Source organism: Calliphora vicina, chromosome 1, assembly GCF_958450345.1.
Source record: "Calliphora vicina chromosome 1, idCalVici1.1, whole genome shotgun sequence".
NCBI classification, from domain to species: Eukaryota; Metazoa; Arthropoda; class Insecta; order Diptera; family Calliphoridae; genus Calliphora; species Calliphora vicina.
The window spans coordinates 103,026,943-103,315,300 of NC_088780.1; the positions used below are offsets into that span (position 1 = coordinate 103,026,943).

The window sequence follows — 288,358 nt, forward strand, 5'->3', positions numbered from 1 at the left end:
AGAACTTCGGCCTGTGTATTGGGCTCTTGTAAAAAAAATTAAAGAACACAGGAAAGTTATCCCAGTCTATGTCCGATCGGTCAATGTATTCCCTTTTATTACAAACATCATAAAAACTAAGCTGTATTTTAAAACCTTTAAGGAAGTATTATTAATTCATTATTAATTCCATTGTTTGTGTTTTTTTTTATAATTTTGTTTGTATTTATTTAAAGATTTCTTTTCATTTCATTTTTATTTGTTATTTTAAAAACTACAATACATTTACAGCGGAGGGCGAAAAGAACAAAAAATTTTTCAAAATTTTTAAATTTTTTGTTTACCATATCTCATTTCATTTTATCTTTGCTTTTCTTGTTTAATTATAAGATAGATGTATAATTTTTTGTTTGTTTTTTTATATTATTTAAATTATTTTTTATTTTGTTAACAAACAGAAATGCTTTTTTAAGATTTCCTTAAGTTTTATTTAAATTCAAAACCATATAAGCGGAACATGATTGAAGGGAGAGTAAGAGAAATGAATGGATGGCAAGGTCAAAAAAGTTTGAAACAATTTTTTAATGAAAACTCAAAATATTCTTATTTTATTTATTTATTATTTTGTTTTAGTATGTATCTTTAAATATTTCTTTTATTTCATATTTAGGCTTTAACAAAAAACACAGAGTGTAGACAACAATAGTTTTAATTTTTTATGTTTGTTATTTTTTTTTTAATTTTTATAGTTTTAGCTATAAAATTATGAAGTTTTGTTTTAGCATTTAAGGGTAGTGAGTGTTTTTCAGTGTTAGTATGTGAGTTTTTGTGTTTGTTTAATTTTAATGGTTTTTATTTTGTTTAATTATTAAATTATTAAATTATGTAGTATTGTTTGTTGGATTCTAAATACTTTATTTTTTATATATATATATAATAATTAATCTTAAATTATATTTAAATAGTGCTTTTTATGGTGATTTTTTTTCTGGGTTTTTGGGATTTTAATTTACATTTATAGAATTTGTTTTACTTTGAAAAATTTGTGTAATTATTTGGGTTTAGTTTAAATTATAGAAAATATATAGTTGGCGGCAGTGTTGAAATTTTGTGTTTTGTATCGAGTTGTTTGTTAAGTTTTGAAATTGTAAGTGGAAAGAATTAATTGCAAAAGGAACTGAAAATCAATATTCTTGGATTTATTGTTTCTGATTTCAATTAAATTTACCAATGCTTTGTGTACAAAAAACCATTGGCATTCGCTTTGCTTGGAGAATCTATATGCTCCAGAAATATGGCATCTTGAATATTGAACTTTCATTTTGATTGCATTTTATAAATAACGTTATGCCTTTGAAATGGTGTACATAAGATTTTTCCTTTCGGTAGCTCATATATCAATATTTGTGGTACAAAGCTCAGAGCCATATATGTATCTCGAATTCCTTAACAAATTTCTTAGTATGTATAACTAAATTCAATTCTATGTTCGTTTAAAATTTTAATGTGAACACTCATTTAATTAAGGAGTTATAAGCTAAAATGAGGAGCCGCATAACAAAAGTACCTTTTGTTCTGCGGCTCCTTAAATATGGCCCTCAGAACAAATATAATTGTACATGTTTACCATAACGATTTCAAAATTTTTACAAGTTTTTGAACAATATTATTGTCACTGTAATTATGTATATGATTGCGATAACCATATGTTTAATTTAATATTCCCATGATTGTAGCAATCTTATATATGATAGTAATAAATAAATATATGTTTGTGGCAACCATTTTTATGATGTAATACTTCACCTTATTGTGTTGTACACGGATTATGGTTATAATATTCTGAGAGCAACATATTATGATATTATGACTGTTGCAGCCATATATTAAATTACTACAATCATGTATATGGTTGCTACAATGATGTGAATTGTTACCGCAATCATATACATAATAACAGTGACCATAATATTGTTAAACAAAACTTGTAAACATTTTGAAATTCTTATGGTAAAACATGTTCAACTATATTTTTTCTCTGGATGAGTGGTTCCGAAAATACCATGTTACTCCTAAACCACAAGTCCGATTGAAATGAAGTATGCATGAAAATTATAGACAGTATTCTTCAAAGCTTTCAGAAAATAAACTTTGTATCCAAACTGTTTAAATAATAAACCAGCTACAGTAACACAAAATAGACCTCATTAAAATACTAAATTGGTTTTAAAGCCTCTATCATATACAAATTAAATTCGATTTGGCTACATTTGAACTTTTTCTATACAACTAGACAATAAAGTAAATGGTAATCCCTTTCACAGTCCCAATTTAGCTGTTATAGTTTAAAAGATAATAATGACAATGTAAGATAATGAGTAAAACTAAAAATTTAAACTTAAACATCTTTTAAACAATGACAGATATCTAAGTACTGTAAGCAGGAAAATTGTTGCCTTATTAACAAGTCCAGGCAAATTGCTTTTTATTTGCGGATGTTAGAAGCTTTTAAATCAAGTCAAGGTATTAAGCTGTAACCTCTTCTAACTCATCTTGTATTTAACTGGGGTGGTTACAAAATTAATTGAACCAATAGTTTGGAACATAAATATTTTTTTCTGTTTACTTTAACATTTTGTAGAACAATCTTGCCTCATACTACATACAATTTTTGTTCATAACTTGGAAATTAAACGAGTGTCCAACTGGGCAACTGTTGAAATATAGATGACAGTTTGTTTAATATTATCTATTTTTATAAGAATTTTAAAAACTTCTGTTGCTCAGATATAAACCTTTGATAATTTGTTCGTATGCTATGACCTTTGACCTATTGAATGAAATAATGTATATTTATACCATATTTAAACAAAATAGTAATCAAAATTGTATATTGTGAAATTTAAAAGTTAATTACTCATAATTTTGTGAAATTTTTACCATTTTTTTTTTAATTTTTCAAGACCTCATATTTTTGGACCTCTATGGGGGCTGGAGGCAACTGGATTCAAAGAAATGAAATTACACTTATTTACCTCGTTAATGTCAGCAAAAATGATGAAATTGTTTTAAACGCAATAGTCCTGTGACATGCTATTAGAGGACATATTTGTTTACAAATGATCATTGATTTTTAAACAAATAGTAAAAAATAGCAATTAATTTCAATTAAGTTATGCTTTGAACAGACTAGTCCCTTGACCTGTCACCGAGCACCTAAAAGTAGTAAATTTCACCCTTCCTTGGAACTTCTACCTAGGTATGTTTTTATAAACTTTTAAGTTCTACATTTTTATGTTTTTAGCATAGAAATTTATTCTAATCGTGTTACTGAGTAAGCTACCAGTAAAGAGAAAATTGTAGTAATAAAATGTTTGTATAAATTTCTCATTAATTTGCTATTCGATTTGTTAATTAGCTCTCTAGACGAGAGAGATGTTGAATTATTTTTAATTCAAACATTTTTGATTTAAATTCAATTAGAATTGGTATTACAATATTTGTAACCCCCAAGGGGATTCAAAGCAATTAGATTCCATTTAGAATATTCTAATTTCTATCTATAACTTAAAAATTCAAACATTTACAATTTCCAATCGAATTGTAAAAGCTGTCGTGGGAAGATGTTGAATTCTTTTAAAATCAAACATTTTTGATTCGAATTTAATTAGAAGATAAGATTAGTTCTATATTTTTCAATTTATTTATAATGCTTACAAATACGAATATTTTAATTTCAAAATAAATTTGAAAATTTCGGATTCGAAATAAATTATCATAAAATTTTAATGGCAGAGCATATTATTCAAGTTGCAATTTCTTCATAGAATTGCATAGTAACCCCTGGGGGTTACTAGTATTTTCGAGTTAATGTACTACAAGGTTATTTGAATTGTAAGACAAAATTATTCGAATTATTTTTATAAATTACAAAATCGAATATTTTAATTTCGAAACAAATTTGAATATTTATAAAATTTTAATGCCAGAGCATATTATTCAAGCTGCAATTTCTTCATAGAATCGCACAGTATCCCCCGGGGGTTGCTAGTATTTTCGAGTTAATGTACTATAATGAAATTTGATTTGTAAGTCAAAATTATTCGAATTATTTTTATAAATTCAAAGATTTTCTTTAAAGAATTGCGTTGCATTCCCCTGGGGTTTAGTCTAACTCAAACATGTTTTGCATTTTGGGTAAAGTTTTGTTAAGTATTTATGTTATTTTCCTTCGAATAAAAATTTGTTGTACTTTTTCAGTACATTTGAGTCCAAAGAAGTTTTAGGTGCTACTTTTAGTGCTAGTGGCCCCCCAGGATACACAAATACTTTGCAATTATGTATTATGCATATAAATTCACAAAAGTGCGACTTGAATTAGACATTGGCCCTCGGGATACTTAAATATTTTGCTATTTTGGTGAAGTTTTGGTAAGTATTTACGTTATTTACCACTTTAAATCGCTGTCATTGACCCGAGGGGATATTGTTGATATTTTTTCAATACATTTAAGTCCAAAGAAGTTATTTATTATACATATAAATTCATATAAGTGAGACTTGAATTAGACATTGGCCACCGGGATTTACCACTTTAAATTGTGTATTTTTCACTAGAGGAAAAATTACTGGTACATTGGCCCCCGGGATACCTAAATATTTTGCAATTTAGTTGAAGTTTTGGTAAGTATTTATGTAATTTTCCACTTTAAATCGCTGTTATTGACCTGAGGGGAAATGTTTGATATTTTTTCAATACATTTAAGTCCAAAGAATATTGTAGATGCCAGTGGTCCCCCGGGATACATAATTAGTTTGCAGGTATGTATTTATGTATGTGTTTTCCTCCAACAGGAACTGTTTGGTACTTATTCTATATAATTTAGTGCATAGACGTTTTAGGTGATACTTTTAGTACCAGTGGACCCCCGGATACATAAATATTTTGCAACTATGGTGAAGTGTAGTATGTATTTTTATAATTGTTCAATTGAAATTGTAGTTTTTTCCCGCAATGATTACTTTTTTGTACTTTTTCAATACAATTTTAGTCCATGGACGTTTAGGTACCAGTGGACCCCCGGGATTCCTAACTATTTTAAAATTATGGTTTTCATTTTAACTTGTAGTTTTATCCTCTAACAGGAACTGTTTGGTATTTTTCTATACAATTTAGTCCATAGAATATTTAGTTGCTAGTATTAGTACCAGTGGACCCCCGGGATACATAAATATTTTGTAATTATGAAATTTCATTTTAAATTGCAGTTTTTTTCCCCAAGACATTGTACTTTTTTATATATTTTCAATACATTTTAGACAATATTATTAAGAAAATCTATCATTTTGTGGTAATATTTCTTAGTACTATAAAAATGTCTATATGTGTACTTAAAATAATGTATTGGTTATTGGTACTATTTAACCCTATTTAGTACTTTAACATTTAACATTTGCTTAATAAAATGTTGTGATGTTTTCAATGAAATCAACTTATTCCTTAATTTCCAATTCAATTTAAAATCTTCATTTAATGTTACTTAACAAAACAACTACTAACTATAACTTATTACATGATGGAAATTTTGTTTGGTTTTATTCATTATTTCAATAGATATTCCCAAAATGCCAACTATATATTTTATTTTGTTTCTTTTTTCACAAAAAAATACTCAACAAAAGCAATTTGAATTAAACACAATTTATAGTTTTTTTTTAGTTTTTTTCAATTTTTTTTTATTATTATTTCAACTTTAACTTCCCTTTTTTAGGTTTAAACTTAGTTTTTAGTTTTTTTTGTTTTGTTTTGTTTATAAAGACAATTAGTTTAATAAAATGAATTTGTTTTGGGTTTGGTTGGTTTAAAACAAAAACACAAGAAATGACGGCTCTTGAGAGGAGTGTAGTTTAAGGTGGCGGCTTGTCATTATAATGAGAGTTTGGGATAATAAATGTAAAATGCAATCCAAAGCACTATTATTTTTAGTTGTTGGTTTTTTTGTTAATGATTTTTATATATAATTTTTTTTGTTTATTTTTTGTTTTTGTTCATGATACTATTAAAAAAATTCTTTTGTTTTTTTTTTCATTTTTATATATATTTTTTTTGTTTCTTAGCGTTCGGTATCATTTTTTTTGTTTTTATTGAAATCAAAAGAAAAAAATGTTTATACTAGACCTAAGTTTGTTTTTAGAACTAAAAAACTTGTATGTTATTTATATATATTTTTGTTTTTTGTTTTAATAAAATCTATTAAAGGGTTTGTTTTAAAAAACCAAAACAGATTTTGTTATTAAAGATGCTGCTGTTGTTGCGGTTTTTATATATATATTTTTTTATAGGTTTTACAAGAGTTTGAAAGCTCTTGTTTTATTTTCTTTTACTATTGTTTTTTTTAGGTTATTTGTTTTTATTTAACTACTCTATAAATTATTATTTTTTTGTTTTTTTTAATAAATTTTCTAAATTTTTATATTCTTACTTAAATCAACATGCGTTGTTTTTTTTTAAATATATTTTTTTTTGTTCATTTCTTTTTTACTTATTTTTTGTGTAGAGTGAAAACGTTTAACGCTATACTGCTAAATTTGTTTGTTTTTTCAAAAATTTGTTGTATTACAATATTTATTTAAATGTTGCTGTTGTTGTTGTTATTAATATTTAAATTAATAAATCTAAATCATTTGTTTATATAGATTTAGCAAGTAGAGCCTTAGTTTAAAATAAGGTTTATATAAAGGTTTGTGATTGGTTGCAAAATCAATTTAAAACAAATACTTTATAACTAACCATTGCTTTGTCCTGTGTTGACTGGTGAGGCAGAGTTTTAGTTAAGTTAGGTTTTGAGTTCCTAGCAGAGGAGGCCTATAATTATATTGCTATTTTTGCTGTATGTATTAAACAATTATCCTCTTGCTACCACCTGTTGCAAATTGCTTCATTTTACCACTATTCCAATAATAATAAAAAATCCAGAAATAAGTAAGAAATAAACCTGAGGCTAACGCATAAGTTTTCAATCCAAAAATGATGAAGTTAAGGGTTTTTGTTTTGTTTTTTTTTTTGTTTTTGTTTTATTTAATTTAAATCTTATTTATTTTATAATTTAAATTTACTTAATCGTTTAAATAATTATCTTTCTCTTTATTAAATAATAATTAAAATTAAAAAATAATAATTGTTGTTGTTGTATTTTGTTGTTGCTTCTCTGTTGCTGTTGTTGTTGTTGTTGCCATTATTTTGTATGAAAGTTTTAAAAAAAGAAACTAACTTTTTTTTATATTTAAACTAAATTTGTTTTTCTCTCATTTAATTAATAATGTATTTAAATAACAAAAGGCGGCATAAAAGAATAATGCGCTCCTCTTCATTCGTTAATTGTTAATAATAATAATAATAAATTTAATAATTTGTAGTTGTTGTATATTCTTTACTGCTTATTATGGTTGCTTTACTTCTTATGATTTGTTGTTCGTTTTTTTGCAATTTTTTTTTAATCCTTTAAATTATTTTCTCAGTTTTTGTTTTATTTTTTCTTTATAATTAATTATTTAAAAAAGAAACATCTGTTGGTTTTGTTTTGTTTGTAGATGTTCTTTTAGAAGCTTGGTGAGAAGATAAATTGGTAGTGGTAGTAGTTGTTGTTGTTGGTGATAGAGGTTGAGGTGATTTATAATTGTGTGTGTGTGTGTTGTTGTTGATTTTGATGGTGATTGTTGATATCGGTTGATTTGATTTTGAGGGAGTGGCGCGTTAGGGGGCGGCAGAGGGTAAGAGAAATGGATGAAGCAGCCATATAACAAAAATAATGTTGTTGTTGTTGTTGATTTGTTTGTTTAATAGTAGGTTTCTTGTTCCAACCAGCCTCCGGGATTGCGACGCAAGTAGAAACGTCTGGTTTCATCATAAGTGAAGATGGCCAACGCAAATGGAATGGCTGGGAACCACCAAACAAGTCTGTGTAAGTAAAAGTAAATAAAATATATTAATATTTTAAATTCATATGTAAAATTTTACGAAAAGAAAAAATTAATTCAAACAAAGTTCGAATTTTGTTATAAAATTTAGAGAATTTCAAAAAGATTTTAAAATCAATAAAATTTTCAGCTAAAATTAAAATAATTCTTTATTTTGAATTAAATGTTTTCCAACTTTAAAATTTGTAGAGCTCAAATTTTAAATTTAAAGTTCTAAAATTGTCCATCTAGAAGTTTGAATAGATTCTTATTACTGTTCTAGTTCGGATCTAGAGTTCTAGTTCAATTCTAGTTCAGTTCTATTTCAGTTCTAGTTCAGTTCTAGTTCAGTTCTAGTTCAGTTCTAGTTCAGTTCTAGTTCAGTTCTAGTTCTAGTTCAGTTCTAGTTCAGTTCTAGTTCAGTTCTAGTTCAGTTCTAGTTCAGTTCTAGTTCAGTTCTAGTTCAGTTCTAGTTCAGTTCTAGTTCAGTTCTAGTTCAGTTCTAGTTCAGTTCTAGTTCAGTTCTAGTTCAGTTCTAGTTCAGTTCTAGTTCAGTTCTAGTTCAGTTCTAGTTCAGTTCTAGTTCAGTTCTAGTTCAGTTCTAGTTCAGTTCTAGTTCAGTTCTAGTTCAGTTCTAGTTCAGTTCTAGTTCAGTTCTAGTTCAGTTCTAGTTCAGTTCTAGTTCAGTTCTAGTTCAGTTCTAGTTCAGTTCTAGTTCAGTTCTAGTTCAGTTCTAGTTCAGTTCTAGTTCAGTTCTAGTTCAGTTCTAGTTCAGTTCTACTTCAGTTCTAGTTCAGTTCTAGTTCAGTTCTAGTTCAGTTCTAGTTCAGTTCTAGTTCAGTTCTAGTTCAGTTCTAGTTCAGTTCTAGTTCAGTTCTAGTTCAGTTCTAGTTCAGTTCTAGTTCAGTTCTAGTTCAGTTCTAGTTCAGTTCTAGTTCAGTTCTAGTTCAGTTCTAGTTCAGTTCTAGTTCAGTTCTAGTTCAGTTCTAGTTCAGTTCTAGTTCAGTTCTAGTTCAGTTCTAGTTCAGTTCTAGTTCAGTTCTAGTTCAGTTCTAGTTCAGTTCTAGTTCAGTTCTAGTTCAGTTCTAGTTCAGTTCTACTTCAGTTCTAGTTCAGTTCTAGTTCAGTTCTAGTTCAGTTCTAGTTCAGTTCTAGTTCAGTTCTAGTTCAGTTCTAGTTCAGTTCTAGTTCAGTTCTAGTTCAGTTCTAGTTCAGTTCTAGTTCAGTTCTAGTTCAGTTCTAGTTCAGTTCTAGTTCAGTTCTAGTTCAGTTCTAGTTCAGTTCTAGTTCAGTTCTAGTTCAGTTCTAGTTCAGTTCTAGTTCAGTTCTAGTTCAGTTCTAGTTCAGTTCTAGTTCAGTTCTAGTTCAGTTCTAGTTCAGTTCTAGTTCAGTTCTAGTTCAGTTCTAGTTCAGTTCTAGTTCAGTTCTAGTTCAGTTCTAGTTCAGTTCTAGTTCAGTTCTAGTTCAGTTCTAGTTCAGTTCTAGTTCAGTTCTAGTTCAGTTCTAGTTAAGTTTAAAAGTAAGGAATACAAATTTTCAATCAAAATAATGTCCCTTTTTCTAAAGAACTCAAAAATTAACGTTTTAAAATCTTTTTTGCCAAAATCCTCATTCATTTGCAAACGTTTACTTACTTGAGTGGGTACATGCGAAGACCCTTGTCCATACCGGGACAGTATGACAAGAATGCAGCCAAAATGGTTTCAAATACTAAACCAAAGTTCAAGGCCCAATTTCTCATGCCCTGATGGAAAATGGAGTTTCGTCGTGTCTTACAGATGATTAAATCAGCCCACTGTACAACAACAATAGAGATGAAGAAAGCAGTATGGCAGGTATATTCCAAAGTTTTACGATCGCGATAAGTCTAGATTTAAAAAATACAAATTTGAAACAAATGAAAAAGATCATTTAATATAAATTTAAGTAGCATTTCACTTACCCATTCTTGACCATAGGAATCGGTTAAATCATTGACAGCCTTGGAATCCCACATTTTACGGATACCGAACAATTTCAAGGGTAAGAAACCATTTTCAGCCATAATAACGAAGTAGACAAAGAAACCGGCAGCAGCTTGGATCATACCAATTTGTCCATAAGCCATGGAAATCAATCTGTTTTTTATTTATTTGATGGTGCGCAAAGAAGGATTGATTGAGGAAAATTAAAGTTGTGGTATTGATTAATTTTTTTTGTTGAGAGATTTATAGAATTTTTTGATAATTTATATATTTTTTTTAATAAAAAGTGTTAGTGTTGATAATTTTTTATTTTTTTTTTTTTGGGAGAGCAAAAAAGTGATGATGGTTTGAATTTGTTTTTAAGAATTTTGTCAAGAACATTTAGCATTTTGTTTAAATTAATTAGATAATAATGAGGGAAAAGCAAGTTTTTAAGTTATTTTCGTTAATATTTGTATTGAGTTCTTTTCCATCTTTATTTGAAATTTAAAATGCTAAATGTCTGTTTTATGTTTCGAGAAAGTAACAAATGGTGGATTTTTTTCTTTTTGGATGCCGATTTAAAATTTTTTTAAAATATTTTTATGTGATTAGAATGGTGAGTTGTTATTTTTATTTTCACTATGCCTAAATTTTACTGTTAATTACACTTTGTTACAAAAAAAAGAGGTGAAAAAGCAGCATTTTTTTAATGTTACATTTTGAAATTTTTTTAAAGTTTTTTTTTTATTTTCAAAATTTACAACTTTAAAAGCACTTTAATGGTGGGTGGTTAAGTGAAAAAATTTACTAAAATAATGAAAATTTTAGTAAATTTTTTAAAAACAAGGGCAAATTATGCACAAAATATTAGTAATTTTTTTAGTTTTAAAATTTAGCTGAGTTTGTTACAAATGCGTGGTGGAGTTGCAGCAAAATAGAGAGACAGAGTTTAAGATAGAGTAGAGTAAAGTGGTGTGGTGGTATATTACAAACACGTTTTTTTTTTTTTTGTTTTTTGGTAACAAATAAAATAATTTTTTTTTATAAAAAAAAGCAAAGCACTGTTCGGTGATGGTTGTAATTAAAAGGGACAAAACACAAGTGATGTAGTGATAGTAAACAAAATTATAAAATTTTTTTAATAAAATTTATGTTAGATGATAATTATATACAAGAGAGAGAGGCGAGAGATAGAAAAAGCGTGATTGAGAGTTAAAGCTTTTTTATATTAAAAAAAAGACATGCTTAATCATGCTGTAATAACTTAAATTTATAAATAAAAACGTGCTTTAAGAGTTTTAAAGATTTTAAATAAAGACTTGTTTGTTTTCACACAAAATAATGCACAAAAATTTACTTACGCTTAAACAACAATTTTTTTGTTTTATTTTTTTTTTTTTGTTTCTTAAATTAAAAATAAATTCTAAATAAAATAAAAATAATATTTCGTAAATTTCTTTTTTGAGGGAAATTTGTATTTAAACTTAAAACTTAATTTTTTGTTGTAGGTGAGTTCCTAAATAAAAAAAACCTGTAGACAAATTGTTTAGTTTTTATTTTTGGAAATTAAAAAGTTTGTTAAGAATTTTCTTTAAGGGTTTAAAAAGAGGTAGAAGGAATTTGTTTTGAGGGTAGAAGATTTAGAAGTTTACTTTAATAACTTATTTACACAGATTAGGGGAAAATGTATAAATTTTAAAAGGATTTTTAAAGTAAGGTTTTAGTGAAAGGAGTTATAAGTGAACTTTAAGAGTATTTTTATCATAAATTTGTTTGAGTGAATTGAGTAATTGTCGGATTTTTTATATTTAAATTCGAAATATTTATTGAATTAATTATCAATGGACTTCTCAAGAGCCCTTTGTTTACTATTTTGAAGAAAAATCCTAAAAAATATTGATATAAAGGCGAAGTTTTTGTATAAATTTAAATTATTTTAAAACGAAAAGTTCTGCTTCATTTCTGAATTTCAAAGCATTTAAGTACCTCTTCAAGGTACTTTTTTGTACATTTAAAGTTAACTTTTTTGAACATTTCCATCCTAGATTTTAATATACTGTTTTTAGTTCCATTTTAGGTACTTTTATTAGTTATTTTTTAGTTCTTTTTAAAAATACAATTATTAGTGATTTTTAGAAACATTTAAAAGTACTGTTATTTGTATCATTCAAAAGTACCAATATTTTTAAATTACTATTATTAGTATCAATTTTAATACCTTTTAAAAGTACCAATTTCAGTACCTTTTAAAAGTACCAATTTTAGTATTTTTTAAAAGTAACAATTCTAATATCTTTTAAAAGTACTATTATTTGTATCATTAAAAAGTACCAATTTTATTACCTTTTGAATATTATATTATTAGTATTATTAAAAGTTCCAATTTTAACTTTTGAATATACTATTTTTAATTTCATTCAAAAGTACCAATTTAAGTGCCTTTTAAAAGTACTATTATTAAGTTTCAATAGTACACATTTTAGTACCTTTTAAAAGTATTAAGAAGTTTCAAAAACACCAATTTTTTGTATCTTTCTAAAGTAATTTGAGGTACTTTAAGAACTGTTATTAGTACCTTTTCAAAGTCCTATTATTGGAACATTTTCAAAGTACTATTATTACTAACTTCTTAAGGTATTATTCGTTTTGTCATGACAAAGGGATTCTGGGAATCAGGAAAGAACTATTTCATTTCACAAACGCTTAAAATGTTTTCAAAACGTTCTAATTGGAGAAAAGTGTCCGATAATAAAGAACATGTATTGGAAATTTAACTCAAGATACTGTCATCGGCGTATCTCTTCTCTTAATTTTACAATTTAGGATAAGATATGTACTTAAGAAACCAACGTTTTAAATTGAAAACTATTAATTTATTTAAAATCATTTGAAAAGAATTGAGAAATTTCCTTTTTTCTAAGACTGATTAATGAAATATCTTTTGAAAATCCTCTTTAAATTTTTTCTAGATTTCTTAAGAAAATTTTGTTGACAATTTAATCAATTCACTTAAAAACATTTAAGGAAATTAATATTAAAGGATTTATTGGGAGGTTTAAAACATATACAAAAAGCAACTTTAATTATTGCTAAGACTTTACACTTTATTTAACTTATTAACTAGAGATAGTGTGTACTAACTCTATATTTAGCAGGGACTGCACTAAATACTAAAAATTTGTTACTCTACCACTAGGTGAACAAAAAGAAAAAACGCTAAAATTATAAATAATTAACTAAGAGGGTTAATATTTTAATTGTTTTAAAATTTAAACATAAAACATTGAGAAAGAAAGTTAAACAAAAAAAAAAACATCAATTAAAAAGTAGGTGGACAAATCGTTTAGATAGATATATTTTATATATGAATTTCAAGAAACTGATTATAAATAGTTATTCAAATAAACTCAAGTCCAATTTATTGTAATTTTGAGAAATACATCAACAAATAATTGTTCGACTGAAATCAGAATGTGGTGTGATTTATTGGCATCATTATTTAACTCACACCACATCAATATGCATTCCATTCGTCAAAATTACTTGTATAATATAATAAATATTGTTGAAACTTGAGCTAAACGATTTGACTGTTCAAAATTCAAAAACTTAATTTTGTAAAAATCCAATGAATAAAGAAAAATTTAATAAAATTTTAATTTATAGAAAATATATCAAACATTTAATTTAAAAAGTTGAGTGCCGGTATTTGAAAGAAATGTTAAATGGTAGAAGATACAAATAAATGAGTAATGTATTGGCCAATCGGTTGGAGGATGAGATATGGCAGACGAAAAAGAAATTGTAATTGTTTATTTCCTTTACTTAAGATTTGAATTAAAAATAAAATCAAAGAAACCTTTCTGCATACAATTTTTAGGAGGTGAGATTAAAGATCAGAAACTAATATGGAAAATATTATTGAAACTATTTGGCGTTGGACTTATGAAGATTGATGGTCGAAGGACCATTTTTCAAATGAAACTAAAAACTAATTTAAGATTTTGAAAATTGAAACGTAGAACTCAATTTGGGTATAAAAACTTCTCTTCTAGAAAGGTTGTCGTCCGATTGAAGTTCGAAGGACCAAATTGGAAATTAGGTTGAAATTTTAACTGTCTAAAGGACTGCCGAAGGACCATTTTTCAAATGAAACTAAAAACTGCTTAAAGATTGTAAAAATTGAAAGGTAGAACCCAATTTGGGTTTAAAAATGTCTTTTCTATTGGTTGGCTGTCGTCCGATTGAAGTTCGAAGGACCAAATTGGAAAGATGGTTGAAATTTTAACAGTCTAAAGGACTGCCGAAGGACCATTTTTCAAATGAAACTAAAAACCACTTTAAGGTTGTGAAAATTAATATAAAAAAGAACTGCCGAAGGACCATTTTTCAAATGAAACTAAAAACTGCTTAAAGATTGTAAAAATTGAAAGGTAGAACCCAATTTGGGTATAAAAATGTCTTACCTATTGGTTGGTTGTCATCCGATTGAAGTTCGAAGGACCAAATTGGAAATTAGGTTGAAATTTTAAGTCTAAAGGACTGCCGAAGGACCATTTTTCAAATGAAACTAAAAACCACTTTAAGGTTGTGAAAATTAATATAAAAATGTCTCTTCTATTGGTTGGTTGTCGTGCGATTGAAGTTCGAAGGACCAAATTGGAAATTATGTTGAAATTTTAACTGTCTAAATCGAAATTTATTTTAACTTTTTTTTTAATATTAAAATATAACTAAAAATGTATTTCAACAGATTGTATAAACAAGATTTTGAAAGCATTTTTGACTGGGGGAAATTAACAGAGTTTAAATTATTTTATAGGAAAATACAATTGCAATTTTTCTTTCTCTTACCGAATAAGAAATGTGTCTTTCTTTTCAAATTTTAAAGTTGAATGATGTCTTAAAAGGATTGAAAACAATTGGGAAAAACACAAATAAACTGGAAATTTGGGGAACAAATTTGATTATTTTTATTCAAAAACGTTAAAATGTTTTTTGGTGTTAAACAAAACTGAACAAAAACGAACAAACCATATATGTATGAATTTCTAAATCTTAAAATTTTAAACATTTTTTTTGCATTTTTTAAAATAAAAACACACTATTTAAACTACAACTAGGAAGATGTCTGCTTGAATGGATTTCTTGAACGACCAAAAACACAAATTAAAAAACTGTAAACTGTGTAAAAGTTATGTTTGGTAACAAAACAAACCAATTTTAGAGAAAAGGAAATTTTGCATGTAAAAGTTTTCAGTTGTAAAGATGAAAAAATTAAGTAATAATGATAAAATTTGAAACAAAACTGAACAATGTCTATAAAAATGCACTAAAGAAACACACTAAAAGGCTTTTTTTAAATATATTTTTTTTTTTTGGTTTAAACAACTAAAATAGTTTGTGTGTGTTTTTTTTAGGGTAATAATTCTTTGTTAACTAAGTTCTATATAAATGTAAGTGTTTAAGTGTAAGAGATGTTTTGTTTTTTTGTTTTAATTCTGACCTGCGATTGACCAAGTTATCACGGTAGGGATTACGGGGTTGACGTTTCATAATATCACTTTCTGGTTTCTCATAAGCCAGAGAAATAGCTGGTACCTTTTTTGTTTAACAAATTTAAACCAGATTTTTGTATTTTTTTGTATTTTGGGGATTTTTTTTTGTCAAATTTTAGGTTTTTTTTTGTTTAAGTTATGTTGATTTTTTAAAATTGTTTATTAATTTAAAAGACAAGTAGTGGAGTGCACAAGAGTTTGGTTAGAGGTTTGAGACAAAAAAAGGAGTTTATAAAAAAAGTTTTTGGTTTAAAAAATATAATAGGAAAAAAATTTATAAAAAAAAAGAAAGTATGATTAGATTTGTTAAAGTTTTTTCAATACATTTTTTTTTGTTAGAAACAAAATGCCAAAAAGAGTTTGTTTTTTGGTTAAAGTAAAACAAATTATAATTTAAATCACAAAATGTAAAAGGTTTTTTTTTTGGTTATAAATTACTTATGGAGAAACTAATTTGTTAAGAGATAATTTTGGCAAATTTATTAACTAATTGTCTTAAATAATGATAAGGTTTAAGTTGTTTCTTTTTTTTTTTTGTTAATCATATATAATGAGTATTAGAAAAGAGTTTAACTAAATGTTTAGTTTTTCATAGTTACTACTCTAGTTTAAGAAAAAAAATTACAAATAAATAAATATGTTTAGAGTTTATTATATATGTAAAAAATATAGTGTTAATCTTAGAAGAAAACGTATATAAGTTTAAGAAAATTATTTTAAGTTTTAAATGTTTCATTATTAAATCTAAAATTATTATATAAAGTAATAGTAATAATAGTAATAAAAATGTTGCTACCAAATCATAAAAATAGTTGTAATAATAGTATCATAATGTTTGGTTTTAAGGTGTTTTTCTTTTCTGCTATTTTTTGTTTATAAAAAAAGTTTAGTTTAGTTTGTATTTAACATTCACTATTTATTAAAAAAAACCTACAAATTGTAAGGATACAAGAAATTACTACAAAAGGTTGGTTTTCAGTTATATACAGTTGGTTTTTTCTAAATTTAAAGAAAAATGTTTTAATTGAGTTGAGTTTGTTGGAGTTTTCATTTAGAGGTTTTTGGGATTTTATTTAAAGGATTTTAAGTACAAAAAAATCATAAGCTCCTGCATAATTTTTAAATAAAACTTACCTTAAACGTGGTTTATGGTTTAACTAAGTATTTGCTGAAGTGTATTTATGGACGGAAATCAAAAATAATAAAAATAAATCCTGAAAGTATAATAAATTCAAAGCTAACATCTTTGATTTCTACGATTTGTAAAATATATAAATATGAGAATTTTATACAAGTTTAAATCTCAATTACGTCTTAATTTCCAATAGCTTATTATTCGAAAAATATTGTTTAGATTAAGGAGAATATGAATCCATAAACAACTATTGAATTTTCTTAAGCTTTCAGTTATATTCGAATTTCAAACTTAAAAATTTATGAACATTTTTTATTCACGAATTCAAAATTAGAAAATTTGAACATTAGTTCGAAAATTTTAAATTTACTGATTACGAATATTCCAAGATTTTCTTGATTTCTTTGTGTTTTAAGTTATTTTCGAATTTCGAACTTGAACAATTTTACAGAAATTTAAAATTTTCTTAGATTTTCTATAAAACATTGAAAAAAGATTAAAAATATGAAATTTTTTTATGTTCGAAAATTCGAAATTAAGTTCGAAAATTTTTGAATTAAGAAAAATATTGTTTAAATTCAGGAGATTATGAATCCACAAGCATTTTCTGGATTTTCTTATATATTAAGTTGTATTCCAATTTCGAACTTAACAATTTTTAAAGAAATTTAAAATTTGTCTAGTTTTTTTATAAAACATTGAAAGTATGTAGATCAAAAATCTGAAATTTTTTCAAGTTCGAAAATTTAAGATTTTATGGATATTTAAAATTAGTTTAGATTTCGTATAAAACATTAAAAAATGATTATAAATATGAAGTTTTTTATGTTCGAAAATTCGAATTTATATTCGAAAATTCGAATTTATGTTCGAAAATTCGAATTTATATTCAAAAATTCGAATTTATGTTCGAAAATATTTGGAAACCGCAGAAATATGGTTTAAAATGTAAAGAATACAAATATATAAACATAAGTTGTATGTTTTCAGGCAAAATTGGATTTTGTTTAAAAAATGTATCAGAATTTGAAAAAAAAGAAAATTCTAAAAAATACACTCCAGCAAAAACGAAATCTTAAAATTTGTTTCAATAAAAGAAAAGGAAATGTCCTATAAAATGGTTTCATAATAAATATTTGGTAAAAAAGCCAAAGAGAATTGTATTGATTTTTTTTTTTTGGTTTGTTTTATATATGTAAAAAAAGTAAGTTAAAATTGAGTATAATATATAAAAATATGTTATATATATTTTGTTGATATATAAGTTATATATTTAGAAAGAGAGAGAGAAAGAGAAAAAACTGTAACGAGCAATATTATGGTGATAATGGTGGGTCAGTGATATAGAGGGCAATAATCAAAAAAAGAGGCATATATAAAAAAATATCCTTTTAAGATATTTTCTTTTAAAAAGTATATTTTTTTTTTTGTGAAAAATATATATAGAGATTTTCTAGCAAATGAGACTATATAAGATAAATATATATATTGATATAATATAGTTTTTCTTTGTGTTTGTTTTCTTTTTTTTTTAAATAGCAATTAGAATTGTTAAGAAGGAGGTTGAGTTTAAAGAGTTACAAAAGAAAATAATTAAGAAGAGAAAAGAGTTTTACAGTTTCTTTAAAAAGTTAAAGAAATATAATTGAAACAAGCTATAATTGAAGCAGAAATGTTGAAATTTTAATAAATTTTAAAGAAACTGTAAGAAAAATTAAGCAAATTCTAAAAATATAACAAAACTAAAATAAAGCTAACAAAATGTTTTAAACAACTTAAGAGAATTTAAAAATTGTTTATAAAACTAAAGACAAAATTCAACATAATTGAAATAAAACCTATACTAAAACAAATTTCTATTGAATAGTCAACAAAATCTTTAGCATATCATAAGTAAAGTTTAACAACCTAAAGCCTTAAGATATGCTTTAGATATAGAGTTAAACTATTAATGGCAGTTAACTAAACTTTAGTTTAAACAAGTTTAGGGTTTAAACCATATTTTTATATGGTAAAAAACCTTATAAAACTTGATTAAAAGTAAGTTTAATTAACAAATCTAATAATCTAATAAATTTTAAAAACAAAATTACAAATTTAATAAAATATGAACTAAAATGAATAATAAATAACAAGCTAAAGTAGTTTAAAATATATTTAAAAATTGATAGAACTAAGTAAAAAAAATGTACTTTGCTTTTAAAACGGAATACAAAATCAAGGTATTGGAAATTGTAAGTTTGAATTAAATATTAAGAAAAGTTTTATATACGCATTTGTTTCAGTTCAAGTTAGTAAAAGGCTTTAAAAAAATTTAAGATTGTTTTAATCTGTTTTAGCTATTATATAGAGATTGATTGACAAAGTGTTGATAAAAAAAAATTCTTCTTTACTTTTAAGTGAAAAAATTGGGGTGTTTTGTTTTAAAATACTTCTTTTTTTTAAAGAAAAAGTCTTGTTATCTTTTCCTATATTGCTGATACTTTTTCATTAACAAAACGCAAAAAAACGAAAAAAAGGAACTGAATAATTTGTTAATTGATGATGACACAAAGAAAAACTTTACCTTTCGTTGACTAGTTTATCGCAAAATGGATTCCTGGGCTGACGTTTCATAATATCTGATTCTGCTTCTTCATAGGCAAGGGAAATGGCAGGTACCTAGTAGTTTTACATTTTACGCATTACATTACAAACAACACAACAAGTAACAAGTATACGCAAACGTAAACGCAATTTGTTTGTTTAAGGACGGGCGAACGCACAGGGATTTAGATTATTTTTTTTGTTAAGGATTGATTGAGTTTTCAAAATCAAGTGTTTCAGTTTAAGTGTGTTCAAAATTGTGTTGGAGAGGCCGCAAAAATAATTAATTTATTTTACAAAATCAAATTTGTAAAAAGAACACAAAAAACAACAGAAATTTGTTTCCAAAAAAAAAACGGGGAAAATAAAAGAAAATGTTGTAAATGATTAAAAGCTCTTTTACAAAAATCAAAGAAAAAACTTACAAGTTTTTTTTTTTAAATATAAACAAAATGTACAAAATATTACAACAATAGTAGCAGTAGTTTTTAATAATAATAACAATACTTAATATACATAATTAGTTAGATACTTCAGTTTTAAATAAAATACCTCAATTTGAATATGTATAATACTTAACATGACTTAAATTTAAAATACTTAATGAATTTGGTGAATTTTTATCATTTTTTGTTTGGGTTTTAAATAAAAAACTTTTAAAAAAAAACTTAAATTTGTGCATAAATTTTGTTTAAATTTTATATACAATAAACTGTTTAAAGAAAGTTTACTTTGTGTGTATTTGTTTACTCAATAATGTAATAAATTTTGCATTTAAATTAAGAAAAAAAAACATTAGGTGATTTGGAGGCTAATTTACACTTACTAATACATACAAATTTACATTTGTAAACAAAAATTTGTTTCAATGTCTTAATTAGAAATTGATAAATAAAGAAGCAAATAGTAAACTTTTCAATTAAAAAAAAAACTAAAAAAAATAATTAAGTCAAGTAAATTTTTAATAAATTTCTGCATTGAGAAAAGGTAAATTGTCCTATTTAATTCAAATATATAAATTCAATAAAGAAATTTGTGAGAAAAAATATTAAAAATCAAAAAACCACAAATTTGTTCTAAGAAAAATTTTTAATTTAATAAATATTAAAATGTTTGTACTTTTCCTTTAAATTTACTAGGCAACATTAGGCTGTAGAGAAGCTACACAAAAGTATAAATAATTTGTAGACTCCTCAGGCTAATAATTTTTATTATTCAAATGTAAATATCAAATCAAACTCACTCAAAATTTTTTCAAAAATAAACATTATTTTCCAAATCAAAAATTTAATTTTTGAAAAAATGGTGTTCTTTAAAAAAAATTTTTGTATTGTATATAAATTCAATACTTACATTCTAAATATTATGAATTTACTTTTTCAATTATTTGAATGCCAGCAATTATGGGTATTTTGTACTAGAATATCCAAAATATTGATTTAGAAATTGTGCTAATTTCTTTTTTGTAACTATGGGCACTCTAATTAAGTTATTTTTCGAATTTACTTTCTCAATTACTCAAATCTCTAATATTGAGGTTAAATTTGACTAACCTAAAAAATAAAAATTTCCATATATTTTTTTTTTATTTTTTGGCTAATATGGCCACTCTAATTCCAATATTAAGTTTGAAAGTAGCTTTATAAATTAATAAGGCCTCTATTGAACTAAAGTTATGTTATCGTTGTTGTATTTGGCAAAAATATTAAAGGGAAATGAGGTTAAACAATTTTGAAATTTAACTATTTGATATTTGGCTAATATGGCCACCTTAAAGCAGTTATTGAAATTTAAATATTATATACTAATAATGTTGACATCAAATAAACATATTTATTTTAAAAAAATATGTTATCGCTATTACTTTTAATAAAAATAACAAAAAAACCTTTTTCGTTTTAAAAAATAAAATTTTAGTTAATTTTCTTTTTTTATAATATGGCCAACCAAGACCTATTATTAAATTTTAAACTGTGTGCTTAGTTTATAGAAAAGTCGCATTAACTTTTTGTCTTAGTCAAAATCCAATACCGAAGTAAAATGAAATATTTTCTAAATTTTTTCATTTTAAAAAAAATTAATTTAGAAGAATTCTCTTTTTTGCTAAAATAGTCATTCTAGGCCTATTATTAAACTTTAACTAGCATATTCGATTTATATACAATTCGTATTAACTTTTTGTCTTAGACAATATTCAATATCACAGTTATATTGGACAAAAATTTCCGAAAAAATTAACCTCAAAAATTTTAAATTTTTTACAATTTCCTTTTTTGGCTATTCTAATTTAAATATTGAGATTTAAAATAAACATTTAAATTATTAAGACCTGTAATGAACTTATCTGTTCCCTTTAGTTATATTATCGTTGTTGTATTTTTCAAAAAAATAAAAGCAATATGTAGTTAACAAATTATCAAATTTTAAAATTACTTTATTTGAGGCTTGACTTATATGACCATTTTAGAGAAGTTATTGGGTATTAAACTGCATATATGAATTAAGTAACCATCAATTAAATATCTCCTAATAGTGAAACTAGGTTATCGCTGTTACTTTATATAAAAATGTTGATATATATTTTTGATTTAAAAAGAAAAATTTTAACTAATTTTCTTTTTTGATAAAAATGGCTGTAACTAAACCTATTATTGTAATTTAAACTAGAAGCTTTACTTAAATACAGCTCATTTTAACTTTATAACTCCACTAAATTTCAATATCAAAGTAATAAATCAGAAAATTTTCGAGAAAAAAATGTAACCTCAAAAATAAAAATATTTTCCTCAATTTCGATATGGCCACTTTAGGATTGAAAAATCTCAAACTATTTAAAACTTAAACAAACTAAAACCTTTAATATTTATAAAAAACAAACAAAAATTTTCAAAATTCTTAACAGAACATGACAAAATCGTTTAAAAAAAATTAAATTTTTTTGCTTAATATCACTAAATACTTTTTTTTAAATACACACAAAATCTTAGATATTTAGACGATTTCAAACCAATTTATAATAAATTTCAAAAAGGTGCAACACTTTAACTCAGTTTAATAAAAGAAAACAAGTAAAAATTAATTTTGGTGAAAAACTTATAAAATAATGTTATTAATAATTTTAAAATAAATAATAATGTTTTAGGTTTATTACGTAGTATTAAGAGTGCAATGTTTAGTAAATGTTTAAAATGATTTATTTATATTTATAAATAAATAGAAAAAACATTATGATGATGAACTTGATAATGACGAAAATCCACAACAACGACAGTTATTAAAAAAAATTTAATAAAATAATATATGTATTTATATTTTAGTTATAACGATGATGGAAAAGATATTTGTTACAAGATGAACAATGAATTAAAAAAAAAAACCAATGATGTTAATACGAAAAGGGGGTTAATGTAATATTTATAAATTGATGTTTGAGTTAGAAAAACGTGTTTAATTTTTCTTTGTTTAGTAGAAAGATGGTTACACAGTAAATATTTATATTAAAAAAAGGCATTTGAAAGAGGAACGTACGAGTTTGAAAACGAGTAAACAACACATATGTATTATATATATATGTATAGTATATGTAGATGTATGTAAAGGGTAAAAGTATTATAATCCAGCCATTTTGTTAGGAATTATCTCAAAAGATAATTCAGCGTAAAGGGGGCAGTAGTAGTATTCTCTTTTGTTTTTATTTTAGTAAAAAAGTGTTAATAAGTTTTTATGGGTGGTTAGGTAAGTTGAGTCGACAACATTTAGTTTTATAATCAACAAAAAAAACGAAAATGAAAATGTAACAGAAAAAAAAATCAAAAAGTATAGGCACCTTGAATTGACCAATTTATCGTTGAATGGATCACGGGGAGGACGCTTCATGATATCGGCTTCAGCAGCTTCGTAAGCCAAAGAGATAGCAGGAACCTAGATTTTATGTTTGTATTTATATACAACACAATAGCGCAGTTTATACAACACAGTATTTTTGTTTGTTTTTTTAAGTGTAATTTTTTACATATTTTGAATGTGTTGGTGTGTAAAAGTGATTGAGTATTTGTGGTTATAAAGGGTTGGTTTTTTTATAAATGACAAACAAGAACGCAAGTTTTTGTTTAGTTTTTTTTTTTTTTGTAGTAAAACACAACCACAAATATTTAGAGGGAGTAACACACATGTAGGTAGTTGTTGTAGTAGAGTAGAAGTATAGTAGAATAAAAGATACAATAATAATGAGTAAATATGTATGTTTCAAAAAAAAAATTGTTTTATAAATAATAAATTTAAAATTAAAATTTAATTGTTTATCAAATTGAGTTTTACAAAATTAATAAAACAAAAAAACTAAGAAATTGTTAATGTCATAATGATTACAGAGACCTACAACTAGCTTATAAATTACAGAGATTCTAGCCACTCTAGCTTATTTACTTAATGACTTAAAAATTTCTACATGCCATGTATTTTTTAGCCTTTATCCTTTTTATGTTTAGCCTTTGTACTTGGCACATTTCTGTGTAGTTGAACAAGCTTAAAATTGCTTTACCTTTCATTGACCAAATTATCTACATTGGGATTACGTGGTCTTCTCTTCATAATATCGGCTTCAGGTCCTTCATAGGCCAATGAAATAGCTGGTATCTTGTAGGCATTTGATTATTTAGTTTGCAATTTTTTTAATAAACATAATTAAGTATATTAACTTAAAACTAACTATTTAAATTATACCTAAATACATAATATCTGTTTAAAATCATACTTAGAAACAATATTGGAATAATCAAGGATAAATGAAATAATAGTAATAAAAACCAAAGTATTGAACTTACCATGTCAGTACCCAAATCAATGCAAAGAATGGTAACGGTACCCAAGGGCAATGGAATATCACACAAGATGAAAGCCAAGAAGGGTGAGATTTCAGGAATGTTAGAGGTCAAAGTGTAAGCAATAGATTTTTTCAAATTGTCGAAAATCAAACGACCCTCTTCAACACCAGTTACAATGGAAGCAAAGTTGTCATCCAACAAGATCATGTCAGCAGCCTATAACAAAAAAATCTATTCATTAATATCATGTACAAAGTAAATTAATACAAAGTAATAGTGAATCCTAATTTTTTTATATGCGAATTTCAAACTTAAACAAATTTAAGAAAATTTAAATTTTTTCGAACATATCAAATTTTTTATAAAATATTGAAAGAAGATAAATAATATGAAGTTTTATCCATGTTCAAAAATTCGAATTTACGTTCGAACATTATTTGAAACCAAAAAAAAGATTACAAATATACCAAAATCTTCTTGAATTTCTTATGTTTTCCAATGTATAAGAATTTCGAACTTGAAAATTTCAACAATATTTGAAATTTTTCTAAATTTTGTAAAAAACTTTGAAAGTAAATGGAAAATTCGAACTTTTTAAAAACTCGAAAAATATTGTTTGAAACTTGAATATTAAAGATACACAATTTTTTTAATTTCTCATGTTTTCAAGAATATTCGAATTTCCAACATAAACAATTTCAAAAATATTTCTAAAGTTTGTATAAAATATTGAAAAAAGATTAATAATATAATGTTTTTTCCATGTTCGAAAATTCGAACTTGAGTTCGAAAATTATTTGAAGTCAGAAAAATATAGTTTGAAACTTGCAGATTACAAATATAATAAAATCTTTTTGAATTTCTTATGTTTTCAACATTATTCGAATTTTGAACATAACATTTTTAAGAATATTTAAAAATTTTTCAAATTTTTGTATAAAAGTCCGAAACAGATTAACAAAATTAAGTTTTTGAATGTTAAAAAATTCGAACTTTTGTTCGAAAATTTGTTGAAGTCATTTTTAAGAATATTGAAAAATTGTTCTTATTTTTATATACATATAACAATCACTGGAGATAAACATTTTCAGATTTCATATTAGAATTTCAAACATACAACTATTTTCACATATTTCTTACCTGTTTGGAGACATCGGAACCAGCAATACCCATAGCAACACCAATATCAGCCTTCTTTAAAGCAGGCGAATCGTTGACACCATCACCGGTTACAGCCACAATAGCACCCATACGTTGGCAGCCTTCAACAATGATCAACTTCTGTTGGGGCGAGGTACGAGCGAATACAATTTCAGTGTGGTAACGCAAGATTTCATCCAATTGATCGGAGGATACGTCACGCAATTCAGCACCATGTACAACGGCAGCCTTGGCTTCGCGGGGATTGACTTCAGAGACGGGAATATTCAAACGTTGGGCGATATCTTCGACGGTTTCGTTGCCTTCGGAAATGATACCGACAGATTTGGCAATAGCCTTGGCAGTGATGGGATGATCACCAGTGACCATGATGACTTTGATACCAGCAGAACGGCACTTGGCGACGGCATCGGGTACAGCGGCACGAGGAGGATCAATCATGGACATGAGGCCAACGAAACGTAAGTTATCAATGGGGAAGTTGACGTCGTCAGTGTTGAATTTGAAGCCAGTGGGGTATTTGTCGGAGGGCAACATAAAGTCACAGAAACCCAACACACGTTCACCCAAACCTCCCAATTCCATGTAGGCGTTATTGAAAGCTTCCTTCATCTCTTCGTCCAAGACCTTTTCTTTGCCGTTGATGAAAATGGTGGCGCAACGTTCCAAGATACGCTCGGGGGCACCCTTCATGACGAGCAAGTAACGTGGATCGGAGGGATCTTCAGTTTCGTGAATTGAGACCTGATACTTATTGGTGGAGTTGAATGGAATTTCGGCAGCCTTCTTGTTGCGTTTACGAATGTTCATAACATCACCGAGAGCCAATTCCATACACTTCAACAAAGCAGCTTCTGAAGCGTCACCGCTGACTTCTTTCTTCAAAATTGGAACACCTTCTTGGCCGCCTTTGAATTCAGCACGGTTGCAGAGAGTGGCAATGCGAGAGAGCGCCTTGAATCCAGGGCTAGTTCTATCGTATTGGACACCCGACTGATCTTCTGTTGTATCGGCCTCAATGATTTGATTATCGAACCACATGTGAGCGACAGTCATACGATTCTGGGTCAGGGTACCGGTCTTATCCGAGCAAATGGTGGAGGTGGAGCCCAAAGTTTCCACAGCTTCCAAATTCTTTACCAAACAATTCTTCGAAGCCATACGCTTGGCAGTCAAAGTCAAGCACACAGTTACGGTAGCCAATAGACCTTCAGGTACGTTAGCGACAATAATACCAATCAAGAAAATAACAGCATCCAACCAATGGTAACCCAAAATGAAGGCAATAACGAAGAAGGTCACACCCAAGAATACGGCCACACCGGTAATCAAATGAATGAAATGGTGAATTTCCTTAGCGATGGGAGTTTCACCAGTATCCAAACCGGAAGCCAAACCAGCAATACGACCCATGACTGTGTGATCACCACAACTGATGACAACACCCTTGGCAGTGCCCTCGACAGCGTTGGTGGAGAAGAAAGCCAAATTCTTTGTTTCCAAGGGATTTTCATGAGTGAATTCGGCACCACGAGACTGGGGCTCAGATTCACCAGTCAACGATGAATTATCGACCTTAAAGTTACGAGCCTCTATGATGCGTATATCAGCTGGGATACGATCACCGAATTTCACTTCGACCACATCACCCAAGACCAAATCTTCGGCGCGCAGAGTGAGTTTCTCACCCTCACGAATGACAGTGGCGAATTGAGGAACCATGTTTTTGAAAGATTCCATAATTTTTGAACTTTTTGATTCCTGGAAAATTAAAACATGATTAACAATATATAAATTGGGGATTTTTGTTATGTTATACCAACCTGATAGTAAGAGAATATACCAGTCACTATAACTACAGCAGAAAGTACGATACCCAAATATAAATTATCATCTGATGGCTCTTCGCTGGTACTAGCCTGAATGGAGTAGGCAACAAAACATAAAATAGCACCAATCCACAATAACATGGCGAAACCACCAAACAAATTTTTACAGAACTTTACCCATTCGGGTGTTTGTTTGGGTGGTGTAAGAGCATTAGGACCATCACGTTCTAAATTCTCTTTAGCCTTGGCATGACTTAGACCCTGAAATTTATAAAGAAAATTATTAGAATATAGAAAGAATAAGTAGAAAGGAAACTTACATTTTCAGGATGTGTCTGAAAGCGCTGATACAGCTCTTCAGGAGTGATTTTATGATAATCGATATCTAACTCCTGTTTGAGATCATCTAAATTTTCTTTTTTTGCTGCTTTAGAAGGCATTTTGCGTTTTGACTATATAATGTGGAAATTAAAAATAGAGAAAAAGTTGGGTATAAGTAAAATTGTTAAATTATTTTGTGGTAATACAGTAGAAGAGATAGAAAGATTTTATTGATATTTTTTTTTAAAGATGTCCGTATACCGTTTTTTATTTATTTATATGTTTAAACCCAGCTACTATTTTCATGCCATTTTTAATAAACAAGTGTGATTTTTTTATTTCAATATTTGTTGTTTTAATTAAACGTGTCAATTGATAATAATTACGCGTGTTTATATAGACAGAGTTTTGGCCGAAATAAAGGTGTTAGATTTGATTTGTTATCAGTTTCAGAAAAGATCAAAGCATTAGATATTTTTTTTAAAAAAAATAGTTTTTATACCATTTCACCATAACCATTTATTTATACCATTTTTATGTTTAATAATATAATTTGTTTTTAATTACATTTTACCAAATGTATACAGCTAAATAAATCTATAATTATATAAATTTAATAACAAGTTAGTAGTTTAGTTTTTTGTGGGGAGGGGGAACTTACCCTTAATTTGATTAAGTTTTTTATAGAAAATAAAAATAATAAAAATAACAAAATGAAATGAATAAAATGAATAAAAGCAAAAATGTTTGAGTCGTGAGAAAATTCAAGTTTTTTTGTGTTGTGTTATTTCAAAATTGCAACTATTTAATTTAAATTGAAATGTGTTTTGTTTAACAGTAAACAAAAGCATACAAAAAATTGTCACGTTTGGTTTCAAATCAATCATTAGAATTGAAAATAAAAAAAACAAGTATTTTTTGTGTTATTGTTAAATTGAACACAATTTTCGTTGTGGGTTTTTTTTTAGAATTTAGGTGAATAATTCAAAAGATCAAATTGTTTATTTTTAAATACAAGTATTGTACGTCATTGATTAAAAATAAAACTCAATATTTTATCAACGAAAATGAATTTGTAGTTTTTTTTTCTCGTCTACATTTTGCAAAGATGTTGAAATTGCTTGTTTGCTTGCTTATTCGTTGTTTTATTGACAAAATTTTATGCTTAAAAGAAAATCTTGAACTATTGACGTCATACAAAAACGTACATAAATTGCTTTCGTCAATTTTTCCTTAAATAGTACAACATTTACAAAATTTATTTTAATTGCTACAAAATTGAAGATTTTAAATAATTATTTAAGGCTGGAACTAATATTTATATAGCTATTTATAGCCCACTACTAATTTGAAAACTAGAAATTTTAGAAAAAAAAATAAAATATTTTGGTTGGGAAAAATTAATGAACGATGAATTTGAAGAACTGTACTGTTAGCGTTAATGTTAAAAATTTAAATTTGTTAAAAGTTTCTCATATTTTTAGAAATTTTAGGTTTTCAAAATTCCACATTTTGAAAATTTAAGATTTTTATTGGTTTTAAAATGCATTTCAAACTGGAAAATTTTAAGTATAAATTTGAAAAACCAGTATTTTTTTAAAACTCAAATATTTTTACTAAAAACAATATAAAATATCTAAAAAATTCATTAAGAAGTTTACATTTGTATTGAATTCTAATTTTTTGTGCAAATTTAAATCAGTATTTTTATAAAATCTCAGACTTTGACCAAAAAATTTTATTTTAATATAGAAAATACAGAAGAGGTGTAAGAAGTTACAATTTTATTAAATTAACAATATTAAAATTTTTCAAAATTGCATTTAAAACATCAATGATTTATAAATTTGTACTGAAATTTGAAAAATCATTATTTTTTTTGAAAATCAGATACATATTTCCACTATAAAATAATATTTTCACAACAACAAAACTATTTGAATAATAAAAAGTTTTAAATTGTAGTGATTTCTCATTTTTTTACAAATCTTGAAAAACCAGTATTTTTTGAGAAGCTCGGGTGTTTCACAAAAACTAATGATTTAATGTAGAAACAACAGCAAATTATTAAAAACATTTCAAATTCTGTAAATTTCTTATGAATTCTGGTTTTTATTGTAAATTTTAAAAACCAGTATTTTTCGAAAATCTGAAATTTTTACCATAAAATATTATTTTAGTGCAGAAGCAACATCAATTGGCTTAAAAATACATTAAAAAGTTGAAAATTGTAATATTGATACAGAATGATGATTTTTATTAAACATTTCAAAAACCAGTATTTTTATAAATTTAAGATTTTAAATTAAAAATTTAATTTTTTATAGAATATATAGAAATATTTTATAAAATGTGAAAATTCTGTAATTTGTTGACGTGTTATGAATTTCAAAAACCAGTATTTTTGGAAGAGTTCAAAAGTTTAAAAATGTTGGGTCTTTTTAAGTAAAAAGATAATAAAACAATGTAAATAATTGTCCTAAAAATTAATTTAAAAATAGAAAATGGTAATATTTATTCTAAATTCTGATTTTTATCCAAAATTTTAAAAACCAGTATTTTGCGAAAAAAAAAGATTTTAATGGAAAAAAATTATCGATAATATAGAATATATAGAAAATGTTGAGAAAAAGTTAAAATTCTGTAAATTTTTCTAGTTTTAATGAATTTTAAAAACCAGTATTTTTTTAAAAGTTCAAAAGTTTAAAATGTTTGGGTAAAAATAATAAAACAATGTAAATTGCTTAAAAAAAATAATTTAAAAGTTGAAAATCATAACAATTGACTTTTATTGAAGATTTCAAAAACCAGTATTTTGCGAAAATCTAAGATTTTAACTTAAAAATTTTCAACTTTTTAGAAAAAGTTAAAATTCTCTAAATTTTGTTTTCAAAATTTAAAGAAAATCTTAATATTTGTACAGAATTCTGACATTTATAGAAAATTTTAAAAACCAGTATTTTTAAAAATTTGGAATTTTTACAAAAAAAAATGGAAATGTAATGTAAAATGTTGAAATTCTGTAAACTTTGTGTAGTTTTAAAGAATTTGAAAAACCAGTATTTTTTAAAATGTTTGGTAATTTAAATTAGAAAATAAAGAAAATTGTAGCAAACGTTTTTATGAAACGATTTCTGTTACAAAATCGAAATAATTGAAACCTGTATTCAAATAAAAATTTTATCTTTTCTAAATAAATTTTTCGAGTTTGAAATTTGAAAAAGTATTACAAACATTTTTGCTTTATAATGCCTGAACTTAAATATAATTTAATGAACATAACATATACATATTATTAAAAGTTTAAATTAAATCCAAAACCACAAAAGTTTATATTAAATTTAAAAATAATAAGAAACCAAAACCACATGCAAAAAAAAACCAAATCAATGTATTAAATAAAAATCAAGTGCATTACACAAAACCAAATAAAAATTTGTAGATTGCTGACATCTTAGAAAATAATAAAAAAATATATACAAATGAAAAAGAGATATAAATAAATTATAAGTATTACAATGTAAGGATGACAAAAACCCAACATAAATTTAAATGTTAAAGAGATATTGAATATTAATAATAAAAAAAAATAAATGAAATAAAAACATAAAATTTTAAATGAAAATATTTACCTTGTAATGGCCATCGGCTGTAAGATTGTCGTCATCGGTTGGTACAACCGTGGCGACACGATAAGAGTCTGCTCTCCCATGCTATTATGGTTTATGTTTTATTTTTTTTTATAAATTTTGTTATTTTTTTCAAATTTATAAATATATAGATTATAGTTTTAGATATATTTCATTTATATATATAAAATTATAGTTTATATAAACAAAAATTAAAAAAAAAAATCAAAAAATTTTAAAATAACACCATAAAGAAGATGACAAAAACGGCACAAGAACAAATACAAAATAATATTGAAGGTATTTAACAAAAAAAAAAAACATAAAGCAGCAGACAACAAGCAGCAGGCATCAATGAGACAGGCGATCAAATGTGAACCATTATTATAACAAGTCCGTAGGAACAAAAATTAAATAATAATTTCAAACAACAAAAAATATAAATGTTCAAATTGATCACATAACATAACGAGCACAACGAACGAATCAACCAATTGGCGCACAAATTGTAGGCAATTTGTTTAGTTTAGTTTTTTTTTAGGCAGTTTTTAGATTATTTTTGATTTAATGTTTTTGAAACAAATGAAAAGAAACAAAGAAAAAAAGATAAAAACAAAATGAATGTTTGCTCAAATTGAAATGCATTAAAAGTATTAATAAAATAATAAATAAATACATATTAAATGAAAAAGAAAGTAGGTAATAAAATAAATGAGAAAAATAAATAAAACTTAAAACGATCGAAATAATATTGACTATACTATAAAATTAAATAAATGTATTAGTCATACACACACCCCTAGTTAAACAGTAAACATTAACCCTTAGCAAACGCAAATAGGGGGACAAAAATCTACCCCTTGTTTCAAATATTTATTATCCTATTTTTATTCTTACAAATGTTTTTAGCTATGAATCATTCATTATATCATAAGCTATTGTAATAAATTAGTATTTTTGACCTCAAATATAAAGTTTTTTATTAAAATATTGCTTGCGTGTTCTTTATTTTTTTCTATTAAAAGGTTTTGGAAACCTTAAGGGAGTTTTTAGTAACTTGAAAATATATGTATGTATTAAGATTGTTTGTGGTAAAACCAAAAGGAGGTCAAATGGTAGCTCATGGTTACAGTAAAAAACAAATTATGAAATCAGCTTTAAAGACTGGGGGTGGTGGTAGGTGGGGTCTTTTATGACGCATGCTCAGTTTAGGTTTAAATGAAAAAGTTTAAGATTTGTATCAAAGTTTAACAAATAATGAAAATGTATAAATTCTTATGTAAGTTGTGTCTTTCCAGAGCTTTCTAAAACTCCTCCAAAACCTAGAGAGAGATGAAATTTAAATCTCAGTTCAAATCCTAACGGAGAGAAATTTTTTTTATTCTCTTTGCAATGAATAGATTTTTTCTCTCAAATGCAACTTTTAAAAACCAATATTTTAAAAATGTTGTTAAATTGAATATAAAATTTAAAAATACATTTAAAAAATGTATTACTAAACATAAAGTATATTTGGACATTTTAAAAACCAGTATTTTTTGAAAATCACAAATTTTTAGCAAAAATTATCTTACAAATAACCAGTATAAGTTAGAAATTATTATTTGTATATGAAAAATAAGGTACACAAATCATAACAAGTTAAAATTCTTATATTTTTAAACATTTTAAAAACCAGTATTTTTAACAGTTCACAAATTTATAGACAGAAATAATATATAAAAAACCTATAATTTCTTAAAAGGTGCTAAATATCCTTACAAATGTTTAAAATTATAGAAATTTTAAAAAAATTCATTCAATTTATTGAAAATTTTAAAAACCAGTATTTTTTTAAAATTGCCCGTCTTACCTTGAAATTGATATTTTATATAACAAAACAAGAAACTAGGCGATAAAATGTTATAATTCTATAAATTTTCTATATTTTTTTAGAAATTTTAAAAACCAGTATTTTTGCAAAGCAACCCCTTTTGAAGAATTTGAACCGGAAAATGTTAAAAAACTCATTTAAAAATCATGAGTAGTGAAATTCTAAAATTTTAAGAAAAATAACGGTTTTTTGAAAAACCTGTATTTTTTGAAATTTTTTCAGAAATTTCAAAAACCAGTATTTTTCAAATTTGATAAATTTTTAGGAAACTTTTTAAAATTAATATTTTTGTGCTAAAAAAATCCTCTCTGCTCTGGTTTAATACAATATCTCCCATTATAATATTATTTAAAAAAGCATTAATTTTCAAATCATGATTTCAAAACCATAATTTTTGAACTTCTATAATTGCAACATTATGAACTCATGTTTCGCACCATTTTTGTAATTTCAATTACGTGTTTGAAATTTCTAATAGAAATTTCAATAAAAAAGTATACAACTGCTTAAAATTATGGAGAGGCGTTTTAAAATTTTGTATACATATATCGCTACTAAAATAGACAAAAACACAAGATATTTGTTGAACATTGAAACCCCACAGACAGAACCAAAAAAAGAAATGATTTCAATAGATATTTTCGTTATTTTTCAATGTCATTTGTCTCCACGCTCTCATATAATTAGTACATTTGCCCCGGTTTGACTGCAATTAAATTATTTTTTTTATTTATTTTTCTATTTTATGTCAGCCAAATAAATAGAAAGTAAATACATACTTGAGACAAATAATGTCTTAAGAATTTTGAAAGATATACGACATAAAATTTGAGTGGTAAATATTTAGTATTTATTTTCATTTTGTTGGCATCTTTGTTATGGAAACTTTTTTATTGTTAAGATTTTAATTAAATTTAGAATGTTGTGGAAGTTTTAGGAAAAAAAAAGCTATTAAATTGAAATTCTATAGTTTTGAAATACATAGTTTTTTGAAAAACCCAGTATTTTCCCATAATAATTATTTTAACATTCATTAATAATTTCAAAATGAAAATGTTGAAAAAACATGTTCAGAAGAAATTTTTAGTAAAATTTCAAAATTTCACTGGTATTTTCAAAAGCCAGTATTTTTCTGAAACTCATAATTTTAACGATTTCAACTACATTTTAAGTAATTAGAAATATTGAAGATTTTACTAAAAAGTTTTTTAGAAAAATGTGTTTTTGAAAAACCGGTATTTTTCAAAATGTACTTATTTAAGAATTTGAAACAATTTTAAGCTGAAAATGTTTAAACAAAACATGTTATAAACATATTTCAAGTTAAATTAAACAATTTTAGAAATAATAATGGGTTTTGAAAAACCGGTATTTTTTTAAAATGTACTTAATATAAGGATTTTATAAGATTTGATCGAGAAATTATTGAAAAAAGCTTGTTCAAAATACATTTCTAAAGAAATTAAGTAATTTTGAAAAAAACCGGTTTTTTTTTGAAAAAACAGTATTTTCCAAAAACTATAAATTCAAAGACTTCAACACATTTCAAACAGATAATAAATCAATAAACAAGATTTTCATAAATTATTAAACGAATTAAAGTTATAAAACCAGTATTTTTTTAAGTAGCTTATTTTAAAGGTTTTAAATGATTTTGAAAAGCTTAAGTTTTCAGTTTCTTTAATTTAATTCTGTTAAAACCTTTTTATTATACGCCTTAAAACAGCTGTTACCAAGTACTTTAGGTTGCTACAAAAAACTTTAATTAAGGCTATTTTTAAATAACCTTTTCATTTCAATTTAATCTTATGTATCATTCAAATTTCCGGGAATTTATTAATTTTAAATACAATTACTTTTTCTTTTTTTTAAAAAAACAATCTCTGCCTCAATGAGGAGTATTACTCATAGAACATTGAAAAAAAGAAACAAATGTAAACAAAATTTTTATACACATTTTCAGTTAAACATTTAGAATCAAAAAAAAAATGTTATACACAAATATTTTTATTTGATTTGTTATCTAAAGCCATTCAAGGCAAACAAAAAAAAACTGTTATAGAAACATTAGAAACTAATTATAGAATGAAAGCATAAGCAAAAATATAAAATTGATTTTCTTGATTTTATTTAGCAATCAGAATAGTATAGGTAAATACATTTAAATTGAATTAAACAAATTATAATTAATAATAATATACTAAGTGATTAGCTATTTAAGCTAAAATCCCCTCAAGCTTAAAATCAATTTAAAGGCAAACAAAAAATATTATAACAAGTCATTAGAATGAACAAACAAAATAGAAATCAAAAAACTAAATAAATAATTAATTAAAGACAATTTTTTATGAATAAATTGAAGTTTAAAATCAATAATAATTAAAAAAGTAAAAAAAACAGCTTAAATATCTACACAAAAATTTAAATATGCCAGACGACAACAAACAGAAAATAAATAAAATAAATTCTAAGAAATTTATCAAATTTAAAAAAAAATCGAAATGAATAACAAAAACAAAACAAACTCTTGTACGTAATATTAAAAAAAAGCATGGGGTTGATATCTTTTTTTATATATAAAAAAAAACAAAACAAACTAAACTAAATACGTCAAAACTCAGACGACAACAAATAAAAAAAAATTAAAAAAAAAATACTGAAATGCTAATGAAAATAATCAAGTTATACAACAACAAACTCAAGAGAAAAAACAAATTGTTTTTAAACAAAATACCGATCTATACCTGAGATCGGCATTAAGAGTTTCATGTTCTCTGGATTTATATAAATTTAATGCTATTATTCTCCCTGTTCCTCTATGATCCGCTATTGATTGTAATTTTTAAATACAATGATATTCGTGTTGTTATATGATGGATTATATTGAGACCCTGGTGTCTAAAAGTGCCGACCACTGCTGTATATAAATGTGTTACAAAAATAATCTTGAAAATGCGAAACACATTTAACACATTTTGTTATTTATAATTTCTACAAAATATGGATCATTATTTGCAGATACATATGTGAAATTTTAGGGGGGGGGGGGCTGTTGTAAAAGCTGAGTAAATAAAGGGTGTTCCAAAAATTCAAGAAAATTTCATGAAATACTTATGAAAATAATCAAGTTATACAACAAACTCAAGAAAAAAATACAAATTTTTATAAAAACAAAAAAAAAATTGAAAAAAGCCTCTATCAACTGCTTTATATTACTGTTCGCCATAAAGAGAACATGGTTCCTCTATACTACAGCTCTGTATTATTGGTCGGCATAAAGAGAACATGGTTATTCGACTTTATATAAAATGTTATGCACTTGTTCTATCTGTTGTAAGCCGATTTTGATAGTGATTTTTAACTCGATTCGATAAGGTTCGGCCCCAGGTGGCTATGAGTGCCGACCACTGATCTGTATTAATGCATTATAAAAATGTTCTTGAAGATTGAAACATTTAAAAATTTATTTCTGCAAAATATAGCTGATCATCATTGCGTAGGGACTGTTTAACAAACATTAAATGAAAAACGGGTGTTCCAAGGTTCATGAAAGATTTGAATTTGGCGCCAGATGTGCAGCAAAATGTTGTCAACCAAAAATAGTTTCACAGCTGACAGTAAAAATGAAGCTTTACACAGAGAAGAAAAATAATATTAAAAAACCAATACTGAATATTTGGCGGACACTAAGCCATAAAGCTCAATTTCAAATTGATGGGGATTGATAATCGTCAAAATTATCGCATTTGAGGTTAAGAGAACTCATACATTTTGAACTGGAACCATAATTAGAGCATACTTCTTCGAAAACAAGGCTGGTCATGCAGTGAAAGTTAATAAAAAAATAAACTGCCCTATTCTGCAAGTGACAGCAATTTTGTGTAAATTTCACATACTTCTTCGAAAACAAGGCTGGTTAAGCAGTAGCTGTTATTAGTGCTCTATATCGCGACATGTTAATTAGAGTCATTTAATAAACTGCCCTATTCTGAAAGTGACAGCAAAATAACATAAACCATTGCCTGTAAGCCTATTGACCTTAAACTTTAGAATTATAAAATAAGCATAGCTTTAGTTTTTTCTATATCCCCTAAGGGGTCTCTCTTAGTGCCCCTTTAAACAATTTTCGCTTCTTTTTGCCCACTTCTATACAAAGTTTTCAAATACAAATACTAGCAATATTTGGCGCAAAACTTGTTTATTTTTTTTGAGAACTTTTTAGCTGAAATTTTGTGTTAATTTCACAAAAAAAACAACACAACACAGCTCATTTGTTTTTGTGTTGTGCTACAAAACAAATATTGAAAAATTCGTTTAAATAAAAAAAAATATAAATTTAAAAGCAAGCATATTTAAAGTCACTTACAAAGACTGTGTGCTGTTTTTTTTTAAATATTTTCATTAACCTCAAGTTTCGCCAAAAAAAAATAAAAAATTACTTAATCAGCAAAAATAATTTTTTCTTTTAATAATTTGGCTGCCAAAGTACATTTGTTTGTTTAAAACATTGAAGTTGTATCAAGTTCAAAAACCTAATAACAGACAATTATTAATAAACCTTAACAGGTTATCTTCATTGTTTAAATTTCATTTGTTTTTATTAAATACCAGTTAGAATTAATTGTTAATAAATTCAATAAAGGAAATAATTAATTAATTGTGGGGTATTTTTATTTGGCAAGTCTGGAGTATTTTGTTTTGGGAATCATTGTTAAAAAATAACAACTACGTTAATTCTTTTATATAAAAACAAATTTTAAAATTTTGGCTGAAATAATTTAGTTAATCATACATATGTGAATTGGACAGGTGATGATCGGTTCATGGATTTTATGTTTAAATATTTTTGACACGTGAAATTGTTTATAGTCTGTTGGGAGTTTCTGTGTTATTTGTTTTAATAAACAAATAGCAAAATTTTTAAATTACAGCTGACAGTTCAGGGCAGATGTAGGCACTCCTTCCGATCAGGGGCCGAACACAATTTACTATACAGATTTACTTAACACGAATTTCAGCGATTCTCGTAAAAGTTGATAGAAAAATTTTGATTCCTCCCAATATAAAACTTGTTTAGGTCCAATTTTATCACACAAGTAATTTTCTGAGAGGGACCTAGGAATAGGAATTTTGATGGCTGCATCATTGGTTCACACTTCTTTGAAATTGAGGCTGGTCAAGCAGTGAGTGTTACTGGTGCTCGATATCGCACCATAATAACATACATGAAACAATTAATTTACTGCACGCGACATTTACTGATCGTTTCGGTGATCAGATCGTGAGATTTAATTTGAATTTATTTTAATGGGGTTATTTTGAAGACAAAGGTCTTTGTCAACAAGCCCACAATAATCCATTAAAGAGAGGAAATTCAACAGGCAGCTAATATAGAATTTTGTTTAGGAAATTGGTATTTCAAATAAATTTTTCGCCTAGATCTGTGTATCGAGTGATATCAAAAACGAAAACGCTTCTCGGATTGGGGGGATTTAAATCATTAAAATTGTTTTTAATAGAAAATACTCCTGTTATTCTTTACCTTTAAAAGTTGCTAAAAATTTTATTATTATTAATTAACCTTTATTTTTTGTAAACAAATATTTTCAACAGTTTTCTATTATTTGTTTTGATGTGATATTTTCGCTTTATTTTATCTATTTTCATGAGTTCATAGACTAGACTAGTTAAAGACTATGTAAACATATAGTTAGTAAGTAGACTTTGTGTTAGCGCGTTTTCTATTTCATTAGACAAGCTATAAATAGAATAGAATATATAGAAGTGTATGTATGACAATAAACAAATTTAAATTTGTTTTCAAATCAATTGATAAGAGCGGTTATAGAAAGAAACAAATACAAATAAAAATAAAATAAATGTAAGTAAAAAAAAAATCAAATAACAATAATAATAATAGTAAAAATATAGTAGCAACAAATAGCATCACAACAAATAATTGTTGTTGATAAAACAAAATGATAATTGTTGTTGTTTTTGTTGTTGTCATTTTACACACATTTGAATATTTTCCCAAAGTGTGTAGAGAAGCAGCATCAAAAAAAAAAAATCGAAATTGAAAAGAGAAATAGAAATACATAGAAAATGGAATAGTATATAAATAAAATTTCAATTTAAATTGAAAATAAAGAAATCTACGTACATTATTATTATTATTTGTTTATACTATACTAATTATTTAACAATTTATTTGTTTAATAAAACAATCGTAGCAACAACCACAAAATCAATGTATTTATTTGAAAACTTTTAAAGCGTTCTATACAAATTGATTTGTAACGTTTTGAAAGTATTGTAGAATGATGCGTTTGGATGAAAAATAGTTTTGCAATGAAATCACATTTATAACATAATGGGGGAGAGAGAGAAAATTTAATTAATTAAGGCATAATATTTGTTACAGTTAAAAATTCGAAAACACTGTTTTCATAAAAACCGATATTTTTATTTCAATTTATTTTAATGGAATTTTTATTAAGGTTTTTTGAAAGTTTAAACGAAAAATACTGGTTTTATAAAAACGCAGTATTCTTTAGATTCGAATTCGCCGCCATTTATGCAAGAAAGTGTTGCCAACAAAAAAAAAAACAGTTTGACAGTTTAAGAGGTTTAGGAGGATCCAAAAAAAGGAAAGTTTGTTCAAGCAAAATAAAGTCCCACACAAAAAAGCCTTGTTTAAGCTTGATGGCTTTGGTAATCTTCAAAATTGTAGCATTTGGAGTTGAGAGAACCCTCAATTAATGTCAATGTTTTTATGCGGATTCATGACAGGAGGAATCACGAGACCCCACTTCCTCGAAAATGAGGCTAGTCAAGCAGTGAGTGTTCGATATTGCTACCAGATAATAGAGATCTTTCTGCCTAAATTTGATGATATTGTTGAGACGCTGACACAGTCTGTTTCAATTGCCGAACATTTCTGGTCATTTAAGCTCACATTTCGGAGATCAGAATTTGCTTAGATTGAGTGATTTAATACCTTTGAATTTCTTTGCATGGGATTATTTGAAATTAGAGGTATTTAACAACAAACAAGCTCAGAACTCTTCAAGCTTTGAGATAATTCAAGGCTGCCCCAATGAAATTAAGCTAGATTTATGGAAGAGTGCGTATGTAACAGCAAACAGCCGTGGAGTAATTTTTAAAAGATATCTATCACCCAGAGAAAAAATACAGTTTTACATGTTTACTGTAACCATTTCAAAAATTGTACATGTTTTTGTTAACAATTATATGGTCACTGTAATTATTTATATGATTGCGATAACCATAATATGATAAAATTTCGATTCACATGATTGTAACAATAATATATGTATATGATTGCAGCAAATACGTATATGTTCGTGACAACCATTTATATAATGAAGAATTTACCATATTATGTTGTTCTCGGCTCATAATCTAAGAATAACTTATGATATAATGATTCATCATGAACATGATTGCCATAAACATATATTTATTTACTACAATCACATATATGATGGCGACAATCATGTGAATCTTAACTTTATCATATTATTGTTACAACAATCATATAAATAATATTGTTAAACAACTTGTAAAAATTTTGAAATGATTACTGTAAACATGTACAACTATATTTTTTTTCTGGTTGATCACAGATCTATTTATAGTCCCAGTATTGTTTCAGCCATAGGACACAGGTCATAGTTTAGCTTCAATTAAAGATCGTTTTATAGCTTCAATCAAAGGTCCTAATCGTTTTATATAGTCATAAAAAACTTCAATCGTAGGTCCTTATATATAGTCTTGATATAGTCATAGTATAGCTTAAATCGTAGGTCCTTTTATAGCTGCACTTAAGGTGTTCATTTGGTCATAGTATAGATTCAATTGTTGGTCTTTGTATAGATTAAAGGTGTTTAAAATAGTCAAAGTAGGGCATCAACCATAGGTCTTTTGATAGTCCTAGTTAGTTTCAATCATAGGCCTTAATATATTCATAGTGTAGCTTTGGTCGTTGGTGTTTATATAGTAAAATTATAGTTTTAATTGCAGGTCTTTGTGTAGTCATACTATAGATTTAGTAGTAGTTTTTTATAGCTGGAATTTTAGGGATTTATATTGTAAAATTGCAGTTTTAATAGTAGGCCTTTATATAGTCATAATATAGCTTAAAGCGTAGCTCTTTTTATAGTCCCAGTATAACATCAATCATAGGTATTTATATAGACATAATATATCATCAATTAAATATATTTGTATAGTGATAGAATTGCTTTAGTAAAAGGTCTTTATATTATCATAGGATAGCTGCAATCGTAAGTCTTTATATTGTCAAAGCATGCCTTCAATTACAGATGTTTTCATAGTCCCAGTGTAGATTCAGTCATAGGTCTTTACATAGTCATAGTTTTGCTTCAATCGCATAGTTTCAATCTAAGGTCTTCATATAGCTCCATTGGAGGATTTAGTATAGTATCAATCGTAGGTCTTTATATAGTCCCAGTATATAGTCCAAGTATAGCTACAGCCGCAGGCTATTAAATAACTTCAATAGCAGTTATTCATACGAATAGATTTAATCCTAGTCCTTTATATAGTAGCTGTATAGCTACATTCAAATGCCACTAAATATTCAGATTGTAGTATAGCATCAGTTGTTGGTCCCAGTATAGCTACGGTCGGAGCATAGTTTCAATCGTAATACCAGTATAACTATAGTTGTTGGCCGAAAAGCTTTAATTTTCAAACAAATACATTGATTTTGCTAAGAATAAAATATAAACTTAATATTAACTTATTTAAAAAAAACGTATACATTGCTTAAACGTCTAAACAAAACAACAATTACATTATTAACATGTGCTGCAAATATTATTGAGGTTATATAGAAAATTTGTGAGTACTTGAGTTAGTTTTTTTTATAATAATAAAATAAGTCATTTCAATTTTTCAGCTAAAGCTGGCCATTTAATCAGGCATGACAAAAATATGTAGTTTTATTTTAACACAGAGAAACTTTGTTTTTTTTTTATTTTGTGAGACCTTAAACATTTGTAGAATATTTAACAAAACGCTAAAAAAAAAATCATATAAAAAAATTAACAGTTAAATGTTTAAATTAAAGCTGGGACATACACGATGTCGGTTGATTATTGAAATAATGGTTGAACTTGAAAATCAATTTACAAAGTCAGTCAGTTAGTCAGTCAGTCAGTTGTTGTATGATGTTTAAATTATTTTGTGTTACAAAAACAACTAAATAAATAAATTAATTTTTAAGCAAATGGGAGGGGAACATAAAACATTGAGAAAAATTAACATATTTGTAAATTGTTGCTTGTATATATATGATTTTTTTGTATGAACATGACAGCCGAAACTGTAGAAAGTCAACATATGTACATAATAAATTTGCTGAAAAAAAAACGAAAAAAAAAACTTAGAATTTTATGGCAAAATTTGGTAGATTTTGAAACTAAACAAATTTCATAATAAATTTCTGAGGAGAAGCAAATTGTAGCATTGAAAAGTATTTTTAACAAAATCTAAGAAAAAATTAAATTTATTAAATCTAACCTGTTTTTTTTATTAATTTATTAATTGTTAAGCTGAAACCAGTAAATATTTCTTAAGGCTTTTAAGTAAATAATTGGATCGTAGCAAATCAATCACATAATACTAAACAAATCTTATTAAATTGAAAACAAAAACACAAATTGTCAATTTCATGTGAATTTTAATATAGGTTTTTTTTTTAATAAAAACTTGGCATATCAGTTATAATTAATAATGCAAACAAAACCGGCTTGTTTAAGAAATATTACCTTAAGTTTTCTATCATGTGTTTAAAGTGTTGCCCAAAGGGGTTCCCCTTGCAACGTTATTTGTCAGACACTTTAAGTTGTTTAAAGTTGAAATGCATAATTTGTAAATGAATGTTAATTGCTGCTAATTTGTCATCAAATAGGAATGAAATACAAAAAAACAGGTTTTTATAAAAATATTACACAAAGCTTGAAAATGTTTTGAAAAAAATTTAAACTTTTGTAGGAAAACTTTTATTGTTTATAAAATATTTAAATTTTCTTATGAAGAAAAAGTTTTATTTTGATAAATTAAAGTAAACGAAACTTTTTATAAACAAAATCTTAATATAAATCATGTTCATACTTGTAAATTACATTTAAACCAGCGATTGACACTCATAGCCACCAGGGGCCGAACATAATCCTTTATTTAAAAATAAACCACACGAATGTCAACGAAGTTCATAAAATTCATTAAATAGGAAACAAAAATTTTAAGCAAAAGCTGTTCAAAGTACAACAGATCCATGTTCTCTTTATGTCGATCATTTACATATTTAATCTTTCCTAAAGCTAGTATAATTCCCGAATACTAATTTGCTTAACAGTATTTATAGAAAATCATCCAATCTAAAGTTCACTTAAAATGTCTATATAATTCCCAAATACTAATTTGCTTTAATTCGTTTAATATTCGCTAGAAAAATGTTTCGTTTGATTTTTTTTAAATCAATCTAGAGAATTAACACAAATTTCTAACAATTTCCATTAGCAGAGATGTTTGAGATAATAACGATTTGTTTATTATAAATTATTTCAAAACTACAACAAGTCTATAAATTGCTGTCTCAGGTTAGTGATTAATTTTTTATAATTATCAAGATTAATATTGTATGTATTTGTTTTTAATAGCAACAAATCGTGAATAAATCGTGTTTGACCGCTTAGGAAAAAAACCCATTTTAAGAAATAGAAAAACCAAACTAATGGCATCACGTGTTAAAAATAATTGCGATTACAATTAAAAGTAACCGCAAAATGAAATAGAATTTAAGAATTGTAAAATAGAATGTAAATGAATTTAACACGAAAACAAAATACCGGGAATCTCAAAGAGAGCTTTATTAAATTTGTTAAGAAGAACTGAAGGACCATCTAAACAGGGAGAATCACTGCTGATTTCAAAAAATACCTTGTAACACAAAATTTCAAACAAATAATGATTGAATTTCATTTCATTTTAAAATAGGTTTGCATTGAAATGTTTTTTCAATTCTTAATAAAAAATCGAATATCCAGAATCTTGATTTTTTAAAAAAAAATCCCCATTTAGAAAAAAAATCAATAATAACTAAACAAACCTGACCATCAAAACTCAATATTATTTCGATCGTAAAGTTTTAATGGAATTAAAAAAAAAAATATAAAAAAAATCTACACTTGTCTTTTTAAAACACACACGTTTATGGTTTAAAACAAAAATAAAAAATAAAATAAAAACTGAAATAAAAATGTTATAAAAATTAACAAACAAACAAACAAAAAAAGATTATAAATTAGCAAATAAAATGTAAATATTTACATTTCATTTTTCAAAGATTTACTGAACTTTTTCTTCAAAACGTGTGTGTTTTTAAAAGATAATGTTATAAGTATATGAGTTTAATTTAAAATAATTTAAAAAGATTATAAGCAAAATATATAAACTTAAGTAACTAAATGAGAAAATTGTAAAATACATAAAATAATAAGAAAAATACTAACCTGTATACTCATTTCTTGAATTTTTGGTTTCGTTAAACAATTTTCAATTTACAAAATATAATAATAATAATACTATACAAAACAAAATAGATATAAGAAAAACAAACAGATGAAAAAAAAATTATATATGAATACAAGAAAATGTTATATTATGCAATCATTGCTTTAGAAAATTATTCTTGAAAAAATTGTTTAAAAAAAAAATCCATACAATGGGTCACACATTTTTACTCTTTTGGTAGTTGAAAAGTATGTAAATGGAATTTTGATGATAAAAACTCTCTTTATGTTTCGGCTCTCTTTTTGCTTGCTCTCTAAGTTTTCTAACAATTGGTCCTTCCAACCAACCATATTCCATAACTTTTTCAAGTTTTCTTTCTAGAAAGGAATTTTTTAGTTCTTTCTATCTTTGAAAAAAAAATAAAAACAATTAAATGAAAATTACAGAAATCTCTCTGTAAGGAATGCTTAGGAATTTCTCTTTAGCTAAGTGTAATTGAATGGCAAGGGTGTAGTAAAAGGAGGAGTTTTAAAGTAGACATAAAATGTGTTAAATAGTACTACACTTTTACTCCTTATTCTCAAGAGAAGCTCTAAATAATCTGAATTTGTTAAATTTTATAATTTAAATTGCAGACTTTTTACATAATAAGTTCTATAATAAAATAACAAGGGTGTAAAACTTCTTTCTTAATCATTTCAATTGCCTTAAAAGAGTTATGAAAAATATAACAATTTAAGAGCGTTTAAGTATTCTCAAGAGAATATTTAAAAGCTCTTAAATTATGTAACTCTAACTTTTAAGCACTTTTCACAAATAATAATGTCTTTTAAAAACTTTGAAACGGTTATTTGAAGACCAATTTGAAACAGTTTTCATAAAATTTTGAAATTTAAAAATTCTTTGACAATTAATATAAAATTTTTAAAAATGAGTAATAATTTGTAAATTTGTTTATAATTCTTATACACATTTTATGATATTTTTATAAAATTTTGAAATTTTTTAATAAAATTTTGAAATAATTGTTTGTTTTAAAGAATATGTAAATTTTTTTACAATTTTCAAAATTTTATACACATTTTTTGCAATTTATAAGTAAATTTAAAACATTTTGTGATATTTTTATAAAATTTTGAAAATTTTTTAAAACAATTTTGAAAATTTTTATAAAACTTTTTTAAAATTTTGATGTTTTAAAACAAAATTTGGATTTTTTTTTTAAATTTTACAAAAACCAATATACAAAAATTTTGTAGCAAAATCTCAATTTTTTTTTATAATTCTCTCTTAAAACATGACATTTTTCTCTTCCAAAAAATCCTTATTAATTAATGTAGAAAAATTGTTCAATATTTACTTTATTAAAAAGCAATTGAAAATGTTCTTCAAACTGAAGAATAATATTGATAAAGCAGCTATGAAATTATAATAAAAATTGGTCCTTCGAACAATATTTCAAATCTCAGTTTGAAAAAAATCACATGAAAACAGATTTTTCTTGTTTATTTTTATAAATATTTTTTTGATAGTTTTAAAATAAATTACTGAGCCATTTTGGGATTTTGAAAAATTATTTCAGAATTATTTGAAAATTATTTCATAAAATAGTTAAATGACTTTTTTCTCTGTAAAAGTAATCATTATTGAAATCGGCTTTTAATATAAAATGGCAATATTTCATAATATTTATTAAGTGTTGCTTTCAGAAATTATAGCTTTTCTTATAAATAAGTTATAAATTAACTTTTCTTAGTCCAGATGGAAAGACATTTAGCATTAACTTTCCTAAAAATAGTTTGAAATTATTCCAAAAGAAAATTAAATGAAATCTAGCTTAAAATTGCACTTTCGAACTTTTTTCTTAAGCTTAATATTTAAGAATATAGAATATTTGTTTGCTTCATTAGATATAGTTAGTAAATGTAACTGAAAATAGGTCCTTCGAACTAGAATTTAAAACTTGTTTTAAGCCAGCTTTATGGTGAAAATAGGTCCTTTGAGCTAGGGTTTAAAACATTTCCGAAGCCTGTTTGATTGAATGCATTTAAATGAAACAAAACAAGTATTTTGTATCTTAAAACTACAATAAAAAATGACTTCCAAAGAAGCAAAAAAGAAGTATCATTTTTTATAATGATGAAGTGAAAAGTAGCATCATTACCAGTGAACACTGAATTGTATTAGAATTATTTTTTATTTATAGACGATTTGTAATCTCAATGTAATGAAAGTATCACTTCCTCAGTGTTGTTTTGTAAGTAATGCAAAAGCAAATATGTTTTTTAAATAAATATAACGACTATTTAATAATTATTTTTGATTATATCATTAGATATTATACATGTTTATTATATGCTTTTAGTTTTGAACTGAGAAATATGTGATTATTTCATATTAAAAATATTGAATAAGTAGATAGATTTTAAAGAATTGTATTAATCGAAATCTTTATTTGAAAATATGTTGCTTTAACTTTAGCTAAAGCTAGCTGGCCTATTCCTAATCTACTTCCAACATATTCTTATATTTTGGGAATCAGATATTACATCAAAATTCTGTTAAATTAAGTTTGAATTGGTATTTTTTCAATACCTTTTTTCTATTCTATCATATCGAAAAAGACTTACGCCTTTTCTGGAATAGAGATGAATATTTTCAGTGGGAAATATTGTGAAAAAGCTGGTGTACAAGAAAAATCAATGACTCAAATAAATAATTCTACTGATTTTATAAAAATTTTGTTAGACAAACGTTTTATATAAGAGTTGCTTCATCATTTCTCTTTATATATCAATAAAATTGTTATATAAAATCAGGGTTTGTTTGAAATGTACTGGGAAAATGATTTTTCTTTAATTAGGTTAGAGTTTTGTTAAGGAGTATATTTAGCAGCTGTTATGAAAGAGAGCGGAAATTATGTAACAATTTCAAAGACCAACCTAAAATATGAAAAATTTCATAAGACAAACTTTCGTAATGGAATTTTGTCGGTTTTTGACTACAAAATTTGTAAATATTAATTTTTCAAACAGGAATTGTTTATTAATGTTTAAAAAATTCTATAAATATTTTCTTAATTTTAAAAATTTTTTAAAAATTGTATATTAAAAGAAAGCTTTTTTGGAAGATTCCTTATGTTTTTTTTAAAAAGGAAAGAGAACTTTTTCAAAAATAATGTTTAAGGAGTTTTCTATATTAAATGTGATGTAACTGGAAAAAATTCCTTTATTTTCAAAGCAGACAGATGTTCTATTACTGTTTTTCTCTTTAGAGCTTGAAGCTCTCTTTTGTATGAAATATTTAAGAGAGTTTTAATGACAATAAGGAAAGCATTAATAATAATTTCTCTTTTTTAAGCATTTTTCTTTATTATTAAGCCATTTCCAGTGTTTTAAACTTAAAAAAAACATTAGATTTTTAATAATGTTTTTATGATAAAAAGGGGAAAAGCAACTCTCAAAATTCGTTTGATTTAAAGAAAAGCTTTTCTTAAGGTTTTTTTTGTTTAACCAACACAATTTTAATGCTTAAATCTAAAATAATGAGTTTATTCAGATTTTTTTTTTAAAAAGATTTCCAGTTTTTACTATAAATTTCATGTTTTTATGAAGAGAAAAAGACATTAAGGAAGTGATTTTTTTGCTATATTTAATATGAAAAGAAGCTCATAATTAAATAGGAAACATTAATAAAAGCTTAGTTTTAAATTGAATCTATAATTAAACATTTTATATATGTATAATACAATAATTAAGAAGATTTTGGATTTAGCCTTTATAATCCATTACTTAGGAAAAGCTTTTTGGAAAATTTCAAAAGAGCTTTACATACAAATCTCTTTAAGGAGTTTTCATTCTAAAAACAAGAGAAATGACTTGCAAAAAAGCTTTTTTAAAGGTTAGAGTATGTAAAGGAGCATTTTTCCAATCTTTTCAAAATTGAGAGTAAATTGTGGTTAAATAAAAAGAGCATCAGAGAGCGCCACAAATTGGAACACACAAAAAAAAACTATATGAAATATATGTGTATTGACCAAAAAACACAAAATTTTCTTTAGTTTTCAAAAATCAATGATTTATTAGGAAAATTTTAAAACAGAACACCGTATGAATAGAAAAAAAAAAACTTAAAGAAAAATCTCTTGTAGTCAATAGAAACAGAAACACATATACAAATTATTATTATTATATATTTTTTTTCGAATTCAGGGCCAACAAAAATACGTTAGACGTCAGTAAAAATGTATGGCATATGTATGGTTTTTTTTTATTTTTTCGTTTAAATTTTAGATGGTAAAATTTAGATTTAGCACGACAAGAAGAAAATTTGAAATTTTTGTATTAAAAACAGAAAGAAAATGTGTGTATTTTTAATTATAAACGAGACTAAATGTCAGACAATTAAATTAGACTGAAGAACAATAACAAGAACAATAATAACAATAAAAAAACATAGATCTTTTCAAAAAAACAAATTTAAAACAAATTATATTATTTTGGTTTGGTTTGGACGATGGTATTTGTTTAAAATAAATGGCGCACAAATTGTACAAAATGTCAAATGTATTTTAATAAGAAATAATTAAATATTCCATAAAATTGTTTATTTTTTTTTTAAATATATAAAAAATTTACACAGTTTAATCAATTTGGATGCAGATTTTTGTTTTTTTAAATCACACTTTTGAAAATGTTTTAAAATCGTTTTAAAATAGTTTTTAGTTTTCGTTACGAGTTTTGAATTTTTATGGTGAAAAATCGATTTTGAACAAGGACATGTTTGGCGTTGAATATCTCTATCTTTCTATCTGTATCTCTGTATGTACACACACACACAAATACACACACACACACGACTCAGTCGTACAAGTTTAATAAGAAACGACGACGAGTTACAACAACTACAACTACAACAACAGCACCAAATACAACACAACGTTTTTCATTATCTCTTGTTAAATTTCTGCTTTTTTTATACATATTTTTTCATATTCAAAATTTATTTTAAATTTTTTATTTGTAGGTTCTTTTAATTTGTTATATATATTTTTTTGTGTTTTTTTTTTTTTTTTGATGTGAAATTTCAATTGAGGTTGTCGTTTCCTTCGGTTTGTTGGTTTAATTTGGTTGTTGGGTTGTTTGTTGGGTTGGTTTGGTTTGGTTGGTTGTTTGATTACCTTTCTGTAGCACTGGTGTTACACAATTTCTCGGTTTTTTCGTTAGGGGTTAAAACTACCCCCTTTTTGACTTTTTCAAGCAAAAAATCAACGTTTCTTTTTTTTCAAACTTTACACTTTTTTTTTGTAATTTATATAATTATTTAATTTTATTTCAAAAAAAAATGTCTATTAGTTGTATCCTGTAGATACTAAATTTCTTTTTTTCACAAATTTCTATTTGGAAAATATTTTTTTTTCTTTTTTCTTCTTGTTTCAATAGATATATATACTAGATGATGATGAAAATATATATATACTATATAGAAAATATATTGTAAGTATATATAATAACTATTTGAATTGTGTAAGCAACCCGAGACGAGAAAATTATTTCTAAGACCGACCTCTTCAGTACGGTATCAGCGCTCGACTGATATTTTTCAACGAGTTGCGAGTGCTTAAGCTTTCACACACAGCAGAAAAAACTTGAAAAATTATGAAAACACACACAATCGCACACTAGGGCAAACTTATAAAAGTAAGTAAAAAGCAACAACAAATTATTCAGTACAAATTCAAATTGAGATACACACAGATACTCATTCTCATACACAAATGTGCACACAAACACACTCACACAGCTATTCTCCTCGGTTTGGAGACAAAGTAAAAGGAAACAAACAACATACACACTCTCACAGCAACTAAGTACAATAGTAAAATAGAACAACAACAGCAACAACACTCGGAATAAAAACTCATATGCTCGTTTTTCGCTTACAAGCTCAGTGCTGCCAACACACTCAATTTGTATGTTTTAGTCGTTGTGCTTAAAAGCACCAACAATGTTTTCGTTTAGCTTAAGGGTTGCAAAATTGAGTAGGTTTTTGTTTTTGTTACAAAATTGTTGTTTTATTATTTTTGCAACTCTGCCAACTTCCTTATTTATGGAGATGCTGTGAAATTTTTCAAGTTTTTTCCCAAAATCTATTACGTAATAAACCGGAAAAATAACACTAGGCTACACCAAAAATATAGCAATTGTGTTTTATTGGAGTCCTAAAATACTTATAGTTTATCTCGACCACTTCACTTAATACTTTTTTTGTAAGCAAATTTCGTTAACGATAGCTTCGAGGTAACGGTAACCAACCTTGTTAAAAACCATAATAAACTCTGTTATGTCAAAATCATCTGTCACTTTTAGAATGTTCTATAAACGCACTTAAATCTTAGGTTCAGTAAACGGTTCTGTTACATTACATCAACGTCTGACTAACCCAGCTTTTAGTCTAGCAACACATTGATATAAAAAAAACAATTAAGAGAGCTATATTCGGCTCTGCCGAATCTTATATACCCTTCACTTAAAAATATATTTAAAATAATTAAAATTTTTTTCCGGATTTTGTCCCATTGTAGGTTTACATACTTTGGCCTTATATACGCCATTGAAAAGGTCTTTGAAATATCTATTATTGGATATCCAGGTTGTCTATATTAATGTCTTAGTAATCCAGATATAAATAAACAAGTAAGAGAGCTATGTATATTCGGCTGTGCCGAATTATACTTTAAAATAAATTTGTTTAAAAAAATATAAAATTTAGGTAAACAAAATTATTTTTTTTTCAAAATTTGGGTTTTCCAAATTGTTTTTTAATTTTTTTAAAAAAAAGTTTTTTCCAATTTTTTTTTTTTTTTGAAAAAGAATTTATGACAAATTTTTTGATGTAAAAGAAAATTCGGGTTAAAAAATATTTTTCCCGTTTTTGACCCATTGTAGGTCCAACTTACTATAGCCTTATACACATCGTTGCAATGGATTTAATATCTATCATTAGATATCCATATTGTCTATATTCATGACTTAGTAATCCAGATATAGATAAAAAATAGGCCAAAAATCGAGGTTTTCCCTGTTTTTTAATTATATCTTAGCCATTTGTGGGCCGATTTTGAAGAATTCCCGATATATTGATGTATGAATCATGTATGTAAGTTATTTAGGGACTACGGAAAGTTGATTTCAACATACAGACGGACGGATATGGCTATATCGACTTCTCTAAATGTAGGAATTACAAACGGAATGACAAACTTATATATTATTCTTGCCACTCATGAAGGGTATACAAATAGATCATAAATTGAGGTGTCCTAGTTTTATCCATATATCTCAGCCATTTGTGAGCCGATTGTCTAGATTTTAAATAGCAACCGAGCCGACGGATGTGACTATATCGACTTCGCTATCTATAACGATTCAGAATATTTGTGGGGTCGCAAATGAAAAATGTAGAAATCACAAATGGAATAACAAACTTATATATACCATTGCCACTCATGGTGAAGGGTATAATAATGAAATAAAAATACCAGGTTTTATCGAGTACAACAAGAATATTTTTTTGGAAAAACACCCCTATTTTGGAGGTTTTTGTCAAATTTAAAAAAAATGTTCTTGTTGTACTCGACATATCCTAGCCATGTGTTTTTTATCGCACAGTGTTATCCTTTAGTCCATGAACCAAGAGGATAATGTGTTCCAATTTTCATCAATACATTTCCAGAGTCCCACCGAAACTGGTTATTTTAATTCGGAAAATGTATGGCTCTATTATGGATGGAACCGAACTAACGCTGACAACGCAGCTTCCAAAATGGTATTACAGGTGGCAACTGGCAACAAATTGACAACCAGAAATTTGTGGTTGCCCTCTGGCAACGCGACGGAAGTTCGGTTGTCATCCATAATCGACCCAACACTATACTAGCAATTGCGAAGATAATTCATGGATCTAAATTTTAGATCATACTTTAACTCATTGTTAAAGTAAACTTTTTTCAATACCCAATAATTTCAACTGATTACATGTTAATTCATAAACATATAACATGATAAATTCCGAGTTTCCCGAATGGGAACAGTAGGTAAAGTTTTTCGTGATTTCTTGGACCAACCGGCATAGTACTTAGAAACATTTCTTAAAGTATCCTTTATGTTTTTAAAAATTTATTGAAGTTTTTGGACTTGAATTCTAAAACTACTACAAGTGATTCGAAAGTAATGAAGAATGGACAAATGCAACATTTCGATACCATGAAAAGGGTACGATTTGCAAATCTCTTTAAAATAGCACACTGTTTCTGATATAACATCCACATTAGTAGAAAATCTCTTTCCCAGCAGTTTTCAAGTTTGAAAAAAAGACATTGTTGCTGGAAGCCAACGGTAGCACACAAAATTTAGGAGTAATTCGCAGTGAAGTTTTTTGCAGCAAAAATAGGTTGTAGAGACAGTCCTCTGTTATACCATAGTTTGTACACTATAGTTTAATAAAATCATGGAAAAACCTATCTACCAATATGAACCCCGATGAACCCCGCTTTTACGTTTGTCCCCCACTCCTTGTTGATAATCTCATTATAAGACGTTATAGGAATGATTGGGTCGTGTGAACTCAAGTAGCCTAGTTGGTTACACAGTTTCCGTCATGTGATCATAAAGGTCATATCTGTTCCATAAAATTATTGGCGTAGATCTTGTATTCTCTATCGATCAGCTGTTCTGTTCATCACTGCAAAAGTTCCGTATTCCAATCAGTTTACTGGATTTCAACGAATGGGTCTAACTCAGTTGTATGTTACAAAAATCGTTTGGGTTTGGATCCAAAACCAGATTTTAAATATTTCCATTAGGACTTTCATTTGTTTCTACATGGATGTTAAGCAAAATTTTATCTAAAACGGCTACGTTTATAATATCAAGGTTTTATGGTTGATTAGGTTGAAATAGAAATGAGTTGTTTAGCTTATATCAACTTCCTAAAAACCTCAAAATAAGCCCTTAGTGTTGCTTTTATGCTAATGAAGAAGAGATTCTTCATTTCCCTTTTGATAATTTTTACTAGTTTCGCTCATACTCGTTTTGTTACATCTATCTAGCCATGGGCGTGGCACTTCCCATACAAAGGAAATAGTTATTATAGAATATCTGCAGACCTATAATTGTGACAGTCTTTAAACCTTATACGAATCAATTTCATATCAATGCATGAAGTCTACCCAAAACTAGAACGGATCCGAACAGGGGTCGTGGCCCCTCCCATACAAAGTAAATAGTTATTTTCGAATATCTGGAGAACTATAATCGTAAAAGTGGCTAAACTTTGTAGGAATCTATTTCTTATCACTGTACGGAGTTTGGTTTAAAATGGGCTGGATTGGAATAGTGGGCGTGGCACCTATCATACAAAGTAAATTGTTAATTTTTCGAATATCTGGAGTACTATAATTGTGAATGTCTTCAAACTAAACTTCAGTCGTGATATCAAATTATCACGACATGAAGTTTAAGCAAAAATGGGAAGGATCGGAACAGGGGGTGAGTCCTATACAAAGTAAATACTTAGGCATTTCTAATGAGAACTATAATTGCGAGATTCATCAAACTTTGTCTTATCATTTTACATAGTTTGCTTGAAAATGGTCTGGATTGGATTAGTGGGAGGGATTAGGTTGAATATCTGGAGAACTATAATTGTGAAAGTCTTCAAATTTTACACGATTCAATTTCTTATCACTGCATGAGGTTTAACCAAAAATTGTAGGGGTCGGAAAAGGGCATGAGTCACCTACCATACAAAGAAAATAGTTGTTTCTAAATATCTTGAGAACTATAATTGCAAGATCCTTCAAACTTTGCCCGAATAGCTCTCTTATCATTGTAGAAAGTAAGAGGTGGTACATTTTTATGGAACAACGTGGGTTTTTTAAACTAAGATAGTTACTCCTATGAAATTTGTTGTGGGTGCCTTGTAATTTGAAAATTGTTTTCAGTGCTTTTTAAAACTAATTTTTACAACTAAACGCTTTTTCATTTCCGCAACTATAGACCACCCTGCTCACAAATTGCTTGACACAGGGAAAAAAGCTAAATGAGCATGGAAAGTTTTGTTGTTTTCCTTGCGTTTCTTTTATTGTAGAAAATCGCATTGTAACTACAATATATAGAGCCTTTTCAAAACCATAAAATGAGCACTAACAAAAACCGAATGAGAGCAAAAAAAAAAATCAAAAAATAATACTCATTTTGCTGTTTTTAATGTATTTTACAAATTATATTGCAAACGAAAGAAAAAAGAACAAATAATCTCAAATTATTGTAAAATAGCAGAAAAAACACAGCTGTGTTGTTGTCGTCATCACTGAAATTGGTGTGAGAAGGAGAGAGAGAGAGAGCGCGCGCGAGGAGATAGAGATAATGAAATGATAGGAGAATTTAAGAATTGCGATAAAGAGCAGGGAAAACAAGTACACACATGTAAGTTTTGCAGTGAGTCCAAATAACTATAGCCGGAATTGTCGATAATTTTTAATACGTGTAATAAAAAAAAAATATATAGAAATGAATAGAAAAAAAGTTTTAGATTAAAATACAAAAAGCATATATGTAGATAGGTAGGTAGATATCTATATATGATGTGTATTTGTAGCCGTATGAATTGAGCGCTCATATCACCCCCATAAAATCATAAGATTTTTATACTAAACAAATAGTAATTTACTAAAAAAAATAAATATACATATATGAAAAATAACAAATAAAACAACAATAAAACTAGCAAACCTCTACTAAAACTACAACTACTACTTCCACTTCTGCTGCTTCTGCTCATCGCTGACTATGCCACAGAGCACGAGGAGCTCGTTGGTGAGCACAAATTTGTTTGTTTCCAACGAAACATTCGAGTGAGCGAACCAGCTTAACAGGGGGTGGTTTTCACACCAAACGAATGACTATTGAATAAAATATAAACCGAAAAAAAGTTAAGGCAACTCATGCCATTTATTAAGGAAAAAGTGTATATTTATTGAATAATGTTGTTTTGCTTAAGACAAATTTCTATGAATTATTAAGATTTTATTAATATTTCAATGCAGCTTTAAAGGATTTATAAACAAGATAGTTCTTGGAATGTAATTTAAAATACAGACTTATTTATAGTAATTCTGTACTCTATAAATAAGTTTTATGGTTTTTTTTATTGAAAATTAGGAATTTAATGTTATGTTTCTATTATCTTAAAAATAATGACCAATAAATTATTGCATATTGGACCACGCCCTCTAACTAATGTCAGTATGGGCTTTAGCGTGTATTATTTAAGGGTTTCCAAAATATTGTGATTTGTGTATAAAAGGTAATGTAAAGTAATGCTTGTATTTTTATGACAAAACATATATTTTATGCCTAAATATGCCTTTATGTCATAATATGCATTTTTGTATTAAAACATACATTTTTGGTTTTAGTTTTTTTAATTTCCCAAGCTCGGGTACCCAAGCAGGGTACCCGGGTATTCCCGATATATATAATTATAATATAAATTCGAAATTTATTTTTTTTTTAAAATTGTGAATTTTTTTAGATGTTTCTCCACATAATTTATGATAACTCAAAAAGGGTTAGAGTCCGATATTATTAAAATAAACTTAGAAAAGTTTAGAATTACTCAACCTTTAATCCGTTTATATATTGCGTTTTAATCGTCTCAGTAGTTTCGGAGTTATAATAACAAATTGAAGCAAACATTTATTTTTTACGTGAAATTACAAATTTTTTTGTTTTAAAAAAATCATGAAAAATAGAAAACTGCAGAAATTGTTCAGATTTATTGCTTTATCACAAACCCACATATAATAGCAACATAATGAGATGTCGAACATAAAAATCGTTTGATTCTTTTCGAATTTATTCACAATTAAGTGAATTCGTTCATTTTCACAAAATTAAAATTTTTTGCTTCATATACATAAAATAGAGTAGTTAATGTTCTTATTTCGATTGACTGAATTTTTAAAACATTTTCCCCATGCTATGTACAAATTTTCACATATATATTGCGTTTCAATCGGCTCAGTAGTTTCAGAGTTATAATAACAAATTGAAGCAAAATAAATATATTTTTTACGTGAAAATAGCAATTTTTTTGTTTTAAAAAATTCATGAAAAATCGAAAACTGAAGAAATTGTTCAGATTTATTGCTTTATCGCAAAGCCACATGTAATAGAAACAAACTGAGATATCAATCACAAAAATCGATGGATTATTTTTGAATTTATTCACAATTAAGTGAATTCGCTCATTTTCACAAAATTTTACTTTTTTGCTTGATATACATAAAATTGAGTTGTTAATGTTCTTATTTCGATTGATTGAATTTTGAAAACATTTTTCCCAGTAGTTTCAGAGTTATAATAACAAATTGATGCAAAAAATATATTTTTTACGTGAAAATAGCAATTTTTTGTTTTAAAAAAAATCATGAAAAATCGAAAACTGCAGAAATTGTTCAGATTTATTACTTTATCGCAAAGCCACATGTAATAGGAACAAAATGAGATATCAATCACAAAAATCGATGGATTCTTTTCGAATTTATTCACATTTAAGCGAATTTGCTCATTTTCACAAAATTTTATGCGCTTACAAGCGTGTACTTTGAGTGTAAATTTTACATGTGTTTTGTTTTTGTTACAATTTTCGTTACAACAACAAAACATATGAATTTTTTAAAACAAATAAAATTGCTATTTTCACGCTTCACTTTGAAAAAGAGTATCCGATATTGGCTTGATTCGTTCTTGGCCTCAAAAGATGAACAGTTCATTTGGCTCGCAATCCATATGTTTCCAGAAAGATCGGAAAAGATCATAACTAACAATGGCCAATACTTTGAATAAATTTATATTTTACAAATGTTACAAAATAAAAGCTAACAAATTTCAAATATTCCGCATTTTTAAGTCATTTACCCAATAATAAAGCGACATTATAAAACATTTGAAAATCATGCTAGGGGTGGAATTTTGATGGTCCTAAAAATTGAGCATACAACAAGGTATTTGGAGAAACTTTATTTAACATTAAAGTTAGGTTTATTGATCTCATAATTCCCAAAAAATAATGAAATAAAAAATGGAAATTATATTATTTTTGGCCATTGGTTTAATGGGTATATAAAAATGCATAGACTAAATCCGAAATTTTAACATAAATGTGTTATATATGGACGGATCTATGAAGGACTTCCATTAAAAATTGGACACATTGTTTATGTTAAAATAATCTCTGTAAATTGAAATATTGTAAATATTTTACTTGTGATAGAAAAGAGCATTTTCAAAACCAAGTATTTGATTTTAGGGGAAGTCAGGACCACAAGACCCTAACAAACACTAAACCAAAAATTAAAATTTTCGAATTAGATTTTTTAAATTGTGTACAATATTTGGAAAGAATCAAACTAAGCTATGGCGACTTTTAAAATGAATATAACTTGCTAACAATAAGAGATGCATAGCATAAGCAAATCAGTTTTTATAAACCTTATCGAGTGTTTTAAGAATTTAGTAAAATCTTTGATTTAGGATCTCAAATTAATCTGAAGTGAGACCTCACAGTGCCGCTAAAGAGGATCTTTGAGTTGCTCTGCCATACCTATGTGAACTTTAATGTCAATCGGCCAGTCAGAAATGGCAGATTTATATCCAACATATTTTAATTTTGCCCCACTGAGCGATGGAGTATGGATCAAATACTTTTCGATTGTGAATGCTATATTTAAGTGGACTAAATGAAACCATTATCAGGCAATTAGTCCAGTAGCTTAAAGAATTATCATCAAATTTTAAGCATTATAAACTTTACTGTTTAAATTAACAAAAATTCTTATATTTTAAACAAACATTTATCAAATTCAAATAAAATGTATAGAATTAAAAGTTCTTAAATAGCTTATAGTTAAAAGTTTAATGACATTTTGTATAAATTTTAATTACAAACTAAATACATATACACAAAGATATGTATGTACATATACATAAATATTTGAGAAATTAAATAAGAAAACAAACAATTCTAAACATGTGAGATAAAATTCTTTAAAAACATGTGTTTGAAATTCTACCTAAAATATACAATATTAACAGAATTTTATACAAAATTACAAGAAAGCAAAATTTATATAAAAAATAATTAAATTGTAAAAACAAATTACAAAAACTGTCAAAAATATTCCTATTACATACGAATTAGCAGGAAGGAAGTATTACAAAGTATTGAAATTTTACTTAAATTGTAATGAATTTAAAATAAAGTTATAAAAAATATTTTAAATTTTGTACACAAACTTTTAAAAACAAAATTTGTAAAAAAATTTATTACAAATCGTGACAATTAAAACAAAAGTTGGTCAATTATTAAAACAATTTGTTTAAAAAACAATGACAATATAAATACATTTTGTTAAAATTATATGATTTTTATACAAAATGTTTAAAACTAAAGCTATAAGCTATCAAAATTCTATCTTCCATTACATTAATTGCAATATTTTAATCAAAAAGTATACAAAATGTGTTAAAATTTAATAATTCTTTTACAAAGTTGTTCTTTTTTTCGTTTTACATTGAGAAAAAGAGCTTAATGATGGAAAACATATATTTCTTTTATTTGAATTTTGCTGTTGTTTTTGCTCTAAAACAACAACAAATAACCAAGAACCCACGGCAACGAAAACCTCACTATTCGTATTTCTCTTTAAATAACGAGGGAAAAATAATAGCAAGAACAACAACAATAAGAAAATGTAATCGTATTTCTATATGTTGTTTTTGTTGAAAATTATAGATTTTTTATTAAATGTGAGTAAATAATGCAAAGCAGAAAACCAATAACAAAATTTACATTTACATGGCAAAGTAGAGTAGAGACAGTAGTGAAAAGAATAGAGTATGCGAGTACAAGCTGATATCTTGGAGAGTTGAAAGAAATATACAAAAGAGTCAAAAGTGGAATCTCGTAAAAATACATACGAAAACAACAAACACATGAAAAGTACAATTCTATTGAAAATGTAAGGCACTGTGACAAGTGCTTTAAGCGAGAAAATCTGGCGCGCGCAAATAAATTTGTTTGTTTTGTTGTTGTCATTGAGTTTACAGTGGGCTTCAGAAAATGAATCAAGTAGACTATAAATAAGGTAAGTGAATAATGAATGCACATAATTTCAAGTTATTTTTAAAAATTATATTTAAAAAAACAGTAAATAGAATAGGGTTGAGTTTTTTAAACTCGATAGAACTTGAAAGTATAAAAAAATAACATAAAAAAAGTAAATTTTAATCAAGTAATACATGACATTAACGTTTGAGAATGATTTCGGGCATTACTGACCTTATGTCAGGAATAACACGAATGTTAGATGCCAACAATTGTTGCTGGTTTATCAGCATAAACCAGTGACTTCACCTGACCCCACAGTTAATCATCGAAAGGTGTCAAATCGTACTACCTTGGAGGTCAATGGACATGGGTCCATTTGTCGAAATAAAGTTATTGCAAAACTTTCATTTCAATAAATCGATGGTTGCGGTGTTGAAACGACAAATCGTTGGGAACATTTTCAAACAAAAAATCATTGATCGTGGTGCGGTAACGATCACCATTGACCATTTTTGAAGAAATAAGGTCCGATGATGCCACCAGCGTGTAAACCGCACCAAACGGCGCATTCGGGGTGTAATGGAGTTGGTAGGGTGTGTTGTAGTTTGGTCTCACCCCCTAATCCGGCAATTTTGTTTATTAACAAACCCGTTAAGCCAAAAATTAGCCTCATCCCTAAAAACAATTATTAGGAAAAACAGTCTTCTATAATTTGCGTGAATGTAGAGTCAATCTATTCATGATGATTTGCCAGAGTGACAGTTCGTTTGACAGTTTTATCGGGTTTAAAAAAAAACCTTTTTCTCCGCCATATAAAAACTAAATGCTGAAAATTTTAGCGCAAATCGTATAACGTTTAGAGGCAGACTAACTTACTTGAATTTTCGAATATTGTTTTCAAAAAAAATTTTATGTTGAATAAATTTATTCGGGGTTGTCATAGAATCCAATCGTTGTCGGAATCGGTTTTGAAAAAGACAGAAAAAGTACATTGGTCTCGTGAAATCGAAAGTTATCGGTTTTATATTCGATCTAGAATTAAATTCTTTATTGATTAAACAAAAAATTAGGTTGTATTTCATAAGTCAAATGTATCTTTTTTGTCGTTTTTCAAACCGATTCCGACAATGATTGGATTCTATGACAACCCCGAATGTCAGTTTTGTACCACGGGGAGCAAATCCACCCAACTGTCCAGAACTTCGGCCTGTGGAAAAGTATTGGGTTCTTTAAAAAAAAAATAATTAAAGAACACAGGAAAGGTAACCCAGAACATGTCCGATTTTAAGCGTAAGCGGATCACCTCGTTCAAAAAGGTAACGGAAGCAACTATAAAATCTTTAATGGGAGGATTTCCGGAAAGATACCGAGTAATATGCCAATATTGTAATGCTTTTGTATTTTAATCGGGGTTGTCATAGAACCCCAGATGGGTTATGGGTTACCTAGTGTGGCGGCATGGTGTAGTGGTTAAAGTGCTTGCCTACAAAGCCAAGCACCCCAGGTTCGATACCTGGCAGAGGACGAACAATTTAAATCATGGTTTTCTAGTTTTTAAAATTACCCTCCCTCTAAACAATCCATCCAAGAAGCCTCCTGACCACTCTTCCACCTGGAAATGAGGATAACATCATGGAAAAGGTCAGGCAGCCCGCCACCCCCTGGGAGAAAAAGGTAGGAATCAAAGATCAGCAAGGTTCCCCACCACTACACCAAATACACAGAGGGCGTTGTTTTTAGGCAACGACAGATGGCAGCACCATTATCCTAGACCAGCTACAGCAGACCCATCATCTACTTAGCTGGAAAACAACCGATTAACGAAACTGACACAAAGCAAAAATAACAATCGATTGAATCCGTATGGCAACATCATACATGTATCCGAGGACCCGCTACAGCAGACCAATCATCTACTTAGCTGGAACAACAGTTTAAACTGATACAAACAATAACAATGGCTCTAATGGCAACATCGTACATGGAGACGCATGATACTCCAATAATTACATGGGAAATGCGCAACAATTCGTATAAGATGGAGATGCTTTTTGGAAGCCAAATGCCCCCAAGTGGGGTAATGGAGAAAAAATGGGTTACCTACGTACGTGACAACTATTGCAAACGTGACAACTATTGCACAACAGAGGCTATGTGAAGCGCCTCCAAGTGTGCTGACAATTATGATCTGGGCTGTCTCAATGATATGTCAAGGATTAATCTAATCAAATTTGAAAAAATTACCGGGTGATTCCCAGTTAGAAGAATTACAAAGTCGTCAGGATTAGGGAGCACGATTTCTAGAATGTATTTATGTATGATGGGCTGAGTTATATGTACATTATCCCTAATGTATACGGAAACAAAAATTCTACTACGTCAATTTTTCTAATTTGGAAACTTTTCCGTCTTCAAAACATCATATTCAAATCAATAAAATCAATATTTCAAACTGATAAATTTGGAGGAGTGCTTTTGTTGACGCCACTTATTAAGTAATACGGCGAATAACAATCGTTTTCACAGATATTAGTTAAAGATAACAAACAAAATTGTTTATATTTATTTCTTTAACAACCATTAAAGTATTTAAATGTTAAACAAAGCTAAAAAACGTGTATAAAACTCATTTCGTTTATCACACACCGTCTCAACCGTCAATCAAAAAATGGGCTGTGAAAATATTAAAAGGAAATCACTTGGCCCGGGGCAAGTATTAACTTAATATGGAAATCCAAAACCACAGAAGAGTTTGAGTAAGATGGAAAAAACAAACTCTTTGACCTTGACAAATATGAGGGATGAATATGCCTGCATTTAATGATTAACCATAAAAAAGGGCAAAGATTAAAATGAAACGGTAAAGGAAATCCCCCACAAGAAAAGTCATTTCAGGTGAAAATCATATTCAAATTATAGAGGAAAAATATAAAACGAACAGTGAAAATTTACTGATTAGATAACAGACAACATGGGGCGCATGAAGAAAAAAAATAATGGAAAAAAAGTATAGCAGTGGTACATACAAAGTAATAGAAGACTTTAGTAAGCCAAAAAAAGGTTAGAAATCTAACGCAGGCGCCAGAGTAAGAGAGCACTTAATTTCCCTTTAGAACTAAGGGATGTTGCTGGTGCTCGGTTGAAATGCCAGCTATAGAAGAAAAAATAAATGAATAAGAACAAAGTACTTTGGAAAAAAGAAATACCAAATATTACTTATGTAAAGGAATTCCAAATGTATGTCAAACTACATGAAATGCATACATTTTAAAATGAACAAAACATGTGTTGTAACATGCATGAAAAAAACACTGTAAAATGCTTAAGTTTATTGTACAACACATATAAATCTAATTAATTCCATTTATTTTTAGTTTAGCATGAAAGACAAAACAATGTTTTCTAATTCTAGTTTAAATTAGAATGTGTCTGTCTAAAAGCGATTTGCTACTCTTGCTCAAACGAAAGAAATAAAGCATACAGAATAGAAAATCGATTACATACTGAATATGACGTCACACTGCGTCAATAATGATGTCAATCATTGTAAAAAATAATAAATAAATAAAATAAAAATCACAATCTTACTAAAACACATACGAAATGTGTGAAGTGTATTCTAAAACAAATCAATTTAAATCATATCTAAAGTATTTATTTTTATTATATTTCAATTCATATAAATTAAATTGATAAATATTTAAGGCCACACACTTGCATATGCCGTTATTCACACGATTTAACGCTTTTACATTTGTAAGTAGTACGTAAAAGTACTTTTTACCTAAATGCCGTAACAAAACCAAAAGCGTTAAATACAGCGAACGTACACAACAAACAAAACATTTACGTTAAATAATTTAATAAAGATAAAAGAAATGAAAGACAGCAAGGAAAAAATGGAAGCGATCATAAGTTTTCAGAGGGAATGCAGTTAGTTCCTTACTAAGTACCAAAAAAAAAGTTACCCTTCACTTATGAAATTACTTTTCTAAAGGACATCCCAAACATGTATATCTTCCAGTTCAGGATATGTATCTTATCACATCAAGTGCTGAGTATACACCCTGACCTCAAATCGAACTAAGAGTTTTAAAATTACAGACATATTTCCCTTTATTTTTGTTCCGATACCACTGTGCGGTTGTCTTCTAAACTGCTCAAATTCCAACAATGCAATATCACCCATTTTTGTGGCCAAAACTATAAAGAATCACAACGATTAAAATCGGTATACGGGGGTTTTCAATTTCAGGTTGCTGATTTCGAATCTGATGTAAAATTTTTGAAATTCAAAATGGCGGATCCAATATGGCGGCGTAAATTTTAAAAAGTTTTCTGATTTGCATGGAAATCGGTATATGGGGGTTTTCAAGATTGTTGATTTCGAATCTGATGTAAAATTTTTCGGATTCAAAATGGCGGATCCAATATGGCGGCGTAAATTTTAAAATGTCTTCTGATTTGCATGAAAATCGGTATATGGGGGTATTCAAGATTGCTGATTTCGAATCTGAAGTAAAATTTTTCATATTCAAAATGGCGGATAAAATATGGCGGCGTAAATTTTAAAATGTGTTCTGATTGCTGATTTCGAATCTGATGTAAAATTTTTCAGATTCAAAATGGCGGATCCAATATTGCGGCGTAAATTTTAAAATGTCTTCTGATTTGCATGGAAATCGGTATATGGGGGTATTCAAGATTGTTGATTTCGAATCTGAGGTAAAATATTTCATATTCAAAATGGCGGATCCAATATGGCGGCGTAAATTTTAAAATGTGTTCAGATTTACATGAAAATCGGTATATGGGGGTATTCAAGATTGCTGATTTCGAATCTGATGTATAATTTTTCAGATTCAAAATGGCGGATCCAATATGGCGGCGTAAATTTTAAAATGTGTTCTAATTTACATGAAAATCGGTATACAGGGGTATTCAATATTGCTGATTTCAAATCTGAGGTAAAATTTTTCAGATTCAAAATGTCGGAGACAATAGGGCGGGAACTCTCCCATCTAACTGAGATATTCTTACAAGAAATTCGCACTTTTTCCTTCACATAATCCGATTCCTCATTCAAAACACTGCCGCATTCAACATTACCAACAATAAAATTGTAAACAGCAGCATTCTTCCCCTCTTTTTTTGCTCATCCAACCAAACTTAGCTATTTTGCAAGCGGAGGCGCCACGAAAAATTATATTTCTCAAAAAGCCGAAAAAATCGCAACATGAAATTGACAAATTAAACTCAAAATTCTTCATGATTCTTTCCGATTGTTTTCTTTATCAAATACCGACAACAAAGAGGACATTCTTGAAAGTACAAAACATGACTTTTTGCCTCAAAAATGGGTGAAATTACCTATAGTGCAATCTTGTGAAATTCATTGTCAAGATGCATTCCGTTATGTTTTCATTCACATATTATAATGGACTCTTGGATTAGGGGTTATTGCATTGAAAATAATGAAAATTCGAAAGTTTGAAAATTGCTGGGACGTATTATCCCAGTAGTGCCGAAAGGGTTAAGCTTCCATACACACTTAAATCTCCATATGTATGTCCTTGATCTTCAGCATGCAGTTGCAGAAAGTCTGCCAGCTCTACGATATAATATGAATGAATACCTATCTGGATAGAGGCAGATACAAGGTCTAATCTAAAGAACTCGTTCTAATAGAGGCTGACTAATGTCAAGAAGTATTGTAAGACATGACTTACTGTTGAAGTTAAGCTTTATCTTACAGACGGAATGAGGAATTAATACCGAGTTTCTCAGAAAATATCAGTTCATCTCCATTCATTCATGGATCTATCTCCATTCTCGTTTAAAAGGAATTAAAACTTTTGACAATCTAACAAAGTACTTAACTCTTTGCGGTTTAGTGGTCACTTTTCTAACCACCTTTTCTAAAGTCTTTGAAACATAATTTATTGACATCTATTTGGATTTTGCTAAACAATTAAATTATTTAAATTATTTTGGAAAACTTTGCCGTCAGGTTGCACCGGTTAGCTTAATATATTAATGTGAAAATTCACCTACAAACATGGATCTATCTTCACCACTACACTCCTCCCTCACCCTTAACGATTTTCCATGAGTGCAATTATGTGCTGTGCATTTCTAAGAGTACTTTTCCAAGTAATTTTAGCGGTATTTGGTAGTCATTACAAAGTCTGTTAATCAGTAATGACATTGACAAATTAATGATGGAATGGCTTATAAATTTAGAGAAATCTGCTCTCTTTCCCCTGAAACATTAAGGATTTACGAGCAAAGAGCTCATCATCACAAATATGCGTGTCTTGAATTACATGTTGGTGACATTCCTTTTTTTTGGTTGTTAGTTTCGTATTATGAAATCAACTCAAACAACAGATTCTTGAGTAAATTCTTTGAAAAATATTCAAATAATGATATAAAAAAGACATTGTACAAGTACAAGACTATAACAAATTCAAACTCTAGACAAACATTCAAACAACATAATGATTGTTCGGCAATTTGTTGAAAATATTGTTAGGAGGAACAACTAACAAATGTAAAAGTAAAGAATTAGTTGAGTAAATGTTAAACAAATTTTACATGGAAAATCAATATTTAAAGAAGTTGTAGGACAAGGGAAAATAGTGAGTGATGACAGAGTGATGGTGGTAGTAAGTAGCAAATGCTTTCAAACTGTCTCAAATGTTACATAATTCTAACAAATAACCAAGTTGAAAGCATGTACTATAAAGAAAAGACATTTTAGTTTGCTTAACTAAAATGTATCTGAACAATAAAACAAACTAATGTCGTACGTACTTAAATTCTTACTAAAAATACGAACTAAACTGGCAATAAGCTGCTTCATAATTGTGAGGAGAGAAGAACTTTTCAAGCTACGGCCAGTAATTTTTACTAGAATTGGCCTCTGCTATGATCTGAGGTACATTTGTTTTTGTCAAAGGCCTGTACTTTACTGAAATACACAGACAGTCCATGAGCTGTTCCAAGTCCAAGTTTTGCTGATAACTGTTAACGAGTTGCGTAAGTCTTTTCGTTATAGGAGTTATTATAGTCATTACCAGTGACTAGTTATTTTCTCACATTAAAGTAATGTATTACTTAAGTCCGTATTTATAAGTTTCAAGTTTCAATTGATTCGAGTTCTCTAACGTTTATTTGATACAATATATTGGTCCAAGGTTTAGGTACGTCAGTTCAAGTTCTCTAGATCGCCCAGGCCAGCCAAAGAAATTTGAAGACCAAGAACTGGATGCATTACTCCATGAAGATCATTGGCTACTCAAACAGCAATTTCAAAACATTTGCGAGTATTATGATTCATCTAAAAACAGGGAAATTGGGTACCATACGAATTGAAGGCGAGAGACCTTGAAATATAATTTTGCATGTCCGAAATGATGATTGAACGCTATAAGAGAAAATCATTTTTGCACCGCATCATTACTTGCGCTGAAAAATGGATCAATTATAATAACCCGAAGCGTAGGAAGTCGTATGTGAAGCCCGTCCAACTGCCGAATCGACATTAAAGCCAAATATCAATGGCGCTAAGGTAATGTTCTGTATTTGGTGGGAGCAAAACTGATTCGTTTGAAGCGGGCATTGGCCGAAAAACGCACAAGATATGCGGCCAGACATTAAACTTTAATATTCCATCCTGACAACGCTCGGCCATATGTTGCAATACCTGTTAAAAAACTATTTAGATAAAAGTCGACTTGTAGTCCAAAACCGTGCAACGTTCGAATACTATTTGTTTCGATCGATGCAAAAAGCTCTCTCTGGGCTATCTTTCATTTCAGAACAGAGTATCCCAAATTGGCTTGATTCGTTCTTGGCCTGAAAGATGAGAAGTTTTTTTGACTCGAAATCGATATGTTGCCAGACAGATGGGAAAAGGTCATGGCTGACAATGGCCAATACTTTGAATAAATTGTACAACTGTTTTAAAATAAAAGCTAAAAATTAAAAAAAAATCTCACATTTTTAAGACATAAACCCGATATTAAAGAGGGTGCGGCAGCACTTGTTATCCAAACAATTTTGGAGCACTCTAATGTTTAGATACAGTATAAGAAATAGTACAGAGTAGTTGTTATACTTGTAGTGTAATTTGGAAGAAAAATGTAAAAAGGAAGAAGTATATTACAAACAAACGTACACTTTTGCACATTTGATGATATTAATGTTGGGGAAACACCCCAGTATGTATGTAGGTTACAATGAGGATTAAGTACTTTTCAAGAAGAAAAATGAAATGGCCAAGCAGCAGCAAAAACTTTGTTTCTTATGTAACTAAGTACTTTATATTGTACATACATATGTATATTGTTTGTATGAAAGATTGTACCCTTGTTTGTCTACAAAATTGGCAACAAAAAGTTATTTTTGAACATTTATTTTCTTTTCTTTCCAACCACTAGCTGTTACAAAAAAAGAGCAGTTTTGAACAAATAAATTACATTGTTTTGGCAAATTCCAAAGTTTTGCTTTTAGATGACATTACAAAGTCCATAACAAAATACAAGGAAACTACAACAACTACCACAAAATTGAGCGAACAGCTAAAGAAAACATAAAGAAAGAAAATAAATGACCTAGAAAAAAAAAATCATGTAATAAAGTAAGAAATTATATGAAAAACAAACAAACAAACAAAAAAATACTTGTAACAATAATGACTTGAAATGCAACTGACACTTAAAAATAAAATTATTGCAGTTGAGAGAAAAAAATTTAAGTATTTATGGAAAATACGTGATTTTTTTCTTGATATTTAGCCAAGCTTAATTATAATTTAGAATAGTTTTTGCAAATATTTAACCTGTTTAATAATAAAAAGTTGTTAATAGCTTCATTTAGGACCCTAATACTTTCAACATGTCTTTTGCAAATCCATTTATTTTATTCTTTTTTTCAAGCTTTATCATCGTCGTCATATTGTCAAGTCATTTTCTAACACTCTATTGCTGAATGTTTATTTTAGTACAAAAAAAAGAAATAAAATATAAAATAAATAAAAACAATAGAAAATAAATAAAATAAAATCAATCATATGATGTTAACGTTAATGTCTATTACCCCCAGACCAAACTGCCTAACCTACATTTAATTAATTATCAATTTATATCCGAAATCGAAAAAAAGTAGAAGAACAAAAACAAATCACTAATAATAAAAACAAAAACTAAAACAACAACAACAACAAAATGGTAACTAACCGGAGTGGACACGACAAGGCCCCAGATAAGATTTAGCAACAAAGTTTACAGAAATTTAATCATAATGTTAAATAATTTCATAGATATTTTGAAAATTCAATTTAAATCATACAAAATCACTTGATATTGATCAACTTAAGTTATTAGCACATCAAATATATCAAACAATTGTTCTCCACTCCACATACAACTCAAAATTTGCACAAAGTTTACTTAAACTTTTATTAAACTAGTTTAACTAAACTCGATTATTGAAAGTTTAGCAAGCAAAATTAGAAAATTTAGATAATATTTCATTCAATATACCAAAATATCTTGAAATAATTTAACTACAAACATCAAGAATTTTTAGAGTTTATATTACTGTCAGGCAGAGCTCAGGAAACTGATTTTAAATAATGCCAATATCCACACAGAAAACAGTTTTTAAACAGCTAAAAAACTTATAAATAACATATCCCCAAAGTCGTCTCTTCACGCCTAATAACTGATGAAGATTAATTCATCCAAAATAGTTTTAAATAACAGATATTGATCAATTAGAGTTATTAGAGTTATTAGCACATCAAATATATCAAACAATTGTTCCCCACTTCATATACAACACAAAATTAGCACTAAGTTTACTTAAACTCGTATTAAGCTAGTTTAACTAAACTTGATTATTGAAAGTTTAGCCAACTAACTTAGAAAATTTAGGTAATTTTTCATTAAATATAAAAAAATATCTTGAAATAATTTAATTTACCGACAACCATCCAGAATTTTCAGGGCTTCTGGAAACTGGTTTTAAACTGGTTCCAATTTCCCCATAAAGCATCAGTTTTTTTTTTAACAGTTTATGTTTTAAGCTTTTTTAGTGCACTTTAAAACTTATAAAACCCCAAATTTGTAAATTCACGCCAATTTACTTGCTCACCTCTGATGGATTTAATGAATGAATTTAAATCATCCAAAATAATTTTAAATAACAATTATTCATCAATTAGAGTTATTAGCATATTAAATACAACAAAAAATACTTCACCACTTCACATACAACTCAAAATTAGCACTAAGTTTACTTAAACTTTAATTAAGCTAGTTTAACTAAACTTGATTATTGAAAGTTTAGCAAGCTGAATCAGAAAATTTAGGTAGTATTCCATTCAATATAAAAAATATCCAAAAATATTTTAATTTAAATAATAAATTATCAAGTATTCAGAACTTGAACATTACAACCAGAGCAACCAAATACAAAAAAAATTATTTTTCCCGGATTCAGCGTATTCAAATTATAAATATTTCTTTTCAATACTTTAAGCTCGACCTAAATTATTTTTGACCCTGAAAGGGTTAAATTACTAACAGGCCAAATTCAGGAAACTATAAATAAGGAATCCCATTATCAAGAAACAAAGGCTGTTTTTAAATAGTTTTTTTTATGTTTTAAACCTTTGACTTTATTTTATAAAGAACATTATCAAATTTGCCCCTTACTTGGCCACCCCAGCTTTATAGCACCAATGCCGCCACACACTAAATAAATATTGAGTCATATACACATTTACAACAATATCAAAGTTGAAAATGAAGGAAAAATCTAATTGGAAATCACACGTCAAACCCACATAGATACAAAACCACATACAAGCTACTTTCGATCAATAATTGTACATTGTTGGTTAATACACCTGCTGAGATTAAACCTAGAGCAAGTATATTTTTCGTTCATACCAATTAACTATTTTAATAGGGGGAGTTGCAGGAGGAAGGAGGGAATTAAAATCATTTTCACATATGACATCATAAACAGAAATGTTAATTATCAGCTAACGAAATATAACCAACAAAGATAGTTCTAGTGCCCAGTGGAAATTTCTAAATAGCTGATGTGGACACTTTTCGCGAATCTGAAATATTGAAAACGGAAACAGATTCCTCTCTTTTGTCAAGAACTAACCTACTACTGCATACAATATTTTTAACTAAATGAGACATTATTTGACTACTTCTAAGTAATGCAGGCGGCATGCAGTAGCCATTGAAAAGTAGGCTATTCAGTAATAGCAAATCATTACCATGTTCTTGCAGTGTCAGTACTATAAACAATCAAGCTGTTTTTTATTTCAGAGCAGTTGAAAAACTCAACAGAAAGGACTAATTTCCCAACTGGGAAGTACTATTAAAGTATATTTCTGGCATTATTTTGATAATATACTTGGATATTTTATTTATTAAAGTATAAATAAGTCATTCTGTAAAGGATAAATTAGTAATTTCTATTATAAATTTAGGTATAGACTTTCTGACGAAATATTTAATACTAGTAGGTTTGTATTCATAGAGTATCTAGACAGCAGGAGGTTAATCGAAATGTGATTAAAGGGTTATTTCATAATTTATAATTAAATAAACAAATTGCTGAAAAAAATGTTTCTAAATCATTTTAAACTTTTTTTTACAAAACCGTTCTGATTTAGTCAATATATATATACGCCTGTTAGATATTTATTTTTGAATTGGTTTACATTGTTAAGAAATACATATAGAAATTAAAAATAGCACCAAGTTTACTTAAACCTTAATTAAGCTGGTTTAGCTAAACTTTGTTATTGAAAGTTTAGCATGTAATATTAAACTATTATAAATTGCAAAGAAAATACATACAACTTACAATTAGCACATAGTGTACTTAAACCTTAATTAAGCTAGTTTAACTTAATATGATTTTTGAAAGTTTAGTAAACACTGGTAGTTTTATACAAAACACCAGATAGCTTCAAATAAAAAAGCAACAAAAACCAAAAAATTAATTTAGAAATAATTCACAGTTTGGGTAAACTACAATTATAAGAGTTTAGTTAAACTACAGTTTTGCTATTAATATATATTTAAACAAAAGTTTAAAAACTAATACTTATAAATAAACAAGTTTAGCAAAAATAAACATTCAATACTTTGATCACGCATGACTTTTAACTGATTCCACATTGTAAAGAAATAAATTTACAACTTAAAATTAGCACACAGTTTACATAAACATTAATTAAGCTTGTTTAGCTACACTTGATTATTGAAATTTTAGCAAGCTAAATTAGAAAATGTAAATAAAAATGTATAAATAATTACATTGAAAAATAATATAAATGAATATTTTAAATAATTCAAAGTTACAATACATTAAGCTTTAATTAAGTTAGTTTAGCTAAACCTCAGTTATATGAATTTAAAGCGCTAATAAAACTGATTTTTTTTGTAGATATTCATTCGTTTGATTCCTTATGATTTTCAACACTTCCATATTGTAAAAAAATAAATATAAAACATAAAAAAACACAAAGATTACTTAAACTTCAATTAAGCTAGTTTAGCTAAACTTTGTTTTTGAAAGTTTAGCAAGCATTTCCAATATAGTTTTAAAAATAATTAAAAAATAAACTCAGAAATAAAAATGGAACATATAATATTTAGTGGAAACTGCACTACTTTAATAATTAAGCTGTAAGTTTGAAAAAAATCACACCAATAACATGAAAATAACATGATTAACATTATTAACATGAAAAGATATTTAGAAAAACTTAATTTTTGGTAGGTTTTCATTCCAATTTGTTAAAAATTAATATACAATTTAAAAATGGTATAAAGTTTAGTTAAACTTAAAATAAGCTAGTTTAGTTAAACTTGGTTTTGAAAAGTTTAGCAAGTTAAACTAGACAATTTTGTACAACAAGTTTAGTTAAACAAAAGTTTTATGTCCAAATGGCTCTTAATTTTTATAATTAAGCTGTATATTTATTATTAAAAAATCTTTAAAATTAATAAAAAAATAAATTAACTAAAATTCAATTAAAACAATTTTAGAAAAATGTTAATTTTGTTATTATAATTGCACAAGGTAATGAATTAAAAATAAAACTTAAAAATGGTAGAAGGTTTACTTAAACTTCAATTAAGCTAGTTTAGCTAAACTTGGATATTGAAAGTTTAGCATGTTAAACTAGACATTTTTGTACAACAAGTTTAGTTAAACAAGCTCTTAATTTCTATAATTAAGCTGTATATTTAAAAAATATTGTTAAAAAATCTTTAAAATTAATAAAAAAAATATCTAAAATTTAATTAAAACAAATTTAGAAAAGTGTTAATTTTGTTATTTTAATTGCACATTGTAAAGAATTAAAAATACGACATAAAAATAGTATAAGGTTTACTTAAACTTCACTTAAGCGAGTTTAGTTAAACTTGGATTTTGAGAGTTTAACCATACATTTTTGTACAATAAAATTTATTGCAAAGAATTATTTAAAAAAAATTTAACTTTCAAGATCAATAGGAGCTTTTTGTTAATCAAAGTAAAGGTCATAACTGCAACAGAGATTTTTCCTTCAATATAATATTTAAATACAGATTAACTCATGAATTCATCGACGAAATTCTACTATTTTTAAACATTTCCAATTAATTGCTTTCCTTTGTTTATTCTAAATTAATTCGGCATTGCTTTTGTAATATTTGTAAGCTATTACTAGTAGTTTTAATTTACAACATTTAATTCTTACACACGATTCTGGCATGTTGTTATTTACATATATGAAAGTGGGATGTATATTAAACCTAATACAAATTCATGGCAATAAACTAGTGTCTATGTATTTTACCTTTACACTCTTAGAGGACATTGCAATAAGTGGCGGGACTTTTAGTTAATAATTGTAATAAGATTTTATTTATTTATGTGTGTTTTTTTGTTCAGTTTTTTGTTGATTCTCTGGTGAGAATCACAAGTGTGAATGAAAATGCACTTTGCACATCACAAGGTTTAAGTCTAACGAACGAACAAATTTTATGACTAGAATTTATTGCGCTTATTTAAAGTGTGAAATTCTAAAATGTCTACAAAAAGATTTATATTGGATTGAATTGCTTTTATTTTTGTTGATCTCTCCTCCATATCCATATTGTTGTAGTTATTGTCTCTACGCTTAATATCTAACGAAATGATTATGATTTAGAAAATCTAGAGAGAAAAAATATGTAAGTGACATGTATATGAAGAAATTACAAATTTGAATGCATAGCAGTAGCATTGAATAAAGAAAGATTAAGTGTGGCTAGTTAGTAAGCCAGTTAGTTAAACTAATGTCTAAAGTCGTTACAAAATGTCTGTCTGTCTGGCTCTTTCTTTTTTTTTTTGTTCTCGCTTATTATTTGTTACTTTTGAAATAAATATGTACATGAGGTTTTATTATTATTTGTATGTCTTTCTTTTTGTTATCGTAAATTGAAAACTCACGACAATTGAGATTTTCCGGGCTCAGGCAAGTAACTATCACACACTCTAGCCAGTCAGCCACACAACAACAATTTTGTAGTCATCAGCATCCCATAATTTTGTTAGTTTTCCATCCAAAAACTCGGTTAATTTGTTTCCTAATTCATTAAGGTTTTATAGTTATTTAATTTTTATTTAATTCTTCAGCTTTATATTACGATCAGCTTGTTTTTTCTTCTTCCCCGGTATTTAGTATTTAAATGGATGCATAAAACGCTCGTGCCTAAATGTTTCCATTGAAAACAATTTAAATTATACCAAATAACATAAAAATAGTTAAATTTGCTGTGTGATAATAATGTTTAAGATACATTCAGTTGATGATCTTAGTGATGATCACTTTTGATGTCATCCATATTCTATGGCTGTCCCACACCGCGTAGACAAACAATAATATTCAATCTACATACACCTACATTCATAATTTGTTGGGTTTTTTTTGTCATTCTTTCTTAAGTACAAAGCCAGTCGTCAGACAACAAAAATTTATGAAAATAATGACCAGATCAAGGAAATATTCTAGAATTTAAGTTTAATCAAAGTAAATGAAGAAATACTGCAGACACTTGAAGAAAACAATTGTCGGTTATTGTACAAATTTACTTAAAATAAATGATAAACTAAAAATTCTTTAGGAAAATCTATAAAAATTAATTATGTTTAAAAACTTGAAAACTTTTTTTGAAACTGTATTAATGGCATCAAATACTAAAAATTTTTTGAAAGTTTACTTAAACTTGCATTAACCTAGTTTAACTAAACTTGGTTGCAAGTTTAATATGTAAATTTTAGTGATGTATAATAAAGAACTTCAAAATATTACAAAATTCATTTAAACTTCATTAAAGCTAGTTTAGCTAAACCTGGTTTTTAGGTAAATGTCATCAGTACTAAAAAAGGAACTTAGAAATAATTCAGATTTTGGCTAAACTTCATAATGATGGTTTAGTTAAACTACAGTTTAAGGAATTCAAATCAAATTGAATATTTACCTTGATGAAAATTGTTAGGAACTTTTATTATAAACAAATAAATATAAAACATAAAAATATCACAAAAATTACTTAAACTTTAAATGAGCTAGTTTAAGTAAACTTGGTTTTTGAAAGTTTAGCAAGCAATACCACAAATTTTTTGTGATATTCCGTTTAATTTAAAGAATTATATCAAATTAGGTAAATGGAATCAGAAATAAAATGGAAAATGTGAAATAATTTAAAAATGGGCTAAATTTACACTACGAGGGATTAGTTAAACTACCGTTTTACAACTTGAAATCGAATTGAATATTTGATTTACCTATTTGATTCTAATATAATATCTGAAGAAAATTATTAAACAATTAACTTAACCTTCGCTTTACCAATACCCACCCGGGTGACCACATCGATTTTATTGGTTTAATATTTTTTTTAATTTTGTTTCGATTTAAATGAAATTTGTACTCACTGAACAAATTCTAGAGTTCTATAGAATTTAATAGAACCATTTTAAACTTTTTATAAGGTTTTTTTAATTTTTTAAAATTTCGTTCGTCGCATATATTTATAGAAGTGTAGTGTCACCCGGGTGGGTATTGGTAAACCATGTACATAAAAAACCTTTGGTAAAGCGAAGGTTAAATTGTGTTTAGTTAAATTTAATTTTCTGGATATTTGTATGCTTTGGATTCAGCTTGTTTTTATAATGATATATATTGTAAATATATAAATACAGAACTTAAAAATATCACAAAGATCAATTAAACTTTAATTAAGCTAGTTTAACTAAACTTCAGTTTTGAAAGTTTTGCAAGCAAAATTAGAAAATGTCAAAATGTATAGATAAAATCAGAAATAAAAAGGAATTGGAAATAAATCAAGGTTTTTTAACTAATCTATATTGTTAAGAAATAAATATATAATTCAAAAATAGTACAAGGTTTACTTAAACTTTTAATATGCTAGTTTAACTAAACTTGGTTTTTGAAAGTTTAGCGAGCAAAATTAGCAAATCTGAATTTGGATTTAAAAAGAAAGGAGATATAAATCAGAATTTGGTTACTTCAATAACCCACAAATTAAATTCTTTATATAAAGAAAATTACTAAAAATTCTTGCAAGCAAAAATAAATTATTTAAAATTACGTTTAAACATGTTTAGATTGTAAGGAAATAAATACAAAATATGAAAATGGTACAAAGTTTACTTAAACTTTAATTAAGCTAGTTTACATAAACTTGGTTTAGCTAACAAAATGAGCTTTAGTTGGTGATATTTTGTTTAATATAATTAGTAATAAAAAATAAACATAGAAATTAGTTAAAGTTATGTTAAACTTCAATCATCCCAGTTTAGTTAAACCACAGTTTTAAGAGACTAATTTTCATTACTCGTTAATTTTATAATTAAGCTGTATATGTAAAGAAAATTTGAAACCAATAAAGTTTAAACGAGTTTAGTTAAACTAAAGATTTTCATACTTTTCATTAGGCAACGTTTTTAAAGTATTCCACATTGTAGTGAAATAAATATTACCAACAGCATAAAATGTACTTAAACTTTAATTAAGCTAGTTTAACTAAACATGGTTTTTTTTTAAAGATAACTTTTAAATTTTAAAAGTTTAAGTTTAGTTTTATAATTGTCTTCAACTTTAATTAAGCTAGTTTAACTAAACCTGGTCTTTATTTGTAAAGATTTATATTAAAATAAAAATAATCAGAAGATATGTTTGTGAGATTTGAATTAGGCGAGTTTAGTTAAACTGACGTTTTACAAGTTTAAGTCAAAAATGCTCTTAATACTATAATTATTATTAACTACAATTATATTTAAACAAGTTTAGTAAAACTTAGGTTAAGCTAGTTTAGCAAATCATGATTTATGAAAGTTTAGCAAATACAACTTAAAAATAATATAAAGTTTGCTTAAACTCCAATTAAGCTAGTTTAGCTAAACTTCGTTTTTGAAAGTTTAGCTAACAAAATTACAAAATTCAGATAATTTATGTTAAAACTAATAAATTCTCCCAAGATACTTGGTTTTTCTTAAACAATTTAAAGAAGTTAGAGGCCAATAATTTAATTTAAAAACTCATAAATTGTCTTGAGTGTAATATAGAAAGAGAGATATTTAAAGAGCATGAATAATGGCACCTCTGCTAGTATTTATAAATAAATATTTAATATATTGTAACTTGAGGAAAATCAGAAAAAAATAATATCCACGTTGACATTTCTATTGTCAACAAATTCATCAACATAATTACAATAATGATCACTATTAATATGATAAACATAATAATAATAACAAACACACTTTTGTTTTTCTTCAAAAGGGAATCAAATTTAATACAACTAGAATTCGGACGCCAGTTTAAGTTAAACATTATTATTAATCCCATGGTCATGTTCATAGATCAACAGCCAGTCAAATTAACAACATAACCAGCAAATAAAATACAATGTCACAAAAGCATAGGAAATTTACACAATCAAGCAAACAAAATTTGTTAATTTCAATTATGTAGCAAGTTGTAATCAAAAGTAAATTTTGTACACATATTTCTAGATCTTTCTGGATTAAACATGATCAATAACAATGATATTTTCGTTACATAAATATTTATGTTGAAATAGAGACGACTGGATGGTCGGACAGGCCAGCAATGCAGAGACAGTTGGATAAATAGAACATACATTAGATTTATGTTTATTACTTCATACTAGTTAATCCAGAAGATTGAGGGTTTATTTAATATTTACTGTAAATCAAGTACAGACCTTAAGGCAACATGACTAATACTTTAGATACAAATTACATTTATTTCATATTTTAAACATCTCTTTCCTGTTCGGGCTTAATTTTTAATTTCTTTTCTTACTATAATTATCTACTACTATTAATTAATGAAATGTTTTTTCTTCTTTAATTTAATGTCTACATTTGAATCTACATTTTCACAAATTTAGTTGATGCTTACTTAATAAATTATCAACATTAACGAGTATTCAAGTTTTTTTCAGAAGCATAACTACGAAAATTGCTGGTCTGCACGCTTTTCACACTTAGTAAGCTTTTCAAAAATAAATCAAATAATTTTAATTTGTTTGTGATTTTCAGTAATAAATTTTTATTGAACTTTGTAGTTCAATATTTTCGTTCGTTTTTATCAATTTGCCATAATTTGATTTCCATTTATTGTGTAAATATTTGCATTTTATGTGTATATTTAATTTATTCTATTGTTGTTTTATTGAATTTTTTTTGATTTTATATTTACAGTATTTTCACTTATGTTTTCAAACCATTATTACGGTTATTTATTTATCGATTTGTTTGAGTTTTCTTATTCTGTATCAAAAATAAATATCGAGTATTTATGCGAACGTGTGTGTTTATTTGCAAAGCGCGTTGGGTTTATATGTTTTGGATTAATTAGCATTTCGCCATTTTTTTGGATGCCCTACGTTTATTTGTAAGTACTTGTACCGTATAGTGATCTTAATTTGGCTAATTTTGTCAAAAATCATTCAAATATATGTTAAACTTCAAATAAGCGAGTTTAGCTAAACTATAGTTTTACAATACTTTATTTAAACTGTGGTTAAATTTTTTAAACTAAGTATTTTTAAGCATAGGACAATATTTAGTAGTCCAAATTTTAGAAAAATAGTAAAAATTTATGTTAAACTTCAATTAACCGTGTTTAATTAAATTTTAGTTTTACAAGTTTAACTCACAAAGGCTGTAAATCCTTTTTAATCCTAGTTAGGAATAAAAAGGATTTACGAAAAACTTTATTTAAACTGTGGTTAACTTTTTTAAACTAGGTTCAGCAAAACTTTGTTTTTGAAAATATCTCGGAATTTGTAAACTAGATTATTTGTTAGCGTCCATATTGAATAGTAGAAATAAAATGTTTAAATTTTACAAAAATCGATCATTCGTATGTTAAACTCCAATTAAGCGAGTTTAGTTAAACTTAAGATTTACAAGTATAACTCGAAAAACCTGTAAATAATTTTTCTTAGTTAGGCTTCAAAACCAAACTGAATTGGTTATTTAGCACATTAAAACTAAATCTTACTAAAAAAAAACTTTATTTAAACTGTGGTTTTCAGTATTTTTATGCATAAAAAACAAAATAAATGTTACATTTTTTAAACTTTCATTAACTTTTTATGCAGCATTATTTTTTAGCTTCCATATTAAATAGAAGAAATATAGTAGTTTAAATGTTACAAAAATGGTTCAATCTTAAGTTAAACTACAATTAAGTGAGTTTTGTTAAACTTTAGTTTTACAAGTTTAAACCAAAATGCTCTAAAAACTTATTTCTAATTCTAAAGTCATACTTTGAAACAAAACAAAGTTTACTTAAACTGTGGTTAAATTTTTATACCCTACACCACCATAGTGGGGAGGGTATAATGCGTTTGTGCAGATGTTTGTAACGACCAAAAATATTAGCCTAACACCCACCTTAAATTATACCGATCGACTTAGAATCACTTTCTGAGTCGATTAAACGATGTCCGTCCGTCTGGTCGGCTGGCTGGCTGTCCATGTAAACATTGTGCGCAGAGTACAGGTCCCAATTTTTAAGATATTTCGATGAAATTTGGTACATATTATTTTTTCGGCTCAAGGACCAAACCTATTGAAACTGGCTGAAATCGGTCCATTATTTCACCTAGCCCCCATACAAATGTCCTCACGAAATTGGACTTTATCGGTCATAAATGTTTAATTTATATATGTATGTATCTCCACAAATTCCGCTCCAAATAAGTTTTATATACACAAAATTCATGTCACCAAATTTTGTTACGATCGGTCCATAATTAGTCATAGCTCCCATATCAGGCCCACTTCCGAAAATCACTCAAAAATATAAATTATTGAAATTTTACAAGAAAAATGTTTTTGCTCTTTTACTTATTGTAGGGTATTATATGGTCGAGCTTGACCGACCATACTTTCTTACTTGTTTAAACTAAGTTTAATAAAAGCTCGTTTAAGAAAAAAATTCGGAATTTTTATGCAGCATAATTTTTCAACTCCCATATTATAAAGGAGAAATATAGTAGTCTAAACTACAATTAAGCAAGTTTAGTTAAACTTTAGTTTTACAAGTTTAACCCAAAAACGCTGTAAAAACTTATTAGTCACACTTTGAAACAAAACAAAGTTTACTTAAACTGTGGTTAAATTTATTAAACTAAGTTTAATAAAACCTAGTTTGAGAAACCAAGTTTATTAAAACATATTTTTTGCAAATTTAAGTTATTTTTTTAAAACCAACAAAAGCTAACTGAATAATAAAATGCTTAGTTAAACTTCAATTAAGCAAGTTAAGGAAAACTGCAGTTTGACAGGTTTAGTTGAAAATGAATATTACACTATTAGTTAAGCTATTATCCGGTTTTATTTTGAGGCTAGTCTATATTGAATCTAAATAAATATGCAACTAAAAAAGGACACCAAGTTAACTTAAACCTTAATTAAGTTAGTTTAGCTAAACCGCGCTTAACTGAACTTAATTTTTTTCTTAAGTCTTAAATTTGTCAACAGATTCTATAAAAACATCAGAATAACAGAATTTTGTAAACAATATAGTACAGAAATAAACATACTATATAAAAATACGACCAAGTTTACTTAAACCTCAAATAAGCTAGTTTAGCTAAACTTGATTTTTCAAAGTTTAACAAGCAAAATTAACTAATTTATAAACTATTTTGCTAAATATGAAAAATTATTTGAAAAAAAGTGTTAAAATCTCAGTCAAAACAGTGCAAAATACAACTTTTATTATATTTAAGTCTTCAGTTTTTCTACAAATTTATTGAAAACCTCAGAATGGCAGCTGCATTAAAACAATTCTGCATAAAAGAGGGAAGAAATTGTTGTTTGCCATAAATTTAAAACAAAAAACAAATCATCCGTATCCATTTTCTGGTTTAAGGTCTTCGAGAATCACTGTATCGATCCATCACAATTTCACACTTTTGCATGGGTTATATGAGCAATGAAGTGTTAAATGAAGTTTAAAGATATAAAAATGAGTTTATTTAGCTTTGTTCAAGCAAAAATATTTAAAGCTATAATGAATTTAAGACTAAATATTTGCCAAATTGGAATGTTTAAATAATAATTGGTGATTGCCGTGTTTGTGCACAATATTTAAACAGAAATTAGCGCAGTTTAATGGATTTTATTAAAGTGAATTTTTAAAATAAAAATTTATAGATCGAATAATTTGAAATAAGGTACAAGAAAATTAAAAAAAATTCATCGAGAAAGTCTCACATCATTTGGAAACATTGAAAATTTAATTTATAAATACAGCTTAAGTATAACTATTTAAATTAATTCTACAGCTTTTTTATATGTACTTTCCAAGTAAGTATATCCAAAAGAGACTTCCTAATCACACATTATTATGACCTTCAGTTGTAGTTAAAATATATATATATATATACAAAAAATACTAAACAAATGAATTCAATAGAGATTTTTCTTAAAGACCACAAATATGTGTAAATGTTTTTTCGTATTTTTATTATTTGTCTTGAAAATTAACATTTTGATTTTGTTGACATTTTGAATTAAGATAAATTGTTTTAAAGCAAAGCTTAGAAATACATACATCCATGAATACAATAGATATTTAGTTGATGTTATGTACTTATTATAGTAAATGTACTTGTAGCTAGAATCTTTGTTATAATTTTAGCTACGCGACCTAACTACAATACAAACTAATCTAACGCTTGATTTTATGAGATAAACAAATTTTCAACAGTATTTAACGGAAATCATAATTCGCTAGCTATTTTAGAATATCTACTCATAATTGTCAAAATCAGGCCTTAATGTTTTTCGTATTTAGTTAACTGTTTTGATTTTGAAAACAGCTAAGGCCCATATCAAGAGTGGCCCCAAACTTAATTCAAGCGATTTATAAATCATTTAATGCATAGATTTTTGTGGATAATTTCCATATACCTATGTTTGATTTAAAAACAGATGTGGCCATAGAAATAGCAAATATATGTATACAAAATCCATTAAACGAACAAATCTAAGCAAACAAAGTGAAAAGTAAACTGAAAACAAATCAAGAATTTAATCATAAAAACAAATTTCGTTCCATTTTAAACTAGGTAGTGTAAATAATGTTTAAATAAGTACAAAACACAACATAATTAATTTAAATGTTACCAGCGAAATAACCTAATCATACAATAATATTCACTATGTATTAGAAATTATGCTGAATATTCTGGTGATAATCATATCTTCTTATTATAACCAATTTTAGTAGCCCCAGAATCAATAAAACAAGATATAGAATTGTAGAACCCCAACCCCAATTAAGCTAAACTAAACTTGGTTTTGAAAAGTTTAACCATCATAAATAAACAAATTACATTGTACCTAATATTTTTTAAACAGATTTACTCAATTCGTCAACATATTAGGCACTTTTAAACTAGCACATATTTTATAAAAATAAATATACTACCTAAAAATTCTACAAAGTTTAGTTAAACTTCAATTAAGCTAGTTTAGCTAAACTAGGTTTTTGAAAGTTTAGCAAACAAAAAATATAATTTAATACGAGATTTAATTTAAAGAATTCAAAACAAAAATTTGTTTTACTGTCACAGCTTTTTTTAGCTATAAATCGAAACAATACTTCAAAATAACTTCACTTCGCAAACCTTCAAACAATACAAGTATTAGCTAAATTGTACAAAGTTAACTTAACTAAGATAGTTTAGATAAACCAGATTTTTAAAAGCTGAGTAAACAAAATTAGAGAATATATGTACAGAATTAGCTCGAAATAGTTAAATATCAGCATACAAACTTCGTGAATAGTACTGTGACCATCAGCGCCACCATATTTTGCTTATACAAATATAATATATTCTTTGGGGCAACCGTATTTGTTGTATATCAATTTTCTTAGTCCTAATGACAGAATATTCCAGAAACAAATCTATTGTTACTATCATAATTCATGACTTTCTCATGCTAGAGTAGGAAATACTTTTTTTTGTATTAAATAGAGTCATTCGATGTTTTCACTGTTTAGACCAACGTCTAGATACAAATGAAATTCTTATCTCTAGAAATTCCTTGTCCTAAAAATTATTAAAATCCACATTACCGGGGCACTTTTATTAAGGCAATGGAGTCTTTTGAAGCACTTGTGCAATCTTTTTATGAATTTCACTTTTTCAGGAAATCTTCCTGCTAAAGATTAAAAGCTTGTCGCAGTACTGATTGTGCAGCAGAGACCGGTCCTTGAAAGTTTAATTGTCATGTCATATGATAGATGTAAGGTTTCCAATTATAGACTAGAAGGAGGCTTGTCTCCTTATGAATATTTTATCTTGTACCCCTTTAATGCCTTAATAATGGGTGTTTTTTTTTAGAGGAGAACAGTTTTCTGTGACAGCTGACTTTATTTTGAAAATCGTTATTCAATTCGATAAACTAATAGGGCATTTTATGTGCAGTTTATCATTACGTTTGGTGAATGGGCCACAATTTCATTTGAAAATTTTGTTCAGTCAGAATTGCCGCATTTTGAGCATTTTGGAGCCATTGTCGAAACACACATCCAGAAGAACTCACTGTTTGGTACACTTTATGAACCGGTGAAATCATTGGTGCGTATATCTTCACAAATAACGATGGTCAGAACATTAAAGTCAACGGTGAGCGGTATAGAGACAGGCTTACTATCTTTTTCGTATCGTAATTGCAACAGAGAAAAAACAGATTCGTAATAGCAACCGAATTTGTTACCAATCGAATGATTCTACCGTACTGACCGAATTTTACAGTTGTGGCTACAAAATTTAAGAAGTGATAACAAAAGTTTGGTTGCTTCAACCGAAATTCTTCTTTATCCACTGATTTGCTGTTGCCAGAACCGAATAATTCTATGTGTGCAACCGATTGGCAACAAATTCGGTTGCTATTGCGAATCTGTTTTCTCTGTGAAGGCATTAGTATTGTGGTTTCAGCAGGATGGTGTCACAAGTCATTAATGAATAATTTCAAGAAATGATTTGACGCAATAATATTTCTATTATTTGGGAAAGTTCCAGGTCTATGCAGATAAACCAGAAATTATCGAGAACTTGGATTCGAATACAGCCTGATTTACTTCAAAGGATTTATGAAAATTGGTCCTCCAGGTTAAGTTATATAAGCGCTAGCCGCGGCGGTCACATGCCCGAAATCATATTTTAATATTAATGCCAATTGGATGGATATTAAAAACGTTATTCTCTGTTTTATTTCAATTTAAAGTTCTCAGCGTCTATAAAAAACAACTTTTACAATTAGAAAAATATTGTGAATGAATTGCCGGATATAAAATCGTATTATTCACTGTTGGGTCTGTGTTTTTTACTTCAAAAAATATGGAAATTAACTTATAAGAACATAAATAGTTTGTTTTCGAGTTAAAAATTTTGAATTTTTCAGCTAAAATGAAAAAGCCGATAGTCGAAGAATAATTGACAGTTAGCGGTTTCGTTTAAAACCCAACACGAAACTCTAGTTAAAATGCAAATATAATTAGTGGATTCACTAGGTATCCTATCATGTTGTATTGTCATAATATTCTAATATTTCACGACTCAGCTTATACGGCTCTTAGGCGTTCGGCGAAGTTCTCTGCATACAGAGTACGTGCAGTGAAAAACTTGGTTGTGGTAAACATAATCTAAGAGCAACATATTATTATAAGATTTATTATTGTAATCCAAATATATCATGATCATTATTATTATCATAAAATATAATTTTAGGATCAAATGTGGTCGCAATATCATCGTCACATGAAAATATAAATGTTTGCAGTAACTAAAATACAGTTGAAATTAAATTAAAATAACAATTATATGTGTACGACAACAATATATTGTTAGAAATAACATAGTATAGTTGTCGTAAACATGCCGAACTATGTTTTTTCTCTGCGTTTATTATTTTAGGACATTTTAGCTTTAAAGGCAATAACAACATTTTTAAACCATAGTGGAATATTAGAATATGATGACAATATGACATGATAGGATACCTTGTGAATCCACTAAATGACACATGACATTGTACTAAAAATATAGATATTGGTAAAAAATTATAAACAACTAATAACTAGACAATTTTCAAGCACCATTTCCTGCTAGACACAACTGAAGATAAAATAAAATATTTATTAAATTTAAAATAGAGTTAAAAAATTTCCCTCAATACATCATAAAGTCACACTTTCATAACAACATCAAAATAAAAAAAGGTGAAATATAAACTCGAAAACAGTTTAATTAGCACGTTTTTCTAATAAATTTAAAATAAAAAAAAAAACAGAACAAAATAACACATAAATTACAAAACAAAAATGCTATAATTAATCTCTCTTATGTGCACTTGAAAAATAAGCAAATTTTGTTAAAGTGTCAAAAATATCTAAAACAAAATTTCTCAAATCAGTAATAAGAAACAATAAATTAAACACTTATAACTAGTTTTTTAAAAAAAAATATTGGAACTAAATAAAATCAAATCACAAAAATTAAAAGAAATTAGTACAGAACAAAAAAAAACTACGTCAAGGTTGAACTCTTCAGGTTTTGTTATCACCATTAATGCTTAAAAGAAAAGCCCCTCCACAGAAAAGCAACAATAAAACATCAATTTACGTAAAACTTGATCAAAAAAAAGGTGGTCAATCTGAAAACACTTCATAATGGCTGGTTTTGAAATAATGTTAAGAAAATATTATTAATGTTATCGCGCTAAAAAACAATGAAATAAATAAATAATTGTTGATATGACATTATTATTAAGCTGTTTTAAGTTTAAACAGAAATTATTGTTAGTATTTCTTGTTGTAATTAATAATATGAATATAAACCTAGAGAGCTATATTCGGCTGTGCCGAATCTTATATACCCTTCACCAAATTATACTTCAAAATAGAAATTTTAAATATTTTTAGGTAAACAAAGGTTTTTTTTTAATTTTTTGAAAAAAAAAATTTTTCCAATTGTTAATTCAAATTTAAAATTTTTTTTTTTAAATTTTAAAATTTTTTTTTGTTTTTTAAATATTGTTTTTTTTTTGGTGAAAAAAAATTCGGGTTAAAAAATATTTATTCCGATTTTGACCCATTGTAGGTCCATCTTACTATGGTCTTATATACGTCATTGCAAAGGTCTTTGAAATATCTATCATTAGATATTTTCCTCATATCTCAGCCATTTGTGGACCGACTTTGCTGATTTTAAATAAGAAACTTCTCGAAAGCATGTCTGAAAGAATTATTGAAGATTTGGATCCCTAAGATATCTGGGGTCTTCAGAAAATTGATTTCAACAGACAGACGGACATGGATTAATCGACTTCGCTATCTATAAGGATCCAGGATCTTATATGCCCTTCACCAAAAATTTACTTTATAATACAAATTTTAAATATTTTTAGGTAAACTAAATTTATTATTTTTTTTTTTCAAAATTGTTTTCGAAATTTTTGTTCTAATTTTTTAAATTAATTTGTGAAAAAAAAAATATTTTGGTAAAAAAAATTCGAGTTAAAAAATATTTTTCCCGATTTTGACCCATTTTAGTTCCAAATTACTACAGCCTTATATACATTGTGCAATGGACTTTGAAATATCTATCATTAGATATCCATATTGTCTATATTAATGACTTAGTAATCCAGATCAAAAATAAGCCAAAAATCGAGCTTGTCCCGGTTTTTTTCTTATATCTCAGCCATACCCTTCTCACGAAGGGTATAAAATCGGCTGTACCGAATCTTATACACTCTTCACCAAAAATTTACTTTATAATACAAATTTTAAATATTTTTAGGTAAAAAAAATTAAATTTTTTTTTTCAAAATTGTTTTCGAAATTTTTGTTTTAATTTTTTAAACAAAAAAAATTTTTAAATTAATTTGTGAAAAAAATATTTTGGTAAAAAAAAATTCGGGTTAAATGACTGAGTAATCAAGATATATATCAAAAATAGGACAAAAATCGAGGATGTCCCGGTTTTTTCCTTATATCTCAGCCATTTGTGTGCCAATTTTTCGGAAGAATTCCGATGTATCAATCAGGTTTGAAAGTTATTTTGCTACGGGCTACGGAAAGTTAATTTCAACATACAGACGGACATGGCTATATCGACTTCGCTATCTATAACGATCGAAAATATATGCATATACTTTGTGGGGTCGCAAATGAAAAATGTTGAAATTACAAACGGAATGACAAACTTATATATACCCTTGCCATTCATGCTGAAGTTTATAACAAGTAAGAGTGTTTTATTCGGCTGTACCGAATCTTGTATACCCATCATCAATATGTGACTATAAAATATTTTTCTGATATAGGGGTTAAATGGGGGTTTATGGACCGATCTTCACAAAAATAGCTAAAAAGATTTAGCTTCATATAAAACTGTTTATGTTCAATTTCATCACGATATTAGTTATTATAAGACAATTATGAATTTTCAAGTCATTTTCTGAGTAGGACCTTGTCTGTGGACTAGGGATAAATGTTGCTCGATTTTCGCCTTACTTTACAGTATAATTTCAGAGTATTTAAAACCAATTTGTGCAAAATTGTTTCAGGCTTACCGCATAATCATCATATTTATGACTGCTCAAACAGTATTCCGGAGGGACATTTGTATGGGGGCTAAGTGAAATCATGTACCGATATTGAAAATTTTCAATACCAAACAAACAAACCAAATAAACAGAAATTATTTATGGAAAATTTCAGCCAGCTGGCACGTTGCATTTGGGCTCTATCCTGATTTCAACAGACAGACTTAAGGACGGACATAGCTAGATCGTCTTATGAGGTTCCAGAATATATATACTAACGTGGGTCTGCGACAAATATTTTGACGTGTTACAAACGAAATGACATCAATCAATATACACTCCATCTTTTTTGATGGTGGTGTATAAAAAAATGTTGACAACAAAAATGAAGTATGTAGAGAATGACGTTGAAAACGTGTTAATTTTTCATTATATTTAATGTTGATAACACACAAATAACGTCTGCAAACGTCAATAATAATATAAAAAAAAAGTTATAAAAAAAACATTGCTAATTTTCTTAAGAAATGTACACATTATTAACTTCAATACTTATTGCTTATAGTACGTATTTAACTATAAAGATTTTAAAGCAGGGCAGGTATATAATTTCTCAATTAGTGACCAGTTTAATTATAAAAAAAATAAAACCAAATAACCAAGATTTCATTATTTGATTTTTATGACCAACTAGAACTGTTTGTTTATTACCTTTATCATTTAAAAATGTTATCAAAAACCAAATCATTTGATCAAGATAATCGAAGTAATATTTTTGACAAGAACGAAATAATATAACAAACCAACAATGACGTCTTTCAATTTAATGACGTCTTTTAATTTGCCAATATTTTTCAAAAAACAAAATCTCGTAAATATATTTTAAATATAGACAATAATTTCAGATTTTTATAGATAAAATGAAAATTTCCAGTTCAAATACTTAATGATCAGACAAAAAAAAATAAAAAAAGCAACACAAACTGTGAAATAAAGACAAGTAAGAAATCACACAATATTTATGACATTTAATACAAAACAAAAAAATGTGCTTGTTTGATTGTCATCGCGTTCACACAATGAGAGATATTTTCCATATTTTGAGTGACAATTGTCGTCACAAGGCATTAAATTTAATAAAAATTTATTATGATTTAAGAAGCCTCCGTAAAGAACACTCAAACACACTGAAAACCAAAAAAAAAAAAATACCATTCACATACGAGTACAACTATTGCTACCCAGCAGATCTAGCTAAGTGTCTCGAACTAGTGATCTATTCTATCATTGGGATAACCACTAGTTGCAGAATCAGTTGTGTGACTTGTCTTAAATTGACTCTACATGACTCTACATAAATTACAAAGAGTAAACTTGTAACAATTGACTCTCTAATAGACTTTAACTTGAGTACACCCAAGGCTGCGAGATTCATTATATGAAAGATCGGCAAATATTACGATCGGCACTTTCATTCATTCCAGGAAAGATTTATACAAAAAATTTAATTTTTAACCGTGTCAGACTTTGTTTCAATTTTGGTACACATATGGAGCCATATTGACATTTCCATCTTTAATTTTTCCAATTTTCGAAAAACTCGCGAATTAATTCACGATTTTATATTTCTGAAAAGCAACAAAATTCGACCAAGTATGTAAGTTTACGTATTCATAGCTTGTAAAACTGTTGTCCGATTATTGTGGGATTGTTGGAACATGTGGAAGGTCATTATGTCATCTTTAAATTATATATAGGTAGTAGCTTTACTGTTGAAAGTGCATTCATAATGCAAATGCAATTTTCTGATGCAGTTTTGAAAAATTTCCACACTTTTGATTACTTAGAGACAATAAAGTGACCATCGACTTCACGCTAGACTACCTGGGATGTATCTCTCAGCATTACATAGTTCACAAACGTGTCAAACGAACCAAAAACATAAATAAAATTTAATTAGACATTAGGGAAAAGTACTGTCTAAAAGGAATACATTAACATATTTTGTGGTCATCACAGAACTGCTGGGTACTAACACATATGACTATGTGTTTGTTGTAACTAAAACTACTACAACAATTGATGCTGCTACCGCTGCTGCTGATGATGTTGTTCATCTTCATGTTGATGAGATGTGTTTGCACAATTTTCCAATTGTATGCGATTTGTAACACATTTCAATGATTCAATGAATAATGAATGGGGATAGATAGATACATGTTTGGATGTTTGTTTATATGTTGGTTGCCCGAATAATATTTATTGCTGTAGCAACAGCAACAACTATAAGATAATGATACAAATCTGAGGGGATATGAATTTCAATCTTCTATAAAATTGTTATACGAGTTTCATATTTTGTATTCTCTTGGATTTATGTAGGTTTTGTTTATTTGAATTGATTGTGGTTATACTATGTACCCAGTGTTCACTATCTTAAAACTGTTTTTTTAAATTTAATAAAGAGTTTGTGCGAAATAAATGGTTCTTTAAGGCCATATAACGAATGAGTTCGTAACCTCACAGGTAGTAGCTGTACATTTGAATATGATGGGTCAAGTCATGGTCTATGCGAAAACAGAATCCTACTAGAATATCTGTTGTAGAGTATCCAAAACCGAAAACCGGTCAACCGGTTTTTTTCATCTTTGTAAACTCCACCGTTTTGACCAACCGGTTTTTGTAAAACGGTTAACCGGGTTTAATGAAATATATTTTCTAAAGCTCATTCAAACATATTTATGAAAAACTTTGATAACATTTTTAAAAATATTGATTTATTTCATAGAAAATTGTAACATTTGACATTTCGTAAAAGATATAAAATAATTGCATAAAGAATTCAAAACGGCAAAATTTCCATTCAATAAAAATATAATAAAAACCGGTTAACCGGTTTTTTTGAAGACAAAAACCGAAACCGCTTAACCGGTTTTTTTAAAAGACAATAATCGAAACCGGTTTTTTCAAAAACACACATTTTCGGTTAAACTAGAAACCGGACACTCTAATCAGTTGCTACATTCCGATCTTAGTTGTACCTAAGGCTCTTGCTTAAACAAGATCCCCGCGGTGTTGAAGTTTGATCGAAAGCTCATTCGTTTTATCATGTAAATAATGTTCTGAGTTTATTTGTGATTAGACTTTGAAATTCCTTAAGGCAGCGTTGTGGAAACTTTGAATATTTCCTCACTGACTTTCACTCAGCAAAGGTCACTACTCTGGATTAGAACAAATCAATTATTTTGTAGGTAGCGATGCAGTGAAGAGGTAAACAATATCTAAAATATATGTCTGAGACTCTGTGTAAGCTATACTGCAGAATTAAAGGTGTGTGGTAAACTCTAAGGTCTTTTCAGACCTATTTTTTACACCTACTATCTGATGTTTTAAAATATCCTTGAAGAACACTTGTGTCAATATGCCATTATATTTTCCGGAAGAAACCACATTCGTTTTTCATGCAAATTATGTTCTAAGTTCACTTGTAAGACAGTGTTATGGAATATTTGAATATTTATTTGCTGGCTGAAGATCAAACGATCAATGGGCGAACAATTATTTCGTAAATAACGGTTTAAGAACCTTGTTTCTTGTTCACGATAGTTAGATGCGCAAATGCTGCATACAGAGTTCAATAATATTTCAAAGCTGTGCCTGAGACTCGGTACGATAGCCTGCGACTTGTCACCTGCGATCTAATAGATTTTGCGCAGGTCCTAGGTGACAGTTGAGTGGTGTACGGCCTTCAATATGCGCTACAATCAAAGGTATTTTCAGATTTTGCAGTTATTCATACTGTGTGATGTTAAAGTTTGAATGGTATATTGGGGAACATGATCAAAAGTTACTTCCAAAATTAGCGGGTGAGTCCGTCAAAATTAGCCTCTATCTCTTCTGGTAAAGAGTGTCTCATAGGTCTTTAACTTTTTGGCCCGTCGACATAATTATGCAGACGCACCAGAAGGAAATCCATTAAAGTCCTTGTGGATACAAAGGGTGTTTAGAGAGATAGAAATTAAACAGGAGTGGCAAGAGGTCTGCGACTTTATTTAATCCCACAAATTTCTGTGCAGATGTTTATTAATTCTACGAATAATTCACAACCGAAATAATGATATTGTTACACATTGTGAAATGCAGGATGACCTGAAAGTGTGTGTGTCAAGAATGAGATATTCGAAACCATTCAAATGGTGGAAAGCCACATGATTGTTGTGGTATGTCACCACTATGGTTTAGTCGTATGCATAGGAAATATGTCATTAAATTGTGTGGAGTGGATGGCTGTTTCGAAAGCATTCAACAATTCGAGAGCTACGATAACAGTCCTATTGAGAAAACCTCTGAGATCTGAGTATCTATATCGTAGTGCTGTAACCCTTCCAATATCCATGCTGGAGAAAGATAGCTTAGATGGGGAAACGAAGAGTATCTTCGGTAAAATTGTTCGTCACATGGGGCATCAGACTACCATTTTTACTGATAGGTCGATATCCAAGAGAACAGTCCTTTTACAAGACCTCTGACGGTTGAAGCCCTGTGAAATCTGGGTGGCTATGTTGTGCATCTTACGGAATGAATACTTGTAACAGCTGGCCAACCGGAAGACGAGAAGAAGTTAGAGATTTATAAGCCATTAGGCCTTTCCTAAGGTTAAACCAACGGGATCACTCTATCATTATAATGTTAGAGTGTAATAATGCATTATTACAACCTATAGCTTCTTACTGACAAGTTAAAAAACGCTACCAGTTACAGTCCTAGCTTCCCATGGAGTTTCAAAATCTACATAGTTCTTATATATCACCCTGTTGATATTAGGGTTCTGTTCGAAGATCCTAGCTGGAAAATTCTCTCGGTCCTTACATAGACTAAAATTTGTTAGCATTAACACATACGTTAAAGTTTTTAAAATGATCTAACCATTTCACGTGTTTGTTCTCATTTCCCAACCAGTTATTATTAAAGTTCAAGTGCAACTTCCGATGTCATTCCAATGCTCCAACTGGGTAGAGTGGCTGCATCCTGACTATTCAAATAACAGTGATAAATTGAGCTATTATTAGAGTTAGAGTGCTAAATTCCAAGGATCGTGGTTGAAACTAGAGTGGCTGCATCCTGACTATTCAAATAGCAGTGATAAATTGAGATATCATTAGAGTTAGAGTGCTAAATTCCAAGGATCATGGTTGCAACTTCCGATGTCATTCCAATGCAAATAGCAGTGATAAATTGAGCTATCATTAGAGTTAGAGGGCTAAATTCCAAGGATCGTGGTTGAAACTAGAGTGGCTGCATCCTGACTATTCAAATATCAGTGATAAATTGAGCTATCATTAGAGTTAGAGTTCTAAATTCCAAGGATCATGGTTGCAACTTCCGATATCATTTCAATGCTCCAACTGGGTAGAGTGGCTGCATCCTGACTATACAAATAGCAGTGATAAATTGAGCGGCGATTGTGCTGATGAGACCACGGAATTTTCTCCGTTGTACATCCGATGGAATCAGAAAATCATTTGAAGCGGCAATTGGTGAATTCTCTAGATCCAGTTAGATTTCCTTTGTTTAGTGAAACAGTAGTGATCAAAGTCATTTATATTTCATTATTATCTTGATTATCTTGAAATTACATTGATTTCTACATCAAATTTTGAAATTTCTCCAGCTCTGCATGTAATTACATCATCTTTTAGGGTGCAATAAAGTCACTGTAATCCCTAATTTCAAACACACGCACACAAATATTTTTGCACTTAATTTATGACTATAATTTATTTGAATAAATCTAGAGAATATTACTTTATTTATTTATCTTTTCGAACAAGATAAAGATCTACAACAAAATTAATGTGATTGTGATTGTTGTTGCTGGGCTGAAATAAAATCCAGAGAAAATAATAGAAAGAGGGAAAGAAAAAATATTTCAATTTCTACAACTATCAAACGACGACATTAACTTAAAAAGAACATAGTTTAATTATATGAGATTCGTCAGAAACACCAGATAAAACTTTCCAGCTGTGTTGAGCAGTTTTATTTGTGTAACAATCTCATAAATCCTAAACAAGATGCTGGAAGATGAGAACTATCTACTACAGATGATGGTTGGTTGGGTTGGTGTTTATGATAGATAGTTAAGGAGAAGGTGCAAATAGTTTTCTTAAGTGTTTAACAAAAATCACACTAAAGTCTTAATAAACCATACACACTCAGTTAACTACATGAATATCATCTGTATGAGATTGACTGTGGCACAAACAAGGTCAACATCATGATAATAATTTTTTTACTCTACATAATGTGCAGCACTATGCTATTTAGTATTAATTTTTTATTTTTTTCATTTATTTTGCATTTGTTAAATATTTATCATGTTACTGTGGCTGGTGAAAAGAAAAAAAAAACACACACACAAAACTATAACATTGAATTATTTACACGAGTTCATTTGATGTATAGTAGTGTAGTTCAGTCAAATGTACGAGGAGAGTACTACACAGTACGCCAATGTAAATGTACCTTCATATGGAAGAACAACATTCAAATGCAATATACGAAATGGAAATAAATGAATGAATGAATGAATAAATGCACGGCATAAATGTATGAATGAATGAAAGCGTTAAAGGGGAAGAAGTCATTTACACAAACAAATACAAACGTATAAAAACAAATAAACAAACTGTCAAGCTAACCGACAGACAGACAGACTTTTCATTTAGAAAAGCGCTTTCAAAAAAATGTGACCGCCAGAATTTGAAAACTAATCAATCTGACATGAAATTTTTTGTTTGTTTTTAATTTTGTTGGTCCAACGACAATTTAATCAAATGTGTCATGATCAGCGCCATCTTTAATTGACTGTTTTTGCAACAATCATTTGTAGAAACTTTCTTTATTTGTGTAGAAAATTAATTACAACAGAAACTATACAAAATAATTGATTAATTGTTCAATGTGTTGTTGTATGCTAAATTAAGTGATTTTGAGGAAATTTATTTAAGAATAGAATTAAAAAAAAAATAATAATAAATCCGCTAGATGCACACTGCACGAAAAAACCAAAGCATACAAAATAAAAATCTACAATAGAAGAAACAAACTTGAATTGTTTAATAATTTTAATAAGATTTCTCACAATAGATCTATGGTTATGCTGTTACATCATTTGTGCATAATATTCTAGATAATCCGCCAAGATCGGTTTCATCGATTGCTAGATATTACACACGAAAAGTAATAGAAGATCTCTGATGGCTGTGGAATACGCTGTCAGTTCATCTAAATGGTGGATAAGAGCCTAAAAGGTCTGCGCGACAGTTTGGGAGAGGCAAATGGGTCTTTACAGATTACACGGGTTTTTCTCAGATTTCAGAAATAGGATCACACACAGGTTAATAATCGCTGTCATGTACTGCAGTCATCGTTCGGCAACCGATAGGACCAGTAGATAGTGTGCTGAACTATTAATCTGAGGGTTGCGGGTTCGATTCCCACCAGAGACTCTGGGTGTAACTGCAGACAAGCAAAACGCTTCGCAGATTGTGTTTGTTTTTTGTTTGTTCTGTTGACGCCAAAAGCCTTTTAGGGATTGGCTGCCTTGATAGCTTCAGAAACTTCTGTTGGTAATGGTGTATCCGAGAACGAAAAATTCTTTATCAGTTTGTAAAAATACTAGACTATGTATCAAAAATTTACTTCTCATGGACTGAAACTCCACTATAAATTAACCTACAATTTTTTCCCCTTGTGTTTATTTACAAACATGATAAGTGCATCCAAGATAGCCTCAGAAATTTCAGTTGGCTGTGGTGTATCCAGGACTGAAATATGGTTAATCTGGTTGGAAAAAGACTGAACTTTAGACCAAAAATTCCCTACTCGCGAACTTAATCTCCAGTTTAAATTGTTCGTACCATTTCGTCCATCTCTCATTTATACAGGTAAAACAGATTCGTGATAGCAACCGAATTTGTTGCCAATCGAATGATTCGGTTGCACATACAAAATTTTTCAGTTCTAGCAACAGAAAGTCAGTTGATAAAAAAGAATTTCAGTTGAGGCAACCAAACTTCAGTTACCCCTTACAAAATATTGTAGTCACAACTGTAAAATTCGGTCAAAAAGATAGAATCATTCGATAGGCAACAAATTCGGTTGCTATCACGAATCTGTTTTCTCTGTGTACCAACCTGATACGTGGATTTGGTATTTTGGATTTCATTAGATTATTCTGTGAATCCCGATCAGCGAAGTTGACAATTTCGCAACTTTTTTACCAAACTGCTATTATTCGGCTTAAAGTAGTGCGATCACACGGATCTTATAAGGACTACGATATCGGTAGAAGCTACTGCCAAAAGATGCTCTCGTAGCATTTGACAGTTGGTTGAGATATAAGAAAATTTATTTGAAACAACTCTGTGATTGCGGAATTTTACAGTATGTTAAGAATGCTCTTCATTGACAGGATACAAATCGTTTGACAAGGTGTTTCAATATCTACATGGCATGATGGTGGATTTGAAACCATCATCAAATTGAGTTGATGTGTAAATGTCTTTTTGATTTAGCCTGCCAAAAAGACTTTTGAGTTTGTAAATTATTCTTGTTTGAGTTTGGAATCAGTTCAGTTGCCTATTTCACAGTCGTCTGGTTTCTTACTAAGGACCTCATTACGTTATATAGTGAGTTCCTCTGAATCACATCTAAAGTTTGGCTGAACTACAGATATTCAAACCAACCAACTCCATTTTTATTTATTTTTTTTAAATTATTTAAACATTTATTCATCTAGTCCCCTTTAACAACTTGTTATTATTGGTGTACTTATGGTGATCAATGTGTTTAGGTACTTTCGATATCATCCAACTGTTTGGAAAATTAATGGCGATGATGTCGAATAGCCAGGCTGCTCTCAGGACCTCATTCTCGTACCAGATGAGGTCGGGAGTTCACATGGATTGCATTTTCCTGGTCATTACAGCAAAACTGAGAACTTGTGCTTTGACTGCACATCCTCAAAGGTCTAATTCTGCCATTGAATCGGAACTTTGTTCCTCAATGGAGGCTGTTTATGGTATCAAACAAACAAAAATGGTTATCTCGGCGTAACAATTGTCTCAGAAGTTAAGCGTTTAACCCAATATACTGCAGGGTCATCTCCTGAGAGCTGCTCTAAAAAAAAGCTCGATGTGTTATAAAGAGATATCAAGAAAATTGCCTCCAGATTCAGCCAATAGAAACTCAACTAATACGTCCAGAACGAATAAAACTAAGCATACACATTTAAATTAGGCATAAATTGTGCGATTTTATTGTTCCAAAGAATTATTGGCTCCAAAAGGAATGATAGGGTAGGTGTTGGTGGTTTCTTTATCATGAATTATGAGATACAATCCTACTTCAGGCTACCTAACTTCTACACGGCTGACATAAAACTAGCATCCAACTGGCTGAGGTACTATCGAATATCTGGAGAAATCTGTATATTTACTGATAGCTCGAGGTTATCCCTAAATTAGATAGCGAGACATTCTAGAATAATGCTCCAGGAACACATATCCTGAACCCGATGGAAATCAGGGTAATTGTATAGCAGACGAATTGGACAGAAGGGGAAAGATGATGTTTGAGGAGGCGATTGATCCATTTTCTGGTTTTTCCCTTGCAAAATGTAAGATGGTTTTACAGCAGAAACTAAAGGAGACTGCACAGAACAGGTGAACTAATGAATTCTACTATATGCTTGAATAGTGGGCTTACGGCTTAACGACTACTGTAGAAGCTGTCGAAACGAAGAAGAAGAGGAGACTGTGCATCACTTATTCTGTCATAAAAAAAACTTGAGGGAACTTATTCTTGAATCTGAGATGCATCTATTCCTTCATCAGAGAATCTGATTGGATCAACTTGGACACAGCAGATGTCAAATAAGTAATGAATTGGGATCAGTTTTGAATGGATCCAAGAGAGCTGCTTGGTTAGAGGGTTGGCATCCTCAATAAAATAAAATCTAATTTAAAGAATTAAAATACCCTGTGTAAACCATACAGATTTATATAAACTAAAGAGAGTATGTAATAAAATAAACGAATTCTTTATTCCGGCTTTTTATGTATGTAATTCTATAATTAACTTTAATGTTAATATTTAATTAATTCATTAGCTGAAACATAAATACTTCCGTTCTAGTTTCCTGCCAAGAAATTTTAATAAAGAATTTTATTTAATTTTATTTATTAATTAAGTTAATGCCTAACAAAAATAATAAGTTTAAAGCTAAATCATTGAAATTATTTTTTTCAAAATTCAACTTGTAAAGTTAACAAAATCCAAAGAAAGATTTGTGTATGTTATCTGCTGACTTAACAGAAACTGCATTTTTAATTTGTTTATATTGTGTTTATTTATTCATAAACAAACATGCATTTAAAGCACATTTAAATATAAAATTCATTTGGAAATTCTACGAAATACAAAAAAAAATGTACCAGCGCCTTTATCTGAGGTTAAAAACTTAAGCCGGCCATAATTAATCCATTCGAAATGGATAGATGAAACTGGTTTATTCTTGGCTTAAACTGGTAAATGCCGGCGTTAGCTACTTGAAACAGAAATGAATTAACAAAAACAAATGCATATGAATAATGTTATTACAAAGTCTATAATAAAAAAAACACACAACGTTTTTTTTTATAATTTTAATTATATTAACAAATAATCTTAATAATTAAATAAATAGAAATTTAACGTGTTTTATTTAATTACGACACCTTACGGTAGGGATTTTTTTGTTGATTTGCAGTTAAGCAAGATGAAATTTAATTATTTTGATTTAAAAAATTATAGCCATAAAAAGGGTTAAATTGGTAGAATAAGTTGTGTGAAATAAAAAAAGTTGAAAGAATGGTAAATCATTATCACCATGATTCTCTGGCTTTTTAAATTCCATCCTGAAACTCGAGGAATTTCTCTTCTCGTGATATGGAGGCATTATTAAGAATTAGTGCCTCTTGCATTCATTTAATATGGGGTTAAGAATTATTTTAAGAATGCTCGTTTTCGCTAGGGAGCGGATATAGAAATTCGTTCTCAGTCTATCAGCTTGTGATGTGGCAAATTTAGGAGTTTTAGCTATGAGCGAGGTATATTTTAACAAAATAATTTAAACATTTAATTTTTTATTCCCAAGAATTTTAATTTTAATTAATTCTTAAAAGCAGAAAAATTGCAAAAAATTAAACATTTAGCAATTAAATGACAACAATTTGTTTATAATTTATTTCTTGTTTAACAAATAAACAAAGGAAATGAAATTATATATTATTAAATGTCACAACAGAAACGAAATTCTTTTTGAATAAAGGTTTTTTATTAACAAACCAAATAAATAAACAAGAAAGAGAGCTATATTCTGCTGTGCCGAATCTTATATACTCTTCACCAAATTATACTTAAACATTTTTTTTTAAATTTGTTATTTAAACAAAATTAAATTTTTTTTTTTTAAAAAAATGTTTCCAATTTTTTTTTTAAAAAATGTTTCCAATTTTTTTTTTAATTTTTAAAAAATAAAAATTTTGGAAAAAGAAAATTTATGAAAAAAAAATTCGGGTTAAAAAATATTTTTCCCGATTTCGACACATTGTAGGTCCAACCTACTATGGTCTTATATACATCGTTGCTATGGACTTTGCAATATCTATCATTAGATATCCATATTGTCTATATTAATGACTTAGTAATCCAGATATAGGTCAAAAATAGGGCAAAAATCGGTTTTGTCCCGGTTTTTTCCCGATATATTGATGTATGAATCATGTATTTAAGTTATTTGGGGGCTACGGAAAGTTGATTTCAACATACAGACGGACATGGATCGACTTCGCTATCTATAACGATCCAGAATATATGTAGAAATTACAAACGGAATGACAATCTTAAATATACCCTTTCTACTCATGGCGAAGTGTATAATAATGATAAATTGTGAGAGACCAGCAGGCAGTTCGAAACTCTATTCTAACAAATGACAATTGGTTCAAGTAAATACATATAAATGTATGTAAATACTTTCAAAGAATAGATATATAATTAGCTATCATTATATAGAAGTTCATTTGTTTAAACGGACCAGTATCAGTTTACACATCAATGCAAAAAAACAACACTAAATCAATAAGTATGAAAAATAAACACAAATGAAAAACAAGTAAGAAGAGCTTTATTTAGCTATGTCGAATCTTATATACCCTTCACCAAAGTATACTTTAAGATAAAGATTGAAATCTTATTATTAATGCAAAAAAATATGGTGAAAGAAAATTTTATGTAAAAAATATTTTTCCGGATTTTTATCCATTGTAGGTCCGGATTACTCTGGCGTTATATAATTCTTTGGGAATGTTTATCATTAGATATCCATATTGTCAATATTAATGACTTAGTAATCCAGATATAGATCAAAAATTCGAAAATTATATCTCAGTCATTTGTGGGCCGATTTTCTCGATTTTAAATAGCAACCGAACATTGACTATAGCGGATACTTTGAAGTATGAATCAGGTATGTAAGTTATTAGGAACCTACGGAAAGTTGATTTCAACATACTGACGAATGGACGGACATGGCTATATCGTTTCCGCAATCTACAACGATCCAGAATATATATTAGGCCGGGTTGATCTGTATGTAGGATCAAAAAGTAAAAAATCGTATAGCAGAAAGCAATCTACGGAAAATTCTAAGAAAGTTTCCTCAAGAAACCATAGGTCTAAAATCAAATCCTATCTTGCGCATTTCGTTTTTTATCCAATAAAAAAAAAATTGTATTGAAATATCATTGGATAAAAGACGAAATTCGCAAGATAGGATTTGAGTTTAGACCTATGGTTTCTTGGGGAAAATTTCTTAGAATTTACCATAGAATGCGTTTTTGATATACGATTTTTCGTGAAAGAAATCGACGCACCCTAATATATGGGGCCTTAAATGAAAAATGTTGATATTACAAACGGAACGACAAACTCGTGGTGAAGTGTATAATGAGCGCCCAGTTTAGAGACACATTGAAACGAGACTGGTATTCAAAAACGTAAAACAATGTTTAAAATAATGTATTCATATGGTAATCGTACCAATGTTGATTTTATTCATAATATATCAAAATAATTGAAGGATTGAAACACTTCTTTTAAATCTCATCAAAATGTAAATGACACAATCTACAGTTTTTTTTGTTGTGTAGTTAAGTACGTATTAATACATATATGTACGTAAATAGTGTTTAAAGCGCAAAAACGTTATTGATTAGTTAGTAAATTGATAATCAGTTAAAATGTTTAATCAAACTGCTAGTACGTACATTCACACATGACACCTTAACACAAGTTGTTACAAATGGGGGAGTGAGATTAAGTTCCGAAACAGCAGTTAATAAATATTTAAATAATTTCCTTTGATCTCCACCTTCGATACAAAATGATTTATTTAATGTATTCCAAAGATTATATTTTAAGCATACATTTTCTATAAAACGCCTTCATAATATTTCATCATATAGGAAAGTGACTTACAATGCAGCCAAAAACACTGCTTTACCATCAACAGTTTTGCAAAGGAGTGATATTTGTCTGCTACTTGGTTTTTCTTCGCAACTAACACTGCAGTATACTGGTTATAACTTATTTCTCAGCTACTTAAATGGTGTAAATTCGTATGTATTTTTCGCGCCATCGTGAGCACTCCAGTCAAGTTACAAGGTCCTTCGGATATGCATGGTGTGAGGCTTTGGTACTCATTTTTGAACTTTAAAATATAAGCACTTTTAAATTTTTATTTTTTTTTAACACATTTGCCTTGAAATTTGTTTCTATATTTTTTATTCAATTTGAAAATTTTGTCTCACAATTGTTTGAAAATTTAAACTGTGTGGAAGAACAATATTGTTTTAAATTATAAATATTCGATTGTGCCGTGTAATTTTTTTTGTGATAGGGAAAATTTGAATTTTCGTTTTTGTATTTGAATTTCAACATTCAGTTAATTTCCTGGTATCATTACGTCATTTGTTACTGGATTTTGGACGCGTTCTCGCATTTGCCACCACAGGCCCTATGTTCTGTAAAGGGACGGCGACCTGTATAATATTTGTTTTTGTCACCATCTTTTGGAAGTTGGTGTTGATTTGTGAATCATTGATGAAGGGAACATTCATTACCAACCCAATAAATCATCCATTTCAAATTGCAAAACCCAAACCATAAGAATATCAAGAATTGTTCAACCAACTAACCTGATTTGAGGCCTATTAATTCCATTTAGACCAATTTATACAGTTCTTCCATTTTGCTAACAAAGAAAAGACGTCATTGTAGTTAAGTTTTAACTACGCAAAATAACTATAACCAACCACCTGAAAGTACTATTTAACCAAGGAACTACAACAAAAACTTTACTTAACTTGACATTTAATTTTAACCAGACATGACCAAATTCACCTGAAGATGTACCAAAAAGTTATCACTTAAACATTTTAAAAATTACCTATTTTTTTTAATTTCATTTATTATGACATATATTTCAAAATAATAACAATTTTTTTTTGTATTTAATTTCTTACTTTAAATTTCAAATGTAATTTTTTTTTTTTTGTTTGTTCATTTTGAATTTTGTTGTCAGTAACATTTGTTTTTTTTTTTTTTTTTAAAATCAAAATTATTTTTTTGTTATTAACATAAAACATAGTACACACAATACACCTTAACATAACACTGCTAAACTGAGTGATTATTTAATTTAATTTTAAACATGAGCATAAACTCAAGTTTCCAAGAGACAACAGGCCTGGAGTCATCGCTGGATAAATAATTGGTGAGTTACTTAACTTTATTTTTAAATTTTCACTCTAAAACAAAGACACATACATAAAAATAAATGCAAATTCAAAATTGACACTTATATGTCATTTGCATTAGCTTTTAATTGCATACCTTTCATAAACATTTAACTTCATACTGTTGTTCATGTTATTAACACATTTTGTTTTAACATAGTAACAATACATAATAACAGCACGTTTGTTTTAATGTTAACAACATATTCGTTTTATGTTAATAATATAAATTCTTTTAACACAATTTCATGTTAAAGAATAAATTTTAAAAAGTTTTAACACACATTTAAAATACTTAATTTTATTATTAGTCAATATTTTGTTTATTATTATTATTTATGTTTCTTTAATGCAATAAAATGTTTATTTGCAAAATGAATTGCTAAACTGTTTACTTCATATTTCATGAAAGGTTAAGGCATAGTAGGTAGATCGCATTTGGGCTATCTGGGAATTTAGGACAAAGATAGCATGGTTGGGTGGGTAGAGACATCGGAAGAGGACTTGTCACCTTTACCTCTTTCACTAGGCTTCTCCATTCCTATATCTCTTTCTATTTTTTTTTTGTTAATTTATTATTTTCTTTTATTATGAGCTCTTTATTTCTTGGTCGATTTGATTATTAAGCTACCTAAATTTTGAATTATGTAGTGAATCGTAAACTATATCGATGGGGGCAAGAACCACCCCAATTTTCCATGAGTACAGCCGGTATTAATAGGTAGCATGGCCCCTTGTGAGGTAGACCCTTGCGGTTAGGTTCGTTACAATGGTCCTTCGATTACAACACAGGGTTTAATAAAGCATTTCGTTAGCTGACATTTTACAATTTTGAACTGGAATAACTCAACAAAATTTTACTGAACAATTTCTTGTGAAGCTTCAATTTCTTGTGAAGAAGCATGAAAATTTTCTTAAAACGGTTGTTGTACAAAAACAAGTAAGAAAGTATGGTCGGTCAAGCCCGACCGTCAAACCTAACCTAACCTTTATAAATTAAACATTTATGACCGATAAAGTCCAATTTCGGAGGGACATTTGGCTAGGCTTGGTCCTTGGGCCGAAAATAATATGTACCAAATTTTATTGAAATATCTTCAAAATTGCGACCTGTACTCTGCGCTCAAGGTTTACATGGACAGCCAGCCAGCCAACCAGACGGACGGACATCGTTAAATCGACTCAGAAAGTGATTCTAAGTCGATCGGTATACTTTAAGGTGGGTGTTGATGAATCCGTGTCAAAACAACCCGAGACTGGTTTTGTCGAATTCGCTATAGCCAATGATTTTCATATAAATGATTTCCGAATCAAAAGACAGCAAATCCTTTATTTTAAAATTATTCAAAATATCGAATTATGGGTCATTGCATATGAATCTTTTATAAACAGCTAAAGCCAACGATTTAACTCCTAGCGCAAAATTCTTCCAAACAAATGAAAAGGAAACAGTAGATGTGCTTCAAAATATCGCTATAGATTAGGGATCTATGGATAGAAATCCGTAAAAAAAACACTACATAGTATGGGACACGAAACAAATTATTATGTGGCTTTTTATCCATGAAGAATTTGAATATTTGCTTATGAATTTGAAAGTAGACAACATATCCATTGGCGATCACGAAATACTGGATCTTTTAAAACCAGCTAAATCCAACGATCCGGTATCATGCACGAAGTTCATGTCAGCTTTCTTCTGATTTGAGGAAACAATAGCTGTGCTTCAAAACATCGCGATAAATAAGAGTTCTATGCATAGAGATTCGTAACAAAACTCTACATAGTCAGCCCAATTATGAATAAAAAATTCCGCGGGAATTTGTTCCCCGGGAGTTTTTTCTCATTGAAATTGAATAGGAAAAATGAGAAAAGGGAAAAACTCCCGCGGAATTTTTATTCATAATTGGGCAGAGTATTTAACTTTCAAATAAATCCAAATTATCACGAAACAAATTATCTTTTGATCGAGATGCTGCAATAGATGGCGATATATGACGAATTATGTAACTTTGCTTATGATTTTGAAACTAAACAATAGGGAGAATGGATTTTTCAAATTAAGCCAAATTCAACAAATCTCGCAGAGCTCATGAAGCACTTTGAACACACGATCTTATGTTTCTTAGGAATATTGACCACCGAAACCAATGTGTTATTAGAGGGACGAATAAATGTGAATTCGGAATAATTCACTACCAAAAAAGAAAACAAATTGCCAAATACGAATCATTCTCGATCGGGATAGCTTTTTCAGATTGGCTTAATGAATTGAATCGACCACGATTTGATCATAAATTTGCTACCAGTATCATGTTCGAAGTCGAAACACTGCTAAAACAATAATCTCCAGTCACTTCGACAAAACCAGTCATTCCGTTTCGAGGTTTTACCACCACAAGTCGTTGGAAGAAATAAACATTTTCCATGTGATCCTTGCGTGCTGTCACATGTCGACGCAGCAAGTGACACTATATATTTACGGATCATATCCAGTACTGTCGTGATTTAATCCACAATTAGATAGAAGACGAAAGTTCAATTCGATCGCTAATTTGTTCCAACAATCATGTTCGGAGAAGATTCACTTAAAAACAAATATTCTCCAGTATCTTCGACAAAACCTATCATTTCTAATTGACCGGTTTCACTACCACGATTTGTTCGCAAATTTCTTTGAACAATCCTGTTCGGACACAATGTACTTCGAAATAAATGGTCACTTTCGGATTCGGTCCTTCCGAATTGATCGGTTTCACCACCAGCTGTTTACTGCAAATCGTTGAAAAAACACCAAAATTTAAATTCGAATCTTTGTCGACCAATACAACAAGTATGCTCACAGCTCGACTACGTCAAGTGACGAATGCCGCACTACCCAGATTTGGAGTCTAATTTGATCCAACAATCGTGTTGAGTCATGAAGCTCAAATGTTTCTTCCAAAACGATGGCCTTGAACTCAAACTTTTTTGAAAAATATTCATAACAGGGCCATGCGAGCTCTCGCAGATCGCCTAAAACTAGTGGGTTTCTCAAACATACAAATTCCGTGCGACTTTTGAACATTCAAAATTGTAAATATATTGGATTGTAGAGAAAACCGTCATATTATTGCGAGTTCCATCAAGCTATCGCAAATTACACTGTGCTCGAATTTGACAATTTTTTCTGTCAAGGGGGTCACCCGGCGGTTTAACCTAATTCGCGTACGCTGAATCCAGTGGTGTTGTATATGCCGTTATTTCGAAAATGGAGGATATTGCACAACATATTTTTATGCCATTTTGGTGAGTTGGCGCATTAATCAAAGCCAGTTTTATAGACAAATATTTATTTAATTTTCTTCGGCGGCGTTTCAATGCTATACCGCCGTAGGAGAGCGCTGTAATAAACAGTAGTTATAAGGAACTGATGTTGTTGATTGGCAGCGGCTGGGAATCGAACCCAGGCCGCAAATACCGATAGCCAATTAAGCCACAGCACCCTCAACTTGATTTATTACTAATTTTGTTAATTGATTCAATTTGTGCAAATATTTAACAATTCTTATCTGTATAATCCATCTACTTCTGAGAGACAGCAATATCTTATAGGAAAGCTTTGTCTCGATTTGCTCTAAAAACGGAAGCTGTTGTAGCAAAACCTGGCAAATGAAATCAAATAAATCACTTGTTGTCAAAGATGTTGTAAAAATACAAAAGTATTATTGAAATTATTATTTCAAAGTAGTTTTTCTCTTGCAACCAAGGAACTATACAATGTGAAATTATATAATTGAAATCTATATAACTACAGAATAATAAAACTAACAATGATGATGGTATTGGTTGACCTACATTTTTGCTCCACAAGCTCCGCGCTTTCCCGCCACCCATCAACGGCAACATTGAACAAACTTTAACAAAATTCCCTGAGTCATAGTTACACTGTTCTTGGGGTGTAAGTGAATTTTTGTATTCTTCTCCTCCGGCTTCTGTTCTATGTTATTTGCTATATTTTTATTATCTGAGCAAAAAAAGGTGTAAAAACACTCTAAACAATTCAAAATTGCTAAAAGTGTAAGAGTGTAAGGAATGGGAAGAAGTCTAGTGTTTTGTTCAGTTTTAACCTAAATACAATAATAGTATATAGTATTATTACGTAATAAATTGTATTAAATTTTGTATTTTATAGAAAAAAATGAAAAATTATAGCTACTCTCCTGCTCCTCCTCTACAATTATTTATTACATTTATAATTAAAAGTGAAAAAATAATGGAAATAGAAATGAAAACAAACTGAAAAGTAAACATTGAAATTCCCAATTGTTGACAGCAAATGATACCTGGCGGAGCTATCTTGCTGTGTTACTGACCATAATGGAGACAAATTAAAATACATTCATATATAGACAGATACACAGTCATGCAAACATTTACACTGACACTGTTTATGTTAATAGTTTGTTTTTTATTTATTTTTTTTATTGACTGTTTTTTAATTTAATTTTTTTTTTGTTACTAACTGGCGTTGAACACGTAAAAAGCGTATAAAATTCTTCTTACCACTATAAACAAGACAACAACAACAAACAATGAAATGCAAATTGAAAAAGCAACAACAATTTGTTATTATTTATTACAAATTTATAAACAATCTACAACGAGTAACAAGAAAATATGTCAGTTTCATTACATTACATTACATTGAAAACAGTAAATTTCATTACAGTAAAATCTTGTGACTTGTAATGTAAATTGCTTGTTGTAGTCATATTTAATAAATTTATAAATAAATACAAAATTAATACTCAATAATAAATAAAAAAAAATCAGCTCAGCCTGCCTCAAACTGAATTGAGTGTCATTTAAATTGTTGTAATAGTTTTCTTATTAAACAACAATTAAAAAAGGAAATATTTTTGTTTGTTTGTAAACAATAATACACACGTGTGGCAAATAAAAACGTAATTAAATTTGTAAAAATGTTATTATTGAAACATTGTTATTTTTTATACACTTTTTTGTTAAAAAGTATATTTTTTAATAACTTAAAACACTTGAGAGAAAAATTTAAACAATTTCAACATTTTATAAAGTGTACTCAACTGTATGATCTTTGTCTACTAGCAATGAGGATACGAGGGACTTATTAAAATACTTTGTGAGCTATCAATGCGAACCAAGATATAAAAATTTATTAATATACCCAATATCCAGAAAAAAAATCCTAACAATTAAAGAGAATCTTGAATTGATAAACTAGATATTTCTGAGAGGAACTCTAGAACAGCCACCAGGAACCGAACAGGATCGGTTATTTAACTGTTAACAATACCAATGTCAACGTACCCAGCAGTTAAGCTGATCACTTTTGGCTGACTCTAATTTATAAATTTAGGGTCATTTGACACGTATGCGCTGTTTGTAGTGCAGAGAGAACTCAATTGGTTACTTTATACATTCCAGGTAATCTAGCGTGAAATCAATTGTCACTTAAGTGTCTATAAGTAAACTAGAGTGTAGTCACGTTTTATGAGAAATTTATACAAACTGGTTTTATACAAATTGTGTGTTGTTTATTTTCTTTTTGTTTAGCAATACTATTCCTAAAATGATGTCATTTGTCGCTTTAGTGTCTCTAAGTAACCTAGAGTGTAGTTACTTTAAACGTTTTTTTTGTACTGCTCTTTAAAAAGTAGCTATATTACCCACCAGAAGTAATCTATTGGAGAGCTGTCGAAGGAAGGTTTGTTTACAAGCAATCTGTTATTGGACTGTCTATGAGATGTCTTTTAAACTTAGTATTTGAGGTCAATTTGTACCCGTGCATATTAAACTAACTAGTTATATAGCTGATAAAGTAACCAGTTAGGTAACTAGTAAGGTAACTGACTCTATGTAACCGGTATGTGAAACCAATGCGTTGACTACTTTGGACCAGCTATCAGATGTAATCCAAAATGGCCAAGTGAACCCCCGCTTAGGACATGTACGTGTTAAAATAACTATTCACGTAGCTAGTTATGTAACTAGTTGTCACCCTAAATGATAGGTAATATCACTAGCGCGCACAGTGGGGCAGAATCGAAATTTTTTGGAAATAAATCTGGCAATTCTAAACGGCTTATCCAATCCGGATGAAATTTGACATAGACAAGGAGTATTCGAGTTTATGTTATTAAAATGTACCCTACACATGCTCCACTAAGTAGTGTACCTTGGAATTTTTAATCACGTGGCATTTTTTTGTTTCTCATCCGATTTCAAAGATTTTTACATTTTTGGAAATCGCTCGGCTAGGTCTTCATACATGCGTGTATGTGCTATTTATCTCTTAAAGTTTCCAATTTATATGCATTTGAAAATTAAAATTTAATAATTTTGCCATAACTTTTTTAAAAATATAGTCCGTACTTTTGGACTCGCAATTTTTTGTTAGTTAGACAACTAAATTACCAATAATATGTAAAAGATTTGAGAGCAATATCAATTACGGATCCAAAAATAAACGATTTTAAATTTAAACATTAAAAAAAAATAGTAGATTTTTGCTGTTTTTGGGAGAAAAGGTGAATTAACTCTTTTTTTATTAAAAAAAAAACTTTCTTAAGAACATATAAAAATTTTATGTTTTCCTTTAAGTTATCTTTACGGAGAACATTTTAGTATAAAGACATGTCCTATTTTTCGAATATGACGTCAATATGCCCTTCGGAATTTGACCAATATTTTTTCAACATTTCAACTTTGGGCGCCATGTTCTAAAACGGAAAGCAGCTTTGGAAACCTTGATGTATTCCCTATTTATCCCCAAAGTATATTCCCAGCCCCGAAGTAAATGTGGGTCCTATAGGTAAAATTGAAAAAATTACTATTTTTGGAGTTTTCGCTCCAATTTTTAGGAATTGTGTGATTCCCTTTGACATTTTGACAAGTTTTTTTACACTTTGTTATTTAGAATGACAAATTTAAATAACTTTGAAAATTTCATTGAGTTTTGTTAATAAATAAAGATTTTATTACATATTCATTGAGTTTCTAAAACTAAAATTTGTATCAAAATGTTAGGAACGATTTTAGGATACATAAAGCCACAAATAATGCCATGAAGAGATGCCTATTCTACAAAGGATTACAGTTATTCAACTTATTACCAAGTGATTTAAAAAATGAACGAAACATTAATATATTTAAAAGAAATTGTGTATTTTTTGTGAAAAATAATGTATATCAGAGCCTTTAAAAATTAAAATAATTTGAATCAAATGTTATATAGTTATAAGATAAAGTATTTAAAATACTACTAAATAAATAAATAATAATAAAAAAAAAAAACAATTTGATCCACATTTATTCTGAACTATTTTTGTTTTGTTTAGATAAGTTAATTTTTGGTCTTCCAAAAAAAAAAATTGCTCATGAGTTTTACATAGTTGAATTTATTTTTATCGGCTAAGTTTAAGTCCTTAGCATGTTGGCAACAAATCAACATGGTAAGATTAGCTCAATAACAATATCGAACGCCAAATTTGGCAACATTCCGGCCGATATGTATGAAAAAGTGGTGGAGCATTGGCTCTAATACTATATTCTTAAATAAATAAAAATTAAAGGGTGTCCCAAAATTCATGAAAGATAAAGGAAAATACTTAAGCTTTCTTTTGAGCAAAAAAAATAAATTAAAAAAGGATGTTTGCAAGCAGCTGGATTCATCCAAAAGCAGGGAAACTGGGTACCATACGAATTGAAGCTGAGTGACCTTGAAAGACGATTTTCAATGTCGGAAATGCAGCTTGAATGTTATAAAAGAAAATAATTTTTGCACCGAATAATTACTAGTGATGAAAAATGGAGCCATTACGATAACCCGAAGAGTAAGAGATCGTATGTGAAACCCAGCCATCCAGCCGAATAGATATCAAATAAAAATATCCATGGCGCTAAGGTAAATCTCTGTATTTGGTAGGTGCAAAAGTGTCCTATCTGTGTCCTATCAGGAAACCTGTACCGAACGCAACTGATTCGTTTGAAGCGATCATTAGCCGAAAAACTCCCTGAATATGCAGCCATAACATAAAACCGTAATATTCTGTCAAGACAACGCTCGGCCACATGTTGCAATACCTGTTAAAAAGTATTTACAATGATGTGGTTGGGACGTTTTGCCTCTATAGTCCAAACCGTGCCCCGTCCGACTATTATTTGTTTCGATCGATGCAGAATGCTCTCTCTGGGATACGCTTCTCTTTGGAACAGAGTTTCCGAAATTGGATTGTTTCATTCTTGGCGTCAAAATATGAGCAGTTCTTTTGGTTTGGAATCCATATGTTGCTAGACAGATGGGAAAAGGTCATAGCTAATAATGGCAAATACTTTGAATAAATTTATATCGTACAAATGTTTCAAAATAAAAATTAAAAAAAAAAAAAAATCTAATTTTTGCAAATCGTAAATACTCTGAAATTTAGCTGTAAATTTAAAAGAACATCTAATCCGATCAAGAAAAACTGAGTACGCAGTGTCTCTGCTTTCACGTAAGTATCGATTTTTCCATGTTTAACAATGACTGTTGCACGGTGTTATACTCAAGTACTACTTCCTAGATATCAGATTATTAGCGAGCCTTTACTAAACCACTTCTGAGTAATGTACAAGGTATGTAGTAAACATTACATAAATATGTTAAACAGCAATAGCTTAAAAGAGATTTTTGCTGGGTAGGTACTAACTAAAATAATAATAATAATCAATTTTGTATAATAATGAAAAATTAAATATTCATATTACATAATCACTCCTTAAAAAAATATATGTATGACAATAAAAAAAACTAAAATGTATTAGAAGTATACAAAAAAAGCAATAATAAAACTTCCAAAAAAAAAGTTTAGTATTTTATGGATATTTCAATTGAGGTTTGGCAAGAGAAAAAACTATAAAAAATAAATAAAGAAAAGCAACTACAAATGACAAAACAGCACGGGGCAACTACAAAAAAAAACAGTCAAATCAAACTAAACCAAGGCAAAAGTATTATAATAATAATGATGATAATCGTGATTGTAGAAAAAATAGTAGATTTTATTTTGGGTGTATTTTCTTGCTAACTTTTATGGCGGAAGAAATACTGAACTGTAGAGAAGATAAAAAAAAAATTAAACTAAAAACAAAAATATACATAAACCGTGCTACAGAAATAGATTATGGCATGTCAAAAACAAGAGTCTTTTTTATTTGTTAGTAGAATATTATGAAACACGTTAGAACAAGCTCTTGAATTGGAAATATAAAAAATGATAATTTTATAAGTTGAGGCAAACAAAAATCGTCAATCTAATGAAAAATAAAAACCAAACACATCAAGATTTATTGTATCGATTACAGACAAAAAATACGCTAAATGGCAATTATTCTAAAAACGTCATGAATGTTTTCGAAAAAAAGTGTACTTCAGATTGTAAAGTGGTAAAGAATAATGGCTGCATTTTTGTTTTTAAATGATTATATTATATTTTCCAATAGATATTTAAGCACTGATTACAGGGCCTGAGTAGGAGGACATGTCCAAGTATAAATATGTTTACATATCTCTCATATATAAATGTATAGGCTGGTCATATGGCTGTAACAGAGAGATAATTATGGTTGTAAGGTTCTTTATACAAGTATTGAATAACCATCAGACCACTTAAAAAAAATTCAATGACAATTGATAGTCAATCATAATCAGCGGCAAGTGAAGTACTTTTTGTTGTGATTTATATAGAAATTACAACAGTTCTCTATCTGTTATTTTGTATTCATTTAAAACCTGTTTAAATATGTTACATATTTGCAATAATTTTCCTATTTTTATTCATATTACATAATCATCGATTTTTTTATTTTTTTGGTTTTACAATCCTCTAGCGCCTTTTGTTTTATTTGAGTTATTATTACTATTTTTTATTTGACTATTTACCCTTGCACAATGAAAAAAACACACACAAAATAAGAGAATATGTTGCAATTGACTGTACAATTGCCGTATGCCGCCTCTTGCCACCCTGCCCCACACAACAAGCCCGCCTTTAAGAGAGCTACAAACTCAGCTAAAGGTCGTTGGTTGGTTTTTATTTCAACTGTCGTTATTTGAAAAAAGAACAGTATGTGTTCTATGCATTAAGTTTAGTCGAAAATTAAATACACTGCTGGAAGTAGCCAAAGCATACAAAGTATGAAGTTGAAAAATCAAGGTAGAATTAAGGCATTTGGATGCAGATTTTCGGTGACGCAATCCATACAGCCCATGAAACCTATCAATTTTCACAGGAGAAATTTATTGATCATATACTCTCTAATTTTGGTGATCACAATTGAACCCATAGAGCGTGTGATTTAACTTAAACCAAATGGCCAACTTTTTCAATGATTTTCAAAACTATATTCGCATACTAGTGGTGCATTTAATGTAGGGTACAATTTACTAAAATATAATAAAATCACAGCGCAAGTGCATGCCGGAAAAAAATTGCAAAAACAAAAAAAATAAAATGAAAAAAAAATCACATAAATACAGGAAATTAACATAAAAAAAAATTCAAAGCTGCCACCAACAAAAAAGTTTATGTATGTATATTAAAGTCAGCATCAAACTGCAAGCATTTGTTTAAACAAACATGGTCAGCGACAAAAATAATCGAAAATATTGTTCAAATAATAAACTGTGATTTTACTTACTAAAACTACAAAAATATAAATAAAAATGTTTATAAATTTTTGTATTTTTTTATATCGTCATACAAATTCATAAGCATAAATACGAGGATCATCTGGAAAATACAAAAACAAACTTTAATTTAAGCTTATCTTTGAAGTAACAAAGTATAAATAAATCTTCACGTTTTATAGAATAGTTGTCCAGAACGGCCTAATTGTACAGCATGTTTCAGGTTTTTAACCCTCCGATGGGTGAGAAGGGGACCTTTTTTTATTTTCAAACACATGCATTCCAAAGAAATTTTATCTAGAATCGTTTAAAAAAAATGTGTGAAAACGTCCGCTGAGAACTTGTACTGAAATTTCAAGAAATCATTGTCATTTTGGCTTGTTTTATTGTTTGAACACATCACAAACATGTTCTTTGAATTTTAGTTACTTTTTGGGCCTATTGCCATTTATGTAACAATCCAGTTTGTGCAGAGCATTCAACACATATGCATCGATGCTGCTCCTGCACACAAAATATGTTGAACGGGGTTAACAATAGTTTTTTAGGCTTTTTTCATATAAAACTCATAAAAAATTAATAATCCTAAAGGGCAGGAGTTAGGGGATGAAATTCAAATACAGCCCAATCATGAATAAAAACTCCCGAGGATTTTTTACTCATGATTGGGCTGATAATCTTTATTGATTAGAAGTGTTTGGAATTGGAAATGAGCCAAATCCGTCAAGTAAAACCAGAGTCATGAAGCAAAATGAGAGACAATCCCCAAAAAAGTTCATATTTTTCAAAACTAATTTTTTAATTTTCTTTAAATACGTGCATATTGCTGACGTTATTCCTATTATTGGCTGTAGATGACATATCTTTTGAGCGCGGTTTTTGTTTTCAATAACTTATAAATCATTTTGAAAGGTACTCTTATCACTTAGTTATTGAACATTCTTATCACTTAGTTATTGAAGCTTCGAAAATGTCGAATTTTGTGCCATCATATGCCGGAAGTTTTGCTTTACTTCTTTAACTTAAAAAAAAGTGCCGCTGGAGCACACAGATTGCTCGCTGATGCTTAGGTGAATGTGTTTCATCAGTTCTAATGTGCGAGAGATGTTTTGTGCGGTTCAGAAATTGTGATTGTGACACGGAAGACAAAGATGCCTGGGCGATCAGCCAAAATGTTGGAAAACTAAGAATTGGAGGCATGGAAATTGTTGTCAAACTCAACAAGAGCTTGCTAAATCATAAGTACGAAAATTGGGTACCATACGTATTGAATCCGAGAGACCTTGAAACACGATTTTATGACGCTATAAACGAAAATCATTTTATCACCGAATCATTACTTGCGATGAAAAATGTATTCATTACGATAACTCGATGCGTAAGAGATCGTAAGTTAAGTCCGGTCAACCAGCCGAATCGATACAAAAGCCTAATATCCATGGCACTAAGGTGGTGCTGTGTATTTGGTGGAACCAAAACGGTCCTATCTCTTATGAGATGTCGAAATCTGGCCAGACCATTACATGCTACCTGTACCGAACGCAACTGATTCTTTTGAAGCGAGCATTGGCCGAAAAACGCCCAGAATATGTTAAGAACAGAGTATCCGAAATTGACTTGTTTCATTATTGGCCTCACAAAGATGAGCAGTTCTGTCCGCTCGGATACCATATGGTGCCTGAGAGATGGGAAAAGGTCATAGCTAACAATGAACATTACTTTGAATACATTTATATTGTATAAATATTTCAAAATAAAAGCTAAAAATTTAAAAAAAAAATCTCGCATTTTTAAATCTTAAAAGAAAGTATCTTTAAAGACAATGATCTAGAACAACAGTAGCCACTATTATCTATTAACCACCAACTTACGAAAAACTGTCGAAAACTTCCATTTCTCGTTTTTTGGAGCCTTAAGGCGGCAAATAGCCTGTTGGTATATATTTTTAATGGAATATGTATCTTTAATTGCATTACACACTGATTAATTGCATGATATTAGAATCGAGTAGACGTGAATGATGCTGTCATGCACAATTTTTTATATATTTTTTCGCAGTGCAGAGGATAATATCGTTAGCAGACGCAATAACCAGTCTATGATATGAATTTGTTCTGCTTTTTCAGGGATCGCATAGCACAAAATTAAACCCTTCATCTTGAAATGGTCTGAAATTTCTAAGATCACAATCGCTCAAGTCATGTTTCGACATGTTCAACCGCTGTTGATGCTTTCTTGGAAAATAACAGAAATGATTTTTTGATTCAAATATATTCTTTATGTTAAGAATTTAATTTATCGAATTCCGCTTGTCCAGCAGTCTTTATTTCGCCAGACCAATCCCCTTAGAATTTCCTAGATAACAGTACCATGGATTACTCTATTTAGTATATTTAGACTTCAAAGTAATTAGAAAAAAAGCGTGAAATGGTCTGAATTATCTAAGATCACGATGGTGTATATCATGTTTCGATATGTTCGCCTGCATAATCAAGAAATCAGTTGTGCTAATAGTAATATTTTGTAGAATATGCCTTCAAAAGAGCCCTTTTAGTTTTCAAGACATTTAGCTAAGACACAAAAAGCAAGTAAGCGAAGACACAATGCAGTATAGATAAATTTGTCTCACTTACGTTTCTATATTTAAGAAATGAATTCCAGTGCAATCCTTAACTAAGCTCAATGATATTTAGCAAAGACACAATAATCAATTAAGTAAAGACACAAAACAGTGTTGCACATAAAATGTTCAAAATGATTTGAAGCAAATCAAGGCTTTATTTTATAGTTTACACACGATTCCAGCTGTATTTAATTTGTTTTCTAAATATAAATAAAGACTTCCAGTGCAAGCCTCGCACAATACAAACATAATGATGATGATGCTGAAAAAATCCATTAAAATCTAACAAACTAAATTGTAGTTTATAAAATCAGAAAACTATTTTTTGTAGTTGTTATTGTCACACAATTTTTACCGCTTAATTACTACACTATACTTTGAATTAAATTAGACGGTAGATAGATAGAATATTTCTACATACCTAATAGATAAAATGGAAAATATTTTTTGCAAAATAATAAAGAATGAAACAGTTTTATCTATTTATCGCTAAATAAACAACGAAACCCACCCACCCACTACAATAGTGATTTTGTTTATATGTTGACAAAAAAAAAACAAGCAACCTGCTAGCCAGTCAGCTAGGCAGTTCCCAGCTGCTCCAACTAACTGCCATTCATAAGTTTATGATAGTAAAGGTACAGATATCCAAGTGTGTATTTGAAAACAAGTACAAGTCTATGTAGGTAAGTATTGTATTGTATCACCTGCTGGCCCTGCTATCTATTGTGATATACAAGAACCAAACCTTTTGATAAATGTATAGATTCTTATACTGTCTCCCTTCCTCTTCTCTTAATGCCAAACCCTGAAAATAACAAACAAACAAACACTTCTATAACCTTTAAACATACATACAACTGAATGTACTTATATGTATAGTAAGTGGTATTCTCTATATATTCTCTACGCTACTTTTTTTTATCATCATTAATTCATTGTCACTTGATTAGATTTTTTATTGAATTATAATTCAATTAAAAAATCATTTTGTTTGTTGTTATTTTGATAAAATACTACTGGCAATTCGAACACAAATTAAAGCGCACGCCGTCTTCTTTTCCAGTTTTTTCTTGATGTGATGAGTCTAGTATTTTCCAGTTTCGAAATCGAAATGAAAAATGAAATGAAAATAATTGAGGCGAGAACTTGAGATTAAATCAAAGGTACTTTGAAATATGACCAACCATATGAATAATATGAAAAAATATTTATTTTTAAAACATTTTATCTTTTAAAATGGTTATGTTAGTTTAGAATTTATAAATAAAACAAAAAAATAATGTGTCATTATTTGTATTTCTTAGTTTTTATTTTTATTTTTTCTTAAGACCTCAAAGCTTAACGTAAATTTTGTGGAGCTTAGCAAAATAGTTCACGAAATGTTTAGAGGTTTGGTGATAAAGATTTTTGGCATTTTTATATTTAATTTGTACTCGAAACACCTGAAGAGATTTTTAAGGAATTTCAAAATCTTTATATTCGGAGTTTAGAAAATCTTTCAAACTCCCTTTATTACAATGTATAGTTCTGTGGAGTTTGGACAAAACATTTTAAGTCGAGATAAGAAAATATCTTGGTTTTTTTATAATAAAACTAACTTTTCAAAACGCTCCGAAAACTAATATTCTTCTTGCGAATATTAGTTTCCGAGATATCATAAAAAAACAAATCAACTTATTTGGAGTCGTTGTTGATTTGTTTTTGACAAAACAACTTAATTCGCAAAAACTGTTGAATTTATCGATAATTGTTTGGTTATTTATCATTTGAATAATTCTTTGAGACAAATAATAAAGTTATTCAAGGACAAATAATAAAATATTGATCGATAAATTCAACAGTTTTTGCGCTCTCCTGAAAAATTTTAAAAATTCCACTTATGTTGTTTTGTCAAAAGTTCACAGAGTTATATGTATTGACATTGTTAAAATAATTCGTCAGCCGTTCTCAAAGCATTCCTAGGGCGGATCAATAAGTCTTTGACTTTTTGAATTTTCAGCCTCTTAGCTGAAAGTGCAACACTGCTCCTCTCAACAGGCATCTGTTCTATGACTCCAGCCAAAATTTCAGGTCCCAGTTGAGGTCTCTACACCCGAAACAATTGAAAAAATTCACGATATGATGTTGGCCGATCGGAGATTGAAAGTGCGAGAGATTGTGGAAGCCATAGGCATCTCACATGGCTCAGTGGTTTCAAATTTGAATGATCACTTATTTATGAGAAAGCTGTCGACAAGATGAGTGCCGCGTTTGCTCACAATTGACCACAAACACAATCGAGTGAAAACTTCGCAGAAGTATTTGGAGTTGTTCAGCTGCAATATAAATGAGTTTGCGCCATTTCGTAATCGTGGACGAAACATGGATCTACCACAAAACACACAGTCAAAACAGTGGGTTTCTCAGGGTGAAACGGCGCCAAAGAAGGCCAAGGTGGTTTTGTCAGCCAATAAAGTCATGACGATCGCGGTATAATCCACATGACTACCTTCAAAAGGGTAAAACAGTCAATGGAGGATATTTCGCCAACTTATTGGGTCGATTTGATGAGGATTTCTTGGCATTTGTCCAAGATTTTTCACCAAGACAATGCAAGGGTTCCATGGCAAAAGTCCATAAATGAATTATGCTACAATTTGCCCCTTCACCCGCCCTATTCTACGGATTTAGCACAGAGTGACTATTTCTTGTTTCCAAACCTGAAGAAATGCATTCATCTCACAAACAAATACATATTTTGATGACATCGGCAAATCTTACTTTTTGGAAGGGATACAAAATTGGAAAATCGTTGGACAAAGTGTAAAGAGCTCAAAGGAGACTATGATGAAAAATAAAATGATTTTTTTATCCAAACCCACCCTCGTATGCATATTCGTTAGTTTAGTTTCAAACTCAGTCGAATGCATGGGTTTTTCTAAATGAGGCAAAAGTTGTTAGAATATGAATCACAGCAAGAAGCATATTGTCGATTGCTCCAAGGTAATGTCAGAATCCTTTGTTCTCTGTGCTTCAAAATCCTTCTAAAGGATTGTGAAAACCAACGAATGGTAGCAGGATATACCAGGTCGAAGCTGACTAAAAATGTTCAACCACAAATCATTCAATATAGGCTAGTGTCGTTTTATCCAAAAATATTTTTAAAAAAACTATTCTCGAATATCTATGAAACAATTCCCGAATCTAAACGACAATAGACTGCAAAGGTATTTCAAAACTTACCAAATATTCTCCATGCAGGCCCATTTTGAAATTTAGCGAATGGTTCCGTTTCCCAAACATCTAAAGTAAATTGTGGATTTAACCTTTTTCAAACTCATTTATAAAGGAAAAATTGCCTCCCAAAATTATTTCAAACGCCTTTGAACGAATTTCGATCTTCAAGGAGAGTTATTATAAAATTCCCTAAAAATGTCTAGATCAAATGTAATATTTATCTTCCTCGAAATAATTCAAATGTAATTGTATTAAACAAATTCTTGGTAAAAAGACAATTTAAGCATCAAGGTTAAGCCAACAAAAAATTATTCCATACAAACACAACAACAAACACTAAACTTTATCAAAGAAAATTTTCCCCAAAAAAAAAAATTGCTTAATCATTTATTTTTTTTTATCATTATTATTCAAACAGATTTTTTTTTTTTCATATAAATTTTACTATATTATCTCTGGTTAACAATCAAGATAAACATTTAAAATAAAATACTAGACAACTTTGAGATACAACGTAATTAAAATTTAAACAAGTTCATCTGGTATAAAAATGAATAAATACGACGAGAAAACAAAAAAAACTAAATAAATAAATACAATATCATCCAGCTATAGCTGGCTACATTATAGTAATAATAGTAATTAACAACAATTAAACAATTTGAAAATGTAGTTTTTTTTTATTATGAGTCAAAATTGAAAAAAAAAAATAATAATAATAAGATTCAATGCTTTAATAAAGTCATCCATTCTCACTAGCTCGCTGTGTAGCTCTGTGTGTCACTGTTACTTTAGCAAAGAGACTTAATAAATCTTGGTTAATTCTATTAAATTTATATGAATATCAGACAATAAAAAATTAAAATTTTAAAGCAAAGAAAACAATAATAATTAAGTAAAACCGCTTTAAATAAACAGTTAATAAAATGAAAAAAAAAAAAAACTGAACAGCAATCTGTACGTTGTGAAGGCGTAAGTAAGCTTCAGTTATTTATTTTATAGACAAACAGACAGTGCAACAATTAAAATGCTTAAGTAAACGGAAATTTGTATTAAGTGTCAAAAACGACTCAATAATACTCTATGTCTGTAATTTTGAAAAACAAAAAGAGCTCCAAATAACTATTTCAATTAATAGGCAATTCGGTAGAGATAATGTAGTGAGAAAAGGATTTAACACAGAGTTGTTGAAGAAAATCGCCAGTTGTATTCTAGACGACATAATAACTGGATGGTTCTTTCGATGGCTAAAGTATACGGAACATGCCTGGCACTCCTGCTCATATATACCTGATCGCTTTACATACAAAAGTAAATGATTTTTGAACAATCAGTCTATCGTCCTACTTGCTAGAAATTGTAGAAAATATCATTGATATCCACGTCTCTGGAACGACCCAATCTTAGCCAAATGAAAAGTATTTTCCTCAGGAAACAGTTTAACTGTTACATCAACATCTCAACATGCCTAAATAAACCACAAATCGGATGAGACGGTACTACTATCCTTACTAGTGAGTTTGTATAATTTAGAAAATTAACCAGATAGTCTTCTTGAATATATAAGGAATATGAACGCTGTCTACTACATGAGATATACAAAATGCAGTAAATCCAGCCAAAGTTGTTCGAACACGGTTTACTAAAAGAAGTATATTGTGCTTTTTTAGCAATTCGTTCTATACAAGATATACAAGATCATAGCAATGCACATGAGCTCAAGCTGAGGATGACGAGTCTACAAGATCATTAAGGGACACTGATCGCATCAACGCATGTGTGCCCGAAGTTCCAAATAAGCTCGTGAAGATTAATCCAAATAAACATTTAAACGGAATTGTTTAATTTGCTTCAACCCTTGAGTACGTGTAAGGCGAAAGATCGTACCTCTATGAATATGTTCTTGAATCTCCGCGGGAAACCACCGCATGGATATTTCAATACGAGCCCAAATAATTGATGTTGATAGCGCTCGTAGTTCTTGTAAGAAAATGAAATAAAACATTTTGCCACATTTCCATTAGAACAACGTAAAGCGATCACTTTGGAATAATATTCCACCATTAATTTGCCAGAAACATGAGAGAAATCTCCAAGAAGAAAATGCGAACTCTCAAAAGTATCCTCACGCCATACAGCACCAATATGACACCAAATGAATGGTTTAAATTTCCGCTCTAGGAATTTACTGGACATCTTGTCATAGTTTGTCGGGCGGTTACTGCGTAACTCAATCCATAAAGGGAAATATTCGAAAATGTATGGATATTAAATACATTGTAATTCGAAAAGATTTCCTTTCGAATCGAATTAGGGAGTAACCTCCTTGAGTTTAAAAAATTAACGATTACAGCCTCTTAAATATAGGGAATATTCAATACTGTGGAACATCCAGAGGACTGGTCAGGTTTGTTGCGAACCTGCTAAAGCAATTGATTGGGATGGTGTCAATCTGTAGAGTGGCATACTGCAAGTTGATATCATATCTACTCTTTTGCGGAAGTTAAGCTTAATATGCCGCTATGGCAGTGGCAATCCCTGCGATTAAACTAAACCCAACCTCTGATCCGATTTAGTATCGATAGCGTTAGGAGAATTAGTTCGTGTAAAACTAATGAAATGCAAGACTCCTATCATCATGCTGAACGTAACCGAACTGGCTCCGTCGTTATTTAGAGAGAAAATTGGCCTAATATGATGACGAAAACATTGGTATAGCTACTAGCTCTTTGTCTGCTGTAAGACACTGGAAGGGGCTACAAACTGTACTGTCGATGAAGAATCCTTATAAAAATAGCGATTCTGATCACGACAGCCTTACGAGCGCTCCTTTTTTGGATGCTAAACTTGATTGGATTTACTGACCCAAAAACTGGCACTGATCGGACGTAATCGAAACAGATCTTCCAGATCATATTGATTATTGCACTCCAAATTCATTCAGCTAGACCAAGTTCACCTTCTCGATATTGGATGATAACTTAATCGGAGGAACTTTACTTCCATGATTTCGAATGACAACGAGATACATGGAGAATTCTCTTTAACACGCGCTTCTCCAAAGAAAGTAATTTTTGGGATGTAAACTTGATGCTATGTATTTACTGGCCAGAAAGCTCTCACTGATTGGAACTGTTCGAAACATGGAACCTCAAATCGTATAGTTATGCAGTGTAATTAAAGTCTTCCAGGTCATATTGATTATTGCAATCCAAAGTCTGACTTCTAGAGATACTTCAGTTAGCAAATCTACGATCATAAGAAATGCATTTCATTATTGCACTCCAAAGCCTTCCTTTTGCGTAACTTCTGTTTCTCTATTGCGGATATCAACGAGATACATGTAGAACTCTCCTACTCAACACCTAGCCTTTGTGTTTACACAGACAGGCTTCTGAAGAAGTGAATGAATCCTGTCTGTTCTTTAGAAAAAGTTATCGGCTGTAAGAAGGGAAGCGATTTGGCTTAGGCATCACAGAGTATAAGGTAGAGTCATTCCCCCACAGATGTGTACACTTGTCTACTCCAAGAATTCCATTCATCCTTTAATCGAATGGCGTCAGTTTCACTTATATAGGTTCGAAGACACGAAATATTTCGGAAATTTTTATTGAAGAAAAACTGTCGAAAAAACTTCAACGATTGCCATAATTAATGGTACATTCCAATATCTGCATGGAAGTAGCATATTAGTTATGTTTTCTTTGAGTTTACACATTTTAGATGGGCTCACTTCACAATCACTAGGATTGGTTAGATCGAACTCCTTAAGCTACAAGAGCCCAACTGATTAATTTTGCAAATTTTGTTCTCATGCTATCGGACTTTGTTTACTATTCAAGGAGTTCTGTAGAAACTGTTGAAATAAAGAGGAAAATACGATTCCTTCACTCGTCGTTCTTGGAACGTCGATTTTAGACTAGCATTCGGAACAATTGGTCATAGGACTAAATGATATCAACCCCTTAATTACGAAATGAGACTTATTTCGAAACTGAAACCACAATGCAAACACTCATTACAACTAAGAATTCGTTATCTACAATGATTAGTCACGAAAAAAGTTTTTAACATCGGCAGTCTTGTCCAGACTCATATGTAAGTTGTAGGGTACATTATAAAATCATGCGCGAATGTTGTTTTATTAAGTGTAAAATTAACACTATCGCATTAAAGATTTAATTTTATTTTTTCTATTGAATTTGCTGATTCATATAGAACGTAACCAGCAACATAAAATCACTGTATTCAGTAAGGAATAAAATATATTACATTTGTATGTACATCTAAACGATTAGGTAATACTGGCACAAAAACGACTACAATACGATACGAAAATAACCAATATGCTGAAAAGCACACACAATTAAAGTAATAATAAAAATCAATAAATACATTGACAAAATAAAAACCAAACAACAATTACAAGGAAAAAGCATTAGCATACTTGTAGGCTTTGTGGTATTAAAAGTAAATTAGGCATATTTTCAGGCTGTTCCAATTAATGACAACTTTAATTTACTCGTTGTTGTATTAAAGTTCCCCTCAGAACTCCCCTTAGAACAACAGTTTGTACATACACTTCAAAAGAGAAAACTCAGAAGAGCTAACGCTTTGTTTAGGTATGAGAGTGTGTATTTCTTAATTTCTTGTCGAAATGCACTTGGTCAATAATAATTAGCCAAACACGAAATATCAAATGTATGCTGACGACGCGCCCCAATGACACAAATTCGAGAAGTTGAAGAAATACAACAACAACAACAGAGCAAATGTTTGGGAAAATAGATATTGATACATACACAGTATCTCTCTCGCTCGCTCACATCTCCATGTTGGAGATGAGAAAAGAAACATTGAATAATATAGGTACTTTTTCTACACTTCTTGTACCAGTATGTATTTGGATTATAAATTATAGTTCCTATTTTCGGTTATTTTCTTCTGATACATTCACGAGATTCAGTAATATTTTGGTAACTAATGAGCCGAAAAAATCAGTTTTCTCAAAGTATCGAATAACAAATAAACCAATTCTTATACATATAACTGAATTTAAAAAGATTAATCGAAGAATATATGAACCGATTCTCAAGGAATTCAGTAAAAAAAACTCAGATAATATAGATCATATTAGATCTTATTAAAAATGAATCAATATTAATCAAAACAAGTAAGAGATCTATATTCGGTTATGCGGAATTTTATATACCCTTCACCAAATTATACTTCAAAATACAAATTTTAAATATTTTTAGGTAAACAAAATATTTTTTCCCAGTTTTTTTGAATTATTTTTTTTAAAAAATTTTCAAATTTTTTTTTTGTTTGGGATTTTCAATTTTTTTTTAAAAAATTTGAAAATAAATTTTTTTTTTTAATTTTTTTTTGGTGAAATATTTTTTCCGATTTTGACCCATTGTAGGTCCAACTTACTATGGTCTTATATACGTCGTTGCAAAGGTCTTTGAAATATCTATCATCAGATATCCATATTGTCTATATTAATGACTTAGTAATCCAGATATAGGTCAAAAATAGTTCAAAAATCAAGGTTGTCCTGGTTTTTTCCTCATATCTCAGACATTTGTGGACCGATTTTCTTGATTTTAAAAAGGAGACTTCTCGAAAGCATGTCTGGCAGAATTATTGAAGATTTGGATCCCGAAGATATCTGGGGTCTTCAGAAAATTGATTTCAACAAACAGACGGACATGGCTTAATCGACTCCGCTATCTATAAGGATCTCTGGATCCTTATATATTTACTTTATAGGGTCGGAAAATTATATTGTGGAAATTACAAACGGAATGACAAACTTATATATATATACCCTTCTCATGAACGTGAAGGGTATAATAAGAACCGATTGACGAATAAAGAATTAACCGGCATTTAAGGAATCTAATTAATGTTATCAGTTATCGTGTAGTTTATAATTAAACGACGATTAAAAAAATAATAAAAAATAACCGATTAAGTAATCGTATCAAATATCAACCGGTTCTTAAATAGTCAATTTAAAATCTCAGTTCGTGTAGTTTATAATGAAAAATTATAACTTATCCAAATAATCGAATTACAAATGAAAAATTAATCGATTCTTAAAAAACCGAATAAAACTAACCGACTGTCCGTGTGGTGTTGACAGTCTCCCATCATAGGCCCAGGTGGTGGATAGGGGGAGATATCATCTAGACCTGTGATACATTTTATACAAATGGTGTTGACGGCGGCTCGAGCGATATCAAGACTTCATGATACATTTTCTAAAAAATGGTCTAAAAAAGTATTGGTATATCTAGGTTTATAACTAGGAAAGGGTAAGCCACACTTGAAACGAGTGGTTGGAGGGGATGCTATTGGTGATTGGAATTTTATTATCACAAATGATACTTTTTTGACAAACAGCAACGTTCGGAGGTGGAGCTTTTGCAGCCATGTACTAAATGTCCAAAGCAAAGTGATGATTGTCAATAGGTCATTGTGAAGTTGCACAAAGGCATCATTGACAGGAGCGTGAGTGACGGAGCCATCTTTTATAATAAATGGGTGATAATCGGTCAAAAAATGTTAGGGGTGTAATGGAAAATCTTAAAGGGAAATCCCGGTCCTTACCCTCAAAATCACAATGCTGGCTGGCACCAAGGCCACATTAAACTGGTAGCGTGTACAACAGAGCGCGCAGCCTTATTACTTAAACTGGCGATAGCGTCCCTAGGAGAAGTGTGGTCTGGCGAGAGGTTGGATGTGATCCCGATCGGCGAAATCCCATGCAGGCCGAAATCAATTGCGAGCATTCCGGCGAAACCTCACGACCCTGAGGAGATTCTGGCGTACATCCAGATTGGTAATCCTAACCTATAACTGGAAGGTGGTTAAGGTTTCCGCTCCTGAAGGTGCGTACATGAACGTGATCTCCTTAACAAGGAATCCTTGACGCAACTACGAGAGAGGCAAAGCAAGATTTACTACGGATTCGATAGATATTGTGGTGACGACAAGCTCGACCCCGAAACTTCCGGTGTCAATCCGGATGCTCCGCAGGATACGGACGGCATCAAATTGGATGACCCTGCTAGCTCTGGGGACAAAATGGTCACCCAATCTGACTTCAGTATGGTTTGTAATCTGGGCGAAGCGGAGTATGAAAATGTTCTTCTGCAGACCCAGAACCGAATGAAAATATAATCTATTTCGTGAAAAGCGAATGAAAAATTAAACGGTTTTAAAATAATCGATTAAAAAATTAACCGGTTCTCAAATAATCAATACAACAAGAACCAGTTATTATAATTTCGAATAAAACATTTACCAATTTGTTTATAATCGGTTCTTATATAAAGAAACAATCGAACCGAACAAAAAATGCTTTTTAATAATCGATTAAAAAATTATCCGGATCTTGAATAATCAATAAAATAAGAACCGGTTCCCAAAAACTAAAATAAAAAAAACTCAATAAGATGAAAAAAATAACTATTTTAAAGAATCGACTTAATCATGAACCGATTCTCGGAAAAGCGAATAAAAAGTAACTCATTGTTGAATTATCGGTTCTTAGTTAATCGAATTAAAAAAAGGAACCAGCTGTTAAAGTATTATATGAAAAACTACAACATTTTTAAATAATCGATTGATAAATCAAGCGTTTCTCAATTAATCGAATATAAATAGGAACCTGTTCTTAAAGACTAGAATAAACAATTTACCCGCTTTTTTGAAATCGAAAGCAAATGCAATTGAAGCAATTTTTAAATGAGCGAATAAAAAATCACTTAAATTGGAAATGAATTGAATCGGTTTATAGAAATTTGCGTGTTATGATAAGTTACGCTCCCGGACCTTGTATGAAGCTAAGTTGGATGCGAAGATATCTCAGACATAAAACTTTTTTATTCAAGTGCTTCATCACATGATCTATGTTGCCGAATTTTGATAAACCAGTAAATGTCGTCGCTAATTCGATTCTCTTGTAGAGAATGGAACCGATGAGTTAAATAACCGATCAAGTTCGGCCCTGGGAGCTATAAATGCCGACCACTGATCTAAAATCAATATTAGCTTAAATTTTGCTTAAAAATTCCTCCGAAATTTACACATTTCAAGCTACTTCCCAAGCCAGAAAAATTAAAAGTATCAACAAAAATTACAATAGTACCAACTAGTTCAACTCTCTTTCAAGCAACCAAAAACAGATACATAAAGTTGCAGATACGTACGGGCAGATACACAGCAAATACAGAAAATACAAAAGCAGAGGGCAAAAGTGAGGGTGTTTGTGTATGTATTTCAATATTTAATTGTATTTGTTGTGTCGTGTTGAGGGTAATACAATGATGATGATATAATGTTAGAAAAACTGGAGGGTAGCAACGGAATTTATTTTTTCATTACTTTTGTGTGTCATTTTTCTTTCTTTCGTTTTTTTTTCGTTTGTAACTGGAGAACTCAGCAGTGTTATATAATAGAGTTGAACTGAAAGCTTATTTTTGCTAAAGCTTTAAAATTGTTTCCAATATTTCTAGTCAAATGAAATTCCATGAAAGTCCAAGTTTATTATACAAAAAGCTTTATTTCTCTAATGGAAATCTCTTAAAGCAGAGATAATCACAATGTTAGAGAAGTGACACTATTTTTTTATGGACTCTAGTGATATAAAATAAGGGGTTGTTTTTTTAGTTTGGCGGTTTAAAACGCAAGTCTGGTTTCTTTGTTATGGAGGGGTAATAAAGAGAGCAGTTGAATGGTGTACAAAATTTAATTTTGTTTATTAAGAGCATAAATATTAAGAATTTGTTAGCTGTCTTGTAGTATTTAAGAGCAGATTAAAAAACTATTGGTAAGAATAGTAGTGTTTGTATATGTTTATTTAATTTTGTTTTCTGGTATTTATTCAGCAGCCAGAACCACTTCCAATTTTATCGATCATGTGTCGCGTGTCGTTTACACAAACAAACAAGGAAAATACTTAAGACAAATAAATGTAGGCATGTAAGTAAATAGTGTCGTGGCAGAGCACTGTGGTTTATAAGGTATTTAATTATTGGCTAAATAATTAGTTTAAGAAAATTTTTCTTATACATTTAATTTAAACAAGTGGAAGTGCAATTTGAATTAAGAAAATTAAATATATGTACTTTAAAATTGATGGCAAATATTTTATTTTAAATAAAAAAATAATATTAAAAGTGAGAAAAATTTTATAAGAGAGCTATATTCGGCTGTTCGAATCTTATATACCCTTCACCAAATTATACTTTAAAATAAATTTTTTTAAATATTTTTAGGTAAACAAAATTTAATTTTTTTTTTAATTGTTTTTCAAAATTTTTGGTTTTTTTTTTTTTTAAAAAAGTTTTTTCCAAATTTTTTTTTAATTTTTTTTTTTTTTGGAAAAAAAAATGTATGACAAAAAAAATTTGTTGATGAAAAAAAAATTCGGGTTAAAAAATATTTTTCCCGATTTTGACCCATTGTAGGTCCAACTTACTATAGCCTTATCTACCGTCATATCTCCGTTATTTATGGACCGATTTTGCTGATTTTAAATAGCAAACTTCTCGAAAGCATGTCTGACAGAATTATTGAAGATTTGGATCCCGAAGATATCTGGGGTCTTCAGACGGACATGGCTTAATCGACTCCGCTATCTATAAGGATCCAGAATATATATACTTTATAGGGTCGGAAATGAAAAATGTAGAAATTACAAACGGAATGACAAACTTATATATACCCTGAAGGGTATAAAAATTAATGAAAAAAAATTCAGCTTGAAAATATTTTTCCCAACTTGACGCATTGTAGGTCCGACTTAATATGGCATTATAGGCGTTGCAAAGTTCTTTGAAATATTTATCATTTAATATCCATATTGTATATATTACTGACTTAGTAATCCAGATATAGATCAAAAATAGGTCAAATATCGTGGTTGTCCGGTTTTTTCCTTATATCTCAGCCATTTGTGGGCCGATTTTCTTGATTTTAAATAGCAATCGAACAGGATCTATATCGGATATATTGATGTATGAATCATGTATGTAAGATATTTGGGGGCTACGACAAGTTGATTTCAACATGAAGTCGGACAAACCGACAAACGGACAGCTATCTACAACGATCCAGAATATATGAGGCCATCAGCGCAAACATTTTGTAACCCAGAATTTTATTTAGTTGCTGTTCCGGTGTCTTTACATTACCAATATCAATACAAAAGTGGTATTTTGGTACTCAGAAGCAGTTGGAGCTGAAAAAATCATTTTGGCACAGAGCAAAATATAAGAAAATAATGTAGCAAATTTGGTGTAAATAAATAGTTTGGGGTTACACCACTTTTGCACTGATATTCTCATATATACTTTGAGCATATGAAAAATGTAAAAATTACAAACGGAATGACAAAAATTTAGCCCTTATTTTAAATTTTTTGAAGAATCGACCTAATTATGAATCAATTCTTAAATAAGTAAAAGGGTTTTATAAAGAATCAAATAAAAATGAATTGTTTTAGAAATAATTAATAACCTAAATTTTGTACATAGTAGAGTAACAAACAAAAATCAATTTTTATTTTTCAATAGAGTTACAGTTCTAAAACATTGATTGTGAAACAAAATTCTTCATAATTAAAAAACACACAATAGAAACCATCAATCTCATACCAAGCTTATTTTTTGCGACTTTAAAGGTTAAATACAATGTACATATGTACTAATAAAATGCAATCAAGGTGACGAAAGAAACTTCTTTTGAGTTATGAGCAATGAAAAAAATATATTCTTTAGAATAACTCTTATTAGGCAACTTAAAAACATACAAATTGAAAACAAAAGTTATGAGCAACGAAAAAAAATATTTATTATGAATAACTCTTATTTGAAAACGTAAAAATTATTCATTGATTTATGCCTAACTTTTTCAGGCTCAAAAATTTAATAACAGTTATTTTTGGTCTCTGGTTTTCAATAAACACAAAATTTAATTTTTTAACATCCAATCCCAATCCAATTAGATTCATAGTTCCGTCCAAATCCCTCTATTGTTAAATTTTTGTTTGTCGCTATTAAAGAACAACATTTGGTATTGCATTTGTATACAATTAATAGTTATAATTTTTTTTTTTTTACATAAATTTAATTTTTTCCAAATCAAATTTTAAGGTTTTTTTGAATGATTCAATGAAGTTCCAATGCATGACTAGTTCGAAATAACTAGTTCCTATTAAAGTCTATAGAGTGTCTTGAGAATCACAATGTTGGTCTTCAAAACGGGTTTTAGAAGTAGTTGCGATATTATTAGTTCTATGGCTGTTTACAAAGAAGCTGAAGAGGTTCTGGTTATAGTCTAGAACTAGTGGATTTTGGATCAAGTTCTTAAAATATTCCTGTGACAATTCGTTTTGAAAATATTCTTTAAAAAGCTACACAATTCGAAGTGAAAATATTTGATTACAATTTATGAAGGACCACATCTGAGATTCTTCTAAATTGCACATAATTAGCCGTGGTACTGGACTAGTCACTGGGACACATTTGTTATACTGTTTTTCTTTACATATTTCATTGTTTTTATTTGGAAGTAGTTATAAGGAAGTAGTAAGTTGGTCCAATATACATATAATTGAACCAAAGCATTTAACAAATTCAAAACAAATTTTGATTAAAAATACCACCAATGAAAAAAACTTTAAGAAATTTTGAAATCTAGGTACAATAAATTAATCGCCAAAAAATTTATGATAAATTTATAAATCCCTATACGTACATATTTGGAAAATTAATTTTAAGAATTCCGTTTGTTCCAAATTGTTTCTTTGAAATTTGATTAAAATCAATCTGATTAGAATTTTGAAAAGATACTGGGTAGTTTCTGTACCTATGTAGAGGAATGTTAAAGAAATGTATTCTCAATATTTATTGTTCTAATTGGAAAATATTGGCAAATTGAATTTTATGAAAATTTAACAACAAATAAATAACATATTAATGTTAATATTGTTTATTAGGAACTTTTCACATACAAAACCTTTGATAATTTTAATAAACATTTTTGAATGGGTGGGTAAATCTCCAAAGTTATTGAGACAAAATAATTTATAAATTTTAAACATAGAAAAGTTTTTTATAAAACTTAAATTTAAAAACTGGTTATGAATATTAAGAAAGTGGTTAAAATCACTTTATACTGTTTAATCTAAAGCTAAAATCAGTAAAAAGACTTCTTAAGACTTCTTCCCGCTTTATTGGCCATCCAACACCACTATGCACTGTCAACAGCGCAGTAGCAATCGATAAACCTACAAAAATAACAAGACAATAAGCACAAGGCAGCGCCCCAAGAAATTCCACAAGATATCCAACAAACACTCACTAGACAGCAGCTTTAAACAGTCATCCATAATATACAGATGGACGACATACTTATCCCAGACCTTTATAACCCCAAAAACTTAAGACAATTGTCACACACCCTAAAAGCGGACAGCAGCAGCTGATTGAAAGAACCACAAAGTTCTAATGGACCAAGAAGAACAAGAAACCAACAGCTAAATAATAAAAAATACATGACGCCGCTTAGTTTCTATCAAGCTGAGGCAGAATTGTTGTGTCTACAACAAATACCTAGATGAGTGTTGTTTTATTAAAAGGGCGTCGCCACAATAAAAATTCAATGGAGTCTCAAGAAAACGCACAATAATTATACCCCAAATAGACTGACTGGGCCAAGTTTTTTGGCAAAAACAAAAAAAACGAAAACAAGCATGTTTATTTAACACACACATACTCGCAATCTTGCAAGTGGTTTAAAAACAAGTAAATAAAATATAAATTTAAAAAATAAACACACCACAAAATAAACAAATTGTGCAATTTTTTATGCTATTTTTTTACATTTTCGTCTTCTTTTGTTCTTTTTTTTAAGGCACATGTTTAACAATATAGGTATTAAGTTGTTTTGTTTATACGTTGCTTAATAAAATGCTTAAAAACTTAACTTATTACTTAAATTCTAGATTATAGTTTTAATAATTAAATTTTATTTAAAACTCACCTCAAAATCCGACCGACTTAACGCCATATTAACGAAACACTAGCTTTAATAAAAAACACTCACAATATACAAAAATAAAAATTCCAGCACAAAAACAATTTTAATAAAATAATTGAATGTTGTTGGTTGAATTTAAAGTTGTTGATGATGAAAAAGAACAACAAGAATTAAACGAAGCCGAATAATAAAAGCCACGAATAAAACGAAAGAAAATTAATAAAAACAACAAAACAGAACCAGGCACCAAAATACACTTGATAATAGCAACAACAACAATACACTCACTAAAGGGGTTTTGTGTTTGTTGTGTGGTTGGTTGGTGGGAAAGACCTGCTTAAAGAAGAATTAAGAAGATTCCAAAACAGCCCAGTTTATATGTTGCGGGCTTTCCTTTTGTTGTCGTTGTCCTTAGCTAAATTACTGAAGCCGTTTTTTTGTTTAAAATTTTAATTAAGAACCAACAATTAAAGCAACTCTAACTCACTTTTAATTGTTGACAATCCTTTTGTTTTTGTGGTAGTAGCTACCAAAAATTTTAAATTAACACTCCCACACCCTGTTTTAGATTAACAGCAACACTAATTTAATATTTTAATTAAACACAAAATAATGTTTATTGTTTATTAATTCCAATTTGTTTTAAGTTCGTTTTGTGTTGTTTGATTTTGTTTTGTTTCTCTTCTATCTACGCACCCATCTGTTCAGAGTTGTTTTTAAAAAGTAGCAGGATTATGACACTTGCTTTTGAATCAATTTCTTCTTTTCAATGTGTTGCCACATGTTTTATGTACATTGTAGTAGTGCATTTATTTTATATGGCCGTTGCTACACCAGATATAAAAATTCAAAAATTTACAAGTTCACATAAAAAAATATCACCACGAACCCGAGTTTCTAGAAAAAAGCGGAGTCACCACCATAATCCTAAGTTACACGTAGCAATATTTATTGCTGCAATTGTCAAATTTGATTGCGTCAATAAAATTTGCAAGTGTATACGGCAAATTGCCATAAGTAGCAATCCATTGCGCAATGATTGCTTTACCCTAAGTCTCCACGTAACAATTTTTATTGCTAAGCTCAAGCAATAACGTCGGCAGAGCAACAGCAGAGTGATTGCTGATTGCTTTAGGTGGAGAAAACGTTCGTCACAAATACAAAATTTTCAAAGCGAGAAGTTCTATGAAAAACTGTGGTTTATTTTACGTTAAATGATTTTTTCACAAATTTCTTTGTTTTTTTGTTTGTTTTGGTTCTTAAATAAATTAAATATGGATGAATTAATCGCATCGAATCATAGAAAGAAGAAATTTTACATTAATGATAGCTGAACTGACAGCTTATTGCTTAGCAATAATTGCTCAGACAATCAGCAGAGCAATCATTGCGCAATGGATTGCTACATATGGCAATTTGCGGTCTACACTCGCAAATTTCATTGACGCAATCAAATTTGACAATTGCAGCAATAAATATTGCTACGTGGAGACTTACTGATTGCCTGATCAATTATTGCTAAGCAATAAGCTGTCAGTTCAGTTGTCATTATTATAAAATTTCTTCTTTTTATGATTCAATGCGTTTAATTCATACATATTTAATTAATTTAAGTACCAACAGTAAAAAAACAAAGAAATTAGTGGAAAAAAATCATTCAACACAAAATATAAGCAAAATATACCTCAGTTTTTCATAGAACTTCTCTCGTTGAAAATTTTGTATTTGTGACGAACGTTTTCTCCACCTAAAGCAATTAGCAATCGCTGTGCTGTTGTTCTGCTGACGTTATTGCTGGTGTTTAGCAATAAAAATTGCTACGTGGAGACCTAGGGTAACAAACATTGACCGTGAAGAGGGGAATGAAAAAAAAAAATTAATAAAAAAGGACTGTGGTGGGTATAATTCTTGGTGAATATAAGAAATCGTTGTAAATTTTTAGAAATTCACCAGAAATACCGTTATATCAATAATTATTAAAACGAAAAATACGATGAAACCATTTTAATTTCAAACTCAAAACTACATTTTTGTTTTTTTTTACATTCATGAGTGATTACATAAATGTGTAACCCTCAAATAACTTACATACATGATTCATACATCAATATATCGGGAATTCTTTCGGTTCGGCTGTTATTTAAAATCGACAAAATCGGCCCACAAATGGCTCAGATATAATGAAAAAACCGGGACAACCTCGATTTTTGGCCTATTTTTTATATATATCTGGATTACTAAGTCATTAATATATACAATATGGATGTCTAATGATTGATATTTCAAAGTCCATTAAAACGATGTACATATCAAAGGCTATAGTAAGATGGACCAACAATGGGTCAAAATCAGGAAAAATATTTTTTTACTCGAATTTATTTTCATTAAAAACTTTTTTTTTGTTATAAATTCTTTTTCCAAAAATAAAATTTTTAAAAATTAAAAAAAACTTGGAAATAAATATGGAAAAAACTTTTTTAAAAAACTATTTGGAAAAAAAATTAAAAAAAGTTTTTAAAACTAATAAAATAAAACTAACTACACTCAGGTCTCGTTTTATGCGGATTCAAAATTATGCGATTTTTAAATTAACGATTTTTTTAGAATTTTCACAGATTTTTAAATTTTAGATGTTTTTTTTAATGAAAATGATATATTACCATATGGTGACAATATGATTATATAATTCGTCAAATATTTGCCATATGTGACCCTAACTTTAGTCAGTTATTTCGGATTTTCTGTAAACTTATTCTGAATTTTCAGTTACAAAAAAATATCCACGCAATAATGAGTCGTAATAGCGACTCATTGCATTGATAATAATATTCATTTAATTGGTTTCGGGATTCGTAATTTTAGCTGAAAAATAATTTTTAAATAAAAAACAAATTTTGACAGCAGACAACAAACAACAAAAGAACTTTCATTCATATGGGCAATTTCACGAGAATCGGTACCACGGCTTAAAACAAAAAAACCCTTGAAACTTTTTTTTCAAGATGATTTGAATAGAAGACAAGTAAGAGTGCTATATTCGGCTATGCCGAATCTTATATACCCTTCACCTTTGTTGTGGATGCATTATTATTTTTTATAATTAGTATATATGTATGTACATTGCCCACTTTCAGCGTACAGCATCCTAAATTTATCAAGAACACAAAAAACAACAACAACGCCAAACGAAACAAAACACCAAAAGAAAAAACAAAATACGCAAGCCAATGAAACCAACACACGTCCAAACATACGTTTAATTGTATAAAAAACAACAACGCCAAAAGAAACAAAACACACATACGATTTGTTGCTTTTTTGTCCAAACATACGATTTGTTGCTTTTTTGTCAAAAAACCAACACACAACCAAACAAACGTTTAGTTGTATAAAAAACAACAACAACGCCAAAAGAAACAAAACACACAAAAAAACAAAATACGCAAAGCATGCACAACCAAGCATACGTTTTGTTGCTTTTTTGTAAAAAAAACCAACACACAACCAAACAAACGTTTAGTTGTATAAAAAACAACAACAATGCCAAAAGAAACAAAACACAAAAAAAAATAAAATACACAAAACTTGCACATCCAAACATACGTTTTGTTGTTTTTTTGTCAAAGCATGCAATACATTGTGTTTTTTGATGAAATTTTCAGAGGTTGTCTCGGATTTTTGCTCATATCTCCGTTATTTATCGACGGATTTTGCTGATTTTAAATAGCAAAATTCTCGAAAGTATGTCTGACAGAATTGTTGAAGATTTGGATCCCGGAGATATCTGGGGCCTTCAGAAAATTGATTTCAACAGACAGACAGACGGACAGACAGACAGACAGACAGACAGACAGACAGACAGACAGACGGACATGGCTTAATCGACTCCGCTATCTATAAGGATCCAGAATATATATACTTTATAGGGTCGGAAATGAAAAATGTAGAAATTACAAACGGAATGACAAACTTATATATACCCTTCTCACGAAGCTGAAGGGTATAAAAATAATAAAATGTTACTATGTGAAAGTATTTGGATCATATTACAACATTTAATAATTATATTTAATTTTTTAATGTTTTAGGCTAAAATTGCGACGAAAACTAGGCTCCCAATTAGCTTGTAGTATGAAATAAATTTGACTCTGATTGTTTTTCTGCTATTGTCAAATTGTTTATTAAACCGAATGTATATTTTCTATTCACTGTTTCAGTTTTTGTATACATTTGAATTCAAGTACAATTTCGTAACAATATATTTAGAGAGTATATATTGTTTTACTATAAGAGAAAAGTCTGTAACGTACGGTATGTCACGTACGATATTAAATTTTATTTATTATAAAATCATCCAAAGATTGTTTTTATTTAAATATGACGGATTGTAATGGAAAACTATTTTGTTTAGTGTAAGAAATTAAAAGAAAACATAAAGCCTCTAACGATTCGAATATTTTGGCATATTTTTACATGTACCTCAAAATGAGTTCCGTTTTATGTCACGTACGATATACCTTTATTTCGCTCAATATTTTGGACAACAATATTTCGAACGCACTTTTTATTATTTTAAAATATAGTACCCTCTGAATGGAATATAAAGACCAAATTATTTTTTAGATACTCTTAGTTTTGCAAAATCTATTTCACTCTATAGACGTACAAATGTCACGTACGATGATATGGAATTGCCCATATGGCAACTTCGAAGGCATGCTACACAAACTGAAAAAAACCACGCAATTTGGTAATCACAGAAATTTTCAAAAGACGCAAACTTCGAAATCGAAGTGTCGCAAACCGGGGTATTGGTGTATATAGTTTAAAGTGTTTTTTATACCCTTCAGCTTCGTGAGAAGGGTATATATAAGTTTGTCATTCCGTTTGTAATTTCTACATTTTTCATTTCCGACCCTATAAAGTATATATATTCTGGATCCTTATAGATAGCGGAGTCGATTAAGCCATGTCCGTCTGTCTGTCTGTCTGTCTGTCTGTCCGTCTGTCTGTCTGTCTGTCTGTTGAAATCAATTTTCTGAAGGCCCCAGATATCTCCGGGATCCAAATCTTCAACAATTCTGTCAGACATACTTTCGAGAATTTTGCTATTTAAAATCAGCAAAATCCGTCCATAAATAACGGAGATATGAGCAAAAATCCGAGACAACCTCTGAAAATTTCATCAAAAAACACAATGTATTGCATGCTTTGACAAAAAAACAACAAAACGTATGCTTGGGTGTGCAAGCTTTGTGTATTTGGTTTTTTTTTGTTTTTTGTTTCTTTTGGCGTTGTTGTTGTTTTTTATACAACTAAACGTTTGTTTGGTTGTGTGTTGGTTTTTTTGACAAAAAAGCAACAAAACGTATGTTTTTGGATGTGCATGCTTTGCGTATTTTGTTTTTTTTTGGCGTTGTTGTCGTTTTTTATACAATTAAACGTATGTTTGGATGTGTGTTGGTTTCATTGCCTTGCGTATTTTGTTTTTTCTTTTGGTGTTTTGTTTCGTTTGGCGTTGTTGTTGTTTTTTGTGTTCTTGATAAATTTAGGGTGCTGTACGCTGAAAGTGGGCAATGTACATACCTATATACCTATATACTAATTATAAAAAATAATAATGCATCCACAACAAAGGTGAAGGGTATATAAGATTCGGCATAGCCGAATATAGCACTCTTACTTGTTTTTACTTGTGGTTGTTGAATAAACTAACTAGTAACGTATTGGTGAGTAACTTTGCTAAACAATTTAATTCAATATTAAAAATAAATAAAGACATTTTATGCAAGTTATTATTTATTATCCAAGTGAGTGAGTGAGAAGAAAATAATTATTTATTTAGAATATGAGGTTTCAGCTCTAACAATTCTGATTTATTAAAATTTATGTTAAGTGAAATTGCAATTTTTATATTCAGCTTTTAATAAATAAGCTACTACTTACTTAACTTATTTATTTACACAGACAAGTGACATATAATAGATCCCTTTCATATAAAAAGTTAGAACAGTTCTTTGGTGGTTCCCCTCCCCTAGGTTTGCTTAGAACTGTGTTAGAGTCCGTTCCCACGAAAATATCATGTGATTTGTAGTTCAGCGTCAGTTACTTAATATTCTGTATTTTAATATTCTGTTAATATTCTGTTTTAATATTAATTTTGTATTAATAAAACAAAGATATAGAGGGTTTTGCACTGTAAGAAATACATTATTAAATCAAATTTGTGGCATCGGTAAAGTTTAGCATGTTTTTTTAATTCATATTATTTAATGTATAATATAAAATATATAATGAATGAAACTCAGGTTTTTGGATAAAAATAATTTTACTATTCAACATAGTCTCTTTGAACTCTATACCTTTCCAATTTGTTTATTCCGTCAGGCAGCAATTCGAAGCCTAATTCACAGATTTTTGCCATGTAAACTGCACATGTATGCACCATTGCATGGTCCTGTTAATAAATTAGTTTTTTCTTGGCCAAATGCGGTCGTTATATTTTCAAATCCTCATTAAATCGACCCAATAATATGGCATAATATTGATTGATTGTTTTACCCATTTGAAGTTAGTCAATGTGGATTAGACCACGTGCATCACAACAACGGTTGCCATTTCCGGAAACCATCACCCGGAAGCTGCGAAAAATATTCAAAAACATACGTTTCGTCATCCCATATGCAGCAGGTAAATTTGTTTAATAAAATTTCACTTCAATTTTTCTCTTTGGCCTCTAAATGTTTAGCAGAGTTCCTGTCAGGAGTTTTTTAGCCTTGTATGTTTTTAACCCAGCATTGACTTTAACTTTTCGTACCAAATAGTACGGGTACTGAGCTAACCGGACTGCTTTACAACCAGATGTGTTGGAAGCTCTTTTGAAAATGCTTTATACTATATATAGGCTTTAGAAACATCATGTGGACCATTCCTTCTACCTGAACCAGGTTTTCTATCAACGGAAGTTTGACGGACGACCTTTGATTGTTTGTCCAACTTTATGTAGAACCAAAAATATTTTTAAAATTTTGGTACGCACTATTTTCTCGTCACACTAAATAGGTCTTAAAGCCCTAAGCTTTCTTTTGAGCAAAAAAAATTAAAAAAATGGCCCATATTGAAAAAAATTTCGGTTATGCAAAAAAATTTCAAAAATTGTATTTCTTGAGTTACAAAATATTTATTTTGATAGATATCCCACTCGCATTTCACTAAGGGACCAACATTATCTTAAAGGAATTGACCTAAGCTTTCTTTTGAGTAAAAAAAAGTTTGGAAAAAAAGGGCCCATATTGGAAAAAAAAGATCGATTTTACAAAAAAAAAAAGTCAAAAATTGTTGTCTTGAGTTACAAATTATTTATTATGATAGATATCCCACTCGAATCCCACTAAGCAACCAAATATGTCTTAAAGGAATAGACCCAAGCTTTTTTTGAACTAAAAAAAATTTAAAAAAGGATCCATTTTGAAGAAAAAACTCAAAAATTTTTTGATTTTGCAAAAAAAGTCAAAAATTTTATGTTTTGAGTTACAAAATATTTATTTTGATAGATATCCCACTCGCATCCCACTAAGCGACCAAATAGGTACTCAAGGAAAATATCTAAGCTTTATTTTAAGAAAAAAAAGGGCCCATTTTTTAAAAAAAAGTCGAAAAAGTTTTTGATTTCGGAAAAAAAAAATTAATTTTTTTTTTTTTTAATATTTTTTTTCGAAAGATTGAAGAAAGAGCTATCTAAGCTATTTGGGACACTATAATAAGACTATACTAGGTAATAACATACATGGATAAGAAAAAACCCCTGCTTGGCCAAAATGTCTACTTTTGACCCCCTCTAACTCAAAGAGTTCTTGATCGATCTTCCCAAAAATATTTGTTTCTATAAAATTAATACACCCATTACTTGTTATTTTAGCTTATTTGCTGCATAGTTTGTCATCAAAAACTAATTTTCATGAAAATCTAAGATGGAGGTTATTGAATATATGTAAATTAAAATAAAATAACTTAAGAATGTTGTAATTTTTCTCGAATGTACATACATTTATACATACTAAATTAAAAATAAGTGCTAATTATTTAGTAAACACATAAAAAAATAATAATTATTTACGACTTGTAAGTGATAAAATTCATTAAACTTAAAAAAAAATTTTATGACAAATAATAATTTATATTTTACAGCAAATAAACGAGTAAGAAAGTACAAATTATAGATGCGGTGAAAATCTGTTATATCAGACAATAAAGAACATAAAAAATCGGTAAAAATAACAATTAAATTTAATTATTTGTTAAAAACTCATAAATTAATTTTGAATAATTGATCTAAATAAGGTAACAAACTTTCCTTCTAATACAAATAGTATTGATTGAAATTATTGACTGTAATACTTTGTATTTTTGGATAAACAAAATATTTATTTATTCCCCTTTCAATCCCTTATGAAATTCCCAATCTAGCTACTAATTTCCTATTCTAATTACACGAGACTCTCTTACCCGTCATACACACCTCACAGCGATTTTGTAACAATTGCTACTTTGTAAATCTGCCCGTATCAATATGCGAGCAATGTCTGTAATATATGGAAGCCATAAACTACTTTTTAACAATTATAACATATCTATTTAATTTCTGTGAAATTCATTTTATTCAATCAAAAAGTTTAAATCAAAATGTCTGTCAAATTAGAGAGTATTGATCATTTGTCTTTAACTGATCACAATGTAGCTAGCGTGAGCAGACAGATCGATCCTACTCTTATTTGTAGTTTATATTTATTGTTGTTTTCTGGTCTAAAGTGCACTACTTTTGTTTCTGTGATTTTCTGTTTTTTTTAAATGCATTAAAAAACTTGTTTTATTTATTTGTTTAAAAAAAAACTAGTTTTAAACTTATTTAATTCAGTCATTCATACCGGTAACAATAATTTGTTTGTTTTGAAGTCAACAAAACTACAAATAATTAAACGAATACAGAAAATCCCCGTTAAGAGGAACTTAACTGTTTAAAATGTTGATAATTTATTAATGAATTTTATTAATTTGGTAAACAATTCAAGTAATTTTGTTTTTAAATTGTAATTATTATTTACAATATGTTAACCGGACAGTTTTTTTAGAAAGTCTATGATGAATCCTAAACAAATTATAAATTAATTTTCATTAAATTTTGCTACCAGTATGTGCTGGTCTATCAATCTGAGGCTTGCGGTTCGATTCCCGCCAAAGAAGCTGGTTGTATCTGCAGTCAAGCAAAATGATTCTCAGTTTGTGTTTGTTTAATGAAAAACTTGGCCTCTCCCAGAGAGTATAAATGGTGTCAATTTAAATCCTCCTATGCCAACGGCATGTTAAGAGACAGGTCCTCTTCATATTTATAAAGTACTAGTTGACCGTCCCGACTTCGCCCGGTAGCATTTACTAATGTTAGTTCTTTAAGTTTCTCCAACCCACATACATAAATTTGTACTGCATACTTTAGGGAGCTTTTTTATTACAGTTGACTGGACTCACAAAAAAAAATCCGAGTTTTACCCGGAATTTTTTAAATTTCGTGAAAATTTCGAATCGAATAAAAAAAAATCAGCCAAATCGCTCCAGCCATTCTCACGTGATGCCATTACATACCATTTAATTTTTATATTGTTACGAATTTGTACTTGAATTCAAATATAACGATTTTAACGGCTGATTTAAAAGTAGCACTGTTATTTGAAAGCATTATTTCAAATAACAGTGCTGTAATAACAAACTGTAACATATCTGTGGGCATTATTAATTAAAAGCTTTCAGTTGATTTGATCGTAAGTTGGCAACGCTGTATTCGATTTCGAATATTCAGTTAAAGAACATTGTAGAAAGTACACCACAGATGGCGTATGTATTAGAAACCTCTAGACAGTTAAAGATAAATCTAGAGTGCAGATGGCAGTGTTATAAATAGTAGCAGAGGTTGCAGTCGTTAGTGAGTTTATCAGAAACGCTATTTGAATAAACATTAACTGAGTGCCTTAAAGTGTGCTGTATTTTTCAAGTGAATTCGTATACATTATAAATTGTGTCTGTATTTCTGAGAATTTATAAACGTGTATAAAAAACATTGAGTGGCTATTTAATTCTGTTGTTGTACATTTTAAATAAAAATAAAACTACTAAACGGCTTTTATTTGCAATCAAAAGTATACGGTTTATTTAAAGGAAATAAACCAGCGTTTTGAAAAGATTAAAACGTAACAATATATATAGATTAGAACTAAAACCGGGCCCAATAACCGAATAATAAATAGGTCACATAACTCGTTCTGTGCTAGTTTCCTCTACCCTGGGGTATTAGAATTAAAATCCGAATCAGACACCGTTATTATTATATGTATGCACAATTGTTAGCAAATTGTTTTAGATAGATTTGGGTATTAATTTATTAAATCCAGTTCGCTTTAAACCAGTATTACTGTAGTTGCTTGAAAACATAATTTTATTTTGTATATTTGTATTTCGAGTGCAATAATTGAAATTGACAATTGAACTTTGGTTTTAAATTTAATATGGAATTTTTCTATCATAAAAGTATCTGTTTGTATTTATAATTAAATAAATAACTATAAATCTTATTGTTCAAATACCCAGGAAAATTCTTAAAACTTGTTCCAAAATCTTTAGTTCTAGAACGACTTTAATCAGAACCACTTCAGATGCTTTGATAACATCCATAGAACTAGTGATATCGCAACCACATCTGGAACCCGTTCTGTGGAATGACATCATAATTCTTAAGTAATTCCATTCAGTTTTATAGGAACTAATTACACATTTTCTCTAGACTAGTTCTAAAGAACACAAACTATTACCGAAAGAACTTCATTGAAGTTAAAAAACTTTGTTTTGGAAAAAAATAAAAATTCGAATTCCAAAAAAAATATCAATTTTGTTTTTTTTTATACAAATTTTAGTTTTAGAAACTCAATAAATATGTATGTAATAAAATATTTGTTTATTAACAAAACTCAATGAAATTTCCAAAGATTTTTAAATTTGTCATTCTAAATAACAAAATGAAAAAAAAAAAAAAGGTCAAAGGGAATCCCGTTATTCCTAAAAATTGAAGAAAAAATTCTAAAAATGGTATTTTTACAATTTTGCCCATAGGGTCCACATTTTCTTCGGGGCTCGAAAAATACTTTGGGAATAAATAGGGAACACATTAAGGTTTCCAAAGCTGCTTTAGGATTTTGGTCCAAAGTTGAATTTTTTATAAAAAAATTCCAAATTCCGAAGGGCTCAGGGCTCAGGGGCGACATATTCGAACACTAGGACATGTTTCTTATACCAAAATGTTATACATATCGAGCCCTTAGCGCCAAATTATCGTAAGCGACATTTTATAAATTTTTTTATTGCAAAAATTAAAATTTTATAGACCGACTGATGTTTTAGCGTTTTTAGAATATCAAAAATTGTTAATAACTTCAAAATTATAGGGGGTAAGATTTTATCTTAAGTCAATGTTTACATTTTACTGTAAACGAATTTTATCGTAAGCGACACATAGTGGTATAGAAAAAAAGAGGTAAATAAATCTGTAACTTCTAAATGGTTAAATTGTTTTGAATTAAATTTCATATGCGCAAAGAAGAGTTTAAGTTCTGAACGTGGACCTCATGGGCCCACCAAGGGAGCGACCAAGGGTCCTCAAAGTATGTTACATTTTTGTGTTTCAATTTCAAGCAAATTATATATATAGAATCTCCTCATCGAACACTACAAAAAACCTTGTCGTAGCTATAAATTATCTCTTACAGCTTAGGAAATATTCGCATTTCAAAATTAAATGTTCAAAATTTTTACCCACCCTACTCGAGTTTTTCGATAACAGCGGATTCAAGTATTTCCCAATTTTCCTTTATTGGACTAACAACAGATGTATGTGTCAAATAGAAAAAGAATTGTTCAAAAATAATGACTAAGTCCAAATGTATCTGAATTTGAATTCAAAAAATTTTAAAAATGCGATTTTTGCTAATATTTTGGGAAAAAAGGACATTTTTCTTTTTATGTTATCGCAAACAATTTCTAAGACAATGTATAAGGAATTTATACTTTTTGAAAAGCTAACTTTTCATCACATATTTTAAATGAAAAAAAAATTAAAAGTGTTTGTTACCGAGGGGACCAGGTCTATTCAAAAAATACCTATTTTTTATGTAAAATTAAAATTTATGGCAAAAATTCTCAAATCACATATTCGGTATCAAAATATAGTAACCGATTTTAGATGGCCCAATATGCTTTCAATTATTTTGTAAAGGATTTCGATAACTCCGACCCTGGTATGGATATTATAGCCAAAAAAAATTTCCATTTTTGGGATTTTCCAACACTTTTTTGGGAATTGCGGGATTGCTGATAATAATTTTCAAAATTCGTTTTTATTTTTCCATTTTAAATAGAAAATTTTACATAACTATGAAATTTCATTAAAAACTATTCATAAATAACAATTTTATTTCAATTCGAAAAATTTGTATCTATGCAAAAATTCAATAAAACAAAATTTTTTGTCATATTTTTCAATAAAGTGTTCCATGAATTTTTAATTGTCAAAAGTTATAAATATTATATAGTTATAAAACTTCTCCTGTAAAATTTGTGTTTTGTCGCTTACGATATTTTGGCGCTAAGGTCTCGATATGTTAAAGAAAGTTTTTTTTTTAATAAAAAATGACTTAAGTCAAAAACAGCAAAAATCTACTATTTTTTTTATATTGGAAATCGTTTATTTTTGGATCCATAATTGATATTGCTCTTAAAATTTTTGTATATTATTGTCTAACTAACAAAACAAATTCGAGTCCATTCGGTCCAAACGTACGCCCTCTATTTTTAAAAAACGGAACAAGGTATGGCAAAATTCTGAAATGCCTATAACTCGGAAATTATAAGATATAAATTGCACACGCAAGGATATTTTTTTGAAACAAAAATCTTTGAAATCGGGAAACAAAAAAAAATCGCACGTGTTTAAAAATTTTACGTGTCGAAGGTACCCAACTTTGAGCCTCCATAGCGCCGCTTCTGGAGCAATTGTAGATCTCATTTTAATAACTTAATCTCGAATACTCCTTGGCTACGCCCACGTCAAATATATATGTATCCCGATCGGACCAGCCGTTTAGAAATGCTGTGCCCCACTGTGCAGTATAAGGAAGACTTGAACATTGAAAATAAACATGGATCATGAAGAAAAAAAAATCTAACAGATATTGGTAAGAAAACAGATAAGTCGAACAACTCCTTCGAAGAGCACCAAACACTTCTATCAGAAAAGCAGCTCGTAAAGTTAAATGCTCTGATTCTTTTGTGCGCAGATTCAAAGTCAAAGGATTGAAGTCATATAAAGTTTAGAAAGTTCCAGATACACATGTTGTGTGATGGATGATGAAATTAATGTACTGCCAAACTTTTCACAAATTTTGCGTCGAGATTTGTATGTGGTTGATGGACGAGAATAATACCGGACAAAAAAACAAACAAAATTCCCTAAGAAGTTTGTTATTACCTTTCTTAAAACAGCATTTTACCTTTCTTAAAACAGCAAAGAGTGGCTTCAAAAGGGCATAAGTGGAATACCTCGTCCAAAAAGGAAACGGAAGCAACTATAAAATCTTTAATGGGAGCATTTCCGAAAAAAGTGGATAAATTTACAAATGCCGAATAATATGCCAATATTTTAATGTTTAAGGAATATGTACAATATTTTAATAAATTTACGCATTTTTGTGAATTTTTATATTGAACGGTTTAAGTTTTATTTAAGTTAACATAAGTATAATTTATTTCTGGCTCACTCTTTATAATAACAAGTAACAAATACTTTATTACTATGTTATAATTTGAAAATCTATTAATTGTGAGTTTTGAGAAGACATGAGTGCCGACTACTGCTCTAAATATCAGTCTCTCTCATAAGCAGATTTGAGAAGAGACTCCTTAGGTTCCAGACTGAAAAACTGTTAAAAACTTTATTGAAAACGACGAGTACATAAAAAAAACAGTTGCTATCATAGAATGAATTTATTAAAGAGAAGTAGAGAAAAATATCAATGAAAAATACAGTGATACAGTAATGGTAAAGTTTATACGATCGTACATGTTAATGAAAATTACCATGGCACTCCCGAGTCTCATTTGATACTTTAAAAGAATTTTTAGTATTTTATGTATGAATACTAATTCAAAAATTCCAACTGGCCCATAAAGAAAATCTTGTGTATAACAATGTAGTCGACTTTTTGACTTTTTGACATTTCGACTTTTTTAAATTTTTGTATAATCGACTTTAGCTACTTATGAAAAGTCGACTATTTTAATATACAAAAATTAAAAATTTACTTTTATCGCCAATTCGACTTTTTTGGTTAATCGAGTTTTGGGATATCGTAATTGATTGTTCAGTTTTTTCCAACCAAAAGTCGATTTCGATTCTTCAACATTTTTCAGTTTCGGTTGCCACTAAATTCGTAAATCGTTGCTGGCCACTCAAGAGGCAAAAAGAAATTTCCTCAATTTCGTTTTTTCTACTACATATTTATTTAAAAATATTGACCAACAACTGGTAATGAATGACATAATTTCACCCTATTCTGACCTGAAAACAAACGGATTTATCATTAGGATATTGATAATCTATTGAAATATACAAACAACTAAATGAAACTTAAAATGTTGGACATTTTGAAGTGAACAACTTTCAACTGTCAAAAAAGAACTTCTAAACCAAAATAAATATTATTTGGTAAAGGGGGAAATTGTTTGAAAAGCATTAAGTACTTTTAATACAACAAAGTAAATATTTCTCCATAATAATTATATTAAATTCAAACACATTGTCAAAATTACTTCATGTAGCCACTTCACTCGATCATTTTTTAATTTTACCACATTTATAATCATAATTTTGTTAAGAACACTTAAGAAGAGCTAAATTATACTTTCTTTTCTTATAAAATAAAATAAACAATTCCCTCTCTTTTCAATTAATTGTGTTTAATTATTCTAAACAAGTAACCATACATTGATTTGAGAAGGCGAGAAAAAAAATTACTAACAATTAAACATGATCGGCATTTAAAATTTGTGTAAATTCTGACATTTATAACATTAATGTGTAATTTTTACGAATAAGTTTATAGAATTCCAAATAATTTCTTTTCAAAATGATTCAATTAAACAAGAGTAATTAAAAAAAAACAAACAGGAAATTATTACACTTGTAAAGTCAACTGAGATGATAGGAAAATAAGAATTTTACATAAAAAATTCCTTTTGTTATTAGTCACGTGAAATAAAGAACAAAAAATCGAAAAGTTTATAAACTGAATGAACACTGTTCAGAGTCTAAAATTAAAATAAAAAAAAAATCCTAAATAAATAAAATTAAATACAATCAACTTCCTATACACAATTACTTGTTTACATTTTTATATATAAATAGTTTAAACATTTAAATGTACGCTTTAAAGCTAGACAAAAGCAGATACGAGTATGTTAAAGTGTTATTGGTAGAGGCTGACTTGGTGTCTACACTACCCAGTGGGGCTGAATCAAAATATTTTGAAAAAAATCAGCCATTTCTCACTCGCTGATTCTGTTGACATGAAATTTCATATACAATCATTAATATGATTGCTACAATCATGTAAATGTTAACTTAAACATATTATAGTTACCGCAAACATATAAATAATTACAGTTCATATTATTCCACACATAATGGCAGCGATAGGTCTTTCAAACGAATAAAACATTTCAATGATATCTCACACACACTTTATTTGAATTTAAAGATATGAAACGCTTAATGAAATACCCTTTAAATACGAAGCTTTCATGTCGCGTGCTAAATAATAATAAAGAATATAATAAAAAACGAATGCAAGTATTTCAGCATGACACATATCAACATATAGCCACATTATTATACTTTAGTTAAACCTTTAAAAAAGGGGTATGAATGTCACGTTCTGGATCGTGGAAATGTAGGAAATCATTCTAAACAAATGTAGCTAAACGAATGACTGTCCCTGACTAAGAAGCTTGAAATAATATTGTAATGTTTTTACCTTTTAAAAATGGTGGTTTATTTATTTTCTTTAAGTTAAACCTTTAAAAAAGGGGTATGAATGTCATATTCTGGATCGTGGATATCATTCTAAACAAATGCAGCTGTCTAAACGAATGACTGTCCCTGATTAAGAAGCTTGAAATAATATTGTTACGTTTTTACCTTTTAAAAATGGTGGTTTGTTTATTTTCTTTAAATAAACCGGATACTTTTGATTGCATATAAAAGCAGTTTAGTAGTTTAAATAGTCATAATGTAATGTACAAGAATGCAGTCGATTCTAACTCTAAGGGCACTGCTACACATTCAATATATATTGACCGCGATCCAGTATCGCGATATTTATTGTGCGTGTAGCTTGCAGTATTGATGGATCGCGATCCAAATCGCAGAATAACCTAATTTTGAGTGATCCATTACAATGGATCGCGATCCAAGTATCACAATATATATTGAACGTGTAGCAGTGCCCTAACAGCGCCTATGATAAACTAACTAACTACTCCAATCCCTCTGCCACTATTTATACACAGCACCATGTTCCTTCGAGTAGCTTCATAAATGATCTTAACTGACTCTAGTTTGTTCGTTTGTTCGAATTCATATTTGAATATAATGGTGCTACCTTGACTTGGTGTAGGGTATAGAAAAACGTGATTGTTTTATGATTACATTATTTATTTTAGTACATACTAAAACAATTCAATAAATAAAATGCGTTGTGAATAATTAAATTAACACAAAATGTAATTTATAACTCTTAAGAGGGCGGGTGCGTACAATCATTTCGTTAAAAAAAGGAGAAAGATTATTTTCAAAAAAAAAACTATTTTGCTACGTCACAAAGGCAGTTAGTCTGACTCTTGTTGTCTATACAGTGTATTAATACGGGGGTTTCAAACTGATGATCAATTTTTAGTTTTATTAATACTTGTCGTGCTTACTTCATGTGTACGTGGTTAACTGATTGACTATCGGCCAATTTAAGTATAATGACAATTTTTTTTTAATTTTTTTTTTAAATAAAAATAGCCTGTTGTTTTTTTTTTAAATAAGCATGTTTATTATTTCTTTGTTTATAAGGTAGATTACCAAATTGAGTTAAAACACATCGGAAGCTTATTTTAAATTGAATATTATTTGGGAATTTGTTTTAAATAGAAATTGTTTAATGCTGCTAATATAACGACAAGTACTTTTCAATTTCTATTCAAATTGAGTTTTTTTTTTGTATTGAAACCTGAAGGTGTGAATTAATATATCCATCATAATTTATTAGTTTGTAAATACTTGTACTTGCTAGTATAAGATTTTTAATATTTTGTTTACTTTTTTTGTATATTTGTAAAGATTTGACTTTGAAAGTTTTTTTTTCTTTTGTATTTTAGCCAACATCAAAGTATATAATAGTTTTTTTTTGCTATTTATTTGCTTAATTATTTGGCATTTGCTATTAAAACTAATTTGTGAGCAAACAATTTTAACTAATTCCTAAGAACTTAGAAGAATTTTGAAATTTATAGAGGGTAAAACAAAAAACAATGACTCGTATCTTATTTTTCGCTATTTTGTTTAAAACATTTTGAGTTTCTATATTTGTTTGATTTGAAAGTACAGAGTTTATTATGAAAACAAATCATGTCTGGCAGTTTGTTTTCTTTAAAAACATGACAATTACTGTACTGCACATTGGGGTAGAATCAAAATATGTTGGAAATAAATCTTACACCTAAAATAAACTTTCAGCGAGAATACCAATACCGCTTAGCTGTCGTTATATAATCGTAAATACAGTTACCAATATTCTATAAATAATTATACCCACCATCAAATTTGTCACTCCATTTGTAACACATCAAAATATTTATCGCAAAAATTAGTATTCTGAAATTATACTGCAAAGTATGGCGAAAATCGGGCCATATTTGTCCCTAGTCCCCATGAAAGGTTCCCCTCAGAAAATTACTTGATCATTCGTAATTGTCTTAATAATAACACTGTGACACAAAATCGAACTTTTCGAATCGGAATGGGATGAAACCAAAAGCAAATGAAAGCTTACGTTTTCCATAACAAAACCCTCAAGGCTTTTTTTTAGTTCAGCGCTAGATTTTTTTTTACACGCATTTGAAGTTAGTGATTTTGGAACGCTGATTTTTGAACAAGAAAAAATCATTAAACATTTTATAAAACAATGCCTATTTATGAGCCCACCAAGGGCGCGGGCAGGGGTTCCCAAAGTAGGACACTTCGGTATGTTGAATATTTAATACAATACTATATCTTCGTTTGCTCTCTGATTTAAAAGAAAAATACATGTATAGAATCCCCTCGTCGTATAAAAACCTTGTCTTAGCTATCAATTAACTCTTAAAGCTTAGGAGATATTCGCATTTCAAAATTAAATTTTCAACATTTTTACCCAGTTTTGAGATAAAAGCGGGTCCAAATATTTCCCGATTTTCGCTATTTTTCTTTTATTAAACTAGAAACAAACGTGTATGTCAAATAAAAAAAGAATTGTTTAAAAATCATTACTGAGTCCAAAGTTTTATGCATTTGAATTTGAAAAATAGAAAACTTGTAATTTTTCGCTGGTTTTTTGGGATAAAAGTACTTTTTATCTTTTTAATTTATCTAAAAAATTTCTTAAAAGTTGCATAACAAATTTATACTTTTTGAAAAGCTAACTTTACATCAAATATCATAAATGAAAAAGAATTTGAAAATCTTCTATACCGAGGGAACCAGGTCCATCCAAAATACGCCTATTTTTTATGTGAAATTCAAATTTATGGCAAAAATTCTCAAATCGCATAGTCGGTATTAAAATATAGTAATCCATTTTAGATGGCCCAATATGTTCTTAATTATTTTGTAAAAGGCTTTCGATATCCTCACCCCTATTATGGATAATATAGACAAAAAACTAAAAAATATAATTTTTGGAATTTTTTAAGACTTTTTTTGGGAATTGCGGTATTCCTGATTACAAATTTCAAAATTGTTATTTTTAAATTTTTTTGGTTATTTAAATATTTTTTTTTGGTGACAAAAAAAATTCGGGTTAAAAAATATTTTTTCCGATTTTGACCCATTGTAGGTCCAACTTACTATGGTCTTATATACGTCGCACAGTGGTATGAGAATAAAAAAAGAGGGAAATAAATCTGTAACTTCTAAACCCTTACGCCGATTTGAATGAAATTTCACATGCGCAAAGAGGAAGTGTAGTCGAGTTTAAGTTTAGAATTTGGACCTCATGACCCCACCAAGAGCGGGACCAGGGGTTCCTAAAGTAGGACACCTCGGGTATGTTCAATTTTTAAAATGATCCTATTTCTTCGTTTGTGTTCCGATTTAAAAAATTATCTCTTATAGCTTAGGAGATATTCGAATTTGAAAATTTAATTTTCAACATTTTTAACCACCCTACACCAGTTTTTTGGTGACCGCGGTTCCAAATATTCTCCGATTTTATCCATTTTTCTTTTATAGGATGAACAATATATTTATATATCTAATAAAGAAAGAAGTGTTTAAAAATCATGACTGAGTCCAAAAAATGCCTATTTTTTATGTAAAATTCAACTTTAGGGCAAAAATTCTCAAATCGCATACTCGATATCAAAATATAGTAACCTATTTGAGATGGCCCAATATGTTCTTAATTATCTTGTAAAAGGTAACCGCGCCCCTATTATGGATATTATAGCCAAAAAAGGAAAAAATCCCATTTTTGGGATTTTTCAAGATTTTTTTGGGAATTGCGGGATACTTGATTACAAATTTTAAAATTTGTTTTTATTTTTCCATTTAAAATAGAAAAATCTACATAACTGTGAAATTTCATTAAAAAATATTCATAAATAAAAATTTTATTTCAATTTGAAAAATTTGTATCAATGCAAAATTCAATAAAAAGCATTTTTTGTCATGTTTTTCAAAAAAGTATTCCATGAATTTTTTAATTGTCAAAAGTTATATACATTTTTGAAAAGTAGACAAAATCCTCTATCCATTGATATATAACATGTCTACCTTATGTTTTTTATGTGTCAAATAAATTAGGGAAAACGTAACAACTCGCTAATATTTTTATGAATAATAACATTTTTATGAATGTAAATAACAGTGCTAGGTAAATATCTAATTTTTAAATCGGAACAAAAACGAAGAAATAGGATCATTTTAAAAATTGAACATACCCGAGGTGTCCAACTTTTGGAACCCCTGGTACCGCTCCTGGTGGGGTCATGAGGTTTAAATTCTAAACTTAAACTCGAATACACTTCCTCTTTGCGCATGTGAAATTTCATTCAAATCGGCGTAATGGTTTAGAAGTTACAGATTTATTTCCATCTTTTTTTATTCTCATACCACTGTGCGTCGTTGAAAAGGTCTTTAAAATATCAATCATTAGATATCCATATTGTCTATATTAATAGGTCAAAAATCGAGGTTGTCATATCTCAGCCATTTGTGGACCGATTTTACTGATTTTAAATAGGAAATTTCTCGAAAGCATGTCTGACAGAATTATTTAAGATTTGAATCCCGAAGATATCTAGGGTCTTCAGAAAATTGATTTCAACAGACGGACAGACCGGGCTTAATCTACTCCGCTATCTATAAGGATCCAGAATATATATAATTTATAGGGTCGGAAAATTATATTGTGGAAATTTCAAAAGGAATGACAAACTTATTATACCCTTCTGACGAAGGTGAAGGGTATAAAAATAATATTAATTGGAAATATATCGTTACGAAAAACGATAACCAGAGATTGAGAAAATGAGGGTGTGTATTGCCAGTTCATTAACTATTTATGACTTTAGTTTTGATTGTTTTATAAAATTTTTGTACCCAGAACTATTTGCATCTATAATATTTGTTGATCATACATATCTAAAAGTTAATAATACATGAACCTATAGTAAGTATTTGCTTTGTAATAAATTTAGTTTATTTGCATACGAAAATATGTGAACAGATAGATATAGTGTAATAAATGTTAGTTCGTGAGTTCAAAACGTGACCAGTTTTTCTTTTATAATATATATTTAATGGTTATAGGGTTTTATTACTTTTTATAGATTTTAAGATTATTTTATATGTATAAACAAAAATATATAAAAAGTTTTAAAGCAGAGCTTAAACCTTTATTTTGAAGAAAATAGGTAGGATTTTCAGACGACAAAAAAGTTTAAAGTCTCGAATGTGGCAAAAACAGGGTGTATTCAAATTGCATGTTATGATTAGAGTTGGCAAAAAACCGAAGAATATCAAAACCACGGTTTCGGTTCTAAAAAAATGATAAATCAGTTGATAATATAGGAGATTCTATAAAAATTTAAAATTCAAACTCTTTCAAGAGGAAAAATGAAAATTGGTACTTTTTCTGTTAATGGTACTTTTTTAATATTTTAAATTAGTTATCTTATATATATGTATATTAAACAGCGATGACACAATTGGTACAATTGTACTTTTTGGTATAATTTGATCTTAAAAACTACAATGGTACACCAATGACTCATTTGGTACAATTTGAAAATTTATTTCACAGTTAATATATTAAAACCAATTTAAGAATTTATGTTCTCTATCAATTATACCAAAATATTAACAATAAAATTTTTAAAATTATACTTATGAGTTTTTAAAATAAAGAATAAATAGCGGCATTTGACTAGTCTTGTCACACTCGTAATTTTAAGTGTTTTTCAAACCAAAAAGTACACTCAGTTCTCGTTTTATGCGGATTTTTTTTTATGCGGATTCAAATTTATGCGATTTTTAAATTAAATTTTTTTTTAGAATTTTGAAATTTTAGATGTTTTTTAAAGCTTTTTTACCGTTTTTAAATTAAACGAAATTTGCATCACTGGAATAATCGTTATAGTTTGTTTTTTACAAAATCAAATTCAGATACGGAAAGAGCATTAAAGATTTATCGCGGACTGACTAATCTATTTTCCGGATATAAAGAGTTGCAAGAGTAAGCAACATAAAAATCCAAAATCGCAAAGTTTAATGACAAATTATTATAATAAGTGATGAAAATGATATTTTACCATATGATAACAATAAGATTATATCATCTAGTGATGAATGTGACGTTGAACCAATTCCAAAACGATGCAGACAATTATTCAGTGATTCAGATTAATCATACATATTTACAGAATTTCCTGAAAAATTGTTTTAGCTCTTTTTTTTTGGACCATTTTTTCTGTAATTAATGAATTAATATTATATTTTGGTTTATTTTTTTTAACGTATTTTGTTTTTATTGTTAAAGTAAATGAAATAAATATATTTTTGTTGATTTTTTTATGCGATTCTGTTCTAATTTTTTAATTAAAATCTGTATTTATGCGGTTTTTCAGAATTTTGGAACGAATCGTTAGTTTTTATATGGAGCTAGAGTATCGTTTTATGCGAATTTTTTTGGAACGCATCTATCGCATAAAACGAGACCTGAGTGTATATTGTTATGTTTTAACCTTTTCAAAACGTTTGGTTTATTTCCTTTAAATAACCCGGATACTTTTGATTGCAAATAAAAGCCGTTTAGTAGTTTAAAAATTGTAACAACTCTTTATTTATTTAAAATGTACAACAACAGAATTAAATAGTCACTCAATGTTTTTTTTATACACGTTTTTAAATTCTCAGAAATACAGACACTTTATAATGTATACGAATTCACTTGAAAAATACAGCACACTTTAAGGCACTAGTTGATGTTTATTCAAATAGCGTCTCTGATAAACTGACTCACGACTGAACCTCTGCCACTATTTATAACACTGCCATCTGCACTCCAGATTGTTCTTTAACTGTCAAAATTCGAATACTCTAGATCTTACTAATACATACGCCATCTGTGGTGTACTTTCTACAATGCTCTTTAACTGAATATTCGAATTCGAATACAGCGTTGCCAACTACGATCAAATCAACTGAAAGCTTTTATTTAATAATGACCACAGATATGTTACAGTTTGCTATTACAGCACTGTTATTTGAAAGCATTATGCTACTTTTAAATCAGCCATTAAAATCGTTATATTAAATATAAATATAAATTCAAGTACAATTTCGTAACAATATAAACAAATTTAAGCCATTATTATTGCCATTATGTTGAATATGAATATCCATAGAATTTGTAATTCTTAATGACAGAATTTTTCTGCTGTGGCTTAAAAATGTTAGATGAGAGACAAAAATTCGACAATTTAAACTACGATTATTCATTACAACTGTTCATTAGTTCATTGTAACTTTAAAATTTCACTGGAATTTCGAAAAAAAAATATTCTCGGGAAGAAATTTTCCGTGGAGGAACCCAATTTTTGGTACAATTTCTGATGCTGATTGGTACAATTTTTAAATTCCATTTGCCATCCCTGATATTAAAGTTGACTAATGATTTTTAGTAAAGAAATAATCAAGAGGCTCAAATGGTCTTCAAATTGTACTTTTGGAATTTTCTATAATATTGAACTTAGAATCAGGTTCAAATTGGTACTTTTTCTTTTAATCGTACTTTTTATTATATTAAATTATTTTACTTATTGTATATACATAATAGTCTGATACAAAATACGTTGACTATCATATATTTTGTTGTTGCAAGAGTTAGGTTTTTGGCAATTACGTCTGGTCTCTATGTTACCCTATAATTTAAACATTAGACTTTGTGTTAATATTTTTACACAAAAAAGATACATTAAGAATTAATTTGTCAAGCTTTGACTTTCAAATACAAATTTCATCTAACTTGTTGCATTTGTATAAAAATACATTAAATTACTTTTAAAACTTATTGCTATAAAAAGCTTAACTTTAAGTCCCACTTAACGGGTAAACCCCGGATAATTTTTAAAAGATAAACATCTAAACTGTTACATTTAAAATAAATATCATTTATATTATTATATTAAGTTAAAGAATAACATTTTTAATTAAGAAAATACATATTAAAATTCATACGTGATAATTTAAAAAAACTTTCAACCAGACACTTTTTAATATTGTTTGGACTATAAAAAAGTGAAGTCATTGCCAAAGCTGACACTGCAGTTTTGTAGTTATGTATATAATAAATATATTAAAAATGTAAATAAATCTTAAATCAAAATGAATACTACATATCGATGGATTAATAAAGAAAGGTCGTATCTCAACTTTTTGTTACTTTACAGGAGAAGGAAAAAACTCAATAAAATCTGAAAGTGAAAGGCCAAAACTAACAACTAAAAATTGTAATATATGAAAAAATACTTTTAGAAACGTTGTTTGTTTTAATATAAACCAAAAAATATGCATTCAAAATTAAATGAGTTAGAGGTTTTTCTTTCAAACAATTTTTGAAATGAGTTTGGGTTTTTGTTTAATTACTGTAAATCTGTTATTCGTCAACATAGGAAACTGAATATTTGAGTTTTGTCTACCAGAATATTTAAAAAACCGATTTACAAAAAAGATTAGATACGACCTTTCTATATTAAGCCATCGATATGTAGACACATCAGAGCAAAATAGATTTAAGTACTTCTTGGCGAATTACGTAATTATTAAGCACAGGCAATTGTTTATTTTAAATGTAGTATTCAACAACTTCCAAAAATTAAGGTAATGCTATTTACAGAATGACTTCCAAGTCATCAGTAAGTTTGTAAAACAAAATGAAAAGATGGAAGGAAGTTAAAATTTTATTATCTTACGAGCACAGCAGGCGATTCAATAATTAGTATTGGAAACATAATAACATCCATTCAAAAATAAACGTGTATTAAAAACTTCTTTCAAATTGAAAATTCTGCTTTATTTCACTTCTTTAGAAGTTAAATTGTTTTTGCTGGGATATAAATTGAGTCATTTTAAATTTGTCATTTTGAAATGGTAGTATTGCTTTTCGTATTCATTAATTAATTTTTATTCTCTTGGGTTTTATGAAAGGAGAATTTAAAAATTATAGAAACAAAAACTGCAGTTCTATATTGATATTACTGAATTTATGATTAGGGCGACAGGCGACAAACTTCAGCATATTTATCTTAAGTTTAACCCCTTGTGGACCAAGGCTTTAAATCGTTGAAAAAGTTTTATTTTTTTATGAAATATTGAAAATAAGGACTTCAGGAAGTTATTTACAAAATTTTAAGTTTGTGGAGGACCTGCAAGGAACCAAAAAGGACATGCAAGGATCCTAAAGAAATCGGATACCGTTGGGTCAGCATCATGGTATTTTACGAAACAGTATCTTCTGCCATTACAACTTAAATAAACAACACAATGAGAACATGAAATAATTACCGTTATTCTGGGTAAGCGAGTTTGCCAATAGGCAAAAAATATATATTATTCCAAAGATGATAGTGTAATTCAAAGTACTTTTGGGCAAAAAGGGTCAAAATATGTTTTGTTTCCATTTTGTAAGCTTATTATTGTTATGGTACTTATAAGTACCGTCGCTCGAAAAAAGTCTTTCCAAAGTAAAAACACATTTAATACATACCCAGCAGTTATAGGAGACTGTCCCGAAATAGTTATTTTACCTATCATTTAGGGTGACAACTAGTTACATAATTCGGTACATGACTAGTTATTTTAACACCTGCTTGTCTTAAACAGGGAGTTAATTAACGCTTTTGGACTACAATGAGACTGTTTGATACCGGTTACATAGAGTCATTTACCTTACTAAATATCTAACTGGTTACTTGATCAGCTATATAACTAAATACTTTAACATGTACGCGTGCAAGGGGAAGCTAATTGACCTCAAATAGTCAGTTAAAAAGACATCTCATATACAGTCCAATAACCGATTGCTTGTGAATAAATCTTCTTCCAACAATTCTCCAATAGATTACTTCTGATGACTAAGATAACTAGTTTTTAAAGTGCAGTACAAAATAAATGTTTAAATTGACTACACTACAGGTTACTTAGAGACAATAAAGTGACAATTGGCTTTTCTATAGGATACATAGGATGTTAGTTTAAGTATACTGATAGGAAAATAAACTGTATGAGAATTATATCAACATAATTTGTATAAATCCAGTTTGCAGACCTGTAAATGGATCATTCTTTTTTGATTTTAATTTATTATGAATTAGCTAAATTTTTAATTAATTCATTTTACAACAAAAATAAATTGAATGAAATTTTAATTAATTCAAACGAATTAGGCAGAAATGAAGTTCAATTCATTTTCAATTCAAATGATTCTGATGCTAATTTTCTTTCTAATTCATTTGAATTAATTCAAAATTAATTCAAAATCAATTCAATTGAAATGAAATGAATTGGAAATGTATTGCAATTCACTTTGAAAAATTAATTTCAATTAGAAACGAATTCTACAAATTCATTTGACGACTTGCAATTCATTTTTACCAAATTCATTTGAATTGACTCAAATTTCATTCCATTCATTTTTTTGTGTGAATGATTCACGAATTAATTCAAATTACTAACAAATCGTTCAAAATGACTACAATATAGATTACTTAGAGACACTTAAATGCCAATTGATATCACGCTAGATTACCTGGGACGTATAAAGTAACCAAATGACTTCTCTCTGCACTAAAAAGAGCACATACATGTCAAATTACCCAAAATATGTCAATTGGATTCCCGCTTAAACAAACATTCGAAAATTTACGAAACTTCGAAAGAGAATAAGTCTCGAACATGAATGATCATTAACAATATCGAATAATTCTAAGTATTGTTTGAATGGAAATTGATCAGAATTTGTAAAATACTTAATAAATCTTGGTAAGAGTAAACAAATTTCGATCGCTATTGCTGGCAATGTTATTGACATTGTTCTCAAACCTTAGTTTGCGGTAGTCGATAGCGAATGTTTGTAAAGTGCCCTGGAGACGATCAAATTCTTTTTCGGCTACACGTACGCGTTGTCGGCAATGATTGATGGAAATCAAAAAGTTTTTATTTTTTTATTTGACGACTCATTATTTGATCGTCTCCTGTTATGATTGACAATCAAATTTCATTTGCTTTGTGTTTACCGTTCACGGATGAAACAAAATATTCATATTATGTGTTTTACGTCTCTGATTAACTAAAAAAACCTCAGTTTCTTCGAAATTTTTGGTAATAATGGAAAAGTGCGTCCAAATACAAATGGTGATTGACGTATTTATTTGTACGTCTCCTTTAAAGCTTCAAGCATACGACACTCATACATATGCACTGATTGACGGGTTTATTTGATCGTCTCCAGGGCACTTAAGAGATAGGATTGCCTAAAAATCGATGTTAATACAATTTTTGAATGATCTGGTCAGATGAGTTTAAATTGGTGTTACTGTAAATTGTTGTTTTACCTGCAACAGTTTTACTTTGGTCGAAAGTTCTCTCCGGCAGAAAAAAGCTTCAGTTGATGCAGCTGTCGCTGGTTTGATAATAACTGGCCGAGTGAGGTTCGGCTCGTTCCGGAGCATAGAACCAATTGTCGTGCTAAACAGTATATTGTAATAGTAATTGCTGTGTTTTCCAATTCCTAGGTTATAAATAGAAATTATGCAGCATTAAACTGTTGCAAATTTGTCTTGAAAAAAAGGAACTTAAATATTGGCCCGTAACTTCTAATACAATTGTTAATTTTATTGTAAGAATACTTTTTACTAGATAAAAGGATAGTAGGATATCATCAATCCAAGTCGAATACTTCCAGTAGTTTTACGCTTTATGGAACTTGCCGCTGAATGGCTTTAACGTTGTTACATATGATGTTAATGGATCGATTGCAGTAAAAGACTTAGTTATCATGAATTCTAGCAAGACCGTGGAATATTTTATCAGCAGCCCGAATATCTTGATATAATTCTGGATAGTTAGTTGTTGCAAGATACCTTAAGATTGTTGAATGGCAATGACTAATGTGATTGGGAAGAGTTGAAGTGGAGGCACCGAAATCATGTTAGCATGAAATGATATTCCCACAACTTCTGTAAACATCTATTCCGAGAATCGAACCGCCATTACAGCCTTTAAAGTTTAAACTCTTGTTCCTAACTTCTCAAAGAGTTGATTAAGCAAATCAACATGGGCACAACTTTATTTCTGGATTACGAGTGTATGCTGAGGAAATTTGGTGTGGAAATTTTCAGAAAATTTGCTATTTATATTAAATTTCTCGGGAATTTGCTATTTATATAAAAATTTCTTGAGCAATTTGCTTTATTTGATGGAAAAGCGCACCACATTAATCACATACGCCCTAATTGTAATTCATGCTCTCATCTTTTGCATGCCACCAGCTACAAAATAAAAACTGAATTTGGTTGTAACTGAGTAACTGGCCGACCGGTTAAATCACACAAAAAACAACAAATACATGCTGATATTATTAACTTAAATACGTCAGAGTTGCTAGTAAACTGGGGAAACAGACAGCAGTAACTTACGATTACTATGTATACAACCAAAAAAATAAAAAAAAAAAACAAATCCAACTGAGTCGTTATAAAATATATAAGTAGAGGCCAAACAATTTGAAGCTTTAGTTAAGTTAGATCAGGTGTTGAGTTAAAGTTGTATATCGGATGTGTGTGTGAAAAAAATAGTTTATAAAAATAAAATTAAAAAAGAGATAAAGAAACAAATATTTAAATAGACATACATATAACTAATAATAGTAAAAGAGAATTAACAAAAGGAAAATTACGAAAAAAATAAAAAAAAATTGGTAAATGCAATAAATGTGAGCTATAAAAATGCAATTTTTAAACAATTTTGTGTATAAAAATTTATTTAATTAAAAAAAACCTCTAAAAGTTTTGAAAAAAATAACAAAATTTATGCAAACGTGTCTAGTGGTCTCAATCTTCATCAGTTTTATTTTGAATAAATGTTTGTATACAAAATCCCAAAAAAAATCTGAGACGGCAAGGTCTTTTATTTGGTTTTGCTTTTGGCATATATAACTGGTTAATATGATGACTTTAATTATTTAATTATTAGTATTTTTGTTTACTCTAGATCATGTAGTTGTTAATTTCAAAATTATATATAATTAGTTATTATAATTTTTATTAAAAACTTATTAATTCGAATATAATTGCTAAGTTTTTGAATAAAATGAATGCCACTTTAGTTATGGTAATTAAATGAATTGTTTTAGTTAGCTGTTTAAGTTAAAGGGATTAATTAAAAATATATTAAAGTATTAGTTAATCGAACTTGAATGCCAAACGTAAATCGTGATGATAATGAGTTTAAATTGCATAAATCTTACAAAATTAATTTTATTCAAAACAAATTCTAATGATAAGTTTATTTACTTGTTAAATATATTTACTATTGTGTGATTGCATAATGGTCAGATTATTTTCAAAGTCAACTGATAGTAAATTTCTTGAGAATTTGCTATTTATAGCAATTTTCTCCAGCATTTGCTATTTATAGTAAATTTATCTAGCGTTTGCAATTTAAAATATATTCCTCTGGAATTTGCTATTTATACTAAATTTCTCCAGCAATTGCTATTTATAGTAAACTAGTTGACCGCCCGGCTTCGCCCGGTAGCATTTACTAATGTTAGTTCTTCACCTGCCTGTTCTTATTTATTTGCAAATAAAATATCAAAATTTGTACTGCATACTTTAGGGAGCTTTTTTTATTACAGTTGACTGGAATCAAAAAAAAAATTTCGAGTTTTAGCCGGAATTTTTGAATTTTTTTTCTTTACAAACCATCGAATTTCGAATCGAATAAGAAAAAATCAGCCAAATCGCTCCAGCCGTTCTCATGTGATGCCACTACATACATGGACCATTTCATTTTTTATATATATAGAAGATAGATAGATATTTCTAACAACTGCAATTTATAGTAAATTGCTCCAGCCTTTACTATTTATAGTAAAGTTCTCCAGGCTTTGCAATTTATAGTAAATTTCTCCAGCCTTTGATATTTATAGTAAAGTTCTCCTGCAATTGCTATTTATAATAAATTTCTCCTGCGTTTGCTATTATAGTAAATTTCTCCAGCCTTTGCTATTTATAGTAAATTTATCCAACATTTGCTTTTTGTATTAAAATTTCAAGCCTTTGCTATTTAAAGCAAATTTCTCCAGCAATTTATATTTCTCACGATATTTAGCTATTTCTATTTAGTAAATTTCTCACAAGAATTTTTTGTTTATAGTAAATTTCAAGAGAATTCTGAAATAAATTTTTAAAAATTAATTTTATTTATTTTTAGTTAAGCTTGAGGTCACTTTTTTTATAAACAATTATATTTATTTATTTACTCTTAGCTACTCTTCATCAGGAAAACAGTTTAACAAAATTGACATTTGTAATTTGATTTTATATGAAATAATCACATCAAATGTATTCGTAATAGGCGAATAAATATAAGAAAACAAATTATCAAAACTCAATAAAACGAGTCCAATAGAAGAAGTTGTCAAAGGACAACTTGGCACATAGGCATTTTTTGTTTGAATCAAGAAAAAATTGAAAAATCAAAATGATCCGCCCACTTTTACGCCCACCTCCCATAGAAAGGTAAAATGAAATTTTGACCTACGGCATTGTTTTTCGGCACATAGCATTTCTGAACACTCAGAATCATTTATGTGAAATTTGAAAAATATCCGCCCACTTTTACGCCTACTTCCCATACAACTTGTATTGAAAAAGTGGCATAACTCCCTTGATTTTTAATGCATCAACTCAATTTTCACAAAAAAATAAATATTATAATTGTAGAATGAGCTCCTGAAAATATATACCTGATCCACCGACTTTTACGCACATCTCCCATAGGAAAAACATGAATAAGTAATTTAAGCATGGTCTTTTAATAATTTTTTTAACATCATTATCGTACTCCAATTTTTTGATTTGCAGCTTTGAAGACAATAAAAGATTATGCATTACGTTTTCATTAGTGGCTACATGTCCAATTCTTCGCGAATAATGTAATCTATAGGCTCTATAGTCTTTATTCTTCGCTTCCTGAGCATCCTCGGACAGCATACCTGATACAAATAATCAATTAAAATGTAAAAAATAAAAATGAAATCATTGAATAAGGGTCTTTAGATAGAGATACACCTATTGGCAGAATAGCTTCTGCTATAATTTTGCTACCATGCACCAGAATCTTAAGTACAGTTACAGGCATGTAGTGAACTAAAATTCATGTTTTTGTACTTTATCACTTTATAGTTTTTACTGTTTTTTTTTTTTGGAAAAGAGCAGGTAGGAGCAGCTGAATTTTTTTAACTTTTAGCTGAGACTTCAAGCTGTAATTTGACATCTTTCGTTAAACAGCGCTCCACAGCGCTAAAAAGATGCAGTCCACTGAAGTTGATGAACATTGAAATTTTGATGTTGTTTATATTTTGTTCTACGAAATTTTTTATATGGCACTTTTTGCAACTTTTTTTAATGCAAATCTCATCTATGAGAATTTTCATTTACGAAAATATACAACAATGTCAAATGATATGTTTACTGTGATTGTACCAAAATATTGAATATACAGTAAATTTGCATGTCATTTTAAACAAGCTAACATATATGAACTTCGAGCGTGTCTGTCCAAACAAATAATAAATATATCAGCCTAATATTACGGAATCATAATATTCAGATATCTGACAACAAAATATCAAAAAATTATCCAAATCGGCGAACATGAAAAAAATTAATTTCGGCCACTGTTCAACCAATGTGCGGCGGGTCAGTAATAACCAAAAGAGATTAATTACACCTCGTCCACACTGTCTAAAATTTCTTCATATTAACCAGTTCAGTAGCGAAACTGTTACCTTCACTAATAAAAATTAACATACAAACATATTTCAAATATGCACAACAAATTTCTTTTTCCAACCGGTATAATTAGCATTTCAACTTGTTTTGCTATAGAGAAACATTGAAAATAGTTTTAATTAAATATGATTTTTTTTAAACTGCACAGAATTTTAATTAATAATCTTGTTAATAAATATAAATGATATGTAAATCTATACAATTATATTTAAATATTCAATGATTTAATTTGTTTTTTATTTTTTTTTTAGCTTAAATAATTTATTGTTTAAAAAAAAATATAAACCAAAGTCTTCACCAACCTACTAAATAAACAACACAACAACAAAAACAAAAAAATGAAGAGTTTTATTTGTTTAACAATTGCAGTGACTTTGTTGGCCGCATCAGCCATGGCCACAACTGTTAGAAATTGTCCAAAAAGTAAGTAGAATTTGGTTTTAACTTAAAATGTTTTAAATAAGTTATTTTTATGAAAGTTTTGTGGCATTTCATGCTCAAAATAAATTAAGTAAGAAAATATAGTGGTTCATGTAGTACAATGAGTAAATGGTCAACAACATTTTTATATTTTCCCTACTATGCCATTTTTCTCTTTCTCTATCTCTCTTAAATATTTACTATCTTTGTAAAAAAAAATATGGACTTACCAAAGACAGGCAAATTATCTGAAAAAGATTAACGCAATTTTGATTAGTGTTATTATGATTAATTTATAAATGTTGTAATTGAGACTGTACTAAAAAGTTCTTAAAGTTAAATTTAATTATTAACCACTATATTGAAAGAAATTAATCCAGCAGCTTAAAACATGTTCATGTTCCTATAAAGATCACATTGAATTTCATAGTAATTTTATTGCTAAAAGTGAAATAAGTTTTAAAACAAAATTAAACATTTTTAAAAAAGAGAAATCTTTAACTTCTATACTTCATTTCCAACTTATACTCTGGGTATTCGTTTGCATATCTCTCTGTTACATATTTAGAGTAGATATTGGGGCAATTGTAGATTTCTGAATTGTTTAAGGACGATCTGATGTCGTAGTTCTCATATTATGGCATAAAAATGTTTGATTTAACGGCGGTTGGTAGTTATGTTCCCTACTATAGAAGTGTAGGTTATGTTACAAACTGGGACAAACAGCACAGTATCGACATACATTGTTCGACATAAAACTAATCATATTCTCTAATGAATGAATAAATGTTAAAGGTTGTGGGCATTGATATAAGGAGTGAGATCGAAAAAAAGAAACCACTAAACTTACAGTTTTGATTTTTTTTATTATTTTATTGAAATTCTTATTACCACTTACAAAAAATATTATTTTTATAGTTCTAATCAATAGTGATGAGTTTTCCGGAAATCTTCCATTCGGATTTTATAGCGCTTTCTGTCATTTTGTTCAAACAGCACTGTGGTTCCAAATCAAAATCTAGGGGGACAAAATTATGAAAATCGGTATCTTCAGAATTTGGAAAAACTAAGTTTTTTCGGAAGCTGACAATCTGCTCCCCTCCAATACAAATGGGTTTTTCAATTGGACATTTCGTTTTCTCGACAGAAACGCCAGAAGTTCAACAAATTTTGAATCATATTTTCGTTAATATTTATTAATATTTTACTGCTTTACTAAATTATATATATCTCAATGGTTTTACCATATAGAAATTCATACTTCAAAACATAGATAAACATTGATATAGGCTTTTATTAAATGTATATCTTATATTTATTGGCCTCTCCATTTTCCTGTTATAGTCCTTTAAACTTGGTTCTCAAATATAATGATATTTTTTTTTCTAAGAATGTTATATAGCTTGCCAAAAAAAAGACCGTCGAAGCCCGTATACATCATTTAAAGAAACTTCTGGGGAATGTCTTTGTAAAAAAATTTTAGCACCCATCCGAAATACTTTTTTTAATTTTTACGGAATGGAATTTTTAGAAATATTACTTTATTTAATATTGATTTTTATATATCTAGACCCTACTGTAACTTGAAAAAAAGTTTATATTGATCTTTTAAAGATTTTTTTTTGGAATCGGAGATACCAATTCTATATAAAAAGAGCGCCAAATAATATTGTCCACCTAGATTTTGATTTGGAACCACAGTGAACAGGTAGTCTATCTCCGTTTAAAATCTACCACACTTTTGGACACCGTTATAGTGCTTTAACAAGAGCCCAATGTCCCTCCACTGGCCTTAACTCCAGACAGTTTGCACGATTTGCCTCTCTTTGTACAAATACCACATTATTGTTCTTGTACCACTCAAGTCCTTGCTAACCATAGTGACAGGATGCCAAATCAGGCAAAAAAGGGTGAACACATTAAGAAGTCTTATGAATGGAAACATCCTTGATGTAAATTTCGGTATTTATAGAGCCTTTTGTAACAACTGTTTGGCTTCTTTTGCCGCAACTGCATATTGCTTGCCATACCAAGAACTTTTTGGGAAAATTTTCTGCTTTTGGGTCCCAAACCTTACTACAACATGGCCTCTAAATTTTTAGCAGAATTGCTGTCAGGAACTTTTTGAGCCTTGTATATTTTTAAACCAGCATTGGCTTTAACTTTTCATACCAAATAGTGCGAGTACTGAGCTAATCGGACTGCTTTTCTAGCGGATGTGTTGGGAGCTCTTTTGAAAATGCTTTCTATTTATTGGCTTTAGAAACATCACGTGGGCCATTCCTTCTACCTGTACTAGGTTTTATATCAACGGACAAGATCTCCAGATGCTGTTTATTAACATTGGAATCAGTTTGACGGCATACCTTTGATTGTTTGACCAACTTTTTGTAGGTCCAAGTTGGGTTTTCTTGAAAATATTTAATAATTTTAGTTACTCATTTGACATTAAACATAATAACTGACATACTTCTCAAAGGTAACTTGACAAAAAAAATCAAAAAATACTTGGGTTAAAAGTTTTAAGGAGTTTTAATGTTAAGGCAAATACATTATTTGCTATTAATTTTTGGTTGAATTGTTTGTTTTTTATGTTTTTGTACACAAAATCCGTGGTTGTATTTTCAATTTAAAATTAAAATAGACATTATTCGGTTAATCGAATCATTTTAAATTAACCGAATAAATCTAAACCTCGATAAATTATTTGCTCGGTTAACCGATTAATCCAGGTAATACTGCTCCTTATGGGGTGCTACGATTAATCAGTTTTAAACCGAGGTCAGTGGTTTAAAACTGATGAATCCAACTTAGCACACATTATCCTAGCAGACCAGCCCATGTATATTAAGACTACAACTGATATTATTAAAAGCACCCCCTATGTCCTCGACCAAGAAAACATCCTGATGGTACTCCTGATGTGTGTTAGTCCCTACAACACAGACTACCAACTAATGAAGAGCTATTAGTATGAGAAAGCATGCTGTGAGATAGAGATAAGCTAGGTAATATAGTCATTCTCAAATAAATATATGTATATAACCCTTTCCTGGGCCTTTAGTAAAGTCCACTTTACATCTATTTTAATGTTAGTAAGTGTCTGATGAGAAATTTGAAGGGTCTGTGAAATTGTGTGATATCAGATTGCTAGGCAACTCCCAAAATGTTATTCTCTTATGAGATGAGGTCAAAGATCACATGAACTGCTTTTGCTTCCAAAACTATAAAAAACACTATTCAGTTCCAAACTGTTATAATTTATTATTTGAAAATTACACTTTGATAAATTTTGAAACTTCTTATTAATATGGTGGTTAGAAGGTTAGTTCTTTAAATATGTTCACTAAAAATAATATTTGTAGATCTTGGAAAACCTTGTACGAATGTTGGGAAAACATTTATGTATTTAGGTTCCTGATTTTATAATAAAGGGTGCTTTTTATACCCTTCACCTTCGTTAGAAGGGTATATACTATAAGATTGTCATTCCGTTTGTAATTTCTACATTTTTCATTTCCGACCCTATAAAGTATATATATTCTGGACCCTTATATATAGCGGAGTCGATTAAGCCATGTCCGTATGTCTGTCTGTTGAAATCAATTTTCTGAAGACCCCTGATATCTTCGGGATCCAAATCTTTAATAGTTTTGTCAGACATGCTTTCCAGAAGTTTGCTATTTAAAATCAGCTAAATCGGTCCTCAAATGGCTGAGATATGAGGAAAAAACCTCGATTTTTGACCTTATATCTGGATTACTAAGTCATTAATATAGACAATATGGATATCTAATGATATATATTTCAAATACCTTTGCAATGACGTATATAATGAGTCAAAATCGGAAAAAATATTTTTTAACCCGATTTTTTTTTCACAAAAAGTTTTTTTCGGTAAATATTAAAAAAAAACAAGTAAGAGTGCTATATTCGGCTGTGCGAATCTTATATACCCTTCACCAAATTATACTTCAAAATTTTAAATATTTTTAGGTAAACAAAATTTATTTTTTTTTCCAGTTGTTTTTTGAATTTTTTGGAAAAAAAAATTTTTCGATTGTTATTTAAATTTTTTTTTTTAAATTTAAAAATTTTTTTTTTTAATTTTTAAAATTTTTTTTTCAATTTTAAAAAAAAAAATTTTTTAAATTTTAAAATTTTTTTTTCGATTTTTAAATTTTTAAAAAAAAAAAAAAAATCGGGTTCAAAATTTTTTTTCTCGATTTTGACCCATTGTAGGTCCAACTTACTATGGTCTTATATACGTCGTTGCAAATGTGTTTGAAATATCTATCATTAGATATCCATATTGTCTATATTAATGTCTTAGTAATCCAGATATAGGTAAAAAAATAGGTCAATAATCGAGGTTGTCTTGGTTTTTTCCTCATATCTCAGCCATTTGTGGACCGATTTTGCTGATTTTAAATAGCAAAATTCTCGAAAGCATGTCTGACAGAATTATTGAAGATTTGGATCCCGAAGATATCTGGGGTCTTCAGAAAACTGATTTCAACAGACAGACAGACAGACAGACAGACAGACAGACAGACAGACGGACAGACAGACAGACAGACAGACAGACAGACAGACAGACAGACAGACAGACAGACAGACAGACAGACAGACAGACAGACAGACAGACAGACAGACAGACAGACAGACAGACAGACAGACAGACAGACAGACAGACAGACAGACAGACAGACAGACAGACAGACAGACAGACAGACAGACAGACAGACAGACAGACAGACAGACAGACAGACAGACAGACAGACAGACAGACAGACAGACGGACATGGCTTAATCGACTCCGCTATCTATAAGGATCCAGAATATATATACTTTATAGGGTCGGAAATGAAAAATGTAGAAATTACAAACGGAATGACAAACTTATATATACCCTTCTCACGAAGGTGAAGGGTATAATAAAAAAAAAAAATTTAAAAAAAAAATACCAAAAAATGCAAAAAAAAAATAATTTTGTTTTCCTAAAAATATTTAAAAATTTTATTTTGAAGTATAATGTGGTGAAGGGTATATACGATTCGGCACAGACGAATATAGCTCTCTTACTTGTTTATCAAACGAACTGTCATACTGCTCTCCCTTGTTGACATTTATGATCAGTATACTCTGGCAAATCATCATAATTTTCTTTAAATGCTAGTCTTTATTTAAAATCATAAATTGAGTTATTTATGGTTGTATTAATAATATTTATTTGTTTATTTCCTTTTCAGCCAAAGCACGTCTTCTGGAGCAGGGTGATGTTACCATTTCCAATTGTCCCAAAAGCAAATGCACCCTGAAACGCAATACGGATGTCAGTATTGAAATGAAAGTCATACCAACACGTGATTTCAAAGAATTAAACTCCGATATACAAGGCATTATCTTAGATGTTCCTCTACCGTTCCCCGGTTATTATGGCACCAGCGCTTGTCCACACATCTACGATGCTGAGGGCAAAAATCAAGTGGGTTGTCCACTAAAAGCCGGCGAAACTTATATTTACAAGAATAGTTTTAAGATTTTACCCATTTATCCCACGGTAAGCTTGGATATACATTGGGGTTTGGGTGATAAACAGGGTGATGCAGCCTGTTTCCAAGTACCAGCCAAGATTAAAGCTTAAACAGCAGGGGTTTAAAGTTTATTTTTTGTATTATTTTTAAAATTTTTTATAAAAAAAAACATTTAAGCATATTTAGGATATTTAGGATATTTTTGTTTTTTTTGCATTATTAATGTGATATTTAAAAATATGTTTATTATTATAGAAATTTGTTTTAAAACGAGATTTTCTTGAATAATGATGAGCAGGTTTTTGTTTGTAAAAATTTTGTTGTCATATTAATGCCTCCAGCCCCTGGGCATTAATATTCATAACAATTATTTTTCATTTTTTTTATTAGAATTTCTATTATTTTTTTTTTGTTTTATTAATAATAATTTAGTTTTAGTCTTAGTTTTACAACAGTTTGTTTAAGTTACAAAAAATCAAATAAAATAAATATTTTTTTATATAATGAAACAAAATATACCAACATCATTGAAGTTAAGTTTGTCTAATTAATTGTTTAAATTCAAATTAAATTTATTTATACATAAATAGTATTAACATTTAGTTTGTTTTGCACTACACAAGTTTAAAATAATTATTATTATAAATTTCAATTTAATTACTTTTTAACATGCAAATTTTATAATTATTTATACATATATATTTGTATTTTTTTTAAAAATTGTTTAACATTCAGAGGGGAAATATCTTGATGAGTTCGTTTTGTAAGTTGCTTTTGTTGATTAATTAGTAGCGGCTGCTGCTGTAAGGTCTGTCTGTCCATTTCGTTTAATACTATTTTTCTAATGCCGTTTCCTTAATGCCCTTTTCCTTTTTGCCAATTTTTATATATAATCATCATCATTGGTTTGTGATTCCCTTTCCAGCTCCCTTAACCAGTCATTATCGGCCTTGGTGATTTGTAGACGTCTTAGATTGTACAACGGTAAACGCCGCCATCTTTCACTGATCATGGCCATGTTATTGGCTTTTTGGGCCATATGTTCAGGAGGTTCTACATTACGTTGCTTACCATTAGTTTTATTTAGTTTTTTGTAAAGAAACTTTTTTAATTTGATGTTAGTTTTATCGGGGGTTTCTATAAGTTCATCAATATCTTTTGTTAAATCACGATTAGAAGACAAAGAATCAGAGGAACCATTTATTTGATCCTCCGTGCTGTCATAGGCGTTCTGTGGCATAACAATTAAAAAAAAGAAAGTGTTATTAATTTCAATTATTAAACAATTTGCAGCTCCTCCTAGAAATGTTAGTTTTACTGTAAAAATATCTGGGGCCAAATTAACGATGATTTCGATATCGAAATTACGATAAAATGTACTAAATTTCTTGCTCGATATCGAATGCCATAATCGCAAATAAGAAAATTACGATCAATTTTACTCGATATCGAATGCTGTAATTCGAGCCCTGATCTTTCTAGTTTTTTGGGCACTTATTTTTACAATAAAAGAAACAATTCTTGAATTTACAGACAACTTTCACAAAGTGATTTCCACTCAGAAGTAAAATTTTACCTTCTCACTTAAACCATTTAAATCCTGAAAATCAACTTCTGTTGGTGATTTTATATCCGTATGATAGATTTTATTGTTGCCGGAACGTTTGCCATGTGCTTAAAAGAAAGAATACACAGTAGATAAGTAACATTTTAATTTAACAGAAGAAAGAAATAATAAATTAAATACTTACCACCCCAACAGGAGTGACCATATTCCAAACAGGAACCTAAATTAGTAAAAAAAAACAAACAAATTGATTTAAACATTAACAGGAATTGTTATTAAACCAAATTTTGTTGCACCAAATACTTTGTTCACCAATTAAAAAATATTATTAAGAACAAGTCAATATTCAGGGCATAATATGAAAGGGATTTTAAAAACCTGTCCCAATAGCATCAATTTTTATACAGGTATTTTTGTAGTCTATCTTTAATCCAAGGTCTTTATATAGTCATGGAATATTTTTAATCTAATGTCATCACATAGACATAAATAAGCTTTATACGATCATAAGGACTGAGATCGAAAAAACCTTTACACACGTTTTTCCTTAAAACTTTTAACCCAAGTATTATTTGATTTTTTTTTATACCCTTCACCTTCGTGATAAGGGTATATATAAGTTTGTCATTCCGTTTGTAATTTCCACAATATAATTTTCCGACCCTATAAAGTATAAATATTCGGAATCATTATAGATAGCGGAGTCGATTAAACCGTGCCCGTCTGTCTATCTGTTTGTCCGTCTGTCTGTTGAAATCAATTTTCTGAAGACCCCAGATATCTTTGGGATCCAAATGTTCAATAATTCTGTCAGACATGCTTTCGAGAAGTTTCCTATTTAAAATCAGAAAAATCGGTCCACAAATGACTGAAATATGAGGAAAAAAACAGGACAACCTCGATTTTTTAGCTATTTTTGACCTATATCTGAATTACTAAGTCATTAATATAGACAATATGGATATCTAATGATAGATATTTCAAATACCTTTGCAACGACGTATATAAGACCATAGTAAATTTGACCTACAATGGTTCAAAATCGGAAAAATATTTTTGAAACTGATTTTTTACAAAAAAAATAAAATTTAAAATAACAATTCGAACAATTTTTTTTCCAAATAATTAAAATATAGCTCTCTTACTTGTTTTTGACCATATTATCTTTGGAATGTTATTATGTTTAATGTCAATTATATTCATTTGTTGCTAATTTGATTATTAAATATTTTCAATAAAACCCTACGTGGTCCTTCAAAAAGTTGGCCAAGCAATCAAAGATCTGCCGTCAAACTAATTCCAATGTTATTAAACAGTATCGGGAGAACTTGTCCGTTGATAGAAAACCTGGTTCAGATAAAACCATGATGTTTCTAAAGCCAATAAATAAAAAGCATTTTCAAAACAGCTCCTAAAACATCCGGTAGGAAAACAGTCGGACTATTTGGTACGAAAAGTTAGAGCCAATGCAGGCTTAAAAGCATACAAGGCTCAAACAGTTCCTGACAGCAACTCTGCTAAATATTCAGAGGCCAAAGACAGAGCACGGAAATTGAAGTCAAATTTTATAAAAAAAAAACTAGCTTTCTCGTCAAACGTTGTTCTGCCATAGCTCACACAAAGTTTGAAGACTCCCACTATAATAGTACTCCAGATATGCAATAATAAATTTTTACTTTGTATGGGAGGTGCCATGCCCATTGTTCCTATACAGGTCAATTGTGAAGCTAAACCATCCAGGGACCAACTCAATCACACACATCAAATTTCATGGCAATCGGCCCAGCCGTTAAGGAGGAGTTCAGTTACTAACACACGTACATAAGAATTGTATATATAAAGAAATACCTGCTGCATAATGGATGATTCGAGGGAATGTTGTAGAAAAGTTTAGGACCCAAAAGCAGAAAATTTTCCCAAAAAGGTCTTGGTATGGCAAGCAATATGCAGTTGATGCAAAACATTTGTTACAAAGGGCTCTATAAATAGCGAAAGTTACATCAATGAATGTTTACAAAAGAAGATGCTTTCATTCAAAAGACTTCTTAACCCTCTAACCCGCAAGAGTGCCTCAAGGCATTCATTACAAAACACCAATTATCTCAAAAAGTAATTATAATTTTTTTTTAAATTTAACTGTGACTTTAGTTACAGATTTGTTTACATTTCCCTCGAAGGTCGAAATGCATTCTGACTTTTAGTTTTTGTTCTGTCAGCTGTTTTGTGAGTGATGTCATAATTTTAGCACGTAAAATTTTGTGTGCGTTTTTTTTATATCAAAATTTTACTAATTTTTAGTTTCTATTCGAAATATTTTTTATTAGTTCTTTTTCATTAGTTAAATAAAATCGTATCATAATTATTGTTTTTTACACATAAACCGGCACTCTTTACAATGCTCTGAGGCACTCTTCACCTTTCTGCACCTGGTTCCTAAACTTAATTTGCAAATTAGTTTCAGATGGCTGTTCTAGAGGGTTAATGTTTCTACCAGGGACCCGAAATAACTGTTATTTTTTTTTTAAATAAGCAATTGGTTATAGAAAAAATAACTGCAAACAAATAGGTCCCGTAATAACAATTATAAATAACTCAAAAAAGTTTTAGTCTATGATAACCATTATGAAAAATTTAAATTTTTTTAGGTCTTTGATTATTTGATTATTTTTTTTGGTCTTCAATAATTATAATGAAAGATTTTTATTTATTTCGGTCTTTGATAACCATTATAAAAAAATTTTATTTTTTTGGTCTTCGATAGACTACAGCCATTACAAATATTTATATCCTACACCACCATAGTGATATAGCGTATAGTGCCCCAAGAACGAAGTCTATTGAATTTGGTTAAAATCGGTCTATTATTTCTCCTAGCCCCCAAACGATTGTCCTATCTGAAACTAGATAATCCCTCATAAATATCTTAGTTATATAGATATCCAAACCAAATTCAGCACAAATAAGTGTTATATAAGACGAACTATCACTACTAAATTTTGTGACGATTGGTGCATAATTAGTCATAGCTCCCATACAAGGCCCACTTCCGAAAAGCATTTTAACGAGTATAAATTTCTTAAAAATGTTGGTATTCAAATAAAATTTAGCACAAATAACTTTCATATATACAGAAGACATGCCTCTTAATTTTATGCCGATTGGTCCATAATTAGTCATAGCTATCACATATTGCACATTTTAAAAGAAAACTGTTTATAATCATAAATATTCTTGATTCTTATGAAATTCTGGAACAATTTATCTTTCTCTGTCTATTTTAAAATACAAGAAAACCAGGTCCATACGACCAAAAAACTTTGTTGGTACTCATAATGTTTACGGAAGACCAAAAAAAATAAAAATCTTTAATAATAGTTATCAAAGACCTAAAAAAATTAAAATATTTTATAATGGTTATTGAAGACCAGAAAAAATAAAAATCTTTTATAATGGTTATTAAAGACCTAAAAAAATAAAAATCTATCATAATGGTTATTGAAGACCAAATAAAATAAAAATCGTTTATAATGGTTACCAAAGACCAAAATAATATTTTTTATTTTTAACTGTTATTCAGGGACCATTTTTCAAAAATTCTTGATAAACAATTATTTCAGGATTTTTTCCAATATTGGTTATAACAGTTATGTCCCTGGTTTCTACTCATTTTTGGCCTAATTTGGCATCCTGTCACTATGGTAAGAAAGGTCTTGAGTGGTACAAGAACAATAATGTGGAATTTGTACCAAAAGAGGCAAATCCTCCAAACAGCCTGGAGCTAAGGCCAGTGGAGAGATATTGGAATCTTGTTAAAAGAGATTTGAAGAACACAAAAAAGGTGTCCAAAAGTTTGGTAGATTTTAAACGGATATGGAATACCTGTTCGAACGAAGTGACAGAATGCTCAATAAAAATCTTAATGGAAGGGTTTCCGGAAAAGGTTCTATAAAAATAATATTGATAAGAACTATAAAAATAATATTAGTTGTATTATTATAACTTCAATCAAATAAAAAAATATAAAAACTGTAAGTTTAGGGGTTTCTTTTTTATTAACATGTATTATGTATATTAAGATATAGTCACAATATACCTTGAATGGTAGGTTTTTATAAAGTCAATCGTAGGTATTTGTATAGTCCCAGCGTAGCTTCACGCGGTATAGCTTCACGCTATACGCGGTATAGCTTCAATGGTAGGGCTTTATATAGTTTCAGCGTAGCTTGAATCAAAGAACTTTATGTAGACCCAGTTTAACTTCAATCGTAGCTTCAATCAAATGACTTTATGTAAACCCAGTATAGTTTCAATCGTAGGTCTAAATATAGTACCAGCGTAGCTTCAATCAAAGGTCTTTATGTAGACCCAGTATAGCATCAATCAAACGTCTTTATATATAGCTTCAATCGTAGGTCTTAATATAGTTCTTGTACAGCTTCTTCATATAGTCCCAGTGTAGCTTCCATCGTAGGTCTTTATAAAGTCCCAGTATAACTTCAATCATAGGTCTTTATGTAGAGCCAGTATAGCATTAATCGTAGGTCTTTATAAAGTCCTAGTACAGTTTATTTATAAAGTCCTAGGTATAGCTTCAAATATAGGTTTTTATATAGTCATAGCAGGACTTCAATCTTAGGGGTTTATAAAGTCCAAGTATAGGTTCAATAGAAGGTCTTTGCTAAGTCTTATGTAAGCTACGTATAGTTTCTATCGATTGATTTATATAAACATAATATATGTAGCTTCAATCGCATGTATTTATAAAGTCCCAATCGAGTGCTTTATATAGTCTTTTTACATTTTTTTTACATTTTTGTGTTTTTATCACTTTATAAACATTAGGGCTTAAAAGTTTTCTTTTCTTACAAATAAAACACCATTACGCATAAATAACAATTTGTAAAGTTATGAAACGTTTACACACAAACATAAACACTGACTCCATAACCAAGAAATAAAAATGGCAACCTGTTGCGTTATATTAAACTCAAAATTATAACATTTTAACACAAAACGAAAAAGTTTGTTCCATAAAAAATACACAAAACTGCAATTTAAAAAAGTCTAACACAATAATAAACTTTTCTTTGCAACAAAAAAAAAACTAAGTAACTATTTATAACAAAAATGAAGCAGAAACAATAATAAAGAGTTATTTTTTCAATATAAAATTTAACTGAGAGATAAATTTTGTAAAAATAAATAAATATTTATTATTGACCGCCTAAAAATTATTTAATATCAAAAAAATATGCAAAAATTATTTATGCCTTTATAAAATGACAATAAATAAATCTTGATTTTATAAATATGTAATTCATTGTCATATGTATTGCATACTTTGGGGAGTTGTTAATGGTGAATAACTGTATCAACTAAACACACATGCATTATAAATACCGTTGAAATTTTTATTTATGTATGTGTGTGTTGGTATTAGTGGGTAGCAAAAGCTTAACCTTATGACATTGTTTAGATGAAAATATATCTACTTCATACTGCTGCTGCTGCTGTATGGTTTATTAACTTTTATTATTATAACAAAATGAATAATATCTTTGTATGTATGTCTGTAGTATGTGTGAGTTAGTGTTACCTGCTACTACATGCTGCTTGTAATAACAATAATACGAGTACAAATTACTTGTTATTAAAAATATTATGTAAAAAAATAGTGAATAAAAAACTGGCTGGAAGAAGAGAAAAAAAACAACTATGTATAAGAAATGATGTGGAAAATAAACTAAAAGCAACTGAAGGCGGTTTAAGGTTGAAGATAGTTGAACTACATACATACATGTTTCTAAAACTGGGCACAGTGGGGCATTGAATATATCATTTAGTTTAGTGTGCAAATGTGCTATTGTTTGGACTATATAAAGACCTGCGATTGAAGCTATTGTTTGACTAAGGACTGAGATCGAAGAATTCTTAACATACATAAATGTTAATAAAAATGAAACCACTAAACTAACAGTTTTAATATTTTTTTATTTGATTGAAATTATTATTACAATTTACAAAAAAAAATATTTTTATAGTTTTAATCACTAGTGATGAATTTTCAAACCTTTTCCGGAAGCACTTCCATTAAGGTTTTATAGTAATTTCTGTCACTTTGTTCGAACCGGTAGTCCATCTCCGTTTAAAATCTACCACACTTTTCGACACCTTTTTTGTGCTCTTCAATTCTCTTTTAACAAGAGCCTAATATCTTTCCACTAGCCTTAGCTCCAGGCCAAAAATAAGTGGATACATTAAGAAGTCTTATGAATGGAAACATCCTTTTTTGCAAACATTCCTTGATGTAAATTTCGATATTTATAGATCCCTTTGTAACAAATGTTTGGCTTCTTTTGCCGCAACTGCATATTGCTTGCCATACCAAGAACTTTTTGGGAAAATTTTCTGTTTGGGTACTAAACTTTTTTACAACATTCCCTCGAGATGCAAAATATTTTCCAGAACATACGTTTCGTCATCCATTATGCAGCAGGTATATTTTTGCTCTATCTTTGGCCTCTAAATTTTTAGCAGTGTTCCTGTTAGGAACTTTTTGAGCCTTGTATGATTTGACTATATAAAGACCTATGATTGAAGCTATTGTTTGACTATATAAAGACCTATGATTGAAGCTATTGTTTGTCTATATAAAGACCTATGATTGAAGCTATTGTTTGACTATATAAAGACCTATGATTGAAGCTACTGTTTGACTATATAAAGACCTATGATTGAAGCTACTGTTTGACTATATAAAGACCTATGATTGAAGCTATTGTATGACTATATAAAGACCTATGCTTGAAGCTACTGTTTGACTATATAAAGAATTATGATTGAAGCTATTGTTTTACTATATAAAGACCTATGATTGAAGCTATTGTTTGTCTATATAAAGACCTATGATTTGACTATATAAAGACCTATGATTGAAGCTATTGTTTGTCTATATAAAGACCTATGATTGAAGCTACTGTTTGACTATATAAAGAATTATGATTGAAGCTATTGTTGGACTATATAAAGACCTATAATTGATGCTATTATTTGACTATATAAAGACCTATAATTGAAGCTATTGTTTGACTATATAAAGACCTATGATTGAAGCTACTGTTTGACTATATAAATACCTATGATTGAAGCTATTGTTTGTCTATATAAAGACCTATGCTTGAAGCTATTGTTTGACTATATAAAGACCTATGATTGAAGCTACTGTTTGACTATATAAAGACCTATGATTGAAGCTACTGTTTGACTATACAAAGGCCTATGATTGAAGCAATTGTTTGACTATATAAAGACCTATGATTGAAGCTAATATTTGACTATATAAAGAATTACGATTAAACAAAACGTACTATTGAACCTATATTTTGACTATATAAATATCTAGAATTAAAGCTATACAATGACTAAATAAGGACCTACGTTTATTGCTAAACTATGACAATATAAATACCTACGATTGAAGCCACTGTTTTAGCTAAACTTTAGTCTAAAGTTTAGACTATACAAAGACCAATGATGAGAGTAATGTACTCGTACGTGCGTCAATGGTAATAAATACAAATTGTCTGCATTTGGTTTTTTTCAAATTTTAAAAAACTTATCCCATGGTCTAGATAAAAGAATCTATTATTTGAAAAGCTTCTGGATTAATATTTTTAATCCACTGATATAACACAAATCTTAATAATAGTTCTGGTAGTGAGTAGTAATATACATTTGTGTCCAAAAAAAAAAGAAAAACCTAAACAAATACAAGAAAACATATGAGACGTCCTTGGCTAATAATTCTGTACGTGTACACACAATGACAAAAAATCAGCCACCACTCAACATTTTGCGAATAAAAGACAGTAATTTTATGAAAACAAAAATATGTTAATAAAGATTAATAAAGTACTCGTATCCTTATTCATATAACATAGGTTAACAGCAAAAAAAAGGCTTCACTTACTTCTATATACATATGTATAATTGATGCATCATGGTTACCTAAGTACAAAAATGGTAAAATTTTTAAATTCTATGGATAGATTTTTTTTTTATTTTTTTTTTTCTAAAATTGTGAATTTTTTTAGATGTTTCTCCACATAATTTATGATAACTCAAAATAGATTAATCCGATATTATTGAAGTAAACTTAGAAAAGTTAAAATTTACATAACCTTTAATACGGTTATATATTGCGTTTCAATCGGCTCAGTAGTTTCGGAGTTATAATAACAAATTAAAGCAAAAAATATATTTTTTATGTAAAATATAAATTTTTTTTTGTTTTAAAAAAATCATGAAAATCGAAAACGGCAGAAATTGTTTAGATTTATTGCTTATGGCAAAGCCACATGTAATAGGAACAAAATGAGATATCGATCATAAAAATCAATGGATTATTTTCGAATTTATTTACAATTAAGTGAATTCGCTATTTTTCAGAAAATTTTATGTGTAATTCTGCCCTATTGTAATCTGCCCTATTGTTTAAGGTTTAATAAGTGGTAAAAGCTAGATTGAAAAATTCTTTAAGAATTTTATATAATGGTGTATGTCTAGTCCTAAATTGTTGGATGTTTTAAATGTTCTAATTTTGAATTAAATTTATTCAAATTTTAAAAATTTTCATGACAAACTTACTCCTCTAACCAACTGTACAAGCAAAATGTGCGTGTGTGATACAAATGTATCATTCACATGCACAATTCAATACAAAGGAAAAGAAAAGAAAAAGCTTTTGTATACATACATCTTCACATTTATACATGTGTGTGAGTGTGCATGTAAACTTTATAAAAAAAAAATGTAAGACACAGGTGAATTGTCATTTGCGTTAATCATAAGTTAAGGTTCATAATTTTTCCTTTAACTAAAGATTTTTTTTTAAGAAATCCTGCAGGAAAGGGGTGGACCAGAGAGATGGCAACGCATACAAAAAGATAGATACATAGATAGATTTCTAAAACATATTTATTTAGATGCCATAACAATAATTTTGGGAAATATTTATTTGTTAAAGCCAAAGGCTAAAAAAAGCAATGATTTCTAAGTATTTTAAGATGTTTTATGTTGAATTTTTTTTAAAGCATTCTACCACAATATGCCCAGCAACAAGTTAATGGCTTAAATGATGAGATACAAGTATGTATTTAACATGTTTATCTTTGCTCTTTACACTCTTAAGCAAAATGATGAATGTATTATTTCATTCAATGGCTTAAATTGTTAAATGTCTTAAATAATGGCGATAACACTTAGCCTTATAACTAATCTCCTCACAGATAATTATTGACTTAAGGTTAATAAAACATTTAGCGGATTTATCAGCACTTATCCTGTCTAACTAACTCCACAACACATTAACCGCCATTACAATTAGGACATGTTGATGATGATAAAAGATTATTTAGTGACTGTTGATGCAGGGGTTTAGTATCCCTTTTAATTTTATAGCAACACACACTTTTAGAGCAGGTCCATAAACAATTCACTTTAGTCATTGGTCAACAAATGAGGACTTTATTATTGTAACAGTAAAAACAGCTAAAGGATTTTTTATTTTTTTTTTGCTAAAAGTTGCAAGGTTTGTCTTATTATTGAGGTTTAATGGAATTTGTATTAAGTGGTTAATTAGCTAGATAATAAAAGAGTTTAAAGTTTTTTATAATTAAGTGCTTATTGTCACTATTTAACAGCATAATTAAAACAACTTAATTGAGTTAGAAATCTTAAATATATTAGATATGTTTGATGCATATTTGGCTTATTTAAGGAGTGCATCGATAAATTAAGTAACATGTTTTCTCACTAAGTTAACGTTATTTCAAATTCTTAGTATTAAATCTGTTTTTTGCAGAGAAAAAATTTGGTGATACAAAATACTGCTCATTCGGTCTAAAAAACCGAACTTCGGTCGGACTCCAATAATTTATGTAAACACCAATTGGACTAGTCTGTAATTAATTGGGCTCTAGTGGGAACCTTTAAATACATCTTACGAATCTGATTAGATCCATCAGATTTAATACCATGTATCAGTTCAGATCGAGATATCTTAGTCTACGGACTTGTATGTCGGCGCAGACGCATAGAAGGTGTTGTACTGATTCCTCCCGCTTTTCATCTAAACAACACCTGCATAAATAGGTCTAATCATTTAGTTCCAAAATATTTTGGTCCTCTCCGGTACATTATATTAATGCCTTTATCTTCTTTATATACATATATAATTCTTCTGTACGTGTGAACTGAACTCCTCCTTAACGGCTGGGCCAATTTCGATGAAATTTGTGTGTTTGAGTGGGTCCTTGGATAGTTTAGATTCACAATTGACCTATATAGGTACAATGGGCGTGGCACCTCCCATACGAAGTAAACATTTATTATTGAATATCTGGAGTACTATTATAGTGGGAGTCTTCAAACTTTGTGTGATTCAAAATTTGTAATATAATTAATAGAAATTTCTATAGTAGAACATAGAGTACCAACAAATCCTGTCCAATTTACACGATCAGCTTCCATGTGCTTTGATTTGGTTTCAAGATTTATTTGCTTTTTGACATTATTGTTGGCCGCTGCCAAGTGTTTCATGGGCGACCGTGTCGTCGATGAAAAAGATAATAAACATAATCAAGGATTTATACACAGATTCAGAGTCCGTAGTCCATTTTAATTGACATGAGAGTCAACCATTCCAAACTCGGCCAAACTTTTCTTGATTCTGCTTGATTCTGTTATGGAACAAACTAATATCGACTCTACCTGTGATATTCGCTGGAATTTAAATGAATATCTCAACGATATATATAGATTATGACTTAATGGCCCATCGTTTCCCCGATATCGAAGACAAACTCAAGAAACTGCAAGCCAACGCAACAGCAGTGGTCTTGAAAATTAATATTGGGAAGACCAAAATAATGGATATCGGTTCAACAGACTCATCTCCCCTCACATTGCATAATGAGACAATCGAGGACGTCGACACATTTTCTTACCTCGAAAGTATTCTATGCAAGCATGAGGGTTCTGAAGACTAAATAAACAACCAGATAAATAAGGCGAGAGTAGCATTCAATAGCTTATACAAGGTATTGCGTTCTAGTCATATATCTAGAAAGACAAAAAATACGCATTTTCGTCAGCCTTATTATTCCCACCAATATCTTAATATCCTGGTACCCATCTTAGCACGACATGGATAATCCATAGGGTTATTTCGGAATTAACTGTTCTCTATTTAGAAGTAATCGGACGAGTTTGTTTTACATTTATATCTATGGAAGTAATAAATAAAGGCATTTGTTAGTTGTTATATGTAGCAGAAGGTGACGTGTTGCTGGTAAGTAACATTTTGGTTTGGATAATAGAGTTTCGAAAGTATTGATTATTTGGGTACTCAGTATTCAATACTCAAGTAGGACCACCATATCTAAAGAACGAAAAGAACGAAAAATGTGAGAACCAAGAGGCGTGCAATTTTGCTAATTAAGCGTAAAGAGCTTTATTTACAACTTTGGTGACTTCCAAAAATATTCGTGGAATACTTTAATCCTTAAATGACCTTTTTGAAAGGACTTTTTTTGATTTTCTCGAAATAAGGGTCAAACTGATCCCTAAAGAGATGAGCTAGAGGGTTAAGATCTTACACAAAAATTATCCCCATAAAATTCCACAATATAACTCTGACAATAAGAAAGAACTCTCTCTATAAATTAATTTCCTAAATTTTTTCATTTAGTATAATGCTCCACTCGATCAAAAAATGAAAGCTTTGACCCACTATAACAAAAAACTGAGACCAGCCCTTGTTCCAAAAATGCTGTTGGACAGGTAAGGTTAGGTTAGGAAGCAGTGTACACTATATGCATTTCCACTCGGAGACCTTGGGGTCCATTGTGATTCCCTTCAATAGATATAACAGTAAGGATAGATTAAGAATAAAAGAAGAGTAGAAAACCGCCCGGTAAAAAGAAAAAAGAAAGAAAGATCTTGTTATGGATTTGGAATCGCTGTAGAACGTCCCGTAAATAGCCACCCTATTCCCTTAATGAAACCTAGTATATTGCTCAGTTTACAGCCAGCAACATTAAAAAGTTCGTCCAGAAATCTATTTCCTAGCCATCTAAGTCTGTGACCCTGTAACCTAGGGCAGTTGCACATGATGTGCTCTACTGTCTCTAACTCCTCTGCATCCCCACACACACTACAGAGGTCCTGCATGCCATTATCCCATTTACCCCTGAAGGCTTCTACTAGAATCCTGAGATTATACCTATCCGACTCTATCAGTGTTCTGGTTGCGTTTGCATTCAGTTTTGGCCACAAGTCCCTGGACAATTTGCAATCCGTCCCACTGCTCCAGAATTGATTTGTATAGTCACGGAATCTTTAATAAATTTACCTGTAGTAGTGACATATAGATGGTTTAACCCCCCGTTCCCTAGTATCATGATCTAGATCAGAACCATGTCTGCTACCTCATTTCCCTGTATGTCACAGGGCCCTGGTATCCAACACAGTCTCACTGAGTAGTATACCAATAACTCCTCGAGAGCTCTCCTACAGTTCTCCACTATGCTGGAGTGAATTACATGATTTACCAGAGCCTTTAGTGCCGCCTGACTGTTCACGTATATAGTCACTACAGACCCTCTATTGACGTGTGCCTTTATCACCTCTGTGGATTTCCATATCGCGAAGATCTCTGCCTGGAAGACGCTGCACTTGTTAGAGAGTCTATATGAGCGCTTAATATCATTGTCAACCAAATAAACCTCGGCCCCTGTACCAGAGTCCATCTTGGATCGGTCAGTGAAAACAGCGCACCCATCGAACAGTTGATAGGATCCAACCCAATTATCCCTACTGGGAAACTCTACTGGGGGTTGTTGGACAGGTTTATTGTAAGACAATTATGAATGTTCAAGTCATTTTCTGAGGAGGGGAATTGAATGGGGACTAGGGAAAATTTTGGCCGATTTTCGTCAGAATAATTTTAGAGAACTTAGAACTAATTTGTGCAAAATTTTATCAGGATTGCCGCATAATCAACAAACAGTATTCCGGGGGGACATTTTTATGGGGGTTATTTGAAATCATGGATATTGCCAATTTTTAATGCCAACAGGCAGTATTTGGCATTGAAAGGAGCCTGCTAGCTCCTTTTGTTTGGGACTTATCGTGTTTTCAACAGACAGCCGTAGGAACATATCGTCTTAGAATCTTACGAGGACCGCGAATATAATTTTGTGGGTCTACGATGAATATTTCAATGCGCTACAAACGGAAAAATCAATATACCCTCCATCTTAATTTAATGGTAGGTATAACAATTATCTAAATACCATCGATCTGAAAGAAATGAAGACTTGTGTTGCTTTATCCATTTGGAAGCTTGAGAGTACAGATTTGAAAAATATGGGATTTAAATTTCTAAACAATTTTTTTAGTATTTGTTGTTAATAAGCTGGTAAGTAGAGGCAATTATGTTTCAAATAATCATATGATAGGTTCTCTAAAGGCGTACTGATCTGCTATTTTAGCATCCTCTAATAAGTTTGATCTTAAAATTGTTTAAAAGAAAAGTTGTTTTGCTCAGCTAATTATATTTAATTTCAAATCAAAAAGTATTATTTAATATTTCACTATTTTATTATAATTATTAACACAAAATCATTGGCCAATTTTATCTAATCGCAGAAATATTGGAATTTCCCCATGAAAACCATATGTATTTCCTTTAGATATTTTTTGCATTATTTGTACTAAATTCCAAATTAAATAAAAATGTTATAAATTAAAGCAAAAAAAACAGACAAATCGTTGTGTAAACAAATACAAAACAATTAAACTGATCCAGGCAAATACTAAGTAGTATTTGGATTTTCTCACTTTCATATCTTGGAACTGATTGGACTATTATGTGTGTGTTGGAGTACCTATGCATGCGTAGTGTGCAGAAATGAAAAGGAGTTAATTGATTAAAGGCCTGTTCCACGAAGTCAAAAGAAAAATGATTCGAACAAATTTGTGTGAAAACTATTCGAAAGAATTTTAAAAACTGAGTGTTCTTCATAAACAAATTTGTCGACTCATTTTTCTTTGTATCCATATTTTTATAATATAAAGATTTTATCGTAAGAAAATACCACTATATTCTAGCACTGCATATCCTGCTGTGATGTCACTAAAGGGTCCTTCTCAACAAGAATTTCATAGACATACAGAGTTATATTCCAGATGCGGTTGATCGTAGTCGTCTATCTTCAATGACATTCAAGATACAGAATCAAATTCATAGAGAACAGGATGCAGCAAACTAAAGCAAGCGATCTAACAACAGGAAGTAGGATTGATCTATCAAAAGCCATATTATTTGAAATGAATTGGTTCTGTACAATCTCTGTTATTGCGTCTCTTGTATATTCTGAACTCATGCTCAACTTAATTGCTGTCGTAAATTAATCCTAAAACTAAAAATCAACAACAGGGGAAACAAAAATCCAGCACATATCAAATAAAAAGAGAGATAGCAACAAATAATACCTAAAAAAATGAAATTATTAACCCTTCCAACTGGCATTTGCAGTGCGGCATTCGATGAGAACCAGACAATATGACGTTCATAACAACTCCAAGAAATCAACAGCAATATAAAAAAGAGCACAAGTATCTACAAGTACTGGTGATTTTAAGGCAACCGTAACACAATGTTTTTCGCTTGTTGTTTCAACATGTACGAGTACGATGCACGCATGAAAGAGGCCTCAAAAAGTGGAGGTGTGTATCTAAACAGTATTTACATACATACTTGTGCAGTTAATGCGCCGCCTACTTTAACAACCTGTAACTACAATCCCCAATATGCATGGATACATTTACAGGTGTTCACTTGAATTTTTGTTTTATGATTTCTATCATCGTGTTTTGGAATTATGTTGATTGTTTTGAACTTGTTGCTATTTGGCAGAGATCAAAGCAGCAAACCGCTTTAATTCAGCTAAATTGTAATCGGCCATAGATTATGTTTTAGTTGTTAAATAAATGGTAGCAGTTATTATGTTATTTTTTAGGGGCAAATACTTAGTAGCAAACAATTAATTTATTTTAGTATATTTAGAAATCGTATTATTAATACTTTTAATATTTATGAGACACATTTTAGATGGACTTCATACTTACTCTTCTACTCAAATGTGTCTGACTCAAACATTTGGAAATTGTTAGTAAAATACAAGAATTTATTATTTGTTTTGGTTTTTTAGAGAATTTTGGAAACATATTAAGGAGTGCGTAAATAATAATCATAACGTTAAATGTCTAAATTCCCTTGGACTTTCTGACACATACAAAAGTCATATTATCCATTTAAGTTTTCATAAAGTCCATAAGTTGCAACTAGTCATGATGACCAGAAAACACTTAACTATATAAAGACCGTGTTCGAAAAACACCGGACTTTAAAACTAGACTTTAAACACTTTCAGTTACGGTAAATATGGCTATATGTATTTGATAAGGTTTCTGGAGATTGAATTGGTCCCATCTTAAGTTAAAAAAATCAGGAGACGAAAGGATTTATAGATAGAGCTTGCGAAAGGATTAACTGTCAAACAGCGCTAAGTTTTTGACATTTATTTGCTGTATGACTTAAAAATGGGGGATTTTTTCAAATATTTAGCTTTTGTTCAGAAACATTTGTACAATATGAATCTATTCAAAATATTGGCCATTGTTAGATATGACCTTTACCCATCTTTCTTTCATCATATAGATTCCGAGCCAAAAAACTGTTCATCTTTTGAGGACAAAAACGTATTCACAATAAAACAATATCGGAAACTCTGCTCTAAAGTGAAGCGTATCCCAAAGAGAGCGCTCTGCATCGATCGAAACAAATAGTATTCGGACGGGTCAAGTTGTGGACTATAAGGCGGGTGATGAAAAGCTTCCCAACCACTTCATTCTAAATATATAGTTTTTAACAGAATATTCTGGTTTCATGTCTGGCCGCATATTCTGGGCGTATTTCGGTCAATTATCGCTTCAAACGAATCAGTTGCGTTCGGTACAGGTACTTGTGATGGTCTGGCCAGATTTCAGCAGCTCTCAATAGATAGGACTCTTTTTCTCCCACAAAATACAGAGCATTACTTTAGCGGCATGTATATTTGGCTTTAGTGTCGATTCGGCTGGTTGGCCGGGCTTCACATACGATCTCTTACGCTTCGGGTTATCGTAATAGCTCTATTTATCATCACTAGTAATGATTCGATGCAAAAATGATTTTCTTTTATAGCGTTGAAGCAGCATTTCAGACATACAAAATCGTCTTAAAAAGTACTCTCGGCTTCAATTCGTAAAATTGTAAGTTCACACGGTTGTTAGACAATATTGTTAGATCTGACAACCGTATATACATAGCTTTAGTCTCCCTTATTAATTATTTATTGGCCTTAAAATATTTCTCTTATATGTGGATTAGGGTCAATTAAAAACCGATCCTTACAAAAGTTGGTTGTGAAATTTCATCACGATATTTATCAGTATAAGACAACTATGAATTTTCAAGTAATTTTGTGAGGGGGATCTTGTATGGGGACTAGGGACAAATATTGCCCGATTTTACAGTATAATTTCAGAGTACAGAAAACTAATTTGTGCAAAATTTTATCAGGATTTCCGCATAATCAACATATTTATGGCTGCTCAAACAGTATTCCGGGGGCATTTGTAAGGCGGCTAGGTGAAATAATGGACCGATATATTCCGTTTTCAATACCAAACAAACCATATCAACAGAGAGTATTTGTGAAAAATCATTTCTTAGCTGCTTTCGTCTGCGCTCTATCGTGTATTCAACAGACAGAATATATGTACTTTTGTGGGTCTGCGATAAATATTTTGATGTGCTACAAACGGAATGACCCCCATTTTTTTTGATGGTGGGTATAAAAAATATTTTAAATCAATTTGAATAAGATTGGAATTAACCAAAATTTAATCATTCCAAGGATGAATGCCTATTATCATGAATTAACTCTGAATTTCTTAAACAAGTACTTATATATCAGACTAAATGTTAGTCATTACTAAACTACTTCTAAGTAATGCAAATAGTCATTGAAAAGTATGTGATTCATGCAACAGCCAGGGTTGTTGTATTAATTAAATCAAGAATTTTCTTAAATAAATTTTTTTTTTTTAATTTTCTTAAAGAAGTAGAGGTTAATGATTAGAAAATGAATTTGTTAGCATTTTTAATTTTTAACAATGTAAGTATCCATATAACAATCAATACTATACAAATTTAAATTTTGGAAAGGGCTCCTTGAGCAACACATCTTATTTATATAATTTTGCTAAGCTGAACAAAAATCATTGTTTGCTACGCTGAACAATGAAGTTGAGATTTTGATACGGATGACAAAGATCGCCCAGGCCAGCCAAAAAAGTCTGAAGACCAAGAATTGGTGCCCCGATAGACCAGTCGATAGTGTGCTGGACTATTAATCTGAGTGTTGCGGGTGTATCTGCGCAGACAAGCAAAACGCTTCGCAGTTTGTGTTTGTTTTTTTTTTTTTAAATTAATCCCTGAATATTGTTGCAAAATCATTGCGAGCTACTCAAACAGCAATTTCAAAACGTTTTGCGACCAGCAGGATTCATACAAAATCAGGGAAATTGGGAAAGACCTTGAAAGACGATTTTGCATATCCGAAATGATGTTTGAAAGCTATAAAAAAAATAATTTTTGCACCGAATCGTTGCTTACTATGAAAAATAGATCCATTACGATAACTCGAAGCGTAAGAGAACGTATGTGAACCCCGGCCAATCAACTGAATCGACACCAAAGTCAAATATTCATGGCTCTAAGGTAATTTTATATATTTGGTGGGAGCAAAAGGGTCCTATCTATTATGAGCTACTGAAAACTTGTCCAGACCATCACAAAGAACCTATTCCGAACGCAACTGATTCGTTTGAAGCGAGAATTGGCCGAAAAACGCTCAGAATATGCGTACAGAAACTGAAACTGTAATATTTCATCCTGACAACATTCGGTCACATGTTGGAATACCCGTTAAAATTTAGAATGAAGTGGTTGAGAAGCCTAATATTATTTGCTTCAATCGATGCAGAACGCTCTTTCTGGGATACGCTTTGCCTTATCCGATATTGCCTCAAAAGATGAGCAGTTCTTTTTATTCAGAATCATAGCTAATAATGGCCAATACTTTGAATAAATTTATATTGTACAAATGTTTCAAAATAAAAGCTAAACATTTTAAGTCTTAAAAATGCACAATTTTTTATATTTAACGATGTTTGCAGAATTGTGTAGGAATTTAAAATTTTTCAAAAACTTAAATAAAATTTATTTAAGTTTTTCAAATACATACTACAGAAACTAGACAATTTTTTGTATGAAAGTTGATGAAACATTATTAACGAGGAGCCCTTTTTGGCATGATTCACAGATCCTAATTAAAATAGTATTTTTGGTATTTTAAGTAAAAATTTTTTAATTGAATACAATTTGGTTTTATTTTTTAATTCATTAATTTGGTGCAACATAATTTTGGAACGTTTTTTTTTAATAAATTTTAAAATAATTTACCTTTAACCACCGTAAATAAAATGAGAAACATCCACAAGGCGAAATAAAATGTTTTAAAAGCCATTTCTTTTGATTTTACAAACTTTGAAAAACAAAACACTATTATTACAACTATATTTCTTTCTTTCTTACTGCTTCTTTTTTCAAAAATATTCTTTAATTTTCTTTAAAATTTTGTGTAAAACTCAAATAAAATAAATCAACAAGTTCTTGCAGTAGTTATATTAAAACACGTTCTTAATATTTGTTTTACTTTTGTTTCCTTCCGATTTCCGTTAGAGTTTGAAGCAGAATTTAAACTGTCCACTAAAACATGGTTTACATGGGGTTTTTATACAACTAGAGGTAAAATGTAGCAAAAAATAAAAAAAACACAAAAGTTGAAAATCAACAAGAAAGAAAAAGCCACCATGTTAAAATACTAAAAATCACATAGTACATCATCGACATTTACACATACATAAATAAATAGATTTTTATTATTAGAATGTATGTGTGAATGATGCGTATGTGTGTGCAGAGACCACACACATATGAAAACCATTAGAAAATGCGAAAAAAAATAACCATGATGGTAGTACAATTATACAAGACAAGATAACGTACGAGATACGAGGAAATGATAAGAACAACATACAGAGGCGTTTAACGTACAACGCAGAAGCAACCAACCAATTCATTGGTTGATGTTTTTTTCTTCTTTTTTTTGGAAAGAAATTGACTTTGCTTTCTGCTTTTGAATTTGTTTTGCAGGATGCATTTGCGTTACATACGAGTATAATAAAAATGTTTTTCTATTGAGTTTGTGTGTGTGCGGAAAAACGTCACAAAAAAGTAACAGGTTTTTCTAATACACCCATACTCATGTAGAGTTGTTGTCATACACATAGATACATATGTATATACATCCACAGATACTTTGATAAGAATTGCTAACGGACAAACTAAGTTCAAATTTGTGTATGAAAAGCTTTAATCTTTTAGCTTTTGATTTGCATAGGGTGGCCCTTATTTTACAATTTTCCTATTTACGATGATCCCAAGGTCTAAAATAATTCTTCGTCATCTAAAAATAAAATCAAAAAAGAGGTTGCACATTTTATTTCAAAGTGCAAAGGTTTGCTACCGTTACCCCTAAAATACCCTTTCAGCTCAACTACCAGTATCGCTAAAATACCATTACCTTTGTGCTATAAATAATTTTAAATTATGAAAATACCAATTTTTGATTTCAATATCGTCACTTTAAATGCAAACGGACGTAACTAAACTTTTTATACCCTACACCACCATAGTGGGGAGGGTATTATGCGTTTGTGCAGATGTGTATAACGCCCAAAAATATTGGTCTAACACCCACCTTAAAGTATACCGATCGACTTAGAATCACTTTTTGAGTCGATTAAACGATGTCCGTCCGTCTGGCTGGTTGGCTGGCTGTCCATGTAAACCTTGTGTGCAGAGTACAGGTCGCAATTTTGAAGATATTTCGATAAAATTTGGTACATAGGAAGAAGCCTATTGAAACTGGCTGAAATCGGTTCATTATTTCACCTAGCCCCCATACAAATGTCCTCTCGAAATTGGACTTTATCGGTCATAAATGTTTAATTTATATATGTATCTATTTACAAATTTTCGCTCCAAATAAGTTTTATATATACAAAATTCATGTCACCAAATTTTGTTATGATCGGTCCATAATTAGTCATAGCTCCCATATAGACCCGCTTCCGAAAATCACTTTAACGTGCTAAAATCACTTAAAAATGTTGGAATATACTAGGGTATTCAATCGATTAACCGTTAATCGGTTAACCGATTAATTTTTGTCGGTTAACTGTTCGAATAATTTAAAATTGACGATTTTCAAATAACAAATAAACCGATTAATTTGTGTCGATTAACCGATTAATCGAAATTTCGTTTTTTTTTTGCACTTTATATAGAAATTTAGCTTTAAACACACAAATTTTATTTCTTAACTCATGAAAATTCCCTTCTAGCAATAGTTTTTTGAAGTATATTACGAAAATTGAAACTAAGAAATTTGGAAATGAAATTTTTTCTAGAATGTTTCTATGATGAACTTCGCCCTAATGAGGACATGATAATAGACGAAACTCATTACTGAAACGGGTCTTTTATCAGAACTTAACGAAACTATTTAAGTATTCAAAATATAAAAAAATCAAAAAGGACTCCAATGGTATGATGGAGGATTTTATATGCTTATCAAAAAATAAAAAAAAGAACTAAGAAATTGGATATTCTTTCTCATGCCTTACTTTCGATTTCTCCAACATCTACAATCAGGGAGAGAGTTTTGTCAAGTCAAGTTTTATTAAAACTAAAAAAATCGTTTAAAAGGAAAGCATTTAAGTTATATTCTTTTTTTAAAATATTATTTCAGAAGATTCCCTATTTTTTGTTAATTGTTTTGTTGAATTGTTATGTTTAGTTTGCTTTTTATGTTTTTGTTCTTTTTACTAACAAAATGCTGTAAACAAAATTCGTATTTTTCCTTTCAATATAAAATTAAAATAGAAATTATTCGGTTAATCGAATAATTAAAAATTAACCGATTAAATCTAAACCCCGATTAATTATTTGCTCGATTAACCGATTAAACCACAAACCCGATTAACACAAAATTCAACATAGTAAACTTTGATATAGACATAAATCACACGACCTAATTTTATGGTGATCGGTCCATAATTGGTCATAGCTCCCATATAAGGCCTACTTCCGAAAATCACTCACGAATATAAATTATTGATATTTAAAAGAAAAATATTTTTACTCATTTACTTGGTGTAGGGTATTATACGGTCGGGCTTGACCGGGTCAGCTAGTAACGTTATAAAATCATTTATAATAATTTTTTGCGAAATATACAGTGATACTTATTTTATATGAATTTGATACTTTTTGGAAATTGGTACTTTTTTCATAAAATATGTTTTTCTTTAATCGATACAGAAATTTATTTGAATAAAATTTTACCACCACAATGGGTATAAAAAAGGTACCAAAAAGCGGGTAAAAATTGCAAAATACATTTTATTAGAAATTATTAAGCCAATTTTTATAAAATGGATTCATACAAAAATTAACTAACAGAGTGTTATTTGGAACTCGAGTGCCAAGATGAATATTGGACCAAATTCGCGTAAATAGTTTATTACTTTTTTTGGAGCACACTAACAAAGATTTGAATCGTTTGAGACATGTCTGTAGCACAAAATGTTTTGCCAAAATGAAGTATTTTTTAAATTTCAAACTTAAGGAGTGTTCAAGAAGGAAAATGGATATTGTTACTTTTCTCCTTATGGTACTTTTTTAATATTTTAAATTATTTAACTTATCGATATTAAATTAGCTGATATGTATCTGATTGAAGTTAGAGTTAGGAATAGGGTATAATATTTAGGTACCAAAATGTGCGAACAGAACTATAGGTACTTTATCGTTCTCTTAATGGTACTTTTTGAATTTTCTTTAATAATGGACCCAGAAATATGAAATTATGTATATCAATGCCTTAATATTAAAATTCCCTAACTCGTGTTTTTTTTAAGTTGAGATTTTTTTTTGCTAATTATGATATATATATCTGGACTTACAAAAAAAAACACGAGTTAAGGCCTTTTTATACCCTTCACCTTCGTGATAAGGGAATATATAAGTTTGTCATTCCATTTGTAATTTCCACAATATAATTTTCCGACCCTATAAAGTATATTCTGGATCCTTATAGATAGCGGAGTCGATTAAGCCATGTCCGTCTGTCTGTCTATCCGTCTGTCTGTTGAAATCAATTTCCTGAAGACCCCAGATATCTTCGGGATCCAAATCTTCAATAATTCTGTCAGACATGCTTTCGAGCAGTTTTCTATTTAAAATCAGCAAAATCGGTCCACAAATGGCTGAGATATGAGGAAAAAACCAGGACAACCTCGATTTTATACCTACATATATCTGGATTACTAAGTCATTAATATAGACAATATGGATATCTAATGATGGATATTTTAAAGACCTTTGCAACGATGTATATAAGACCATAGTAAGTTGGACCAACAATGGGTATAAATCGGAAAAAATATTTTTTAACCCAAACTTTTTTTTTCACCAAAAAAAACATGAAAAAACAAAAAAAAATTTTTCAAATTTAAAAAAAATTAAAAAAAAAATTTTTTGAAAAAAAATTAAAAAATTAATCCAAAAACATTAAAAAAAACTAATTTGGAAAAAAAAATTTTTTTGTTTACCTAAAAATATTTAAAATTTGTATTTTGAAGTTTAATTTGGTGAAGGGTATATAAGATTCGGCACAGCCGAATATAGCTCTCTTACTTGTTATATTAAGGCATCGATATATGGTTCTGAGTTAATAAGAATCCAAGAGAGAATTTTATGGTACTTTTTTATTCTAATGGTACTTTTCAAATTTTCTATAATAATGGACCTATAAACATAAAATTAAGCATATATGGTTCTAAGTGAGTGAGAATTCGAAGCGGGGACTTTATGGTATATTTTCTTAGTTCGAATGGGATTTTTTAAATATTCTATAACTATGGACTTAGAAACATGAACTTAAGCAAATATAAAGGTTGACTTTATTCAAATGATATTTTTTTGTAATTTCTTCAACCAATGAAACTAGAAACATGAAATAAAGCTTATATGAATCCGAGTGAGTGGGAATCGAAAAGAGGCTGCTTTTTGCTACTTTTTCTATATTCTAATGGTACTTTATTTTAGACCTTGTCACCATCGAAAATTGCAAAAGTCCAAAATAAGCGCCACCCTAATATGTATGTATGGACTTGTAATGCTATTGAATATTTGAAATATGGTCACCCTAATTAGAGTGTAGGTGTTCACTTTGTTTTCATGTGTATTTGTCTGTTTGTATCCATGTTTGCGTGTGACTTTTTGTAACGATGCATTATTTTAATCATCTAATTCAAAAACTCATACGCAGTTTATTATTTCCGTTGCAGTTTCTTGTATTTTTTTTTTATTATTATTTAGCTTTCCTTTTCTATGGAATTGTCTGGCGGTTTAACGGTTACACGTATACAGATGTTTTTTCACACATGCAAGGGATTTTTTTATACTGCAAATGATTGTAATAGGGATAGATATTTTTAATAAAGATTAAATATTGAGGGTTTTTCTATAAAAATAGGTTGATGTCCTATACAAATATCTACAATTTCTACAGACAAATGTAGAAGTTGAAAGCTATTAATATATTTGCTATGGACATTTAATTGATTTTTTACAGAATTAGTTATCAATAACTCTAATTTTTGTAGTAATTTATAGTTATCTGTAAAATTTGTATTAAAGTTTAGGTAAAACTCAACAAGAGCTTGCAAAATCATTGGAAGCTACTCTAGCAGCAATTTCAAAACATTCGCCGGCAGCATTATTCATCCAAAAGCATATTGTTGTGTCTTAATTGGTTAGCGCGTTTGATCATTAAGCATAATTTTTTGGCTGCGGCCTGGGTTCAATTCCCAGCCGCTGCCAATGAACAACATCTAATATTTATCACAGCGCCTTACTTCCGTGGTATAACATTGACACGCCACCTCCTTGGTGATTCATTCTACAATCTATCCCCTTTCCAAAGGAAGTAAAAAAATTAAAACAAAATAAAAATTGGGTACCATAAGAATTGAAGCAGAGAGACCTTGAAATACGATTTTGCATGTCCGAAATAATGCTTGAACGCTATATAAAAAAATCATTTTTGCACCGAATTATTACTTGCGATGAAAAATGGATCGAGCCCGTAGCGCCAAATTATCGTAAGCGACAAAACACAAATTTTACAGGAGAAGGTTTTTTGGTTATTTTTAAATTTATACATAGAATTAAAAATGTTATGATGCGATATAATATAATTTCGTTCAAGCTATTTGTCTTTTTTTCAAAAATATTTATAACTTTTGACAATTAAAAATTCATGGAATACTTTATAGAAAAATATGACAAAAAATGTTTTTATTGAATTTTTGCATATATACAAATTTTTCGAATTGAAATTAAATTTTTATTTATGAATAGTTTTTAATGAAATTTCACAGTTATGTAGATTTTTCTATTTAAAATGGAAAAATAAAAACGAATTTTGAAATTTATTATCAGCAATCCCGCAATACCCAAAAAAGTGTTGAAAAATCCAAAAATGGGAATTTTTAGTTTTTTGGCATAATATCCATACCAGGGTCTGTGTTATCAGAACCCTTTACAAAATAATTAAAAGCATATTGGGACATCTAAAATTGGTTATTATATTTTGATGTCGGATACTCGATTTGAGAATTTTTGCCCTAAAGTTTTATTTTACATAAAAAATAGGTGTTTTTTGAAAGGACCTGGTCCCTCCGGTAACAACAATTTGGAAATTAGTTTTCCTTTAAAATATTTTATGAAAACTTAGCTTTCAGAAAGTAGAAATTCCTTATACATCCTCTTAGAAATTTTTTTGCGATAACTTAATAAGGAAAAAAGTTATTTTTTCCCAAAAAATTAACGAAAAATCGGTTTTTCAAAATTTTTTAAATTCAAATGCATATAACTTTGGACTTAGTCATTATTTTTAAACAGTTCTTTTCTTATTTGACACATACGTATGTTGTTAGTCCAATGAAGGAAAACTGGAGAAAATCGGAAAATATTTGGATACGCTGTTATCAAAAAACTGGAGTAGGTTGGGTAAAAATGTTGAAAATTTGATTTTCAAATGCGAATATCTCCTAAGCTATAAGAGACAATTGATAACTACGACTAGGTCTTTTGTAGCACTCGATGAAAAGATTTTATGTGTGTAATTTTTATGAAATCGGTACTCAAACGAAGAAATAGGATCATTTTAAAAATATAACATGCCCGAGGTGTCCTACTTTGAGGACCATTGGTCGCGCCCCCAGTGGGCCCATGAGGTCAAGATTCAAAACTTAAACTCGACAACACTTTTTCTTTGCGCATGTGAAATTTCATTCAAACCAATCTATCCATTTAGAAGTTACAGATTTATTTCCCTCTTTTTTTCGATACCACTGTGTAAAATATAAACATTGACTTACGATGAAATCTTACCCGCTATAATTTTTAAGTTATTAACAATTCTGATATTCTGAGAACGCTAAAACATCAGTCGGTCCATAGAATTTTAATTTTTGCAATAAAAAAAATTTAGAAAATGTCGCTTACGATAATTTGGCGCTAAGGGCTCGATATGTATGTGAAGCCCGGCCAAACAGCCGAATCGACACCAAAGTCAAAATAGCCATGTTGCTAAGGTAATTCTCTGTATTTGGTGGGAGCAAATGAGCTTCTTAGATCTGACCAGACCATCACAGGCATTTTACATTGGCCGGAAAACGCCCAGAATATTAGGCCAGACATGAAATCGCAATACCTGCTAAAAAGTAATCAGAATGAAATGATTGGAAAGTTTTGCCTCATCCTGAGATTTCTAGATGATGGAGTGTGTATATAAATATAAACAGAGAGTTGTGAGAGAGTTTCGGTGCAAAAATGATTTTCTTTTATTAAGTTGAAGCATCATTTCGGACATGTAAAGTCAGATTCAATTCGTTAGTACCCAATTTTACTGCTTTTGAAATTGCTGCTTGAATAGTTGCCAAAGATTTTGCGAGTTGAGTTTAGCCAAAAATTTTCATGGAGTAATGCTTCCAATTCTTGATCTTAAAACAAAATTCAACATTTGCACTACAATGTTCAATAGCTAAGTAAAAATAAATGACAGATATGTACCCTTCAAAATGACATATACATAAGTTATTAAAAACAAAAACCATGTTCAAAAGATACGCCATCTATTGTCATACACCCAATTATATCATAGTAATCGATAAATTTTCTGTTAACAGTGAGTAGTTATTATTTAATTCTTTATATCCATAAATATTCAATATAAATTCTAGTCATATCTCATTAATTTATTTTAAAATATTTAAAAAAAAACTCCCTCCCTACTCATTTAACGTCAAGTATAACTGATTCATTTCTATTTTGGGGGACAATACAACTTTGATGTCATTTTGTTTTTATTTCGCCAGTCTTTTATGATTCTTTGAAATAACAGCTGTTATTGTTGTTGTTGCGGGCGTTCTACGTTTTACCGTCAAGAAGAAACAACAACAACAAAAATTGTTTAGTTGTAAACAGTTCGAAAGTCATTAACCAAAGCTTTTTATCACTGGTATTTTTCACTAATTGTACGTCACAGCCCCAAACAATTTTCGTCACAATTTTTAAATTTTATTTATGATCATTGACAAACGTACGCAAATATGTTTGTGTGATAAACATAGAAAATGTGTTTTTTTAAAAATGAAGGGAACCAAAGTTTTCCGTTACGCGTTTATACTTATTATGATGTTTGATAGTCAAACATCCGGATAAACAACCTGATTAAGGAGATATCTGTGATTTTTATGGGGTTTTTGTGTTAATTTTGAAATTATGACTCAACAACACAATCAAAGTCTAAAATGTGTTGAGACTTTGATACATATAAACAAAGTGTAAAGACATTTTCTGCAGATTTTGTATACAAATTAATGGTAATTGATTTTTTTTTGAATTAATAGTGTTCGATAAATAGCGCTTCGTTTATAATTATGGAGACATTTTCTATTAAAGTTTTAAACTATAGGCATATTTTTTTATAGAAATTAATTGTTGGCAATAAATTTGCTATAGACATTTTAAGTTTTCCATGGATGTTTTTTAGTTTTAAATTCAACATAGAAATTAATTGTAATCGATTATTTGTAGTTGTATAAATAATTATAATTATCGATAAATTTTCAACAGAGATTTATTAACATTTTTCGATAAATTATGTAGAGATATTTATTGTTGTCGATAAGTTTTCTTGAAATATTTATAATTTTTAAGGAGGAAACAAAATTTTTCTACAAGTAACTTTCAAATTTGTTGAAAACTGGAACACGAGTTCTCATAGGAAATTTTAAGTTCCTTAAACTTTTTAAATTTGCTATGGTTTGGATTCCATCGAGGTTCAAAGATCAATGCAGTCAGATCAAGATTTCATATACGAAAGTGGGGCAATAGTCCGCGACTTTTTGAATTTCACCACTCGTAACTGAAAGGACAACACTGCTCCTATCAAAAGGCATCTGTCAGTTGAATTCTGTCAATATTTTAACAAGCTGCGTCATTTAGTTTATGTTTGACAGCCATTAATAACAGATTACCTCGTGACTTGAGGAGAAATTGAAAAAAGTGAATTTCTGCTCATTAATCATCTTTTTTTTGCGGAAAAAAATCATAAATTTCAATGGTAAAAAATGGTTTACTGAATTCCGTTGTGGCGATTAAGGGTTAATTTATATTTTTGCACTGTTATTGTAAATCTAAGACCTTAAGGTATATTTTTCGCAACTTTTATTAAAATCGGCAAAAAAAAATATATAATATATCGCTATCATTCATTTAGAAATTCCAAATATTGCAAAATTTTACCTTTGACCTTCACGATTTAAATGTTAAAGTTGCCCGGTTTTAGTAAAACGTTCAGAGTATATTTAAAATTATCTGGCCTTTAATATTCTATATAGGTTTTACTTAAAATTCGTAACAGTAAGGAAATTGGTATCATTCGCGAAAATATGGCCAAAAAATTTGTTTTTCCCGAAAATCTCAAATTTAAGTCGCAGGTACGGAAAAACTGTAGGAGGTATGTACATATTTTTAACATATTTTTATTTCCTATTATATTCTTAATAAATCCCTGTGTGATGATCAAAAAATTCTGAAATTTGTTTAATAGAATTTTTAAAAATTTGAAAATGGAGTTTTGAAACTGCCGTTAAAAAAATTAAATTTGTTTGGTCATACCTGCGAATAGGTTAGCGGTATCCTACGAAACCAAAAACTCATATACAAATAAATACGGATATATTTTTAGTAAAAATGAGCTTTTATTTCAATATTTCTTAAAATATGTTAATTTTGTTCATACATTTCAAACACGTTAATGGCCTGGGGAATTTTTAATAACTTTAAAATTTTTTAACCAATTTTTGTCTTTTATATCTCATTATAACGACAATTAAGTACACATTTCGATTCTTTTATATTAAATTGGAAAAGTAATTATTTAATGACACAATTTTTACAAAAAATGAAATAAGAGCATTTTTTCCTTTTGTAAATGTTCTCACGAACTTTAACCCTCGTGCGGCACGCCAATTTTTAACCGATCGAGCTCAAACTTTTGTCAATATTTTTTTATCCTAACCTAACACAAAACTGCCCTTCGTTTTTGAAAAATCTAGTGTTGGCTGGTCGCCCAGCCAACACTGATCGGAGATTGGAAGTGCCAGAGATTGTAGAAACCATGGGCATCTGGCTCGGATTTCAATTTTGAATGATCGCTTGGGTACGAGAAAACTTTCCGCAAGATGGCTGCCGCGTTTGCTCACGATCGGGTGCACAAAATGGTGTGCAGTTTTCGAACGACAAATTCATCTCACAAAAATTAGATAATCTCGACAATTCTTATTTTTTGAAAGGGATACCGAAATGGATAGAGACGAAACGATACGAGTAACTACAAGTAAATATCGATACTTTTGTTTCGATACCAAGTACTTTAAGCATCGATACTTTAGCACCGAGTACCAAGTAGGTATCGGTCAAAAGTACTCGTATCGCTCAAAAATACTCGTTTCATATTATTAAACAAAACAAAGCTAAGTTGACGCCAATTTCAATATAATTTTTAATTTGTGTTATAAAACTTTAATTTGATCAAAAATCCTTAGAAATGGGACCCACCAAATCGGCTGTGTGGTTAAAAATGAAAAAATGCTTCAAAAGCGTGTGGTATTTTGTCAATACTTTAAATCTGCACAAGCATTTTAAAAGCCATCCTGACTATGCAGATCCTGTCGTTGAAAAGATTTCAAAGCAAGTATCTACATCTGATCATACTTGGATTTTTGGTGATATTTTTTAAATTGACCCCTAAAGAGAGGAGATAGAGGGTTAAGATCTTCCACAAAAATGATCCCCATAAAAGTCCACAATATAACTCTGACAATAAGTCAACATGCTCCTCCCATACGAAGTAAAAATTTATTAAAGGCTACCGAGCGAAGCCGGGACGGTCAGCTAGTAGCTTATAAAATATTTGCAAACATATAATAAAACTGAATCCTTTCGTTCCAATTTTATTCAATCCAGAATATTGCTAATTTTTCACAAAAATTTCCGATTCCAGGGTTTTAAATAAAAAGAGATGTTAAAAATCCAACCTGTGTCGAAATGAAATAGAATTACTCAATAGTGTAAAATGAACAGATTTAATTGTATAAACTTTTTTATCTGCTTATGCAATTTTTACAATATTCGTCTCATAACAACGCTTGTTTTTCAATAAATTTTCCTAAAAATACTTTTCTTTTGAACACAGGACATTGAACCAAATAATTGTCCTTGAACAAAGGTTATCTTAAAAAGTGTGTCTTTCATTTTCTAAGATTTCCTTAATTATACGTCATTGTATGATTAACAACATATACAAAATTCAGAGTGGGACCAAGAATTTAGTAAAAATGCATTAACATTGCGAAGAATAATTAATCAAAAAACTTCAACTATATTTTTAGATGGTCCGATATACAATTTTATTAAATTGTTTATTATTACAAAAAGTATAGTCAGTCGAAGTCAATTGCTTACTTTATACTTTTCATATAATCTAGCGTGAAGACAATTGCCAATTAAGTGTCTCTCAGTAATCTAGAGTAAACGTTTTTTGAGTAATTCGTACAAACTGGTTTTATACAAATTGTGTTGATATAATTCTCATATGAAATATGTAAAACTTGATTAATGCGCCGATGATAAATACAGTTTCCGCCATGATAATGAGTTTCGGAGTATGTCATATCTTGATTTTAGACAAAAACTCAATATTTCTTTCAAAATCTATTTTCTTAATTCCTATCTTTTTTTTTTTTTTTTAACGTTTTATTGATTTATTGAATCTGTCTATTTTGACCTTACAATAAGTATTTAAATCTTATAACTAAAATTAAAACTATTTGCTCTTCAGCAAGAGAGCCATTATGGTAAACTGTCACTCATCTTAGCGGGGTGGTAGATCTGCTCTACGGAGCCTGGATCGGGTTTGGGTCTGCACAAGTTGTCTTGCAAGCGTATTGGGATGGTTTCGCAGCTTCACAATATATTTCTCACGGACTTTCTCGAACTCTTCCTTTACCAATGTCACTTCTAAGTCTCTGTGGATGTTTTCATTTCTTATGTACCATGGTGCTCCCGTCATGGTCCTAAGAATTTTAGATTGGGCCCTCTGTATAAGATCAATACTGGTGTTGCTAGCCATTCCCCATAATTGAATTCCATATGTCCAAATTGGTTTTAAAACGGTCTTATACAGGATGACTTTATATTCAAGGCTTAATTTTGATTGGTCACTGATTAACCAATGAAAGCTAGAGGCTTTTAACTTCATGTGAAGTCTCTTGGTTTCTATGTGTCGGCGCCAAGTAAGCCGTCTATCTAGATGAATACCAAGGTAGGTGACATAATCAGACTGCGGTATATTAACGTTGTTGAGTGTGACAGGTGGGCAATTTCCTCTCCTTAGAGCGAACGTAACATGTTTACTTTTCAGCTCATTTACCTTTATTCGCCAGTTTTTCAACCATGACTCCACACGTACGAGGTAATTCTGTAGTTGACTAGATGCCATGAGTGGGTTTTCGTCTGAGCTAATAATGGCGGTATCATCAGCAAATGTTGAAATTGTTAGTTTATCGCACGTAGGGAGGTCGGAGGTGTAAATCAAATATAGCGTAGGTCCTAGTACACTTCCCTGTGGAACGCCAGCTCCAATCTTGCATTCTCTCGTCACATAATCATTGTACTTAACTCTGAAAAGTCTATTCGATAAATAAGACTCCAGCAATTTATGAGTACATAGTGGTAGTAAACATTTGATTTTATGTATTAGACCCTTATGCCATACCTTGTCAAAAGCCTGAGCAACGTCTAAAAAGATGGCAGAACAATATTTCTTTAATTCAAAAGATTTTCGAATCTCTCCAGTTAAACGATTGACCTGTTCAATGGTGCCATGATGTTCACGGAAACCAAATTGGTGTACCGGGATAATGTTTCCATCATTCAAAAAAGGTATTATCTTTTCCTGGAATATTTTTTCGAATAACTTCGACAAACAAGGGAGTAGGCTAATAGGTCTATAAGAAGATGGCAGGGTTAAATCTTTACCCGGTTTAGGTATCATTATTATTTGAGAAATTTTCCAATTTTTTGGATAAATTCCTAGTTTCAAGATCGCATTAAACAATATAGATAGCACAATTATTGCCACATTTGGTAGGTTCTTAATCATTGATGGCGTTATTAAATCATATCCCGGTGATTTTTTCAAGTCTAATTTATTTTTAATTACTCTATTAACATCCTCAGGACTAATATCGAATTGGGCTGCATTAGCCATTGTTGAAGCTGGCAGTTCTTCTAGTTCAAACTCATTTGCCGTGGAGTTGGGTTGAAATACTTCACTTAAATGTTCAGCAAATACTGAGGCTTTTTCTATAGCACTTCGTGCCCAGGTTCCGTCAGCTTTTCTTAAAGCGCTTTGTGCCTCTACCGGTGGCTTAATGTTCCTCGTTGCCTTCCAAAGAGAGAAATTTGTGTATTTTGTACTCGTCAAACTTTTAATATATTTTTCGTTTATGCGATCCTCCTCTAAATGAAGGGCTCTTTTCAGTTTTCGTACTGCTGCGGACAGCCTCTGCTTTGCAGCAGGTGATCTATTATGTTGCCATTCTCTTCTGAGTCTTCTCTTTTCGAGAAGAAGTCTTTCAATATCCGAACTTGAAATAGGCGTATTAGTTTTTGGAGGGATCTGGCACCTAGAGTGTTCCAGAGCCGAAACAATCAATGACGTGAAGTCATTAACGGTCCTATCTATGTCTTCCTCACACTGTAAATTAGGATTTGTGTGGATATGACTGCTGATATATTTCCTATATTTTAGCCAATTTGTCTTAAAATACAAAGAGTCCTTAGGAAATCTTGGGGTGTTGGGTCTCTCACAATAATTAATAATTACAGGAGAGTGGTCAGAAGATAGATCATAGGATATTTCTGTGGATATTGCATTCCGAATAATATTTCTGCATATGGCGAAGTCTATTAGATCAGGAATTTTTCTAGGATCAGTTGGCCAATAAGTTGGGTGTCCAGGAGACACAAAATCTAAGCAATTTTTGCGATCAACTAGAGCTTTATACAGCTGTCTACCTCTGGGATTTACCAATCGCGAACCCCAATATGTATGTTTGGCATTGTAGTCTCCACATGCCAGAAACCGATCTCCTAGTGTTATAAAGAATTCTTCAAATTTTTCCTTGGTCATCGAAAAACGTGGTGGGCAATATATAGAGCTCAGAGTTAGGTCTCCAGCTGGGTATTCAAGGCGAATAGATGTTGCTTGCATATAATCCTTTGAAAACGCTTCTAGGGCATAGTGTCTCAATCGGTTTCTAATTATGATACCGGTACCGCCATGTGCCTTACCATCCGGATGGTTTGTGTAATAAAATGAGTATCCTGATATATTAAAGTTATATCTATTTGTAAGATGTGTCTCCGAAATTAACATCACATCGATGCTTTTATTTAACATAAAATGGGAAATTTCCGATTTGTGGTGGTTTAAACCATTTGCATTCCAGAAACATATCTTCAAAAAATTCATTTTCTTGTTAATAGAATTTGAATCATTTGGTTCTGTGCTCTCAGAAGCTCTTGTATTGTGTTTTGCATGGATGACATGAAGTTAGTCATATTTTGATTAAGAGAGGAAATATTCTCAGTAAGTGTTTGCATAAGGTTTTCCAACCCTCCCATATTTTGGGGGACTTTTGGCTTTTGATAACCCGTTTTTAAAATACTGGCGTATGAGCTGGCTCCAGCATTAATTGTAGCTCCCTGGCCATTTTCCTGTGATACTGGATGAGCCGCATTTATTTTATCATTTGAAAAATCTACTCCAGAGCTTAGTGGTCTAGATGTAGATACCGAATTTGTAGGTGTTGATTCAACTATTTCACCTCTCATCAGCTTTTGCCTCTCTCTTAATCTTTTTAGTAACTCCTTGTAGACCGGGCATCCGCGATAATTAGCGGAATGATCTCCACCGCAGTTACCACATTTCCTACTGAGACCATTCTCAACTATATCACATTGTGACGAAGAGTGCAGGCCTCCGCATGCAACACATACTGTGCGTAGGGTACAATAATTACGTGTATGTCCAAATTCCTGACAATTACTACACTGAACTGGACGATTACGCTTAAGAGGTTCCTCTATATTTACTCTACGATTCAACAAATATCTTAGAGTGTATATAGGGTGAGTTTCATTATTTTTTAATTTCCTATCATCAGGCTCTAACTCAACCCTAAACATTGGCTGAGGAACCTTGTCTCTATTAAAGATATTGACTACATTCTTTGTCTGATAGCCCAATTCTTCCAGGGCCTCCTTGATTTCGTTTGTATCTACACTGGACTCTATACCTTTTATGACCACTATCAAGCCCTTGCAACTCTTAAGTTGATATGTATAAAAGTTTTTCTTACTGTCATTTAGGTGTTGAGAAATTTTTCTATAACAATCCTCAGTGTATACAACTATTTTTGTCTCTTGCACACCTCCTTTTCTTATTGGAACAATATGAAAATTATTTTTTCCAATGAGTTCAATAAATGATTTCACTAAGCTATTAGAGCTAGTTTCACGAAGGAATATTGGTGGTGGTTTTAACGGTTTACGGATGGATTTATCATCATTTTTTTGACGATTAGAATCTTCCTCACTCAAGAGAGCAAAACGGTTACTTTTCAAGGGGTTATCAGTAATTTTTTGCTTCTTCTCAGAAGGCAGACTTTTCTGGGGACTTAAATTTCGCTTATTAATTCTTATATATCTAAGCATACCTGTTTGAACTGGAGATTTAGTTTTACTTATCTTATTTCCAACCTTAGGTATAGCACCACTTGATGTTCCATTATCTTCCATCACGGTATTTTCAGTGTTAAATACATTAAAACTCTCACTAGGTGTTGTTAGTGGATTATCATAAGCTTGTGTATTTATCATTGTCGACTCTGTTATATCTACTGCAGTATTTGTTGTTGTACCAGAACACTTTTTATTTTCTTTTATGCTTTGTTCTAAACAAGCATTACTAGGTGATGATGTGTGTGCAATATTGTTCTCATGTATTTGTATCACGGGGGAACAAGAGCGCGCTCTCTCAATCGGTTTGGCGGTTAAATAATTTTTGTTAAAGTCTGGATCTCTTATATTTTTGTTAGCACTTCTATTTTCACCCTCCCCGTTCAAAAATATGTAGGCATTTCTACCGTTTAAACTGAGTCTACTCTCATTATGAGAGTTCATATGCTCACAGTAATTTAACGAAATTTGAAAAAAGAAAATAAACAAAGCACTTTTAAACAAATTTCTATTTTTTTTGTTATATTGTATATTTTTTTTTGTTTGTTTATATTAAACACTTAGAGAAATATTTTTTTTTTTGCGTCCAATCGCTAAATTTTTCCTTTTTATTTAAATTTTCACTGAAACCACTTAAATCGCGGAGCGAATAAAAAACACGTCTGCTTCTCATAAGAATTGCAGATTGTGATCAATTCCTATCTAAATGCCAAAAGCAATGACCACATGAAGATTTACCAAAAAAAAATAATTTGTTAATGTCCAGTTTCATTTAAGAACAATGCCTTCATTATTATTAAGAAATACATTCGTTACTTACCAGATGAGGTTTATTTTAAAATGTTTATAAATAGTCCACCACATACATATTTATACAGTTATAAATGCATAAAACCCGCTGGAGTTTACAACCATTAAATCCATGATCATCCTTATTAAAAGTCGTGGACTGAAATTTCAAACACTCACATTTAAAGTTAATTAACATTATTTATATTGACAAAAACGTGATGGTTACATCAACGCTAATAAAATGATGGTCTGGTTATGCCAACAAATAAAAATAAAACAGAAAGTGGCTAAAATGTTATAAAAAATAGGAAGAAGAAAAAAACATTCAGTCGGTGAACAAATATTTACATTATTGACGTATGTATGAACGAAATGTTTATATGAGAGGATAATTGCCTGAAATAATTTCAAAATTGTATAGTGAGTGGTCAAGACAAAGGACTAAAAACTGCATTTTAGTTATGTAAATAAAGTTCGTAGCGTTGAATTTATTTAATAGGCAGGATGTACCAAAACACGCAAGGAAATTATTTTCATACACGATTTAGAACAGTTGTGTGAAATAATGAATTCATCGTTGAGTAAATTGAGCGAAAATCCGTATTTTGAACATGTCTGAATGAAAAGAGAAAAAAGGGATTTTTTGGACCGATGGTTTTGAGGGCTAATGACACGATCTTGGTGCCCAGTTCACATCATCTACACGTTAGATGACCATGCCCTTAATCGCTAGAATGTCCAGTGTGGCATGAGCTGTGTGGCATTTATACTGCATTTAAAGACAAATTTATTTATAATTTGTTACAGAAATTTATCATTTAAAAGCTCTGTAATAACCCTTCAGTTTTAAAAGGTACAACATGAGAACTTTGATACATTTCACCAACAAAATTACTAGTTTCCTCGGTTGACTACTATGGATATTACGACAGTTGTAACCTCGCTACATGCAGAGATCCATTAAGCATTTCTCACATTTTCACTCCATGCCTAAATGTAACGATCGCAGGGAGTGAAATTTTATGACCACACTCGATGGTAGGGTATGTCGAAAAATCACTGGAGTTCGGAAACTGTAGGATAGTAGCCTTTCTGGATATAGAAGTGGCATTCAACAAAAAGGAATCAGCGTCCATTGGACTAGTTTTGCATGATTTACCATTGAATAACTATCAGATTTATTATGTACCTGCTCAACTATAAGATTATCCATTCGAAAATGGGAATGGCTTCAATGGCTGACCAAAAGAATGACACCTCAAAAGCGTGACTTATTTAAACTTGACCATTAAAACGCTTCTAAGCAAACTGACTATTTTTCAGGCTGAGCTGTCGCCAACGAAAAGGAAGACAAACTAGTCTATGTATCATAGAATGCCAGATAGAGATGTACGTACACATTTTGGTTGCCAAAACGGAGATATTGATGTCATGTATGGCTTCCACTATCTGGTGTACAAAACGCATTATGATTTCGTTAAAACCTTGCCGTTAAATTAAATTGCACTCGGCTAGACTGAACTAGTACGGCATAACTCCTCCGACTATAACTCTCAAAATAGAAAGATTTTTCAGCAGTTATCGCAAGCATTCAAACCATTCAGCGGAATTCGGTTACTATGCAGTAGGGTATTCAATCGATTAACCGTTAATCAGTTAACCGATTAATTTTGGACGGTTAACTGTTCGAATAATTTAAAATTGTCGATTTTCAAATATCAAATAAACCGATTAATTTGTGTCGATTAACCGAAATGCCATTTATTTGCACTTTAAACAAATTTTTTGTATTTATTTTTCCCTTTCAATTCAAATTTCAAATTAAAATTAGATATTTTTTGAACATCCAAAAACTTTGTTTGTATTTACATGTATAGACGAAACTTTTTTTGAAATGAGTCTTTTATCATAACTAAACGAAACTATTAAATTAATCAAAATCTAAAACAATCCAAAAAGGTATATCGAGGTACTATATTCAAAACCCTCTATCTTGGAAAACACAACTTATCAGGAGAGCCAAAAAACTGTTTTTTCGCGAATTACTTGAGTTATTAAAATTCGGTATTCTACAATATTTTTGAAAAGCAACTACAGAATCTCACATACAATTGGTTTTTAAAATTTTGCATTATTGCGAACTTTATGATAGATAGAGGGTTTTGTTTTTCAAAAATCAAAAATATAATATAGTCCCTCGATATTCTTTATCATGCTTTTGATTTCTGAAACATATACACTTAGCGAGAAAGTTTTTTTCCAAGAAAAGTTTTATTAAATCTAAAAAAAAAATATTTTTTTTTTATAAAAGATTATTTCAGAAGATCACACTAAAGCCCTAAAAAAACTCACACATCGCTCATTTGCTGCAACAACGTCATAATTTAAAAAAAATCGTTTCGAGAAAAACGTCTTTGAATGTTTTATGACATTTTACTATTTCTTAAATAAATTTTCAACAAATATACGAGAAAACATGAATTTTAATTTTGATGTTTACAATAAAACAAACACTCTCACACAAAAAAAATTGAGTTTTTTGAAAACTGATAAAACTATATGAAAGATTATTGAACAGCGCATATTTTGTATTACTCAAAAAACACGGATTTTGAGTTATGACGTTGTTGCAGCAAATAGGCGATATGTTTACAAAAATAATCTCAAATATCTTATTTGCCGTTTTTAATGTTTTTGTACACAAAATTCGTTGTTGTATTTTCAATTTAAAATTAAAATAGAAATCATTCGTTTAATCGAATAATTTTCAATTAACCGAATAAATCTAAACCTCGATTAATTATTTGCTCGATTAACCGCTTAAACCAGAAACCCGATTAATTGAATACCCTAGTAATTACACATGAAGTGGCAACAAGACTGATTGGACCAATATTGTACAACCAAATATAGTTATTTTATACTCCTTTTGAAATGCTATTAAAATTATAAGACAATTTATTCGAAAAAAAATTACTGGTTTTTTGTGTAATTTGGGCCAGTAAGAAAAAGTGCAATATTTTTGAAGGACGGAGTTTCAAAGTGGCATATTTTTGAATCTAATTGAGATAATGACTTGAAATTTTTTTTGTAAGACCAAACATTAACTTATCTGGATCAAATTGTTCCTAATATTTGCAATCCTATTAAAATTTTGATATAAATTTTAGTTTTAGAAACTCAATGAATTGTAATAAGGAGTGAGATCGAAAAATTCTTAACATACATATATGTTTATAAAAAAGAAACCACTAAACTTACAGCTTTAATTTTTTTTTTATTTGATTGAAATTATTATTACAATTTACAAAAAAAATTATTTTTATAGTTTTAATCACTAGTGATGAAATTTTGAACCTTTTTCGGAAACCCTTCCATTAACGTTTTTATAGTGCTTTCTGTCACTTTGCTCGAACATGTAGTCCATCTCCGTTTAAAATCTACCACACTTTTGGACACCTTTTTTGTACTCTTCAATTCTCTTTTAACAAGAGCCCAATATCTCTCCACTGGCCTTAGCTCCGGGCAGTTTGGAGGATTTGCCTCTCTTGGTACAAATACCACATTATTGTTCTTGTACCACTCAAGGGCTTGTTTGCCATAGTGACAGGATGCCAAGTCAGGCCAAAAATAAGTGGACACATTATGAAGTCTTATGAATGGAAGCAGCCTTTTTTGTAAACATTCCTTGATGTAAATTTCGGTATTTATAGAGCCCGTTGTAACAAATGAGTGGCTTCTTTTGCCGCAACTGCATATTGCTTGCCATACCAAGAACTTTCTGGGAAATTTTGTCTGCTTTTGGGTCCTAAACTTTTCTTCAACATTCCCTCGAGCATCAGCAACATAAAATTTTTGACCTGGAAGTTGCGAAAAATCTGCCAGAACATACGTTTCGTCATCCATTATGCAGCAAGAATATTTTTTTATAAAACTTGACTTCAATTTCCGTGCTCTGTTTTTGGCCTCTAAATTTTTAGTAGCGTTCCTGTCAGGAACTTTTTGAGCCTTGTATGTTTTTAAACCTGCATTAGCTTTAACTTTTCGTACCAAATAGTCCGAGCACTGAGCTAACCGGGCTGCTTTCCTACCGGATGTGTTGGGAGCTCTTTTGAAAATGCGTTCTATTTTTTTGGCTTTAGAAACATCATGTGGACCATTCCTTCTACCTGAACCAGGTTTTCTATCAACTGACAAGTTCTCCCGGTGCTGTTTAATAACATTGGAAACAGTTTGACGGCAGACCTTTGTATGCTTGGCCAACTTTTTGTAAGACCAAGTTGGGTTTTGTTGAAAATATTTAATAATTTCAGTACGCACTTTTTTCTGGTCACTCATTTTAATCAGATTAACAAAAAAATTAATATAATTGACATTACACATAATAACTGACATGTTTTTCAAAGGTAACTTGATCAAAAAAAAATTCAAATAATACTTGGGTTAAAAAATGTAATGAAAAACGTGTGTTAAGAATTTTTCGATCTCACTCCTTATATAATAAAATCTATATTTATTATCGAAACTCTATGACATATTTAGCGTTTTTTAAGTTTCTCATTCTAAATAACAAGGTGTATAAAAACATGTCAAAAGGTCAAAGGGAATCCCTCAATTCCTAAAAATTGGAGCAAAAATCCCAAAAATTTTATTTTTTACAATTTTGCCTATAGGGTCCACATTACCATCGGGGCTGGGAAAATACTTTAGGGATAAATAGGGAATACATGAGGGTTTCCAAAGCTGCTTTCCGTTTTCTGATCCCAGCTTTGGGATTTTAGAACATGTGGCCCAAAGTTGAAATTTTGATAAAAAATAGGTCAATTTCCAAAGGGCGTAGGACCGACATGTTCGAAAAATAGGACATGTTTTTTATACCAAAATGTTCTCCGTAAAGAAACTTTATAGAAAAACATAAAATTGTTATATGTTCTTAAAGAAATTTGTTTTTTAATAAAAAAAGAGATAAGTCACCTTTTTGTCCAAAAAACAGCAAAAATATACTATTTTTTGAATTTTTAAATTGAAAATCGGTTATTTTGGGATTCGTAATTGACATTGCTCTGAAATCTTTTATATGTTGGTAATTTAGTTGTCTAACTAACAAAGAAAATTCAAGTCCATTCGGTCCAAAGGTGCGCCCTATATTTTTATAAAAGCGGACCAAGGTATGGCAAAATTTTAAAATTTCAATTTTGAAATGCCTTTAACTAGGAAATTATAAGAGATAAATAGCACGCAAGCAGCGAGCCGAACGCTTTCCAAAAATATAAAATTCTTTGAAATCGGCACTTGTTTAAAAATCATACATGTCGAAGGTACCCTACTTTGAGCCCCCATAGCGCCGCCCCTGGAGCATTTGTAGGGCCCATTTTAATAACTTAAACTCGAATACTCCTTGGCTATGCCAAATTTTATACCGATCGGACCAGCCGTTTAGAAATGCCAGATTTATTTCCAAAAAATTTTGATTTTGCCCCACTGTGCATTGGTAGGAAAGTATAAAAAGTTACAGAATTGCGGTACCGGTAACTTATCAAAATTTTAAACATATTTAAGGCTTAATCAATGGTTAGATATATTTTTTTCATACAAATTAAATAAATTTTATCTTTGATTAAGCTTAAACTATGTTTAAAATTTAATAAGTTACCAGGCCTTAGCATTAAAAAATACCCGAGAATTCCAGAGAATGAAAAGATTTTTTAAATTCCTCCCGGGAAAGAAAAAAGTTCGGGAATTAGAAATAATAGTAACAGCAGTTAAGCAAGTAGTCAATGTATCCCCTGTAGTAATTGTCACTAATGTCTGATCACTTGGCTGACTTCAATTTATATTGTTACGAAATTTGAATTCAAATATAACGATTTTAGCGGTTGTTTGAAAGTAGCATGATGCCTCTCAAACAGCATTGTTTCTCAAACTTTAACATTTCTGTGTATATATCATTTCTGTGGAACAAGAACATTGAATAAAAGCTTTGAGTTGATCATTTTTTGTAAGTATGGCAACACTTAATGATTAATGATTAACATCGAAAGCTCTAGAATTCGAATATTCTAGTTTGAAGATCATTGTATAAATAGAGCTTTCTAGATGATAATGCAGAGTATACCAAACCAGTAAAATCACTAGTTCAGGAGAGACTCCTAGAACTGCTGGGGTATTTGCATTTGTTAAGTCTGTGTATTAGTATGAAAATATTGCGTTAAGTAAAATGTAATTATATCTACTATATTTAAATGTATGTAAATATGCAGCAATGTGTGTCATGCAAGATGATCGTATCTTTTATGCAATTTGCAAATTGTTTTGCTGGTATTTTTACCTCCACCTCGTTACGAATGCCAAAAGGACAAAACCAACAATATAATCATAGAAAAGTAAATTTAAATAAATGACACAAAAGTATTAAAACATAAATTACCGTAAAAGATGAATGAATTTTTTCTAGTTGTGCACAGTTTTACTTGTACAAAAAAAGTATGAAATAAAAACAAATAATGGAATTTTTTTAAAAAAAACTAGTCATAAATACATCATATTCAATGAGAAATAATGTAGAAAAAATCCAAACAAGTGAAAATGAGAGTCAGTAGAATAAATCTTAAGGATTTACATAAATAAATTTCAATTTAATAAATGGATCTTTGAGATACTCTTTCTTATTGTGTTTGTAAGTAGCCATATTAAGATAGTTTATTGTGCATTTTTGTTCACATGTGTGAAAGGATTTTTATTCGTTGCAAATTGTTTTCGACTCACATGAGGTCACTAGTACTTACAGTGCATTTATTATAAACTTGTCTCAAGATGTATGATGACCATGTACAAATTTCACACTTTGTCTGCAATATGTTTTTCTACATTTTTTTATTTTATATTCAAAATAAGTAGATACGTTATATTATGTTATTTGGAAGCTGGTATACTTTATTTAATAGTTTTACAAAAAAAGCTTAAAAAATATATGTTTACTAGGGTGGCCCCGTTTGTATGGAGGAAAAATAAGGTGTCGATGTTTCCAACTCAAATACAAATTTAGCTTGTTTGAGGAGATCATTTCTCAAAATGTTTGTTTAGCACAATTCTTACTATAATATTAGTTTTGTATTCCCGTATAACTCTTGGTAATTTTTTAAGGTTTTTAAGATTTGAAATAGATTTGAATATCATGTGAAAGCTCTTTGAAATGTGCTGTCAATGCCTTATCTGAATTCTCATTATAGTCCAAATATATTCAAAGTTTTATAATTTTCCATTTTACAAAATTTAATCTAGTTTGAATTTTATTTGTATTTTTCGTAACATATTTTCTCACTGATCAAAATAAGCATATTTTATAGGCTTTCCATTGGTATATAACACTTTATAAATTCATTGAGTTATTTAAAGAGTTGTTAAACCGGTTCTCGAATTATTCGAAAACCCGGTTTCCAAATTTTCCGTTTTAACAAATGCAAGGTTTCCCAGTTATTCGATAAACCGGATTTTTTTTTGTCTCGAATTATTCGACAAAATCGAATATTTTTGTTTTTATTTCTGATTTTATGCAAAATTTAGAAGCTCAGCGCAGTTTAACCATTCTTCTTGAAGCATCTAATTTAGCATTGGTGCACTAGTAGTAATATGATGTTTTCAGATCTTCCGTTGTAGAATCTCCCACACGTGCTCAAAAAAATTTAAGTGCTGGCTTAGAGGTGGTGTCTACAATTTTGGTTAGGCATGGTAGAGTAGCCAATCTTTGAATATTTGAGACGTAAGTTTCTGATTGTTATCTAGCTTTAACTATGACCAAGTGTTAAAAGATCAACTGGTGCTCTTAAATATTGTTCCTAAATGGATTTGTGCTGGTAACGATCCATATTAGCCTCAATTAACACTAAGTTTCCCAAACTGTCATACTGCCTCCACTATGCTTAACTGTAGCGACAAAGTTTTTCGGGATATGGATTCCGAACCTAAAGAACTGCCAATCTCTTGAGGGCAAGAACGAATCAAGCCAATATAGGATATTCTGTTCCAAAGTGAAGCGCATCCAAGAGAGAGCGTTCTGCATCGATCAAAAACAAATAGTCGGACTGGGCACGGTCTGGATTATAAAAAGGGTGAAGCAAAATTTCCCAACGACTTCATTCTAAACAGTTTTTAACAGCTATTGCAACATGTGGCCGAGAGTTGTCACGTTTTTCGGCCAATGCTCGCTTCAAACAAATCAGTTCAGTCAGATTTCAGCAGCTCATAATAAGGAGTGAGATCGAAAAATTCTTAACACACGTTTTTCATTACATTTTTTAACCCAAGTATTATTTGAATTTTTTTTTGATCAAGTTACCTTTGAAAAACATGTCAGTTATTATGTGTAATGTCAATTATATTAATTTTTTTGTTAATCTGATTAAAATGAGTGACCAGAAAAAAGTGCGTACTGAAATTATTAAATATTTTCAACAAAACCCAACTTGGTCTTACAAAAAGTTGGCCAAGCATACAAAGGTCTGCCGTCAAACTGTTTCCAATGTTATTAAACAGTACCGGGAGAACTTGTCAGTTGATAGAAAACCTGGTTCAGGTAGAAGGAATGGTCCACATGATGTTTCTAAAGCCAAAAAAATAGAACGCATTTTCAAAAGAGCTCCCAACACATCCGGTAGGAAAGCAGCCCGGTTAGCTCAGTGCTCGGACTATTTGGTACGAAAAGTTAAAGCTAATGCAGGTTTAAAAACATACAAGGCTCAAAAAGTTCCTGACAGGAACGCTACTAAAAATTTAGAGGCCAAAAACAGAGCACGGAAATTGAAGTCAAGTTTTATAAAAAAATATTCTTGCTGCATAATGGATGACGAAACGTATGTTCTGGCAGATTTTTCGCAACTTCCAGGTCAAAAATTTTATGTTGCTGATGCTCGAGGGAATGTTGAAGAAAAGTTTAGGACCCAAAAGCAGACAAAATTTCCCAGAAAGTTCTTGGTATGGCAAGCAATATGCAGTTGCGGCAAAAGAAGCCACTCATTTGTTACAACGGGCTCTATAAATACCGAAATTTACATCAAGGAATGTTTACAAAAAAGGCTGCTTCCATTCATAAGACTTCATAATGTGTCCACTTATTTTTGGCCTGACTTGGCATCCTGTCACTATGGCAAACAAGCCCTTGAGTGGTACAAGAACAATAATGTGGTATTTGTACCAAGAGAGGCAAATCCTCCAAACTGCCCGGAGCTAAGGCCAGTGGAGAGATATTGGGCTCTTGTTAAAAGAGAATTGAAGAGTACAAAAAAGGTGTCCAAAAGTGTGGTAGATTTTAAACGGAGATGGACTACATGTTCGAGCAAAGTGACAGAAAGCACTATAAAAACGTTAATGGAAGGGTTTCCGAAAAAGGTTCAAAATTTCATCACTAGTGATTAAAACTATAAAAATAATTTTTTTTTGTAAATTGTAATAATAATTTCAATCAAATAAAAAAAAAATTAAAGCTGTAAGTTTAGTGGTTTCTTTTTTATAAACATATATGTATGTTAAGAATTTTTCGATCTCACTCCTTAGATAGTACGCTTTTGCGCACATCAAATACAGAGAATTACCATAACGCCATGGATATTTGGCTTCACATACAATCTCTTACACTTCGGGTTATTGCAATGGATCCATTTTTCATTGCAAGTAATAAGTCGGTGCCAAAACTATTTACTCTTGTAGCATTCGAGCATCATTTCGGACATGCAAAATCGTCTTTCAAGGTTTCTCGGCTTCCATTCGTATGGTACCCAATTTTCCTGCTTTTGGATGAATCCTGCTGCACGCAAAAGTTTTGAAATTACTGCTTGAGTAGCTACCAATGATTTTGCAAACTCTTGTTGAGTTTGACAACAATCACAGTGGAGTAATGCCTCCTATTCTTGGTTTTCAAACTTTATTGGCTAGCCTGGGGGAAATTTGTATTCTCACTCGCACGTTGAAACCGATGGAACACATTCACCATAAGATTTGGTGAGCAATCGGTGTGCTTCAGCGTCACTTTTTTTCAAATTAAAGAAGTAAAGCAAAACTTCCCGAATGTTGTTGTTTAACTAAGTTAGAATGGATGATAGATATTTACCTTTAAAATAATTTATAAGTTATTAAAAGCCATCTATGGTAAATCCCCCATTTTTAAGTCATATTATATTTGAAATTCTTTATATATAGTTAAAATACACTAAAAGTTAATAAGATGCGAGTATCACACTGTAAATAACTGCAGATCGGCCTCATTTATGAAAAACTTTTGGAACATATTTTCCCCGTTTTAGGAATTTCATTAAGATATCTCCAATCGATCATGATCTACCGAATTATTTCCAAAATAAAACAATTTTAAATCTCAGTGCATAGTGCCCCTTATAAGAACCATACAGATGAAGCAACTGAGATGAGAAATAGAGTACCGTCCAATTAGTCTTAAATTTGTTTAAAGAGATCCCATATGGGCAATTCCACGAGAATCGCTACCACGACTGAAAAAACAAAAACCCTTGAAACTTTTTTTCAAGATGATTTGAAAAGAAGAAAATAATTAAATGTTACTATGTGAAAGTATTTAGATCATATTAAAACATTTTAAAGACAAAAATAATAGTTTAAACTGATTATATTTAATTTTTTAATGTTTTAGGCTAAAATTGCGGCTAAAATTGAATTTGACTCTGATTGTTTTTTTGCTATTGTCATATTGTTTATTGAAACCGAATGTATATTTTCAATTCACTTTTTTATTTTTTGTATACATACATATATTTACAGAATATATATTGTTTTATTATAAGAGAAAAAACTGTCACGTACGGTATGTCACGTACGATATTAAATTTTATTTATTATAAAATCATCCATAGATTATTTTTATTTAAATATGACGGATTGTAAAAGAAAAATATTTCGTTTAATGTAAGAAATTAAAAGAAAATATAAAGCGATTCGAATATTTTCGCATATTTCTACATGTACCTCAAAATAAGTTCCGTTTTATGTCACGTACGATATACCCTTATTTCGCTCAATATTTTGGACAACAATATTTCGAAAGAACTATTTATTATTTTAAAGTATAGTACCCTCTGAATAGAACATAAAGACCAAATTATTTTTCAGATACTCTTATTTTTGCAAAATCTATTCCACTCTATAGGCTTACAAATGTCACGTATGATGATATGGAATTGCCCATATTTAACAAATACTTCACTGTGATCTCTGAGAAAGCATGATAAAAGACAAAAATTTTACACGTTAAGCAAGAAGTTCCGATATACCATATTCTATCAAAAGCCTTGGAAATATCTAGAATATTATAATGAAATCCCTAGTTTTAAAGAAAATCTTCTAAGGTTGTGATTGTATTTAAATTATATACAACATTATGATATGCCTTAACTTTTAATTTCATTTTAAACAACTTACCTTGCTTTGCCCATTTTAGGGACCTGGAAATAATTAAGGCAATTTGTTATTTATGTATGTAAGTATGTATTTTTCAATATGATTTATGTAAAATAAATATTATTAATTTTTTGATTAAGGAGACCAAGGGGCGTTGAACATATTTTAATTATATAAAAATATATTATTATTAAATAATTAATTTAGGCACTATATTTTACGATATTTGTGTTAGAAAAATTATTAAAAACTTGAGGTAAAAAAAATATAATTGAAATTGACATTTAAAAATTATATTTTTTATATGCTACACTACTATAGTGGGGAGGGTATTATACGTTTGTAATGCCCAAAAATATTAGTCTAGCACCCATCTTAAAGTATACCGATCGACTCAGAATCACTTTGTCCGCTGTGCGCAAAAATATTTCGATCAAATTTGAAGCTTATTGAAACTGGCTGAAATCGATCTATTATTTAATGTAGCCCCCATACAAATGTCCTCCCGAAAAAGGACTCTATCGGTCATAAATGTTTAATTTATATAGGTCACCTAATTTTATGATGATCTGTCCATAATTATTCATTCAAGGCCCAGTTTCTAAATCTCTTAAAAATGTTGAAATTCAAATATAATTTAACAAAATGAAGTTTCATATTGAAATAAATCACACAGCTTAATCTAAGGGCAATCGGGGCATAATTGGTCATAGCTCCTATATAAGACCTATTTCCGAAAATCACTCCTGAAAATAAATTATTAAAATTTTTAAAGAAAACATTTTTTTCTATTTACTCATTGTAGGGTATTATATGGTCGGGCTTGTCCGACCATACTTTCTTACTTGTTAAATTTATATAGAAACTTCATAAAACTAAATTGCCATACAAAATTTGTTTTATAAAGCTTTGATAAATTAAAAATTGGTTTTAGAATATGGCGGAAAATTTTATCTGACGCGTTATTTGATTGATTTGACGTTCTTATGTGGAAAATCTATTCGATATTGAATTTCATTGTATTAACTGTGTGTGTTAATGCAGACATTCTGCTTCAAGTTTGAAGAATCTCACAATAATAGTTCCCTCGATATTCAAAAATAACTATTGGCACACGGCTCTGATCTTTGATCCCATACCAACTATGTACAATGATACTACACTTTCCTTCAGATATTCAAAAATAAGTGGCACACCCCCTGAAATACCCCAGGAGGGGTCCCCATACAAAAATTTAAAAAAATAACCATTTTTGGCACTTTACATGATGTACACACAGCCTCTTAAGTGAGTATATATCAGTGAATTTGTTGATATTTTAAGATCAAAAAATCACTATATTTTCGGACTTAAATCTTTTTTTTTTAGATCCGAATCTATTATTCAACTTAATCTCCAACAAACCGAAACTTTTAAATTTGAATCGATAGATAGATTTTAGGATTTTCATTATCTTAAAAAAAATCAAATAATTTTTGGTGTTTACTCACTTTTGAGGCTCACTGTATGTATTGTGTATAAATTTTGTTTATAGAGCGTATGATAAATATAAATGTGATGTATGTAGGTAATAAATAATATTAATCATACGTCTAGGAGAATCAGCAAAGCTTTATTTTTAAGATTTAGTGCGAAATGATTAACACAAATAGTTTTAGCGTGCTTAAGTAGCGGAGTATTCAACAAGCTCAAAATGGCGTTCGTGTCATACAAAACATATTTACCAAAATATTCGTAATCAAATTCTCCAAATTTTACCTTTGGGTCAAAATAAGGAACATCAGAATTCATTTTAGATGTATGGTTCCTTGGGCAGTTTCTTATTTTGATCCGTAGAATACGATTTTTCTTGCCACTTGGCGATTTTTTTGCGTCCCTACAAATCGACCCTCCATAAAGCACACTGTTGCCATCCCTTTAATTTTTGGTGTGGTATCAAAGTAATTTACACAAAGTTTGAAGACTCTCTTTGCATCCCAAAAATTTTAATATTTTTTCCATACACATGCTCAAATCGATTTATACATGGATATCATATTAAAACTAAATAGTCCAGAAGTCTAATAAAGATTTAAGAATTTTATATCAGTTGAAATTTTTAAAGTGACCCGATCAAGTAATCTTGAGTTCTTAGCTTTTATTTGTTACCCATTTTAAAGAGTGAGTCAGACAAAACTTAGACCCCTTTCACACTAGGCAATTTAGTTGCGCAAGTATCTTGCCCAACAACAAAACAGCATGTAAAATTTTCTTCTCTGCAAACACAAGAGACTTGCGCAACTAAATTGCCTAGTGTGAACGGGGTCTTATACTTGTATTAAGGTAAATAAAACTTAAACCGTTCAATATAAAAATTCTCAAAAATACCTAAATTTATTCAAATATTTTACAAATTTATTAAACATTAAAATATTGGCATATTACTTGGTATTTAGATTTTATAGTTGTGTCTGTTACCTTTTTGGACGTTTTGATCCACTTACGCTTAAAATCGGACATGTCCTGGGATACATTTCCTGTGTTCTTTAATTATTTTTTTTACAACTGCTTAATACCTTTCCACAGGTCAAAGTTCTAGACATTTGGCTGGATTTGCTTCCCGTGGTACAATATTTATATTATTGTTTGACTATTTTCCATAGTGGCATGATGCCAAATAGGTCCAGAAATATGAAGGCACAGAAATAACAGGTTAGAATTAATGATTTAGAAAAGATAATATCTGACATACATATTTTTAAAAGCTAAAGTGATTAATAAAATAATAATTTGTTGCACCAAGCATGAGTTTGGGCTGGAAAAGTGTGTATACTAGGGTAGGTCGATTTAGCAATCGATATTGTGACATCGATTTTTCGATAGCAAAAAAAGCATTTTCGATGCGCCCAAATTTAAAATTTTTTACTTTTTCTCAACTTTTATTTTTAAGGCTTTTTAGTAGGTAATAAAAAAAATTCTTCGATTTAAAATTATTTAAATAAATCCTATCCACGCTAAAATTGTGCGATTAAAACGATGCACAGTGATATGAGAAAAAAGGAGGGAAATAAATCTGTAACTTCTAAACCCTTAGTCCAATTTAAACGAAATTTCACATGCGCAAAGAGGAAGTATTGTCGAGTTTAAGTTTTGAACTCGGACCTCATGACCCCACCACGAGCGGGACCAGGGGTCCCTAAAGTAGGACACCTCGGTTATGTTAAATTTTAAAAATTATCATATTTCTTCGTTTGTGTTCCGATTAGAATCTTCTCATCGAGCACTACATAAAATTGTCTTTTATAGCTTAGGAGATATTCGCATTTGAAAATTAAATTTTCAACATTTTTACCCACCCTACTCCAGATTTTTGAAGACCGCGGTTCCAAATATTTCCCGATTTTCTCCACTTTTTCTTATAGGATTAACAACAGATTTATATCTCAAATAAAGAAAGAATTGGTTAAAAATCACGACAGAGTCCAAAGTTACATTTTTTGCATTTGAATTTAAAAAAATAAAAAAAGGCGATTTTTCTCTATTTTTTTATTCTTTTTAAGTTATCTAAAAAGTTTCTAAGAGAATGTATAATGAATTTGTACTTTTTGAAAAGCTAACTTTACATCAAATATTTTAAATGAAAAAAAATTATAATTTTTGATACCGTGGGGACCAGGTCCATTCAAAAAATGCCAAATTTTTATGTAAAATTCAAATTTAGAGCAAAAATTCTCAAATCGCATAGTCGATATCAAATTATAATAATCTATTTAGATATGTTCTTAATTATTTTGTAAAGGATTCCGATAACCCCGCCCCTGTATGGATATTATAGCCAAAAAACGATAAAATCCCATTTTTCGAATTTTTCAATACTTTTTTGGATTCCTGATTACAAATTTCAAAATTTGTTTTCATTTTTCCATTTTCAATAAGAAAATCTAGATAAGTGTAAATTTCATTAACAAATATTCACAAATAAAAATTTTATTTCAATTTGAAAAATTTGTATCTATGCCAAAACTCATTTTTTGTCATATTTTTCAAAAAAGTATTCCATGAATTTGTTAATTGTCAAAAGATATATACATTATTGGAAAGTAGACAAAATCCTCTATCCATTGATATATAACATGTCTACCTTATGTTTTTTACGTGGCAAATTAATTAGGGAAAACTTAAGAACTCGCAGATAATTAAAAAAACTAAAAAAAACTCGTATAAAACTCTTTTTTTTTCGAAAAAAAATGATATAGCCATCGTTCTAAGCTTAAAATTTAACCTTGTAACTAACATATATTTAAACATTTGCGTTTTTTTATTACCTACCAAAAAGCCTTAACATTTTTTTAATTTTCGCGGCTCGAAAATGATTTTATTGATTTTTTCAACACCAAAGCTATAGAAAATATCGACAAATTTTTGACCTTACACCCTAGTGTATATGGTTTTTCTGATTCACTCTTTATATAATTCTTTGAAAATTGTTTATCCTCTGAAATTCAAAAGTGTGAGTGATCTCTACTTTCACTTATATATCGATTTTTCAAAGTCTACAAATGACGTTTGCACGGTGTAATGGTAACAAAATATTTAGTATGAAACAATTATAGTTTTCCATATATTCAATACTATCTATTTACTTTATATGGGAGTGGTCACGCCCACTGTTCCGATATTTATCTCAACAACGGATTCATAGAAAGTTAAACGAAGTTCGAAACCTTTGACAAAAATAGTTTCCAAAATATTCAATAATGAATATTGTATGGTAGGTGCAAACTCCCTCGTTCCGATTACGCCCATTTTGTAACTCAAGTAAAGTTTTAAGAAACTCACTATTATAGTTATTCAGATATTCGATAATAAATATTTACATAGTATGGGTGGGTCCAATCCCACTGTTCCGATTTCCTTAATTTTTAGCGCATCAGAGACTGTAATCAAAATAATTTACACAAAGCTTAAAGACTTACAGTTCTTTAGATATTCTATAAAAACGAATTACTTGGTATGAAAGGTGCCACGCCCCCTGTTATTATTTATAATGCTAACAAAATAACTGTTACCAAGTATAGAGGCTTTAACTGCTTTAGTTCTGCAGATATTCAATAATAACTATTTACTGTATATAGGAGAGGCCAAACTACGTAAAATATTAAGAAAGTGGTTCGTGATGGGAAATTTATTTGTGAAAAGATTAAAGTCTTTCGCAATTATAGTAATACAGATATTCGAAAATAACTATTTGCTTCATATGGGAAGTGCCACGCCCACTAATCCAATGCCGTCCGTTTTCCAACTAATTACGTTAGACCTCAAACAAACTGATACGAACTTTAGTTTAAATAACAAAAATATAAAATAGCATAGAAAACAACTTAAATTTAGTAAAAATAGCATAAAAAAACTATAAATATTTGTAAAATAACTTGTTTTTAAATAAATCTAAACAAATACAGCTTAAACTTAATTTAAACAATTAAAAATTAGTACAAGATAATACAAATATTCTTAAGTGTATTAAAAAATAGGCTTAGAAATAATTAAAAATAATGCAATTTATGGAATCATTTTAGGTGATGTTTTCCGATCATTGGAAATAGTCTATAAATAGAAAATCATAGAAAATTGATTAAACAGTTGGAATTCAAAATAAAATTTATTTAAAAACCTGTAAGAGTGAAGCTTTTGATTGCATTTCCGATTCACAAGAGCCCCGATGTATGGACGATGAATTTGTGGTGGCCTTACGACTCATGCTGCGTTGGGATGTTTGTGATCGGCGTGCATTTGAGGATGTTTTACCAAAGAGTATGGCCTAAGGAAAACAACAAAACATTAAATTGTAAATTAATAAAGTGAATGATATTTTTAAATCTTTCCCGCAATACCCACCTTAAAAGCCTGACGAAATTTATTACTCATGAGATTGTACAATAGCGGATTAATGCAGGTGGATAAGAAATACAAAACACCTGAAATATACGTCAATATTGTGTAGATTTTTGTATGATGATCATGTTGTGCATTTTTCTTAAAACTATTATGATTGAGATCAGTTGTAGCTGCAGTTGCAGCTCCCGTAGCTGCTAATATTTGTTCAGTTGTTAGAGAATCATCATAAATTGTGGTTGCTGCACTACTCTCCTCTTCAGTGGGTATTATTACACTGCTGCCATAGACCGCTATAAGACGCTGTGCATGAAATGGTGCCCAACACAAAAAGAAACAGATGACTACGGCCACTAATTGAACGAAAATCGTTAAGAAATTATTAACGAAATTTGAAAAATACATACATTCATACTCGTTTTACAAGTAATATTTAATATTTTACACACATATGACGAACACATTTATACATAAGTAAACACATACATATTTATAATAATACTTAGTGCATAACAATTAGACAAATACATTTAATATTAGATATTGAATACTTAAAATACCAAACTTAGAATGAGTGTAATTGTTTTGCCACTACAGCTATTTGGATTTTTTTTGTTTGGGTAATTTGTCTATTGATTGATAAGTATTCTAAATGATAATTGTCGTGCTTTTTTATGGTTTTTGTTAAATATGCAGTATGTATTTTATGAGTGGATAAGTATCGGTATATAAGTATGAGAAATTCAAATAATATATTAAATATAAATGAAGGAAACTTTAAAATAATGTTCATGTTGCCACGCTTCTCAACTCTATTTCCGTCTAAAATTAGTCTTCTTTTTAACAAGTACAATTTCATCACGATATCAATTATTACAAGACAATTTATAAATGTTCATTCCATTTTCTGAGGGTGACTTTGTATTGGGACTAGGGACAAATGTTTCACGATTTTCGAAATACTTTACAGTATAATTTCAGAGTACTTAGAACCTGTGCAAAATTCGATAACAGCATTCAAACAGCATTCCGGAGAAACATTTGTATGGGGGCTAGGTGAAATCTTGAAAAGATATTACCCATTTTCATTACCAAACAAACGCTTTCCAAAAATATAACAATCTTTGAAATAGTATGGGAAACACCAAAAAAATGGAACGTGTTTAAAAATTTTACATGTCGAAGGTACCCTACTTTGTGCCACCATAGATGCACCCCTGGAGTATTTTTAGGGTACATTTTAATAGCCGTTTAGAAATGCCGGATTTATTTCCAAAAAATTTTGATTCTTCCCCACTGAGTATTGTCGAAAAGGTTATTAAATGTATAATACTGTGAAATTAAATCTTTTGGTTCAAAAATACTGCAAGAACTATTAAAAAAAATCGTAAAAAAATATAATTTTAGGATTTTTGCCCATTGAACAACAGGCTGGTAAAAGCCTTATATGACATATTCTAAATATACTACAATATACAGTAGTGGTCAAAACATTTGAAACTGAGATCTCATTTTAACTTTTCGTTGACTGTTTTTCTCCAAATCACATTTCATTACTAAAATTAATTTTTTTTTAATGCCATTATACATTGTTTTTGTTAAAAATATAAAAAAAAAACAAATTCCGTTAAAGTAAAACAACAAAAAATTTATTTTAAAAGATGTATTCAAAATGCAGCTGTTCAAAATCATAAAGAAATAAACACAGATGGCGACATGGCTCTCTTAAACAAATTCTCTTAAGCTCAGTGACATCAACAGTGACCCAATCTGATTGTATTATATGAAAATTCTATGTGATTTAGAATGGAAAAGTCAATAATTATGTTTAAAATTATTTATGTTTAATAAAATAAAATGTATTTTAGGTTTTATGTTATTAGACATATTTTACTTTATTAATTTTCAATATTTTTGCTATATTTTAGTTCATGATTTTGATTTTTTATTATTATCTTATATATAAATAGGCCACACGTTTTTTTGTGGTACACTTTTAAGTATGTTATTGTCCACCAACATTGATGAGACATATATGGTTTAAAAGGCTATTTTCTCTAGATTTGCAGAATATCATTTTTTTTTAAATTCTTTCCATAAAAGTGGTAAAAAGCGTTTAAAAGTGGTCGAATTTCGGCCACCGGGCGATCCTACTTATTATTATTGCAATTTTTGACTGCACACCACATTTTAATTTTTAATTAATTTTTTTATTAACTTTTCACTATTTGTTTTGAAATTTCATATAAAAAGTAAGTATTTTACATTCAAAACATAAGAAAAGGGTCACTGTTGACGTCACGAAAAAAGAGTAAAAGAGTACACTAAAATAACGGAATTGTCGATGTCGCAATCTTGTTTATTTCATTCATGGTTCAAAATATTTGCAACTCTTATTACTTTTATTCTTAACTATACTATTAACACTAACAAATGTTAGGAAATAACGGTAATCGCATTCCTTTTATTAATTCATGATTTAGATCTTTGTAATTTATTAAAAAACTCATAATAATAATTTTGCTATAAGAGTTTTAATAAGATATTGGAAGCACTAACATCATACGAATTAATTTTGTGAAAAATGGCAAAAAACAAATACAATTCTGTATTCAAGGTCAAAGTTTTAAATGACTTTAAAAATGGAATTTCTCAAAAAGATATTTCTCTAAAATATTCCGTACCAAAATCAACAATTTGCCGCATTGTTAATAGTGGTAACATCCATACAACTCACAAAGGAGGAAGAGAAGACAGAAAAATTAAGAATTTTTACACAAAATATCCTAAAGCAGTTCCTAGAGAAGTTAAAACTGAACTTTACATCGATGCCAGTCTTTCCACAATTAAAAGAAGAGCCCGAGACTATGGTCTTATATGTTTTAGATGCACAAAAAAACCCTTTGTGTCGGAAAAAAATAGAAAAGCTCGGCTTGACTTTGCCCGCATCCATTTAAATTGGACTCAACTGCAATGGAAGAACGTACTATGGCCCGATGAGTCCAAATTCAACCTCCGGGGTTCAGATGGAAGAGCCTACATTCGACGACCACGAGGCGAAAAGTTTAATACACAACCGCCACAGTGAAGCACGGTGGTGGAAACATTATGGTGTGGGGGTGTTTGTCGGGAAATGGGATTGACCAATTCACCGGATTACTAATACAAAGACGGCCGCAATATATAGAGACCTTTTAGGCTCAGTTATGCTTCCATATGCAGAATGGGAAATGCCACTTTCATGGACATTCCAGCACGATAACGACCCTAAACATAAGGCAGGGGTTGTAAAAGTATGGTTGGATGAAAATAATATTAGTGTCACCACAATCTTAGTTAGTGCCGCCACAATCTCCAGATCTCAACCCGATTGAGAACATGTGGATGATTGCAAAACGGAATATTGGTAATAAAGTATTCCGAAATGGTGATGGAATGAAATTCCCGAAGATTATATTAAAAAGCTAATAACCTCAATGCCTAAAAGATGTTCAGAGGTAATAAAAAATAACGGCTATGCTACAAAATACTGAATATTCAAATCAATTTTTAGATTTGTATAATATTTCCTTTAAGAGTTGCAAATGTTTTGAACACTTGTATTTAAACTAATTTCATTAAACTTGATTTTTTTTATTGTTGTAAATTTATGAATATTTTTTTTTTGTTTTTGTAAAATAATATGCAATAACTGAATTTAATAAAAAATAAAAAAACGTACACTGGAAGTCTTTGAAAAAAAAAATAAAGAATTAGACAAAATGTAATTTCAGTTGCAAATGTTTTGAACACCACTTTATATAATACTATATAACATTGACGACTGCTCGCTTTGGGCCTTCAAAAAAATAGGCTAAATCCAAATTTTCGACATTAAATGGACTTGCAAAGGACCACTATTAAAAATTTTACACATAATTTATGTTGGAATAATCTCAATTGTAATACTTATCTTTAAGAAAAAATATTGTACTTTGGTAAACATATTTTTTTTCATTTGAATGTAAACATTACTTACAACTTTGGTATATTTGTAGATCCCCACTAGGGTTCCTAATTTCCCGGACTTTTTTCTTTCCCGAGAGGAAATTAAAAAATCGTTACATTCCGGGAATACCCATACCAGGGTTTTAAAAGAAGTATAAAATAACTATATTTGGTTTTACAATGTTGGTCCAGCCTTTATAAGGGTTTCTAATTTAATAATGGCATTTGATCGGTATTGTCACAGTCGTAGTTTTAATCAGTATAAAATCAATAAATTCTTTGTTTAATTAAAAAACTTATGAATTGCCACTATGTTAAATCTATAAAACATGCGTAATTAGAGACATTTTTCATATCTGATTGTAGATAAACAAATTTGAACCACTATTACTTCTTTGCCAACTGACTATCTGTTGCTAGAACCGAAAAAATCTATGGATATAATAGAATGATTCAATTAGCAACAAATTTGGCCATCGAAACGAATCTGAAAATTGTAACTTTTAGATTAAAACTTATGAAGAAATTGCCGAAAATTCCCGACAAACATTTCCCGAAAATTAACAAAAAAAATATTCCCGGGAATTCCCAGCAATATTTTTCGCGCTTAGGAACCCTAACTAACCCCCATTGAAATTTTTCGACAAACATTTTCCTGGAAAATTATAATCCTTAAATGTCCTTTTTGAAAGGATTTTTTTTGAATTTGAATTTTTTTGCCCTTTTAGAATTATAGGGTCGCTATTCTGTTCCACAAAAAGCTGTTGGACAGTGTTATTGATAAATTCATTGAAATTTATTTATGGGGTACATGGTTGCTTGGGGACCGTTACGGTTATAAGTGATATCAAAAAAGTTATTTTATAACAGTTATTTTGTGATTTAAAAAATAAAACTTCATCTAAAACAATTATTATTCAACGTAAAAATAAAAGTTCGCATGAATCCCTAAAAAAAATTGTTTAAAATAGCAGTCATAAAAAAAAATCATTTGAGGAGTTTTATTTTCCCGCCAGAAAAAAAACTCAATTGAGGAGTATTATTTTTTCCGTCATAAAATAAAAATAAAAGTTATGTGATTAGTTTTATTTGCATTTAAATTAAATAAATGTCATTAAAATAAAATCAAGTGGGATTTTAATTTGTTATTGTTTGATTGCTATTATCAAATTGTTGTTTTTTGTTAACAAATAAATTGCTACAAACATTATATCAGATAGACCCAATAAAGAAAGATACTGAACAACTGGATACTGGAAAACCGTTATTAACGCCCTGTAAAAATATCAAAGCTTAAAAAACAGCAATAATAAACAGTGATTTTATATTTTCTTACATTCCCTTTATTTACGGAAAATCCTTTAGCTTTAAAATCATTAAATATTTTTAAACGTGATCTAGGAAAAACAATTATATGTAGCTATAAAACTATAAATAGCCAGTTGATTTTTAAACATGTTTAAACATGTCTGAATAAAGAATTTTTGGCCAAAACATCAATTTATTACCGTTCACTAATGTGTGGCAGTAAAGCGCAGCATGCAACCAAGTACATTGTACTTTATAACCAACAAATAAATATTTATTTGGCTAATATTGTGTTACTTTATTTATTTTATTACATGTATTTTGTAAATAATCGTACACTGGTGTCAAAGATACAAAATTTTTTTACTAAAATTAGTGTGTGCTTGAGTTTTACCACAAACAAATACATACTATCTTTCTCGTATCAGACTGATTTAATGCTTTTTGAGTGTGTTTTCTTTTTTTGGCATTTATTTCAATTTTTTCGCTTTTTGTTTTGATAATTAAACACATCGAAAGGGTTTAATTTGTATTATACTGATATTAAATACAAATAACAATTTTGTGTAACCAAATAGACAAAAATGTATAAAAATAAATATAAATGATACGATGATAGCAGCGGTAATAATGAACATTATGCTAATGATGGATGTTGAATGTTGAATGATGATAATAAAAGGATTCGAAATTGATAAGCGTGATAATATTAATAAAAAACTTGTATGACTTGTAATGACATATGTTAAATATTTATTACGTAATCGTAGTAACAACAAAACAAAACCAATTTATTATTAACTGTCACTATTTACATATGTTTTATGTAGTTAAATATTACACTAAAAATAACAAAATACATATATTCGTAGTTCGAACATAAAGAAAATATGTGTAAATTTATTATTAAATTACAGTAGAATTTAATTAAAATGAAAAAGCTCTGAGAATGCTACAATAGTTAACCTTGAATTTTTTAACAATTATTATGAATTGTAATGGCTTTAATGTAGTTACAATTTTAATAACACTGTCCAAGAGCATTTTTGGAACAGAATAGCGACCCTATAATTCTGAAAGAGCATGTTGAGTAGAGCATTTTTGTAGAATAAACTTATAGTCCAGCTGGTCTGATTTTTTTTTTACAGTGGGTCAAAGTTTTCATTTTTTGATCGAAGGGAGCAGTATACTAACTGAAAAAAATGTTGTAAGTTAATATCTGATAGAATTCTTATGGTCAGAGTTATATTATGGAATTTTATGGGGATCATTTTTGTGGAAGATCTTAACCCTTTAGCTCGTCTCTTTAGGGGTCAATTTGACCCTTTTTTGAGAAAATCAAATAGTCCTTTCAAAAAGGACATTTAAATGATTTGTGTAAAAGACAAACCAAAGAAACTTGGGTAGACCAAAGAAAACCAGCCTGGAAACAGATAGAAGGAAACCGATAAGGATAAAAGCTATTTGTGCTGAGATTGGTAATGAGGTCAGTCCTCAAATAGTTCGGCGTCGTCTTGTGCAAGCCAAACTGCCCGGGAGAATTGCCAGAACAGTTCCACTAATGCGCAAACAAAATATAAAGATGAGATTGGAATTTGCAAAAGAACACTTACATTGGTCCGGATGTGATGGAGAAAAAAAGTGGCGAAATATATCGAGCCCTTAGCGCCAAATTATCGTAAGCGACAAAACACAAATTTTACAGGAGAAGGTTTTTTCGATTATTTTGAAATTTATACATAAAATTAAAAATGTTATGATGCGATACAATATAATTTCGTTCAAGCTATTTGTCTATTTTTCAAAAATATTTATAGCCTTTGACAATTAAAAATTCATGGAATACTTTATTGAAAAATATGACAAAAAATGTTTTTTATTGAATTTTTGCATAGATACAAATTTTTCGAATTGAAATTAAATGTTTATTTATGAATAGTTTTTAATGAAATTTCACAGTTATGTAAAATTTTCTATTCAAAATGGAAAAATAAAAACGAATTTTGAAATTTATTATCAGCAATCCCGCAATTCCCAAAAAAGTGTTGAAAAATCCCAAAAATTTAATTTTTTTGTTTTTTGGCTATAATATCCATACCAGAGTCGGAGTTATCGGAACCCTTTACTAAATAATTAAAAGCATATTGGGCCATCCAAAATCGGTTATTATATTTTGATATCGAATATGCGATTTGAGAATTTTTACCCCAAATTTTAATTTTACATAAAAATAGGTATTTTTTAATGGACCTGGTCACTTCGGTAACAAAAATATTTAATTTTTTGTTTCATTTTAAATATTTTATGAAAAGTTAGCTTTCAGAAAAAATAAATTCCTTATACATACTCTTAGAAATTTTTTGTGATAACTTAAAAAGAAAAACAGTTCTTTTTTCACAAAAATTTAGCGAAAAATCGGCTTTTTAAAATTTTTTAAATTCAAATGCATATAACTTTGGACGTAGTCATTATTTTTAAACAGTTCTTTTTCTGTCTGACACATACATATGTTGTTAGTCCAATGAAGAAAAACTGAAGAAAATCGCAAAATATTTGGATACGCTGTTATCAAAAAACTGGAGTAGGTTTGGTAAAAATATTGAACATTTAATTTTCAAATGCGAATATCTGCTTAGCTATAAGAGGTAATTGATAGCTACGACTAGGTCTTTTGTAGCGCTCGATGAAAAGATTTTATATGTGTAATTTTTTTTGAAATCGGAACACAAACGAAGAAATAGGATTGTTTTAAAAATGTAACATACCCGAGGTGTCCTACTTTGAGGTCGCGCCCTGTTGGTCGCGCCCCTGTTGGGCCCATGAGGTCCACATTCAGAACTTAAACTCGACAGCACTTCTTCTTTGCGCGTGTGAAATTTCATTCAAACCAATCTAACCATTTAGAAGTTACAGATTTATTTCCTTCTTTTTTTTCTATACCACTATGTGTCGCTTACGATAAAATTCGTTTACTGTAAAAAGTAAACATTGACTTACGATAAAATCTTACCCCCTATATTTTTGAAGTTATTAACAATTTTGATATTCCGAGAATGCTAAAACATCAGTCGGTCCATAAAATTTTAATTTTTGAAATAAAAAAAAATTAGAAAATGTCGCTTACGATAATTTGGCGCTAAGGGCTCGATATTATGGAGCGATGAGACAAAAATAAACTTGTTTGGCAACGACTGCCAAAGAAATGTCCGCCGTCCTAAAGGTAAAGAATTCCATGTAAAGTTTACAAAGAAGACGATTAAACATGGAGGAGGAAACATAATGGTTTGGGGTTGCTTTTCTTGGGATGGTATTGGTCCGATATATAGAATTGAAAATACAATGAACGCAGATGGGTACAGAGACATATTGGAAAATGTTATGCTTCCATATGCTAGGGAGAATATGCCATTATTGTGGACATTTCAAGCTGGCCTAGCCAGTCTCCTGATTTAAACCCCATAGAAAACTTATGGAGTGAACTAAAGAAAAGGTTATCGAAGGAGGTTTTCAAAAATAGAGACGATTTATGGGAGAAAACGCAAAAAATATGGTACGAGATCCCCTTGCAAACTTGTCAAAAGTTGATATCTAGTATGCCTAGAAGAGTGGAGAAAGTTGTACAAAACAAAGGTGGCTATACTGGATATTAGTCCTAGGTTAATATGTTTTAAAATTTTTAAAGAAAAAAATAATTACTTTTAGAATCATTTGTTTTTTTATCTACATCTTTGGTATCTTTGGTGACCCCCACTAAAATTTTCCGGCAAAAATTTTCGTCGAATATTTTATTCCTTAAATGTCCTTTTTGAAAGGACTTTTTTTCATTTTCTTCAAAAAAGGATCAAATTAACCCCTAAGGAGAGGAGCTAGAGGGTTAAGATCTTCCACAAAAATGATCTCCATAAAATTCCACAATATAACTCTGACAATAAGAATTCTCTTAGACATTTACTTACAACATTTTTTTCAGTTAGTATACTGCTCCTTTCGATAAAAAAATGAACCCACTGAAAAAAAAAAATTCCGACAAGGTGGACTATAAGTTTATTCTACAGAAATGATCTACTCAACATGCCAATTCAGAATTATGGGTTGCACAGTGTAATTTGAAGACATTTAGTAAGTGTTTAATATTGTAGGGAATGTGATTATTAATAGTTTTATAGGATTCAATTAAAGTGACAGTGAATAAATACTTTGCAATAATTGTCCAAGAAATTTTGCAAAAGAAACCCTAGCTCAAAAAAGAATTTCAAGCCCCCGGATTTCATTATGAAAAAGTCAAATATTCATAAATTTTCTCAACAATTTTATAAATTTTCCCGAAAAAGGCGATAAAATCGAAAAAAATGCACGAAAGCGCCCCCTGCCGACTCTCAAAAATAAAACCCAAAAATATAAATACTTGTATTTGCTATTTATCTCTTATAATTTCCGAGTTATAGGTATTTAAAATTGAAGGACGGAGTTTTATGTGGCATATTTTTTAATCTAATTGAGATATTGAAATTTTTTTTGTAAAACCACAAATTAACTTATTTAAACAAAAAAAATTAGTTCGAAATAAATGTGGATGAAATTGTTCCGAATATTTGCAATCCTATTAAAATATCGATACAAAGTTTAGTTTTAGAAACTCAATAAATATGTAATAAAATCTTTATTTATTAACAAAAATCTATGAAATTTTCAACGTTTTTTACATTTGTTATTCTAAATGACAAAATGTAAAAAAAAACTTGTTAAAAGGTCAAATGGATTCCCGCAATTCCTAAAAATTGGAGAAAATCCCTAAAAATGGTATTTTTTACAATTTTTCCCATAGGGTCCACATTTCCTCCGGGGCTGAGAAAATACTTGGGGAATAAATAGACAACACATCAAGGTTTCCAAAGCTACTTTCCGTTTTCCGAGATCTCAGATTTGGGATTTTAAAAAATGTGGCCCAAAATTGTGAAATTTTGATAAAAAAAAAGATAGGTCAAATTCCGAAGGGCGTAGGGGGGATATATTCAAAAAATAGGACATGTATTTTATATAAAAATGTTCTCCGTAAAGACACCTTACAGAAAAACATAAAATTGTTATATGTTCTTAAAGAAAGTTTTTTTTTAATAAAAAAAGAGTTAACTCAACTTTTCGCCCAAAAAACAACAAAAATCTCCTATTTTTTTAATTTTTAAATTGAAAATCGTTTGTGTTTGGATCCATAATTGATATTGCTCTGAAATCTATTGCATATGATTGGTAATTTAGTTGTCTAACTAACAAAAAAAAATTTGAGTCCATTCGGTCCAAAAGTAAGCACTATATTTTTAAAAAAGCTGACCAAGGTATGCAAATTTTTAAAATTCCAATATCTCGGAAATTATAAGTGATAAATAGCACACGCAAGCATGTTCTTTTAAGAGCACCTTACTTAGGTTACCTTACTCCTAGGTTACGCTCACGTCAAATGTTATCCCAATCGAACCAGCCGTTTAGAAATGCCAGATTTACTTCCAAAAAAATCCTAATGGACTGGGATATAATTAGTGTTTGAAGAAGACTTCTGCCATTATTAACTAACATAAAGGGTTTTTAATTAAGCGCTTCCCATCTTAAAAATTCAATAAAACAAAGAGCGTGTGAAACATTTTGAAATTTTTTGAAACATTTTGAATATGGGCATTTCCTAGGGTCACGAACGTACGTTCGTACGTATTTGATGTCCAAAGAATGTAGAAAAAAATACTATTCCTAGCATTTTCTTTGCGATTGGTATCTCTATGTTTAGTACAAAAGATGTATTCCATTGACTTTACGTTTTCATAATGATAGTTATAAACATGTGGTAACGAACGTACGCAAAATAGAAGTAAACTTTAGCTGACAGTAGTGAAATTAAAAAATCTGCGAAAAATAACGGAATATTTAAAAGCGATTAATTTATTTTAAAAGTGTACTAATGTAGGTTTTACACAAGAAAAAATATCTCTATTGGTTTTTGTTTAATTGGCTTAAGTACCGGTCGCGAACGTACGAATTTTCCATATGTTTTTTTTATTATTATCACCGTGCCTTTTTTCATAAATATCTTCAAATTTCCTTAACAAACAAGTAAGAAAGTATGGTCAAGCCCGACCATATAATACCATACACTAAGTAACATTTTTCTTTTAAAAATTAAATAATTTATATTCGTGAGTAATTTTTGTAGTGGGACTTATATGGGAGCTATGACCAATTATGGACCGATCACCATGAAATTAGGTCGTGTGATTTATATCTATATGAAAGTTTACTATGTTGAATTCTGTGTGTATACCAACATTTTTAAGCGATTTATGTACGTTAAAGTGATTTTCGGAAGCGGGTCTATATGGGAGCTATGACTAATTATGGACCGATCGTAACAAAATTTGGTGACATGAATTCAGTATATATAAAACTTATTTGGAACGATACTTGTGTATATACCTATATAAATTAAACATTTATGACCGATAAAGTCCAATTTCGTACGGACATTTGTATGGAGGCTATGTGAAATAATGGACCGATTTCAACCAGTTTCAACAGGCTTCGTTCTTGGGTCGAAAAAATTATATGTACAAAATTTAATCGAAATATCTTCAAAATTGCGACCTGTACTAGCGCACAAGGATTACATGGACAGCCAGCCAGACGGACGGACGAACATCGTTTCAGATCGATTTAGAAAGTTATTCTGAAACACTGAAGATAGAATGCATCATTCTGATACGTGTTAAGATAATAAATGTATTCTTTATGAAAAAAATTTACTTACGGTCACGAACGTACGAAATTTTGCAAATAAAAAAAACTTTATTTAATTGTAACCCAGAAGTTTTTTTTATTTACAAATGAGTGACACCGAACTTAATTAAAATGTGTTCTGTCTGGCTCCAGTTGACGTTTAATGCAAAGCAATTACAATAAAATTATGTTTTCGGTCGCGAACGTACGATAGATAAGAAACAAAGTAAAAATTAACCGTTAATCGAACTTCTTTTGTTCTCCTTACACTTTTCTCTTCTTAATTGATTGTAATTAATGTAATGTAAAATAATTAAATATAAAAATGTCTTTAGAACAAGCTTAAAAAGGAAATATAAAATTTTCCAGTTTCCTGCCCAAATTTCTAAATTAAAACAGCTGAGATTTGCTATGAAATCATTCTATTATAAAAACATAAATTGTTTTTTATAATTATAAAAAATAAAACACGATGATTATCAACATTTTATTTTTCTATCCTGGTAGACCATTCAGGGGAAATGCCCATATACATATGTGTTGGATACTTTTCACTTTGGAACAGAGTATCCGAAATTGGCTTGATTCGTTTTTGGCCTGAAAAGATGAGCAGTTCTTTTGTCTCGGAACCTACTTATATGTTCCCAAATGTTTCGAAATAAAAGCTAAACATTTGAAAATATCCCACATTTTCATACACCCAATATTTATAATAAACATTTACGTACTTTCTCTTAATAGTTTGTAAAGTCTTTAAACATTTAAAATGTCCAACTAATTAATATAATGACAAAATTTACGCCACAAAAATTCCTACAATCCCTAATAATGAGTATGAAGTGTGGTTTGCATTTAAAATATTTTGCGTGTAGACTTTTAGTAGCATAAAACACACAAATTATATAATACCTAAGGAATATGGAAAACTATAACATAAGTACTTGAAAGAAGTAGATAATTATCTACATAATAAATTCATTACTTTACATATGTATATGACAATGCACAGTGATGTAGAATGCAAAAAGATAAAAAAAAATAAATCTGCCATTTCTATCAGGCTATTTGGATTAATATGAACAGAAATCATGTCATCTAATTTTATGACGATATCTCCCATATAAGACCTACTTCCGAAAATCACTTTAACGGGGAGAAATCTTTTAAACATATCAAATTCAACACAAATATGTGTTATTTAGATAAAAAATCATGCGTCCGAATTTCATGGCGATAGGACCATAATTAAACATAGCTCCCATATAAGGTCCACTTCCCTAAATCACTCACGGAAATAAATTATTGAAATTTTAAAAGAAAAATGTTTTGCTCATTTACTGTGTATGGCAGGCTCGGATTCGAGAAAAAAGTGAGTACTAAAATTATTTAATATTTTCAACAAAAACCAACTTGGTCCTACAAAAAGTTGGCCAAACAATCAAAGGTCTGGCGTCAAACAGATTCCAATGTTATTAAACCTGGTTCAGGTAGATGGAATGGTCCACATGATGTTTCTAAATCCAAAAAATAGAAAGCATTTTCACAAGAGCTGTGAACACATTCGGTGGGAAAGGATTCCGGTTAGCTCAGTACTAGGACTGCTAAAAATTTAGAGGCCAAAGACAGAGCACGGAAATTGAAGTCAAATTTTATACAAAAAATATTCCTGACTCATAATGAATGACGAAACGTATGTTCTTCCGGGTCAATATTTGTATGTTGCTGATGCTCGACGGAATGTTGTAGAACATTTTAAGACCCAAAAACAGAAAATTTTCCCAAAAAGGAAGGGAATCGAGTTGGCACAGGTGTCTGTCTACATTCATGAATTCGACCCTAGGCTATCTTTTAGACTTTCAAATGAATGTAGCATTATTCAGGCTGAAATATAAGCCATTAGAACGGCGGCTAACTGGCTCAGTTATAGCAATATATCAGGCAGGGATATTCGTATATATACTGACAATCAGGCCGCAATAAAATCTCTAACAGGTGTATACACAACATCTAATTTAGTCCAGGAATGCCGGTCATGCTTAAACAGGATGGCTAGACATTCAACAGTCGTACTCAAGTGGATACGGCGAGATTTGCCGAAAAAAGCCGCCATGCTACCTGACGGAGACATAGATTTCCTATGTGGGATTCCGTTATCCAAATGAAAGCTTCACATTAGTAACTTCCTCTATGAGCTCGCTCAGACAAGGGGTTGTGAACCCACATGCACTATAACCAGAACTATATGACGCCGACTGAATCGTGGACGAACAACATATCTTCTTGGCTTGACACGCTCACAATTGAGTGGTGTAGTGGCGGTCATTACCGGACACTGCACTTTTGGCAAACACTCGAGGGCACTTGTCAACGACTTCTGCAGAAGTTGTCAAAACGTGGAGGAGGATGAAAGCATTTTTCATCTTCTTTGTCACTATCCGGCATTAGGAGATCTACGCTTAAGGTTCCTGGGACATCGTTCCCTAAATAGTATTTCTGAGCTCTCGAATATGAGGCTAGACGGTATTAATGCCTTTATGAGGAATAGTAATTAGTTAACAAGACCAGACATGGTGATCTCCTTAGAGTGACCTAATAACAGCCAACTCATTGGTATGAAAAATCTCCTCCCTCTCTCTTTTATCGGACATCTTCCTCTTAACTTTTCAATCTTCCCCTTCTCTCTTTTCATTTATGACTGTCTTTTTCTGGAAAGCTGGAAACCTTAACATACCTTGTCTTTTTTATCGTAACCGTTTTAATTGTGGGCGAGGCAAAATGAAATTAAAATAAAGAAATACTTACAATTAACTTACATGTTTATATTATTTAACCTTAAGCAGTATTACACATTTATTAACGATCATAATAATAAACAAAATACATAAATATTAAAGAACATAGATGAGTACTTACCCAACATTTTCAAAACTCTTTTGGTGCCAACCTGATTAATACGTCCACGCACAGCACTTACTTGAGCACCACCCGAATATCGATACAAAATCGTATCACTTTGGGTACTTTTCATACCCAAACGACCACGACGTACTTGAGAATTTGAACTATTCAAGCCGGGCGGCAAAGCATTGCGGAAGCGATGTAATTCCTTGGAATTAGAACTGTCATGGCCGCCATCAACACTGCTACCGCCAATAACATTCGAACGATACAATTGTAAACCGATCAAAAGATACAACACAAATATTATAGACATGGGCGCAAAGAAAAATATATACGTGGACAATTGAAAGGAATGTTTGATAATAACGCGTACTGCATCACACTTTGTGATGCCGTCCACCAAAATTACCCTAAATTGCAGAGCCTGTGGTACGGCGGTCATAATGGAGAGCAACCAAATTAGTATGATAATGCGAATGGCACGACTTAGTTTCGAAATGGCCTGGCCCAAAAAAGGATGACATATGGCCACATAACGTTCCACCGTAAATGCCGTTATGGTGAGAACTGTAGCATTGGCCGAAGTCTCTGCTAAAATACCACGGCCCACACAAAAGTATTCACCAAATACATAAGGATATTTGCGCCATGTGGAATAGATCTCCTGCGGTACACTCGAGAGCAGCAGCAAGAAATCGGAAATGGCCAAACTAAATAGATAGTAATTGGTGGCCGTGTGCATGGAACGATTTTTCTTAATCACTATACAAGTGCTAATGTTGCCTATAACGCCCGTTATAAAGATCAGCACATAAATAATGGTCAGCGGTATAACAACTGTCAATGAATCACGTTTGGGCTCAACATTTATGGGCTGATCGTAGGCGGTATTATAAATACTATTTTCAATTGCATTCAAGAATGATGAATTTCCCAAGTCACTGTTATTTGTTGCTGCTGCTGTTGTATCGTGAATTATATTCGTCATTGTATTGTTGTTGCTGGGAAAATTTTCATAATTTAAATTTTGCTCAAATATGCTTAAGTTTTTTACAATACTTCCATTCCATTTCGTCATTTTGTACTTGGTTTTTATTATTTTATTTTTATTCTTTTATTTGTTTGTTTATTTATTTATTTTTCTATATTTCAGCACTATAATTTTTCAGTTTATTTTTAGTAATTATTATTTTTTATAAGTTTTTGTTTTTTTTATTTTGTTTAAGATGTGCTACTATAGTTTATCTGTTTGTAGACCAATGGCTGGCTCTACTGCAACAATGGAATTTTGTTTTGGTCACTTGTAAGCTGATTTAAATTGTAATTAATCGTTTAAACTTGCTTAACGCACGCAAAACTATTAAGGGGTTGGAGCTGGTTTTCTATATTTGCTAGCGTTTGCTTTACAATTGAAGTATTTAGATAAATACAAAGTAAGAGAGCAATATTCCTCTTATATACCCTTCATCAAAGTTTTCTTTTAGGTAATGATTTCAATAAAAGTTAACAAATTTTTGGGTGAAAAAAATTTTTCTTAGAAAATATATTTCCCGATTTTGATATATTGTCGGTCCGAATTTCTATGACGTTATATATGTATGTCATTGGAAAGGTCTTTGATATCTAATGTCTATCATTATATATCCATATTGTCTATGTTAATGAGATAGTAATCCAGGGGGTTACTCTCTATTGCGATGCGAAAGAAAAATGGTACAATTGGTACCCTTTATTGCGTTTTCGCATCGCACAAAAAATTAGTTTAAAATGTTTTTATTTACAAGTTTTGACATTTAATTTTGTCATTCTTCGCTATTGTTTATTTTGTGGTGCCAGTATTGCTTCTTTTTGCGAAAGCGTTTGCGTAGACGATACAGAGTACAAAATTGTATTCTTAACGCATTTACCTTTCGCATCGAAATTGCTTTCGCATCGCAATAGAGAGTAACCCCCCAGATATATAAAAATAGGTTACAAAATGGTGGATTATTTAATAGCTAATGAACCAAGATCTTTGCGGATATATTGAAAATTGATTTCAACAGACACACGGACATGGCTATGTCCGTTTATTGCTGATGCCTTTAATGTCTACGCCTTACAATAAGTAATTGAATCTTATAACTAAACAATTATTGTTCTCTCAGTGAAGAATCATATTTGCAAATTAGTCTCAGATTAGATGAATGGCAAATCGGCTCTACGTAGCCTTGATCTGTCTTGAGTTACGATTTTTAGATTGTGCCCTGTGTATGAGATCTATTTATAATGGTATTGCTTGATGTTCCCCATAATTGTATTCCGTATGTTCAAATTTAAGTCCGTCTTATACAGGATGACTTTGCAGTTAAGGCTTAATTTCGATTGGATTAGCCAGTGTAAATTAGAAGCTTTTAGTTTCATATGGAGCCGCCTCTCCAATCGTCTGAGATAATTATCTAGGTTTCTAGATGCTACATTTAAGTCCACATGAGAACTAAAAATTGCAGTATTCATCGGGCCATTTGTCTTTAAATTCGATACCGGTGTCAACGTTACCGTGAGTGTGACACGCTACAGGCAAATGATTCGAGATTTTTTATTCCTCATGTCATTGCAAATAATTTGGAGGAGAAATAGTTGCAACAATATGACGCAACATGCCATACAGCGCGTGAAATCATCAATTTGTTGACAGAATTATCTCAAGAAATGGTCCTTTGGTCTATGCTGATAAACCAGCAACGATTAATCATTTGCCAACATTCGACCACTATTGACGATAAGAGGTGAAAAATTGGACCGACAGGATGGCAGTCGCGGAGGCAATATGTTAGAAATTATTTTTAAACATTAAATACCATGAAATTTGTGATCTAATAAAGCCATATTTGTACGTTTTGTATAAAAACATTTAAACTAAGACTCCGGTTTGTGTCATTTCGAATTGCATAGCACAGTGGTATAGTAAAACAAGTAAGAAAGTATAGTCGGTCAAGCCCGACCATATGATACCCTACACCAATATAATTATGCACCAATCGCAATAAAATTAGGTGGCACGACTTCTGCATATATGAAACCTATTTGTGTTGAATTTTATTCATTAAAATGATTTTTGGAAGTGGGCATTATATGGGAGCTAAGACTAATTATGAACTAATTATAGTGAGGCGAGTTTGACTTATATAAAACTCATTTTTGTATAATTTGGTTTGGATATCTATATAACTAAGGTATTTATGAGAGCTTAACTATTTTCAGATAGGGAATCGTATGGGGCTAGGAGAAATAATGGACCGATTCTAACCAAATTCAATAGGCTTCGTCCTTTGGTACAAGCTTAAAAAAGCTTGTACCAAATTTTATCCAATTATCTTTGAAATTGCGACCTGTAGTTAGATTACAAGGTTTACATGGACGGACAGACGGATGGACAAAGGGAATCCCGCAATTCCTAAAAATTGGAACGAAAATTCAAAAAAATTATACTTTTTACAATTTTACCCATACGGTCCACATACCCTTCGGGGCTGGGAAAATAATTTTCCCATATCCTATTTGGGTATAAATAGGGAACACATCAGGGTTTCCAAAGCTGCTTTCCGCATTCTGATGCCAGCTTTGGGATTTTAGAAATTTTAGGAAATTCTGATAAAAAATAGGTAAAATTCCGAAGGGAGTAGGGGCGAAATATTAGAAAAATTGGACATGTTTTTTATACCAAAATGTTCTCCGTAAAAATACATTACAGTAAAACATAAAACGTTCTTAAAGAAAGTTTTTTTTAATAAAATCTACAATTTTTTTATTTTTTAATTGAAAATCGTTTATTTTTGGATCCATAATCTATATTGATCTGAAATATTATAGATAATTTAGTTGTCTAACTAAAAAAAAAATTCGAGTCCATTCGGTCCAAAAAGTACGGCCTATATTTTTAAAAAAGAAGACCAAGGTATGGCAAAATTTTAATTTTGAAATGCCTATAACTCTGAAATGACCGCTTTCCCAAAATATAAAAATCCGATGGGAAAACAAATGGCACGTGTTCTAAAATTTTACATGTCGAAGGTACCCTACTTTGAGCCATAGCGCCGCCCCTGAAGTATTTGTAGGGCCCATTTTAATAACTTAAACTCGAATACTCTTTGGCTACGCCCAGACCAGCAGTTTAGAAATGCCAGATTTATTTCCAAAAAATGCTGATTCTGCCCCACTGTGTGATGGATGATAAAACTTATGGACTGGCAGACTTTCCCAGGTTATGTTCAAAAATAATACCGGACAAAAACATACAAAATTCCCCAAGAAGTTTCTCGTGTGACAAGCCATTAGCAGTTGTGGCTTTAACTTAAAACAGCACAGAGTGCCTTCATATTTCTGGCCCGATTTGGCATCATGTCACTATGGAAAAAATGCCCTTGAGTGGTATTCAAAGAATAATGTAAATTTTTTACCAAGGGTGGGAAATCCCGCCCCAACTGTCCAGAACATCGGCTTGTGGAAAGGTATTGATTGGGCTCTTGTAAAAAAAGAATTAAAGAACACAGGAGAGGTATCCCATGTCCCAGGTCCGATTGTAATCGTAAAAGGACCACCTCGTCCAAAAAGGTAACGGAAGCAATTATAAAATCAATATTTAATGGGAGGATTTTCGGAAAAGTTGGATAAATTTGTAAATATTTATAATGGATATAAATGGATAATAAAAATACAGATTAGTGTTTAAGATTTGGGATATTCAAATATAGACTCTGCCCTTTGTTTATTTCAATTTCTAAAGTTTAACTGACTCGAACAACGGATCGAAGTAACACAATTCAAACCTTTTTTTTCAAATCCACAAAGTAACTCCAACCCCTTACTAGAAATATATATGTATGTAATTCTCGTAGTTGTAGGGAACACTTAATACTTAATATGTATATGAATGCAGGTAACTTAATCACAACATACTCATATGAATACAATTCAATTAGATTTATAACTCAAGTTTAAAAAAAAATGCCTACAAACATGTATTTAAATTTTATTTATTTATAACTTTATTTTCCTTTGTATTTTTTTCCTATTTATTATTATTATTATTGTATGTGTGTTTGCAAATATTTTCAAAACACATAAAAACGTTTTTCTTTCAATTAAATTTCCATTCAATATTTTCGTTCAATTCGCATGTAATTAGCAAAAATAACACACATAAAAACACTTTATTTATATTTAATTTTATACGTTTCTTGTTTGTTCTCTGTTAATTTGATTGTTTTTCTTTTATTTATTTTTTATTTATATGTTTGTTTATTATTCTAGTGATTATTTATTTCTTTTTTTTATTTCATTGTTTTACACTTTTTTCCATTCCCCAAAAATCAAATGAAAATCGAATAATAGACGAAGGAAAATTACAGATCCGTTAGAATTTTCGTTTTATCTATTTGTGTTGGTGTTTTTACCGCTTTGCTTTTGTTTTAAGGTCTTTTCAGTTAAACCGCTCAAGTTTATCTGGTCTTTCGAATTTTCCGTTTCATACATTTTATGCTTTTTCAAAATTTTTCCCAAAAAAAAAACAAAAAAGAAACTAAGTACGAAAAGTAATTGTATTTTGGCAAACAAATACAAAAATTCTTCTTTTGTTTTTCATTCATTTAGTTTATGAACTCACAAAAATATCACCATAACATTCATTGCGCATTTCATACGAGTAGTTTTCTTTTGGATTTTTTTTTAATTTTTTTTTTGTTCTATGGATAATTTTGGAAATCCATCTTAATGCATTTTTGTTTTTTCGTTTGTACAATTCTCTGCTGAGCAGGTTGACAAAAACCACATGAGTTACAACAACAAAACAATCAACTAAAGGGTGAAAATAGTTTTCACTTTAATTCTAACAAACAAATTTATTAAGCAAAAAGCTTTTCTATAGTTATTTCAAAGTTTCTGTTTAGCTTTATTTACAAAAAAGCTCAGCTACAAACGTTGTCATAATATTTTATTTATAGTTTGTTTATTATGGTAAAAGAAAAGTTTTATGTGTAATTTAAATTATAGCAACTAAATAGAAATTATAACATTAGAAGACAAATTTTGTGTACCCTGCATGAAAATCTGTTTTATTTAAGACACAGAAATGACAGTGAGTTCGAAAAAACCTTAATAAACGTTTTTCCTTAAAACTTTTAACCCAAGTATTATTTGATTTTTTTTTTAATCTCTAATTGACATCATGTCAGTTTGATGTCAATTAGAGAGACGAGAAAAAAGTGCATACTAAAATTATTAAATACTAATAATGATCACAGATCGAGCTGAGTGATCACAGATCGAACTCCTTTTCTTGTTTAAACGCTTATTGGCCAAGTTATTAGCGAATTTAGATATTTTGAGTTTTTATAAAAAAAAAATCGATTTTTGGTCAGGAATATGAGTGATCACAGATCGAGCTCTTTTTCTTGATTAAACGCTTATTGGCCAAGTTATTAGCGAATTTAGATATTTTGAGTTTTTATATAAAAAATCAATTTTTGTTAAGAAATATGAGTGATCACAGATCGAGCTCCTTTTCTTGATTAAACGCTTATTGGCCAAGTTATTAGCGAATTTAGATATTTTGAGTTTTTATATAAAAAAAATCGATTTTTGGTCAGAAATACGAGTGATCACAGATCGAGCTCTCTTTCTTGATTAAAAGCTTATTGGGAAAGTTATTAGCGAATTTAGATATTTTGAGTTTTTATATCAAAAAATCGATTTTTGTTCTGAATTATGAGTGAACACAGATGCAGCTACTTTTCATGATTAAACGCTTATTGGCCAAGTTATTAGCGAATTTAGATATTTTGAGTTTTTATTTAAAAAAATCGATTTTTGGTCAGAAATATGAGTGATCACGGATCGAGCTCCTTTCTTGATTAAACGCTTATTGGCCATTAGCGAATTTTAATATTTTGAGTTTTTAAATACGTAATCGAATTTTGGTCAGAAATATGAGTGATCACTGATCGAGCTCTTTTTCTTGATTAAACGCTTATTGGCCAAGTTATTAGCGAATTTAGATATTTTGAGTTTTTATATAAGATCTAGCTCCTTTTCTTGATTAAACTATTATTGGCCAAGTTATAAGCGAATTTAGATATTTTGAGTTTTTATATAAAAAATCTATTTTTGGTCAGAAATATGAGTGATCACAGATCTTGCTCCTTTTCTTGATTAAACGCTTATTAGCCAAGTTATTAGCAAATTTAGATATTATGAGTTTTTATATAAAAAAAATATATTTTTGGTCAGAAATATGAGTGATCACAGATCCAGCTCCTTTTCCAAGTTATTAGCCAATTTAGATATTTTGAGTTTTTATATAAAAAATCAGGTTTTTGTTAGAAATATGAGTGATCACAGATCAAGCTCCTTTTCTTGATTAAACGCTTATTAGCCAAGTTATTAGCGAATTTAGATATTTTGAGTTTTTATATAAAAAATCGATTTTTGGTCAGAAATATGAGTGATCACCAGAGAAACCGGAAATATGCTCTAAAAAAAGCGTTTTAGGCGCTTTAAATATGCAGTAAAAACTTTAAAATATGCTCTTAAAATTTAAAAAAATATGCTCTTAAAAAAACAAACTTTTACATAATTTTTAACCAAAAAAAATTTACTTAAATTTTCAAATAAAAATCGTTGTCTATTGGATCTGAAAACATTTTTATACATAGAAAATGTTCTTTCGACATCAACTGATGTTACAGGAGCAAATTTAAAAGACAATATTTCTTTAACACTTAGAACGGTTAAGTTTGAATTAGAACTAAAATTTGATATTTAGATGGAGCTATTATTAAAATAGTGCTTATTTTATATTAAAACAAGTAAAAGTATATAAGATTCGGCTGTGCCGAATCTTATATACTTTTCACCTAATTATACTTCAAAATAAAAAATTTAAATATTTTTAGGTGAACAAAAACTTTTTTCAGTTTTTTAATTTTTTGGAAAATTTTTTTTTTTTTTTTAGGTGAACATTTTTTTCAGTTTTTTAATTTTTGGATAAAATTTTTTTTCGAATTGTTGTTTTAAATTTAAAAAAAAAATTTCTGTTTTTAAAATTTTTTTTTTTTTGGTGAAAAGCCATCTATTTTTCAATTTTGAATTTTAAACAAAAGAAGTAAAAACCTGTGACACAACAGCGAAAAATAAGTAAGACAAAATTTGTTTTTGATAAACTCAAAATATGCTATTAAACAGTAAAATATGCTCTCTAAAACGCAAAATATGACATAAATATGCTCTTAAAACAAATATATGCAAAAATATGTATTTAAGGGTAAAATATGCAAAAATATGCACTAACAAATCGATGCCAAAATTCTTAAATAGTTCTGAAACGTGTAAATATCTTATCCATGTGCTCATTAGACTCACCAGAAAAAACATGCATTTGCATATTTTGGTTTCCCTGGTGATCACAGATCGAGCTCTTTTTCTTGATTAAACGCTTATTAGCCAAGTTATTAGCGAATTTAGATATTTTGAAAAAAATATCTGATATATGAGTGAACACAGATCTAGCTCCTTTACATGATTAAACGCTTATTGGCCAAGTTATTAGCGAATTTAGATATTTTGAGTTTTTATATAAAAAAAATATATTTTTGGTCAGAAATATGAGTGATCACAGATCGAGCTCTTTTTCTTGTCTCAACGCTTATTGGCCAAGTTATTAGCGAATTTATTTATTTTGAGTTTTTATATAAAAAAATCGATTTTTTGTCAGAAATATGAGTAATCACAGATCTAGCTCCTTTTCTTGATTAAACGCTTATTGGCCAAGTTATTAGCGAATTTAGATATTATGAGTTTTTATATAAAAAATCTATTTTTGGTCAAAAATATGAGTGATCACAGATCTAGCTCCTTTTCTTGATTAAACGCTTATTGGTCAAGTTATTAGTGAATTTGGATATTTTCAGTTTTTATATAAAAAAATCGAATTTTGGTCAGAAATATGAGTGATCACAGATCCAGCTCTTTTTCTTGATTAAACGCTTATTGGCCAAGTTATTAGCGAATTTAGATATTTTTTATATAAAAAAATCGATTTTTGTTCAGGTTTAAAAACATACAAGACTCAAAAAGTTCCTGGCAGGAGCTCTTCTAAAAATTTAGAGGCCAAAGACAGAGCACGGAAATTGAAGTCAAATCTTATACAAAAAATATTCCTGCTGCATAATGGATGACGAAAAGTATGTTGTAGCAAATTTTTCACAGCTTCGGGTCAATATTTTTATGTTACTGATGCTCGAGGGTATGTTGTAGAAAAGTTTAGGGCCCAAAAGCAGAAAATTTTCCCAAAAAGTTCTTGGTATGCCAGGCAAAATGCAGTTGAGGCAAAAGAAGCCAAATAATTATTAGATACGGCTCTATATATACCGAAATTTGCTTCCATTCATTGGACTTCTTAATGTGTCCACTTATTTTTGGCATGATTTGGCATCCTGTCACTATGGTAAGGAAGCTATTGGTGGTACAAATAATGTAGTATTTGTACCAAGAGAGGCAAATCATCCAAACTGGCTGGAGCTAAGTCCAGTGGAGAGTTATTGGGCTCTTGTTAAAAGAGAATTGAAGAACACAAAAAAGATGTCCAAAAGTGTGGTTTTAAACGGATATACAGAAATTATATTATTTGACAGTATATCGTTACTAAAAACGATAACCAGAGCACGGTCAAATAATAATAATAACACTTCCCAGGTATTTTTGTTGCACAGTGAAATTAAACTGTACCTTTGAAGGCCATAGTCGGTAAAGAAGCAATCAATATCTGAAGAGCCTCAACAGATTAAATATAATGGACAATTACTCTAAGGTATTCTAAATACACATAAGTCATCCTCTGTCAACCTAATCGTTTTAGATTTTCATAAGATTTCAGAACAAAGAGATATTTAGATTTTCTGTTTCCATATGCAGTAGTGCAATTTAAATACATTAATATTATAATTTTTTTGTAATATATATTGGTTTTTTATTTGATTTATAAATTGTACATAAAATATCTTAAAGATTACACAATATACGTATTGATGATTTAAATAATTATTCTCAAAAAATGTTAAGTATTTTTGATTACAAATATAAATATATTTATTTCTATTTGAGTAATATCTATGTAAGTATGTTTATTGGGTGTTATTGGTACTGTTTGAATATTGTCTTTTATAAATGATTTTTTATTTTTTGGTACACATTTATTTATTAAATATTTTTTGTATTAAAATTTATGTGAATATTGCACAAAAAAATTTAGAATTATTGATAAATATTATAAAGAATATCTTGGGCTTAAAATGAGTTTTAAGTTTTATCACTTTAAGATAAAGATTGAAAAAGCTTATGTTAACAAATATCTTTCCCGATTTTGACCCATTATGGGTCCGTAATCTGGACCCATAATGGGTCAAAATCGTTGGCGTTGAATGGCGTTGAAAAGGACTTTGAAATATTTATCATTAGGTATCCATATTGTCTATATTAACGACTTAGTAATCTAGATATAGATAAACAAAATAGGTAAAACAAGTAAGAGAGCTATATTCGGCTGTTCCGAATCTTATATACCCTTCACCAAATTATACTTAAAAATATTTTTTTGTTAATATTTTTATTTAAACAAAATTATTTTTTTTTAAATTGTTTTAAAATTTTCTTTTTCCAAATTGTTTTTTAAGTTCTTTTAAAAGTTTGTTCCAAATTTTTTAAAATTTTTTTTTAATTTTTAAAAAAAATTTGTTTGAAAAAACAATTTGAGACAAAAAAAAAATTGTTTGATGAAAAAAAAAATCGGGTTGAAAAATATTTTTCCCGATTTTGACCCATCGTTGCAATGAAATATCTATCATTAGATATCCATATTGTCTATATTAATGACTTATAGGTCAAAAATCGAGGTTGTTCCGGTTTTCTCCTTATATCTCAGCCATTTGTGGGTCGATTTTGTCGATTTTAAATACAAACTGAGCCGGAAGAATTACCGATATATTGATGTATGAATCATGTAAGTTATTTGGGGGCTACGGAATGTTGATTTCAACATACAGAAGGACAGACGGACATGGCTATATCGACTTTGCTATCTATAACGATTTTCGCCACTCATGGCTACGGGTATAAAAATCGAGGTAGTCGTAGTTTATTTACTTATATCTCAGCCATTTGTTGTCCGATTTTCTCGATTTTAAGTAGCAGCCGAATCGGGACTATATCAGATATATTGATGCATCAATAATTTATGTAAGTTATTTGGGGGCTACGTAAAGTTGATATCAACATACAGACGGACATGGTTATATCGACTGCGCTATATGAATGACCTATTTGTAAATTAAAATATAGCTTTGCAAATACCAGAGCTGTAAATGAATCATTAATTTTTGAATTAATTCGCAAATCATTCGAATAAATTCTTTTCACACATATGAACAAATGAATTGAATGAAATTTGAGTCAATTCAAATGAATTTGGTAAAAATGTTTTGCAATTCATTTCCAATTCAAATGAATTTGTCAAATGAATTGCAATTCATTTCCAAATCAAATGAATTTGTAGAATGAATTGCAATTCGTTTGTCATTCAAATGAATTTGTCAAAGTGAATTGCAATTCATTTGAATTGATTTAGAATTAATTCAAATGAATTAGCAATTCATTTCCAACTCATTTGAATTGAAGTGATTGAAATTTGAATGGATTTTGTAAGTAAATCTACAGTAAGCATCACTGTAGTTTTGTTATTCAACAAATTTTGTATGTAAAAGGCATCAATCATTACTCTCTATATTTCTTTACCAGCTAGTAAAGTCCAAAAGTAAAAAATTCTTAGAATTGAAATTCCCATGATATACTGGAATTGTCTGGTAGCGGCAGAATAGGAATTGAATTATAAAAATGGGAAAATTTTGTTTATTTGCTAAAAGAAACTAAAATTTTTATTTTTCATTCCTCTAAAATTTGATTGATTGCAACTAATTTTTGATTTCATTCATTTAAATTGCAATTCATTGTTCTAATTCATTTGTATGAATTCAAAATTCAATTCACTTTAACAAATTCATTTGAATTGGAAACGAATTGCAATTCATTTTACAGATTCATTTGAATTGAAATTCATTGAATTGTGAACAGAATTAATTAAAAATTTAGCTAATTCATAACGAATTAAAATCAAAAATGGTAAATGCTTATTCAAATATTCATAATAAATTTTTAAATTTAGTCTGCTCTTACACAGGGCAAGTTTTCTTGCCGCAAGTCTGAGTTTATAGGAGAGAGAGGCAAGAAGAAAGAAGAGGGGTACACACTTGCTTGTACTGGCAAGTCTCTTCAATTCTCTTTAGTTTTCTCATTTTCATTATGGCGTCTATTAGATTTTGACATACAAAATTGAACACAGACTTGCTGTGTGTAAAGAGACGAGAAAGTTTAAAAAGAATCGAAGAGACTTGCTTCAAGTAAACTTGCCCTGTGTAAAAGCAGACTCAATTTTCAATTAAAACCCAAGATAAACTTTAAACAAAACTAACTTAAATATACTATTTACAACCTTAAAATAATAATAAAACAATTTGTAGTTCCATACACTATAAAGTAAATCTAATAAAACAATTTACAATATTTTTAATAAAAATATAATTTTTTAAAAATTAAAACACAGTTCTGTAAAAAAAAAAAATACACAAAAACAATAAGAACGACGAGAACCTAACTAATTCACACTTATAAAAAGTCTCTCGGTTTGGGTTGAGGATTTATACCTCTATATTGTATACGTATGTTATATTGAACTTGTAACTATAAATTCAATTCTAAAATTTGAGGCTTCAGTTGTAAGAACTTTTCTTGGACCTCTTGAATCTCCAGCGAATCAATGCCACACATGGACAATTCTTTCAGAGACTTACACAGTTCGACTACATAGTCTATGGATTTGCCGGTTAAATTAATGCAATTGCTAACATTAAGACGTCTTAGTCGTGGTAGACCCTGGGCTATATGCAGCATGGCATCGTCATCAATCATTAAGCAACTGGATATAGTCAAGTCCTCTAGGGCGGGACAGTTTTCCACCAATTCCTCTATGCCCATGGAGGAGATTTTGTGACAGTAGCCTAAAACTAATTTACGCAGTTCGGTGAATTTTAAACCTTTAATAAGAGCACGATTGGAGAGATTGCGACAACCTCTTAGGCTGAGAGATAGCAGGCCCTTGAGGTTGCTAATGGGTGAGGGTTGCTCACCGAAACCCAAAAGACCTTCATCGCTAATGCGTATGCAGTCGTCTAGTATTAAATGCTGTAGATTCAACTGATGGCGGAATATGTATGCCAAAGTGGAGTCGGTAACAGATTCCCGGCAATTTTCCAAACTTAAATATGTTAAACTGGGTAAACGTTGAGCCAACAGTCTCACAGACTCTGCATCCATATCGGCCATATCATTTAGCACCAAAGTTTTAAGAGTTTTATTTGTTTCTGCTGCCAAACCCTGCAGCAAACCTTTAGCCGATACTTTATTGCAATGCGAGATATTTAAGGAGCGCAATGTATGACGCAATATACCAAAATGTTTCACTCCCTCATCTGTTAACGAATTACAAAACATTAATTCCATATCTTCCAAAGTCTCCGGCCATTTGTGTATGATTAGTTTTAATAAAGCATCATCCACTTGCAGACCACCGCTTAAGTCACAATGACGCAAAGGTGATTCCTTGGGCAAACATTCCATAATCTCCTTCAACCACTGATAGCAGGAAACTCCAGTTATCTTTAAGGTTTCCAAGTGTTTAAACATCACAAAAACCTGTTTCCATTTCGAAATCATAACAGGATTCGATCTTAAAATAATTTCCAAATGCCTCAAGGAATTGCTATGAAATTGTAAGGTGTATATCAGCAGCTCCTCATGCTCTCGGTTCAATTCCAAACAAAGCTTTTCCATTTTCAAGGACAGCTCTCGTGTCAAATTCAATATCATGTGGGTCTTAATGTAGGTGGTCACATTGCTACAGCCTATGTCCAATGATTTGAAATTTCGAAATTTACTCAAATTAACCGAAAATGTATTATCACTTTGTACGGTGGGTATGTGGCTAACAATCAATTCCTCCAAATCCGGCAGGCACTCATTTAAAATGGCAAATACCGGCGATTTGTATAGGCGCAGTTTGTGTATATTTGCTCCCAGGGCTTTCAATATCATTTGCAAATCATCACTTAATTCCAGGCCATGTAATTCCAAAGTATCGTAGGCCAATCTTCGCGATAACTCCTCATCATTGGCCAAAGAGTCTTGCAAGGTGGCCATGTTATCACGATTGATGATTAATTTGGATTTTCCCATAAATTCGGGCAGTTGTGTCAAATCATGCCATCGTTTGCAAACCAAACGAATTTGTTGCAAATCACCATGGGGCAAATATTTAAAAATTTGTATTAATAATTCGTTGGGTAAATTATGCCATAAAAAGTTGACATTATTCACTTGCTCCTCTTGCTGCAAAGCATTGGCCATGTCCAGCATGTTGTTCATTTTGTTTGTTAACTAGAATTATAGAATTTTTGTTATTTTTTTTTAAAATAAGTTTTATCCAAAAACTGTAAACTATTTTGTGCTTTTACTATGGTACTCAATTTGTGTGTAATTTCGTAAATCGTCTCTCAAAATATTTATTTTAACTATTATTCATTTCTTTTTAGGGGTTTTTCTTTATATTTTCATACCGGAAATGACTTAAATGGTTTATTTGTTTATTTTTCATAATAATTTTTCTTTTATTTGGTTGCCTTGGTAGAGTTTGTTTGTGGCCATGTGTGTTTTTCGTAACCATACAATTTTCAATACGAAATAAAAATGCACTTTATTTCAAAATTTAATGTTACCCTCGATTGATTATACTAAAGATATAGATAGTATTGTATGTATTAGATCAATTTAATATTGACAATTTATGATGGCGCCTTGTAGCCAAAAAAAAAATGTTTTTTAGAAAAAAAGAATTCAGGAGAGTGTATACAAAAGTATAAATTGCATGAACTATTTAATTTAAAGATAAGCGTTTGTTTCTCATCTAAAAATGATATATTTAGCATTAGGGTTCTCATTCGAATAAAAATTATTCGAATAATCGAGGAAAAATATATTTTGTATTCGAATGAATTATATTTTTCAATTTTGTTTAAAAAATTATTCGATCAATAATTATCGAATACACGAATAAATTTATTTTTGAGCTAAAATTTAAAAACAAAAAATTATATTAACTAAAATATTTAAGAAACTAATCCAATTAATTCGTAACGTTAATCAAAGATGTTCATTATTGAACATTTTATTAAAAAGGAATTTCTTATTTCTTTTTAAATCGATTTTATTAAATCCTACAATCACACACAACATTATCAAACTTAACTAAAATATCAACAACTTACGACTATTAATACCAGAGCTTAGAATTATTAATACAAAAGAAAATATGAAAAAAAAATTAAAATCAAAGTTTGACTTTATAGGGGTAAATAATGAAAACTTTCCCTAGTGATTCTACCTTCTACAATTATTGTATCATTCTTAAGCCTATTTGTACTACACCATTTTCAATTGTATTTGAGAAATTTCCAATTATATTGCAGAAATACAATTAGAAAATTCTGAAATACAATTGAAAATTTTGAAATACAATTAGAAAATACTGAAAGTTCTGAAGAAACTTCTGAAGAAACTTCTGAAATACAATTGGAAATGGTGTAGATTTGAATTAAAGAAAATTTAAATACTTCATAAAGAATTAATTTTATAAAGAATGAATTCTAAAAGCAATAATAATATATTTAATTTGAATTAAGAATTACTTATATCAAACCATTGCACAGTGGTTTAGAAACGTTTTCTCGGTATCTCGGAAATCAATGGAGATATCGTGACGAAATTTCATAAGATTGGAGCTGAGGTGTTTTCGAATTGATTTACAATTGCTCAGCTTCGGTCAAGCCATATAATACCCTACACTAAGTAAATGTGCAAAAATATTTTTCTTTTAAAATAATAATAATTTATATTCGTGACTGATTTTCGGTAGTGGGCCTTATATGCGACCTGTAATCAATTATGGACCGATCACCATGAAATTAGGTCGCGTGAAGTTATTTATGTTGAATTTTATGTGTATGCCAACATTTTTAAGAGATTTATGTACGTTAAAGTGATTAAAGTGAAATTACCATTTTTGTAATTTTTCAACACTTTTTTGGGAATTGCGGGATTACTGATAATAAATTTCAAAATTCGTTTTTATTTTTCCATTTTAAATAGATAAATCTACATAACTGTGAAATTTCATTAAAAACTGTTCATAAATATAAATTTAATTTCAATTCGAAAAATTTGTATTGTTTGCAAAAATTCAATATAAAACATTTTTTGTCATATTTTTCAATAAAGTATTCCATGAATTTGTAATTGTAAAAAGTTATAAATATTTTTGAAAAATAGACAAATAGCTTGAACGAAATTATATGATATTGCATTATAACATTTTTAATTCTATGTAGAAATTTCAAAATAATCCAAAAAAACCTTCTCCTGTAAAATTTGTGTTTTGTCGCTTACGATAATTTGGCGCTAAGGGCTCGATATTATTAGTGAAATTTTTTTTTTCATATACATATTTTTTTCCAAAAAGGACATGAAAATGCTATTTTTTGGATAAAAGATGTAAACGAAATTAGTTTGGTGCACTCTTGGCTATATTATTGCCATATATACACGCAGAGAAAAAACATGGTTGGACATGGTTACGACAACTATACTATGTTCTCTGTAACAATATATTGTTGTCGTAAACATATAATTATTGTTTTAATTTAATTTCAACAATATTATAGTTACTGTAAACGTTTATATTTTCATCGCAATTATAAATATGAATATGGTTTTCGAACATCTAAATAATGATAATTAGGTAAACATATTATTTTTATGTACAACCATTAAATGTTAAGTTTATATACGCGTAGTCATAATATGTTTAAGATGTTAACAGAATATGTTTACAACAACTAATTGTATGTTTTCCCACCATTTGTGAGAGTTGGTGTTTGTCTAAGCTATGTTATTTTTACAAGTAAATTTTGAGTGTCTGTAATTCCCATTCGCTCTATAGTTTTATTTGTATATTATCTTTAACTTAGCGAATAACAATAAATTTGATTTAATCAATAATATTTTAATTGTGAATTTAGTACTTTAAAACTAAAACCTATTAAAATTTTGTATTTCCAAAAATAAATTTTAATAATAATATGATTATTTTGGATCATAATATGATTTAATTGTATCATAATAGGATTTAATTGGGTCATAAATATGATGACTTTGGGTCATATTATGATTGATTTATATCATAATATGATTATTTCAAAACATATTATGATTGATTTTTATCATAATTTGATTATTTCAAAACATATTATGATATTTTATGATACTAATAATGATCATAATATGTTTTGGACTACAAGCAAAAAACTGATCATAATATGTTGCTCTTAGTTTATGGTTACCACAACCATGTTTTTTCTCTGCGTGTAGTTAAGCGGTATTAGCTGAATCAGCTGTTGGCCAAAATCTGATGTCACCTTTTTTTGAGGGCCCACTGATTTTCGGAATCTTTGGAGGCCCATAAAAAAATGGTCACCAAAATCGACAAACTGAGTATAGGGTTTTAAGAGCATAAACTTTAAATTAGATTCATTCTTAATAACCAAATTTTCCTGATGTGGCTTGAGTTGAGTAAAAAAATCGGTTATTTCAACCGTAATACTTCTTTGCCAACTGACTCTGTTGCTAGAACCGAAAAAAATCTATGAATAATTCAATTAGCAACAAATTTTGCCATCGAAACGAATCTGAAAATTGTAACTTTTAGAAGAAAACTTATGAAGAAATTCCTAAAAATTCCCGACAAACATTTCCCGAAAAGTAATAAAAAAATATACCCGGGAATTGCCGGGAAATTTTTCCCGCGTAGGAACCCTAATTGAAAACTGAAAAAAAAAACAGTTAAAATGAACAAAGATTCAATTCCCTTTCTTGTTATGACCTAGGACTACAAACTACCATGAAATAGCTGTATTCAAAAGAAGAAAACAGAGATACAGTTAAAATATAGATCGTTGTAAAATACTTTGAAAGCGACGCGCTCACTGTGTTTAAAGAGAGTAGCAAACTTGGAATGCAAAGCCATTAAGAAATATCGATGGAGTATTGAATAAACACAAAGCTGGCGGTCAAACAACCGGAAATCTTCTGATTCCTCTCATCGACAACTTTTAGCAAACTACCAATCTCAACACACAACTAAATGTGGGAATATTAGTCAATATTTCGAAAAATGTTTTGTTTGAGTGGTATTCCTTCCAGAGATTCCCAAAAAAAAGGCCGTTCTTTGGATTTCACTAGATTCACCTAGATTTCACTTCCCTTTGATATCTACATCAAATATATATCTACCAGATCGATCCTACTATTCAAACCTTACAATTGAAACTTCCAAATTCCTTTTCAAATCTTTCGTGATTAGCTTTCAGAACGATCATAATCTTAACAAACTGATACGGGAAAAAATCTACGAATACAATCGAATGGCAAAAAATGTCAATGAATCTGTTTCAACTGTTAGGAAATAATACCTACTTTAAGTTTATAAAGAAAACTTATAAAAAAAATCCCGAAATATGCGGGAATTTTCAAAAAAATATTTCCAGTCCATTTTTTTCGTTTTGAAATAATTCTGCTTATTTAATTGTGGTCTGAATAGCAAATCATCGTTGTCATATTTTTTAATTATTTTTTAATACAAAAAATAAACTATTGATTGACAATTTGTTTAGATAAATATTGTCTGTGGTATGGTGTTTGTTTATCAACAAAAACAAATTATATTATGTCAAGGTTGATTTTATATGATTTACAAAACACAACTGACGAAGAACAAACAAATAAATAAATATTTATCTGTAACATAACATTTTTTGTGATAAGTTTTAATATTTAAAAAATAAATATAAATTTTACAACAATACAGAGATACCTATAACAAAATTGTTGTATTGTAAATAATATTTACAATACAGAAAATAAAACCTACATACACATGACATCATTCAGCGTTTATACGAATTTGAATGGGGGAATTTTTTAAAAAATAATGTGCTAAAGACTCTTTTTTTTTGGAATACGAAAAAGTTTATTTACACTTTAACCTTGTAATTTGGAACGAGGAAATAGAAAAAACACACAGCTTAATATAAAAACTTATGTATGCATGTATAATAATTCATTGTCAATGTAAATAAGATTACAGAATAAGATTTTAGAGTGAGTTCGTTAAATTTGAACAAATATTTATGTGTATCTACAAGATATTTTACCTAAGTTAGTTTGAGTTTTAAAAGTAGAAAGTAAATAATAATTACTTTTTTGTTAAAAAAAAAAATAAGTTTGTTTTTCATTTAACACACATTTGTTTGTTAAAGATTTTCTTTTATTTTGTAAAATTACCTACAGAGAGATACAATTAGATAGTTTTTCACCTCAATATCTTTAAAGTACTTCATAGTTTGCACAGTAGTTTAAATGTTTTTGTTGTTGTTGTTATTGTATTTACTTTTAACTGACCGTTAAAAAACTGACAGGTTATTTCACTTACCTGAGGGCTTGTATTTAGTGCTTCCAACTTGTGAGTTGTTTTTATTTTATCCATTTTTCTTTCACAGGTTCGTTCTTTGGCGTTTGAATAAAAAGTATCAGGAACAATACAGGTTGTTTTCTTTTTCTAACTGGCAACCGTTTGAAAACAAACTCTGGTTGTATATTTTCAGTTTAAAATGTTTTCTTCATTTTAATTAAATGTTAATTTATTCCAATTTATTTAAGATTTTCTTTTAAATTCTTATTAAACCACTTTTCTTTTAATTTTATTTATTTAATCATTGATTTTCTTTTGAGTTTTCAAGAAAAATTCTAACTTCTTTTCTCACAAATATATGAAGTAATGGAAAAAGCAGTAAGTTAAAAGAATAATAGAAAAAATCGTATGTATTGTATTTGTTGGATTTCTAGGGAAACACAACAACAACCTGCGCAATAAAATTCATTGTAAAGAACGAATGAAAACAGAACTCTACTACGTATTACTAGTAAGCACTTCTACTTCCACTACGAGCGAGCGACGATGACAACGTTACAGCCGAATAAATGAAATGCGTATAAAAAGTATTTTCTGAATACATATTTGTGATTCTTTCAGATACACCAAACAGGCAACCAACCAACCACACAATAACTACTACACTTTACGAATGAGTGAGTACTTGTACAACTGCTGCTCTCATCTGTATGTATGTCTGTCTGTTTATGCTTACAAATGCTCATTAAATCTATTAAACACAGTGAAAAAAACCATGAACATTGAACGTCAACTAGTCAGTCAGTCAGTCGGCCAAACAAACAATATGTCAGTTCGCCAGTCAATGTTACAATCACCCTGGTTCATTGATGTAAAACATTACAGTTTTATTTTGTTTTTGTTGATTTTCTTACACACTCCTTCTCTCATACTCTCCCTCTCTCTTCGTTTGTTGTAATTGAGAGAAAGCCCATTATTGTCTATTATCTCTTTGAATTTGTTACAAGATTTCAAGGGTTGCCAAATATTAAGGTAAAGTAAAACTGATAAAAAGTAAAGAATATTTTGTAAGTGACATAGTAACCAGATAAAGTTCAAAAATAGGCCAACAATCGAGGTAGTCGCGAATTGCTGATATCTTAGCAATTTGTTGGTCGACTTTCCCGAATTTAAATAGCAACTAAACCGGCACTATACCCATTATATTAATGTATCAAACACGTAAGTTATTTGGAAAGCTTGAGAGCAGTTGTTTAGACAGGAAACAACTGGAATCACAGGAAAATATGGCTTAGGCCAACGGAATGAACGAGGAGAAAGATTAATACAATTCTGTCAAGAATATAAACTAAAAGTCACTCACACTTTGTTTAGCCTTCACCCGAGGCGACTTTACACTTGGAAATCGCCACAGGACAACAGGCACAACCTTGTCAGAAACCAAATTGATTACATTCTAATAAATCGATGATATTCCTCTTGCGTAACTAGGTGCTTCACATATCCAGGTGCCGACATACCTTCTGACCATAACCAACTACGTATCAAACTTTTTACCACCCGTAAGAAGAAGCCACAACGAAAAGTAAATATTGCCCATCAACAAAATTAGTAATGAGAGACCAATTAAATGCCGAACTCAATAACATCGATGGAGATAATATCGAAAATCTCTGGAATAATGTAAAAAATTCCATCAACGCTATCACCAATAATATCCTGGGAACCACAAAATCTAAAGAGGATGAAACATGGATGACAGGCGAGTTACGAGAACTTCGCAAGGAACGTAGCAAACACAAAAACTCAGGAAATTTGAATCGAAACTCGGGCCGCAAAAAATGCGCAGATAAGTAGACAATGCCAAGAAATTGAAAGACTACAAATTCTACACGACGATTTCAATCTTCACAGGAAATTAAAAGAGGCATCCGGAATTTATTCAAAAATATTGTCTACAATTCTATTTGATGAGAACAATACAGCCGTATTCGAAATATCAGAAAGGAAACTCTATTCACAGACGACGGAAGAACAGAACTTATCAATACTGAAATCCAGCGTTTAAAAAACTAGACTACAAGTAGCAGTAGCAACGAAAAAACACAAGTAGTCTAGTTAAAAAATTAATAAAAACTCGGAGTAAATAATTACTCTACTACTGCTACCTTCACATTTTGGTAGCAGTAGTTGTAGTAGTACTAATAAAAGAAACATTTAAAAGTAGCAGAGTAATTTATTTTCTATTGCTACCTTAAAAAAGAAAAAGTTTTGATGTAGCAGTCATTAGTTTTTTATTAATTCTGCTACTTTTAAAATTTAGTAGTAATAGAAGTAGCAGTTGAGGTAGTAGAAGAAGTAGCAGTTAAGTAGCAGTTGAAGTAGCAGCTAAGTAGCAGTTGAGGTAGCAGCTAAGTAGCAGTTGAGGTAGCAATAAAATAAGTCAAAAATAAAAATCTTCAGCCAAAAAAGTATATTATGTGTTGTTGTTGTGAATGTATATTTGTGTAAGTTGGTCGTGTTGTAAACAAAAGTTCGGCTTTTTTGTTATACACACAGAAAACACGATCTTTCTGTTAGCAACACGAACATCTGAGACGAATAAAATCGAATAATTCTTTCAAACTCTCTCAAAACAAAAACAACATACAGTGTTTAATTCTGTCAATTTTGGTGTTATGACTGAAGATTTTCTTTTTTGACTACTTTTATTGCTACCTTAACTGCTGCATCAACTGCTACTTTACTGCTACCTTAAAAATTAAAACTCGATATAGAGCAGTAGCAATTATTTGTATTTTTATGCTACTACTCCATTTACAATTCATGTTTTATTACCTCTGCTCTGTTAAGAGTTTTATATTTTGAAGGTAGCAGTTGTTTTAAAAAAACAAGAAAACGAAAAAAGACAAATGCTACTGCTACCGCTACATACACTTTTTTGAAGCAGTAGTTGTAGCAACAGTTAAAAATTTGTTAGTTATCGTAGCTTTTTAAACACTGCTGAAATCAATCTTACAAGAAGGCCAATTACAGAGGATGAATTAGAATCGGTAATTAAATCGATGAAGGACAAAAAGACAACGGGCCCAGATCAAATACCTACAGAGGTTCTTAAACTAATATATGGAAATAATATCCAACTATTATTGAGGTTGTTCAACCACATTTATGAGACGGGGCAGTACCCTCAAGATTGGCTTAAATCGACATTTATTACAATACCCAAGAAAAATAGTGCGAGGACATGCTGATGATTATAGACTAATAAGTCTAATGAGCCATGCTTTGAAAATATTTTTAAAGATTATGCATAGACGAATATACCCAATATGTGAGGCATATGTGGGGGAGGCACAATTTGGATTCAAGGAGGGCATGGGAACACGATAGGCATTACTGAGTATACAAGTATTGATCCAAAATTGTCGAGAAGTTCAAAAGGATATATATCTCTGCTTCGTTGACTACGAGAAGGCATTTGATACGGTTAAACATGACAAATTTATGGAAATTTTAATCTCTATTGGACTGGAAGAATGTGATATAAGATGTATAAAAAACCTATATTGGAAACAAATATCAAACATTCAAGTTAATGGTGAACAGACTGACAATATTCCAATCTCAAAGGCAGTAAGACAAGGGTGTATATTATCACCTCTTTTATTTAATTTATACTCGGAGAAAATATTTCGAGAATCACTTAGTGGAAAGAATATCGGAATTAGAATAAACAATACATTAATAAATAACATACGATATGCCGATGACGCTATATTACTAGCAAGCAGCTTGTCGGGATTACAGAAATTAGTAGATGCACTTACGCAAACTAGCGAGATATATGGGTTGAAAATAGAGATGCTAATCGGGACTGATTTTTGAAAATCCCGGGGATCGGGATTGGGTAAAGAATCCCGAAATCCCGACCCGGGGTTTCGGGATTTGCGGGAAATCTAAAATTCCGAAAATTATAAGAAAGAAACGTACATAATTATGTCTTTACAATTGAAAGTACATTTTTTATTTAGCAATTAATTTTTACTAGGATCGACCGGTGGCCGAAATTCGACCACTTTTAAAGCGCTTTTTTACCACCTTTGTGGATATAATTTTGAAACAGTTTTTTATATTGTGCATATCTAGAGAAAATAAGCTTTTAAACCATATATATTTCGTCAATATTGGTGGACAATAACAGACTTAAAAGTGTACCACAAAAAAACGTGTAGCCTATTTATATATAAGAATTAGACACTAAAAAGCATACTATTGCATCTATGGTTTCGTCTGCCTTTCTGGAACGAATTTTGTTTCCGACATATGCTGCTGCCGAAAAACATCTTACATATTGGCAAAATCGTTTGCATACACTTATAACAAATCTACAAGTATTTTCCTCTTGTTCCTTCAGAAATAAAGTGATCTATTTCTTTTGCAAGTTGCAAATCTACATTATAACTTGGTTTCGTTATTGATATTTGGGTTTTTTATTTTCATTTTGTTCGAGCTCCTCATCTGAGATAAAATCAATTTCGTTTGAAGAGGATTTAAATTGAGTTTCGTTAGATAACTTACAAAAAATTGTGAAGATTTGTTTTTCAGAGCCCCACTCTAGGAAAACCAAAAATTCCGCTTTCCTTTATTAACTATGTTGTAGCAGGAGTTGAGCTTAACAACTTTGCTGAACATCACTTTGCGATATTCGGGCATGTAGAATGTCAAAATGCATAAAAAAGGCATTCAAAAATGACAATTTCCCCTATTTGTTTATGAAAAACGGGATTTGGAAAATCCCGAAAATCCTGGGATTTAAAATTAAAAAAATCCCGGGCTTCGGGGTTTAAGAAATCGCGAAAACCCCGGGATTTTCGGGAACGGGATTCCCCGTTTGGCATCTCTAGTTGAAACTGAACATTAACAAGACGAAATACATGATTGTGAGCAGGAAAAATTACCAAACTAATACATCAATACGGATAAATAATTCCAAAATAGAAAAAGTTTCAACATTTTAATACCTGGGAGTTCACATTAACGATCAATGGGATATGTCTAGGGAAATTAAATACAGGATTGAAATGGCCAGAGATGCCTTTTTTAACACAGTAAAACACTAACTAGTCACGACATAAGCCTAACAACAAAAATACGTTTCATAAAATGTTATATATGGTCCGTACTATTATATTCGGCAGAAACATGGACGATAAAGGCGTCAGATGAAAAAAGATTAAATTCGTTTGAAATGTGGATTTTCCGCCGAATATTAAATATATCATGGACTGACCGCATTTCGAATAAGGAAGTGCTGAGACATATGAAGGTCGGACGTGAAATAATAAGAAATATAAGGACACGAAAAACATCTTATTTGGGTCACATAATTCTAAATGGAAAATATAAAATTCCCCAAACCATTTACAGGCTAAAGTTGAAGGAAGACGACCGAGAGGAAGAAGGGAAATAACATGGTTGAAAAACATTCAACAATGGACAGGTCACCAAGACGAAGGAAGTCTTCTGAAGGCAGCCAAAAACAGACAACTCTCTGTAAATGAATAAAAAAAAATAAATATTTAAAAAAATATTGTTAATTTATAATAATTGTATGATCGCTTATATCCGAACACGGATTGGCAAATAAAGAAGAAGAAGATGAATGGAAGTATCCTTTTTTGTAAACATTTCTTGATGTAAATTTCGGTATTTATACTGCCCTTTGTAACAAATGTTTGGCTTCTTTTGCCGTAACTGCTTATTGCTTGCCATACCAAGAACTGTTTGGGAAAATTTTCCGCTTTTGGGTCCTAAAACTTTACTACAACATTCCCTAGAGCATCAGCAACATAAAAATATTGACCCGGAAGCTGCGAAAAATTTTCCAAAACATACGTTTCGTCATCCATTATGCAGCAGGAATATTTTTTGTATAAAATTTGACTTTAATTTCCATGCTCCGTCTTTGGCCTTTTGAATTTTTAGTAGAGTTCCGTCAGGAACTTTTTGGGCCTTGTATGTTTTTAAAACTGCATTGGCTTTAACTTTTCGTATCAAATAGTCCGAGTACTCAGCTAACCGTACTGCTTTCCTACAGAAAGTGTTGGGAGCTCTTTTGAAAATGCTTTCTATTTATTTTTTTACTTGGGTTAAAAGTTTTAATGAAAAACGTGTGTTAAGAATTTTTCGATATCAGTCATTAATACAAGTTTTGTTCTTCTCCATTAGCCCTCTTGGTAGCATATGGCTTCAACAAAGCATCTCCATCTTACACAATTTGTTGCAGTTGTTTTCGCATAGAACTGTCCTAGTTCTTGGAATATGTGCCTCTCCATGTACGATGTTGTCATAAGATCCAGTTTATTGTTATTTTGCCAATATTCCAGCTAAGTAGATGAATGGTCTGCTGTAGCAGGTCCTATGATAATGGAGCTTTTTTTAAAAAAAAAAAAAAACACAAACTGCGAAGCGTTTTGCTTGTCTGCAGTTACACCCAGAGTCTCTGGCGGGAATCGAACCCGCAACCCTCAGAGTAATAGTTCAGCACAGTATCGACTGTTCTATAGAGGCATTAGCCCATCTGTCGTTGCATAGAAGTAACGCCCTCGGTATATTTGGTGTAGTGGTGGAGAAACTTGGTAAATTTTTTCCCTGTGTGTGGCGGCCTCCTAAACTTTGCCATTATATTATCCTCTTTTCCAAGGGGAGGGGTAGTCAGGAGGCTTCATGGTTGGATTTTTTGAAGGGGGAGATGAAGCCACTTAATTTTTAGAACACGAAAACCATGAAGAAAATCGTCCTCTGCCAGGTATTGAACCTGGTGTGCTTGGTTTTCTAGGTAAGCACTCTAACCATTACACCAAGCCGCCATGAAAATAATAAATTTTTACATCGATTTGTCTTTAGAGGATTTAAGCTAATTGAATTGAATTCTAATATACCTTATTAAGCAGGCCTGCTATCAGCACTATAACAGAAGCGAGCGTGCAAAACCTTGGCTCCCAATGACACGTTCTGTAAAATTGCAATGCGGTTGAGTATCCTTGTGTCTGCAAAATAAGGCCTCTTTACCATCAATACGTTTGTAAATGGTCAATTATGGACTGATCATCACAGGGGGAAGCGTTGGAGCCACTTAATATTTTTAAACCACGAAAACCATGAAGATAATTGTTCGTCCTCTAACCGGTATTGAACCTTTCACGCCGCCATGAAAGGAATAAATCTTTATATTGATTTGTCTTTAGAGGATTTAAGCTAATTGAATTATGAATATTTTTGTTTGTCATCCTCTAAATCAAAGTTCTGTGTCTCATATACATAAATTGTGTTATTTTTAAGGCCGATACAACTTACGAAAGTGTTAACTGTCATACTGCGCTCACTTTTTGACAGTTATGATCACTAAACTCTGACAAATCATTATGAACAACGCTACCAAGTTCTTTTTAAAATTAAAATTTGGCGATATTTTTATTTCCACAAATTGGCCTCCAAGCTCGTGTGATTGTACACCTCTTGTTTATTTAATGTGGGCCCACGTGATGTCACTGGTTTATGACGATTTTTTTTTCTTATTGTATTTTTACATTATTTCCCTTGACATGGCAACCCTTAAACCAACCACTTCCATATTTTTCTCATTAAATTTTCATATACAACAATTATTCGATATAAACGGCCTTGTGGCAAACTCTACAAATACTCTCTTATACAAACAAAATAATAGAAATTTCATGAAAAGAGTAAATAATTGTAAGAAACAAATAGTAAAGAGAGAGAGAGAGTGGGAATCATAACAAAACAAATTAAAAATTGTAAACAATCAAATCCCACGTTCTAAAACCTGTGATAACTAATAATCATCTATCTACCTACACAATATCATTGTAAAATACTGAAAAACTTAACTTTATTGAAATAAGGGGATCATAGTATTACTACTTATGTATTTTCAAAGACGTTTATTATTAAACTATTTTCACATAATTTGGTAGAAAACAAGATTTTTCCAAACGACCTACTCATATTAAATATTAGAGGTTGTTGGACAAGATATTTAAAAGTTTAATGAATAAATTAAAATATATCAAACGATTAAAATAAAGTGCATTTTGAGGTCTAGTAAATGAAATGAAAATGTTAAGATATTTTTAATATTAATTAATGTATTTTATTATAAACACAAATTATTTAAACATTTAAGTTTTCGAAAAATTCATGAGAGATACTGCTTAGTTGACAATCTTTGGTCTTGGCTAAGACTTGATCCAAATTTCATGAGAACACCGAATAGTTGTTTAATATGTTTAATAATTATAATTTTAAATAGTGTTTCTGCGATAATTTAGATGAAAAGTTTTAGTAGGATATGTTTGACAGTAATAATAAATGTAATGAAAACAATGGAATAAAATTTGCTTGCAAAATAAGAAATGTATAAGCCTATAAGTGTGCTTCTTTAATATACAGCACACTTTCTGATTACTCAAAAAGAACAACTTTCGTTCCTTGTCAGGTCTTAAAACGAAAATATATTGTTGAATACTTGAAGCCAAAAGGCAACCGAGAGTTTTCTTCTTTCAAAGGGAAGAAGCTGGTATGAAGGGGGGTCATTAGCCATCTCTAATTGCTTTTGAAATAAAAGAACAATAAAACAGTAAGAGGCTATATTCGTCTGTGCCGAATGTTATATACCCTTCACCAAATTATACTTCAAAATACAAATTTTAAATATTTTTAGGTAAACAAAATTTATTTTTTTGCCAAAGTAGTTTTTTTAATTTTTTTTTTAATTTTAAACTTTTTTTTAAATTTAAAAAAAAAACAATTTTGGTTTTTAAAATTTTTTTTTTGATAAAAAATTTTTTTTTTCCAATTTTGACCCATTGTAGGTCCAACTTACATTGGTCTTATATACGTCGTTGCAAAGGTCGTTGAAATATCTATAATTAGATATTAATGACTTAGTAATCCAGATATAGGTCAAAAATCGAGGTTGTCCTGGTTTTTTCCTCATATCTCATTTGTGGACCGATCTTGCTGATTTTAACTAGGAAACTTCTCGAAGGCATGTCTGACAGAATTACAGAAGAAACTAAATCTAAAAAAATTAGTCTTTTCCAATATGTTGTAAAGTTTGCTTGAGTTAGTTTTTTATATATAAAACTACACACGTGATACTTTAAACTTTAAAGTTTAAAGTCTATTCTTTAGGTTTTATGCTGAATTCATTAAGAATATTTTCTCTAATATAGCAATTAGGTTCCTATGTAGACATTCTGTGAGGCATTGAAATGAAAATCTCCTTTCATTCAACGGAAGACCTTCTAATATACCTTATTAAGCAGGCCTTCTATCAGTACTATAACAGAAGCGAGTGTGCAAAGCCTTGGCTCCCAATGATACGGTGTGTAAAATTGCAATAAGCTTGTAAACATACATATTTTTCTGATATAGGGGTTATATGGGGGGTATGGTCCATTATGGACTGATCCTCACAAAAGATGCTAGAAAGATTTAGGTTCATATTAATTTTTTTATATGAGAATTATCAATGTTCAAGTCATTTTTGATTTGGACCTTTTATGGGGACTAAAAGCAAATGTTGACGGATTTTCGCCATATTTTACATAATTTCAGAATACTTAGAACTAATTTATGCAAAATTTTATCAGAATTTCCGCATAATAAACATATGTATGATTGCTCAAACAATACATTTGAATGGGGGCTAGGTGAAATCATGGGGTCTTTGTGAACAATTTCAGCCAGCTACTCGTTTTGGCCCTATCGTGTCTTCAACAGACATATGGACGGATATAGTTAGATATTTTGATGTGTTACAAACGGAATGACGAAATCAATATACCCCCCATTTTTTCATATTTGGTTACCGCTAAGCTAAAATACTCTTTTTGCTTGTTTTGATTGTTGATCGATTCAGAATCTTGATCAAGTTTTTATTGCCGCATGTGGATGAATTGGGACTGGAGGACAGCATTTTGAATGGATTCTCAATCCGACAGATCCAGGGTTCTTACTTTGGATATATGTGAACAATTACACACTCTGGAATATCTCAAAGAGAATATTCGACCAGAGTGGGAGAACTTATGGCTCAAAGTTTTCTGTGAAGAAACCAAAATGTTCGTTAACAAAGGCGAAGACAAATCGAACATTATCATCTTCCAAAAGTAATGATTAAAAACCAAACAAAATTAAATTATATAGTTTTGGGCCGTCAAGTATTTTACGTGACTCACATGATAACTGGATGTGGTATTGGAATAAAGAGGTTTCAGTACATTTACAAATAACTGCGCTAAGTTACAGCATCATTAATAAAACTTTATCTCTTTTGAAATCGTCTTAGGCCTCAACAATGAAGATGTTAAATGGGTACGTCAACAATCAAAATTGCCGAATTTGAGAAAACGCCAATTTACACTAGGTCCACCAAGTGCTTATGTAGGAATATCCAAAAAACCATTGTTTAGTGTGGATTATGTGCTGGCAAAATTATCGGTCCCTAATTCTACGATAACGGTAATAACATTGATATCATCGTCAACGTAGATGGCTACATTTGAAGGCACATCCAAAATCTACGTTTAAGGTTTCGTAATAATTTTTGAAATTGTTGTTTTTAATGACTAATATTGTAGAAAAAATAAATGTTAGTATAATTATGATAATTGAATAAAATGGTACTGACAATTTTTGAAAATTTTTACAAAATCTACATTTTCTGGAAGCTTATATCCTCTTTTACGATTCGTTAATACATAATTTTGCAATCGGACTAGCAGTTTAGAAGACACGTCCACTCCTGATTAATTTTAGTTAATTACACTGCTTTACAAGGTTTTTGTTTTCATTATGTCAAACATATAGGGGTTATTTTAGGCTGTCTAACTTCTGAAAAAATATTGAAACAAATTCAGTTTCCGGCACAGTGGGTTCGTATAATTTAACATAAAGATTAAAAATGTTGTTTCGTAAAAAAAAAAGTTTGTAGGTCCGTATTACTATTGTTTTATATACGTCGCATGGTGGCTCATATCTCAATTTCATCGACCAAAAGTCCAACTTTTTGTTAACTCCGATTTCAAAAATTTTAATGCCATTCAATAGTAAACACATTGAAACTAAGGTCGCCAATAAATTAAATAAAAATATTGTCAATTGTGTGCGTGACATGCTGTTAAAATCAAATATTTTATGTCATTTTATAAAAAATTTGATTTTTGTAAATTGAATCAGAAGTAAATTATCAGTACTCGCAAACTATTATCGATAATTGGATGATTTTTTTTTGTTATGTTGGTAGGATAATAGTCTTTAAGAACTGGTATGATTTGTTACTGTACCGTTTATACCTGCTGTATTATTAAAGTTTTTCTCAGGTACTATAATTTAGTCAAATTTGAATTTCAGTAAAATAAAAGTGCTTAGGGTCAAAAGGGTTAATCAAATTTTACTACCAGCGGAATGGCAAAAGTGTCCTCTTTAAGCCCATATATACTTGTTGACCTGTTTTGACCTGTTTGTTGAACACTTTTTTCATTTGAATGAAATTACTTCCAAATTTTGTATCTATTTTTATTTTGCCTGTTCACATGACTGGCGCAAAGTACAAGCCGAAATTTTGAAGATATTGCGATAAAAATTGGTACATACATTTTTTTCGGAACGAGGACGAAGCCTATTGAAAATGCCTGAAATCGGTGCATTATTTCACCTAGAACCCACACAAATGTTCTCCCGAAATTATACTTTATCGGTCGTAAATGGTTAATTTACATATAATTTTATATAAACGGAATTAATGTCACCTAATTTTATGACGATCGGTTCATAATTAGTCATAGCTCCCATATAAGGCCCGCTTCCAAAAATCACTTTAACAAGCATAAATCTCTTAAAAATGTTGGTATCCACACAAAATTCACCATAAATAACTTCCATAGCTCCCATATAAGGCCAACTTCCGAAAATCACTCACGAATAAAATTATTGAAATTTTAAAAGAAAAATGTTTTTGATGATTTACTTAGTGTAGGGTATTATATGGTCGGGCTTGACCGACCATACTTTCTTACATGTTTTTTGTTTATATTTCTGCTTTCTGTGGGCCGATTTTCTCGTTTTTTTAAAAAAGCAATAGATATTTCGGATACATTGATGTATGAATCATGTATGTAAGTTATTTGGGGGCTACGGAAAGTTGATTTCAACATACAGACGGACATGGCTGCCGGGGTTGTCATAAAATCCAATCATTATCGAAGACGGTTATGAAACCGACAGAAAATATACATTGGTCTCGTGAAATCGAAAGTAATGGGCTTTATTTTATATTCGATCAAGAATTGAATTCTTTATCGATTATACAAAAAATTACATTGGATTTCATAAGTCAAATATAACTTTTTGTCGTTTTCTAAACCGATTCTGACTCCTTTATCTATAACGATCTAAAATATATATCTTTATGGAGTCACAAATGGAAAATATAGAAATTACAAACTTTGCTACTCATGGTAAAGGTAAACAAAACCATAATTTTCTTAAGACTTTCACTGAGGTTCATAATAATTAACTAATTAGCTACAGAGATACTAAAGAAATCAATACGTTTCGAAAGAGATAAATAGTAACATGTTCTTATTTGCAACAGCAAACATTAAACAACAAATTAAGTTCATTTCCTTTTGTTAAAAACTCCTTCTGTCAGAAACACACTAAGCCGTTTGCTAGTCTACTTTCTAACTAAAATAATATTTTGTTTGAAAAGTACTTAAATGCATTTGATTTACTACGATATATGACAACAGCAGCCACAAAAAATTCCACCCCATTTCCGAGCACGAAATGCTGTAGTAATTGTGGGCTACAGATGTCCCTCATCGCACTAAGAAATCACCATTTACCTAGTAGTAATTTTTTATTTAATGGTGAATTTCGATTTTCAAATAAGACTGTTTAAACTTCAATTTTATGGTGGCAGTTTGTTGTGTTCCTTATTAATCGAGGGATTACTGTAGGACACACACTGGTCGGGTGGTTTATTTTTCATTCCATTATTAAATCATTAACGCACAAACCAAAATACTAGAAAAATATGAACAAAATAAAAAAGAAACCCCAATCAAAACCAATAGCATAAAATTCCCGCTGGTTTTCTGTGGAACGTGGTATTTCATGGTGTTTGTGATCTCATATTTTTATTATTTTACATGTTCACAGTTGAAAACTTTTCACATAAATCATACAGAAAATAGATTATAAAGATTTTTATTTAATTTTATGAAAATACGTTAAAAAATAAAACTTAATAAATAGACTAAAAATTAAAAAAATTGTAACCATTAAAATCACTCAAAGAAATCTAAATTATTTTATCGCTTTGATAAATGATTACCAATGATGAGCTGTAAGTAACTAACTCTACTAACTAACCACGATGTCTGTACGTGAAAATGTGAAATAATTACAAACTTGACCTATTTCAATTTTCTCTTTCACTGATTGAAAGCTTATCAAACGATTGAAAGACAAAAATAGTTTTGTTCTAGTTAAAAAAAAAAAACAAAACTTTAAATGCATGTCATCATATTCAAGTAATTTTCACACATCAAAGTATCTTTTAGTTTAGAAAATAGATTACCATATGATGAATATTTAATTTCTGTTTCGCAGTAAATAAATGCATACACTCAGAGAAAGATAAATGTAATAAATGTTTAATTGTTAATTTGAAAATATTGTTACGTTTTAACCTTTTCAAAACGTTGGTTTATTTCCTTTAAATAAACCGGATACTTTTGATTGCAAATAAAAGCCGTTTAGTAGTTTAAGAATTGCAACAACTCTTTATTTATTTAAAATGTATAACTACCACAGAATAAAATAGTCACTCAATGTTTTTTTATACACGTTTATAAATTCGCAGAAATGCAGACACACTTTATAATGTACACGAATTCACTTGAAAAATACAGCAAACTTTAAGGCACTCAAAACAACACTGCACTCTAGATTGTTCTTTAACTGTCTAGAGCTTTCTGATACACGACAAACAAACAAAAAATTACACACAAAATTTCACGTGCTACAATTATGGCATCACTCACAAAACAGCTGACAGAACAAAAAATTAAAGGCAGAATGCATTTCGACCTTCGAGGGAAATGTTAACATATCTGTAACTAAAGTCACAGTTAAATTTAAAACAAGTAGAAAAGTATGGTCGGTCAAGCCCAACCATATAATACCCTACACTAAGTAAAAGATCAAAAACATTTTTCTTTTAAAATTTCAATAATTTGTATTTTTGAGTGATTTTCGGAAGTGTGCCTTATATGGGGGCTATGACCAATTATGGACCGATCACCATGAAATTAGGTAGTGTGATTTATGTCTATATGAAAGTTTACTATGTTGAATTTTGTGACTATACCAAAATTTTTAAGCGATTTATGCACTTTAAAGTGATTTTCGGAAGCGGGTCTATATGGGAGCTGACTAATTATGGACCGATCGTAACAAAATTTGGTGACATGAATTTTGTATATAGAAAACTTATTTGGAGCGCAATTTGTGGAGATATATTTATAAATTAAACATTTATGACCGATAAAGTCAAATTTCGGAAGGACATTTGTATGGGGGCTAGGTGAAATAATGTACCGATTTCAGCCAGTTTCAAAAGGCTTGGTCCTTTGGCAGACAGAATCATATTTACCAAATTTTATCGAAATATCTTCAAAATTGCGACCTGTACTCTGCGCACAAGGTTTACATGGACAGCCAGCCAGTAGGGTATTCATTCGAATAATGATGGTTCGATTAATCGAATAATTTCTTACGAATAATTATTCGAACAATTTAAAAATGGCCATTTTCGAATAACGAATAATTCGAACAATTTTATGTAGAATAATCGAATGAAACGAATAAATGTTCATATATATTTAAATTTATTAAATTGCTTAAAAGTTTTCATAATTTCAAATTTGAATAAGTAATAATGACTCACAAAAATAAAGTGCCTGTATTTTTGTTTCAAATAACATTTTGCTTTCTTTTTTTAATTTTTTTAAATTAAAATTGTTGTATCTTATTGTTAAAAAGCAAATATTAACGAAAAAATGTTTTTTAAAGTAAAATTTTTTGCAAAAATTATAAGGTGTAAAATTTACACCACATCTGTAACTATGTCAAAAATTTTCACGTCATAAGTTAAAGGTTAAAAACCCACATCAAAACTTCATTATTTACTTTTTTTAAAAAAATTTAATTTATTCGAATAATTCGATTAATTTTAAAAGTGTGATCGAATTATTCGAACAAGTTAAAATTTCTTATTCGAATTATTTGTTTTATTCGAACAAGAGAAAAATCGAATAATTCGAATACCCTACCAGCCAGCCAGCCAGCCAGCCAGCCAACCAGACGGACGGACGGACATCGTTTAATCGACTCAGAAAGTGATTCTAAGTCGATCGGTAAAATTAGACTGATATTTTTGGGCGTTACAAACATCTGCACAAACGCATAATACCCTCCCCACTATGGTGGTATTAAAACAATTATAATTACTTTTTGAGATAATTGTTGTTTTGTAATGCATGCCTTGAGGCACTCTTGCGGGTTAGAGGGTTAATATTGTATCTAGTTTAGTATTCTCTTTAAAATTTCCAACACCTAAAGAATATTGAGATCATTATTTTAAATCCTAATTTTCCTGTACGTCCTATGGAGTATTTATCCGTTTCAGAACGTTTCAAGAAATTTGCCATCGATTTGTTAGTGCATATTTTGCAATTAAATCTTTGCGGTTTATTGGTCACTTTTCTAACCACCTTTTCTAGAGTCTTTAAAACTTTTTTATTGACATCTATTGCCTAATGCAAAACATAGTTGAAATGTGCTGGACATTGTAAGATAATGAAGTGGAATTGTCTATCCAAATTTGCTATCGAAGGTAAATTAGTGATTTTTAGTTAAATTTGAAACATTTTTATTTCATGCTAAATTCTTAATAAATGCGAAATTAACCCTAGGCTCTCTTTTGTTATGTCTTATTTCTGACTTTCTGGTTGAATTTTCCGTGATGGTGTATTCAGGGACTTATTGTAAAATTTCACGGATAATGTTATGAGGAGCAAACCGATCGGTGAGCTGCAGTCAAAATTTGATGGTGATTTTGATTCTGTTACTGACTTATCTACCCAAACTGCTGAGGTGGAACCAAAATGAGAAACCCATTTTAGATTGGAAGAGACGGGTGATTATACAGGAGATGCGGATATAGCAAATTATATAATAAAATTTTGAAAAGGTCTCATTTGTTTTGATAAAGAAATTTAGTCAAAATGATTAGCTTTCAAACAAATTTATAAACTACGAAAATGTTTATCATAATTATTTTTAATGCCAACCGCCATGGTGGTTAATAAACTAACCACCCCATTCTATAAAAACCTTTAGCTGTATTTTTATTTTTCATAATAAATGAACCTTAATTAACGTAAAAATGCAATTGTTTTGATTAAAATATTCAGCCCAATTATGCATAAAAATTCCCTGGGAGTTTTTTTCCATTTTCTTTTTTTTAACATTGAATTTGAATAGGAAAAATGGGAAAAGGGAAAAATTGCCGGGGAATTTTTCTTCATAATTGTGCTGATTGAGAAAAATAATTATTTTACCAACATTTTTTCTCTTGGTGTTTTTACGCCAACAATTTTGCTTATTTTACTCATTAAATTTTCATATAGTAACAAGAAAATAATTTCAATTTCTTAATCAATCTCAATCAGTTAAGGTGAAAAGTTGATTGTTAATTTCCATGCACGAAAGGGTAAAATGAACAAAGAAGAGGAGAAAAAAAAACACAAGGAAGTAAATCATTTTCATAATGGCGGGGGAGGTTCTTAATAATAATGGGGTAATTTGTTGTCGTATTAAAGGGAAATGCATTTCTATTGCAGCAATTTTCGCGATTAAGCAACAAAAAATTCCCTTTTTAACTAAATGTAATATAAAGGGTGGAAAAATTGATGAATCGCAAAAAATTAATAATAAATCTGAATCTTCCAAACTACAGGTCCGCTTAGGCTTTTAGAAAATTGAAATAGAAGATGAGATACAGGGTGTCGAAGCCGACCACCTCTGGTTAGGAAAACTTTGTACGGCTTGTAACTTTTACAAATACATATGAAGAGATTTTAATGAGTGAAATTTTATTACAAAGCAAGTGGGAACGTGAAGAAAGTCCTGTTTATTTCACTAAGTCATAGCTTACCTTCCAAACACATTTTTTACAAATGTGAAATTTGTATTTAAAATTGGCAAAGTTTGGGTAGGGCTGAGGGGTCCCTGAGATTTATGCTCTTTACAGTGATTTTCAGAAGCGGGCCTTATATGGGAACTTATTTAGAGCGACATTTTGTTCCTGATTTCAGCCAGTTTTAATAGGCTACATCCTTGTTCAAAATTTATTTGAAATATCTTCAAAACTGCGACCTGTACTTTGCGCACAATGTTGACATCGACAGCTAGACGGACGGACGACAGCCGGTTCTACGTACCGGAATGACCCGAAGATCTTCGGCCAAGGGTTGTCAACCCTGCAACAACAACGGACGGACATCATTTAATCGATAATAATAAACATTCTACAGACAGATCCTGTTACATACCTTGGTATTCACTTGGATATACGACTTACTTGGCCTCGTCATATAGTAGCCAAGAGACTTCACATGTAGTTAAGAGCCTCGAGCCTTCACTGTTTAATCAATGACCAATCAAAATTAAGCCTTGACTATAAAGTGATCCTGTATAAATGTGTTTTAAAACCAATCTGGACATATGGAATCCAATTGTTGGGAACGGCCAGTAATTCCAGTATTGAGCTTATACAGAGGGCCCAATCGAAAATTCTTAGAACAATGACAGGTGCACCTTGGTACATAAGAAATGAGAACATCCATAGAGACCTACAAGTACCGTAAGTTAAAGTCGAATTCAAGAATGTCCGTGAGAAATACATCATGAAATTACGGAACCACCCTAACCCGCTTGCAAGACATCTTACACAGACCCAAACAAGATCAAGGCTTCGTAGAGCCGATCTACCTCCCCGCTAATATGTGGCCCATATGTCCATCAACGCTCCCGCCAGGGAGCATTTAGTTTTGATTTTAGTCAGGCCTAAGTAAGGCAGATTCGATAAATAAATAAACGTTAAAAAAATGTTTAAAAATTACAAAAGTGTAAAACATATTTTTTGCAAAAATATCGTCGAACCAAAAAATACACTTTCGAGCTAATTTTGTTTGAAATATTTAAGTGTCATTATAGGTATAACTATCGATATGTTATACCTATTATGTATCGAAATTATTTACCGATGAGGAAAGGTCGGCTTATGAATGTAGCACGGATATCCGTATGAAGGAAGTCCAATCACCAGATTGGAAGTTGAGTGCGCAATCACCTCGTTAAAGGACAAGAAGGCATCAGGTCCAGATGAAATCCCGTCTGAAGTTTTAAAACTAATAGATGGAGACAATACAAAATTATTTGTTACACTTTTCAATTATATCTATATTATATCAGGCCTATTCCCACACGAATGGCTTAAATCAACATTTATTACCAATCCGAAGAAGAACAATGCTAGAAAGTGTAATGAATATCGGCTGATAAGCCTTATGTGTCATGCTCTAAAAATATTTCTTAAGATAATACACAAGAGAATATATGCCAAATGTGAATTAGCTATGGGAGAATCCCAATTTGGTTTTAAGGAAGGAATGGGTACTAGGGAAGCGTTACTTGGTGTTCAAGTACTAATTCAAAATTGTCGAGATGTCCAAAAAGATGTCTTCCTCTGTTTTATCGACTATGAGAAAGCCTTCGATACTGTCCAACATGGCAAACTAATGGAAGTATTAACATCTATCGGCATAGACCAGAAGGAAATAAGATGTATAAAAAATCTATACTGGAACCAGACAGCGAGAATTTAAATCAATGGCGAACTCACTGAGGAAATTGCCATCTCAAAAGTAGTAAGACAGGGTTGTATATTGTCGCCATTATTATTTAATATACATATATTCAGAAAAAATATTCCAAGAATCGCTTGAAGGAGAAAGAATTGGAATAAAGGTAAATGGAATGTTTATCAACAACATACGCTATGCTACGACAGAACATTATTAGCAAGTACTATATCTAGCTTACAGAAACTGATGGACAAACTTACCGTAAGTGAATCATATGGCAAAATATATGATGGTCAGCAGGAGAAATTCACAAATCACGACGACGCTGAAAGTAGGAAACACAGAAATCGAACGAGTGAAAAACTTTAAATTTCTGGGAATTTTAATATCAATGGGACTCATCCAAGGAAATAAGATGTCGGATAGAAACGGCGAGAGATGCCATTTCTAAATACATAAAAGTACTTAAAAGCCATGATGTCAGTCTAGCAACAAAGTCACGATTTATTAGATGCTATGTTTGGTCAGTATTACTACATATATGCGGTGGAAGTATGGACAATTAAAGCCACGGACGAGAAAAGATTAGAAGCTTTTGAAATGTAAATATACAGGCATATATTGAAGATTCCATGGACTGACCGCGTCCCAAATAATGATGTATTGAGAAGAATGAACCTTGAACGACAATTAACTAAGACAGCCAAAAATAGGAAAATCTCGTATTTGGGATATATAATACGAAATGATAAATACAAATTTCTCCAAGGAATTATTAAAGGTAAACTTGAAGGAAGAAGCGTTCGAAGTAGAAGAGAACTCTCATGGCTAGGAAATATTCAAGAATGAACAGGCTATCGTGATGAACTAAATCTCTCAAATTACATTTATCAAGTTTAATTTATATTTCTATGAATACGTTTGTTTTTTTAAATTGTAAAATTTGTATTGGTATGATCGCTTACATCCGAATAACGGATTTGCAAATAAAAGAAGAAGAATAGGTATAACTATTGAGCATGATTGAAAAAACTAAACCGATATTTATATGTTTTATAATTTATTTCAGACCTAACGAGGTTTTTATAAAAAATAAAAGCTTTAACTCTCATGTTCAGTTGTAAAATCGCATATTTTAAGTTATTACGGTCATGTCAGAAATCAACAACATGTACTTTTATAATTGTATGTTTAACAAAATTTTCAATTGCATTCCTACTCTCACGTTTGAATAAAACAAACTTATTAAAACAGACATTCCCTTCGACGTAACAAAAGAACTAATACGAACAACTTTGCCACTACTCCAGCACCAAAAAAAGAAGTTGGATTTTGGTGACAAAAGAAATACTTTTATTTTGAAAACACAACAGCAACTAAAACTTAAAAAACACTAGACTTAAATGTCCCAATAACACGTACTATATATAGTATTATACTTTATATTTTTCATTCACTTGACAAAAAAAGTACGAAAACACGGAGGGTGAAACTCCAAAAGGTGCTAACGGCAAAAGGACTCTGGTATGTCGGTATGCGTGTACAAGTGTAGGAATGGTAACGGTATTGTGTTGGTATTGGTAAGTATGAGTACTAAACTAAACAAAACAAAACTGCCGCCCGACTGCTCTTATATTTCGCTCCTTACAGGTACTTGGAACACTTGAATACAGGTGTGAGTTTGGTTCCATAATGTGGTGCTTGTATGTTAGAAACTAAATAGGGGTACAATGCAAAATAGTGTTGAGCCATAAAAAAAATAAAACAAATAACGAAAAATACTATACATGGATTTGTCATAAGAACTTTTATGATTAAAAAATTATAGATTAATGAATTTATTTGTGCACTAATTAAAGAGCTAAAATTGTTTCGAGGTATTCGACATCCACTATGTGGATCGTGTCAGTGTTAATGGGTCTTTTTACGATCGAACACAATTTGACTATTGTTATAGCTGCAGCGACCTTCAAAAAGAGAAGAAAGTGTTTCGTATTTTTTGAGAATATCCGGTCCATTTATGCAATCAAATAAATGCTCTTAGGAAAAATTTATTTTATCGGAAACTGGTCAGATTAACTTTAATACCGCAGCACAGAGGGGCCAAACATACTAATTTTGCGGATTAATTGAAAAAACAAATTTCAAGTATCGTGAAAACTGAAAGTGCCAGCTTAAAGAGCACAAAATTCTACATCAGCAGGCAAAAAATTAATGTGAAATAGTAAAAGGTATTTTTATAGTCACGTGTTGAAATTACGTATTGTGAGAAAAAAACCTAAAAAATTGATAAAAAAAAAATAAAAAATTGCGAAAATAAATACTATTTGTGATAGGTAATTTAAAAAAATTAACAAATCTAATTATGCAACCATCAAGCTCAGGTGTTTATTGATATGTTTTGGTTAAATTTAAATTTGAATTATTTGTGGAAGTGGCTTTGATATTAGTTTTTATATTGGAAGTGCAAAAAAAAAAATGGATTTTGTTAGTTCAAATGGATATAAAGTTATTAGCTGGGCTCAGCTGGGCAGAGAATTTAATATAATTTAAAAGCCTGGGCAGTTAGGCGTTGTTTCAGAAAAAATTGGGTTGCGCATCGCTGCTCCTCATAAGTTATATGTAAATTAGTAAAAGCTTCACCCTTTATGTCTACCATCAAAAAGCGCTTTGCGATTCTGATAAACGTTTTATTGCTGTCGTTGTTGTTGTTATTGTCATTGTTTTTTGTTTTATAAGAGATGTGCAAGTGTTGTGAATAATAATACGAGAGTCACGTGTGAGTCAGGCCTGGACGTGGCTATATTTTTGTATTATAATGAGATAAACAATAATAAACTTTTACCAATTACTTTTCTTTATTTCAGTTAAGTTTTCCATCCACTGATTTCATAATCGTGAATGAATAACACGCGGAATTTTAACAATTTAACTCTCATGCACTCACTTGTTTAAAAGTTTTTTCTTGTGGTTAATACGAAGTCATCCGATAGCAGGCAATTTAGCTTAATAAAAAAATCATGTTAGTGAGCTCGATCGTGAGAATTTTAAAGTTTTATACCGGGAGCCAGTTATCACTCACGTTCAGATCTGTGGCTTTTATATTGTCTCATTTTAAATATTGTGTTGTATAAATTTCAAAGCAGTGCATTTAAACTTTGCAAGTCTTTTAGTGGCAGGAGTTGGGAAAGATCTCTATTATTCAACCTCCCATTACTAGTTAATATAATGATAACATCTTAAAACAATATGGTAGATTTTTTTATCAATAACATGCATAAATTTAGTGTGTCTCACTGATGTAGTTCTATAGATATAGGAGAATTAATAATTCAATTGTATGGGGGGAACCCGATTCCACCTTCGTATACCCTTCCGATTTTGGCGGAACGTGTAGTTTGTTTTTAGAGTTACCCGCAGCAAATTTAGTATGCATAACTATTGTAGTTCTATAGATATAGCACAGTTAATAATTATTTTATATGGTGGGTAATTGACTTCCCCCTCCTATATCCCTAAAATTTTGTTACAATATGCGGATTGGTCTAAGGGCTATCCACATAAAATTTTGCGAGCGTCGCTATTATTGTTGTTGAGATATTAATAAATCCGTAAAAAAGGGGCATTTGACCCCACTGTGCGCAGTTTAGAACAAGTACTCTTCCTTTAGTTTCTGTTATTGACAACTAGAGTATCCAAAACCGAATCCGAAAACCGGCCAACCGGTTTTTTCATCTTTGTAAACTCCACCGGTTTCGGTTTTTTTAACTTTTCGGTTTTTTGACAAACCGGTTTTTGTATGACGGTTAACCGGTTTTAATTAAATATATTTTCTAAAGCTCATTCAAACATTTTTAAAAATATTGATTTATTTTATAGAAAATTGTAGCATTTGACAACATTTCGTAAAATATACAAAATAATTGCATAAAGAATTCAAAAATGCTAAATTTCCATTAAATACAAATTTAATATAAACCGATTAACCGGTTTTTTTAAAAGACAATAATCGATACCAGTTTTTTCAAAAACCCACTTTTTCGGTTAAACCAGAAACCGGTTTTTTAAATTTGACGGTTTTTTGGACACTCTATTAACAACGCAAGAAATTCCTTGACAAGTTGTGTTATATTTCCAAACAAAGTTCTATCGATTCTACTTAATTTCTTGCAGATATTCCGGAAACCAACCAATAATTTCGAAAATCATGTGATATATTTTAAAAGCCTTAAAATAACTTTATTATAACCTACGCAACTATAGTAGGCTGATGTTTGTAATGCCCAAAAATAATGGCACATTATTCTATAACGACCTACTGAGTCCATGAAAACCATCAAATCAATCTTTATCGCAATTTTAAAGATATTCAGTGACATTTGGAACATGTGCTTTTCTCTGTCCTATTGGAAAAATTATTCACCTAAACCACATACAATGTTGAACAGGAATCATGTTCATAAATAAGGATTGAGACCGAAAGAACCTTAACACACGTTTTTCCTTAAAACTTTTAACCCAAATATTATTTGATTTTTTTTGATCAAGTTATCTTTGAAAAGTATGTCAGTTATTTGTTGTTAATCTGTAATAAAATTATTAAATATTTTCAACAAAACCCAACTTGGTCCTACAAAAAGTTGGCCAAACAATCAAAAGTCCGACGTCAAACTGATTCCGATGTTTTTATCTGGAGAACTTGTGCGTTGATAGAAAACCTGGTTAATGTAGAAGGAATGGTGCACATGATGTTTCTAAAGCCAATAAATAGAAAGAATTTTCAAAAGAGCTCCCAACACAATCGGTAGAAAAGCAGTCCCGTTAGCTCAGCAGTCGGACTATTTGGTACGAAAAGTTGATGCCAATGCAGGTTTAAAAATATAGAAGGCTCAAAAAGTTCATAATAGGAACTCTGCTAAAAATGTAGAGGCCAAAGACAAAGCATGGAAATTGAATCCATTATACCTACTGCATAATGGATGACTAAATGTATGTTCTGGGAAATTTTTCGCAGCTTCCGAGTCGATATTTTTATGTTGCTGATGCTCGAGGGAATGTTGTGGAAAAGTTTAGGATCCAAAAACAGAAAATGTTCCCAAAAAGTTCTTGGTATGGCAAGCAATATGCAGTTGCGGCAAAAGAAGCCGAACATTTGTTACAAAGGGTTAAATAAATAAAATGGATTGTTTACAAAACAGGATGCTACCATTCATAAGACTTCCTAATATGTCCATTTATTTTTGGTCTGATTTGGCATCTTGTCACTATAGTAAGCAAAGTATTGAGTGGTACGAGAACAATAATGTGGTGTTTATACCAAGAGATGCAAATCCTCCAAACAGCCTGGAGCTAAGTCCAGTGGAGATATATTGGGATCTTGTTAAAAGAGAATTGCAGATCACAAAAAAGATGTCCAAAAGTGTGGTTTTAAACGGAAATGGACTACCTGTTAAAAAAGAGAATTGAAGATCACAAAAAAGGTGTCCAAAAGTGGACACCTTTGGACAAGTGTGATAAACTTTAATCGGAGATGGACTATCTGTTCGATCAAAAAGACAAAAAACACTTTAAAAATCTTAATGGAAGGCTTTTGGAAAAAGGTTCACAAATTCATCACTATTGATTAGAACTATAAAAATAATATTTTTTGTAAGTTGTAATAATATTTTCAATCAAATAAAAAAATAATCGTTATAGATAGCGGAGTCGGAGTAGTCTGTCTGTTGAAATCGATTTTTCGAAGCCCACAATAAAATTTCATACATGATTGGTACTTCAAATTCAGATCCATTAAATTCTTATTAAATCCATAGACTAAAATTATCCAGATCAGCTTGAAGTAAGGAACATTGGTTAGAGTGTTTTAAGCTAAGGAATTCTTAATACAAGATGGTTGATCATTAATGAATATTAGAAATAATATTGGACCCAAATGGCTACCTTGAGGGACACCAGATATATCTGGTGCCCCGATAGACCAGTCGATAGTGTGCTGAACTATTCTGAGGGTTGCGGGTTCGATTCCCGCCAGAGACTTTGGGTGTAACTGCAGACAAGCAAAACGCTTCGCAGTTTGTGTTTGTTTTTAAAAAAAATATATTTTATAGTCTCTGAACAATACATATTGATGTCTGGTTTTAAGATATGAGGAAATCCATTTAAGAAATACGGGTGAAAGTCCGAGTTTGTCTAATAGATGGTCATGATTTACTTTATCGAATACCTTATTGAAATTCGTATATATAGTATCAGTTTGTAAGCCGGAATAAAAAGATATTATCACTGACGTTGTAAATTCCAATACATAGATTACTGGTAGCTGAACAACCTTTTCTAAATCCGTGCTGGAATGTAGATAAAAATGATGCAACTTGATGTGATAGGGTTTCATTTACTATTTTCTCAAAAAGTTTAGGAATAACACTCAATTTAGCAATATCTCTATAATTATAAATGTTGAATCTGCTTCCGGATTTGAACAAAAGAATAATATATGATTTCTTCTAAAAATCAGTAAAATGACCATTAGAAAGTTATGTGTTAAATAAGTATGTTAAGGACAATACAAATGGATACAAACACTTTCAGAAGAGCACAACTCGGCACAACATCGGGACCATATTTTTCCGAAAATTTTTATTTCCGTATAGCTGTCATAACAGTTGATGTATATTACTGGACAATTTGTTAGAGTCGCTTCAAAAATTGGATACGGATAATTAAATAATTGATTCAGGCTCTTATTTGAATAGGAAGTCAGCAAACATGTCACAAATCTCCGAATCATTTGAAATCAATAGGCACCTGTTAGTTTACTCCTGTAAAAATTTTTACAAGCTGCGTCATTTAGACTACCTTGTGACTTGAGGAGAAATTGGAAAAAAAGTGAATTTCATCTGCGCATTATTTTTTGCGGAAAAAACCATCACTCAAATAAAGGCTAAGCTGATAAATACAATGAGAACTATGCACCATCAATTTCAATGGTAAAAAAGTAGTTTACTGAATTTCCTAGTGACCGTATAAGCACGGAAGATTTCGAACGTTCTGGATGCCTCTGAGGTCTCTACACTAGAAACAATTGAAAAAATCACGATAAGGTTTTGGCCGATCGGAGATTGAAAGTGAGAGAGATTGTGGCAGCCATAGGCATCTCACATGGCTCAGTGGTAGCAATTGTTAATGATCACTTGCTTATGAGAAAGCTTTCCGAAAGATGACAGCCGCGTTCTCACACAATCGGGTGTACAAAAGGGTACACGCATGTGAAGTTTCCTTTGCAAAAATCCATGAATTAGGCTACGAAATGCTCACTCTTCCATCCTATTCTGCGGATTTAGCCCCGGGTGACTATTAGTTGTTTGCATACCTGAAGAAATGTCTTGGCAGAAAAAGATTTGACTCCAACGATGAATTCATATGACAAACAAATACTTATTTTGATGACCTCGACAAATCTTATTTTTTGGAAGGGATACAAAATTGGAGAACCGTTGGACAAAGTGCATAGAGCTCAAAGGAGATTCTGTTGAAAAATAAAATAATTTTTTTTCCAAAAACCTGTGTTGAATACAAAAAGGCACGGGCTTTTTGATACACCCTCGTAGAAATCAGTTGTCATAATTATTTAAAATTGTTTCTAGAATAACATTATATTAAAGTTAACTGTATTTTATAAGCTGTATTTAAGCTGAAAGGATATTTTAGCAGTAACGTAGGGTTTGTTTAAGAATTTAATTTTTTAACTAGATGTGAGAAAAATGGAAAATATGAAGGTATCAATTTTACTTAATCATTTCAGTTGTAATTCTAATACCTAAACGCCTGACTGTACTTCACACTGAATGTAAAATAGTACAACGAACACAAAACTATGGCACGAGTTTTGTTTTAGACAGACTTTAGGACTAAATAATAACTCGATCATGATACCAACTATAACAAAGGGAAATTTTAGGGTGGCCGACAGCCAGCAGAGGGGTTACTAGTTGATGGGTTTTTCTTTTTTTTTTGTTCCACATAAAATGTACATTTGAATATTGACCACACATTTGTAAGGATTATTTAACCAAACGTATTTAGTTGAGACTTTGAGGTGAATGTGTTTAAAAGCGGCATATAAAAGCATAAAAGAAACGAGAAAGTATAGAAATCAAAAATACAAAAAAAAAAAAAATAGAAAACATTTAACAATTAAAAAGAAATTATAAAATAAGTGGTAAATTAAAAAAGGATATAAAAAAAATTAAAAAGTGAGTTAAATGTTGGAAAAAATATAAGATAAAAACCAATAAATATTAATAATTTATGTAATTTATACTAAATAAATATATATTGACCATAATTCTATATAATTATTAATGCAAATTTGCTATAGGGGTGTTTTTCAATTTGAATGACAGAGGGGTAAAGTAGTAGTTAGTGTATCTGTATGGAATTTCACTATTTGGCCAAATTCCGCATTTAATTGACCCACTTGTAACACCACCCCAGCCAACAACCACAAACCAAAGTTCGTGTTTATAGTGTTGGAATAATATTTATTTTTCACTTAACACTACCATTAATAAGATGTAATATAAATTTGTTTAATGCGTTTGTAACACAAATAAACAATATTAAATTAAATATATTAAGAACAGGGTTTATAATACTGGAAAAGTTTCAAGACTTTCAAGAAATTATTTGGCCACCGATTCAAAACGATCAAAAGGTAATGGTAATTTATTTGCTGTTATATCATGAATTTATATCCTGAATTAAATATTCAAAAATTAAAAATAAGTTGACATAAAGGCCCGATAGAACTTACGAAAGGTTTAATTGTCAAACATACTGTCATACTGCCTTCACTTTTTGACATTTATGATCAGAATATACTGACAAATCGTCATTAGGGATAGAGATTGAATAGAGTGAGACAAATCTACAATAGATCCTACAAACTCCATTACATCGGACCTTATTTCTTCAAAAATAAAGCCGAAGCTCGCCTTATGGTCAATGATGATCGTTACAGAACCATGATCAATGATTTTTTGTTTGGAAATATGGATGACATTGATTCTCGTCCGTATCGAACTTGATTGCGAGAAATGGACCTGTCAATTTACCTCCAAGGTCGTGCAATTTGACACCTCTCCATTATTTCCTGTGGGGTTACGTGAAACATAAACCAGTATGCTGATAAACCAGCAACAATTGACGCCTTGAAATCCAATATTGTTCGTGTTATTCGTGACATTAGGCCAGCATGCTCGAAGAAGTGGCCCAAAACTGGACGACCAGAATGCGCTTCGATGGCCATATGCCAGAAATCATTTTCAAATGTGAATGCCATGCAATGATACAATTTCAAGTTGTATCGGGCTTAAAAAAAACACCAATGACGTATCTTTTGAACGCGGTTTTTATTTTTAATAACTTATACGTCAGTTTGAAGGGTACATATCTGGCGTTTATTCTCAGCTAGTCCCCATCCATACTGTGAAACATTTGCTGCAAAACATTTGAGTTTGTTGATGAAAGGGGAAAGAGGAATGGGAAAGGGAACTCTGTTTCATGTACATGAAGTTTTCGTTGAGTAAGTCATCCACATTTATTCGTTCATATTCGTTCTGTACAGAAAAGTCAAAAACTGAAAAGCAAAAGCTTCACTGTGTGGATACGAATGCAGTTTCAAAAGAGAATTTAAAAATGTTTTGCAGCAAATGTTTCACAGTGTGGACCCGGGACTTAGTTATTGAACATTTTTTTTTTTCTTGGACCAGCACTCAGGGGATGACCCCTACTCATGCAAAGCATTGTGTTGGAACTAGGAAAATAGGTTATGGGAGGAAGGATAGAGGGAGTAGTGTTTGTGGACATTTGATTTGAATTTTCCTATATTGAAAGTGACAGGAAAGACTTCAGGAGGAAGCTTATTCCACATACGGACAGTACGGCTAAAGAACGAATTTTCCCTGTAATGTGTTGTGCGATCTACTGTCCAGTCGACAACAAATAGATGTGCCCTTGCCAAAGAGGGTGTGTTGCGCAAAAAACTACGGGTTTCGGGAACAAGTTCCCTAATTTCAGCAGAGCACATACCATTGTAG

The 288,358-nt window shown here is 29.8% G+C and overlaps 5 protein-coding genes across 10 annotated transcripts; 1 reads left to right on the top strand and 4 right to left on the bottom strand.

The window, feature by feature from the left end:
- Window positions 1-7,022: 7,022 nt before the first annotated feature.
- Atpalpha (sodium/potassium-transporting ATPase subunit alpha) lies at window positions 7,023-132,276 on the bottom strand. Of its 5 annotated transcripts, XM_065515320.1 has the most exons (11): window positions 49,541-50,095; window positions 44,361-44,432; window positions 30,927-31,007; window positions 27,294-27,425; window positions 26,968-27,234; window positions 25,124-26,905; window positions 23,984-24,199; window positions 22,987-23,081; window positions 9,878-10,052; window positions 9,570-9,802; window positions 7,023-7,936 (listed from the first exon to the last, which is right to left on the bottom strand). In XM_065515320.1, the coding sequence occupies exons 2-11, from the start codon at window positions 44,370-44,372 to the stop codon at window positions 7,816-7,818; spliced, it is 3,114 nt and encodes a 1,037-aa protein (XP_065371392.1). In that variant the 5' UTR covers window positions 44,373-44,432; window positions 49,541-50,095; the 3' UTR covers window positions 7,023-7,815. The 5 variants fall into 5 exon arrangements, with proteins under 5 accessions (XP_065371392.1, XP_065371391.1, XP_065371394.1 ...); XM_065515319.1 differs by lacking the exons at window positions 22,987-23,081; window positions 44,361-44,432; window positions 49,541-50,095 and adding exons at window positions 19,141-19,235; window positions 132,236-132,276; XM_065515322.1 differs by lacking the exons at window positions 22,987-23,081; window positions 44,361-44,432; window positions 49,541-50,095 and adding exons at window positions 23,701-23,795; window positions 132,236-132,276.
- A 28,664-nt stretch (window positions 132,277-160,940) lies between these two features.
- Npc2b (Niemann-Pick type C-2b) lies at window positions 160,941-170,661 on the top strand. 2 transcript variants are annotated; one of them, XM_065504631.1, is made up of 3 exons: window positions 160,941-161,121; window positions 164,458-164,629; window positions 169,879-170,661. In XM_065504631.1, exons 2-3 carry the CDS (start codon window positions 164,545-164,547, stop codon window positions 170,271-170,273), a joined length of 480 nt encoding a protein of 159 aa, XP_065360703.1. In that variant the 5' UTR covers window positions 160,941-161,121; window positions 164,458-164,544; the 3' UTR covers window positions 170,274-170,661. The 2 variants fall into 2 exon arrangements, with proteins under 2 accessions (XP_065360703.1, XP_065360695.1); XM_065504623.1 differs by having other exon boundaries at window positions 160,941-161,106.
- Window positions 170,613-190,534, bottom strand: CCHa1 (CCHamide-1). The gene is made up of 4 exons (XM_065504612.1): window positions 190,365-190,534; window positions 171,915-171,950; window positions 171,740-171,837; window positions 170,613-171,394 (listed from the first exon to the last, which is right to left on the bottom strand). The coding sequence occupies exons 1-4, from the start codon at window positions 190,426-190,428 to the stop codon at window positions 171,047-171,049; spliced, it is 546 nt and encodes a 181-aa protein (XP_065360684.1). The 5' UTR covers window positions 190,429-190,534; the 3' UTR covers window positions 170,613-171,046.
- Window positions 190,535-223,689: 33,155 nt separating this feature from the next.
- PK1-R (Pyrokinin 1 receptor) lies at window positions 223,690-240,885 on the bottom strand. Its single transcript, XM_065504642.1, has 4 exons — window positions 239,526-240,885; window positions 224,562-224,911; window positions 224,338-224,484; window positions 223,690-224,270 (listed from the first exon to the last, which is right to left on the bottom strand). The coding sequence occupies exons 1-4, from the start codon at window positions 240,589-240,591 to the stop codon at window positions 224,226-224,228; spliced, it is 1,608 nt and encodes a 535-aa protein (XP_065360714.1). The 5' UTR covers window positions 240,592-240,885; the 3' UTR covers window positions 223,690-224,225.
- A 10,356-nt stretch (window positions 240,886-251,241) lies between these two features.
- Window positions 251,242-259,780, bottom strand: LOC135954472 (F-box/LRR-repeat protein 7). Its single transcript, XM_065504654.1, has 2 exons — window positions 259,255-259,780; window positions 251,242-254,090 (listed from the first exon to the last, which is right to left on the bottom strand). Exons 1-2 carry the CDS (start codon window positions 259,306-259,308, stop codon window positions 252,339-252,341), a joined length of 1,806 nt encoding a protein of 601 aa, XP_065360726.1. The 5' UTR covers window positions 259,309-259,780; the 3' UTR covers window positions 251,242-252,338.
- Window positions 259,781-288,358: the final 28,578 nt, after the last annotated feature.

Coding starts and splice junctions, on each gene's coding strand:
- Atpalpha (XM_065515319.1), bottom strand. CDS start 132,262: ATGGCGTTAAGTCGGTCGGATTTTGAG. Junction 27,426..30,926: donor CAGCCGATGGCCATTACAAG/GTAAATATTTTC, acceptor CACATTATATAG/TCAAAACGCAAAATGCCTTC. Junction 9,803..9,877: donor ATTCCTATGGTCAAGAATGG/GTAAGTGAAATG, acceptor TTTTAAATCTAG/ACTTATCGCGATCGTAAAAC.
- Npc2b (XM_065504631.1), top strand. CDS start 164,545: ATGAAGAGTTTTATTTGTTTAACAATTGCAGTGACTTTGTTGGCCGCA. Junction 164,630..169,878: donor TGTTAGAAATTGTCCAAAAA/GTAAGTAGAATT, acceptor TTTCCTTTTCAG/CCAAAGCACGTCTTCTGGAG.
- CCHa1 (XM_065504612.1), bottom strand. CDS start 190,428: ATGGCTTTTAAAACATTTTATTTCGCCTTGTGGATGTTTCTCATTTTA. Junction 171,951..190,364: donor TTTATTTACGGTGGTTAAAG/GTAAATTATTTT, acceptor TTACTAATTTAG/GTTCCTGTTTGGAATATGGT. Junction 171,838..171,914: donor TGGTCACTCCTGTTGGGGTG/GTAAGTATTTAA, acceptor CTTTCTTTTAAG/CACATGGCAAACGTTCCGGC.
- PK1-R (XM_065504642.1), bottom strand. CDS start 240,591: ATGACGAAATGGAATGGAAGTATTGTAAAAAACTTAAGCATATTTGAG. Junction 224,912..239,525: donor AAGAGTTTTGAAAATGTTGG/GTAAGTACTCAT, acceptor TCGTTCAATTAG/TGGCCGTAGTCATCTGTTTC. Junction 224,271..224,337: donor CAAAAGCTTCACTCTTACAG/GTTTTTAAATAA, acceptor TTCTATTTATAG/ACTATTTCCAATGATCGGAA.
- LOC135954472 (XM_065504654.1), bottom strand. CDS start 259,308: ATGGATAAAATAAAAACAACTCACAAGTTGGAAGCACTAAATACAAGC. Junction 254,091..259,254: donor CACTAAATACAAGCCCTCAG/GTAAGTGAAATA, acceptor CTATAATTCTAG/TTAACAAACAAAATGAACAA.